The 239447-nt window shown below is 38.6% G+C and overlaps 5 protein-coding genes across 6 annotated transcripts; all 5 read right to left on the bottom strand.

Moving 5' to 3' along the window:
* Nucleotides 1-78923: 78923 nt before the first annotated feature.
* On the bottom strand, nt 78924-90383 carry MMP27 (matrix metallopeptidase 27). The gene is made up of 10 exons (XM_061202638.1): nt 90285-90383; nt 89227-89465; nt 87977-88125; nt 87755-87883; nt 83455-83616; nt 83162-83279; nt 81768-81901; nt 80782-80941; nt 80120-80221; nt 78924-79167 (listed from the first exon to the last, which is right to left on the bottom strand). The coding sequence occupies exons 1-10, from the start codon at nt 90381-90383 to the stop codon at nt 78924-78926; spliced, it is 1536 nt and encodes a 511-aa protein (XP_061058621.1).
* A 5251-nt stretch (nt 90384-95634) lies between these two features.
* Nucleotides 95635-125719, bottom strand: MMP8 (matrix metallopeptidase 8). Of its 2 annotated transcripts, none has more exons than XM_061202636.1 (10): nt 125649-125719; nt 103837-104085; nt 103000-103148; nt 102787-102912; nt 99943-100104; nt 98325-98442; nt 97429-97562; nt 96704-96857; nt 95908-96011; nt 95635-95738 (listed from the first exon to the last, which is right to left on the bottom strand). In XM_061202636.1, the coding sequence occupies exons 1-10, from the start codon at nt 125717-125719 to the stop codon at nt 95635-95637; spliced, it is 1371 nt and encodes a 456-aa protein (XP_061058619.1). The 2 variants fall into 2 exon arrangements, with proteins under 2 accessions (XP_061058619.1, XP_061058618.1); XM_061202635.1 differs by lacking the exon at nt 125649-125719 and adding an exon at nt 105750-105909 and having other exon boundaries at nt 103837-104081.
* Nucleotides 125720-125753: 34 nt separating this feature from the next.
* Nucleotides 125754-157012, bottom strand: LOC133099834 (interstitial collagenase-like). Its single transcript, XM_061203696.1, has 4 exons — nt 156895-157012; nt 126693-126855; nt 125997-126100; nt 125754-125827 (listed from the first exon to the last, which is right to left on the bottom strand). Exons 1-4 carry the CDS (start codon nt 157010-157012, stop codon nt 125754-125756), a joined length of 459 nt encoding a protein of 152 aa, XP_061059679.1.
* A 13042-nt stretch (nt 157013-170054) lies between these two features.
* LOC133099152 (interstitial collagenase) lies at nt 170055-177437 on the bottom strand. Its single transcript, XM_061202634.1, has 10 exons — nt 177284-177437; nt 176594-176838; nt 176352-176500; nt 175985-176110; nt 175099-175254; nt 174847-174964; nt 172629-172762; nt 170976-171138; nt 170346-170449; nt 170055-170164 (listed from the first exon to the last, which is right to left on the bottom strand). Exons 1-10 carry the CDS (start codon nt 177389-177391, stop codon nt 170055-170057), a joined length of 1413 nt encoding a protein of 470 aa, XP_061058617.1. The 5' UTR covers nt 177392-177437.
* A 35776-nt stretch (nt 177438-213213) lies between these two features.
* Nucleotides 213214-219790, bottom strand: LOC133099150 (stromelysin-1-like). Its single transcript, XM_061202632.1, has 10 exons — nt 219639-219790; nt 218622-218866; nt 218383-218531; nt 218130-218255; nt 217568-217732; nt 217237-217381; nt 216209-216342; nt 215755-215914; nt 214548-214651; nt 213214-213616 (listed from the first exon to the last, which is right to left on the bottom strand). Exons 1-10 carry the CDS (start codon nt 219747-219749, stop codon nt 213516-213518), a joined length of 1440 nt encoding a protein of 479 aa, XP_061058615.1. The 5' UTR covers nt 219750-219790; the 3' UTR covers nt 213214-213515.
* Between the last annotated feature and the right edge of the window lie 19657 nt (nt 219791-239447).

Below are 239447 nucleotides of genomic sequence, written 5' to 3'. Positions count from 1 at the left end.
GGTGGCTCTGTTTCACCATGGGGACAAGGACACTGGCAGCAGAAGTTCTGGGAAGTACTCCTTGGTGTGAGCCCTCCCAGAGTCTGTCATTAGCCCCACCAAAGAGCCCAGGTAGGCTCCAGTGTTGGGTTGCCTCACAAAACAACCAACAAGGAGGGAACCCAGCCCCACCCATCAACAGTCAAGTGGATTAAAGTTATACTGAGCTCTGACCACCACAGGAACAGTCAACTCTACCTACCACCAGAGCCTCCCATCAAGCCTCTTAGATAGCCTCAACCACCAGAGGGCAGACAGCAGAAGCAAGAAAAACTATAATCCTGCAGCCTGTGGAACAAAAACCACATTCACAGAAAGATAGTCAAGATGAAAAGGCAGAGGGCTATATACCAGATGAAGGAACAAGATAAAACCCCAGAAAAACAACTAAATGAAGTGGAGATAGGCAACCTTCCAGAAAAAGAATTCAGAATAATGATAGTGAAGATGATCCAGGACCTCGGAATAAGAATGGAGGCAAAGATCGAGAAGATGCAAGAAATGTTTAACAAAGACCTAGAAGAATTAAAGAACAAACAAACAGAGATGAACAATACAATAACTGAAATGAAAACTACACTAGAAGGAATCAATAGCAGAATAACTGAGGCAGAAGAACGGATAAGTGACCTGGAAGACAGAATGGTGGAATTCACTGCTGCAGAACAGAATAAAGGACAAAGAATGAAAAGAAATGAAGACAGCCTAAGAGACCTCTGGGACAACATTAAACACAACAACATTCGCGTTATAGGGGTCCCAGAAGGAGAAGAGAGAGAGAAAGGACCAGAGAAAATATTTGAAGAGATTATAGTCAAAACCTTCCCTAACATGGGAAAGGAAATAGCCACCCAAGTCCAGGAAGTGCAGGGATCCCATACAGGCTAAATCCAAGGAGAAACACACCGAGACACATAGTAATCAAATTGGCAAAAATTAAAGACAAAGAAAAATTATTGAAAGTAGCAAGGGAAAAACAACAAATAACATACAAGGGAACTCCCATAAGGTTAGCAGTTGATTTCTCAGCAGAAGCTCTACAAGCCAGAAGGGAGTGGCATGATATACTTAAAGTGATGAAAGGGAAGAACCTACAACCAAGATTACTCTACCCGGCAAGGATCTCATTCAGATTTGATGGAGAAATCAAAAGCTTTACAGACAAGCAAAAGCTAAGAGAATTCAGCACCACCAAACCAGCTCTACAACAAATGCTAAAGGAACTTCTCTAAGTGGGAAACACAAGAGAAGAAAAGGACCTACAAAAACAAACCCAAAACAATTAAGAAAATGGTCATAGGAACATACATATCGATAGTTACCTTAAACGTGAATGGAATAAATGCTCCAACCAAAAGACATAGACTGGCTGAATGGATACAAAAACAAGACCCGTATATATGCTGTCTACAAGAGACCCACTTCAGACCTAGGGACACATACAGACTGAAAGTGAGGGGATGGAAAAAGTTATTCCATGCAAATGGAAATCAAAAGAAAGCTGGGGTAGCTATACTCATATCAGATAAAATAGACTTTAAAATAAAGAATGTTACAAGAGACAAGGAAGGACACTACATAATGATCAAGGGATCAATCCAAGAAGAAGATATAACAATTATAAATATATATGCACCCAACATAGGAGCACCTCAATACATAAGGCAACTGCTAACAGCTATAAAAGAGGAAATCGACAGTAGCACAATAATAGTGGGGGACTTTAACACCTCACTTACACCAATGGACAGATCATCCAAAATGAAAATAAATAAGGAAACAGAAGCTTTAAATGACACAATAGACCAGATAGATTTAATTGATATTTATAGGACGTTCCATCCAAAAACAGCAGATTACACTTTCTTCTCAAGTGCGCATGGAACATTCTCCAGGATAGATCACATCTTGGGTCACAAATCAAGCCTCAGTAAATTTAAGAAAATTGAAATCATATCAAGCATCTTTTCTGACCACAATGCTATGAGATTAGAAATGAATTACAGGGAAAAAACCGTAAAAAACACAAACACATGGAGGCTACACAATACGTTACTAAATAACCAAGAGATCACTGAAGAAATCAAAGAGGAAATCAAAAAATACCTAGAGACAAATGGCAATGAAAATACGACGATCCAAAACCTATGGGATGCAGCAAAAGCAGTTCTAAGAGGGAAGTTTATAGCTATACAAGCCTACCTAAAGAAACAAGAAAAATCTCAAGTAAACAATCTAACCTTACACCTAAAGGAATTAGAGAAAGAAGAACAAACAAAACCCAAAGTTAGCAGAAGGAAAGAAATCATAAAGATCAGAGCGGAAATAAATGAAATGGAAACAAAGAAAACAATAGCAAAGATCAATAAAACTAAAAGCTGGTTCTTTGAGAAGATAAACAAAATTGATAAGCCATTAGCCAGACTCATCAAGAAAAAGAGGGAGAGGACTCAAATCAATAAAATTAGAAATGAAAAAGAAGTTACAACAGACACTGCAGAAATACAAAGTATCCGAAGAGACTACTACAAGCAACTCTATGCCAATAAAATGGACAACCTGGAAGAAATGGACAAATTCTTAGAAAGGTATAACCTTCCAAGACTGAACCAGGAAGAAACAGAAAATATGAACAGATCAATCACAAGTAATGAAATTCAAACTGTGATTAAAAATCTTCCAACAAACAAAAGTCCAGGACCAGATGGCTTCACAGGTGAATTCTATCAAACATTTAGAGAAGAGCTAACACCCATCCTTCTCAAACTCTTCCAAAAAATGGCAGAGGAAGGAACACTCCCAAACTCATTCTATGAGGCCACCATCACCCTGATACCAAAACCAGACAAAGATACTGCAAAAAAAGAAAATTACAGACCAATATCACTGATGAACATAGATGCAAAAATCCTCAAAAAATACTAGCAAACAGAATCCAACAACATATTAAATGTATCATACACCACGGTCAAGTGGGATTTATCCCAGGGATGCAAGGATTCTTCAATATATGCAAATCAATCAATGGGATACACCATATTAACAAATTGAAGAATAAAAACCATATGATCATCTCAATAGATGCAGAAAAAGGTTTTGACAAAATTCAACACCCATTTATGATAAAAACTCTCCAGAACTCTACCTCTCTATGAGGTAGGCATAGAGGGAACCTACCTCAACATAATAAAGGCCATATACGACAAACCCACAGCAAACATCATTCTCAATGGTGAAAAACTGGAAGCATTTCCTCTAAGATCAGGAATGAGACAAGGATGTCCACTCTGACCACTGTTATTCAACATAGTTTTGGAAGTCCTAGCCATGGCAATCAGAGAAGAAAAAGAAATAAAAGGAATACAAATTGGAAAAGAAGAAATAAAACTCACTGTTTGCAGATGACATGATACTATACATAGAGAGTCCTAAAAATGCCACGAGAAAACTACTAGAGCTAATCAATGAATTTGGTAAAGTAGCAGGATACAAAATTAATGCACAGAAATCTCTTGCATTCCTATAAACTAATGATGAAAAATCTGAAAGAGAAATTATGGAAACACTCCCGTTTACCATTGCAACAAAAAGAATAAAATATCTAGGAATAAACCTACCTAGGGAGACAAAAGACCTGTATGCAGAAAACTATAAGACACTGATGAAAGAAATTAAAGATGATACCAACAGATGGAGAGATATACCATGTTCTTGGATTAGAAGAATCAACATTGTGAAAATGACTATACTACCTAAATCAATCTACAGATTCAATGCAATCCCTATCAAATTACCAATGGCATTTTTTACGGAGCTAGAACAAATCATCTTAAAATTTGTATGGAGACACAAAAGACCCCGAAAGGCCAAAGCAGTCTTGAGGGAAAAAAACGGAGCTGGAGGAATCAGGCTCCCTGACTTCAGACTATACTACAAAGTTACAGTAATCAAGACAATATGGTACTGGCACAATAACAGAAACATAGATCAATGGAACAAGATAGAAAGCCCAGAGATAAACCTATGCACCTATGGTCAACTAATCTATGACAAAGGAGGCAAAGATATACAATGGAGAAAAGACAGTCTCTTCAATAAGTGGTACTGGGAAAACTGGACAACTACATGTAAAAGAATGAAATTAGAACACTCCGTAACACCATACACAAAAATAAACTCAAAATGGATTAGAGACCTAAATGTAAGACCGGACACTATAAAACTCTTAGAGGAAAACATAGGAAGAACACTCTTTGACATAAATCACAGCAAGATCTTTTTTGATCCACCTCGTAGAGTAATGGAAATAAAGACAAAAATAAACAAATGGGACCTAATGAAACTTCAGAGCTTTTGCACAGCAAAGGAAACCATAAACAAGACGAAAAGACAACCCCCAGAATGGGAGAAAATATTTGGAAAGGAATCAACGGACAAAAGATTAATCTCCAAAATATATAAACAGCTCATGCAGCTCAATATTAAAGAAACAAACAACCCAATCCAAAAATGGGCAGAAGACCTAAATAGACATTTCTCCAAAGAAGACATACAGATGGCCAAGAAGCTCATGAAAAGATGCTCAACATCACTAATTATTAGAGAAATGCAAATCAAAACTACAATGAGGTATCACCTCACACCAGTTAGAATGGGCATCATCAAAAAATCTACAAACAACAAATGCTGGAGAGGGTGTGGAGAAAAGGGAACCCTCTTGCACTGTTGGTGGGAATGTAAATTGATACAGTCACTATGGAGAACAGTATGGAGTTCCTTAAAAAACTAAAAATTGATTTACCATATGATCCAGCAATCCCACTACTGGGCATATACCCAGAGAAAACAATAATTCAAAAAGACACATGCACCCCAATGTTCATTGCCGCACTATTTACAAGAGCCAGGTCATGGAAGCAACCTAAATGCCCACGACAGATGAATGGATAAAGAAGATGTGGTACATATATACAATGGAATATTACTCAGCCATAAAAAGGAACGAAATTGAGTCATTTGTTGAGACGTGGATGGATCTAGAGACTGTCATACAGAGTGAAGTAAGTCAGAAACAGAAAAACAAATATCGTATATTAATGCATGTATGTGGAACCTAGAAAAATGGTACAGATGAGCCGGTTTGCAGGGCAGAAGTTGAGACACAGATGTAGAGAACAGACATATGGACACCAAGGGGGGAAAACTGCTGTGGGGTGGGGATGGTGGTGTGCTGAATTGGGCGATTGGGATTGACATGTATACACTGATGTGTATAAAATTGATGACTAATAAGAACCTGCAGTATAAAAAAACAAACAAACAAAACAACTAATACTAAACTTTCATTGGGTTATTTGTATGGAAATATTTTAATATAAATGTTTCAGACATTACATAGAATTTCTAAAAATCTTATATTTTCTGGTATAATGTTATAAGTCATAATTCTAGTTATTGCTTTAAAATGTATATCTCAGAAATAAGTAAATTTCCTTGTCAATTGCATTATTATGAACTTTCATCAAATCTTTAACTGTGGTCATTTTTAAATCTTTTATCATTTATAGACAGTTCTGGGTGTACTCTGATGCTTTTGCAAATATGTTCCTATACAAGGGTTTCATCTTCAAGGAATTCATGCAAAAGACTCTGACAAGTACAGGTTTCTGGTAACTGACTGTACTGCTGAACTGAATGAACAAGCATTTTGAGAACTCTAATGAAAAGCTGATGAACTCATAAAAGTGTTAACAAAAGATCAAGATAAAAAAAAATTAATTACATGGGACTGAGTGAATTGATGAGGATGATTATAATTTTTGTGACTTTCTGTTTGAATTAAAAAACAATAAATAAAAAAATAATAAAAAAAGGAAAACAAACAAACAAAATATCGTATGATAAACCATAATGAAAAAGAATATGAAAAGAATACATATATATATATTCTGAATCAGTTTGCAGTACGCCAGAAACTAACACAATATTGTAAATCAACTATACTTCAATTAAAAAAACTTTTAATGTCAAAAAAAAAAAAAAAAAGAGTCATGTACCACAATGTTCATTGCAGCACTATTTACAATAGCCAGGACATGGAAGCAACCTAAGTGTCCATCGACAGATGAATGGATAAAGAAGATGTGGCACATATATACAATGGGATATTACTCAGCCATAAAAAGGAACGAAACTGAGTTATTTGTAGTGAGGTGGATGGACCTAGAGACTGTCATACAGAGTGAAGTAAGTCAGAAAGAGAAACACAATTACCATATGCTAACGCATATATATGGAATCTAAAAAAAATAGAAAAAAGGTTCTGCAGAACCTAGGGGCAGGACAAGAATAAAGACACAGACGTAGAGAATGGACTTGAGACATGGGGAGGGGGAAGGGTAAGCTGGGACGAAGTGAGAGAATGGCATGGTCATATATACACTACCAAATGTAAAATAGATAGCTAGTGGGAAGCAGCTGCATAGCACAGGGAGATCAGCTCGGTGCTTTGTGACCACCTAGAGGGGTGGGATAGGGAGGGTGGGAAGGAGACGCAAGAGGGAGGGAATATGGGGATATATGTATACGTATAGCTGATTCACTTCGTTATACAGCAGAAACTAACACACCACTGTAAAGCAATTATACTCCAATAAAGATGTTAATAAAAAAATCTATTATGGAAGAATGGTTATCTAAATAATAGGTTTTTTATTTGATGAACATGTATTTATTTTGGTCCTCTTGCATTTATCTTAGCAATGTTCTGTAAGTTTTAGTGCAGAGTTATTTTATAAGTTTTGTTGAACTTATCCCTAAACACTTTTGCTTTACTTTCTGGTACTTTTAAATTTACTTTTATAGTTCTTCCTTGATTTTTAAATGTTGACTATATTCTCCAAATTTGCTAAATGCAGTTATTAGCTTTAACACTTTTGTAGATTAGTTAGAATAATCTATGTGAGTTATTAGGCTATCTGATACCAGAGATCTAATTTTTGTTTCTAATTTTTGTGCCTTCTAATACTTTTCTTATTACCCTGACTTTTACATTAAATCAGACAGTTACATTGGAAAAAAAAAGAATAGAGAATAATATTAACTGATATTCTGAATTTCTAGCTAAACAAATATTTTAGAATCAGATGGAATAAAAATAGAAGAAAGAAAAAGTGTATTTGAAACCAAAGACTACCCTCAGAACACCATACAGAAAATGATCAAATGATCTGGCATCACTTGTGAGAATGAGAAGCTCAAAGAGGGCCTGCCAGCCCCTTCCAGAAGCAGAAGCCAACTTGTTTATCTTCACCAAGAACAGGAAAAGAAAGAAGGAGAGGAGAGGAGAGAAAGAAAAAGGGAAGATTATATATATATATGAATACCTACATTCATTCACATATTCAATAAATATTTATTGAGCATCAATCATTTTTTAGGCACTGGATGTACAGAGATATGAGACTGTTTTTACACTTTAGGAGCTTAAAGTTTTCTCCTGTAATAAGATTGAGAACTTGGAGTAAGATCTTAGAAATGGCCTGAATCTTTGTGACAAAAAAAATGTGCCTTTACATTGCAAATTGGTAGAATCCTTCTAAAAGGCACTATATACCAAGAACTATAACAGGGTTCATACTTTTTTGGACATATTGCATATTCCTAAGAATTTTCAATGTGAAATCAATTTAAAAGAATAAAAGCAAAAGTGTTTATTTTATTCTTAGTTATAAGAGCAAAAACTTGGAAACAACCTAAATGTCTAAAAATAGGGAAGTGGTTATGTAAGTGATGGCAATTCAATGTTATATAATTTAGTCATTAGAAAGGAAATAGCAGTGCATAAAATATTAAAAGAACAATTTTAACCAAAAAAGGAAAACACAAAATTGGGCAAATTTGTTTCTGTCTGCTAAAGAAAAGTATAAAGGCAAAAAAGAAAACCTGGGGAAACAACAACAATAGTGTTAAGGTGGTAAGGCCTTATACCTAACCATATCTGTAAATCTTCCTCTAATGCTACCATACATTTTTTTAAACACAGTGAAAATTTCAGATATAGAGAACAAACTAGTGGTTATCAGAGGGGAGAGAGAAAGGGGAAGGGGAAGGATAGGGGTAGGGGACTAAGAGGTACAAACTATTAGGTATAAAATAAGCTACAAGGATATATTGTACAACACAAGGAATGTAGCCGATATTTTATAATAACTATAAATTTACAAATTGTGAATCACTATCTTGTACACCTATACTTATATGATAATGTACATCAACTATGCTTAAAAAAAGTATGACATTTGAGCCACAAAAAAAACAGTGAAACTTTGAGAGACTATATCCATGTACCCTTTAAGTTTGTATTTGAGAAAATCTGTATGATGAACTCAATGGCATATTTTACTTTTTCATTTGTTTGCCCACTCTTCACTTATTTATGCAGTTGAAAACTCTTGCATTTAGTCTATGTGCTGGTACTAGGCTTAGTGCTGAGGTACAAAAGGTAAATAAAAACCTGTTCCTACCTACCATGGTCTTAGAGTCTCCAGGGAGAGACTCAGATGTAAACTCAAAGTGTCCCGCAGTGTAATTAGTGGCGTAACAGAGGTATTTCGGAGTCTAGATGAGGGCAGAAGAGGGACAGCCTGTTTCTTCCTGGGCTGTTGAGAGTGGGAGTGGGATGGAGGAAAGGAGGGGTCAGGGTGAGCTTTCCGTAGAGAGGAGCTTTAGCTGAGTTCACCAGCAATATGGGTGAGGTCAGAAGGAGGACGGGGCAAGGGAAGTGGGGAGGGGAGAATTCCAAGCTGAGGGATTATGGGGTGAGGAGATATTGAAAGGCATCTATTCCTAGGAAATTGAAGGTATTTCTATGCACGAATCTATTTGGGGGCAGAACCAGGAGATGGGGCAGAAAAGGTAGGCAGAGACCTGTCTGTTGGAGGACACCTCTCACCCACAGTTCTGATGACTGAATCAGCAAGGCAGAGGCCAGGAATCATTTGCTGGGTGAGCCATGGGCAATGGTGAAAGCCAGGAGAACAAGTCCTACCCCAAGCTGAGGTCCAAGAGCAGGAATGAAATGAGGTTCCAGGGCACAGAGCTGGAACATGTTGGCAAAACAAAGAAGGCAGAAGGTGAGCCGAATGCCCAGAGCAAGTCTGGAGCAGCCACAGTAGCAGCAAGGGCTTTTGAGGGCTTGCTGGGTTTATTTAAAAGGCACGGAGAGGAGCAGGCTCGGCAACCTCATGGAGCCTTGTGTGTCAGGCTAAGGCATCTAGACATTAAGGGTTTGTGATGGGAAACCACTGGAGTGTTTCTTTCCCAGGAATGACATGACTGGGTTTGCATTTACAGAAAGACTGCTCTGAAAGGAGCAAGCACACAGTGTAGACTGGAGGGGGTCACCGAGGGGTGAGTTGTAGGAAGCTGGGGTCAAAGGGCTAACAGTTATGTTTATCTTAGATCACGTACCGTGAGAGACAAACATGTCAATATAGTTAGCATTTTGTTTATTCTTGTAAAATCCCAGGCCTGTAACACAATGATCACTCATGCGAACTTTTGAGGTTGGATAGTAAATGTGTTTACAGCAGTCTCTGTAAGGGGTGGGATGTCAAAAGTCCCATTAGGACACATTCCACTTGCCCAATCATTTTAATGAGTCAAATTATAAATTTATAATTATAAATTATAATTATATTATATAATATATAATTATATAATTATATATATTATATAATAATATATTATATAATATATAATATATTATTATGTAATATAATTATATAATATAATTATACTATAATTATATCATAATTTATAAATTATAAAGGTCTAAATTATAGACCTATTTCAGTGTAGGAATCAGCAATTTCTGGAAGTTGATAGCTTGCCCAGTAGTTTCTTTTGAAATCTCCATTTTTTTCCTCTAGAGTTTTGTCTTCATGTAAAATAAATTCAATCACTTTGAAGGATCTACCACAGCCCCACCACTTCCTCCTCTTCTATTTTCTTTTATATATGCTCGAAAATGTTTTTTGAGTGTCCTCTATGTGTTCCAGGCACTGTTCTGGGTGCAGGGAATGCAGAAGTGAGAAGGGGGCATGTGAGCAGAGATTTAAATGTAAGGAGCAAGTGGGTCTCATCAGTATTTAGGGGGAAGAATATTCCAGGCAGAGGGAACAGTAGCTACCAAAGCCTTTAGGTGGTATAGAGTCTGGCGTGTCTGGGGAAGAGCCAGGAGCGAGTAGGAGGCCAGAGCAGAGTGATCGAGGGGAGCGTGGTGGAGGGGTCAGAGCGGCAGCAGGGTGAATCTTGGCTGGGCTTGGATTCCTGCACCAGACTCCCCATGTGATGGGAGGCGCTGGGAGTGGGGGGATTGAGCATACGCACCACAGTGCATCCAACGTGTCTAAAAGGAAAACTGGCTGCTGTGGAGATGTGTGAGTGCGAGCAGGGAGACCAGCTGGGCTGCTTGGTGTCCAGGCAAGAGGTGATGGTGGTTAGACTGGGGTTCTCAAAGTGTGGCCCCTGGGCCAGCAGCATCAGCATCATTTGGGGATTTGAAATTCCTGGGCCCCATCAAGACCTACTGAATCAGAAACTCTGGGGATGGAGGCCTAGCAACCTATGTTTTAACAAGCCTGCCAGGAGATTCTGATATATGCTTATGTTCCAGGACCGCTGGTGGGAAGAACTTATCAGATCTAGGATACACAGACAGAGAGAGCTTCTGAGGCTTGCTGATGGCCTGTATGTATCATGGACGAATCAAGAATGAATCTCATTATGTCTGAGCAAATAGTGAGGGAATGCAGTAAAGCATGGTGATTTTGAACATAAGTTTGAGGCAGTATGTCTGGATTTAAGTCCTAACTCCATCATTAAGTATCTGTGTGACTTTGGGCAATTAACGTCTCCTGCAAAAGCAGACTCTGAAACGATTTAGGTGCAGTGATCCCCAGAAGTGCTAGGAGGGGCTTCCTGTGTCATTTCCCTGGGGAGGGAAGAAAGCTAATAAAGGGTACATGAATGAGAAGGTTACCACTGTGGGCATTTGGGGTTCAGCCCCACTGGGGACCCTATGTGGAGCGTACTTCAGAACTGTCCCAGGAAGGGGGTGGGGCAGCTGGGCTATTTATCTAGTAATTACTGTCTTCATTGGTTGAGGTTGCTCTTGGGACATTCCTTTTCAGAAGCCTCTAGACTATCCCACATGGGCCAGGTGTGTGCCTGTGACTAGAAAATGCACTCAGAAAGAGGTAGGAATTGGCTGTAGGTAACCTCTGATGTAGGCTAAAGGACTCTGAGAGGGTCACTGACACAGCCTGCAGCACAAATTTCTCTGTGCCTCACTTTTCTCATCTGGAAAATAGGAATGACGATAATAGTACATCCCTTCCAGAAATGTTGTGAGGATTAAATGTTGGGGCATTTAAAGCTATTAGAACTGTGTCAGACACATACTAAGCACTCAGTGGATATCAATTATTATTTTTTACGAGATAAAGACGAGGGGAGGTGTGAATTTGGGAGCAAGGGAAGTCAAGAGTTCTGTGTTGGATCTGTAACATATGATTTCAGGAAGGCAGGGGGATGTAAAGCTGGAGTTAGGAGAAAGGTTGAGACTGGAGATAAAAATTTGGGAGGCATTAAGTATAGGTGATGGTGAAGCTACAAGACTAGATGAGATTACCTACGGAGAGAGTAGATGGAGCAGAGAAATAGGGCAGCCTTGAGGACCCTTTAACCTTGAACATGGCATCCACTTACCTCTTTCTCTAGCTGTTGAACTGGCTTTTGCTCTTCTCTCCCCAACCCCCCCCCCCACCGTTAAAAAATAACCTATTGTCTTCCTTCTTTTCTTTCTTCTTCCATCCTCCTCTTCCCTGTTTCCCTCTCTCTTTCTCCCCCCTTCCCTTCCTTCCTTCCTTCCTTCCTTCCTTCCTTCCTCCCTCCCTCCCTCTCTCCCTCCCTCCCTTTCTTATCAAAAAGCCATTACATGAGGCCAAATGGGGATGGTAACTTGGGGAAGGCAAGCTTGAGCAGGGGTCAGGGTGTGTGTATGTGGGGCAGGATCAAGAGATTGACTACACCTCGAGGACTAAGATAACAGGAGCCAAGTTTCTCACCATCAGAAAAGAGAAGTACAGCTACAGACAGGAGAGAAGCTACAATGAATGAAGCCTGAGCAAATGGGAATGAGGGTATTGGTGTAAACTCATAAGACACAGAAATAAATATGGAGCCACATGTGCAAGCATGTGTGTATGTGTATACATATATGTATTTCCTATCAGTGTCCACTGAGAGGGCCTGGGAACAGGGATACACCAGCTACAACATGCACACTTTGCAGCCAGATTTTGTTTTCCAAATGCTACCTCGACTAAAAAGCACCAGGGCTTCTTGGAAATGGCAGATTCTAGAGCTGGGGGAGGAAAATGAAAAGATGAACCCGGAACATCGTGTGGTGCCAGGTAGCAAGGAAGTTCTCCAATAATGATGGAGGCCTGTCAAAAGAACACAGCTAGCTTGTTGGGCCCCTCTGGCCTAATCTGGGACGCTGCTTAGCATCAAAATACATAATGATAGTAATGCGTTGCAGTCCATTAAATAAAATAGGAACCTATGAGTCTATACTGAAATAAACAAACTAATAATGAAGAGAAGAGAAAGCTCTTCCTTCCAGTAGAAAGCCAGCTAACAAATAATTGTGGAAAGAACAATGACTTTAGAAAAATAGCCATTTGGAAACCATCTTAGTGATAATTGATTCAGGCAAGAAACATCAAAGGTTGCTAAAACTAGCCGGTGAAATGGAGGGAAGAAGGGGATTTTTACATGGTTACAAAGTATCATCTCACAAAATGTGTATTACTCAGGAAAAAAATTACCATCACCTGTAATGGGATTAAACGGACACTATTTGTCACCCAATAGTTTCTGTGATAGTCTGGCCAAAAACACAAAGCCAAATTGAAGGACAGTCTATAAAATAACTGCCTATAATTTCAAAAATGTCAAGGTCATGAAAGTGTGAATAGAACATATTGTCTGCCATATCAGTAAACAAAGGATGCTGCAGCCATCAACCCACCACATTACAGCCACTCCAACAGTGAGCCCTGAGGGAATTCAGGAGAGAAACAGGATGCCTGCCATCTAACAGTCAGCCACTGCGGCCATGAAAATACACCCCAAGGAGACTCAGGATGAGAAAGCACAGGATACTGGCCCCAGGTAGCTGAGGTGCATATCAAAGGAATGATTTCAGTGAGCCCAGACTCTTGCATCTTCCCATACACAGAAAAGCACTAAATTCCTTAACTTGAGATGTCTGGTTTTCTTTAATTAACAATAATTTTTTGATGTTCCAACCACCTGGTCTTTGCTGCAAAAGCTATATATCTTGGCTCCTCTCTTACCTGTTTGGAGCGGTCACTTAGAGTTACCTGAAAAACTGCATCTAGAGCTTAAGTCCTCAGTTTTGTCCGCCCGATAAAACATAACTCTCAACTTTTAGGTTTTGTGCATTTTTTTTTTTTCAGTCGACAAAAGTCCAGGAAAGACAGAGGATCTGTTCCAGGTTGAAGGAAATGAGAGGGACATGACCCCTGGGGCATAAATGGCAGAAAGTGAATGAGGTCTCCAGCTGAGAGTCCTTTCTACTCTTCTTACAACTTTTCTGTAAGTTTAAAGGTGCTTCAAAATGAAAATTAAAAAAAGAAAACATTTAAAAACCGATCATCTAAATTATTCAGGCTCACCTTACTATGTGGAAAAATAGGAGTTAGACTCACACAAGAGGAGCTACTTCACAGTGTTGCTCTGAGGAGCTAGTGAAAGAGTGTGAAAGCTATTTGTAAATTTACATTGTTATATCCACTAAAGAGAAGAATAAATGCTAGAGATTTTGAGAACACTCAAGACAGAAAAAATTTATTGTAAACAATCTGTAAAACCATACTCATGCAAATTAAATTTAGCTTTGCTTAATTATGTAAGGGAAAAATAGAAATAAAAGGTAAGTCCAAACAAGTTTGTAATTCATTAAGTGCCTGTGATAAATCTCATTTTATACACAAAAGATATGATCTTTATTAATGGAAAAGATGTTTTTCTTTCTGACCTCCTTTAACTAAGCATTGAAGAAATCGTCAAAGAGTATAGATTTGAAAGTTGTCAAATCATCAGGCTAAATATTAGCTTAGCCTTGGTCTAGCCCTGATTGAGGAAGGAGAGTTATATGACCTCTCAAATTCCCAGAAAAAATTACAATGGTCGGAAATGTGATATAATTTTAAATGTACATGTAACAAGTCATCCTAAATTGGGAAAATTAAATAATTAAATTATTTGTTCTCTGAATTCAAAAATATCTAAAAAGTTTATCAAGTTAGGTAATAAAAACAATAAAATTATGAGTACATTTGAATAGAGAAAGATATCATTACCATACTCAGTTTATGTGCTCCCATTCCAGCGTTTTAGCCAGATTATACCACATTACACCCATGTCCCTGTGCTCCTCCCTAGTCTCCTTAATTTAAGATCTTTTCCTTTTCCAGGTCTTTAAATGGTTTTCTCCAGGGCCCATCTCTAATCATCTTATTTGTGTATTCTCTTCTATGCATTCTCATCTTCTATGTGCTCTCTCTGGGTAACCTCATAAATTACTGTAGTTCAAGATCCACATATATGCTGATGAAACCTCAATTTTTATCATCAACCCAGGCGATATATCTTTTTTTAATATTTCATACTGAATATATTCAAAAGAATTATTTATAACATCTATGCAGGGTATGGAGAGCGACAATTAAAAAGATATCCATTGTGTGTCTTCACCCAAAAACCCTGTGTTCTCCAGCCCACCCTGCCCCCAACAGCAATATGCAGAATAGCCAGATGATGTATCTTTTAAGATATATCCAACAGTCTCCTGGAATCTCCACTTTACTCTCTTTCCATAGGCACTGTGTAGTGGGCATCTACTGTATTGTCTGCTTAGAGAAGCGGCGCTGGTCGACTGGGAAGTTATACTTTCAAATATGTAATTTGAATGAAACTTCTAGGCTGTGTCTCCCTGGAAGAAAGAAAATTCCTCCAGGTGAGAAAGGTACCTGACCCCTGCTGGGCCAGTCACAGTTTCCCATTTTTCTGGCTACCTTTAATTGGTGTAGGAATGGGCCAATCAGTGACACAAGGGCAAGAATTAGACCAGTTTTCCAGGATTATTGAATTTGTGTTTAGAGACTGATCCCTTTTTGGGGATTGGAGATATGAGGTTCTGAAGTTATTTGCAGCCACATCCCCCACTGGGTGGAAATGCCAGGTGCCCATAGGAGAAAATAAAGCAGAAATGAGAGGGAGATAAGGGGGGGGGGGAGAAGGGGAGTGGGGAGAGCTGGAAGTGTTTCATCCTCTTTGAGGCTTAGATACACATCTTTTTTTGTGATTGTGTGAGTCTTCTCGTAAATTTCCCCTTGATCTGAACCAATAGTTCAGTTCTAGTTGGATTTTTGTCACTTGGATTCAAAATTCAGACTAATTCTCCTCTCAAATTCAAGTAAGTCCAAAATGAAGCTCATCATGTTTTCCAGTGTGCCCTTTCCACCCCTGGCCCAGCCTATAACTCCTCTTATACTCTCTCGCTTGGCAATGACACTAGACTTCAGGATGGTATGTAGCCTGTATGCCCTGGTAGAACTGTCATGGTTGCTCATGGCCTTTTGATTCATCATTACTCAGCCATACTGGTAGATAAACATTTTTACTATCACCCTGCCAACATCTATCCAGAAATCAGGAATTTATCCTTGATTCCTGATTCCCTATACCTCTATTTGTTCTTTCATGGCTTTTTAGTTAATTTTTGCTATCTTTTAAATTTTTTGTTTTGAAATGATTTCAGGCTTACAAAAAGTTGCAAAAATAGTACAAATAATTCACCTATACACTTCACACAGATTCTCCAAATGTTAACATATTACATAACCTTAGTCAAATTGTCAAAATCAGGAAACTAACTTTGGATACAATACTGTTATCTAATCCAGTGGTTCTCACATTGTGGTCCAGGCACCCAGGGAGGTCCTTGAGGAATTTTCACAGGATCCATTAGGTTAAATTCTGCTATATTGCTAGGCATTATTTTCCTTCTCTATGCTCATTCTCTCATACATGTATGGTGTAGTTTTTCAGAGGCTGCATGACATGTAATATTGCAACAGATTAAATGCACAAGCAGATACGAGAAACAAATTTTCTTCTATAAAGCCAGACATTAAAGAGCTTTTTTAAAATGTGAAACAATGCCACCCTTCTCACTATTTTTTTTTTTGGAAAATGTTATAAAAATGTGCTATGTTAACACGTAATATTACACGTTATTACATGTTATAATAAAAACGGCTGGAATCAGCCATTTTTCCAAGGAGTCTTGGTTCCTTTTATTGGAGAACAACATTTAAGAATCAAGATGTGGGCTAGCTGTGCTAATTTGTACTGGATTGTCTTTACTTTTTTTTTGGCTGTTTTTGGGTCTTCAGTGCTGCGCGTGGGCTTTCTCTAGTTGTGGCGAGCGGGGGCTACTCTTCGTTGCGGTGCTCAGGTTTCTCATTGTGGTGGCTTCTCTTGTTGTGGAGCACGGGCTCTAGGGAGCATGGGCTCAGTAGTTGTGGCGCACTGGCCTAGTTGCTCTGCGGCATGTGGGATCATCCCGGACCAGGGCTCGAACCCGTGTCCCCTGCACTGGCAGGCTGATTCTTAACCACGGCGCCACCATGGAAGTCCCATCTTTACTTATTTTTAATAATATTTTTTTGTTATTACAAAAATTTTACAAAACCCATGCCCATTGCTTATCAAAAAAAAGATTAAAAAAGTAAGTAAATTAAAAATCACCCACAGTTCTACCATCTAGAGATTATCAGTGTTATTTCAAAAATATTTAAATATAATATTAAACATATATATAAAATATTTAAAGAACATAATCTCCATTTCTAAACGGCTTACTAAGTCCTGTGAAGTCTTTCTTTGAAGTGTCTTTGGAGTCTGTTTCCTTCTTTCCTCCTTCACTGTCTCTGTTCAGGTTTTCATTATTTCTTACTTGGATTATTAAAATAGCTTCCTTACCAGTCTCTCTGCATCAGTCTTATAACATTATTACCCAAACTATCCTCTTACCAAAGTGACATTTAAAAAAATAAAATATAATCATATTAGCATGTACATAAAATCTTTCAATGGCTCTACTTGGCCTCTAAGAAAATGCTCCTTTGCATGACATTCCTGTCCTGGCCCTGCCATCTTCAGCCTCTTTTCCCAGTGTCTCTCATTGCAGCCTTTGCTTTAGCTGTAATGAACTCCTGATCACCCCTGAATTGTGCCATGAGCTGTAATCCTGCTCTGTCTTCCCTATTTTGTTCTCTCAGTCAGGGACACCCTCCTACACATCTCTCTTAGCCTGCCTGTCCATTTATTTATTTTTTTAGATTGAAGTATAGATGATTTATAATATTATATTATTTTCAGGTGTACAGCATAGTGATTCAGTATTTTTACAGTTTATACTCCATTAAAAGTTCTTACAAGATAAAGGCTGTAATTCCATGTGCTGTACAATATATCCATGTTGCTTATCTATTTTATACATAGCAGTTTGTATCTCTTAATCCCATACCCCTAATTTGCCCCTCCCCCCCTTCCCACTCCCCTTTGGTAACCACTAGTTTATTCTCTATATCTGTGAATCTGTTTCTGTTTTGCTATATACATTCATTTGTATTATGTTTTTGATTCCACATATAAGTGATAACATGCAGTGTTTGAGTAATTTCACTAAGTGTAATATTCTCTAGGTCCATCCACATTACTGCAAATGCCACAATTTTATTATCTTTTATGGCTGATTAATATTCTGTTGTATATGTATACTACATCTTCTTTATCCAATTGTCTGTTGATGGACACTTAGGTTGCTTCCACATGTTGGCTATTGTAAATAGTGCTACTATGAACACTGGGGTGCATGGATCTTTTTGAATTAGTGTTTTCACTTTTTCCCAGATATATCCCAGGAGTGGAATTGTTGGGTCATGTGGTAGTTCTATCTTTAGTTTTTTGAGGAACCTCCATACTGTTTTCCATAGTGGCTGCACCAATTTACATTCCCACCAACAGTGGGAATTGCCTTTTCTCCACATCCTCACTAGCATTTGTTATTTGTAGACTTTCTGACAGGTGTGAGGTGGTATCTCCTTGTTGTTTTGATTTGTATTTCTCTAATAATTAGCATTATTAGGCACATATATGTTAACGAGCATAATATCCTCTTCTTTATTGATCCCTTTATCATTATACAATGCCCTGCTCTTTTTGTTATAGTCTTTCTTTTAAAGTCTACTTTGTCTGATATGAGTATAGCTACCTCTGCTTTCTTGTAAACCTAGTAGTTTCTTTAGACTTTAGAAAAAGGTTAAACATAATATGACTTGGAGTTGACATATCTAACATGTTAATTTTTGTGGTACATATATCAAAGTAAGAATTTGTCCATTGTTACAGATGGGGTTTCCCTAGTAGCACACTCTGTAGTGGACATGAGAGTGTAGGAAGTTATGGGGGAGTGCTCTTGGGACCACCAATTGTGGAAGGGAAGTGAAGGGAAAGAAGCAGGATTAAGCAGATGGAGAGCTGAGCTGTGATATAGTCTCAGGATGGTGTCAGCATCCCACGGACAGCTCTGGAGGGTCCTTCAAAGTTGTCCTGAGTTGGAGCATGATTGATTTGCCTTATAACCCACACATGTAATAAGGATGTGGTCTGCCTTGGAAGAGGCAAAATCTCTTCAGTTGAAGCAGTTCAGAAAAGGGCTAAGAATTGAGGGCTGTCATCTGCAGTGCTCCTAACAGCCGGGGGAATAATCCTTTAGTTCAGAGGAGCATCTAGACATTGCACCATAGCATCCACTACATCTACAAATACTGTGCTCTATATGGTTTGGATTCCATCAACACTGAGCATAATTGTGTGTGGCGGGAGGTGGGGGTGGGCAGGTGCATTTCTTAAGAATCTTCTAGGGCTCCAGTGAACATAAAAGGGAACATATGGGAGGCTTGCCAGCCCGGTGCACAAATCCAGCCTTTCCAGTGAACTTTAGGGCAGTATAGCAACAACAACGAAATCCTTCAATTTGGAATTGGACGGGCAGAGCCTTTCTTTCTTTGAGAGAGCTATGAAGGCAGACTACTGGAAGCTCTCAGCCGACTAGAAAATGTTTCATCTGAGAAAGAGCAGTACAAGGAAGACCAAGGGAGCGGGATTATGTGATGGCAGAACCGTCAGCCATGATTTCTGTGAGAAAGGACAGAACTCAATAAAACTTACACCGTGAACTGAATTTAAAATAAATTTAATAATAATGACTTAAAATAATTTGATTTTAGCCTTTTAGTTTTATTGCTCCTCAGCACCCGTTATTATGTTCAATGCTTCTGTCTAAAGAAGAAAAAAAAAATATTTTAAATATTGAAATTCTGCAAATGTGGTCATTTCAAAATCTTCAGCGAGGATTCTAATAGAATAAAGAAGTCACTAAATATAAAGATTTGTGCTTTTAAATGAGGAAAAATTGTGAATAAAGTGCAGTGTGGGTAGCAGTGATTTAAAAGAGGTGTATATACATAAAGGTTAGTTGTCTTAAACCACATAATTATAGTAATTCAGGAGCACACAATAAAACAACCACAGGGTTTCCTGTTCAGTGTTCCCAGCAATTAAAAATGTATTTTGCATTTATCAAGCTTCTCAAATAATTTTATTTTAATGTCTATGAAGGCAGAACTACTGATCCCTCTATTCTATAATCCCAAAGTACTTATGTCAATAAATGTTTTCTTAAGACAAGAATGATAGTTAAATAAAACCTTAATTTTGTTTTATAAACCTTTCCCTAATAATTTGGGGCATATTCAAAGGAAACAAATTCACTAGTTATGACTCACAATTAACCGGAGTCTAAACAAGGCCAACATTCCATTTTGGGAAGGAATTATTGGCCCACTTGAGACATAGGTGATGTTTTGATAACAAGACAATAGTCCTGAAACTTTTTTTAGAATATCTACCTTTTGGACAAGTCTGCTTATTTATAATGATGGGAAATTTCAGTTAAATTAAGTTATTGATTTCTTCAATTACTTACATATATGCAAGATAAGAAGGCACTTACAGCTGTGTAATCTTTGGTAAGGTAATTTACCTTTCTGAGATTCGGTTTCTTTAATTAAGAAATGAGAATATTAAAACTTAATACATTGAGTTATGTGAATCAAATGAAATAGTGTATATAAAGGCTTAGCATGATACCTGAAATGTAGAAAGTGCTGGATAAATGTTTTCTATTATTATATATTATGTACACATATATAACATCCAATTATAATTTAACATAATAATTATTATAATCATAAGATATAATTTATCTATGAAGCTTCTCAGTATCACTCCCTCTTGACTTGAATCCCTTCAAGCATGCTTAGAAGGACTACACAAATATGTACAGCTGAATGAGTGGCTATAAGAGTACCCTCTGGTTTTCTTTTCTCTCATACTTTTCTCCTTCCCAATCTTTTAAACATATCCTAAATTTATCAACCCTACCCCCACCCAACGACTCCCACAATTGAAAAGCATCTCTTTGTCTAGGACACAGGGCTCACTGTGCATTTCCTCCCCACCCCCATCCCTTCCCGGTCGGCCCCACAAAGTTCCCTGGAACATTGCTTAGGAAGTTTTTGCCAACAACAGTTGAAAGAATAGCTGATCAAAGTTTATAACTCTCCCAGTTACTCATTCTCATAACAAATGGCCACACGCTTGCACTAGTGATATTGTAGTAAACATGACCCAGCTCTGTCCTTGGGGAACTCACTAACTGGTTTAAGAGACAGCAATTCAAAAGAGCAATTATAAAACAGGGGTCAAGGCAGACATAGGTTATGATTTTTATGGAATTATTGCAGAGGTCAGGGAAAGCTTCCTGAGTGTGGTGGGATGGGTAGCAGTGAACCGGGCCAAAGAAAAGAAAGGTGGCACTTTAGAAAGTGGGATATCTGAGATGGCCTGGTTTGTGCAAGAAGCAGTGTGGCAAGACACAAGGCAGAGGAGGCTGGGGGGCCAATCACAGGGTGTCTTCTGTGTCCCATTAAGAACCTGGACTTTACCTTGTGAGAGTGAGGGTTTTAACCCTGCCTGTACTTGCAGCTTTAACTTCCTGGTTTTTCCTGTTTTTGTGTACCTTCTTCTACTGATTCTAGTATCAGGAACAGAATTGTGGCTCTAGCTGAAAATGTGCATTCTTGTGAAATTGGAGTACATGGGGAACAGAAAGAAGTTTCTGACACGTCCTTATCACCTCCTGTCACTAGGGCTGAGTCTACAGCATGCTCCTGGGTTCTCCCTAGGTAGGCGCTGGTTTCTTTTGGCCTTATTTTTTTACTTTTTTTTTTTCCTAAACCAGGTCATCTTTTTTTTTTTTTTCTGCTCAAGTGAGATTTCATTCTCATGTCTCATTCCCCTGGTTGCTGTTTTAAAAGAAAATTTCCGACTTTTAACTCTGAATATTCTATTATAATGAGAAAAGTAGTCACTCAAAACAAATGTACTTATTGTAAGGTAGGTCTTCTTTTCAACAGTCACTGCAAAACCAATGATGGCCTGGACTTTAGCTGAAGTCATACACACTCACCAGTCATTCGAATGATTTCTTTCTTTCTCTCTCTCTTTCTTTCTTTCTTCTTGGAGATTGAATTCAAGGGAAATTTAATTTTAGTTAATACTTCTATTTTTCATTTTGTCATTGCAGTTGGCTTTGTTTCCCTCAAAGCTTGTTGCTCTGTTGTATATTTAGAGTTACAGACTTTGTCTGTAATTTCTCATTTCACCTGTTCCTTTTTCCCTGGAGCACTGAATGTTTTTTTTTTTTTTTTTTTTTTACACGAGTGTTTTGTTTTTTTTTAACATCTTTATTGGAGTATAATTGCTTTACAATGGTGTGTTAGTTTCTGCTTTATAACAAAGTGAATCAGTTATACATATACATATGTTCCCATATATCTTCCCTCTTGCACCTCCCTCCCTCCCACCCTCCCTATCCCACCCCTCTAGGTGGTCACAAAGCACCGAGCTGATCTCCCTGTGCTATGCGGCTGCTTCCCACTAGCTATCTATTTTACATTTGGTAGTGTATATATGTCCATGCCACTCTCTCACCCTCTCACATCTTACCCTTCCCCCTCCCCATATCCTCAAGTCCATTCTCTAGTAGGTCTGTATCTTTATTCCCGTCTTGCCACTAGGTTCTTCATGACCTTTTTTTTTTTTTTTTCCTTAGATTCCATATATATGTGTTAGCATACAGTATTTGTTTTTCTCTTTCTGACTTACTTCACTCTGTACGACAGACTCTAACTCCATCCTGGAGTATTGAATTTTGAAAAATTCTAGCATGTGTCATTTAAAATCAGGTGTGCTGCCTCCCCCACCCCCCAATTTTTATTAAAGAGGAATGAGTAAAAAGTGAAATGAGAAAGAAAAGGTACCAAAGTGTTGCTTCACACATTAATTATAATGCATGGTTTTAATTAGGAAAGCAAACTCAGCTGTGTTTTCACATTATTAAGTAATACTAATTTTTTCTCAGAAAGTCTTTCAAATGTTAACTACTTATTTTAAATCAAGGGATGTAATTTCTTCATCTGCAAATAGCTAGTTGGTTTTAGAGTCTTTTGGTGAGAGGAACAGAGGTTAGAATCATTAATAGGCAGTGGCAAGTAAGAGTGTCTTGTGGTGTCCAAGACTCAAGGTCAAGCTGACAGTGGTGGGCATGAAACCATGACTTAACTGGTGGGGCTAAATGATCTAAAGCATTTGCATTTATTTTTCCCCAAGACCATCATCATCAAATCAAAGTCATTCTCTACTTCTGTACACTAGCCTGAGGAAGTGGCAAGTTGCCCTTTTATAATTTCTTTCCTTCTCCTTGATTTTCATCTTACCCTGATTTCATCTGAATGAAATGGCAGTGGTGGCAATGAGCCGTATCTCTTAAGGGTTGATTTATCCTGGGGTATTTTGTATCTTCTAATCCTATTTGACCTCTTGAACAGTGAGGCGATCCTTTGGCTTACACTGCAAAATAATCTGAACACCAGGCTGGTAGCCCTTAAGGAATTATACTCCAACATTTTGTTCAGAGACTATTTGGCATCATTTGGCATTATTATCAATCAACGTAGTTTTGTTGTTTGTCTCCATAGAGGTTTGATATAGTTGCCATTGCCATGTTTCCATCAGGATAACAGGGTATGATAGTACTACAAAGAACAATGCTGAATATTTTCAGTGGCTCTATTTTTTCATGTCTTAAATAAGAATTTTTGTTAGGTAGCATTTTCATATAACTCCATTTCAGTACTCAGCCCCTTTCATTTGGGTTATTTATTGTATTTCTGTTTCCCACATTATAGTATGAGATCTCTAAAAGTAGAAATCGTATTTCACTCATCTTTGATTTCGTAGCCCCATAAGATCTAATACAAACTGCAGAGAACAGTTTAGAAAATATACACTGTGTCAAATAAATTATAGCAGCAACAAAAATATTGACTTGGAAACAGAATTGTGCTCTGAATTTAGAAGTATTTACTTTTTTCCCCTTGGGAACCCAGGATCTTTTAAAAAATGCTAATTTACAGTTTGAAACTGTTGAAAATACAAGAAGCAGCAGCAAAAGAGACCAAGCAGGCACTTTTGGATATTATAATTACACCTAAGGTTTGTTTTTATTATAGCTCTTCAGGTTTAATCATGCTCTTGATTCGATGAAATGTCATAGAATCACAGGGCTGAGAAGGTCTCAAAAGGTCTTTAGTCTCTGTCTCTAAAGAGACAGGAGTTTGAACTTCTGCAAACGTTTGCTTACCTTTTTTGGTTATGGTTTAACAGATATATCTGTTCTCAGTTCTTCCTTTTCTTGCCACTTCTGACATTTCCCTTTCTCTGATCTCTTTCTCCTTCTCTTTTCAAAGACAACTTTAAATCCCTCACTTCCCGGCCATACAGAACAACTTAGCAATGATTCTGGTTTCTCGGGCATGCATGCACCTGCAGCCTGCGGGTGATTCTTACCTTTGACTAGTAGTGGTTAATTCAGACAGTTACTCTATGACAAATACAGTGCTTTCTCTAACAGAGATTTTGGTGACTGAGATTTTTCTTCATCTCATTACATATTCAGGTACTCTTCTTCTAAATAAGTGACTCCATTCCTTCATCCTTTCAACATAGTGCTTCCTTTCCAGAAAGAATATACATCTTTGTTTCCTCTCTTTTTGGTCCTCTGCTCAGGTCAACACCCATCATCTAGATTTAGACCCAGAGCTGATTACAGGTTTCTAAAAAAGGCCAGACCACTCCAGATTGTAGCATTCATGGGTGGTTGAAAATGCTGATGACTCAGTTCCTGGGATTTGCCAGATACCACCATTTGCAACTCAAACTATATTTTACCATTATTATTTTTAAATCTTCATTTGTTTTCTATCAGATTTCTGGGTTTTCTACCCTACTAATTTTGTTCTATTCTCAGACTCAGTAGAGTAAGGCCGTTCCTTTTTTTCTACTCTTCAAGGCCAAAGGATTCTAAGGGTTAAAACTGGGTATATGCTGGTTGTCTGACTACTTTTCTTGGGTCAATTCAAGGTATATAGATTGTACCCACTCTGATCACTTAGTTGTGGACTTCCTGGCCTGCTGTCTTGTGAAAGACTTTGGATAAATGTGATGATAGACATACCATGCAGTGTGCTAAGGGAAGAGGATGGGAGGGAAAACACTAGGTGTGGGGAGTCAGGGAAGGATTCCCAGGAGAGGGGAACTCTATCTGGTGTCCTAAAGACTGAGAAGGAGAAGGCCAGGTGAAGAGGACAGGATAGTAGAGGGAGAGAGTTCCAGGAAATATAACAGCAGGTTCAAAGACCTGAAATTGAAAGAGAACATGGCCATGTTTAGGCAAACTTGTGAAAGATTGGCATGGCTTAAGCATCAGACACAAGGCTGGGTGGGTAAAGGGTAAAGAAAGATAAAGCAGGATAGAGACTTTTGTCATGTTGGGCCTTGTAAGTCATGTTCAGAAGGCTAAGAGTGATGGCAAACTACTTAAAGTTCTTAAGAAAGGGGATGACATTATTAATTTCAGAGGGCTTACTCTGGCCTTGGTGTATAAACCTAGAAGCAGTGGGATCCCAATAGCTTGATGTAGCAATAACTCAATAGTGGGATAATGGAGGCCGGAACTGAGGTGGGAAAAAATTAGACGAATTTGAAAAATAAAAATAAGGTAAAATGGACAAAAGAGATAAAATACACTGCCACTCCTATCATATTTGCCATTAAAATTAAACCAGACTTAACCCTAATCAGTGGAATTGGGAGCTGTAGTAAGCTCTTGAGGGGGCCACACTGAGGAGCAGGAGTTCCTTGGTTTCTTTGCTTGACAATTTGCTTCTGAATAGACACTGTCTAGAAGCAGAGTGACTAGCCTTACATGGCATGAGATTGCTGTCTTGCATGTATTTCGGGATTGGATGCAGGAGATGATGTGCCAGCTCAAATGCTTCATTGATCTCAGCACTGATCGAAACACACCTGCACCATTGTGACCAGCTCTAAAGTCTGCATTTGAAAGTGGTCATTGGGCTTCCCTGGTGGCGCAGTGGTTAAGAATCCGCCTGCCAATGCAGGGAACACGGGTTTGAGCCCTGGTCCGGGAAGATCCCACATGCCGGGGAGCAACTAAGCCTATGTGCCACAACTACTGAGCCTGCACTCTAGAGCCCGTGAGCCACAACTGCTGAAGCCTGTGTGCCTAGAGGCTGTGCTCCGCAACAAGAGAAGCCACCGCAATGAGAAGCCTGCCCACCACAACAGAGTAGCCCCCACGAACAGCAACTAGAGAAAAGCCCACACACAGAAACAAAGACCCAACACAGCCAAAAATAAAATAAATAAAATACATAAATTTAAAAAAATAGTGTTCATAACTGGAACCTCTACAGAGAGGAATCAGAAGGTAAGAGGTGCTCAAAACACATCATATAAGGAATAGGTTAAGAAAGCAAGCATATTAAAGACTCAGGTGGAGGCACATAATAGCTGTCTTTGAATACCTACAGGGTTCTTAAACTTGTTCTGCATGACTGCAGGGGGTGAGCTGGGATCAGTGGAGAGACAGAAGTTCCAAGGGGGTAGATAACAGCTCACCCTGAGATCCAAGTCTTGGAGTTGGCTGAAAAGTGGAGGCAGTGTGCTTCCTCCTAATAGAAATATTCAGCAGACCAGGTTAGGACCTCAAAAGCACCTTCTAACAACAAGTTACTTCTGATTTTAAAATACTTCTATTTTCCCTTCATTCATTTTTCCTGTTGATGGACCTTGCACAGAGCAAAACAGGAACTATCTTGCCACTTGCATTAAGCATAGTAAATGAGTAATAAATATATTTTGAATACTGCAAACCCTTTCCGTATTATTATCTCAGAGTTGTCACCATATTCTCTTTTTGTCTGGATCTTTATAAACCTATCTTAGAATGAGGAGGAAAAACAGTAATGATCTTTGTCTATACTGATTTCCTAAGTTTCCTATTTGTACCAGTCTTTGCCAGAAGCGTTGAAGGTGACAGTGGGCGTGGGATGCCAGTGGGAGTGAGGGTAATCATAACAGAGAAAGCAGGGGGATGGTTAAGAGTGAGGACATATACAGACATATTTATGTTACAGTCCAAATATATAGGCCATCTCATTGGCAGCCAAGAGATGTAATATCTAAACATCTTGCCCACCTTTTAGCAAAGATTTTGAGATTTTTAATATCTACTTGCTTACATTTCTTATCAAAACACTATCTCAAAGATTAAATTCCTCATTCTTCCTCTTTTTCCCTTTCTTTTCCTTTTTCAAACAATTTAATTCAGAAACCATTGGGTGAAATCAAGGAAAGGTAGGCATCTGTGCTGATGGGGGGAAATCTGTGGTGGTCCAGAGCAGGATATAAAGCTCAAATGGGATGAGGAACTATCTAGCAGTGGGGGAGCCCAGCACAGTGTACTTGAGCATGAGGGAGGTGAGGAGGGTGTCCATGCAGGGATGTGAGTGATGGCAGCCCAGTGAGGGGCGCTGGTGGCTGAGAGGTGTGAAAAGGGCATCTGTATGAGGTCTAGAATAGCAAGGCATCCAGGAGGTTTGTTACATACAGGAGGTTCAATTAATTCAGTAGATATTGTAAGGATAATGGGAGCTAGGTTTTCCAAAGTCAGAGAATGGCATTATAAGTAAGGGAAGAGAAAAAGAAACTAGGTGTTGGATTGGGATTGAAGGTACTAGTGTGAACTCATGGTTTTCAATTTATATAGACAGAGAAATATGCATAGTTGTGTATATGCACATGTACGTATACACATATACAAGTGTATATATGCATGTGTATGATTGTATGTACATCTACATCTAGCTTTATCCAATGAAGGAGTCCTGGAGCTGTGGCACCCCAATAGTAATAAACACAACTAGCACCTAGATCTTGGCTTCTAAATACCATTCTCTCCTCAAAGGGACCAGGGCTCCTTGGAGAGATGACTAATTCCTGGGATGGGGAAGGAAAAGTACAAGATAAGCCTGAAATATCTTGTTTGGCTAGAGAGTAAGGAATTGTTTAAAGAATAACAGAGACTGACAAAAAGATGCAATAACTAGCTTGAAGGGGTCCTGCTGACCAAATCTGGAGCACTTTGAGTATCAAAATAAATAATGATGGTAGCATAAGTTAATTGAATAAAATAGGACTCCATTAGTCCATACACATGCAAATTAAAAATAGATAGCTTCATGACAATTGAGATATTTGCATGGTCTCAAAGTACTGCCTTTATGAAATACTTATTAATTACAAAGGGAAAAGGAGGAATTCAAGAGTTGAGAAAACTGGAAAGAAAAGAAAATCTCACAAGAATTTTGAGAGAGGGGCTGAGGTCCTGAAATTCTATATACTGGGATTAAAAAATTTGGACACCGATATTACTGTGACTATATTTATACTCACAAGCTGGTGAGGAATGTGGGTATTCAGATTAAAAGTTCACGATCTCACTAAAGTTCATCCTCACAACAACTGTAAAACAGAGGCATTACTGTCCCCCATTTTACACATATGGGCAAACAAATGAGGAATTAAGCAACTTGTCACAGCCAGGAAGTGTAGCTCCAGGATGTGGACTCAGGCCTGACTCTAAATCTGCTGCACTTTGAGGACCAATGGAGAGTCCCTGTTTTATGCTTACCATAGCCAAGATCTGCTGCAGTTTCTTTATTTCACTAAATTAGTAGGTCTGAAATTTGCCTGATCAATGTATCCCATAATTTATAATGAACACATTTCATGTAAAACTCCACAGGCTCTAAAAATAAAAAATCAGCCTATGGATAAAAGGTCTGTACTGTGTTACGGAAATAGTTCTACTGAGAAATTAAGGGCTTTGTTCTTATGTTATACATTGCTGGGGCCTTTGAGGGGGATCCAAATAGTAGTTCTCAGAGAAAAGCATTTGAGACATCACTGATTTCCTATAAAGTTTAGAAATCTGTAAAATGGGAAGGTCTGTAACCAGTTTTTGTTTTAAGTGCCTTCCTTTTCCATCTAGTGTATTCGAATCTCTTAATCCACTTCCCCTCTTCCTTTCCTGTGTTCTGAAGCAATTGAAAAATAAAGCAAAGAAATAAGGCAGGTGGGATCAAGGTATCTCTTTCTTTAAGCTGATATTGGGAAATCTCACATGTCCGCTAGCTCCCAAGCATTAGGCAGCTTGCCCCACCACCATGGCTTCCAGCACAGGCTGGGGAGAGGGGTAATGTGTGCTCCCTGCTGGCAGACAACTCCCAAAAGAGAAGGGGGAGCACAGGGAAGGGCTAGGCATGACCACGTACCCCTTCCAACTCATCAATCAGGGGAGTAGGTGAGCTGGTGGGCACTGCATTGCTGCTGTAGGCTTCCATCCAGGAAGGAAACATCAGGAGTGACAACACAGTGACCTCGCTCCCTTCCCTCCACCCCCATCCCCGTCCCCAGTCCAATCCAGTGACTGGAACAGTAAGCCTGTGGTTAACCAAGGGTGGCCTATCCTCGTCATGGGAGGAGATCAGCCGTCTTTAGGACAGACCTGTTCATAATTCCATGAGGCCACTGCCTCAGTAACAACCTCTGCTCTTCTGGGTTCGATCCTGGAACTACTGAAAAACAATGTGGATTTTTACCTCTCGAAGATTAAAAGTGAGAAGTGTACATTAATCAAACCAATGTGTAGCTGAATGTTGAACCGCTTTGCCAACACCCTGAAGCTACCTGTATCTACTAAAGACCTATAACTTTGCTGAGGACAGAGAAGTCAGAGTTTGTTTGCCAGCCCCTGTGTGAACTGCCTCCATCTGAGGTCCTCTCACCTGCACCAGATGTCCTGCCATTGAGAATACCCATGGGCTCCAGTGTCTTTGCTGAGGCCCAAGTGACCTCTAGTGGCCATTTATCTGAAACCACCCATGGATCAAGTTCTGCCTGTGGAATTAGCCTTCTTAACCTATAATCACCCACAAAAGTAAAAACACTGGACTTAGAAGCCTCTTGTGCAGGTTGCAGCATTTAAAAGCAAACTCCCCAACTGTAAAAACCTCCATGCAGGCAGTTAGCTCCCAAAAGAGCAGAAAAAGAAAGGGATTGAACTATGCATGCCCAGCTTCTCCCTCTAAATTCATCAGTAAGTGAGAAAGTAGACAAGTCAGAAGTGTTAAAATGACGAGGACATCCTCCTTGTAGAAGGAAATATCAGGAGTGGTGAAGAAATGACCCCTTCAAAAGATGCTGCTGTTACCAGAGAAGTAGTTTAAAAATCTGGCTAATATCCAAAATCTCCTGAGGAATATTATCCTGAGAATTACAGACTCCTAGGCCTGATAGTGGAGATGGGAAATCCTAAATACTACTGCAGCTTTGGATTAGTTTCCTGTGGCTGCTGTAATAAATTTTCACATACAACTGAAATTTATTATCTTAAAGTTTTGGAGCCCAGAAGCCAAAGCCAGCTTCACTGGGCTGAAATCAAGGTGTTAGCAGGGCCATGCTCCCTCTGGAGACTCTTAATGACAAATCTGTTCCTTGTCTCTTGCAGCTTCGGGTGGCTGCTGATACTCCATGGCTTGGGGCAGCATCATTCCAATCTGCCTTCATGGTCACACTGACTTTTCCTCTTCTGTCTGTGTCAAGTTTTCCTCAGCTTCTCTCTTATAAGGACAATTGTGACTGGATTTAGTGCTCACATTGATAATCTAGGATAATGTCCTCATCTCAAAATCCTTAACTTAATTGCATCTACAAAGACCCTCTTTCTAAATAAGGTAACGTTTATAGGTTTCAGGGATTAGTGTGTGGACATATCTCTGGGGAGCAACTTTTCAGCCTACCACAAAGTTTCACGATCATTTGCAGACATAAGATGGTAGCATCTACCAATATTTTCTTTTATTATGGATCCTCAACCGTTGAACTAATTGTCTTCTTTCCAATTCTTCCCTTTTCCACTATTTTATATTTGTTTCTTATGGTTACCTTTACAAATTAATCCATAGGTTATAGGATATTGAATGGAAGATGGAATTATGAAATGACCAGAAGAGAAGGGACATCAGCAGAGATCCTGGCATTGGAATGGAAGCAACAAATAATAACAAGACTTTGACTGACTATTTTTTTAATACTAAGACAAAAGAAGAGCATGTTTTCAGTGGAACAGGGAATGGTTGGTTACATTATGGTATGTAGGAGCATTTGTTCTAGAAGTGTAAGTATAGAAGAATGGTGAATATTATTGTAGGACAGATAAAGGGGTGGACTTCACTGGACATTTTCATCCTTTGTGATTACCTAGTAGTATATGAGCTCTCATCCTATATTTAGAAGATTCCCTATTTATGAGGCCAAAGCAGCCTCCAATTTTGAAACTGAATATACCAAGCATTTGCTTTCAACTAGGGCATGGTCAGCTTCTCCATACTTTGAATTAGCATCTAGTGGCAGGAAGACTCAAGTGCCACACAGATCTGTTCTGGTGAGTCTGGCAGTTGTGGTTGCAGCTACTTTTAGCTTCCAGGGGTAAATTGGAAAAGATTCTAGTGATAGCATGTAGCATTGAGTGTTGGTGACATTGGCAGTGAAAGCTGTGGTGACTATGTCCAGTGATGGTGAAGCAGCATCTTGATAGAAAACGTTCTGTAAGGTATTTGGGTTTCTTGGCTGTTGTATTCTCCAATCTTGTTCCTTAGTCTCAAAATATTCTATAAACTACTCCAAATGTTTTAAGTACATTCCCTTTCTGTTTAATTAGCCAGAATTTGCTTCTTATGCTTTCAACTAAGTACCCTGACTGATACAAGTAAATTGGTTAATCTTATTAAAAATAAAAGTATAGATAAGGTGAAGAATCTTGTCCAGAAAATAGAATGAAAATATGAAGAGGTAAAAAATTGGAGAAAAAGATAAAACTGGAGATTGAACCAGGAGAATTGACATCCAAAGGAGAAAATTCCAGAAAGACAGAACTGAGAAAACAGAGAGGAAGAAATTATCAAAGAAATAACATAGGAAAGTTTCCCTCCTTTGAAGGCTGAGAATTTCTAGACTGAAAGGGTCTACCAGTTACCCAGATCAACAAATACAAAAAGGCTTATATCAAGGCATATTACCTTGAAATTCAAAAAACAAAACAAAACAAAATAGATAAAGTAAAAAAACCAGATCACAAAGTTTGGGAATTGAAATGGCCAGAATACTACAAGATGGTGGAGAAATGTCTTCAGGTTCTAAGGGAAAATGACTCTAACTTAGGTTTTTATACCCAACCAATCTATCAAACAAGATACACATCAATAAGTCAAAAAAACAATTTTCCATGTATCTTTTCTCAGAAAGTCACTGGAGAATATGGTTCAGAAACTTGATAGGGTAAAAAAGAAAGAAAAAGACATGATACTCAGGGGTTGAGGAAGGCAGTATGGAAGAGAAATGAAGGGAAGTTTCAGGATAAACAACTCAGCATCAAGGTTAGAGACCTACCTGTTCAGGATGGACAGCTTAAACCTCAGGCAGGGAGGAAAAATAGACCTAAATTAAATGGTTGGGTAGTATTTGAGTTGGGTAATAGGCACACATCAAATCAGCTGGAACATTTGAAAAAAACTTGGAATGGGCACACAGAAAACTAAGCAATGAAAACAATAAAGCAATAACTAACTTTTAGGAAACAAACCTCTTTAGGAAGAACAGAAAGTTTATGTAAATGGAAATTTAATCATAGTAAACTATCACAACTTAGAAGTAAACAATATTTACATAATCAAAAATGTAAACTATTGATTTAATTTAAATGTGATATGAGTAAAGAAGGAGTGTAAGAGAAGAAAAGGGACAGAGGGTTGGGAGTGTGATAGAGCTAAATCCTGTCTTAACAGAAGTCAATTGATTATGTATAAAACAGATAATCAAGAAATAAATGCATAAGCATATTATTTAGAGAAATAAAGTTGAACACTGGAAGACATAATTCAATACATAGCAGTGGTTGCCTCTGAGCTGTCAGACTGGGGCATAGCAGAGATAGCTTTATATTAAGTCTTTTAATACTATTTGATTTAACTCTTAAGGTTAATTGTAAATGGATTTGCATCACATACACTGTTAACTTAAATGCACCCCAGCTTCAGCTCTCTTCTTCCTCTCACCCTTCCCCCCAGTGAGGACCTCCCTTTGCCCTCCATAAACAGAGCTCTCACCTGAAAAACAAAGAGAGGTAAAAAATCATTTATTCTTTGCCTTTGGGCTTTCAAATCTTTAGGTTTTGACAATTTAGGGATTATTCAAAAGTAATTTTGATTTAGCTTGAGTTTTGTATTAATTATTAATTTTATAACTTAATCTCAAATCATATTAAATTATTGAAACAAAAGATAATAAATCTTTTTCATTGTAATAACTGTTAAATATTATTGAAAGTTTGTCATGTGCCAGGTCCTATTCTAGGCATTTAACATATTCATCTAATTTATTCCTCATAAAACCCTAAAAGTAGCACTATAACTACCCTCATGTTTAGTACAAACTGATGTCCGATTTTGTCCTTGGATTGTGAGTGGGAAGATTCCCTGCTCTTTTTTGCTGTTACTCAGTGATTTGAGATTATGCACTTGGATGAACTTGCGAAGATTGGGATATGGTGGGTCTCATCCATGTGTACACTGTACGAGTCTGATGTTTATGATTGTCATTTTCTGTTCATGAAATCTTTTCCTATAACCTTAAGTGGAGCAGCTACAGATCAGGAGCCAGGGTGCAGGCAGGATCCCTTCCATAAATGCTGGAGGTGTTCTTGAGGTCTAACAGAGTCCTTTCCATGACCTGAGTCTGCAATGCCAGGCATGAGTGCCGGAATACGTTTCCCTTCTGTACTCATGGAAGACATAACTAATTTCTCACAAAACTCCTTCTGAGTCTGGACATGGCTTCAGGATTTTTTTTTTCTTTCACAATGCAGCACTTCTTTCAGCAGCCACTCACTGAATGGAGCTGTCCCTCCAGGTGAAATCTATTTGCCTTCCTTAGTCAATGAGGCCCTTAAAAATTGTAATCCTTAGTTCTAAATATTTGCATTCCAGTAAGGCTTGGCTTCCTCCCACTCTCAGATAACTATATAGATTACAAAGTGCTTTCATGTAAATTGTTTTATTTTATCAGTGTTAACAACCCTCTGAGCTCTCATGTATTAAGTGTCTGTTACATGCCAGACAATCTAAAATATACCAACTTTAATCCTTCTAGGTGGATATTGTGATTCCCATTTTATTGATGGGAAAACAGGCTCAGAGAAGTGAAATGGCTTGCAAAAGCCCACCAACTGGTGGTAAATTGCAGAACCAGTAGTAGAACTTGGACCTATTACAGGGCAAGTTCTCAGTTTCTTTCAAACACTGTAGCTACATCGAGTTTCCAAACACTGGAGTAAATCCAGCCTTTTTAGCCAGATGCCTGATGGAATGCTGCTGTTGTTCAGTGGGCGTGTTGCCCTTCCTCACACTTCTACCCCCATCTTCCCTATGTGCATGTGTGTGTGCATTCACGTGTGTGCACAAGTGCACACGTATGCAATACCCACTTATTTTAGGCCCTTGAAACCTTACTAGGTCTCCTATTTGGCCAAACACAGAGATTAATAGTCTTGCAAACACATTTTTCTTATGAGATTCAGTTCTCTACCTCCTAGAAAGATCTGTATACATAACCGGCAAGTAAATTCCCAACACTGCTCTTAACCTGTGCAATGATTCTGCTGATAGCAGCTGAGTGAGTATAACTGAAGGGTACATAGATGCCTCACCTTATATTAACAAAGAATCAAGGGAAATAAACGTGCAGACAGCCTTTCTTCAATTTTCTGGACTCTGTCTTTGCCATATTGTATCAAAAGCATTTGGATCCTTGCTGGAAAGGTATGTTTTAAAGTGGAAACATGGTTATTATATCTAATTTTCTGTCTACTAGATCTTCTAGTCAAAGATTTGCAGTCACTTCCTTCTATTGAAATTGTAATACCCAATTTCTTTTTTTCTTTCTTTCTTATTATTTTATGCAAGTAGAATCTATCACAATATATTATAGCTGTTCTATTTTTCCTTGAAAAAAATTTTCTAAGATATGCACTTAAAGATTAGAAGCAGTTATCTTGGGGGCAGAGGGAGTTTATGTATGACTGTTGTCCCTTTTCCTTTGTGCTTTTATGTATTTTGTAATTAGGAAAAAATTACATAAAATATATTTTATTTCAGACTGTGCTTTTTAGAATGGTGATAAAATCTCCATAGAAACACACATGTGCCAGGTAATGCCTCAATCTATAATATTTTTATGTTAAGCAAACACACATACAATGAAATAGAATGCAAAATTCAGATGACTTTTTAAGTGAAAACGGGTATGTTTAGAGATATTTATATTTGCAAATCTAATTTGTACTACATCTATAACTACTTCTTTCTCAAAAAGTATTATGTCCTTAGGGCACTTTGGAGGAAAAAATTGAGAAGCCCTAAGTGTAAGGGAAGTGCTCAAGCAATAACTGATAGAAATGTTCTAAAGAGGATTTCTATACTGATAGGAGAAGGGATGATGACCTCTTAGGTCCCTACATTTAAAGTCTTCCAAATGCCTTTTAAAAAGAAGACAGGGCCTAAAACAAGTAAGGAGGAATCTTAGATTTCTAGTTTTGAGATCTACTGCAAAGAAGATCATTTGTATTAACTAGCATTTACTTATACAGCAACTTTCTTTTCTTCCATACAAGATCAGGTCATAAACTAAATGATGCTTTTCAAGGGCAAAATACCCCTTCTGCAATTGCCACAGAAAGTTCATCATGTTTCCCCACATGTCCAAGACATAGAGTGATTCTCTAGTTGATGATTATGGAGTTCACAACTTATATTTAAGTTTCAGATTCTTAGCTCAAGTTTATTTGGTTTTCTGGCCATGACCCATCTTCTTATATCCCTAGGGTATGGTAAAGCAAAAGTGGTTGTGTCGGTGGATTCCCCATGTTCACCCCTAGGTTCCACAATTGCTAGGAGAATGGACAGGACTCAGCATATAGTCATACTCATGGCTATGATTTATTATAGTGAAGTGATACAGAGAAAAATCAGCAAAGGCAAAAGCAGAAGGACCAAGTCTAGGGGAAGCCAGGTGCAAGTTTGCAAGTGTTCTTTCCCAGTGGAGTCACATAGGGCGTGCTTAAGTCTCCTAGCAACAAGTTGTGACAACATGTGTGAAGTGTTGTCAACCAGGGAAGCTCACTAGAGACTCAATGCCCAGGGTTTTTATTGGGTGCAGTTGACATGACCCCTCTTCCTGCCTTTGCCAGGCATGAATCCAAATTGCCAACTCCCAGAAGGAAAGCAGGTGTTCTGCATAGACCATACTGTTCGCATAAGCAGTTTAGGCACAGTGAACCACTCAATCTGTTAATGGTGGGAACCCTTCCAAAATCCATGTTTCTTGAAGCCAGCCAAAGGCCAACTTTGTAAGCAGAGCTTTCTAAGGATAGCAGCTCAGGCCTGCTATGTTCTTTTCCACACAGTGGTCCTTTAACATTTTCTGAAAAAGAATTCTAGTCTTGCTAACAAAGAAAGGACCTCTGGCTTCTCTTTTGTAGTTTTTGGAGTGAGCATAACCACTCTACAAACTTTCCTTCTTTTCTAAGAACCAGAAGGAATAGGAAGAACTACAGCAGGAGAATCAGTAGGAGGACTTTTTTTTAACCCTTCAAATGGGACCAAATAAGTAGAGACTTGTCCACATGAACATCACAGCTTGGCTCAGGTAAATAATCATGAACGAGATCCCTGATCACAGCCCAGTGTCTGCCTTAAGTATGTGTTGGAGCAGAAAAATATACACGTGCAAGAGCCACAGTAAGCCCTTAGAGGCATCCTGCTGGCTTACTGACAGGGGCTAAATGCTGATTTCAGGTTTAATACACAGTCATCACATTAAACAATGTTTACCTGCCAGGATCCTATTGTGTCTGGCTGGTGCAACTTCTTGAGGTTCTTGGCTCTCCTCACTGGAATGCCCCATCTAGCACATCATCTCATAGCCCTTTCAATTCCTTCCTGATGGCTCTGGGTCCCCAGTGTATCTCCTAAGGCACCCTCACTCCAGGATCAAGAGAGTTGCCAGCATTTCCTTCCTCCCTTACTTAATACTGTCCCTTGGGAAAACCTGGCTCTACTGGTTATCCAGTAAGGGAACGGTGGTGGGAGAAAGAGAAGTAGGTGGGGGAATAACCTCTGGAAAGTTGAATGGATTGGACCAGATGAAGAATGGCAAATAGGTGACCAGTCCCCTCACCCCTGCCACCTGGGCCCTTGGCAGTCAGAGAGCACTATGGCAGCCATTGCCAGTTCCTCAAAATTGGCATATAAATTGAAGCTTACTTCTACCTGGAATAAATAGCCATTATCGTCTTTTTTATTTATAAAATAAGTAATTCTTTTTTTAATAAAATAAAATTTTAATGTGCTTGATTTTCACTGATGCTGACAGAAATTATAAAACCAACAGTACTTATGTTTTAACTGTATTAGGCACATCCCCAGAATATGTTTGTTAAGCAAAGTGAAAAGCAAATGCAGTAAAATAAAAATGGTACCAGACTCTTCTCTAGCAAAGGGACACTATGGATACGAATAAGTACTTGAATTTATGGGAAAATAATTATCACCTGCAGTATTGGGTTGTTTGTGTTTGCGTATAGAAGGTGCATTCATCGTGTGTGAAATCCAGGTTAAGCTGTGTCTCAAAAGTGACACCCTTTGTGCAGGACCGGGATGAGACTGGGGAACACGCTCAATATTCTCAGAATATGGGATTTTGTAATTTGCAAGTAGAGGATGCACTTCTCACTTTCTCTGGTCTGAACACAAGTAAATTTTCAAACTTTTGTTGCCAGAATAAAAATGTTTGAACTGCATCTTCACTGTATTATATGCCAATAATAAAGAGAAAACTTTGCCTACCTGGAGAATAACTTAGTCAGGAAAATTCCATTTTTATGAGGAAGCACAGTCTCTTTCCCTTGAGAGGGCTGATTGGATTGAAATCTAATAACAATTCCTACTGGATTATTGACAAGAGCTTATCATTATGGTCCTGTATTATTATAATTTGATTCTGGTATGAGTACAAGTTATTACTATTTTGCACAAGGAATAATTAAAATATTGATTTATGGGGTACTTTATATTTCTCACAATATTATCCCATCAGTTACTAATTTTATTTTTCCCATAGTACCTCAAAGAACTGTAGCCTGCAGCGTTATCCATATGAAATAGATAAGAGAAAGTAACTGTTGAGAGAATTGCCAACTGTACCAAAGCTATTTAAGCAGTGGACCGAAGTCTAGAATTGAAGTCCTATATTACTTTAACTACACATTTCTGGCTCTCTCTCTCTTTCACTATTATTCTTTTGTAAATTTTTTTTTTTTTTTTTTTTTTTTTTTTGCTTTCTCTCTCTCTTTTGTGGTAAAAAACTCACAACATGAAATCTGCCTTCTTAAATGTTTAAGTGTACAGTACAGTATTGTTAACTATATGCACATTGCTGTACAGAAGATCAACTCATGTAAATCAAAGCAGGCTCAGCATCATGGTCCAGTACTGCATTGACCAAATACTGTGGAATATTTGATATTTTTAGGTGGAAGGTGGACAAACATTTAAGAATTTTGTATTTATTTTAATGTGAATTAGGATAAGTGGCAACACATCAATCTCATTTGTGAAAGTGAAATGAAGTTTACATTTACACTATATTTATTTAAAGGAAAAAGAGCCAAATTAAAGAATACTTAGTAAACAGTAGTACACATATGGCAAAGGTCTCATAAGTGGTATGCAGTTGACTGAAGTTTGGAAAGAGTTAGCAGAGAGGAGAGAGACAACTTTGGGTTCAAATCCTTGTCCCAGCACTTCCTGACCATGTGAATTTGAGAAAGATACTCAACTTCTATGGGCCTTAGCCCTCTTACCAGTTGAAGGAGGAAAATTTGCCTCCTTCTGGTGTTGTCGTAAGGATTAGATGTAATATATGTCAAGTTTCTGGCATCACAGTTGATATATAGCAGATGCTTAATAATAATTAGAATTAATTGAATGCTTACTATGTGTCAAGATTGCTCCAGAGCTTTACATATATTAACCCAATCGTCCCAAAAAAAAAAAAAAAAAGAAAACAATTTATGGGAAAGGTACTATTATTACCAGCTTTTTGCCAATGAGGAAAGTGAGGCCCATAGAGGTTAAAGTAATACTTTTCCAAGTCACACAACCAGTAAATTGTGGAAGGGAGATTGGAACCCAGGTAACCTGGCTCTAGACTCAACTAGATGGTAGTATGATCTACCATCATGTACTAAAGTTTATCATTCAGAAGCCTTTCTCCAGGGGCACTAGGTAGTCCCTGATATGTGCTACAGGGACTCCCAGGGTGACCAGCAATGCCTGGGAGTGGATGGGACATGTGGGGAAGCAATTAAGTGACATATTGTTGCCCTTGAATGATAGGACAAGAGGTTGGGATTTATTTGGCAGGTAATGGGGACCAATTATGGGCATCAATATGCTCCAGATCCATTTTTAGGTGCTGGGCATAAAAAATCAATAACAAACAAATGAATAAAATATGGTCCAGCCCTCATGTTACTTTAGTGAGAAACAGCTGGTAAAAATTCATTGCAATAAAGAGGGATAGATACCATGAGGGAAATCTACATGAAACAAGTGGAGACACATGGAACAGAGGGTCAATTCTACTCAGAGAGGCAGGGAGAGAGAAGGCTTCACAAAGGAGATGAAATAAGCTGATCTTAAAGGGTCCATAGAAAGTTTTGAGCAGGTCATAGTCAGAGCTGTGCATTTTGTCAAATAGCCTTTTGTGACAGCCCAGGGAAATGAGGGCCCTGGGTGATGGCAGTAAGAATGGGAAAGAGGAGTGTAGAGGCTTGAGGTAGGATTATTAGGGGGTGACAGTTACATGTGGTGTCCAAGGAGAGCAATGAACTGAAGTCCTATGACTGGGGTGCCATTATCGGGGACAGTTTGTGGAAGAAGAGAATGAATTTATTTGAGCTTGAGGCACCTATAAAATAGAGGTGTGGATAAAAGACAAAACAAAGGAGTATTGGGTTTTGGCAATAGCTTTTTCTCCAGAATGACTATTAAAAGCCATGTTACTGATAAGGAAAGAAAAGGATCATTCCTGACTTTCCCCCATTACCTCAGGTCAGTTTATTAGCCTTGCCATTGTCACCGGAGGCTCAAGCAGTGTAGGAGATGAGATGTGATTTCCACAGTTGAGGGGTGGGGACCATGGCCACGTTCAGTCCTGGGCTGGTTGGACAGAGTCTCTCTCCTTCTCTGGCATCTGGATTTGCTTTCTTAAGGAAAAGAGAAAGAGTGTTATTTTAGCTAGTGGATGAGCAACTTTTGAGGACTTAGGTATTCATTTAACTTTCATTTGACAGATATTTATTGGGCAAATGTTTATTATTATGTAGTAGGCGCAGTTATTGAGGTTGGGGATGCTGTAGGGAACAAAACACAGCCCCAGCTGTCCTGGGACTTATGTTATGGGGGCTATGTTACTAGTAAGTAAATACAGAAAGGAGTACGCTATACAAATGCCTGGGAGAAGAGGATCCAGGAAGGTGGGACAGCAAGTGCAAAGGCCCTGTGGCAGGAGCAAATCCAGGTTAGCTGAGCGAGTGAGTAATAAATTGCTCTTCTGGACCATCACCTCTTCCTCTGTTGAATTTCAGGAACGGGCTCTGAATTTCTTAGTTACTGAGTGAAACAAATTCTCCTTGAGAGGATAGACACCCTGTTACTTGGTGTGTCTCTAGGCCTGATTTGTAACATGAATGAGGGCCTTGGATAAGCTTTGGAGATTTTACTTCCTTGGAGCTCAAATGCTCTGGGAAGCAACTGCCATCTAGTGGCAAAATGAGGAAACATACCTGGTAGATTGGGAAGAGAGGAAGCTCAATCCTGGATCCCTGGCTATGAAATTACTCTGAAAATCTGCATATTTTCCACTCTCACAAAATCCACGTAAGTTGAACAATAAGCCCCAAAGTAACCTCTATCACAATTGTTTTCTGACAGAAGGAGTCATTTTCTTTGACATCTACTTGGCATTTTAACATTTCCATATTTAATCTTCACAGCAACTCTGCAAATTGGCCATTTTTATTATCCTCATTTTGAATAGGAAGATAAGTAAAGATTGAATCACTTTTTCAATGTATTAGATCTGTTAAATGATAGAGTTTGCATTTACCCTGGTTTGTGTGAGGACAAACTTGAGTTACATTGCCTACCTGTAGGCAGCTCTGTGCACTTAGTAAAGGAACTAGTTCTTAATTGGATGCCAACAAGTCCAATTAACTTACTATGAAACCAGGTCCACAATTCTCATTATGAAGGAAATGCTCAGAACTAGGATTAATAGGGAGAAATCACCACAGGTAAATGTCACTTCAGCATAAAGAACTTTCTAGTAATTAGACTTGTCTGCAGTGGAACAGGATGCCTTAGCAAGCAGACATGGATGGGGTCACTACTGGGCACTGGCAGGACATTGCTGTGTTTTTTTGGCCCAGGCTGAGTCTTATAAACATTTGCATTTGAGTGCTTTGTCTTGGAGTTTTTTCCAGTTTGTCACAGTCTCAGCCATTTCCTAAATACTACACATGGCCCAATTCACACATCTACCTTACCTGACTGGCCCACTAGGCATTTGGATTGTTGACCACTGAGTAAATTAGAGGTGTTTTAAGTGATGTCCTATCATATATTTGATGGGCTTAACAACGTTTTAAAGCTAACTTAATTTTTTTTCAGTAGAAGGGTTAATACAAATAACTTAGTCCTCTGTTACCATAAATATTTTCTTGTACAAAATAGATAAAAATATACGGAAGAAAAAAGAAAATAACAATTATTGACATCTGTTGAGTGCATACTATCAGTGACCATAAACTCTGATTTTCCCATTTTTGTCCTGTCAGTGCCTGTTGTCACTGTACAATTATTAATACGGCCCCTTTTCACTTTTCAAAATGTCTCTTAACCCAATCTCTCTCCTGCCCAGGGGCAGCCTCTGCTATTATTTTCTTGACTATCACTTAGGAAATTTCTATGACTATATGAGCATATATACATGCATATATGGCCCTTCCAAAAGAAAAAATAAATAGGAGCACACCGTTTTTTGTTTTTTTAAAAAATTATTTATTTATTTTTGGCTGTGTTGGGTCTTCGTTTCTGTGCGAGGGCTTTCTCTAGTTGCAGCAAGCGGGGGCCACTCTTCATCGCGGTGCGCGGGCCTCTCACTATCGCGGCCTCTCTTGCTGCGGAGCACAGGCTCCAGACGCGCAAGCTCAGTAATTGTGGCTCACGGGCCTAGTTGCTCCGCGGCATGTGGGATCTTCCCAGACCAGGACTCGAACCCGTGTCCACTGCATTGGCAGAGAGATTCTCAACCACTGCGCCACCAGGGAAGCCCGAGCACACCGTTTTAATACTTCATTCTTAGCCTTGCTTTTTTCTCAAAGACGTCTTAAAGACTTTTTTTGCAATACATAAATAAAATGTTAAATGTTAAATTTAACATGAATATGTGTTTTTTAAACCTTTTATTTAAAAATGATTATAGATTCATAAAATAAATATAGACTATAGATTCACTCTGTACTATAGAGAGAAAGAGGACCATAAACGTTTCCCCCAGTTTCCCCCAGTGGTTACATCTTACACAATTATAGTACAGTATCAAAGACAGGAAATTGACATTGGTGCAATGTTTGTATATTGTTCTATGTCATTTTATCACATGTGGAGACTCATGTAGCAACCACTGCCTTCACGATAGGGAACTGGTCCATCATCACGAAGATCTCCCTTGTGCTAGTCTCTTATAGTTATAGCTGCCCCCTTCGCCCAACCTCCCACCATCCCGTAACCCTGGCACCCACTAACATGTTTTCCATCTCTATAATTTTGTCATTTGGAGAATATTATGTACATCAAGTGTCCCCAACCCCCAGGCCGCGGACTGATACTGGTCTGCAGCCTGTTAGGAACTGGGCCACACAGCTGGAGGTGAGTGGCGGGCGAGTGAAGCTTCATGTGCCGCTCCCCATCGCTTCCCATCGCTCGCATTACCGCCTGAACCATCCCACCACCCCCTCAACCCCTGGCTGTGGAAAAACTGTCTTCCATGAAACCAGTCCCTGGTGCCAAAAATGTTGGGGACTGCTGATGTACATGGCATCTTATAGTGTGTGACATTGAGATTTGCTTTTTTTTAGTTAGCATAATGTATTTTTGAGATCTATCCAAATTGTTGTGTATTAATAGTTCATTCCTTTTAATTGCTGAGTTAATTCCTTTTAATTTCATAGTATGGGTACACTACAGTTTGTTTAGCCATTCACCTATTGAGGAACATTTTGTTTGTTTCAGTTTCTGGCTGTTATAAATAAAGCTGCTATAGCACTCATATGTAGAATCTAAAACAAAACAAAACAAAACAAAACAAAAAAACTGAGCTCATAGATACAGAGAACAGATGGGCTGTTGCCAGAGGCAAGGGAGTGGGGAGTGGATGAAATGAGTGAAGGGGGTAAAAATGTACAAACTTTCAGTTATAAAATAAATCCTAGGGATGTAACGTATAGCATGGTGACTATAGTTAATAAACCTATATTGTATATTTGAAAGTTGATAAGAGAGTAGGTATTAAAAGTTATCATCACAAGAAAAAAAAATGTAGCCATGTATGGTGACAGATGTTAACTAGACGTATTGTGGAGATCATTTTGCAACATATGCAAATATCAAACAATTATGTTGTATGTCTGAAACTAATATGATGTTATATGTCAATTATACTTCAATTAAAAAATTTTTAAAGTTGCTATAACAATCATTTACTGGTTTTGTGTGAACATAGGTTTTTGTTTCTTTGGTATAAATACCAAGGAGTGAAATGGTTGGGTTGTATAAATGTATGTTTCATTATTTTAAAAAACTACCAAACTGATTTCCCAAGTGTACCATTTTACATTCTCACTAGCAATATATGAGAGATCAGTTTCTCCATTATGCCAGCATTTGTAATTGTCACTATTTTTCATTTTAGCTGCCCTAATAGAGGTAGTGATATTCATTGTGGTCTTTTCTTTTTTTTTAAACCTCTTTGTTGGAGTATAACTGTTTACAATGTTGTGTTAGTTTCTGCTGTATAACAAAGTGAATCAGCTATATGTATACATATATCCGCATATCCCGTCCCACTTGCGTCTCCCTCCATCCCTCGCTATCCCACCCCTCTAGGTGGTCACAAAGCACTGAGCTGATCTCCCTGTGCTATGCGGCTGCTTCCCACTAACTATTATACATTTGGTAGTGTATATATGTCCATGCCACTCTCTCACTTCGTCCTAGCTTACCCTTCCCTCTCCCTGTGTCCTCAAGTCCATTCTCTACTTCTGCTTCTTTATTCCTGTCCTGAACCTATGTTCATCAGAACCTTTTTTTTTTTTTACATGCCATATATATGTGTCAGCATACAGTATTTGTTTTTCTCTTTCTTACTTACTTCACTCTGTATGACAGACTATAGGTCCATTCACCTCACTACAAATCACTCAATTTCGATTCTTTTTATGGCTGAGTAATATTCCATTGTATATATGTGCCACATCTTCTTTATCCATTCATCTGTCGATGGACACTTAGATTGTTTCCATGTCCTGGCTATTGTAAATAGTGCTGCAATGAATATTGTGGTACATGACTCTTTTTGAATTATGGTTTTCTCAGAGTATATGTCCAGTAGTGGGATTGCTGGGTCATATGGTAGTTCTATTTTTAGTTTTTTAAGGAACCTCCATACTGTTCTCCATAGTGGCTGTATCAGTTTACATTCCCACCAACAGTGCAAGAGGGTTCCCTTTTCTCCACACCGTCTCCAGCATTTGTTGTTTGTAGATTTTTTGATGATGGCCATTCTGACTAGTGTGAGATAATACCTCATTGTAGTTTTGATTTGCATTTCTCTAATGATTAGTGATGTTGAGCATCCTTTCATGTGTTTGTTGGCAATCTGTATATCTTTGGAGAAATGTCTGTTTAGGCCCTCTGCCCATTTTTGGATGGGGTTGTTTGTTTTTTTGATATTGAGCTGCATGAGCTGCTTGTAAATTTTAGAGATTAATCCTTTGTCCGTTGCTTCATTGGCAAATATTTTCTCCCACTCTGAGGGTTGTCTTTTCATCTTGTTTATGGTTTCCTTTGCTATGCAAAAGCTTTTAAGTTTCATTAGGTCCCATTTGTTTTTTGTTTGTTTTTATTTCCATGTCTCTAAGAGGTGGGTTAAAAAGGAACTTGCTGTGATTTATGTCATAGAGTGTTCTGCCTATGTTTTCCTCTAAGAGTTTTATAGTGTCTGCCCTTACATTTAGGTCTCTAATCCATTTTGAGTTTATTTTTGTGTATGGTGTTAGGGAGTGTTCTAATTTCATTCTTTTACATGTAGCTGTCCAGTTTTCCCAGCACCACTTATTGAAGAGGCTGTCTTTTCTCCATTGTATATTCATGTTTCCTTTATCAAAGATAAGGTGACCAGATGTGCATGGGTTTATCTCTGGGCTTACAATCCTGTTCCATTGAAATATATTTCTGTTTTTGTGCCAGTACCATACTGTCTTGACTACTGTAGCTTTGTAGTATAGTCTGAAGTCCAGGAGCCTGATTCCTCCAGCTCTGTTTTTCATTCTCAAGACTGCTTTGGTTATTCAGAGTCTTCTGTGTTTCCATACAAATTGTGAAATTTTTTGTTCTAGCTCTGTGAAAAATGCCATTGGTAGTATGATAAGGATTGCATTGAATCTGTAGATTGCTTTGGGTAGTATAGTCATTTTCACAATGTTGATTCTTCCAATTGGCGAACATGGTATATCTCTCCATCTGTTTGTATCATCTTTAATTTCTTTCATCAGTGTCTTATAGTTTTCTGCATACAGGTCTTTTGTCTCCTTAGGTAGGTTTATTCTTAGGTATTTTAGTGTTTTTGTTCCAATGGTAAATGGGATTGTTCCCCTAATTTCTCTTTCTGATCTTCTGTTGTTAGTGTATAGGAATGCAAGAGATTTCTGTGCATTAATTTTGTATCCTGCTACATTACCAGATTCATTGATTAACTCTAGTACTTTTCTGGTAGCATCTTTAGGATTCTCTATGTGTAGTATCATGTCATTTGCAAACACTGACAGTTTTACTGCTTCTCTTCTGATTTGTATTCCTTTAATTTCTTTTTCATCTCTGACTGCTGTGGCTAAAACATCCAAAACTATGTTGAATAATAGTGGTGAGAGTGGGCAACCTTGTCTTGTTCCTGATCTTAGTGGAAATGCTTTCAGTTTTTCACCACTGAGAACGATGTTGGCTGTGGGTTTGTCATATATGGCCTCTATTATGTTGAGTTCCCTCTATGCCTACTTTCTGGAGGGTTTTTCTCATAAATGGGTGTTGAATTTTATCAAAAGCTTTTTCTGCCTCTATTGAGATGATCATATGCTTTTTCTCCTTCAGTTTGTTAATATGGTGTATCACATTGATTGATTTGCGTATATTGAAGAATCCTTGCATTCCTGGGATAAACCCCACTTGATCATGGTGTATGATCCTTTTAATGTGCTCTTGGATTCTGTTTGCTAGTATTTCGTTGAGGATTTCTGCATCTATGTTCATCAGTGATATTGGCCTGTAGTTTTCTTTTTTTGTGGCATCTTTGTATGGTTTCAGTATCAGGGTGATGGTGGCCTTGTAGAATGAGTTTGGCAGTGTTCTTCCCTCTACTATATTTTGGAAGAGTTTGAGAAGGATAGGTGTTAGCTCTTCTCTACATGTTTGATAGAATTCGCCTGTGAAGCCATCTGGTCCTGGGCTTTTGTGTGTTGGAAGATTTTTAATCCCAGTTTCAATTTCAGTGCTTGTGATTGGTCTGTTTATATTTTCTGTTTCTTCCTGGTTCATTCTCAGAAGGTTGTGCTTTTCTAAGAATTTGTCCATTTCTTCCAGGTTGTCCATTTTATTGGCATAGAGTTGCTTGTAGTAATCTCTCATGATCCTTTGTATTTCTGCAGTGTCAGTTGTTGCTTCTCCTTTTTCTTTTCTAATTCTATTGATTTGAGTCTTCTCCCTTTTTTTTCTTGATGAGTCTGGCTAATGGTTTATCAATTTTGTTTATCTTCTAAGAGAACCAGCTTTTAATTTTGTTGATCTTTGCTATCATTTCCTTCATTTCTTTCTCATTTATTCCTGATCTGATCTTTATTATTTCTTCTGCTAACTTTGGGTTTTTTTTGGTTCTACTTTCTCTAATTGCTTTAAGTGTAAGTTTAGGTTGTTTATTTGAAATGTTTCTTGTTTCTTAAGGTAGGATTGTCTTGCTATAAACTTACCTCTTAGAACTGTTTTTGCTTCATCCCATAGGTTTTGGGTCGTCGTGTCTCCATTGTCATTTGTTTCTAGGTATTTTTTGATTTCCTCTTTGATTTCGTCAGTGATCTCTTGGTTATTAAGTAGTGTATTGTTTAGTCTTTTTTGCTTTTGTGTTTGCTTTTTTGACAGATTTTTTCCTGTAGTGGATATCTAGTCTCATAGTGTTGTGGTCGGAAAAGACACTTGATATGATTTCAATTTTCTTAAATTTACCAAGGCTTGATTTGTGACCCAAGATATGATCTATCCTGGAGAATGTTCCATGAGCACTTGAGAAGAAAGTATATTCTGCTGTTTTTGGATGGAATGTCCTATAAATATCAATTAAGTCCATCTTGTTTAATGTGCCATTTAAAGCTTGTGTTTCCTTATTTATTTTCATTTTGGATGATCTGTCCATTGGTGAAAGTGAGGTGTTAAAGTCCCCTACTATGATTGTGTTACGTCGATTTCCCCTTTTATGGCTGTTAGCATTTGCCTCATGTATTGAGGTGCTTCTGTACTGGATGCATAAATATTTACAATTGTTATATCTTCTTCTTGGATTGATCCCTTATTCATTATGTAGTGTCCTTTTTGTCTCCTGTAATTATCTTTATTTTAAAGTCTATTTTGTCTGATATGAGAATTGCTCCTCCGGCTTCCTTTTCGTTTCCATTTGCATGGAATATCTTTTTCCATCCTCTCACTTTCAGTCTGTATGTGTCACTATGTCTGAAGTGGGTTTGTTGTATACATAATATGTACAGGTCTTGTTTTTGTATCCTTTCAGCAAGTCTTTGTCTTTTAGTTGGAGCATTTAATCCATTTATATTTAAGGTATTTATCGATATGTATGTTCCTATTACCATTTTCTTCATTGTTTGGGATTGTTATTGTAGGCCTTTTCCTTGTCTTGTGTTTCCTGCCTAGAGAAGTTCCTTTAGAATTTGTTGTAATGCTGGTTTGGTGGTGCTGAATTCTCTTAGCCTTTGCTTGTCTGTAAAGGTTTTAGTTTCTCTGTAGAATCTGAATGAGATCCTTGCTGGGTAGAGTAATCTTGGATGTAGGTTTTTCCCTTTCATCACTCTAAATATGTCCTGACACTCCCTTCTTGCTAGCAGAGCTTCTGCTGAAAGATAAGCTGTTAACCTTATGGGGATTCCCTTGTATGATATTTGTAGTTTTTCCCTTGCTGCTTTTAATATTTTTTCTTTGTATTTAATTTTTGATAGTTCGATTAATTTGTGTCTTGCCGTGTTTCTCCTTGGATTTATCCTGTATGGGACTCTCTGCACTTTCTGGACTTGATTAATCATTTGCTTTCCCATAGTAAGGAAGTTTTCCACTATAGTCTCTTCAAATATTTTCTCAGTCCCTTTCTTTTTCTCTTCTTCTTCTGGGATCCCTATAATTCGGATTTGGTGTGTTTAATGTTGTCCCAGAGGTCTCTGAGTCTGTCCTCAATTCTTTTCATTCTTTTTTCTTTATTCTGCTCTGCAGTAGTTATTTCCACTATTTAATCTTCCAGGTCACTTATCCGTTCTTCTGCCTCAGTTATTCTGCTATTGATTCCTTCCAGAGAATTTTTAATGTCATTTATTGTGTTGTTCATCATAGTTTGTTTGCTCGTTAGTTCTTCTAGGTCTTTGTTAAATGTTTCTTGTATTTTCTCCATTCTATTTCCAAGATTTTGGATCATCCTTACTGTCATTACTCTGAATTCTTTTTCAGGTAGACTGCCTATTCCTCTTCATTTGTTTTGTCTGGTGGGTTTTTACCTTGCTCCTTCATCTGCTCTGTGTTTCTCTGTCTTCTCATTTTGCTTAACTTACTGTGTTTGGGGGTCTCCTTTTCGCAGGCTGCAGGTTCGTAGTTCCCATTGTTTTTGGTGTCTGTCCCCAGTGGGTAAGGTTGGTTCAGTGGGTTGTGTAGTCTTCCTGGTGGAGGGGACTAGTGCCTGTGTTCTGGTGGATGAGGCTGGATCTTGTGTTTGTGGTGGACATGTCCACGTCCAGTGGTGTGTTTTGGGGTGTCTCTGACTTTATTATGATTTTAGGCAACCTTTCTGCTAGTGGGTGGGGTTGTGTTCCTGTCTTGCTAGTTGTTTGGCATAGGGTGACCAGCACTGTAGCTTGCTGGTTGTTGAGTGGAGATGGGTCTTGGTGTTGAGATGGAGATCTCTGGGAGATTTTCATCATTTGATATTACGTGGAGCTGGGAGGTCTCTGCTGGACCAATGTACTGAATTTGGCTCTCCTACCTCAGAGGCACCGGCCTGACACCCGGCCAGAGCACCAAGACCATGTCATCAGACGGCACAGAGTAAAAGGGAGAAAAAAAGAAAGGAAGAAAGAAAATAATAAATAAAGAAAGTAATATAAAGTATTCAAATAAAAAATAATTATTAAAAATAAAAAAATTAAAATGCAATAAAAAACGAAAGAAAGAAATAAAGAAGAGATCAACCAAACCAAAAAACAAATCCACCAATAATAATAAGTGCTCTAAGCTATATTTAAAAAAAAAAACAAAACAGGACAGGCAGAACCCTAGGACAAATTATAAAAGCAAAACTGTACAGACAAAATCACACACAGAAGCATATACATACACACTTACAAAAAGAGAAAAAGGAAAAATACATATATATCATTGCACCAATGTCCACTGCCTCAATTTGGGGATCATTCGTTGTCTATTCAGGTATTCCACAGATGCAGCGTACATCAAGTTGATGGTGGAGATTTAATCCACTGTTCCTGAGGCTGCTGGGAGAGATTTCCCTTTCTCTTCTTTGTTCGCACAGCTCCTGGGGTTCAGCTGTGATTTGGCCCCGCCTTTGCATGTAGGTTGCTGGAGGGCGCCTGTTTTTTGCTCAGACATGATGGGGTTAAAGTAGCAGCTGATTAGGGCGCTCTATCTCACTGAGGCCGGGGGGAGGGAGGAGTACGGAATGTGGGGCAAGCCTGCATTAGAGAAGGGCGGCCTGACATTGCAACAGCCTGAGGTGTGCTGTGTGTTCTCCCAGGGAAGTTGGCCCTGGATCACGGGACCCTGGCACTGGCGGGCTGCACAGGCTCCCAGCTGGGGAGGCGTGGATAGTTACCTGTGCTTACACACATGCTTCTTGGTGGCTGCAGCACCAGCCTTAGCATCTCATGCCTGTCTCTGTGGGCCACGCTGATAGCCGTAGTTTGCACCCCTCTCTGGAACTCGTTTAGGCTGTGCTCCTAATCCCCTCTCCTTGCACACTGTGAAACAAAAAGGCAGGAAAAAGTCTCTTGCCTCTTCTGCAGTTCCAGACTTTTTCCCCAGACTTTTTGTCCTGGCTAGCTGTGGTGCATTAGCTCCCTCAGGCTGTGTTCACTCAGCCAACCCCATTCCTCTCCCTGGGATCTGACCTCCAAAGCCAGAGCCTCAGCTCCCAGCCCCCACCCACACCAGTGGGTGAGCAGAAAAAGTCTCTCGGGCTGGTGAATGCTGGTGGGCAGTGATCCTCTGTGTGGGAGTCTCTCCGCTTTGCCCTCTGCACTCCTGTTGCTGTACTCTCCTCTGTGTCTCTGAAGCTTCTCCCCAGCCACCCGCTGTCCCTGCCAGTGACGGGGCTTCCAAGTGTGTGGAAACTTTTTCTCCTTCACAGCTCTCTCTCACTGGTGCAGGTCCCATCCCTATTCTTTTGTCTCTGTTTTTTCTTTTTTCTTTTGCCCTACCCAGGTACGTGGGGAGTTTCTTGTCTTTTGGGAAGTCTGAGGTCTTCTGCCAGCGTTCAGTAGGTGTTCTGTAGGAGTTGTTCCACATGTAGATGTATTTCTGACATATTTGTGGGGATGAAGTTGATCTCCACTTCTTACTCTTCTACCATCTTGAAGGTCTACTCCTATTTGTAGTTTTTTTGATAATGGCCATTCTGAATTGTGTGAGGTGATACCTCATTGTAGTTTTGATTTGCATTTCTCTAATGATTAGTGATGTTGAGCATCCTTTCATGTGTTTGTTGGCAATCTGTATATCTTCTTTGGAGAAATGTCTATTTAGGTCTTCTGTCCGTTTTTGGATTGCTTTGTTTGGTTTTTTGATATTGATCTGCATGAAATTCTTGTATATTTTCAAGATTAATCAATTGTCAGTTGCTTCATTTGCAAATATTTTCTCCCATTCTGAGGGTTGTCTTTTCATCTGGTTTATGGTTTCCTTTGCTGTGCAAAAGCTTTTAAGTTTCATTAGGTTACATTTGTTTAATTTTGTTTTTATTTCCATTTCTCTAGGAGGTGGGTCAAACAGGATCTTGCTGTGATTTATGTGATAGGGTGTTCAGCCTATGTTTACCTCTAAGAGTTTTATACTGTCTGGCCTTACATTTAGGTCTTTAATCCATTTTGAGTTTTTTTTTTATGGTGTTAGGGAGTGTTCTAATTTCTTTCTTTTACATGTAGCTGTCTAGTTTTCCCAGCACCAGTTATTGAAGAGGCTGTCTTTCTCCATTGTATATACTTGCTCCTTTATCAAAGATAAAGTGACCATATGTGCATGGGTTTATCTCTGGGCTTTCTATCCTGTTCCACTTATCTATATTTCTGTTTTTGTACCAATACCATACTGTCTTGATTACTGTAGCTTTGTAGTATAGTCTGATGATAAGGAGCCTGATTCCTCCAGCTCTGTCTTTCTTTCTCAAGATTGCTTTGGCTACTCGGGGTCTTTTCTGTTTCCATACAAATTGTGAAACTTTTGTTCTAGTTCTGTGAAAAACGTCATTGGTAGTTTGATAGGGATTGCATTGAATCTGTAGATTGCTTTGGGCAGTATAGTCATTTTCACAATGTTGATTCTTCCAATCCAAGAACATGGTATATCTCTCCATCTGTTTGTATCATCTTTAATTTCTTTCATCAGTGTCTTCTAGTTTTCTGCATACAGGTCTTCTGTCTCCTTAGGTAGGTTTATTCCTAGGTATTTTATCCTTTTTATTGCAAGGTAAATGGGAGTGTTTCCTTCATTTCACTTTCAGATTTTTCATCCTTTGTGTATAGGAATGCAAGAGATTTCTGTGCATTAATTTGTATACTTCTACTCTACCAAATTCATTGATTAGCTCTAGTAGTTTTCTGGTAGCATGTTAAGGATTCTTTATGTATTGTATCATGTCATCTGCAAACATTGACAGTTTTACTTCTTCTTTTCTGATTTCGATTCCTTTTATTTCTTTTTCTTCTCTGACTGCTGTGGCTAAAACTTCCAAAACTATGTTGGATTATGGTGGCTAGAGTGGCAACCTTGTCTTGTTCCTTATCTTAGTGGAGATGATTTCAGTTGTTCACCTTTGAGAACAATGTTGGCTGTGGATTTGTCATATATGGCCTTTATTATGTTGAGGCAAGTTCCCTCTATGCCTACTTTCTGGGGGAGTTTTTATCTTAAATGGGTGTTGAATTTTGTTGAAAGCTTTTTCTGCATCTATTGAGATGATCATATGGTTTTTCTCCTTCAATTTGTTAATATGGTATATCACATTTATTGATTTGTATTTATTGAAGAATCCATGCATTCCTGCAATAAACCCCACTTCATCCTGGTGTATGATCCTTTTAATGTGCTATTGGTTTCTGTTTGCTACTATTTTGTTGAGAATTTCTGCATCTATGTTCATCAGTGATATTGGCCTGTAGTTTTCTTTTTTGGGGACTTCTTTGTCTGGTTTTGTTATCAGGGTGATGTTTTCCTCATAGAATGAGTTTGGGAGTGTTCCTCCCTCTGGTATATTTTAGAAGAGTTTGAGAAGGATAGGTGTTAGCTCTTCTCTAAATGTTTGATAGAATTCTCTTGTGAAGCCATCTGGTCCTGGGCTTTTGATTGTTGGAAGATTTTTAATCACAGTCTCAATTTCAGTGCTTGTGGATGGCCTGTTTATATTTTCTATTTCTTCCCAGTTCAGTCTTGGAAGGTTATGCTTTTCTACAAATTGTCCATATTTTCCAGGTTGTCCATTTTATTGGCATAGAGTTACTTGCAGTAATCTCTCATGATCCTTTGTACTTCTGCAGTGTCAGTTGTTACTTCTTTTTCATTACTAATTCTATTGATTTGAGTCTTCTTCCTTTTTTTCTTGATGAGTCTGGGTAGTGGTTTATCAATTTTGTTTATCTTCTCAAAGAACCAGCTTTTAGTTTCATTGATCTTTGCTATCGTTTCCTTCATTTATTTCTCATTTATTTCTGATCTGATCTTTATGATTTCTTTCCTTCTGCTAACTTTGGGGTTCTTTTGTTCTTCTTTCTCTAATTGCTTTAGGTTTAAGGTTAGGTTGTTTATTTGTGATGTTTCTTCTTTCTTGAGGTTGGATTGTATTGCTATAAACTTCCCTCTTAGAACTGCTTTTTGCTGCATCTCATAGCTTTTGGGTCGTCGTGTTTTCACTGTCATTTGTTTCTAGGCAGTTTTTGATTTCCTCTTTGATTTCTTCAGTGATCTCTTGGTTATTTATTAGTGTATTGTTTAGCCTCCATATGTTTATATTTTTTACACATTTTTTCCCTGTAATTCATATCTAGTCTCATAGCTTTGTGGTCGGAAAAGACACTCGATATGATTTCAATTTTGTTAAATTTACCAAGGCTTGATTTGTGATTCAAGATACGATCTATTCTGGGGAATATTCCATGAGCACTTGAGAAGAAAATGTATTCTGTTGTTTTTGGATGGAATGTCCTATTAATATCAATTAAGTCCATCTTGTTTGATGTATCATTTAAAGCGTGTGTTTCTGTATTTATTTTCACTTCGGATGATCTGTCCATTGGTGTAAGTGAGGTGTTAAAGTCCCCTACTATGATTGTGTTACTGTCAATTGCCTCTTTTATGGCTGTTAGCCTTTGCCTTATGTATTAAGGTGCTCCTATGTTGGGTGCATAAATATTTACAATTGTTTTATCTTCTTCTCATATTGATCCCTTGATCATTATGTAGTGTCTTTCTTTCTCTCTTGTAATAGTCTTCATTTTAAAGTCTATTTTGTCGGATATGAGAATTGCTACTCCAGCTTTCTTTTCATTTCCATTTGCATGGAATATCTTTTTCCATCCCCTCACTTGCAGTCTGTATGTGTCCCTAGGTCTGAAGTGGGTCTCTTGTAGACAGCATATATATGGGTGTTGTTTTTGTACCCATTCAGCTAGTCTATGTATATTGGTTGGAGCATTTAATCCATTTACATTTAAGATAATTATCGATATGTATGTTCCTATTACCATTTTCTTAATTGTTTTGATTTTGTTATTGTAGTTCTTTTCCTTGTCTTGTGTGTCCTGCCTAGGGAAGTTCCTTTAGCATTTGTTGTAAAACTCGTTTGGTGGTGCTGAATTCTCTTAGCTTTTGCTGGTTTGTAGAGTTTTTAATTTCTCTGTTGAATCTGGATGAGATCCTTGCTGGGTAGAGTAATCTTGGTTGTAGGTTTTTCCCTTTCATCACATTAAGTATGTCCTGCCGCTCCCTTCTGGCTTGCAGAGTTTCTGCTGAAAGATCAGCTCTTAACCTTATGGGGATTCCCTTGTATGTTATTTGTTGTTTTTCCCTTACTGCTTTTAATATTTTTTGTTTGTATTTTATTTTGGATAGTTTGATTGATATGTGTCTTGGCACGTTTCTCCTTGGATTTATCCTTTTTGGGACTCTCTGCACTCCTGGACTTGATTGACTATCTTCTGTCCCATAATAGGGAATTTTTCAACTATAATCTCTTCAAATATTTTCTCAGTCCCTTTCTTTTTCTCTTCTTCTTCTGGGACCCATATAATTCAAACGTTGGTGCGTTTAATGTTGTCCAAGAAATCTCTGAGACTGTCCTCAATTCTTTTCACTTTTTTTCCTTTATTCTTCTCTGCAATAGTTATTTCCACTATTTTACCTTCCAGGTCAGTTATCTGTTCTTCTGTCTCAGTTATTATGGTATTGATTCCTTCCAGAGAATTTTTAATTTCAATTATTTTGTGGTTCATCATTGTTTGTTTGCTCTTTAGTTCTTGTAGGTCCTTGTTAAACTTTTCTTGTATTTTCTCCATTCTATTTCTAAGATTTTGGATCATCTTTAGTATCATTACTCTGAATTCTTTTTCAGGTAGACTGCCTATTCCTCTTCATTTGTTTTGTCTGTTGGGTTTTTACCTTGCTCCTTCACCTGCTGTGTATTTCTGTGTTTTCTCATTTTGCTTAGCTCACTGTGTTTGAGGTCTCCTTTTCACAGGCTGCAGGTTTGTAATTCCCGTTGTTTTTGGTGTCTGTCCCCAGTGGGTAAGGTTGGTTCAGTGGGTTGTGTGGGCTTCCTGGTGGAGGGGACTGGTGCCTGTATTCTGGTGGATGAGGCTGTATCTTGTCTTTCTGGTGTACAGGACCACGTCCAGTGGTGTGTTGAGGGGTGTCTGTTAACGTATTATGATTTTAGGTAGCCTCTCTGCTGATGGGTGGGGTTGTTTTCCTGTCTTGCTAGTTGTTTGGCATAGGGTGTCCAGCACTGTAGCTTGCTGGTCGTTGAGTGGAGCTGGGTCTTAGTTTTGAGATGGAGATCTATGGGAGAGCTCCTTCAGTTTGATATTACACGTGGCCAGGAGGTCTCTGGTGTTCCAATGTCCTGAACTCTGCTCTCCCACCTCAGAGGCTCAGGCCTGACACCTGCCAGAGCACCAAGACCCTGTCAGCCACATGGCTCAGAACAAAATTTAGAAAAAGAAATAAAGAAAGAATGATAAATAACATAAAATAAAGTTATTAAAATAAAAAATAAAAAAATTATTAATATTAAAATATACATAAAATAATTTTAAAAAAAGAAAGAAAGAATGAAGGGAGAAACCAAACCAAAAACAAATCCACCAATTAAAACAGGGGCTAAAAGCTATACTGAAACAAACAAACCAACCAAAAAAACCAAAAAAAAAATAATAATAATAAATGGACAGACAGAATCCTAGGACAAATGGTAAAAGCAAAGCTTTACAGAAAAAATCACACAAAGAAGTGTACACATACACACTCCCAAGAAGAGAAAAAGTAAAAAAAAAAAAAAAAAAAAAATATATATATATATATATATAAAGGAAGAGAGCATCCAAATCCATAACCAAATCTACCAATGACAATAAGCTCTAAATAGTAAACTACAATAAACATAAAAGCAGAAAGAAATTAGATGCAGAAAGCAAACCCCAAGTCTACAGTTGCTCCCAAAGTCCACCACCTCAATTTTTGGATGATTTTTTGTCTATTCAGGTATTCCAGAGATACAGGGTACATCAAGTTGATTGTGGAGATTTAATCCACTGCTTCTGAGGCTGCTAGGAGAGATTTTCCTTTCTCTTCTTTGTTCGCACAGCTCCTGGGGTTCAGCTTTGGATTTGGCCCCACCTCTGCATGCTCGCCTGAGGGTGTCTATTCCCTGCCCAGACAGGACGGGGTTAAAGTAGCAGCTGCTTAGGGGGCTCTAGCTCACTGGTTCGGGAGAGGGAGGGTACGGAATGCGGGGCGAGCCTGTGGCGGCAGAGGCCATTGTGACGCTGCAACAGCCTGAGGCACCCCGTGTGTTCTCCTGGAGAAGTTGTCCCTGGATCATGGGACCCTGGCAGTGGCGGGCTGCACAGGCTCCTGGGGTGGGGTGTGGGTAGTGACCTGTGCTTGCACATAGGCTTCTTGGTGGTGGCGACAGCAGCGTTAGCGTTTCATGCCCGTCTCTGGGGTCTGAGCTGACAGCCATGGCTCGCACCCATCTCTGGAGCTCCCTTTAGTGGTGTTCTGCCTTCTGTGGGCACATAGGGTGGGAATCCCCTTTCCTCGCACACCCCAAAACAATGGTCTCTTGCCTCTCAGGCGTCCAGACTTTTCCCCAGACTCCCTCCTGGTTAGCTGTGGTGCACTAGACCCCTCAGACTGTCTTCATGCAGCCAACCCCAGTCCTCTCCCTGGGGTCTGACCTCTGAAGCCCTAGCCTCAGTTTCCAGCCCCCAACCGCCCTGGCAGATGAGCAGACAAGTCCCTCAGGTTGGTGAGTGCTGGTTGGCACTTTTCCTCTGTGTGGGAATCTCTCCACTTTGCCCTCTGCACACCTGTTGCTGTGCTCTCCTCCATGCTTCAAACTTCCCCCCTGCCCACCCCCTGTCTCCACCAGTGAAGGGGCTTCCTAGTGTGTGGAAACTTTTCCTCCTTCACAGCTCCCTCCCAGAGGTGCAGGTCCCATCCCTATTCTTTTGTCTCTGTTTTTTCTTTTTCCTTTCGCTCTACTCAGGTATGTGGGGGGTTTCTTACCTTTTGGGAAGTCTGAGGTCTTCTGCCAGTGTTCAGTAGGTGTTCTGTAGGAGTTGTCCCACATGTCAATGTATTTTTGACGTATCTGTGAGAAGGAAGTTGATCTCCACATCTTACTGCTCTGCCATCTTGAAAGTCCCCCAATTTTACTGCTTTTGTCTTTTCATGTTCATACTAGCTTTTGTTCATGGTTGATTTACTATCTTTACTGTATATTTGCCTATACCAATGAGCTTTTTCCTTTTGCTATTTTCATATTTATAGTTGTGACATTTTCTTTTTCACTTGGAGAAGTTTGTTTAACATTTCTTTTAAAGCCGGTCTCATGGTACTGAACTCTTTTAGCTATTGCTTATTTGTAAAACTTTTGATCTCTCCATCAAACCTGAATGAAAGCCTTGCTGGAGACAATATTCTTGGTTGTAGGTTTTTCCCTTTCATCACTTTAAATATATTGTGCCACTTTTTTCTGCCCTGTGGGATTTCTGCTGAAAAGTCAGCTCCTATCATTGTGAAAGTTCCCTTGTTGATAACTTGTTGCTTTTCCCTTACTGCTTTAATATTCTCTATCTGTAATTTTTGCCATTTTATATTTTTTAATATTTGTTTATTTATTTTTTTATTATTTTTATTTGGTTGCACTGGGTCTTAGTTGTGGCAGGAGGGCTCCTTAGTTGTGGCTCGCCAGCTCCTTAGTTGCAGCTCACCTGCTCCTTAGTTGTGGCATGTGAACTCTTAGTTGTGGCATGTGTGTGGGATCTAGTTCCCTGACCAGTGGTCGAACCCATGCCCCCTGTATTGGGAGCATGGAGTCTTAACAACTGCATCACCAGGGAAGTCCCAATTTTTGCTATTTTAGTTACAGTGTGTCTTGGTGCTCCTCTTTGGGTTGATCCTCTTTGAGACTCTGTTCTTCCTGGACCTTGATATCTGTTTCCTTTTCCAGGTCAGGCAAGTTTTCAGCCATTATGTCTTCAAATATGTTTTATGCCCCTTTCTCACTCTTTCTCTTCTGGGACCCCTATAATGCAAATGTTAGTACACTCTTTGTTGTCTCACAGGTCTTTTAAATTATCCTCATTTCTTTTTATCTTTTTTTTTTTCTGTTCAGCATCAGTGATTTCCACTATTCTGTCTTCCAGCTCACTAATTCGCTCCTCTGTATAATTTAGTCTACTGTTCATTCTGTTAGTGTAATTTTTATTTCAGTTATTGTATTTTGCATCTCTCTTAGGTTCTTATAACTTCTCACTCTGTTCTGTTCATCCACCCTTCTCCCAAGTTCTTTGATCATCTTTACGATCATTACCTTGAGCTCTTTATTGGGTAGATTGCTTATCTTCACTTCACTTAGTTCTTCTTCTGGGGTTTTATCTTATTCCTTCATTTGGAACATGTTCCTCTGTTGCCTAATTTTGTCTAATTTGCTATTTTTATTTCTATGTCTTTGGTAGGTTGGTTACATTTCCTGACCTTGGAGAAGTGGCCTTTTGTATGAGACATCCTGTGTGTCCCAGCAGTGTACTACTCTCTGGTCACCAGAGCTATCTGCTCTAGTGGTGCCCCCTATGAAAGCTGTGTGAGTCCTTCTGTAGTAGTGGGCTGACTACTGTGGGAAGTCTGGTAGGCATGGCTGGCCGCTGGTCTGTGGAAGCTGCTGGCTGGTGGTGAGTGGGGTCAGGTCATGAGGCAGCTGGCTGTGGAACCCTGGGGTTTCCAGGGCTAGTGATGGCCCATTGGTGGGCAGGGCTGGGTCTCTGGCTGCAGGGCCCTGGGAATCCTGGAATTGATGTCACACCTAATGGTGGGTAGGGGCTGGTTCTTTTTATGGCTGGCTGTGTGGTCGGGGGTATCCTGAATGTGGCTTGTTTCTTTATCATCTTCATAGGGCATTTCATGGAGCAAAATTTTTTAATTTTGTTGAAGTTCTTAGATTTTTTAATATAAATAATGTTATATTTTTCTTTTAGTGGTTGCATTGTATTCAGTTGTAATGATATATAATAATTTATTTGATTGGTCCTTTATCTATGCATATATAGTTATTTCCAATAATTTACAATTAAAAACAGTGCTACAATGATTTTCTGGGGATACTCAACTTTGTGTATGTATGCAAATATATCCTTAGGATAAATTCCTGGATGTGGTATTGACTGGATCATAAGGTGTGTGTATTTTAATTTCCCATCAACTACAATGCAACAGTTTACATCTTTACTAGCAGGGTGTGAGAATGCTTTTTATCCTATACTCTCATTAACATTATATGTTTCACATTAAAAATCAGACAAATAACTTTGATGATCTGAGAGGTAAAAGAAAGTATATATATATCCATGACTTTTTATCTTATTTCTTCAATTATGAGTGATACTGAGCATAGATTCATATGTAAGCCTTCCTTCTATTGGCCATGAACTGTTCCTGTCATTTGACAGTTTTTCTGTTGAGTTGGTAGTTATTTCTTAGTGAAGAGCTTTCAACATTAAAAAAGGAAACAATCCCTTTCCATATGCAAATATATTTCCTGTTTTGCCCTGTTTATAGTATTTTTGCCATAGAGAAATTTAAAATCTTTTTGGTCAAATTCTTCAGTTTTTCTGCTGTGATTTCTGGATTTGTAACTTATGTAGAAAGGAAAAAATGTTTTAAAACATATGATGTAATCTATAACACCAGTTTAAGTGGAATAAATCTTTTATAGTCCAAGTGTTTTTCGAAGAAACTCAGGCCCTACTTAAGGCCACCTTGCATCTGCACTTTACCAAGACCCCTTGATGGTTCATATGCACTTTAACATTAGAGAAGCACTGGTGTAGGTTGTATATGTTTGCATTTTTCCCTTTATTAAACAGTGGTCAGACCCTGCAGAATAGATGAAAGAGCACTTTTTCAGCTCAAAAAGTTTTCACTAGGTGGCGCATGGAGAATTTTAAATAATAGTTAAGATTCAAAGATTGTGTATTCAGCAAATTGTGAAAAGCAGACTTGACCTATTGAGACCACTCAGAGTGTTGAAAGAGGTTAAGACAGAGGTTAAGAGAGAGCTAATCCAGGTCTGTGCCTTGTTCTGTGATCTGGTTTTATTCTCTTCTGGTCATTGGTTTGAATGTTCTCTCACTGGCTGAACCTGATAATTTCTTCCTAATAACTCTACAGAGGTTTGTGGAACCTGACTGGTTGCTATCAACTTCCAGAAATGGGGTTTTTGACTTTCCGTGATGGAATCACCCTCCTTAGTAATGGCCAATCCAAAACCCACCTAGCACTGGCGGTTGGCTCATGCTGCCTGGACTACCCTGGACTGTCACAAACACTACTGTTGTATTTAGTTTGCCCCCTCCTTTTCTCACTCAGAGCCTAAATAGGGGCAAAAATAGGGGAAGTGATTAATGGCAGCCCTCCTCCAGCAAGAAGAATAAATCAGGAATTATCTCCCAATCAGGCACTTCCCTTTCCCCTCATCAGCTAGTCACATATCACTATAGAGGGAAAATGCTGTCTTTGTCCTGAGACTATTTTTGTGAGCAAGTACCCTTTCAAAGTATGTACAATTGATTTAATGAGGGTCTTGATGAGTCAACAGATTCCTGAACCCTCAGAGTTCAGGATGCTGGTCTTTTTGGGGGACAGATATTTCACAACTGCCTTTAATCACTCACTATAGTGTTCCAAACACTTAGGGCCAGCCAGGGGAGTTGCCTATTTTCTTTGGGAATTGAGTGGCTGCTTATCAGGAAGCCCAAGTGAACGTGAGGCTGGCTTCTGTTTAGTAAAAGTGTGGCACACAAATGGGGACTGTGGACAGAGGTGACTGCCAGCTTCCTTGATCCAAGTTCTGTAGTTGACTCTATAGAGACAGACCGAAGCACAGTCAAGGGATGTGGGCTCTCTACCTATCTTCCTTGGTTTTGCTTTCTCTGCTCTCAGGCCTTCACCATGGTAGCCACAATGCAGTTAGGAGGACAAAAAAGGCAGGAAGTGTGGTGGTGGGGGCAGTGCAGACTGTAGTGATTTTCAGAGTGTGGTCTCCAGACCAGCCATATCAAGATCACCTACTGAATCCCAAAGTCTAAAGTGGGGCCCAACGATCTGTATTTTAACAAGCCCTCTAGGTAATTTTGATGCACACTAACATTTGAAAACCACTGTTTTAGAAAGTGCGTGCTACTCAAAGGACGTCTATGGACCAGTGTCTTTGGGAGCTTCTTAGAAATGCAGACTCTCAGTCCCCACTCTCCTGAGATTCTAATATAATTGGTCTGGGATAAAGGAGCCTAATTATCGGTAATTTTAAAAGCTCCTCAAATGATTCTAATTGTGAATTGTTATGGATTGAATGTTTGTGTCCCCTCCAAATTCATATGTTGAAATCCTAATACCCAATGTGATGGTATTTGGAGGTGGGGCCTTTGGGAGGTAATCAGGGTTAGATTAAGTCATGAGGGTGGGGGCCTGATGATGAAATCAGTGTCCTTATAAAAAGAAGAGTAGACAGGAGATCTCTCTCTCTCCTTGCATATACACACCAAGAACAGGCCATGTGAGGACATAACCAGGAAGAGAGCCCTCACCAAGAACTCCACCATGCTGGCACCCTGATCTTCCAGCCTCCAGAACTATGAGAAATAAATGTTTGTTGTTTAGGCCACCCAATCTATGGTATTTTGTTACAGCAGCCAAACTGACTAAGGCATGCATCTAGGATTAAGAATTACTGCTCTAAGGAAGAAATTGTTAAGTGCATTTTATGTTTTCTGGGAGAAAATGTGGTTCCTTCCACACAGATATTAAAGGATGTAAATGATTTTCCTTTGCAGATTTACTGGAGCTCAGAAGAGCTCAGTTATCACACCTTTATCCAAAGAGGGGTAGGTTTCAGAGTTTCAGCTGTAGAAGATGGCCCAGAGGATATAGGCCAGGTGTTATAAATGGCATAACATCAGTCAATGAAACTTTCAGGTTCCCACAAGGGAATGAAGCAAAGAACTAAGATCTAGCTACTACCAGTGAGGTGAAGGCCATGAAAAAACAAAATGAGGAATAAGAAAAAGAGGGCCTGGCAGCCTACATCCAACTCCAAGCCAGCCCAGGATCATTGGCCCAGAGGCTGCAACCAAGGAGAAAGGTGGGCAGGTCTCACCATGAGAGGTGATGGGAGTCCACCTGGACTCTGCCCGAGGCCTGGCCAAGGTTAGCTGGTAGAGAAGCCCAGCTCGGGGAGAGGAGAAGGCAGTATTTGGGAATGCTCCTCTTCTTTGGATGATGCAAGGCAGTGAGTTGGATTTTAATATTCCTCAAACCACCACTGGGACCCCAGGCTTGTGTCTTATTGAATAAATGCAGGGAAAATGAAGATCTAAACAAGATCATAAAAGTATGACTGCAAGATCATTTCTTTCAATCCAGTACATATTCCTTGAGGCCTCCTCGGTATTAGACACTATAGTAAATATTAAGATTCCTAAGGCATGGTCCTTACATTTAGGAAGGGAGTCAGTTAAGACTAAAACAACATCAACAACAACAAAAAGAAGTTAGAGAGGTGAAGAATGTTATACAGAAAAGTGCTGTAGTAAAAAGAACACAGAACCATTAGCCAGGGTAGCTGAATATGAATTCCATCTTTGTTAGCAGCTCACTGTGTATCTTAATTTTTTTCTGCATAAAATGGATTTATTATCACCAACATTTTCTTTCTTACCTCCCAGGGTCATCTTGAGAACCAAATAAGATCATGGATGTGAAAATAATTAGTGAAATACAAAATTTAATCATCATTATTGTCATAAGTTCCTTATGCAGTTCTGTACAAATAACTTGCAAGCCAACATTTTTAGTTATTTTTGAATTACTGTAAAATAAGGGAGTCCCTTGTCAAGAGGCTGAAGAGTTGAGATGTTTGGGTTCCCCAGAGCCTCTTTGACAATTGCATTCAACAGGAGTGTTTTCATGGAAGGATGCAGGCACCATCAGGTCCAGCATAGCCTGGGTTACTGTGTTTGGTCACTTGGTGTGTTGTAGCATTGCTTAACAAGGAAGGTACTGTGTTCTTTCCTTTTCCTTTACACACATTGAGAAAATAAACCACAGCAATCATGAAATCAGAACTTTGGTGAAACATATTGCAGAAGAACCAGGAAACATGTTGCAATGGAGCCTGCTGGGTGCTGCTGCTGTTTGTGAGGTGAACAGGAGAATCAGGTTCTTACAGGTAAATAGAAAATGTGTACAAGGGAGTAATGTTTTGTTTTGTTTTGAGTGGTGGTCAGTACAGGACATAAGAGTGTTAGAACATTCATTTTCCATGAGAACATTGAAAATGTGACTATATGAGACAGGATCTGGATTCTGACATTTATCATGTGACCTTGGGCAAGAAAAATAATCTCTCTAAATCCCATTTCTTCATTTATAAAATGCAACAATACCCACCATGATAGGATTGTTATGAGGATAAAAGAGATACCATAAAGTAAATATCATTATTGTGTTTAATAAATGGTCAATATCACTATGATTATTTAAAGAATCCTTATAGAACTAGCTGCAGATAAACTATCTTTAACAGTGAAGACAAGGGCTTAAAAATGGAGAACTCTTTTTCTGCTTGAAAAACTCTTTATCTGCTTCAAACAGGGTAGGTACTCCATTCTGATATCATGCTGTCTTGCCACCAGGAGTCAGGTCTGAGAGCAGGATGTTTTCCTAATTTGAATGCAATAACTGAGGTGGAAAATGATCAAGTGAGGTTTTCTTAGAAATTTGCCTCTAATTTTAAATTCTTGCATTGATTCTTTTTGTTGTTTCTTAAAACAGGTTCCATTCTTATAGAAAAAGAAAAAATGTCAATGTTTATAATGCTTATTAAAATAAAGTCACAATAGCCCACAAGGCCGGAAACTCAGCTTGCAGACCATTTGGCAACGAGGTGAGGCAGAGTCCTCCTACAAACACAGACAGTAGGTCTCTCCTCAAGATGGCATGATGGAAGCTTTCTCATTTCGTAAATTTTTCCACATTGATAAAAATGTGTGAGATATCTATAAAACATACATATAAAACTATGACATACATTGTTGACGTGAACGTGAATGCATACCCAACAGGAAGAACGTGCCCACGTACATAAATAGAACTGCTGTGGGGATCAAAATGCACAACACAGTTTATCTTTAATCTGTCAGTGACTAGGGATCAGGTCTCAGTTTCTTCTTGTCTTTGTCTGGGCCACTGCCTAAATGACCTAATCTGATCCTGTGTCTACACAGTAACCCCCAGATGGATGCCGCCATGCTCAGCCTTTCCTCCCAACTTCAGACCTGTGTATCCTACTGCTGACTGGACATCTTGATTTTCTCCTCAGAGTTGTTGCTTCCACAGACTTGGTCACCTCAGTGAATGGACACTCCATTCTTCCAGTTGTTCAGAAACAAAGTTGGGTTATACTTGACTCCTCTCTTCATATCACACCACTCGTCCAATCAATTGACAAGTTCGGTGGTTCCCACCTTCAAAGTACATCCTCAGGCTTCTCACTGCTACCACCATCATCTGCTGTTGCAGATATACACCTCCTGTTTCTGCTCTTTTGCCCCTACAGTTTATCATCCTCAGAGCAGCCAGTGATTCTTTTAAAATACAAATCGAATAATTATGTTGTTTCTCTTCTTAAATCTCTCTAGAATCTAAGGTCTTTATAAAGACCTGTATCACCCTACACGATCTGTGTCCCTACCATTTCTCCAATTTCATCTCCTCCCTCCAACCCTGCCTCAATTCTCCCTGGGTCACGGGTGCCTCTTCACAGTTCTGCAGCTAAGCCTCAGGGCCTTTGCCTCGAACGGTTCCTCCTGGGGTGTTGTGTTCCCCAAGTTGGTTTGCTTGCTCACTTACTTCAGATATAGGTCTCAGGTCTTCACCAAGAGCTCTGTGTAATTCTCCAAACACCTCACGTCTGCCACTCTCTCTATCCCCTTTCTCAAGGTATTAAGTCATGTGTCAACCGGAAAACAGAAATCACTCTGAGTGTTTAAAACAGGAGGGATTTAATGCAGGAAATTAGTTCTATGAGTGATGGCTGAGGAGCCAGAGGAGATAAAGAAACAATCCAGGAGTTAGAAACAGTAGGAAATCGCTAGTCCCCGTCCCCTCATGGAGGTGGGAGAAAGCCACCCATATCACCTGGCAGAGGCAGGCAACACAGTGGTTGTGGCAGAGCTGGAGCAATGGGGAGACAGCCACCACTACCGATGCTGGCTTCTCCCTTCTCCTGCCCTCTGGGCTCTCAGTACCTCTCATTGGATGAACTCACTGAGGCCTGTGCTGAGCCTGCAGGGGGCAGCACCCACCATCTTGTTCTGAGCAGAGGAGCCAACTCCAAGGCAAACAGGCCCAGCACTGGCACAATCTGCTCTCTGCTTTTCCTCAGAGCATTTATCATCCTTGAAATATGTACACTTTTTTGTTTATTTGTAGTTTCTCTACTTTGACTGGAATATGGTGTCCATGAAGGCAGGGGCTTTGCTGTTTTGTTCACTGTTATACCCCCAGCTCCTAAAACAGTGCCTGGCACATAGTAGGCAGTCAATAAATATTTGATGAATGAGAGAATATGTCTCAACAGACAGTGCATCTGACTTATAGCAGGCATTAAACACATATTGAATAATTGAGACTGATTAACAATTATAATACCAAGATAACTGTTATGTGAAAAATAACAATGTGCCAAGCTAGATGAAATCCATCTCAACAGATTTTATAATGCAAGACTCCTGAGAAGATCACATTCATATGAAGAACCTTATAATTTATGATGCATTTTCATATGTGGTTCCTTCGAATCCTTAGTATCATATTTCCTGAAGCTTTTAGACTCATTAATTTCCATTTCATCTTCATGAATTTGTCACTTGAAATACTTCCTATGTGATTCTTTTTGCTTCTAAGTTTTAAAAATAGTTCAGGAAAACTGAAATTCTAAATTCAGTGTATCAAACAATAAAACAAACTTTGAAACTAAATGCTTCTATTGTTACTAGTAAAATTGAGCCCTGTAATTTATTAAAAAATGGACAAAAATCATTAATTTGTCAAATCTCAGGATTAAAACCAAATTTGGCCTTATTGTCAATTAAGCAATAAATACTGCATGAAACTATAAATAGTAGTCAGACAGAAACACTTCTCTGTTCTGGAAACTTATCACTGTAAAGAGGTCTTAAATTCATTGTTGACTGTCTTGTTTGTATTTTTTTGGTGTTCCTAGAGATCAAATTCTAAACCTAAGTGATTCAAAATGGATTTTTATTTTCGTGTGGAAACTTCGGATAGATAGTGGTATTGGGTAGTGAGTGAATAAAGACCCAAATTTTATGATATTATGACCAATTTAAGTATGTTGAAGATATTTCTTAGGTGCTGATCTTCCTTTTTAAGATTCTCTATATGTGAAGATAAACAAGGGGCTGAATTTCAAGCCCAAAGATATGTCATGTGTTCACGGGACTTCCCTGGTGGTCCAGTGGTTAAGAATCCGCCTTCCAATGCAGGGGACACGGGTTCGATCCCTGGTTGGGGAACTAAGATGCCACATGCTGCGGGGCAATTAAGTCTGCATGCCACACCTAGAGAGCCCGTGAGCTGCAACTACTGAGCCCGCACGCTCTGAAGCCCATGTGCCACAGTGAAGACCCAGCACAGCCAAAAAAAAAAAAAAAAAAAAAAAAAAAAAATATATATATATATATATATATGTCATGTGTTCAAAATAACTGCAAGACCAAAACCAAAAACAACAATAAATCATCCTGTTTTCCTCTGGGGCAAATGGTTCATTCAGGTGAGAGTCTTAGGAGAGTCCATCCATGATAAATAATAGAAAGGTTATGATGAGTTTCTTTGTCCCGAGGCAAGAAGAATTCAATACATTCTCTGTGTGTGAATTTATTTGTTCCATCTCAGCTGCTCATATCTCCAAAATGAATAATATTTGTTGACATAGTCTTGTTCATGCTTGTTTTTAAAGCTGTTTCTTTCTTTCAAGACCTGATCACAGGTCCTTGAGAAAACAAAGTTTGCTGTTCCAGTTAATTTATTCCCAGTATGTGTATGGTACAGCAGGTTTCTAGTTTTTCCAACTGTTTGTACTTTTGGATAAACTGTTTAACTTACCTAATTACAATAATGATGGCTCACACTTATAAATGACACTATGCCTTAAGTGCTGATTCTATGAGCCATATGTGACCAGTTGTTCAGAGTCTAGGTTTCTTACTATCCTCCTTTCACAAATGGAGACCCCGAGGCACAGAGAGGTCAGTAATTTGCCCAAGGTCCCACAGCTGTTAAATGGAGGAAGTGGCCGCAAGCCTAAGCAGTCTGGCTCCCTAGCCCATACTCTTCCCAGCCTCCAGGCTAGCAAAGGGAAACTAAAACGTCTTCTTTTTTCTTTCTTTTTTTTTCTGAAACTCTCTAGGAGTTAAGCCAGCATTTTATTTGTTTATTTATTTATTTATTGGCTGTGTTGGGTCTTCGTTTCTGTGCGAGGGCTTTCTCCAGTTGCGGCAAGCGGGGCCACTCTTCATCGCGGTGCGCGGGCCTCTCACCGTCGTGGCCTCTCTTGTTGCGGGGCACAGGCTCCAGACGCGCAGGCTCAGCAGTTGTGGCTCACGGGCCCAGTTGCTCTGTGGCATATGCGATCCTCCGAGACCAGGGCGCGAACCCACGTCTCCTGCATTGGCAGGCAGACTCTCAACCACTGCGCCACCAGGGAAGCCCCTAAAACGTCTTCTTTATGAAACAAGGTCAAAGTGTATTTTGGTACTCTGGGAGAAAAAATAAGCTGCTTTTCCAAGAAAAGGGAGGCCCTGATGGCATGTTCAAGAGACAGTAAACAAAGTTACAACTTAACTGCTTTATGTTTAAAAAGAAAAATAATTAAATAAGGAGGAACTTGGGTTCCTCATAGAGGGCAAAGCAGGGAGGGGGTCAGACAGGGGAGACCAAGGGTGGAGTCCAGGGCAGAAGTGACTGGTGAGATGACAGGGTTGGGTTGGCTAAAGGACATTAAGAATAAGAATGCTTTTCCCCAACTGCTTGGTGGAAGGCCTTAGAAAACTCCATAGGTTTTTTGAAGTCAAATTCATTTAAATATCAAAGGATGAGTGATATCACCTGACCTCTGGGTTATACTTATAAATCTTTAATATAGCTCTAATAGTCAACATAGAGTCCTTGGAAAACTGTGTTTTTAGATATTCTACTGGGTTGAAAATAGGATTATTTTTATAGTTGTATCAAATTTTTTCTTCAAAATCAAGGAGACAGTAACTGCCCATAAGCAAATCTGAGTGCAATTTCAGATGCTCTCCCAATATCACAGGTATTTATGCCACAGACTGAGAATAGATGTCAGGAAACAAAACAAGATTGATCAACATTTGAAAATCTACTTCATGTTAAGTACTAACTTGCACTACTTTTTCTAATAAGCAATGTTGAAGTAGAATTAATGTACAATAAAATTCACTAATTTTATGTGTACAGTCTTAAAATATATATATTCAGTAGTGTCACCACCACCATAATCATGATATTGAACATTTCCATCACACATGTTCCTTTGTAGTCAGTCTCTTCCTCCACTTCAGGCCCCTGGCAACCAGCCATCTGTTTTCTATCATTATAGTTTTGCCTTTCTAATTTTTCATATAAATGAAATCATATGATATGTGGTCTTTTGTGTCTGTCTTCTTTCATTTAACATAATGCTTTTGAGATGCATGCATATTGTTGCATGTATCATTCATTTGTTACTTTTTATTGCTGAGTAGTTGTCCATGGGATGTACCACAGTTTATCCATTCACTCATAGACATTTGGGTTGTTTCCAGGTTTTAGATATCATAAATAAAGCTATCATGAACATTTATGTGCAACCAGTTATGTGAGCACATTTTCATTTTTCTTGGATAAACATTTAAGAGTGAGGTCATTGGGTCACATGACATGTATATGTTTAACTTTATAAGAAACAGCCAGACTATTTTCCAAAATGCCTGCATCATTTTTCATTCTCACCAACGCTCTAAGAGAGTTCCAGTTACTCTACATCTTGTCAACATTTGGTATTTTCAGTCTTTTAAATTTTAACCATTCTGGGGGGTATGTAGTAGTATCCCATTGTGGTTTTAATTAGAATTTTCCTAATGGTTAAGATGTTGAATATCTTTTCATGTGTTAAGTTGCCACTAATATAGCCAATCTTTTAGCCATTTAAAAAACTGAGCTGTTTGCCTTCTTATTTTCAAGTTATAAGAATTCTTTATATATTCAGGATAGAAGTACTTTATCCCATATATGTGTTTTGAAAATATTTTCTCCCAATGTGTGGCTTTTCCTTCTTTTTTGAAAAGTAAGGTTTTTAAATGTTGATGAATTTTAATTCATCAATTTTTTCTTTTATGGTTCACACTTTTTATGTCCTATCTAAAAATCTTTGCTTAATCCAAGACCACAATATTTAAAAAAATATTTTCTTCTAGAAGTTTTATATTTTTAATTCTTCTATTTAGAGGTCTATGACCCATTTTTAGTTAATTTTTGTGAACAGTGTGAGTTAAGAATTGAAGTTTGTTTGTTTTTTTTTAACGTGTTTGGATATTTGATTATTCCAGCGGTATTTTTTTTTCAAAGACGCACCTACTATCTCCTACATGCTTTGTATTAAACTGCACTTCTTAAAATTTACTTTCTGCTTCAAAGATGAAATCACTCTTTTCTATATCCCTTTGTTTTTCTGTTTTTCATGTGACTCACTTTATTGTGGTATTCGCTTTTTTTTTTTTTAACATCTTTATTGGAGTATAATTGCTTTACAATGGTGTGTTAGTTTCTGCTTTATAACAAAGTGAATCAGCTATACATATACATATATCCCCATATCTTTTCCCTCTTGCGTATCCCTCCCTCCCACCCTCCCTATCGCACCCCTCTGGGGGGTCACAAAGCACCGAGCTGATCTCCCTGTGCTATGAGGCTGCTTCCCACTAACTATCAGTTTTACATTTTGTAGTGTATATATATCCATGCCACTCTCTCACGTCGTCCCACCTTATGCTTCCCCCTCCCTGTGTCCTCAAGTCCATTCTCTAAATCTGCGTCTTGATTGCTGTCTTGCACCTAGATTCTTCAGAACCATTTTTTTTTCTTTAGATTCCATATATATGTGTTAGCATATGGTATTTGTCTTTCTTTCTGACTTACTTCACTCTGTATGACAGACTCTAGGTCCATCCACCTCACAACAAGTAGTTCAATTTCATTTCTTCTTATGGCTGAGTAATATTCTATTGTATATATGTGCCACATCTTCTTAATCCATTCATCTGTCAATGGACACTTAGGTTGCTTCCATATCCTGGCTATTGTAAATAGTGCTGCAATGAATATTGTGGTACATGTCTCCTTTTGAATTATGGTTTTCTCAGGGTATATACCCAGTAGTGGGATTGCTGGGTTGAATGGTAGTTCTATTTTTAGTTTTTTAAGGAACCTCCATACTGTTCTCCATAGTGGCTGTATCAGTTTACATTCCCCAAACCAGTACAAGAGGGTTCCCTTTTCTTCACATCCTCTCCAGCATTTATTGTTTGTAGATTTTTTGATGATGGCCATTCTGACCAGTGTGAAGTGATATCACATTGTAGTTTTGATTTGCATTTCTCTAATGATTAATGATGTTGAGCATCCTTTCATGTGTTTGTTGTCAATCTGTATATCTTCTTTGGAGAGATATCTATTTAGGTCTTCTGCCCATTTTTGGATTGAGTTGTTTGTTTTTTTTGATGTTGAGCTGTATGAGCTGCTTGTATATTTTGGAGATTAATCCTTTGTCAGTTGCTTCATTTGCAAATATTTTCTCCCATTCTGAGGGTTGTCTTTCGGTCTTGTTTAGGGTTTCCTTTGCTGTGCAAAAGCTTTTAAGTTTCATTAGGTCCCATTTGTTTATTTTTGTTCTTATTTCCATTTCTCTAGGATGTGGGTCAAAAAGGATCTTGCAGTGATTTATGTCATAGGGTGTTCTGCCTATGTTTTCCTCTAAGAGTTTGATAGTGTCTGATCTTACATTTAGGTCTTTAATCCATTTTGAGTTTATTTTTGTGTATGGTGTTAGGGAGTGTTCCAATTTCATTCTTTTACATGTAGTTGTCCAGGTTTCCCAGCATCACTTATTGAAGAGGCTGTCTTTTCTCCATTGTATTTTCTTGCCTCCTTTATGAAAAATAAGGTGACCATGTGTACGTGGGTTTATCTCTGGGCTTCCTATCCTGTTCCATTGACCTATATTTCTGTTTTTGTACCAGTACCATACTGTCTTGATTACTGTAGGTTTGCATTATAGTCTAAAGTCAGGAAGCCTGATTCCTCCAGCTCAGTTTTTCTTTCCCAAGATTGCTTTGGTTATTCGGGGTCTTTTGTGTTTCCATACAAATTGTGAAACTTTTGTTCTAGTTCTGTGAAAAATGCCAGTGGTAGTTTGATAGGGATTGCATTGAATCTGTAGATTGCTTTGGGTAATATAATGATTTTCACAATTTTGATTCTTCCAATCCAAGAACATGGTATATCTCTCCATCTGTTTGTATCATCTTTAATTTCTTGCAACAGTGTCTTATAGTTTTCTGCATACAGGTCTTTTGTCTCCTTAGGTAGGTTTACTCATAGGTATTTTATTCTTTTTGTTGCAATAGTAAATGGAGGTGTTTCCTTCATTTCACTTTCAGATTTTCTATCCTTAGTGTATAGGAATGCAAGAGATTACTGTGCATTAATTTTGTATCCAGCTACTTTACCAAATTCATTGATTAGGTCTAGTAGTTTACCGTTAGCATCTGTAGGATTCTCTATGTATAGTATCATGTCATCTGCAAACTGTGACAATTTTACTTCTTCTTTTGCAATTTGTATTCCTTTTATTTCTTTTTCTTCTCTGATTGCTGTGGCTAACACTTCCAAAACTATGTTAAATAATAGTGGTGAGAGTGGGCAAACTTGTCTTGCTCCTGATCTTAGTGGAAATGGTTTCAGTTTTTCACCATTGAGGATGATGTTGGCTGTGGGTTTGTCATATATGGCCTTTATTATGTTGAGGTAAGTTCCTTCTATGCCTACTTACTGGAGGGTTTTATCATAATTGGGTGTTGAATTTTGTCGAAAGCTTTTTCTACATCTATTGAGATGATCATATGGTTTTTATGGTGTATTGCATTGATTGATTTGCGTATATTGAAGAATCCTTGCATCCCTGGGATAAACCCCACTTGATCATGGTGTATGCTCCTTTTAATGTGCTGTTGGATTCTGTTTGCTAGTATTTTGTTGAGGATTTATGCATCTATGTTCATCAGTGATATTGGCCTGTAGTTTTCTTTCCTTGTGACATCTTTGTCTAGTTTTGGTATCAGGGTGATGGTGACCTCATAGAATGAGTTTGGGAGTGTTGCTCCCTCTGCTACATTTTAGAAGAGTTTGAGAAGGATAGGTGTTAGCTCTTCTCTAAATGTTTGATAGAATTTGCCTGTGAAGCCATCTGGTCCTGGGCTTTGTTTGTTGGAAGATTTTTAGTCACAGTCTCAATTTCAGTGTTTGTGATTGGTCTGTTTATATTTTCTATTTCTTCCTGGTTCAGTTTCAGAAGGTTGTGCTCTTCTAAGAATTTGTCCATTTCTTCCAGATTGTCCATTTTATTGGCATAGAGTTGCTTGCAGTAATCTCTCATGATCTTTTGTATTTCTGCAGTGTCAGTTGTTACTTCTCCTTTCACATTTCTAATTCTGTTGATTTGAGTCTTCTCCCTTTTTTTCTTGATTAGTCTGGCTAACGGTTTATCAATTTCGTTTATTCTCTCAAAGAACCAACTTTTAATTTTATTGATCTTTGCTATCATTTCCTTCATTTCTTTTTCACTTATTTCTGATCTGATATTTATGATTTCTTTCCTTCTGCTAACTTTGGGGTATTTTTGTTCTTCTTTCTCTAATTGCTTTAGTTGTAAGGTTAGGTTGTTTATTTGAGATATTTCTTGTATCTTAAGGTAGGATTGTATTGCTATAAACTTCCCTCTTAGAACTGCTTTTGCTGCATCCCATAGGTTTTAGGTTGTCGTGTTTTCATTGCCATTTGTTTCTAGGTATTTTTTGATTTCCTCTTTGATTTCTTCAGTGATCTCTTGGTCATTAAGTAGTGTGTTGTTTAGCCTCCATGTGTTTGTATTTTTTACAGATTTTTTCCTGTAATTGATATCTAGTCTCATAGCATTGTGATTGGAAAGATACTTGATATGATTTCAATTTTCTTAAATTTACCAAGTCTTGATTTGTGACCCAAGATATGATCTATCCTGGAGAATGTTCCATGAGCACTTGAGAAGAAAGTGTATTCTGCTGTTTTTGGATGGAATGTCCTATAAATATCAATTAAGTCCATCTTGTTTAATGTATGATTTAAAGCTTGTGTTTCCTTATTTATTTTCATTTTGGGTGATGTGTCCATTGGTGAAAGTGGGGTGTTGAAGTCCCCTGCTATGATTGTGTTACTGTCGATTTCCCCTTTGAAGGCTGTTAGCATTGGCCTTACGTATTGAGGTGCTCCTATGCTGGATGCATAAATATTTACAATTGTTATATCTTCTTCTTGGATTGATCCCTTATTCATTATGTAGTGTCCTTCTTTTTCTCTTGTAATAGACTTTGTTTTAAAGCCTATGTTGTCTGATATGAGAATTGCTGCTCCAGCTTTCTTTTGATTTCCATTTGCATGGAATATCTTTTTTCCATCCCCTCACTTTCAGTCCCTGGGTCTGAAGTGGGTCTTTAGTATATAGCGTATATACAGGTCTTGTTTTGTATCCATTCAGCCAGTCTATGTCTTTTGGTTGGAGCATTTAATCCATTTACATTTAAGGTAATTTTCTATATGTATGTTCCTATTACCATCTTTGTAATTGTTTTGGGTTTGTTATTGTAGGTCTTTTCCTTCTCTTGTGTTTCCTGCCTAGAGAAGTTCCTTTAGCATTTGTAGTAAAGCTGGTTTGGTGGTGCTGAATTCTCTTAGCTTTTGCTTGTCTGTAAAGGTTTTAATTTCTCCGTCAAATCTGAATGAGATCCTTGCTGGGTAGTGTAATCTTGGTTGTAGGTTTTTCCCTTTCATCACTTTAAATATGTTCTGCCAGTCCCTTCTGGCTTGCAGAGTTTCTGCTGAAAGATCAGCTGTTAACCTTATGGGGATTCCCTTGTATGTTATTTTCTGTTTTTCCCTTGCTGCTTTTAATATTTTTTCTTTGTATTTTATTTTTGATAGTTTGATTAATATGTGTCCTGGTGTGTTTCCCCTTGGATTTATCCTATATGGGACTCTCTGCACTTTTTGGACTTGAATGACTATTTCCTTTCCCATATTAGGGAAGTTTTTAACTATAATCTCTTAAAATATTTTCTCAGTCTCTTTCTTTTTCTCTTCTTCTTCTGGCACCCCTATAATTCGAATGTTGGTGCGTTTAGTGTTGTCCCAGAGGTCTCTGAGGCTGTCCTCAATTCTTTTCATTCTTTTTCTTCGTTCTGCCCTTTAGTAGTTATTTCCACTATTTTATCTTCCAGGTCACTTACCCATTCTTCTATCTCAGTTATTCTGCTACTGATTCCTTCTAGAGAATTTTTAATTTCATTTATTGTGTTGTTCATCGTTTTTTGTTTGCTCTTTACCTCTTCTAGTTCCTTGTTAAACGTTTCTTGTATTTTCTCCATTCTATTTCCAAGATTTTTTATAATCTTTACCAATATTACTCTGAATTCTTTTTCAGGTAGACAGCCTGTTTCCTCTTCATTTGTTTGTTCTGGTGGGTTTTTACCTTACTCCTTCATCTGCTGTGTGTTTCTCTGTCTTCTCATTTTGCTTAACTTACTGTGTTTGGGGTCTCCTTTTTGCAGCCTGCAGGTTCATAGTTCCTGTTGTTTTTGGTGTCTGTCCCCAGTGGCTAAGTTTGTTTCAGTGTGTTATGTAGGCTTCCTGGTGGAGGGGAATAGTGCCTGTGTTCTGGTGGTTGAGGCTGGATCTTGTCTTTCTGGTGGGCAGGTCTGCATCTAGTGGTGTGTTTTGGGGTGTCTGTGACCTTATTTTAGGCAGCCTTTCAGCTAGTGTGTGGGGTTGTGTTCCTGTCTTGCTCGTTGTTTGGCATAGGGTGTCCAGCACTGTAGCTTGCTGGTCGTTGAGTGGAGCTGGGTCTTAACGTTGAGATGGAGATCTCTGGGAGATTTTCGCCATTTGATATGACATGGAGCTGGGAGGTCTCTTGTGGACCAATGTCCTGAACTTGGCTCTCCCACCTCAGAGGCACAGGCCTGATGCCTGGCTGGAGCACCACCACCCTGTCATCCACATGGCTCAGAATAAAAGGGAGAAAAGAAGGAAAGAAAGAAAGAAAGAAAGAAAGAAAGAAAGAAAGAAAGAAAGAAAGAAAGAAAGAAAGAAAGAAAGAAAGAAAGAAAGAAAGAAAGAAAGTTATTAAAATAAAAAATAAAATGTAATTGTTAGAAATTAAAAAAATTAAAAAGTAATAAAAAAAAGAAAGAAAGAAAGAAAGAAGAGAGCAACCAAACCAAAAAACAAATCCACCAATGATAACAAGTGCTAAAAACTATAGTAAAACAAACAAGCAAACAAACAAACAACAGCAACAACAATAACAAAAACCAATACAAAACAAAAAAATGGACAGACGGAACCCTAGGACAAATGGTAAAAGCTAAGCTATACAGACAAAATCACACACAGAAGCATACACATACACACTCAGTGATGGAGAAAAAGGAAAACATATATATATATATCATTGCTCCCAAAGTCCACCACCTCAATTTGGGATGATTCATTGTCTATTCAGGTATTCCACAGATGCAGGGTACATCAAGTTGATTGTGGAGGTTTAATCCGCTGCTCCTGAGGCTGCTGGGAGAAATTTCCCTTTCTCTTCTTTGTTCGCACAGCTCCTGGGGTTCAGCTTTGGATTTGTCCCTGCCTCTGCGTGTAGGTCGCCTGAGGTCATCTGTTCCCACTCAGACAGGATGGAGTTATAGTAACAGTTGATTAGGGTGCTCTGGCTCACTCAGGGTGGGGGGATGGAGGGATACGGAATGCGGGGTGAGCCTGCGGCGGCAGAGGCGGGGGTGAAGTTGCAACAGCCTGAGGTGTGCCGTGTGTTCTCCTGGGGAAGTTGTACCTGGATTATGGGACCCTGGCCGCAGCGGGCTGCCTAGGTTCCCGGGAGAGGATGTGTGGATAGTGACCTGTGCTTGCACACATGCTTCTTGGTGGTGCAGCAGCAGCCTTAGCGTCTCACGCCCATCTCTGGGGTCCGCGCTGATAGCCGCGGCTCGCGCCCGTCTCTGGAGGTCGTTTAGGCGTCACTCTTAATCCCCTCTCCTTGCGCACCAGGAAACAAAGAGGCAAGAAAAAGTCTCTTGCCTCTCAGGCAGTTCCAGACTTTTTCCCGGACTCCCTCCTGGCTAGCTGTGGCACACTAGCCCCTTTCAAGCTGTGTTCATGCAGCCAACCCCAGTCCTCTCCCTGGGATCTGACCTCCAAAGTTGGAGCCTCAGCTCCCAGCCCCCATTTGCCCTGGCGCGTGAGCAGACAAGCCTCTCGGGCTGGTGATTGCTGGACGGCACTGATCCTCTGTGCGGGAATCTCTCTGCTTTGCCCTCTGCACCCCTGTTGCTGCGCTCTCCTCTGTGGCTCCGAAGCTTTCCCCCCACCACCCCCCGTCTCCACCCGCGAAGGGGCTTCCTAGTGTGTGGAAACCTTTCCTCCTTCACAGCTCCCTCCTTCTGGTGCCAGTCCCATCCCTATTCTTTTGTCTCTGTTTTTCCTTTTCTCTTTTGCCCTACCCAGACACGTGGGGAGTTTCTTGCCTTTTGGGAAGTCTGAGGTCTTCTGCCAGCGTTCAGTAGGTGTTCTGTAGGAGTTGTTCCACATGTAGATGTATTTCTGATGTATTTGTGGGGAGGAAGATGATGTCCACTTCTTACTCTTCCTCCATCTTGAAGCTCCTCCTGTATCCCTTTCTTTTAGGAATCTGGTAATACTTAACCCAAGGAAAAAAATGTGTGATTTGGAGGACTAGCTGTAGGAATTCCTGAGATATTCTGTGCTTATTTTCTATCAGTTGACACCTACTCAATCCATCACCTAATCAGAATCAAGTTCAACTGACAACCTCCCATCTTTTGGGTCAGAAAATTTATGTAGAGCTTTGCTAAGCATTTAGCTTTGAGGGTGTAAAGGTAAAACTTAACCAACAGATACATGGTTGGGTTTCTAAACATACAACAGATACATATAAAGAGGACAGGAAATTTCTACCAATAGGTTTAAGCCCAGGTGACCCATATACACAGGAAACACAGAAATCTCTACATTTCTTATATATGAGATCAGTGTGCACACAACTTGCTTTTAAACTTTCTAAGGAATGGTTCAATGTATTGGTCTATGCTTGGGGTGGGGTTGGGAGGGTTGGAAGGAACACTACTTTCCAACTCCTGCTAGTTTCTTAATTGTTGGGGGATCATCTTTAGTGTAACACTTCCTGCATCTCTCTAGTCTCTCACTCCTCTCTTTGGGAGGTAGAATAACTTATTTGAATGGTGAATTTGGGAGCAGAAACTAGGCACATGTAGCTCCATCCTTGTTTCTTTCTCTTTGGGCTCCACATAGTCTGTAGGCAGCTCACTTTTCCTTGGGGAGGCATAGTGCTTTCCAGTTCTTCCCATGATTGTAAGTATGGCTCACTCTAGAATTTGATATTAGGAAGCTTGCTTGTCCACAGATACATTCTCCAATATAAGCTTTTCAGTAATAAAGGTGGTATTTTACTCTCCCAACTGTATGTTATTTCTCAGTGGGTTCAGAACATGGGTAGGGATGAGGGATGCAGTTTATCAAACTTCTCCAACTCTGAAGGTCCAGACAAAATAGAATGTTAAAGATTGGTTTAATAAATGTCTTCAGTATTTTGTTATTATAAGACACGCCTTACTTCTTCAAGTCTACAAAGCATAAAATATGTTTAAAGTCCAGTGAGAGTTTTGTTTATACATAACTTCCTGTAAAAAGAATCAGGAAGCTCAAAAAGCTGTTTGACTCTTAACTAGATAGATATTTAGAATTAGGACTGGCAACTTGATGTTAAAGAATAGTTCTATTCTCCTTTGAAGCAGAGTTCAGATTAAAAGACCCCTTGAGGTTTATTTTAGGTCTATGAATTTATTGATAACTGTAGTTTTTCAGCACATGAACAATACTGAAAATAAGCAAGTTTAAATTCTTATGATAAAACGTCTCCACTCCCCCTGAATGTACTTTTTCCTCGCTGATAGTAAAATCAGATGATAAATTTAATGGTTCTCTGCATTGAAACCAAGTGTTGGTTTTCATTATTCGGGTAACGTTCTTTGCCTTAGGGTCATATTCAAATTGCTTTGATCTTCGGAAGAAATAGAAGAATCCTAGAGAGAGAGAATCATGATTAGTTATCTTGCACCACTATACAATGATTCCACACTTTTTAATTTTATGAATATAGAATAAAATAACTGAACATTATATGGAGAGAAAAGAAATGTGTAACTATATAGATACATTTTACTCTGCTCAGTCACATGAGAAATATTATTTTTATTTCCCTGACAAAAAAGCCAAGGCATGAAACATGAGTTTCAAGGGCTTACTATCTTTCTAGTCAGACTGTGGTTTATGCCAGAGGTTCTCAAACTAGGTTTCAAAAAAATGTCTCAGCGAGGAGGAGAAAGAGGCACCTGTGAGTATGGCCTTGGTCCCTACATCTTCATTTTCCTAGTATTGCTCTGGTTAATCTGTTTTAGTTTTTGAGGTTCTGTGTTAGATTTCACTAGAATAACAGATGGTGTTACTCAAAAACATGTTTAGACTCCTGCTTACTGCATGGTCTGGTTTGTTGTCTTTGAAGATATAGTAGCTGAACTGATGCATTAAATTGCTTGAGGTTCTTTTAAAACTATAGATTCCTGGATCTTACCCACGATCCTACTGCCTCAGAAACTCTAAGGAACTTGTAGTTTCATAACCCTAAGCTGTGTATATTAAACTATGTACATTAAGATTGAGAATCACTGTTCACTTCATGTGCTTAGTCATTTTTCACACTTAAACCTCTTTGGGGGTGTCTTTATCAGGTATCTTGGATCAGTGATAGTTAATTTTGGTACTTTTTGCAGTTTTGAAATAGTATGACAGAGAATATAATTCAGAACTTACTATTCAGTTTTTGATAAGGCTCTCAGATTAAAGTTTATTATTATTTACATGTACTCTAGAGTAATAAAATGACGTTAAAATTGAAACATTTAAGTTTTCATGCTGTCTTATTTCACAGTCTGCAAAGTTTTCCAAGTATCCTTATAGTCAGGCACTGATGCTTATCTTTATGTTGGAAAGCAGCATCCACTTGGAGACCAATTCCTGGAAAGTATTTTACCACCCTGTGTGGATACCCTTTGTCCATGGTTTGGGTAACTTCGTCATACCTGGAGACATGGGTTTGAAAGGTTTTCAGGGGATCTTTGTTTGGAGGGGGAGGGCTTAATTTTTTACTGCCTCCTTGGAGTCAAGCAAGGATGTAGAAAAAACAAGTAGTCCTACTGGAAGAAAACAAGTTGGATCAATAATACAATAAAAATGGCAAAGATTATGTTTGGTTAAATCACTTATAATGTCTTGAAAGCAAGGAATTATGAGGGGAAAAAGCCACATAATTTGCCGGATTGATGCTATTCTGTGGAACTGTTAAATCAAAATAAGAGATCATCCTGGAGTTTCAAAGATTTTGACTGGATATGTGTGTCATTGGCGGTTTGGTTGGCATCACCAGCTTTATGATTTTATCTTTATTTTTTTAACTTGGAGAAAGATCTTTGAACTGATTGAAACATTCTTTTGTTTGGCGAATGCCATCCACCTGAGTTTACCTTCAAGATAACACTTTAGGAAGACTGTAGGTTAGTTTTATTTTTTCCCATGTTAAAGTGAAGTTATCTGGATATTTTTCTCCAGAGTAAAACAAAGGGTCAATTGTCTGTAGACTTGCCTCCAGCACCAAATACCCACAAAGAAGTAGGTTTTTCTTGTGTTTCGATCACAGACAGCTGCATCAATTTTCTTCACACGTCTTGGAAAGCCAAGTATATGGATGGATTTGGGATAATCTGGCAAGACAGCATATCCTCTGATCATCCAGAAGTTTTCATCTAGGAAGAGAGAAAGTGATTATCTTCTGATTTATTTCCTAAAGGGAGAAATAGCTGTCTTAAGAAGTTTGAAAATAATTAGATGCTTAGTTCCTTTCAGGTTCAATGCTTAGAGATTTAGTAATCTTATGTCTCCATTTATTCTTACCGGTTTCTTTAGCTGCTTATATCATTAACATTATACAAATAATATATACCTATAGTTAGTAGTGTGTATACCCATGTCAATTGAATTCATTGTATTAATTCTTTCCAACTCTGATAAAATAGTCAAGTATATTTGGACATGTTCTACTAAATTTCAGCACCCAAGTGTTCTCAAAGGCAAGTAATCTGGTGAAACCCATATAAAAAGTAGTGTTGCTAATTTGAATATTAGATACCAATTGAATCTGAATTTCAAATAAACAATGACTTATTTTTGGTATAAGTATATCCAAAATATTGCAAAGGACATACTTATACTAAAAAATTATTTTGTTGTTTGTCCGAAATTCAAAGCATCTTGTATTTTTATTTGCCACATCTAGCAACCCTAGTAAAAAGGGAACATAGAAGAGAGATGGGTTACCTTTATTTGGCAGAAAAAAAGACTTTTTAGTTTTTGTTATACAGTTTTCTTTTCTCTTGTGCTGTTGGGATGGTGTTTATCTTCACAACCACCGAGAATCCTTGGATAGTTATTCTTTATGATAGGAACCTAAGGTCAGGGCAGAAGCCCTGTCTATTTGGCTCATGCATGAAGATTATATTCCTTGCACTAAAATACCCACTGAGCAGTTCAGGCATCCAGAGGGAGAAGAGGAATAATGATGGGCAAAATTACCTTTAAAAACCAGAATCTTGTCTTTGGGGTTCTCATATGCAGCTTGAATATCAGCTGGCAGAGGTGGCCAGAATGAAGAGATTAATTCAAATTCAACATCAGTGATATCATAGTACATCCTCCATAGATGCCTGTGTTAGACAGAAAACCATATTTTATACACAGTGTATATATATCTATTTCAATGAAAACGCTGCAAACTGACACTTGTCCCTTATCTAATTGGTTGATATTTTCCTCAAACAATTTATAGCATTAATACAAATTTCCTCAGTAAATTTAGGTGGTTATGAGTTCAGTTCTACCTTTTGGACTACCAAGGTCAGGACATGACTTTGTGCCCACTCTTTTGGGAACTTAGAGTAGCAAAATACTCATGGAAATCTCATAAATAGTTATCAGTGTGCTCAATCACCTCATTTTTGCCAAAGCAGCAATTCCCAACATTCTAAGACAATACCAAGCAATCTAAGAAGAATTTTTTGGTGCTGATGTTTGCTAGAATAAAGAAATGTTATTATTGGCATGGCTAAATATTTCCTCAGATTTCCCTTCTGGCTGTAAAGTTCTGAGCCTATAAGGAGGACTTGAAAAGTCCTTATAGTCCATTTTCCTTCCCATGCTGGCTACCCATCCCTGACAATTGGTCTCTCAGCCTCGGCTATTAAGAGCATGGTAGTGACAGCATGTCATTACAGTGCTACATAGTTGGGGGTGGCAGGAGTCTGTTTTCAGATATTCTTTCCTTTTGCCCCTATATCCTTGTCAGATGGGGTATGTCTTGATACTTTGTTCTGAAAATATGGTCATGGTATACATAACTGACACACCATGCTGCAAGTTAAGTGCAGTAAATTATACATAGTGAGAGAAGAGATTTCCTACCACAGCTAACACTTTGTTGATTCAGCTTCAAGGAATGGTCTGTTGATGCGTATTTAACAATTGGCTCTCCAGGTAGGAAAAAAACCTAATTTTTATCATTTGATGATTTCCAGGGTGTAAATACTCCAACCATGGCCAGTTTCAAGCTACGAAAGTGATGTGAACTAGTTTACAAAATTCTTGAAAATTTAACAATTGGATCCTGAAATGGTATAAGCCAGCTGCAACACACGATCAGGAGTGGTGTATTATTTTAGCTAAGAAGTCACTGAAAGTAGACTCTGCTTCAATGGCAATTTAAAAATTTGCTTAAAAACATTTAAAAATTAATTTATCAAACAAGTAAGAGATATGTGCACAGAATAAAACAATCAAAAAGTATGGGCAGTTATAAAACGAAAAGTAAAGGCACACATTCTCACTACCCCCATAGCTCTCTTATCCCCAAATCTCTTAAAAAGAAAAATCTTCATAGGAAGTTGAGGTGTTTAAGGGAATGGTTTTATCTGCCTTTAAAGAACATTACTTCTCTGCGGAAAGTGGTGATAGCATCAAAAGTCAAATCGGGGTCACAGGCATGGGGTACAGTGGGTCTCTTTGGCTTAGCAGGTGCCTTAGGTGGACTTCCTTTGATGAGAAAAGAAATACCTTAGTGAATTAAGAAGGCATGTGGAAATACCTACAGAAGGATCTTACCCAAGAGAATATTTTCTTCATGATAATATTTCAAGAAGTGATTTTCTCAACTTCCTTCCTGGAAGTCTTTCAATTCAGTTCACATATGTTCAGATTTGTTGCTCACCATAGATAGATTGTATTCCATTGATATCGTCCTGAGAAAGTGGGTATTTGCTAGGATCCAGGGAGACATAATTTGGGAACATCAAAGCTGTTTGATCATTGGTGTGAGAGAGCCCCAGTGAATGACCAAATTCATGAGCAGCCACAAGAAATAAGTTGAATCCTTAACAAAAACAGGGAAAACATGAGTACATTAGTCATTCAGAAGGAGAATGATTGCATCTGAGATTAGGAAGTAACTGAGGGGAATGAAGAAAAGGCTTGCCAAACAGCAGATAATTCTTATAACATATTCACCATCATTTATCTGGGAAATATTTCAAGACTGATAATTGGTATTAGTCACATCATGGAGAAATATAACCCAGAGTTAACAGATGGCAGGAAACAGGTGTCTCAGAAATGGATAGTATTAAAAAAAAAGAGAGAGAGAGAGAGAGAGAAGCCGCCAGTCTTTGGTTGTTTTTAGGCTGCTGAATGTGATCATGTTTCTCCTACCTATATTATTCAGAGGTTCTCCATTGGCTGTAGGATCAAGTCCAAATACCTAAACATGGCCTTCCATGAACTAGTCCCTGCTTTTTTTCCCAGCTTCATATTTTATTTTCACATTCCGTGAGCTAGCCATATTGAATCATTTGCATTTCTCATCTATGTCATGTTCTTTCTAATCTCTTTGTCTCCATATCTCCATCCCTTCTGCCCAGCGTATTACTTTCTCACCCCCCTTTCTCTCCGCTATCCTATGTATTCCTCAGGAATACCCCTAGAGCCATCTCCCTCATGAGGCTTCTCTTATCCCCCAGCTCCTATCCAGGCTGACTTAATTGCACCTCTCTCGGCTTCTGTAGACTCAGTGCTTAATTCTGTCTTTGCAGATAAGTACTGCATTGTCTATTTCTTTCACCAAGCTGTGTACCCTTTCAGTACAGGGAACATGTCTTAATCATCTTTTATTCCTGGTGACTGAGAAACTGCTTAGTGATGGTTGCTGGATATCCAGGTTTTTATGTGGATGATAGAATGGTTAGCTGTGCCTCCTATACAAGACCATAGTACTCTGTACTTTACCACACCAGAAGTCGTACCATGTATGGTTGGAGTTGTCTTTTTATTTCTCTGTCTCTCCCACAGTCTGTAAGTTTCTAAGTATATAAAAGACTGTCTTTGGACTTGCAACTAAGCCTGTGGACACTAAGGAAAAGGCTGAGCCTTTTGTGATGGAGTTTTGTCCAGTGATGTTTGCACAAAACAAACATGTAATGGCAAAAAATTATTTCATGGACTTTCATGCTTTTCTGCTCTGGCTTTTGCTGCTGCCCCTTGTCTGGCTGGCAATATCATTGCATATGCTTTTGGACAGGGATGGGACAAGTGACTCTTCAAAAAAATAATTCAAACTCAGATCATCTAAATGAAGTCCAAACATTTATCGTGGCTTTCAAGACCTTCCATATAGGATTCTAATCTGAATCGTATTCACCATTTTAGCCTTCTGTTCCACCACAATTCTAATACTTGGGTTGATTGGGTTATTCTGTCTAGAGCTGTTTACTCCACTTTGCCTTCAGAGTTCCTGCAGAGCCTTCAGGTCTCAGGTTTGGCATCACTTCCTCCCTGACCTCTGTATATGGGTTGGAGTTTATCTTATGTGCTCCTATTACATTGCCATAGTTACCTTTATCCCACTGTTGATCATACTAATTTTAATTGCCATTTGATAAGAGTGTGTCCTCTAGACTGTAAACCCCTGGAGGGCAGGGTCTGTGTCTTGTACACTATTGTATATTCCATTTCTATCACAGAGCATGGGTCAGAGTAGATGTTGAGTAAAGTATTATTGTGTGACTTCATTTAGCAAATATTTGTAGAGTATCTCTCATGTGCTGACAATATTATAGGCTGTATGACACTGTAGAAAAAAAAGACAACATTGCTGCCTTCTTGGAGATGTGACTAAATAGATAAATTGGTACATAATACATCAGTACCTTTGTGAATATTTTTTCCTTCTCCTAGAAATCACTCTATCTAATCATCATCATTATCATTAACACTAATAATCACCAACATAATCATCAGTGTCAAACACTTTCCAAATGTTTGCTAAAGGCAGGTGCTTTGCAAGGTGTTTTCACCTTTATTACAGATAACGTGTGTCATCTTCCTGCAAGTAAGGTCTGCCAAGCCACAGATCACTGCTCTTCTCCATCCCAACACTGCATCTGTAGCAGTCTCTGAGGTCTGTTTCAGTTGCTTAGTGCACATGTGTGCGTAGAACATTTACATTCACATACAGGCTTGACACTGACCTCACTTTGGGAGATTCTCAGGAAAGCCCCTCTATGTGCTCAAATTCCTCTGACATCACCACGCAGTGACCGTCCTCCCCTTAGGAAACAGTGGGATTAGCAGATGACGGTTGTCTATTGCTTTTAAGGAAGTTATACTAAGACTTTTGTGCCCTTTCCATAGAGACAGCTTACATATACGTAAAGAAGGTAATCATATATTATACATTACTGTCAAATTTTCTATTTAAAAAATCTGATTGGAAGTCACGTATGCTTGAGATTTTAAGTTTTTATTAGAGAACAGGAAGGCATTTTCCCTTCTATGTCAGTGAGGTAAGAGTTATATGATTGGGCATCCCCCAGGGCCAAAAATTTCAAAGCTGAGGGAATGTAGTAAAGTAGTTAGAAGATAACCCATTTTAGTATTGTTGCCTGGCTATCCACCCAGAACTTGGTGGAGGGCTATATTTATCCTCTGCTTTGCTCAAGCAAGTTTTGCCAACTTGGAGCCCAGATCACTTTGGACTTTTTCGTAATCGACCCCACACATCCCCTTTGGCAAGGGGCCTGTTGCAGTATGCGTAATAGTAATTTTACTACTAAGTATTGGAATTAATAGGGATGAAATGACAGTGAAACTTTCATATCTACCTCTAGATATGAAAGTAAAGCCTGGTTGACAAAGTGGAGTCATTCTGACTTTGGTGAGCACTAACATATTTCCTATAACTGCCTGATTGGACATATCCACACTGCCTTTAGGCCAAATCCAGAGAAATATTGGGACATGTCTCAGCAGGAGATACAGACATGGTCCATTCAACTACTCTGTTGTTTGGGTCATGGTGTCACCCTACCTCTTTCATTTTATTGTCTTTGATGTAACTCACGTGACAGTGGCAGCAACCAATCCCAGACTTCCCCTGGTGCCTGAAGTTCAGCCAGCACTGAGTTCTTTACCCTCTTTGTTTCCTAGCTCTTGGAAGAACAATTACATCACATGATCAGACTTAGCAAGGAGTGGCCACGCATCATTTTGAGTCACTGGCTTTCAGTTTTGCAGAAACTGTAAAACTGACCCACAGACTGTCTGGAGTTACGTGGTCAGGACTGAATTGTGGCCTCGCGTACCATCTACCAGAGACACACAGCCTCCACTTTCCTGGGACCTGGGAAACCAGATGCCAGACCCAAGATGACTGTAGTCAATGATAGAAAAAAAAGAGTGGGAGAACCCTAGAGTCTACTCAACCTGCTCCTTCATTTGAGGCACATATTTTTACTATAGTAAATTTTGTTTTTTGTTTGAAAAGTAATAAAATATCTCTTATTTTAGTGCCAGGGAAGCCCATTAAGAGAAATAAAATCAACGCACTTAGTCTGAAGAAATAAGTCAAATATAAAGACCAGGGTCTAATACCTTGGCAGACAGGCAAGAGTTAGAAGAGGTTCATGCATATAAACAGACTTCCTATGGGCCATGAACCCACACAGCATCCTTCAATCACTAACTCAGAATCACCACCTCCCCAGGGTCTTCTTTCAATCCTCAAGCCAGAGATGACTTCTGCCATGGGTATAACAGGCAGCACAGGCTGCCTTGTATGGTGGTGAGTGGGTCTAGGCCTTATACATCACACAAGATCATGAACCTCTGAAGAGCTGAAACTTTTCTAGTACAACTTTGTGGTCTGTACAACACCTTGCACAGTTCCAGGCACATAGTGGCCCTTCAAGCATTGTGGGTATATGAATGAACATCTGAGTAAGGGAAGAATGTTCTGATCATAACAGGATTAACAACTTTATGAAGATGTTGTGTGGATAAAGCTTTGAACTGGACAAGCACAATTGTTTGAATAGACATTGGACACTTTCATCAATGTCATCTGGAATATGAAAAATCATAGGGAAATTGGGAAGTAAAAAGCAACTAGTTGCAAAGCTATTCCTTTTAGGAATTTGTATGAATAACAAAATTTTGTTCATAAAGAAAATCGGGCTCACCTGCTCCATCCTTGGTCCAGTTTTCTTCCTCATCAAAGTGAGTGTCTCCACCCAAACCCAGACCAGGAGGAAAGGCATGGCCAAGGACTCCCAAGGGGCCATCAAAATAACGAGGACACCAACCATGGACTGAGATACAATTCATGGGGGGAAAAAAGATCAGCCTCTTCAAAGCTGCTGGGATGAAAATAGCCATATTGTTTTCTCTGCTGAAAACCTTACCTCGGGTCCTAAAGGCAATCATGATGTCTGCAATCCCTTTGGAAATCTTGGTGAATATTAGTGGAGTAACTGTGCTCCACACTTCTAAACCTTTTTGGATAGCCTCATCCACATCAGCTCGTGCCATATCTGGAGTGTAGTTTACGATTCTTAGAAATTAACAAAAATATATCAATCGGTGGTTATACATGCATGTAAACACATACTATGGAAAGAAAATAATTTCTATGTCATCAATTATATGTGGCAGTAACTTTTGGTACGGTGCTATTGCTACATTTGTACACTACTTTACTATTTAAATAAGGTACTTTTATGTATGCTATATAATTCAGTCTTTCATTTGCCCTATTCATCAGGTAGTATTATCACACTTTAACAAATGAGGCTCAAAGAGGTTAAATGACTTCCCTAAGATCACACCTTAAGTGGGAGATCATTAATCTCATGTATGTGTTTGCTGTGTATATGACTGTATTATAAATATCTTCTAAAAATAACTGAGATTTATTTTCTCAAACGGCTTGTAGAAATCAGTCTTATGCATGTGTCATATATTAAGAGTCTCACTTGAGAGCCACAAAGAGTTTTTTACTCAGGAAAAGATCTTCCTTTTGTATATATTCCCTATCTTGATAAACCTATTTTTATCTCAATCCCTAAGGCTCAGCAAGATGAAGGAAGAACTATCAGAAAGACTCTTTAGGGCCAGCCAGGAAGGATCTAAAGCAGTGGTCAAAGTCACTGACTCTATCTCAGGTCACAGGTGCACTTCATCTTCTTTCTGCCAATAAGCCAGCTCCCTTTCCTTGAGATGTCTGGGGTCCACCTTAGATTTGACAATCTGACTCACACACATCTCTGACATGAACTGGCTGTGCTCCAGGGTCTTCCCATTTTCCCTTGAGCACACTTCATTTGTACCTTTAAGCATCTGCAATCAGAAGGCAGTGATCCTGGTCCTGAGCTTTTATAGAGGTGGCAGAGGCTAGAGATTAGAGCATATCTGCCAGAGCCAGCCTGCTGAGAAGAGCTGTGTAAAATGGCCTATGGTAAATAAGCTTTTGTTTCTCTGTGTTTAAGGTGGTAATAGCAGTGATGCCTATGTCACAAATTTCTTGAGAGGACGGAATAAATAAAATCTATCAAGTGCCTTGCACACAGGAAGTGCTCTGTAAAATAAACTATTATTATTTTTGTTCCTTGGAGATTATTTTCATGTTCCTTTAGATTAGGGGCAGAAGCATTACCTGTATGTGAGATTGTATTTCTTCCACCCAGGGAGAGTGTAGCCATACTGACCCACATCAGGCACCCCACACCTGGGTGTCTTCATGATCTCAAGAGTATTTGAGTCCAGTTTTCCAGTCACTGTCAATCCGAAAAATGCTTGCATTTCACGAATTTTGCTGTCTATGAGACTTCTGTTCTTGCTTTGAACAAGATGACTCCCTTCTATTTCAAGAGAGTAGAACTGGTTGAGATATGCCTGACCAAAAAGACAAAAAAAGGTACAGACTACAGGAGAGCAGATCTCCATCTCAGGAGGAAACAAAATTTTCTGAAATCCTTTTTGGCAGTAGGAGGGAAAAAGGAAATAAGTAACAAGGGAAAGGAAGGAGTGAGAGAAGAAAGAAGAGAGGAAGAAAACAAAGAGGAAAGCAAAGAGTCACCCTGTGTTTTCAGTTTTCAAGAACTCATTGAGCTATGTGTGACCAGAACTGGCTAAACCCATACAGCCCATGAGAATCCAAACTTCCACAGAAGAGAAGCAAGCTTCTTCTGTGTGTTAAATTATCTTGTGTCTTACATATTTTTGCTGTTACTTTCATTTTGGTGTTTCCTTGAAACAAATTCTAGAGGAGATGTGATTATCCATTTTGCAAATGTAAATAATTTCACCAAATATGGCAAACTGGACTGATTTTTAGAGGGAATCTCCAAAACAATGTTTTTCATACATATAGGGATAAGTGACTCCAAAATGTAGTTGAGTTCTCCTGGTTGGTCTTCAAATGCTTTTATGGAGACCTCCATTCTTGCAGGGCTGACCCTTTCTACTCTCACTATCTCTTCACTTGTAACTATTGCTTAAAGTTGTAGCAAATCCTGCCTGTCCTCCAGCCCACCCCCACTCTCTACCCCTCAAATTTCCTTGATGTCCTTAGAGCCAAGGAAAGGAAAAGCAGCTCCTCACAAGAAAGTTCAGGACTCTTTGGTAGGAACTAGCTGTCTTTTTAAGTCCCAATACAATCAAGAAAGTAAAATTTTTATTGATAGTCATTAATAACATTTATTGAGACAGTACCTGAGCCAGTTGCATGTTTTCTTCATTTTCCATCTTTCGGTCTGTGGGAAACGCAGAAGAAAATGTTACAAAGACCAAAAATAGAAGAACGCTCTTCATTCCTCTCTCTCTGCAGTTGAAGCCTCGTCCTGTTTGCATAGAATTTAGAAAATAATAGTGAGACGTGGCATGAATTGGCTTGTATCATCCTTTGATTAAAAACAGAAAAGGACATTTGCCATGGGGTGTGTCATGATATGCTTTTTTTTTCCTTAGGTTGACTTGATTTTGCAATCATGATCTACAGTTGTTTGGTAAACACAGTCATTGTTCATTATTGAATTCAAAATAATATAAAGTCAGCCTCCAATTTACTTTTGTCCTTGCAAAGTTGAAGATTTTCCTATCCATAAATTCTTGAGAGTTTATGAAATAATTTTCCTTTGAATGAAAACCCAAAATATTTGTATAAAGAGATAATTTTCTTTGTAAAAAATTTTTATCTTTTTTGAAATCACCTGTTATGTTTGCAAAATTGTAATTTTTTCCTTCTTCTGAGGAATACGATTTCACCTGTTGTCTTGCTCTTGATACAGATCCTTTCTGCCTTCTAATAAACAAGCCATGTCTGTTTCTCAAAAAAAAAAAAAAAGTATGGTGTCATGAAAAGACAATTGATTCAGGAATCAGATTATCCTAATTAACTGGGTAAACATCAGATGTTTACCAAGCACTTTCTATTTGCCTGTCACACTAAGATACTGTTCCAATCTTGTTGGAGAATTCAGACATATACAGAGACTAATGCCAGATAAAATGAGAAAAGTAGCAAAATGCATGTGAAGATTCTAGAGACTGAGAAGGGTCAAAAGATAGAGAGATCACTGCAGATGTGTGTGGCCTAAAGGCTTCAAGCAAGAGGAGCTTGCACTGGCTCTTGAAGAATGTGTAGGAGATTTGGTTTTCACAGAAGAAAGGAGAAGGCATATGAGTGGAGGGAGGCCACAGGAAACAGGTACCATGGTGGAAATGAGCTGTAGGAAATCTGTCCTGACTGGAGCAAATATATGTGTAGACAGCCATGGGAAATGGGGATGGAGGGTCTAAGAAAGTGTGCAAGGAAAATGCATGTTTCTAATCTTTTCATATCTAGAATGCCATTTATTCCATCCTCACACTTGACTGAGAGTGTTTCTGGTTATGGAATATCAGACTGAAATAAATCTCCCTTAGAATTTTGAAGTTATTGTTCCATTGTTTTCTAGAATCTAGTATTGTTGCTGAAAAGACTTTTATTCTGATTCTTGATATTTTTCTTTTCTCTTTTGAAAAATTTTGAAAGTCTCTTTAACCAGATATTCTGAAGTTTTATAATGATGTCTCTTAATGTGAGTCTTTTTGCATTAACATTGCTTGGCAGTAAGAGAGCTCTTTCATTATGAAAACTTCAATTCAAGGAAGCTTTCCTCTATTATTTCTTTGATAATTTCTTTCCACCCAGTTTCTTCTTTCTCTTTCTGGAATACATATCTACTGGAACTCTTGGATTAAATCTCTGTGTTTTCAATATATCCTTTACTATTTTCCCTCAACTTTATTTCCAGCTCACCTACTGAGTTTCTTATTTCAGTTATATTTTTAATTTCCAAGAGCTCTTTCTAGTTCTCTGAGTATCCTTTTATTTTTCACTTTTTTGTATTTCGTTAATGTTTTTTGGATGTAAAATTTGTCTTATTTTTAAAGAATGTTAAGTATTTTTTTTGTTTGTTTATTTTGACATTCTCTTTTGCTCCCAGGACTGTCTCTGTTTCTTCAAAGTTTCTTTTTTTGGTGTCTGTTTTTGACATTAGAAGCTTTTTAAAAAAATGTTTGGATATGTTGTACTCTGCAATCTGTTTAAGATCGAGAGACAGGAAAGCTGACTGGAAACTATGTGTGCACTGGTAGGGCTTGCCAGTTAATGACCGTTACTGCAGGGAGGTGGGGCGGGTTCCAGACACTTCATGTGATGTATTAGTTGGAATGAGATTTGGTCAAAATGTAATAGAAAAACCCCAAATAATAGATGATTAATAAACTGATTTCTTCCTCACGTAAGAGAAGGCCAGATGTGGCAGTCCATGGCTTGTATGACAACACCACATCATCAGGGATGTAGGCAGCAGACACCTTGCTACACCACCCTCTCAGTGTCAGTGCCATATGGTCCAGGTGGCTTCTGCAATTGTATCTGCATTACAGGCAGCAGGAAGGAGGAACGTAGAGAAAGTAAGTACGCAGTCTCTTTCCATAAGCCCATAGAGTATTCTGCTTACACTTTTTGGCAAGAAATTAAGCACATGGCCACATCTAGCTGTAAGCAAGGCTACAAAATGTAGTCTCTTAGCTGGATGCATTGCTACCTCAAATGAAATTGGGATCTTACTGCAACAAAAGAAGGGGGGAATCGTGTTAACATAGGTAACTAGCAGTCTCTGTCCCATTGAGATTTCTATAGTGTTGGTATCTGTAAATCATTTTTCTTAGGTGAGTAAGTTTCTCCAAAGATGCCACCTCCAATTTCCCATCATTTTAATCTCCCAACAACAAAGTTATAGGAGGTGCCTCTGGTGCCCCATGTCACAATCCCCTCAGTACCCCTCTGATTTTAGTTGTATGGTGGTGGACAGGCTTGTGTAACTCACCTTACTCTGACAAAGTCCAACCTTAACCACAGACTTCGTGTCTTTCTGCTTTCTACCCAGGGCGTTGAGCTGCCATGGAGCCTACAGGTCAATTCCTTAGAGCTACCCAGTGGGGTAGGGAATTGAAGGAGGGAATTGGAGGTTGGATCGGATCCAGCCTCCAATCCACTGGAGATTTGAAAAATTGAAAGATGTTCTGTAAGCTTCTCAGGAGGTCCTGATGGAATTGAGCCCCAGCTGCCCCATAGTAGAAACCTCAATAACACATACTTGTATTGACTTTCCCTCTTTCTGTTTCACTCTGCTTGCTACCTCACTCTTGCTTCCTGGGACCATGTCCCAAATAAAGTAACTGCACCAAAGTCTTGTCTTAGTCTTTGCTTTTTAGGAAACTCAACCTAAGATAAAAGTAATATCATTCTTAAAGTTTTAAGCTTGGATTCTTAAATTTCTTGTCCTCACATAAAACTTCAACGTAACATCCAAAAAATACCACATGTTGTCAAGAAGGAAACCAAAAAAAGGGCTAATTTAAAAAATTCTTTACTATACTTTGTATTGCTGTTCACTTCCTATGACTGTGAAATATGGTTAAAGAAATAACATAAACTCAGTTCTTATCTTGAAAATGTACGGATGAGTCTCAGGCCAAGAATCTATCATAACTAACTGGCGCAACTAGCAAGTGTTCTGAGATGAATCTCCCATCTTGGTGCTTCTAAAAACTGATTTCATAAGAAGTTTTAGAAAATGCCATAGTCTGGAATTGACTCAATGAAATATCCAGTTCTTACAGGTCCTTTTGCCCTTTGACATTGATACAATGAATTGCTTATATACCTCTCTCACTTTCCCTAGCACAGCACCTGGAACAGGTAGGTGATTAATTGTTGAATAAATGAATAAATGAAATTATAGTATATACTAGTTTCTATTTTCTTATCTTGTAAAATAAGTTGAGAATAATGTATTGACATACTTGAGGGAATCTTTGAGGACATAGAATATTGATAAAATATTTCATAAACCTGTGAATAATATCTAAAAGTTTAATATCAATGTAATATTTTTGATAAAGTAAAATGGCTGAAAATATATTGAAATTTCCTTTTTATACTTTAGATGAACTATGTGGTAGTATCTTAAGAAATTGTATTAGATCACAAGTCGGTCATTTAAAATATTTATTTTGAAATCATTTAATAGATAAATTTTGAACCAGAAAAAAGTATCAAAGTATACTAAATTAATCATCTGTGGGGTTTACAAACTTTAACAGAAAAAGAAAAAAGGATGTGCTAGTGATAAATATATTTTACAATTCACATATTTTATTGTGTAATAAGCTGCACTGCATTACATTCTAACAACTGCAGATATGACATTATAATGATTTCAATGTCTAGACTAGTCATTATGATATCACAAGTCTTAAAGTTCTTAACGGAAAAGAGCCATTAGCAAATTTATGCATCTAAGCTCAGTTTAATTCAATTAAATGAGATTTATTGAATTTTGTGCCCAACACTATTCTGTTTGTGCCGCAAACCCTGGTTATCTGTAGAGGGTGTCCTCCTGAGGATCCCAGGGAGAAACAGAAATAAGGAACAACAGATTTAACTGGCCCATTTTCTTGAACTCTAGAAGCCAGGAGGCAGGAGAGGAAGTGGTACCCCTCCTTTTTGCTGCTCCCCTGGGAAGATGCCAGTAATCTTTACTGGGGTTGCAAGTCTGTATTTCTGTACTGATTCATTTCCGTAAGTTCGGTGTACTGTATCAGCTTCCTAGAGCTGCCTTAACAAAGTGTCACAAACTTCGTAGCTTAAAACAACAGAAATTTTTAAAATCACAATTTGGAAGTTACAAATTCAAAATCAAGGTGTCAAGAGGGCCATGTTCTTCTCTCTGAAGGCTCTAGGGAGGATCCTTCCTTGCCTCTTCCAGCTTCTGGTGGTTGCCGGCAATCCTTGGCATGTAGATGCGTCATTCCAATCCTGTCTCTATCTTTACATGGCCTTCTCCACTGTGTGTCTATGTCTCTCCTCTTATAAGAACATCAGTTTTTAGGCCTACTCTGATCCAGTATAACCTCATGTTAACTAATTACATCCTCAAAGATGCTAGTTCCAAATTAGGTACATCTGTAGGTACCTGGGGTCAGGGCTTCAACATACCTTTTTTGGGGGACACAATTCAATCCACAACAAGTATCAACAACATTTCTTTCCAAGAGTGGAAACTAGCACCACATTTTTGGCAAAAGGCAATGTGTACTATTTATGTTATTCATAATCCTTACTTATAACCAAAATCCAGTGCTAAATTACGTGTAACAGTTACACTTAAGACATATTTAAAAGACTTAAGAATAAATGGGCGTTTTAGAAGCCAAATAATCAAGTGAGGAAATAATGAATATTGAGGTGGCAAAGAAGGCTTAATTTCCTTCTCCTTGTGATGGATTCACTAACCTGAGGTGGAATATAAGACAAAATCAGCCTCTGCAAACAGTGGAATACTCCAAACATATTTTCAGTGAGGATCGGTCCAATGAATACAGTCAGAGCAAACAATATTACTTATTGTTGAGAAAAGTATAAATAGGATACAATGTAATAGATATGCAGATTAGACCTCCCTTCCATATTCAGAAAATGTACACAAACGCACTTGATTTTGCTTCGGCTTTATCTACAGTTAAGCCATCTATTACTTCTTTCAACTCTAGTAATCCTACGAGCACTAAGATCAAATGCATAATATCTTGGTCCACTGAAGAAAAAGAAGAAGGCTATAAGAAGAAAAAAAAAAGATATAATGTATTGAATTAGCTTGTAGCAGATCTTAGATGTTTTCAATTAAAAAGACCCCCCTCCTGTCCTAATATAACTTTGCAATGCAAATGAGCTACTTAAAATTTTTTTTTAATTTATTAAGTTGTTTTTTTTTTTTCTACTTACAATTCTTCTGGAAAACTGCATCAACTCTACTTTCTATTCCTTGAAAGCTACTTGCTATGCTTTTGGGATAACATGGTTCCATGGATTGACTTTGGTCATCATATCTGATGAGAAAAGAAAATTGTCCCACATTTTAAGACCAATACAGTGTACAGTGATTAATAGTTTTCTTTAAATTGTATGTAATTTACATAGTGCCTTCACACATATTTTCTCATTTGTTCTTCACAATGTCCTATTTACTGGGAAACTAACAGTGGTTAACTTCTCTACCTAAGGGTACATACATATTTATAAAATATATGGGTATCTATCACTAATATGAAAACAGGCTTCTGATTGTTGGGGCAGTGTTATTTTCAAAAAGGAGAGCTTATATGTTCTAAGGCTTTTACTTAATTGGTTCATAGTCTCTCTCTATCTGAATAACTATAAATAATAATTTCAAGTTGGGAATCAAGTTCCGTATAACATTTGCTTGAGTGTAGTAGAATTTAACTCTTAGAATTTAATGAATAAATGAGAATTAGCCTAACTCTTTCTTTGCATCCCATTTTAGTGCTTTATTAAAGTTTGCTCTGTTTCAGGATATAGAATCCTCAATACCATTGTGCAGGCATCTTAACCTTATAAAATTTTCAGAAGCCATAGCGACATCAATCATCTTGTGAAAAAGAATGCCTATCAGAGACCACCTAGATATTTTAAACCTTCAGATGCCTGATCATTGATGGTTTGTAGTGAGGGTAAAGAAACATAGATTTCAATCTCTAATGGAAAAAATAGTTTATCTTACCTCCAGAATTGGTTGTTTACAAAGAAGTATGTCTTTCCCCTGTAGGAAACAGCTGCATCTATCGCTTGGACACTGCTTGGGAAGCCATAGTTTACTATATTCTTGGGATAACCTTGCTGAATATCATAGCCACTTACAGCCCAGTATTGATTGCCTGCCAATGATTCAGGTTATATGTTAGATAAAGTTTTACCATTCCTACAAAATGTATGCCAATTTTTAATCTTTGCATAAATTCATCATAGAAATGAAAATGGAAAAAATAGTCTTGAAAAGATAGAGGTGGTAAAGTCAAGACCATTGGGTTATGATAACTCTAGTGATTTCCTAGCACCTGTAAAACATTTCCAACTTCTTAGCCTGACACTCAGGGCCCCACACTTGAACGTCTTATCTCATGTGACCTCTATACAGAGATTAAACTAGAGCCTTGGGGAATCTTAGAAAATTATATCTGGGATGAGGGTGGAGGAAGGCTAAAGGTGGTCTAATAAAGTGTTCTCATTTTGTAGGTGAGAAAACTGATGCCTGAAGAAGGTACAACATGCTCAAGTTCATACAGCATTTAGTGGTGGAGATATGACCCAACCCAGGTCTCGTGACAAAAGCCCAGCTAGCCTAACACTCTCCTTGACTCACCTCCTTGAACCTGGAAGGGACCACAAAGAAGTCCTGCCCTTCCCTTCAGGAAGAACTAAAATAAGATGAAAACCTTAGGCAGTTACCTTTGAATACAAAAATTAGGTCCCTGTCAAAATCCTCATAAGCAGCCTGTATACCATTTGGCAGGGATGGCCACAAGAGAGAAATGAAATTGAGTTCAACTCTTCGTAGGTGAGGATGCTTTCTCCAGAAGTACCTAATGGAACACAAGGGAGAAAACCACACACAATAATCTAAGCAGGCAGCTTCTGTGAGTCTTGGGCTGGTATTGATCCTATAAGTTTTCTGGGAGGATATAACATACAATGAAGGCAATGCTTCCAGCACAGTGACCAGCATATGGCCAGCACTTTATGGTGATACTGTCCATCTGGTGAGTACTTTACAGTTTTCAGAGGAGCTGATAGGAGTGACCTTATTTGATTACATTTTACATTGCCCCCCTCCTCACACATTGACAAGTTTTATTTTGTTAGTCTCTTTGATTATTGTTGCTACAATATGATGAGAATATTTAGAATATTCTAGCAAAAGCAATACAAGTACACTCAGCCTGTGAGTACACAATCATAGAATAGCCAATGGAAAATTGAAAAATTCAGTCAGATGATTTTCCCTGCAGCTTATTAAGTGACAGTTTCCATTCACTTGAATGAATTTAGGTGGAATTGAATGTTATTTTGGTGTTGGGTAAACCCAGCTATAGCGTTCCCAACAGCTAGAGTCCATGTCTGTTTACATCATCACAAACATCTAAATGCTTACAAATGTTTTAGCTTTTTTTTTTCTTTTCCTGGACGTTTTGATTTACCCAGAAAGCACTATCAATTCCAACGAGATTCGTATGCATAGAATTCAAAGGAAAAGCTGAGTAATGTGTAATTTGTGACTTAATTAGAATCCAGTTTTAAGTTATGCCAGTGAAAAAGTCAAAGGAAGGAATAGTTCATTCTTATACTTGTCTTTAAAGAAAAGTATTTCTCCACGGAGTGTAGTGATAGCATCAAATGTCAGTCTGGGGTCACAGGCTGTGGGTGTGGTTGGTCCAGTAGGTTGGACAGGGTTGTTCGAAGGTCCTGAAAGTAAAAAAGCTTTTTATAAGCATGAGTCCAGGGTGAATTTTGGTGTATTTCAGTTACTTCTCAGGTTAGTGAAGGGTCTTCATATGAAAAGAAATGCTAGCTGACTATCCTATAAGGCATTAAAGTAATCACACATTAGGCCCTCTTAAAAGTTTTATTTTTTTAAATTAAAAAATAAAAGAGGGGGGTAAGATGAATTGGGAGATTGGGATTGACATATATACACTAATATGTATAAAATAGATAACTCATAAGAACCTGAGGTATAGCACAGGGAACTCCATTTCACTGTACAGTAGAAACTAACACAACATTGCAAAACAACTATTCCCCAATTAAAAAAAAAAATAAAACAAAAATAAAAGAGTAATGGTGGCTTTAGGGACAGTTCCAAGCTAAGTTGTGAAATAAAGAAATTTGAATTCTTCCCCCTCCCCTATGCCAGTTTAAAATTAGAATCCCATGTTTCTTTCCCTTCTTGGCTCCTCTTAATGCATTTTCAGTCACTCAGTATCTACTTTCTCCCTTCTCACTAAAATCCACCTTCTGGAAAGAGGTCCCCACAGCATAAATCTAAGTCAAAATTTAGCAAAATATTTTTCTATAAGTATTTAAATTTTAATGTATTTTCCCATTGTAGAATGAAAGGCTGCTAACAGTTCAAATATGGGCGAGTGAGGAAGGGAGGTGTTTTCAGGGGGAAAGGAATTGGGGAGTAGAGGCAGTTAGACTAGGTCTCATCGTTCCTGAAAATTCTACTGTCATGAATAAAATTCATAGCTGTGGGACCCTGGCATGCTTGGTTTTGTACTGCTGTCTCACCAGAGAGGGAGAATGTTTTACACAATTCGACTCCATGACACTCCCTTCCAATCAACACTTAAAACATTTTTTTATTTTTATTTTTAGAGAGCTGCAAACCTCTTCTCTGGTTTTTTGTTCTTACAGTCACTAGGGGGCAGAAGGGCAAGAGGAAGGAGAGATGCAATGGTCTTATCAGACAATACTTAGACAGAGGCAAAGGCCACTATATCCCTCCCTGAAAAGTATCAGTCCTGTCTTTAAAAAATGTTTCTTTCTCTCCATACTCTATCCCCACTCCCCTCTTTCCCCCACAGACAACAATCTGGATATGTTCTATATATATATATGTTTGTTAGCATGTTTCTTGAAAATGCCTTGTTTTGTCTATGTACATATTTAACTTGTGTAGATTCATGTATTGTGTAATTTATACACTGAGTAATATGTATCATTCTATTTCTTTTCCAGGAAGCACAATGTTTTAAAGACTCATCTATGTACATCTGATTCAGTGCTTCTCAGTGCTGTTCATTACTCTATGGCAGGCATCCACCACATTTTACCCATATATTCTCCTCCCAATGGACTCCCAGGTGCCCCCTAACTTCAATCACAATAGCCAAGACTGCAATGAACATCCCTGACATGGCCAGGTCTCACCAGGTACTGCTGCTCTTCAGATGACCTTACCATAGATGGCCTGAATGCCACTGATGTCATCTTGAGGGAGCGAGTAGGTGCTGGGCTCACTGAAAGCGTAGTTGGGATACATCAAGGCACCAGGGTCAGAGGAATGAGCCAGCCCCAAGGAATGGCCAAATTCATGGGCAGCAACAAGAAACAAGTTGTAATCTGAAATGCAAGCATGTGTGGTGAATGGCTCCAAGTAGATTGAAGGGTGGTGGAAATAGGATCTCAAGGAATGCAGCTTCTGAGCCAAAACTGCCTGGAGAAACAGCCTTTCCCATGCCTGCCTTTTTCCTTTTCTCTTCAGGCACCCGAAGAAATGGAGATTGGAAGGAATCAAGGTAAGGGTTATAGGTTAAGATTAGGTGAGTATGAGCTCCTCACCAAATCTTAGAACCAAGAAAGACTGCTGCCTTTATTCCAATTCCCATATTTCATGGGCCTGAGGCTCAGGGAAATGATGGCAGGGTCATCACAGGTCTCATGACTCTCAGAAGCCCTCTCCTCCCATGCACCCACACCTACCCCTCTCCAGTCTCCCAGGCCCACAGCCCCATGAGGAGAGTCTCAGTCTGCCAGGCAGCAAGAGTGGCCTCAGATGCAGAGCTGACTCACTTTGGCTCCCTGACCACTCAGCACCAGCTCTTCCTTGATTCTGAGCTCTCCAGAAAGCTTCAGGAATTTTCCACCAGAAAGAGACAAACGCTGCTTCTTATTGCTTCCTACCCTTATCTTTTAACTTCCATGCACATAGTGCCTTTCATAACTGGGAGCTTAAAAACTTTCAAGGCTTGCACTTCCTGTCAAATAAAGCCCGAGCTCCTTTGCCAAGTCCAAGACTACTCCATTTGGCTCCAGCAGACATTTGAGGACTAGATTTCTGATGTGAATCCTTCACTCCAGCTAGTCTATGTGCCATTTCACAAACACAGTGTGCATTTTCTTACATGTCTACTTAAAAAACAATCATAGTTGTACAGCACTTTCTTATATGCTAGGAATTGTAATAATATTTAATCTTAACAACATTTTTATGAAGAATTGTTAGATTACTTTTACGATAAAGGAACTGAAGCCCAGAGATTTTTGAATACTTTTTTATATTGGCCTTGCAACTAATAAGTGGTAGAGCTGGGGTTGAACCCAAGTATGATGGCAAGACCTGTGTTCTTACCACCATGTTCAACTTCCTGATGATAATTAGCCTTGTAATATTCTACCCATGCTCCAAGACTTTCTTGATCATCGCATCCTTCCATTTTGCATTCGTAAATGCTTTAAAAAACATCTTTGAGTGTCTGGAGTACTGGGCAAGGGGCTCTGGGAGATTTGTCATGGTGCATAGACTAAAAGGAGAGATGTGTGCAAACAAATAGAATGCACAGAATAATGAGGAGGGCAGTTAGAGAAGAAAAAATCAAGGTTGTTGTTATTCTGAGAGGAAGGCTTCATTTCCAGCTGAAAGACAGGATGGGTGTGGCATTTGACGTAGCATGGAAAAGAGGGATTTTGAAAGGTGGGGCTTAGGGTGTGGGGAAAGGCGTTTCAGGAAGAGGAAGCAATGTGAGCAAATGTAGGGCAGTTGGAAAGCACATGGTGTGATCTAGGAACAGTGAATGTGCCATGTGGCTGCTGTGTGTGAAATACGAAGACAAGCCATGAAAGATGAGTTTGGAAGATCTCCAAGAGCTTTCAGTGTCAAGTGAAGGTATGTGGACATATTTGGCCTAGAAAATGTAAACACTGGGCTTTCCAAATGTAAAGATGGGCTTTCCAAGGACAAAACTTCTTAGAGTGCTGGGGAAAATTAGAGGGAGCCGAGATCGGAGGTGAACAGTCCAGGTGGGAATCTGGACCAGTTAATTCCGGTAAGAGGTAATGACCGTCTGAACTAGTGGGGAGGGCAATAGGAATGCAAAGTCGTGAGGAGTGTTTATTATCTTTGGGTACTCACAGCTCCTAGCACAGGGACTTAGGTAGAATAAACACTCAGAACATTTATGTTGAGAAAATGGTGGGAGGAACAGGTCCCAAGCAATGGTAAAAGGCTCCTTTCCTATTATTTTCTAAAAAGTGTTCTGTGGCCTCTTGTTACCCTGTAGCCTTGTAAAGTACCAAATGGTCTGAATATACCTCTCCTTATTCTCAGTTCTTCCCTTCAGGTCGTCTTCTTCTTACTCTGAGTCTTCTCCTGAAAGGGGTAGTTTGCTATATGGAAACATTTCATTGAAAAAGAGCTCCACGAAGATGAAATCACTAGATGAATGAGAGTAACTAGATGGTTGCTCTTTCCTAAATAGGTCAGTTTTCTAAATAAACCAATTATTTCTGAATTTCCAAAAATAGGAATCTTTTTCAAACATCATTAAATTTCACAATATTAAAATATATACCCTAAAGCAGTGGTAAGCAAACTTTTTCTATAAGAGTCCAGATAGTAAATATTTTAGATTTTTATGAGCCGTATGGTCTCTGTGTCAACCACTCAGCTTTGTTATTGTGGTATGAAAGCAGCCATAGATGATACATAAACAAAAGAGTATGTGGCCCTGTTTCAATAAAACTTTATTTATACAAATAGGACCAGGAAGGACTTAGCCATGATCTGTTGTTTTCTGATTCCTGCCTTAGGAAACAAGGTCAGAATTTAGCTTCAGGATTTTTTCTAAACCTAAATTAACTTAGTATCTTGAGGTAGCAAGAATTTTAAATGATCAGTTTGTGTGAGTGTGAAATGTTACAATAACTTGGCTGTGTGTGTGTGTGTGTGTGTGTGTAGGAGGGCAAATTCTAATGTGGAAAAGTTCATTTAGAAGCTGCATGTGGACATCACCTTGGTTAACTTACTTCTGGAGGTTTTGGTCCATGTTTCTTCTGCATCAAAATGAACATCTCCTCCAATACCTGGGCCTGGCTGAAAGGCATGAGCAAGGATTCCATCGGGTCCATCAAATGGAGAATTGTCCCCATGATCTGAAATAAAACGATTTGTATTAGGTACTTGCCAAGTCTCAGTTTAGCCAGGGAAAGCAAAATCGAGCATGACTGCTTTGAGCCTACCTCCTTGGAGAAAGGCAATCTTGATATCTGCTTCTTCCTGTGAGGTCTTGGTGAAGTTCAGGGGTGACGCGAGACTCCAGAGTTTAAAGGCTTTCTCAAGAACTGTTTCCACTTCAGCCTCTGACAAGTCTGGGGTATAGTTAATAATCCTTCAAAATGAGAAGGTGTGTGAAGTGTTCATTATTGTTTAGAACAGCAGTCCATCAGTAGATTGAATTGCTCTAGTTTGGAGTTTGTGCATATGTGATGCGCTACCACTGAAGAGGGTGCAAGGAGGAGGTGCAGGACTTAGGGTTGAAGACAGATGCAGGTTCTGGACCAGTTACTACATGTCTTTAAACTCAGTTTCCTTATTCATAAAATGAGGATAATAAAATGGTACCCCTCTCATAAGGTTGTTGTGGGATTAAATGTATGTAAAGCATTTAGTTCACTACTTGGCAAATAGTAGTATTCAACAAACATTGGGTATCATTATTATTGTTATTATCATCAAGATGCATGAATGGTGGGGCTAGATTCTCTCCAGCAATGATTAAGCCTTTTCGGGTTCTAAAGTGAATTCTTAGAGAGACAGCCTAACATTGCCATAGTCCTCTTTAGATTGATAGAGAAAGAAGACAAAAATGGCAGGCTTTGGATTGAAAAGAACCCATGGGATCTTTACCCTTTCATTCTCATACTCATTCACTAGAATCTAAACTCTATAAGAGCAGGGATATTTATTCATTTGTTTCTCTCTAGTGTATTCCAAATCCTAGAACAGTTCCTGACACATCATAAGAGTTCAGTGAACATGGGCTGAATGAGTGAATTCTGAAACTCTAGATATATTACCTGTAGGTCAGGTCAGTTTGTTTCCACTTGGGGTTTCCTGGGGTTATCATAAAATTGCCAGTATCCGGCACTCCACAGCGAGGCTTTTGCATCATCTCCAAGGTTTCCTCATTTGGCTTCCCTGTTATGTTCAGCCCAAAGAATCGCTGCATTTCTTTAAGCTTCTCAACAATCACACTAGTGCTGTTCTTCCTTTCAGACTGATATCTGTACCTTGGTAATTGGTAGAACTTTTCTAGATAATTCTGGAAAAAGACAAACATATAAGAGATTTGCTGTGAAATTTCCTTCAGTTCTCTGTGCATTTTGCATTCCTTTTTAAGTTATTGCAGAGGTCAAACTAAAACGAATAGCCTGATAGTCACAAAGATAAAAGCACAAATTTTCTGGTCGACTTGGAGAGAACATTGCCTACTGGAAAGAACAGTCCATCCATTCAGTGCTACTGTTAATATTTATGCATAAAAATAGGTATTTCATAAGGGGTGAGTTCCACATCCTCAAGCAAAATGCTAGTACACAGTCAGAAGACTGCCTTCTTATTTTTATTAAAAAAACAAAAAAACAAAACAGCATCAGCATTTATTGACTCCTTGAAGTATTAGTTGCAGCAATGCAGATTCTCTTTTTTAATCCTCTTTTCACTACTGTAGAGAAGGTTTAATCATACACATTAAGACGTGAAGATGCAGAGAAATAAGGAACTTGCCAAGAAGATAATCAGGTCCCAATTCACCAGGTTGCTTCTTAAATGAGAATTAACAGCTTCAAAAGAAGAATTCCAAGCATGTTTTGGGACAACAGCAGCATCACTGTCATTAGCATTTTATCCACCACAGTAACTCTTCGGGAGGAGCCAAAACTCATTAAGAAGTTTCTGAGGGGTGTTAACAAGCCAATTATTAAACTTCTTTCTCTCACCTTAAGCATCCTTAAGTGGCACTTTGCAAGTGACACAGGACAGAGCAATTTTGTGCTCACACAGGCTTTGAGATCAGATAGATTTGGGTTCAAATCTTAGCTCTGCCACAGATTAATTTTGTGTCCTTGGACACATCACTTAGATGACTTCAGATTCACATTTGTCTCTAAAGTGGAAATAATAATCCGCCCTCATAGGATTCTTGTAGGATGAAATGAGACAATGTTTGTGAAATGCTGAGCAGGGCGCTTTGTACAGAGTAAGTACTTAATCACTTCTATTAGCCCAGGGGTTACTGTTATCATTGTAAGAAATATATTTTTTTAAGTGAAAGAAAAAAATCAACAAGAAGGAATGCTTTTCTAAAACTGTCATGCTAAGAAAATTGTGCATGACAAATTTCTGACAGCATTCCCTTGTGTTTCTTTACAAATTTGGCCTGACTTTCATACTGTGAAACAATGGAAAAAAGTTATCAGTTTTGCTTTTACAGTGCTTTCAAGAGTTTATAAACAGCCCCATAACCTGATTTGAGGAAATGTGATTACACTATGAACTGATTTCTAGTTCCTTGTAGTTTCCCATCCTCGCACTCTATGTACACCTGAGATTTTTGGCTGCAAAGACAAGTCCATATAGAAAGCACCAGTCATGTAGTAACTGTGTTGCAGATACACTAGAAGGGAAAATCTTAGGTAAGTGAGAAAGAAAATCATTTCATAATTAAAACCATTCCTTCTAAAAGTTTTCCCCAGCTGCAGCAGCTCGGCAGCAGTATTTTCTGAGGGTTTGAAGATTCCAGCTTGTTTGCATGCCCGGCTTTCAGAGGGCCCAGCTTGGAACTCTCCAAATCATTGAAACCAGATGTTTAACCTCAAACAAATCATTCACATAATCCTTTCAGGCTGCTTTAACTAAAAAGAGAAGAGAACCCAAACAATTTCCTCATCACCAGCAAATCAACCGCCCACCTAATTGATAGTTGAGTTACCTGAACAATTTTTGTAGTTTTCTCTTCTAGGAATTCAGAATGTACTAGAAAGGCCTTGGAAAGCTGCACGTGGAGTAACAACAGAAGTGGAAGCATCTTCAGACTGAACATGGCCTTGTCTTCAAAAACTACCTCTCCTGGCCTTCCTTCTGCCCCTTCTTCTGATGGGTACCCTGAAGTTCAGAGCATCACATGTCACTCACTGCTTTCATTTGGTCCCTTATAAAGCCCTGTCTTAAAACAATTGCCACATCAGGAATGTGAAGCAACATGGGTTAATTACACTCTGACAGTTTTGCAATGTTATAATGTGATCTAGTACCCCCAAATAGGGGAGTCTTTCAATGGAACAAAAGTACAATTTGCTACTCTGTTTTGGGGGTTTTTAGATATTTACTTTTGCAAAATTGTCTGGTCAAGGAAAAGGAATAGGAGACTAATTCTGAAGTTAATGAACAGCAGTTACATTTTCTGGGCATGTCAGATGCTGAGGCTGTATTAATTTATGCAGTAGAATATTGTTTGATTAGTGGTAGGTATCTTGGGACTAAGGAGCCTAACTAGAGAATCTCTGCACTTACCCACCCTTGTTGTAGGTGAGGAACATGTGTGCCTGTGTGCGTCGTGACAAAGCTGGATGTATATAGGGGTCCTAAAGCAGTTTCTGGAGGTTGTGGTTTTGGTGTCAATGTGTTTTCTGCAAGCTGGATTTTCCATGGGAAAGACAAAGAAAGCAATACTGATGGTAATGATAATAATGATCATTTGCTAAATACTTATTATGTCCCAGACTTACATGCTGTATGTATATGACCTCAGTCCATCCTCACAAGACCTTGGGAGGTAGATGCTATTATTATCTGCATTTTGCAGATAAAAAGCAAATCCAGAGAAGTGAGATGGCTTATATAAATCACATGCTAACCTTGTGGAGGAGCCAGGATTCAACAGGAGGGGGTATGTTTAGAGGCTGAGCTGGCAGCTACTACATCAGGCCCTGTTTTCTAGTCTTCCACTCCAGCACCCGGCTGGCCCACAATGTAGCAGTAGCTCCAGGGCTGTAACAACTGGGAGGCCTTGGCTTGTGTTCGTGGAGAAGACAGGGAGAGGGAGCATGAGATTCCTTGTACACTCCCAAGGGAAAAGACCCTGAGAGGACTTTCAGGCAACGTGGCTACGTAGCACCTGTATTGATCAGAGGCCCTTGGGCCTGCTTTCAAATCATGTCACCTGGTCCCACTTATTCTGACTCTATGTGCATGTAGATTGTTACCATACACAGTCTTTGTATATATTCATTTACATATATTTATATATACAGTTGACCCTTAACAAGGGGGAGGGTTAGGGGTGCTGACCCTCTGTGCAACCAAAAATTTGCATATAGTTTATAGTCAGCCCTGTGTATACTCAGTTCCTCTGTATCCACGATTCCACATCGGCAGATTCAACAATGCTGATCGTGTAGTACTGTAGTATTTACTATTGAGAAAAATCCAGGTATAAGTAGACCCATGCAGTTCAAACCTATGTTGTTCAAGCGCCAACTGTATTCTGTAAGGGCAGGTATTCCTGTGCATAAATGTCAACATGTATGATGTATAACATGTGTTAATATATTATTTGAGATGCTATGGTAGGTGGTTCAGTTCCCTTCTGAAGTCTCCTAGGAGCTTTTTAAACAATCCAAAGAAATATGTCTTGGGTTAGAACCTATCCAGATAGCAGACAAATGTTTATGATGTAGATTCTTACATTCACTCAAGAAACATTTCCTGACACCTACTGTATGCCAGGTGCTGTGATGGGTACTAGATTATTGGAGATAAGTTAATAGTGGTTCAGATGAAATACTGTGGGAGTCTGGAAGAAAGTGCAATGATCGGGTTAGGTAGAATCAGGGAAGGCTTCATGAGGGATGTAGCATTTGAACTTGTCCTCAAAGGAAAAGTAGAATGTGGATGTGCAGAGATTTGGGGATCTATTCCTTGTCCTTACGTGCTAGTTTTTTCCAATTGGTTCAAGCAGTTCCAAGGTCATGATCATGTTAACCCTCCCTGGGTACACAACTTAGTCATGATGTGGCTTCCTCTGCATTAGATCTTTAGTGAAAAAACCTTTTCTTCCTAAATGAGAATGCCTTAACATTGGTCTACCCTATGTTGAGTTATTTTGATTCACTGCCTTGTTTATAAGGTTTAAAAATGTACTTTCTCCTGAACATAATGGGAAGCAATTTAGACAAGAATCCCAAACTTTGGTAAACTCAGTTCTCTAGTGTTTGTGTAAATGTTGTGTTAAAAACCAGAATTCCTGGATTTGGATCCCCGATGACAGGTCCAGCTCCAGTAGAGTGGTGGAGAAAGCCACACCTGTTTTCAGGGTCTCCGCCTTCTGCTTTCTGAATTCTTTCTCTACACCTGACCTCCCCTCACCTCCACAGTGTCTGCATCTCCTTTCTTCTGGTGCCTGGAACCCAGAGTTCTCTCAGGCTCTCTCTCCTCTGAAAACCTGCTTCTGGGAAAAGACCAGCTATCAGTCATTTCCACTTTAGTGTGCACTTAGGGGCCATTTGCCTTTTAAGCCAACTTCTTACTAGAAAAAAAAAAAAAAAGACAAACGAGCTAACATTTTTTTTTTTAATGAAGTCTTTGTTCCCCATAATATGAATTTCAGAGCAAGTAAAAAAGACGGTGGAAATTTAGTTTTGGACAGAGACAATGAATGACAATGGAGGACCATTCTGTCTCCATAATGCCACCCCCTGTAGAGAGCAACCTTGTCTGATCATCCAATGTGCTGTTCCACAGCAGAGGTAGCAACATGTAATTTTACAGCTTAGTTTTGCTTTTTCAGCCCAACAAGAAGGAACTGATTGCATAGATATTGTTGGTTTTCTCTTTAGTTTAAAAAAAAGAAAAAAGGAGAAGAATGTGTCTAGCTAGCTGGGATGGGCATAGGCAGCAGGGAAAGCTACCTGGAGGTGCTCCTGTATGCCTGAATCTTGAAAGCTGAGTGGGAGTTTGCCAATGGGGAATGTGAGCGGTAGAGGAAACAGCACACACTAAGTACAGAAGTTTACCCAGTGACGCAGGTGGACCTTTGATTCATTCACAGACAAAATGTCTTCTGCATCAAGCAGTTTTGAACTGTGATGATCAGGTTGGACGTCTCTACCCCCTGATCAAATGAACAGATAATTGGGGTCAGTTGTGGTGAAGGTAAAGAGCATCAGATGTGAAATTATACTAACTGGGTTCGAATTGTAGTTCTGCCACTTCCTACTTATGTAACTTTTAGCAAATCATCTAAGTTCTTTTGAGCCTCAACTTCCACATCTATAAAACTGGGACATTAACATCTCCCTCGTATGGCCTCAGGAGGATTGGATGAGACAGTGTATGTGGGAGCTCCGTGTAAACCCTCCTGTGCCCTCTTCCCTGTATTGTGAGTGTGATGAAGTTATGGCCATGGTCGTTCTTATGTCCATTCTATAAGTGGAGTTAGCAATGTTGAAAAGCTCCTCTTTTCCAGAAAGAGAAGTGCTTCAAGGTTAAGCCACTGAGTGATGAAGTAACTTCCATACAGCTTCCTTCAACATCCAGAGCTCAGGGCAGCCAGGGAACATATGTGTGTAAGTTACACACCCTTCACACAGAGTATAAATGGTTAAGTTAAAAATCACACAAGCCATCATGTACTAAACACTGCACTAAACTGGCAGTCTTTCCCGTCAAGTGAGGGAATGTGTGTAGTGTCTTCACTCTTAGGACTCAGCCTTAGATGTTGGCTATATATTATCTCCCTTAAGGTTCATAATAATGCAAGGAAGAAGGGGTTATTATTCTCATTTTAAAGATAAGGAAACTGAGGTCCAGAGATCTGATTCCAACATACCTTTCCATTTATCTTTCCTGGTAATCTCCCCTTTGTCTTCTCAGTGAGGAAAAATTCAAAATAAGGCAATGGTTCTCAGTCTTGGCTCTACATCAGAGTCTGTATTAAAAATACAGTTAAGTGTGGGACTTCCCTGGTGGTCCAGTGGCTAAGACTCTGAGCTCCCAATGCAGGGGGCCTTGGTTCAATCCCTGGTTTGGGAACTTGATCCCGCATGCATGCTTGCAACTAAATATCCCGCATACGGCAAGGAAGAACCCGTGTGCCGCAACTAAGACTGGGCTCAGCCAAATAAATAAATAAATATTAAAAAAAAAATACAGAGAAGTGGGCTCCACTCCAGCCCCTGAGTCCGAATCTCTGGGGTGGGGCACAGGCATATATAATTTTAGGGAGCATCCCAAGTGATTCTGAGAATGAGTTAAGAACCCCGTTGTAAGAGAGTATAGAGAACATAGGCAAGAGCGTGAACATCCACACCTTAAGGGTTCAAGAGAAGGCACAATCACACTCATTGAAGAGATCAGCAGAGACTTCATGGAGGGAGTGGCCTTGAGATAAATTTCAAACAATGGACTGAATTTTGGCATTGATATTGAGGTAATGAGGGTGGAATTAGAAGAAACAAAGAGCCAAGGCAGAGACATGAGAGACTTAGTATTCTGAGACGCAATTTCAATGTGTGTGTATGTGTGTTCGGAGTGGGGGTGGGGGTTGCCACAAATCTGACAAGCTATTCTTGGACACCAGCAGGGTTTCTGAGAATTCAACTCAGTCCTGACACTACCTGGAGAGAATATCTGATTCCACAGGTTATGGGTTCAGTTCTACAAGACTCTCCCCCACCCCACCACTTCAGACGCCAGTCAGAAGCCCAAGTTATCACCTGTACTTCTGACCAACTGGCGATAAATCAGGAGTTCCCACGGCCTTCTCCTTGGGTTTGATTAATTTTCTAGAACAGCTCACTGAACTCAGTAAAACATTTTAGTTAGTAAACCACTTGTTTATTATAAAAGGATATAACTCACAATTAGCCCAATGGAAGAGATGAACAGGGCAAGGTATGTGGGGAGGGGCACTCATTTCCACATGGCCACCAACCTGGAAGCTCTCCAAACTCTGTCCTTTTGGGTTTTTATGGAGCTTCATTGCATAGGCACGATTGATTAAGTCATTGGCCATTGGCAACTGACTCAACCTCCAACTCTCCTCCCCCGTCCCTCTCCCCAGAGGTCGGTGGGTCATGCTGAGAGTTCCAACATTTAATCACATGGTTGTATCTTTTAGTGACCAGCATCCATTCTTAGGTGTTTTCCAAAAGTCACCTCATTAACAAAAGACACCTTTATCACTCTCAACACTTAGGAAATCCCATGGGTTTTGTGAGCTATGACTCAGAAACTGTGGCTCTGAATGACCAAATATATATTTCTTATAAATCACAATATCACAGAAACCTTGGTTTATATGTGGAGACTAACAAGGTACTGAGGTTGTAAGGATAGAATATATAAAGAGAAGCAGGTTGGAAAGGTAGGCTGGAACCAGACGGTGGAAGGGCAGGGACTGAACATCAAAAAGATCAATAAAAAGCAGTCATTGTTGGTTTCTGGGCCTAGTGATGATCTGAACTGAGTTAATAAAGCTAACCTGGTCACAGTGCCTAGGACAGACTAGGGTGGGGAGGAGAACAATTAAAGGGTGGGATAAAAGTTGTAGTGAAAGGACCTGGCCCTGGGGGTGGCCACAGGTCTTCCTACAAGAAGAGGAGAGACATCTCTCTTTGTTCAAGGATGGGTGGTGAAGAAATGAGGTTGAGGAAGACAGGTGGGAACCTGGGTCACCACACCCTTCATCTCCGGGGCAACCATTCACATCACAGACATACACTGGGGAATCTTCCCTGGATAATATCTATTGTCTGGATAACATAAGAGCTGTTGTCTTGAGGATGGCAGGTGGGAGCCAGGTCAGGGCTTGAGCCTGAAGGAATTGGAGGTGACTTACAAAAGCTGTGGTAGTAAATTCAGCTGGCAGGTGAGGCCAGTAAAGCCTGGCTGAGCAGTGATGGCCCAGGCCTATGAGAGGGTGGCTACAGTTGGCAACAAGGATCCAATCCCTACCTTGTTTATTAGCTTCAAACATTTCCATTTACCACCCCCCCCCCCTTTTCAACTCCCCTCCCAACTGGAGGGTGTTGAGGATAAGACAAAAAGGAGAAAAAAAATGACCCAGCGATAGTCAATAACTGTACACATACCCGTTTGACAGAGACCCATGAGAACAGACCACGACATGATAGGCATTTCCATTCCAAGCTGCTCTGTTTCTGGTGGGAGAAAACTGCTGACTGAATTTGCCCAAATTCTCTTCCCTCCTCAAGCAGTCCAGCTCTGTGGCTGGGATGTCTCGTTTTTCGTTTCTCCTGAGGTGTGTGTTTCCTGAATCTTCTCCACTCTCGGTTATTTAGCCTCATGCCTGCCTTGCTATACCAAGAGATACTACCTCCTACCATAGGCAAATTACCTCAGTTTCTGTCACAAAAATCTGATTTCCCTCATCCCAGACTCCTGATAACTGCCCTTCCTTTTGTCCACGGATCTCTCTTTGTATTTCTACACCAGAGCCTGTTCTCCTTAAACCTTCTCCCCACTCTTTTTCTTTTCCCTCATTGACGCCTTCCCCTCTGTCTGCAAATGCCGTCAGGGCAAAACAAAACAAAACACACCAATGGCCTTCTCATCACCACCGTCCTCGCACTCTTCCCCTCACACTCAGATTCTTGGAGGCCTCGTCCAGTGCTTCCTCACATGGCACCCCTGCTCCTTGTCCCCTCCTGGCCCAGCCTCCCCCCTGCTTGGCACCACTGGAGTCGAGAACTCATCTGAATAAACTCTGTCTCACATCTTTATGGACCCCACTTGATACTGTTCTCCCTTGTCTTGATCAATGGTTCTCAACTTTTTAAACCTGGAATATCAGAAAGACACCACATAGGACTTTTGGTGACTGGCTATCTACATACTGCTGTGTATTAGTTTCCTATGGGTGTGTAACAAATTACCATAAATTTAGTGGCTTAAAACAAGGCAAATGTATTCTCTTACAGTTGTATAGTCTGAAGTCTGATATGGGTCTCACTGGGCTAAAATCTAGGTGTCAGCATGGTTTTGTTTTCTTCTGGAGGCTCCAGGGGAGAACTGGATTCCTTGCTGCTTTCAGCCCCTAAAGGCTGCCTGGGTGCCTCAGTTGTGGCCTCCTTCCTCCGTCTTCAAAGCCAGAATGAGTGCTTCTCTTTAACCCTTCTTCTGTCATCACATCGTTCCCTGACCACAGCTGGGAAAGGTTCTCTGGTAATTAGATTGGACCCACATGAATACTCTCCCCAGTTCAAGGTCTTTAACCTTAGTCACACTTGTAAAGTCTCATTTGCCATGTAAATTAGCATATTCACAGATGTCCAGGGATTTGAGTGTGGACATCTTTGAGGCTGTCGCTGTACTTACCACAGGCAATAATTTTCAGTGGGAAGAGATGGGGGTGGCCAGTAAATGTGTGGAGTGACTGCACAGAGAAGGGCACCTGAGAATCTGTGGGTCTGCATGTGGTTCGAAAGTCCTTTAGGAGATCATGCCCTATAATCCCAGGATGACCCACACCACCCTGGTCCCCATTTTGACTTTCAATGTGCGTACTTGCTAAACACCCATTATAAATCAGTGGCTGTAGTAAGTGCCTTTGCAAGATCACTTTCATGTAAATCTCTTAAGTATGGGTTTTTAAAGCAATACAAAAATCGAGGATCAGAGAGGTTAAGTGAAGTACCCAAGGTCACATGGCTAGCAGGTGTGTAATGTAAGTGGATTTGGGAATTCAGTTTTTGTTTCATAATTTCAACTCCAAACTCTTTCCATTAAAGCTCAACAAAGTGAGACCCTGGAGGTCACCTTTTACCTTAGTAGCTTCTTTAGTTCAAATGTTACACTAAGGTCCCCATAGGAATATTCCGACCCTTCCTTCCTCCAAATTCTGCAAGTGTGGTTGCCTAGCACATGAGGACAGAACTTCAGAGGAGCCTGAACTGAAGTCCCAGGGCCCTCACAGGCAGCTAGTTTATCTTTTGTATGTGGAGTGGAAGTCTGGAGACCTGGGTTTGACCACTTTCTACCATTTACTTGACCTTGGACAAGTTCCTTTGTCTCTGTGCCTCAATTTCACATCTCTGATTGGCCGCTTACAGCTGTGGAACCTTGAACGACTCAACTTCACATCCGTAAGCCTCAGTTTCCTCCTGTAAAATGGTGGCAATAGCACCTACACAGTATGAATGTTGTGACGATTAAATATAGATTTGCATGGAAAGTGTCTGCACATAGTGCAAAATAATAGATAAGAGTTCTCTGACAACTGAATAGGAAAGTATCTCACAGGATAGCCATGGGTTCTAAGGAGGTAATAGATGAAAAGCAGACTATAAACCACAAAGGGCTATTCAAAAGATTTATTTTATTTTAAAAGTATTCTAGTAATACAGGAATATGCTGTTAAAAAAAAGAAAACAATTTCCAACACGCAGAAGTATGAAAAGTAAATGTGAAGTTCCCCAAACCCCCCACCTGACTCCACTCCCCTCCTCTGGAGGTGACCACTGTTAACATTTTGATGTCTACATCCAGACATTTTTCTATGCCTTAATGCTAAAGATTAAAGATTGTTATTAAATATAGAAGAATTTTCCAGGACTACAGTGTGTCCCGAGTGTAAAATGTCAGATTCTCCAAGGCTAGGCTGGTGCAGAGTAGTAAACAAGGCCTAAATCAAGTCATGGAAGAGACGGGTCACCCTTAGCCAAGCTAGTGGTGGTCATGCCCATGTAAAACCACTAGAGGGAGCCCAGAGTCCATCTGGGCAGTGAGCTGTTTGATCAGGTCAGTAGTCTGAAATAGAAACGTGAACACAGATGGCCGTTATCTCATTTAGGGAGGGTTTGAACAAGGCAGGTTAGTTGGAGAACTGAGCATTGGAGACTCAGCCAAGGTTCATTAAAATGCATAGTTGGCTGTAGGTGAGAATACAGAATGAGAAACTCCACAGAGTGGCCACACACTCCCTAAGCACACAATTTTGTACTCCATTAACAGAAGAGCATCTTAATGTCATGTTGTGGGTAGCAGTTTTAGAAGGTCACTGATAGGGCCATCTATGGTCACACAGTGGCTGTCATACATGTCACAATTTGCTTTGGGCAATTTGCACAATTTGCTGGTAGAAGAAAATATTTTAAGTCTGTCAAATAATGGTTGAAGACTTGATGACTACCTACCATCAACAGGAATGAGGTACAGAAGAACCTGCAAGAAAATTGATATCCGTGCAGCGAAGAGAAGGAAGCATGGAAATGATTTCTTTCATGTTTCTGTTCCACTGCTACCTTGGTCTGAACCACCATCATTTCTTGCCAGGACAATAGGCCTTCTTGTTTCTATTCTGGCTACTCTACAATGTATGCTCAACACAGCAGTGAGCATACATTGCTTTGCTCAAAATGCTGCAAGAGGTCCCAATTTTGATTTTACCCAGAGTGAAAATGAAAGTCCTTCAATGGATTACAAGGACCTTTCTGATCTGGCCCATCTCTTACCTCAATTCCTACTCTTGGCTTCCCTTGCTCTGCCAGAGCCTCATCAGCTACTTGCTTTTCCTTGACTCCATCATGCATGTTCTATCTTAGGGTCCTTGCCTTGACTGTTCCCTCTACTTGAACACTCTTCCTCAGGTTTTCACATGGCTAGGTCCTGCTCTCCTTTAAGTCTTCTCTTAAAGGACAACTTGCCAATAAATCCCAACCTGACTATTCTAATTAATCAGTGACTCAGTTGACTCCCCCTCCCCAGCATTCTTCATTCTCCTCTTCCTGTGAACTTTTTCTTATTCCCACATGACATGTGTCATCTTCCTATATACTTTAAAAAATTATATTGACTACTTAGTATCTGTTTTCCTTGAACCCCACGAAAACAGCTCTCATTGTTTTGTTTACTGAGGTATCCAAAATGCCTAAAATAGACCATCCACATAGTAGGTGATGAGTAAGTACTTTTTCAGTTAATACATACATAGGGACTACTTAATATCATGATATTTACTATGTGAAGAATTCAGGCTATAAAAAAGTAGGCACAATATATTTTCATATTTATAAAGAAAAACATAAGCATTAAAATACCAGAAGTTAATAGCCCAAAATATTAACAGTGCTTATCATTGGGTGGTAAGATTACAGATGATTTGTGTTCTATTTTTGGAATATTTAGTATTTTTCAAGTTTTCTTTCCTTTTCCTTTCTCCCGTTTCCTTTCCTTCCTTTTCTTTCTCTTCCCTTCTCCTCCCTTTTCCATTTCCCTTCTTTTTTCTTTTTTTTTTTTTAACTCAAATTTTGTTACACATAGCCCTCAGTTCATGACACATTATCCTCATTAGTCTATAAAGACTCCTTTTATTATTTTTCTCACCATTCTTCTCTTTACCATCCACAGCTCAAATACCCTCTGCTGCCTCAAAGTATTTAATATATTTCCTTCTAGTTTTCCTACCAAATGTTCATTTAACTCTGCATATATTGTTGAAAAATATAGTGTTGTTTTGTACGTGGATCTTATTATTTTTTTTAAGTGGCACTGTTCTTTATATTTCATTCTGTTTCTTACATTTTCGATAAACACTTCATCTTTGAGGTCAGTCCATGCTGCTCTAAAGTTACCTTAGTGTACTGCTTCTCACTGCTGCATAGTATTCCGATAATACAGATAGATAGATAGATAGATAGATAGATAGATAGATAGATAGATAGATAGATATAGATAGCTCACATCCTATTTGTCAGTCACTAAACAAAGGCCACCCAGGTTGCTACTACCTCCCTGCTGTCAAATAGTTCTTTAATAGTCATCCACTTGTAAGTCTCCTATGGACCATGGTCAGAATTTATACCCAGGAGTGGAATTGCTGGGATTAGAGCTTAGGCATTCTTACAATACTAGCAGATATTGCTTCACAATGGTTGTACCAATGAACATTCATATCAGCTGTAAATGAATGTTTATTTTCTCCATCTATTTCCCAGCACTTAATATTATCAGAATTTCTAATTTCTGCCATTTTTGATGGATATAAATTTGTATCTTGTTACATTAGTATTTCCCTGATTGAAAAGTAGGACTGAGAGATATCTTGGGTCACAAATCAAGCCTTGGTAAATTTAAGAAAATTGAAATTGTATCAAGTATCTTTTCTGACCACAGTGCTATGAGACTAGATATCAATTACAGGAAAAAATCTGTAAAAAATACAAACACATGGAGGCTAATCAATACATTACTTAATAACCAACAGATCACTGAGGAAATCAAAAAAAACCTAGACACAAATGACAATGAAAACACAATGACCCAAAACCTATGGGATGCAGCAAAAGCAGTTCTAAGAGGGAAGGTTATAGCAGTACAATCCTACCTCAAGAAACAGGAAACAACACAAATAAACAACCTAACCTTACACCTAAAGCAATTAGAGAAAGAAGAACAAAAAAACCCAAAAGTTAGCAGAAAGAAAGCAAGAAATCATAAAGATCAGATCAGAAAAAAATGAAAAAATAGTGAAGGAAACAATAGCAAAAACCAATAAAACTAAAAGCTGGTTGTTTGAAAGATAAACAAAATTGATAAACCATTAGCCAGACTCATCAAGAGAAAAAGGGAGAAGACTCAAATCAATAGAATTAGAAATGAAAACAGAGAAGTAACAACTGACACTGCAGAAATACAAAGGGTCATGAGAGATTACTACAAGCAACTCTATGCCAATAAAATGGACAAACTGGAAGAAATGGACAAATTCTTAGAAGAGCACAACCTGCCGAGACTGAACCAGGAAGAAATAGAAAATATAAACAGACCAATCACAAGCACTTAAATTGAGACAGTGATTAAAAATCTTCCAACAAACAAAAGCCCAGGACCAGATGGCTTCACAGGTGAATCCTATCAAACATTTAGAGAAGAGCTAACACCTATCCTTCTCAAAATCTTCCAAAATATAGCAGAGGAAGGAACACTCCCAAACTCATTCTATGAGGCCACCATCACCCTGATACCAAAACCAGACAAAGATGTCACAAAGAAAGAAAACTACAGGCCAATATCACTGATGAACATAGATGCAAAAATCCTCAACAAAATACTAGCAAACAGAATCCAGCAACACATTAAAAGGATCATACACCATGATCAAGTGGGTTTTATCCCAGGAATGCAAGGATTCTTCAATACACACATATCAATTAATGTGATACACCATGTTAACAAACTGAAGAATAAAAACCATATGATCATCTCAGTAGATGCAGAAAAAGCTTTCAACAAAATTCAAAACCAATTTATGATAAAAATCCTCCAGAAAGTAGGCATAGAGGGAACTTAACCTCAACATAATAAAGGTCATATATGACAAACCCACAGCCAACATCATTCTCAATGGTGAAAAACTGAAACCATTTCCACTAAGATCAGGAACAAGAGAAGATTGTCCACTCTCACCACTATTATTCAGCATAGTTTTGGAAGTTTTAGCCACAGCAATCAGAGAAGAAAAAGAAATAAAAGGAATCCATATCAGAAAAAAAGAAGTAAAATTGTCACTGTTTGCAGATGACATGATACTATACATAGAGAATACTAAAGATGCTACCAGAAAACTACTAGAGCTAATCAATGAATCTGGTAAAGTAGCAGGATACAAAATTAATGCACAGAAATCTCTTGCATCCCTATACACTAAGGAAGAAAAAACTGAAAGAGAAATTAAGGAAACACTCCCATTTACCACTGCAACACAAACAAGAAAATACCTAGGAATAAACCTACGTAAGGAGACAAAAGACCTGTATGCAGAAAACTATAAGAAACTGATGAAAGAAATTAAAGATGATACAAACAGATGGAGAGATATACCATGTTCACGGATTGGAAGAATCAACATTGTGAAAATGACTATACAACCCAAAGCAATCTACAGATTCAGTGCAATCCCTGTCAAACTACCAATGGCATTTTTCACAGAACAAGAACAAAAAATTTCACAATTTGTATGGAAACACAAAATACCCCGAATAGCCAAAGCAATCTTGAGAAAGAAAAACGGAGCTAGAGGAATCAGGCTCCCTGATTTCAGACTACACTACAAAGCTACAGTAATCAAGACAGTATGGTACTGGCACAAAAACAGAAATATAGATCAATGGAGCAGGATAGAAAGCCCAGAGATAAACCCACGCACCTATGGTCAACTTATCTTTGATATAGGAGGCAAGAATATACAATGGAGAAAAGACAGCCTCTTCAAGAAGTGGTGCTAGGAAAACTGTACAGCTGCATGTAAAAGAATGAAATTAGAACACTCCTTAACACCATACACCAAAAATAAACTCAAAATGGATTAAAGACCTAAGTGTAAGGCCAGACACTATCAAACTCTTAGAGGAAAACATAGGCAGAACATTCTATGACATACATCACAGCAAGATCCTTTTTGACCCACCTCCTAGAGAAATGGAAATAAAAACAAACAAACAAACAAAAAAAAAACAAATGGGACCTAATGAAACTTAAAAGCTTTTGCACAGCAAAGGAAACCATAAACAAGATGAAAAGACTACCCTCAGAATGGGAGAAAATATTTACCAATGAAGCAACTGACAAAGGATTAATCTCCAAAATTTACAAGCAGCTCATGCAGCTCAATATCAAAAAACAAGAAACCCAGTCCAAAAATGGGCAGAAGACATAAACAGACATTTCTCCAAAGAAGATATACAGATTGCCAACAAACACATGAAAGGATGCTCAACATCGCTAATCATTAGAGAAATGCAAATCAAAACTACAATGACATATCACTTCACACCAGTCAGAATGACCATCATCAAAATATCTACAAACAATAAATGCTGGAGAGGGTGTGGAGAAAAGGGAATCCTCGTGCACTGTTGGTGGGAATGTAAATTGATACAGCCACTATGGAGAACAGTATAGAGGTTCCTTAAAAAACTAAAAATAGAACTACCATATGACCTAGCAATCCCACTACTGGGCATATACCCTGAGAAAACCATAATTCAAAAAGAGTCATGTACCAAAATGTTCATTGCAGCTCTATTTTCAATACCCAGGACATGGAAGCAACCTAAGTGTCCATCATCAGATGAATGGATAAAGAAGATGTGGCACATATATGCAGTGGAATATTACTCAGCCATAAAAAGAAATGAAATTGAGTTATTTATATTGAGGTGTATGGGCCTAGAGTCTATCGTACAGAGTGAAGTAAGTCAGAAAGAGTAAAATAAATGCCATATGCTACCACATATATATGGAATCCAAAAAAAATAAAAATGGTTCTGAAAAACCTAGGACCAGGACAGGAATAAAGATGCAGATGTAGAGAATGGACTTGAGGACACAGGGAGGGGGAAGGGTAAGCTGGGATGAAGTGAGAGAATGGCATGGACATATATACAGTACCAAACATAAAATAGATAGCTAGTGGGAAGCAGCCACATAGCACAGGGAGATCAGCTTGGTGCTTAGTGACCACCTAGAGGGGTGGGATAGGGAGGGTGGGAAGGAGATGCAAGAGGGAAGAGATATGGGGGTATATGTATATGTATAGCTGATTCACTTTGTTGTGAAGCAGAAACTAACACACCAATATAAAGCAATTATACTCCAAAAAAATGTTAATAAAAAAGGAAAAGAAAAGTTGGATTGAATATCTCTTCATATGCTCTTGGTTCCCTAAGTTTCTCCTCTTGTTAATTGCTAGCTTATTTCCTTCACTTGTATTTCTATTGAATTACTTATCTTTTTCACATTGAATTGGAGGAATTTCCTGTATGGACCACATATTAATCCTTCTTTAGTTTCATATGTTGCAAATATATTCTCTATCTTTCCATTTTTCCTTGCCTTTGTTTTTGATGTCCCTCATTTAATATAATTTTTGAATTTTGATGTAGTCAAACTTATCAATTTACCTCTTATAGTTTATGCTTTTTTTGGTGTTGTTTGAGATATTCTTCTCCATCTTAAGGTAATAAAATATTCTATTGCTTTTTTCACTTATTTTTTATAGTTTTTAACTTTGAGATCTTAAATCCATTCAGTTTAATTTTGTATGTGGTTTATACCAAAGAGGATAGGTTAAATTATTCTGTGATTATAAGCTCTGAATTCTTTAATGTTTCTTAAAGCAACAAAAGTTTACTTCTTGCTCATGCTATGCATCCATCCTGGTTGGACAGAGGGACTCTTCTTATGGTAGTAACCTGGTTTCCCGGATTTCCGGAGGAGCCATAGTTTTGAATTCTATCAGTTGTTATGTTGGATGGAAAAAGACGTCTGAAGGGTTCTGTGCAGGCAATTAAATGTTCCAGCCCAGAGGAGCCACATGTCACCAACACTCACAATTCACTATCTGGAACTAGTCATGTGGCCCCACCCACTGCAAGTAGGCCAGGAAGTGTAATACTTCCATGTGTCCAGTAGGTGGAGAGCTGGAAATATGGGGTTGACCAAAACGTTCGGGAAACCTGAATGAACATTTTGGTCAACCCAATACATGGTGAAGAGTATTAATCATGAACACTGAACGGGAGAAAGAGTCCACCTTTATTTTTTCCATATAGTATACCAATTTTCTCCAAACATTATTTACTATTCATTCTTTTCCTTCTAACTTGTGCTGCCTCCTCTATCATGCCAAGGATATGTTTCTTGACTCATATTTGGTTCCATTAGCTTCTATCTGTGCTCCTGTATTAGTTTTATAATGGTTTTGTGAGATGTCAGTGTCTGGTGGGACTCTTTCTTTCTTTATGCTTTGTCAAAATTCTTAGCTCTTTGTGTGTATTTATTCCTTCATAAAAACTTCACAATCAGTTTTTTTGTTTTCCAAATAATACTGTTTGGATTGAATTGAAGTTTCATTACATTTATAAATTAATTTGGGGAAAGGATCATCTTTAAAGTATTTCATCTTTAGGTCATTCATTCATGAATATGGTATTCAGTTTTTCTTATATATCTCTAATAGCTCTTAAAATTTTAGTTATTAAGTTAAGGTCTATTTTTGCTAGATTATTTCCTAGATAAATCATAGATTTTACTGTAGCCATTAGTGTTTTATTTTCTATATTTTACCTACTTTTTATTGTGAGTATACAGGAATATAAATGTTTATGATATGTTAATGTTATATTTGGAAATATTAAAATTTCTCTTCTGTCTAAAGAGTTTTGATTCTTTTGGGTTTTTCTACGTAAATGATCTAATTATCTGAAAATAATGGTAATTTGGACTCTTCCCTTTTAACCTCTATATCCATTATTATTTTTCTTGTCAATTTTTGGCCAGAGTTCCAGGACTATGTTGAACAAATATCAGTGATAGTAGGCATCCTTCTCTTATTCCCAGTATTAATAGGAAAGTGACTAAAGTTTCCCCACATGTGCCATATGGTGATAGTAGAATAAAGCAGTTTTGTTTTCTTATCATTTTTGTGTTCACTAGAGTAGCACTTTTACTCTCCTTCAAGAGCTTTTCTTTTGCATTCACAACTTGGCTAAACTTTTGGCACAAAAGGCCTAGCTTTTGGCCTAAGTCAGCTTTTGATATGCCTTCTTCACTAAGCTGAATCATTTCTAGCTTTCTATTTGAAGTGAGAGACGTGCAACTTGAACACTTAGAGGCCATTGTAGGGTTATTAACTGGACTAATTTCAATATTGTTGTGTCTAAGGGAATAGAGAGGCCCGAGAAGAAGGGGAGATGGGGAACAGCTGGTCGTTGGAGCAGTCAGAACACACACAACATTTATCAATTAAGCTTGCCATCTTATATGCGTGTGGTTTGTGGTGCCCCAAAACAATTACAATAGTAACATCAGAGATCACAGATCACATAATGCATATAACAATACTTTAAAAGTTTGAAATATTATGAGAATTATGTTACACAGTGACACAAAGTTAGCAAATGCTGTTGGGAAAATGGTGGCAATAGACTTGCTTGATGCAGGGTTACAAGAAACCTTCAATTTGTAAAAAACACAATATCTGCAAAGTGCAATAAAATGAGGTATGCCAGTAGTAGCAGGTCATTCACTTTCCTTTTTATGTAATACTCATTTTTATGTAATATTCTATTGTATGAATATACCTCTGTTTCCAGACTTGGGCTATCATGAATAAAGCTGCTATGAATATCCTTGAACAAGGTTTTTGTGTATTATGTGTTCACTGAGCTTGGGAAAATATGTAGAAAAGGTCATATGTTTAGTACATAATTAACTTTGTGAGCAATTTCCATATCGTATGAGGGCTGTAGATGTTTTGGCTTCTCATCAACATTTGGTGTTGTTAGTCTTACTAATATTAATTATTTTAGTGGTTTTATAGTAGTACCTTATGAGAATTTTATTTTCTTGATAACTAATGATGGTAAGTACGTTTTTCATGTGTTTATTGATCATTTATATGTCTTCCTTTGTGAAGAATCTAATTTAATACCTCTGTGCATTTTTAACTGGCCTATTTGTCATTTTATTAACAGTTAGTAGAACCTTTTTACATATTGTGGATGAAATGTCATATATATGTATTCCAAGTACGTATTTCTCCTGTGATTTCAAGTTTCCATGGGACTGTAGTTTCCCTGGCCTCTTTAGATGAGTTAAAACCTAGATCCTGGCTTGTTCTCTTTGCCAGTTTGGGGACTGGGGTGGAATTGAAGCATCTCAGGACACGGTGTTTGGTGATAAAGTCTGCACCAAGTTACTCTCACCTCTCACTCTCATCAATGGATCCTCCCATGAGAGACCACACAGAAATTCTCTTTCAGCTTCTAAGCATTCTGGGGGCTGCTGCCATGTCTGTAATTCTCTAGTATCTTGGCTGGGAAGGACAGAAAGAAGAGTCCTTCAGGAGTTGGTCAAGCTGACTATACACTTTGTTATTGACTTCCCAGCTTTGCTGGCAACCAGCATCAATTCTGCACACACTTATTAAAATGTTTTATTGAGCACCTACTTAGTTCTTGAGTTATATCAGTGAAACAAACAAACATGCCAAAGCCAAATCAAACAAAACATGTTTTTGTTAACATAACAATGGCCCTTCCTCTTATGGAACTTCCATTATAGCAGGAAAAACAGGCAATAAACAGTAGATATAATAAGTGATTAAGTTATATAGTATGCTAGAAGGTGATAAGAGCTATGGAAAATAAAATTGTAGAGCTGTATAGGACAATTGGGAATATGTGTATGTTTGTGTGGAGGGGAGGTGTAGGTTGTAATATTAAAAAGAGCAAACCAGCAAAGGCCTCACTGAGAAGGTTACATTTCAACAGAATTGGGAAATAAGTGAAGGAGTCAGCCATGAATATACCTGAGGGAAGAGAAGTCCAGTGAAAAGGCACTGAGGTATGGATATACCTCACATGTTAAAAAATAGCAAGGAAGTCCATGCAGCTGGCATGGAGTAAACAAGGGGGAGAATATTAGAGAATGAGGTGAAGGTGTGCATGTAATGGGGGAAGGGCATGTAGGACCTTGTAGATCATAGTGGGGACTTGAGCTTTGTCTGTGAATGAAATTGGGTCACTGCCCTGACATTATCCCCTTGTCATTTGCTTGTCCTGCTGCCTTCCAGGCCTGCCATACAGACACGGGACCTATAGCAACGTGTGAGAAGAAAGGACACGAGTAGAGTGTGCTTCCCAAAGCCTGTCCCCAGCTGGAGGCATCTGGGCCTCTCCCCTGTAGGATATTTCCTCCCCCATGCTGGTTGGGTCTATCTGCTCACTCACAGTTTTCTCACTGTTTGTGTCTGGTCTATTATTTCCTGTACTAGAAGTCCCTGTACTTCTTGGCATTGGTTCAGAGGAAGGAGCCACAGTGGGACTGGCAACTTGCTCAAAATTTCTGAGCATGTATTTATTATGTTGGTAAACAGAAAAAAATATTTGAAAATAAACATTATACAAATAATTTGCTATAAAATTGAGACACTGTTAATCACAGAGCACCACAGGAAACCTATGGTAAATAATCTGACTGGATGAGCAAAAAAGACAATCTGTGTAGTACTGATATTTTTTCAGCAGCAGTAGTTAACTTCTGCAAATTTACACTTGCAAAATGTAACCTGAAGTGCACTCAGAGTGTCCTGTAAGGAAAGCTGCCAGGGGGACAAGACCCAACAATAATATTCAGGGATAAGAGCTAACTTTATGAAGATAGCTAGGAGAATAGCTGAGAAATCTAAGCAGTTTACTCATAGTTATGCAGTAAAAGTGAGGGTGCAGAGTTGTGCTGGCATCAATCTCTGACTTTTCTCACTAAGAAATTGGAGATAACTCCCCAAAATGGAGCTGAGGGAACACATAAAACTGCCTAATCCAGGGCTCCCTCCAGAACCCCTAACCAAAGCTCAATAAATTCCTTCCTTTATTTGACTTAAGGCTTAATTTGAAGTTAAAATAAGTGAGGAGGATCAATAACTAGTCTTCCTTCCCTTATGTTCTGCATAGTCCCTGAGAAGGATGAGTACTTGAAATTCTATACATCCTAAATATTTTCCCACACACTTGCATTGTGAATATGCCTAACCTAGAGACAAAATATTTGAGAATGTGATTACTATGAGAAATGTAATTACTGAAAATATCATAGAATATTGGTAAAGAGCTTTTCTCTATGGAAACCTAAAGATGAACTATGACCTTGACATCCTCAGCACTCATTTAAAGCTAAATTGTGTAAGTTCATGAAGCAGTACGACATAGTTAATATAGAATATGTCCAGACTGAAGTTAAATAAGGTTGTACTTATATGTCTGTGCCTTGTTATTACCTAGAGATTCAAATAAAATACTGAAATATCTGGTTTCTCAGAAAAACATCTTCTTTGGGCTGAGTAGAAATATTTTTTCCAGATCCTTTGTGAGAATCAACCATCAGTTATTTCTGCACTTGAACCTGCTGTTAGTATTCAGGAGGCCAAAATTTGCTTAGTTTTAGGATCAGATTTGTACTGCCCTTTTCCATGAAAGAAATAGAAAAATCCTGGAAATAAAATGAAAGATAACGATCGTGTTAGACAAATAGTGATTTTTCCACATGAACACTTGAAAAAAAATACAAGTTTCCATGAATGCAATTTACTTTCATATCTAAGTAACAGCACATATGCTATGTCACTAGTAACAAAATGGAGAAACTGGATAGTCTTTACCTCTGTCTTCGAAAACAGCATCAACATTTTTGCCAATTCCAGGGAAATCATGAATTATCTCTTTGGGATAACCTGCATCCGTGGACTGCATGTTTTCATCATACCTGGTTAAAAAAAAAAAGAAATATTGGAATGTGTGGTAAATATAATAACAAAAAATAACACTTAGCATTCACAAAGAACTTTTCATGTGCCAGTCACTGTTCTAAGTGCTTTGAGTGTACTGATTCATTTAATCTTCTCAACAAATCTGGGAGGTAGATGCTATCTTTATCTCCACTTTGCTGAAATCCAATGGCTGCTTAAAACAATTGTGGGTGGGTGCATCATTGGTGTAAATTAATAGGAACTTTTAACTGGAAAGGGTCCTGTTTCAATAGGGTTATGGGAGACTCAGACAGACTAGACCATCCCTAAAGAGGCATCAACTCTAAAAATCTGATTCAAATTTTATCTCAGGCTCCATCCTTTTAAAAAATCTCCTTTTTGAACTCAATGCTACAAGTTCCTTGCCTTCCAAGGACAGGCGTGGTGTGATGAAAACAGGCAGGAGACTAAATGACACTCGGCCTGGCTGCATCCATTCACAGAAGGAGGATGGAGTTTCAGCACAATTTGAGAATAATTTTAAAAGGCAACTCTCCTTCCACTAAGGAGGGATCTGATGCCCTAAGAGCTCCAAGTGTCTGTGTTTACCTCCAATACTCACTGGGGACAAAGAAGTACGTCTTTGCAGTTTCCTCCTCATGAATGGCAGCATCGATGTTCTTTACCTTTCCAGGGAAGCCAAAGGAGCTGTAGATGTCCCTGGGGTATCTGGACAGTATCTCACCCACCTCAGCAACCCAGTATTTATTGCCTGTCAAACAAAAAAATGGCTATGAAACGATTTGCCTGGGACTCTGGAAGACATCAGGCAGGGTTTCCTCCAGATGTTCACTTCATGAGAAGTGGATGCGGGGACTTCTTTGGTGGTGCAGTGGTTAAGAATCCGCCTGCCAATGCAGGGGACACGGGTTCGAGCCATGGTCTGGGAAGATCCCACATGCCACGGAGCAACTAAGCCTGTGGGCCACAACTACTGAGCCTGTGCTCTATAGTCCGCGAGCCACAACTACTGAAGGCTGCGTGCCTAGAGCCCGTGCTCCGCAACAAGAAAAGCCACCGCAATGAGAAGCCCACGCACCGCAATGTAGAGTAGCCCCAGGTGGCCGCAACTAGAGAAAGCCCTTGCACAACAACGAAGACCCAATGCAGCCACAAATAAATAAATAAATTTATTTTAAAATAATAAGAAAGGGGGGGATGGAATGTTTTGTTCCCAAGGGAGGTGCACCTGAGTAGGGCATTTCTCTCTAGTGTGACTGGCTCACTTCTCCAGCTGCACAGGGAGTGTGGGTGGGCACGAGTGGTCCTGCAGGGGTGGGAGGACAATGCACACTTCTACATCTGACTGGAAGACACCTCCGAGCTCTTGGCTAGGCTGGGTCCTGGCAAAGGATTCTGCATTTGTTCATTTAGTTACCCCAGAATATTAATTTATCTTACATCATGAAGGCAGAGTATCTCTGCACAAATACACATTACCACCTCACAAAAAGGCAGTTTGAAACATCATATATATAAATCCTTATTTTCATGATATACACTTTAAACCGATCTTTTTCAAGATTCTTTACTTATTTAAACTATTTTAAATTATTCATGTTACTTTGGTGATAGGGTCAAATGTCTCTATATTTTGTGCATATAAAAGCCAAACTCCTGAATATTTTTAAAGAGCCGAATGTTTAGCATAATGAACACAAAGCCAGTGTTGGTTATTGGAATATGATTGGATATGGCAGAATCCAAGCATTTTGTCCATCAATTCACTGTAGCTCATCTATCCATGTGGACAGTGGGTGGGGGAGTCACTCCATTCCTCCCTTAAAGTGGTAACGTATATTTATGGACTCTCTCAGAATACCAAAGAACAAGTATTTGTGTTCTATTTCTTGTAAATGTGGCATCATATCTATATCTATATAGAGAAATCTGTATATAGGTCTATAGATATAGATGTGTATATTGACCCAGGCCAAATTTCCATATATATATGTTCTACTTCTTGTAAATGTGGCCTGAGTTGATATAGATATAGGTATATATAGACATTCATATAGATATGGAAACTTGGCTTGGGTTGGTAGATAGATAGATACAGAAATAGAGGTATTGATACATACATATAGATATACTGACCCACTGACCCAGGCCAAGCATCCATCTAGATATATGTTCTACTTCTTGTAAATGTGTCCTGAGTTGGTATCACTCTCTCGTACTCTCTTTTCCTCTCTCTCTCTCTCACTATATATATAGGCCATTTACCTACATTATATCCTGTCTCACAAAAGTCCTACATGGAAGTGGATGAGAAATTGAGGTCAGGTTGATTTCAGGAGGCTAGAGGTGGTGTTCAAGGCTAGTAAGAGGCAAAGGCTGCTCAGAATAAGCTCTTCTTTTTTATGATCTTTCAGCTGGGAGTTTTGTTGTGTTCATTTCACAATCATAGATACTGGAGTAACAGCACAGCAGAGACTTCCACATGGGCTAATGGAAGTGTTTCCAAAACTACAGAAACCAAATGGAAGCATCATAGCAAGCCAGCCCTGGGCAATAATAAAGGATTCTACAAAGACTGACGCATGGAAAGAACCGTCCTTGTCAGTCTCTGTAGCAGACACCGTTGATGTCCAAATCCCTGGACCCACCACCAAAGTTACAGGAAGCTTCAGCAGATGGTCCCCATAAATCCCTCTCAGCCTTGAGCTTTCCCCAGCCCCAGGAGCAGGCTGGGCCAGTGCAGCACCAGCCAAGGTGCTGACTAGTTGACACTTTCAGGAACATGCTCAAACAGAGAAAGAAAATGTTCGTGAAAACACCTCAGGTCCCTTGCCCTTTGGTGGGACAGTTCTGAAGTATGCCCTGTGAGGACTTTGAAGGGTCTGAAGTGGGACTGGGCCCCTCCTGGCCACAGTGGTAACCCATTCATGGGCACACCCCTGTTGGCTCTACTCCCTTATCTGTCTCAATTACTTACTCTTTGACTATGCCTAAGGGATCACCTCCAGACCAACTATGTGTTCCCAAATCCTTGTGTCAGTACCTGCTTCAATCTTCCCCCAAGTGGCTAAGGACCTTGTGCAAATCTGTGACCATGTCCAGGTTTCAGTTCCCTCAAGGGTAAATGTCAAGGTCACAGGGAATGTTCTGAGGGGTCCCTTTCATTGCCATATTCCAACTGTACCTGAACTCTTCCTGCCAAATGGAACTTTTCCTTCACACAATTTTTTAGAGAGGATTTTCATGACAAACTAACAGCTTGCTATTAAAACAGAAGATGAAGGAAGAAAGGAAAGAAGAAAGGAAGGGAGATAGGGAGGAAGGGAGAAAAAAGTAAGGAGGGAAGAAAAATTTAACATCTTCCGGTATTGATCCATGCATATCTATATTTACCAATACAAATGTAAATGTATTATAGCAATATCTGTCATTATCTTGCATTTCTTTCTTGTGTAGGTACTGACACACAATAGTAAAAATCATGAAACATTTTATAGGATCAGGGAGACTTGCTGACTCCCTTCAAATTCCTAGTAATTTTCATCTTTTGGAGGACCAAAACTATGAGAAAGCATAATTTGCTTCTCAATCCTTCAAGGTATCAATTTGGTAGGAAGAGGAGGCCAGATCCACAGGTGTGAGGGGGAACCTCAGCCTTTTTGAGTCTACACACTTCAGAAGGAGTTCCAGGATTTCTGTTCCTCTCTGGAGGAAAGCATGATGTGTGACTGCCCATATCTGCCTGAGGGGGTGTCCTCATGAACTCAGGGGGATTCTCCTTGCAATGGCTTCTTCCCTTCTCTGGGGACAGAGGCCTGTCAGGATCACAGGCTTTGGGATAGTCATCTTTTCCAGGTTGGAAGGGGAGATACATAAATGGTGTCCTTCCTGTCTGGGCTCCAGGCTACATTGCCCTCAGCACATTGTAGAGATCTTATCTAAGTAGTGTTATACAGAACAACCTATTTTCTCTAACTCACTAACATGTTTATCATCCTAGAGAGGGAAGTAGTGAAAGGAATTGCAAAATCATTTCTCACTCCATTGCTCATAAGCCTGTGGTCTTTAACAAGGCAAATCCTGTCTGCCTAACTAACTCTACATATTTGTATGTGTGGTAGTAGTTGAGTGAAGTCCTTATAATATCTTTTACTTCATGAATTTTTTGAAGATTGAATACCTTACCTGTGATAAAAATATTTTGAAGAATAAATCATTTAATGCAAATGCACTATTATGAAAATTAAAAATCAAAAATATATTACTAGAGTGACATATAAAACATCTAATGAAATGTCAGAACAACCTAAAAATATGTCAGTGTTAATGGTGATTTTTTTAATAACTGTTTTTATTTTTAAAATTTATTTATTTAATTTATTTATTTTTGACTGTGTTGGGTCTTCATTGCTGCGCTTGGGCTTTCTCTAGTTGTGGTGAGCAGGGGCTTCTCTTGTTGCAGAGCACAGGCTCTAGGCACGCAGGCTTCAGTAGTTGTGACTCTCAGGCTCTAGAGCACAGGCTCAGTAGTTGTGGTGCAAAGGCTTAGTTGCTCCGCGGCATGTAGGATCTTCCTGGACCATGGCTCGAACCCGTGTCCCCTGCATTGGCAGGCAGATTCTTAACCACTGTGCCACCAGGGAAGTCCCTTAATACCTGTTTTTAAAGAAAGAAAATTCCCCACGAATTTTGGTTACAGCAGCAAATGTTAACTTGCTATCACAATTTTGTGGTACTAGTGGTTCTTGCGGCTGGATGGGATTTTTGGAAGGTCCTCAAGAAATGAATAAAGGTTCTGAAGTAAGGTTAAGCTGGCATATTATGTTAACATAGAAACACTTTGAATGACGGCTCTGTCTTAGAAAACACAGCTAATAGCTGTTTATTTGAAATGCATATATAAACCAATAATTGCTTGTGCAAGGTGCCTTTCTTTGTGCTCACCATAGATGGTCTGGATGGCATTGAACTGATGTCCTTCTGAGATAGCCGGACATCATCAGGGTAGATGTATCTGGGGTACATCAAAGAACCAATGTCATCAGTGTGAAAGAATACAAGGGAATGGCCCAGTTCATGTGAGGCAGGGTTGTCAGATTTTCCTGTGTTACTACTTTTAACAACATTTTCCCCATAGATGCTTGAACATATTTGATCCACGGGGATAGATTGCATTTAATTATCCATTCACATATGCATTCATCTATTCAACAGATATTTACTTAATATCTTCAGTATTCCAGTCACTTAAGGTGGAGAGAGGAGAAATGGGTCAGTACATTTTCCATGGTACCTTGAATTTGTGCTATAAGAGATTTGTACAAAGTGCACAGAAGACAGACATTAGTTCCCCTGGAAGACTCGGGCAAGGGGAGACAGTAGAGTTAGCCTGGCTCTGTGGTTCCTGACCTGCATTAACCTTCATTCCTCCTCTTGGAGGTTTGTCAGATCTACATATCCATACCCTTTTTTAATCTTTTTTTTTTTTTTTTAGTTCAATTGCTTCAAAAATAACCTCATTCTAAGCAATGATATCCATGGAAACATGATTAGTATTTTGATTTAACATTCAACATTATCCCTGTACTACATACAATCATCTGTGCCTACAGTGGTTTGCTTTCCACCCTTTGGGAAAAACCTGAGGGTTTCTCCTCCCTTCTCAGCAATCCAACCTCCTTTTCTGAGAGCATGAACTCGACAGGCAAAGTAGAGGGAGCGTTCATGCTGTATTCTTCCTCTTCCTCCTCTTTCCTTCTGAGCCCATTTGATTTCACAGAATTCCACGGGCTTTACAAATCTCTGCTCTCAAACTGGTGACCCCAACATTACCTTGTACATAGTAAGTACAAGGTAATGGACTCGTGTGGACTTCCAATGTATGATGGGTAAGAATTCATTTTGCTCCCTGTCAATTTAGTGTTTAACCACAACTTCCTCATCTTAATGGAGTATTACATGAGTGCAAGCAGAAAAGGGGAAGTGAATGAATTTCTCAGGAGTAATCAAATCTTTTTTTTTTACAGAGTACTTCCGATGCCTGCAAAGGCAAGGGACATCAGGAAAGGAGGTATTTTCTAGGACAGGTGGCACACAAGCCATTTTTCCCAGCCAAGGTGAGGGAGTATGTGCACTGAGTGGAGGGGCTGTCACCTCAGTTCTTCTGGTGCTTCCAGCCAGGGATTTCCAATCTCAGTCAGTAGCCACAGTGATAGGAAAGGGGACCCCTGGTGAACTCAGGAAACCATGATTGTGGTTTAATAAAGACTCATACAATAATAAATCTAGGGGTTATTCAGTATAGTGCTTGGCAACTAATTTTTTTAATTGCTATACACTTTGCCCAAGCAAAATCCTTTGTATGTATCCTCCACATAGATGAAATTAAAGCAGTTTTACTCTGATTGAGGTGGAGTGGAGGTTGGTATACTTAGTCCTCCACTTCTAACCTCTGGTCCCTCACTCCCCCGCTGCCACAGTCTTTGGGATAATTGCTCATGCTAGAGAGCTCTAATGAGTGAGGGCATGTGCTGACTGCTGACTTTTTCCTTAAATAGTTAAATAATCTCCAGTCCATTCTTGTTCTTGGTGTTCTTCACTGCTGACAGTGTGGAAGCCCTCATGATACATTCCTTCCTATACCATACGTTCCATCTTAATATCAACTATAAAATGTTCTTTTATGCTCAGAAATCCAACTTAATTTGGTTCTGTTTCAAATTTTCAACTCATTTTGAGGTTGAGTTTCTTTTCTAACTGTTTTAAGCAAATCTTGCCAATGGTCTTTGATCAGAAGCATTCATCATTTGATGTGTCATGTTGAGGAAGCTCCACCCCATACCATCTCATCATATTTTATTTACTCCTTAGTCAATCATTTTCACATGATAATTGACAGTTAATGAATACCTACTGTGTGCTGGGTGCACTCTCTGAGACTTTGTATATTTTGTGCATTTAATCCTTACAAGACTCAGCTGGTAGAAAATGGAATTTGATCCCATTTAAAAAATAGTAGGAAGTTGATGCTCAAAAAGGTTAAGTAAGTAACCCAAGATCAGAGCACAGGTGAGATGTGGAAAAGGCTGCTGAACCCTCGTCAGTCTGACCCTAGAGTTCTGGTAGTCTTCATTCATTATGCTCCAGTGTCCCCAGGCCTGAACACATTTACACATTCTAGAAGTTCTCACTCCTAAGTGACAGCAAATATCACAAGGAATAAGAATTGGCACAATTATCTCCCACATTCCCATGAGACTAGGGAAGAAGACTTCCCATGGCACCAAAGGTCTGATGGGAAGGACCTACAGTCCTAACCAGGTCTTTACTTCACATGGTATCCTTTTAGATTTTACCATGGAAATCTCCAGCTGGAAGGAGATTAGTTAAGAAATGAAATCACACTTGATATGTGATGACATGGTCCAGGGGAGGCAAGAGGGCAAAATGAAACTACTACATGGAATTTGTAACCAGATTGACTTTCGTTCAAATTTTGTTTCCACAGTTCACCAGCTCTGTGACCTTGGGGGAGTTACTAGCTGGTAAAGTACAGATCATAAAGGTTAGAATGTGGAAGGTGTGCTGTAAGTGGTAGACCCCTTCTCCTTGCCTTTGCTTGTGTAATGTGTGGCATTCCAGGTTTCCTAAGACTGTAAAAACACATGGGCACAGTTTAGATTTATTCTCCTAGTCTCAGTGCTCTTATCATCCTTCTGCTTGCCTGGGAAATTCACTCCTCACCTTAATACTAGATGCAGTATCATTTGGGTATCCCATGGGTACAATATTTGCTCTACCTTGCTTTTTCTGCCTGAATTCAAAGGCCCAAATGTTGTTGTATAGCTTTCATTAGTGGAGCACTTTGCAAACATTTCATTTAATTATCTAAGATTCCTCTTCAGTTTTTTTCCTTAAAGGACAGAATTCTTATTTCCATTTTATGATTTTCCCCTAAAGGAACTCCTCTGCAGTGGTCATTAAGACATTCACGGATATTACTATCTCACTGGGAGGGGTTTCATGAAGATGAAGGAGCTGAGAGAACCATCTCCCTCCTCACCCAGCTGCTCCAACAAGATGCTGTCTGAGGTCAGAATTTGTCTCTCACTGCTAGTCTGCTGCCACAACCACCATTAATGGTAAAATTGATTGTCACTGTTGGCTAAAATTGGGCAGACTGGAACAATGCTGTTGCAGCCTGGTGCAAAGCAGCCATATTGCAATTCTTGAGAATCAAGGCAAATGTTCTGTCTACTGGCTGTGAAAGATGATAAAGGGCCCTCTTTGACCAACTCTAGTCAGACCCCACTAAGCCCTCTAGGCCTCAACCTTGGCGTCCATTCTTTTTTGGGCCTGCATTGTCCAGTTGTAGCAAGAATCTTCTTAAAGTCAGGTTAGCAGAACACCCTACCCTCGATATCTCTAGGTATTTGATTGCCTTGGTCTGCCTTCAGCAAGAATCCTGTCAAGTCAATTTAACCAGAATCTCCCTCAACCTTAATGCTTCCTTTTAATAATTTTCTATCCACTGACATCCACACTGCTCTTTGGCTATAAATCCCCCCTTGTCCATGCTGTATTCAGAATCAAGCCTAGTTCTATACCAAGTCTCTCTCCCCCTATTGCAATAGCTCTTGAGCAAAATCTGATTTTACCATGTTGACTGCTGTCCAGCTCTGGTTTTTTTTTTTAAGGAAGGAGAGGTGCCATAAAATCACCCTTGGGCCCTCAAAGTGGGCTCTTACTCAAGCCTCACTGTCCCACAGGGAAGTGTGATGATTGAGCTACTTGCTTCTAGGATCCTGTAATCCCCAAGGGTTGCTGTGGAAAGGTCCCTGCTGGTTTAAAGTGTGTCGCAGCCAAACTAGAAAGACCCAAAGGACTGCAACTCCTGTTGAGTCACCCTCACTTTCCCACCTTAATGTGAATCCTCTGGACCTCATTCCTCCCTCTATTGTCTCCCACTGTCCAGGATTTCTCATTCAAATTCACCTGAGATCAGAAATGTTTGTGCTCCTCGGATTCACATTTGCACCTCAGGGTGGTCACTTGATGATAAGAAGCAAGTTGCTTGTCTGTACCTGGAATCAGAAGTCTTTCAGAAGATCTTATTATTGCTATTTCATTTGCTCTGGTACTTTACTCCATCTATTAGTAATTTTCTATTTTTGCTACATTAATCAATATCTTTTCAGTGAAAATTTTTTCTCTTTCTTCCCCTTCTTATCCTTGTCCTCTTTAATCCCAAAAGAAACTTTCTAGGATCATACTTCTCCTTCAAGCTACTTCTCTGTCTCTCTTTTTTCCTTCATAACAACATTTTTTTTGCAAGGAGAGTTTATACTCCCTCCTTCCATTTCCCCATCTGGTACTTAGTGGATGATCCATAACTATTGACTGAGTGAAGGAACAGATGAAGGGATGGATTTTTCAGGTTCAATTACTTGCAAAAATACCTTACTCTATGATTAGATTAGTTTATTTTATCTTCTTTAGGATAAATAATTGCTTAAAATATCATAGAGAGAATGAGTGTATGTTGAGTGAATGGTCTGAGTGAGACATTGTACATATGGATTGATATCCTTTCCCAAGGTCATTTCATGTCAGCTTTGACTGCACGCTTTGTTCATTTTCATGCCAACAATATTTCCTCTTTTGTGTAATTTATCGAACAATCAGTAAGATATGCAGATTTATGGCATATCAGTACAGACAGAAACCACAGTCCTCGTACAAGCCAAAATATCTCTTAAGTGTAGCTCTTCCTAAGAAGTTCAAACCAAAATGGCTTGTAGTATGGTTCAGCTGAGAGTAGTCAGAACCAGCCTCTCCCAGCCCCCAACCCTGCGCACAAGGGTTTGAGATATGTGAGGATGCTCAGGACACCTCTGAGATCTTTGTCATGCTGCAATGACCAGACTATGACTTGTTTGTTTGTGTGTCTTTGATCGTATGTTTATCTCTTACCTTCAGATCTGTTTTCTGTGAATCATGTTTAGATGACGAATCAGATTATGTTCTGTTTTGCTAAATTTGCTTCTGTTTTTTGACAAAGAGGAATATTACACAATACAAAAAAACTACAAGATTTGTATGCATTCTATTTTTATTTTTCTAGGCTATTCATTTCTCAGTTCTAATTTATTATAATGCCAACTGGTTTGATCTATTGCTTTTCTTCAATTACTCAACACTTGATCAAATGTGCACTAGATGAAAGCAAAAATATTTAACATCTGTAGGGCTTTACACCTTTTACAAACATGATCTTAAGTCTGTCTTTGCAACAATCCTATAGAGCAATTAGGGCAGATACTATTAGTCACATTTGATAGATAAAGAAACTGTAGCCCCTCACAGTAATTAAGGTACTTGCCTGAGATTGCACAGCCAGCAAGTAGTGGAGGAAGGAATGAAACTCGGGTCTTTGGAGCACAAAACAAGAAACCAAGCTCTGAGTACATATCAGGAAACAATGCAGACATCTTGGCTTTTGAATGAATTGTTAAGGGAAGATAGATGATTTAGTAGCTTCACCTGTTTTCTCTTTGCTTATTGTCTGTATGTGTTTATTTGTATATGCTAACCTGCCGCAGACCGGCTGCAGAAAGCTGGGAGTTCCTGGCGGTGAGGGGTAAGGAACTGAAAAGCACCAGTATGGGATCAGAAGGGCCAAGACAACTGATGGTTGCAAGGCAAGTTTATTCAAAGAACATGATCACATATATAGGTTAGTTAAGGAACAGAAAGAAGGCAATAAATCAGTAAACCTTGTTTTCCACATGATCCTGTTGCCACCTGACTATGCGTCAGCATGCCCAGTGGGCCATTCTTTGGAGTTACAGACCGTCCCTTCAGGGCAGCACGTCCTTCTTCTGGGGAGCAACCAGGGGCTCTTTAGCCGGAGCAGACTCCTGGGATTAACCAGGGGCTCTTTGGCCAGAGCAGACTCCTGGAACGAAACTGGCCTCCAGCCATTTTCCTTTTTTACGCTCAAAACCACAGAGTCAGGAGTGCATACCAAGAAAGAGACAAGCAGTTCTCTGGAAAGCAGAAAGCTGATTAAGCTTACAGCTTGGGGGCTGCCACACTAACCATTTTTTCTTATCTCTCCTTTCCATTTTTATTTCAAATACAAGTTGTCAAAAGTCAACTTTACCATTTAGTCTTTAGGTAAGATATATTCTGTGACAAGAGTAATACGTACAGACAGCAATGGATACAATTACTGTTGGGACTGTGTAGTTCCTCATTTTGGGGAAGAGGTTAAGTACTTCTTCGCTTGCAAGAAGGATAACTTCATCTTATTAGGTGTAAATAAAAATGTCGCTTCATTGTCATATGAAAGTTCAACTATGTGTAGAAGAGTACATATGGAACCTGAGTAGCCAATGAAACGGACTGAGCCATTTATCAATTCATTGTTTGTTAGATACATATTTACCCATCAGTGCTTGTTATACAATAATGGAGATGATGCCAGTAAATAGTTCTCTTTTGTTGGCTAGCATCATGTTCAGTTGTGCCAGTAGTGGGCTCAGCAGGGACATTGGAAGAGACCACTTCAGTCTCTTTTCTTGTTTCTGGTGTGCTTCTCTCTCCAGGTTCTGCAGTGTGTGTGTCCTCCCCAGTGCCCAGCTCCTGTGGTGTGTGCATTCTCCAAGTCTGACTCCTGCTGATATGACCCAGTGGCCAGTAGTTTTCCATGACATTCCTTCAGTTAGGTTTGCAGTAGAATGCCTCCCAAGGCTCCTCCTTGTAAACAGTATCCCATGGCACCCCCTTGGGCAGCTTTCTAGAAAGTCCCTGGAAAGTTCCAGAAAGTTACTGGTGCACCACCTCAGCAACTTCTCTACCATCCAGTAAGCTGCAGCCACGTCCTCTACAGTGAGGTTTGGATTGAAGTCTTCAAGTGAGAGAAATCATTTGGAGCTCTATCTCAGCTGTTGACATAGATTGTATCTGTTATTCATGTATTCTTTAGAGTTCTCCTTACTTCTCACTGGCCAATCTTTCATGACTTCAGTCCTCTTTTATAGTTAATAATTCTTTATATTAAACTTTCCCTGCTCAAATTACTATACAGTTTCTGTCTCCTCTTTGGACCCTGACTGATAAAACAAGTGTATGTTTTCCAGGAAATTTTCTCAAGAGTACAGTAATGGTAATGCCATGTTCAGCCTTTACAGTACTAATTTCCATAAATCCATTATCTCTATTCTCCTGAGCATGCCACATTCTGGGGGACTTTATCTTGGCTAGCTAGCTTCTTATTAACAGTAACAGATCTTGGCAAAATGGACATGAGTTTTCCACTGGGCATTCTTTGGAGATATAACTAAAGAAAACTTAAAGGAGTTGCATGTTTATATAGTTCGTTAAATTTTGGAAAATACCACTTGCTGTCTAATAGTTCCTGTGATCTGTCTGACATTCTTCTGTGGGATCAAGGAGAGATGATAAAATTGAATAATCTCCAAACTTTTTCAAACACTGAAACTTGACTAAATATAAATATGGTTTGGGGTTAGAGATAGAAGGTAAGGGACATGGAGAGGAAATTCTAGTTCTACAACCCACATAGTGTAAAATTTTTAGAGATTCATGCAATATCAGGAAGTGGGTTAAATATGGTCTTTGTGTTTCCCATGGAGTGATTTTCATCTCCAAGTTCAACTGAAAAGGGAACTAACTACTAATGTTTACCAACGTCTCATTACTATTTTTATGATATTACCATTATTTTCTATAGGTATTGTTTATATGCAAGGAATTCAAGATGGTGCCTGTCACAAATACATGCTAATATTTTTAAATAATTTTTTATTTATCTGCATCTATTTTTATTTAATTTGTAATTATTATGATTTTTAATTTACCAAGTAATCACATTGTAAGCTAAAGGACAGAGAATTCCCATAGTCCTAAAACCCACAATTATATCTTAAAATATCAGGTGTTAACGGTGGGTAAAATTGGACCTCTAGAAAGGCCAGTGCCCTCCACCTCAGGCAAAGCATGGTACCTGAGGAAGAACAGACTCCAGACTACGCTCTCCTCAAAGGGAGAGCAGTCTGTTCTGGAGCTGAAGATGTATAGAAAGAGTGAATAGGGCATAATGATTTTCAGAGAAAACCCCTCCCAGGCCATGGCTAAGATCCCACAAGTGGCTCTCTCCATGAAACTGCACAAGCAGATTCGTGGCTTATTATTCTCCCTGGCTTTGTAAGCCCCATCTGAGATCATAGTTACTTTCAGCTTCTGCATATATGTATATTAATGGCTACTTATTTGTGTATCTGCATATCTATTTCTATATTTCCATACACACATATATGAATATGTAGGTGGGCACTCTGTGTGTGTGTGCATGTGTGTATGTATACATATATACAGACATATATTTATGCACATATATTTTTGTTTTCTGGGGATATATGAATTTAAAAGCATAATAACAGGATAATTTATTGAGATACTAGTTTGTATTACTTTGCCTTCTAATTTTTCCAAAATTTGTCAAGAAGGAAGCTAGATGCTTTGTCATCTCTAGACTTAAATTGGTTTCCAGGATAGGAAGTAAAACTCCTTCAAGGTAACATGTCTCTGCCCTTTGGAAATCTCAAGACCACCTGAATATCTAATCCCCCATGTCCTGCAGTGGAAGGGTTGAGGTAAAGCTTTGGAAAAGCATCAGAGGAGGAGGAGCAGCCCTTCAGTCTGGAGAATCCTACTCCACTTTCCAGCTCAGTGGAAACTATATGTGGGAAGCCAAGATCCAGAGGACATCTGTGGCATGATGAGAGAAGCCTGTTTCTCACTAGGCACCTAGAGGAAAGGTACCAGTTGATCTTTTTGGCAGGTGAGGAAAAATCAAGACTTAGATTATCCTCCCCAGTTGGGATGGGAGCGACACAGCTGAACTGACTTCAAAGTCAATGTTCTTTCCGGGTTTTGTGCTTTGTTCCCTAAAGTAATGACTTTGGGTCTGAGGAGAGCTGTGCATGTGTGAGGATGGAGGTGGTTCTTTTACACCTTCCAAGAAGCAGCCTTGAAAAAGCACAGGATTAGAGTCAAAGGGTCTAGGTTTGAGTTCCAGCTCCTCCATTTATAAACTTTGCAAACGTGGAGAAGTTCCTTAACCTATCTGATGCTCAATTGTAAAAAGGAAATTATAATGCTTCACCCACCAAATTTTTTAAAGCGTAATTATATTGATGAATCCTTTGCGAGTTGTGCTAATAAAAACTATAATTATTATCATTTCCCTAATAGATTTTCTCTGTGATCAGGTATATAAAGGGGAAATGTTGTACATAAGGTGTCTTTCTGGCATAAAAAGAGAGAATATAAACTAAAGTACTAAAAACATAGAACATGTATCATAGAACCCCCGAGTGATTGACACTGTAAGTAGCTTCATTGCAAATGCTGAATAATTTCATAATCATAAGCTCATAATTGGTTGGATGGAAGGCAACACTTTGAAGTAAGAGGATTAAGATTTTGGGGAGAGGAAGATAAAATTTTGAATCCTAAGTCTCTTCTCAACTAGGTATGAAGAACTTGGCCAGTTAATCTCTCTATGGAGATTGGTCTCCTTGACTGGAGAATAGGAAGAATGATAATAATATCTTCCAAAAAAAGGCTTTCGGGAGAGTTAAATGGAATAATGTGTGTGATGTATCTGTGGTTCATGGTTTGTCACACTGAAACACATTTCTCAATGAGTGCTCATTCTTCTTAGAGTTTCAAGAGATCTTTTAAAAAATCATCTAATTAAACTCCACGTGAAAGATGGGAAAATTGAGAAATGCTAGGTTGTTTTATTTCTTAGACACAAAACAACTGGAAAATGATTCAAGGAATAGAGTGAGAGCATTCAAAGTGGATTTCAACTTCCTAAAGGAATGTAACTCTTGAGGAAACTGCAATGAGAGAAAAAGAGAAAAATATTTTCAGCTGAATTCACATTATAAACTACACATTGAATCATGTCCTTTATCAATTTAGGAGCCTTGCCCAGGAGACAGCCATGTGGTCAGCTGTTCCTGCACAGTCATCATCACCACAAGTTAAATGTGATTCTAAGAATAATTGCTAAAATGGCATGTCTCCAAGAGGGACAAACTGTGCCCTAAAGTCAAGTATCTTGCAAAATCAAATTTTGGTTTAGCTAATGACAATGTAATACCACCCCATTAATCTTGTTGGGAAAGTTTTACTGATATAATCACTTAGAATTCAAATTCTGGATATCAACGATCTATCACTGCCATGTTCATTCTCCAGGGAAGACTCTTCCCAAAGAGCTGTGTTTACAACTGACCTTGCGGGGATCAAGTTTGTACAAATCTTTAAATATCTCTGCGGCAGATTAAAAAATATGGCCTCAAATTTTTGGCATTCTATTCCCCCCAGCTTTTGAAAGGTCTATGTCCTTTCCTCTTGAATCTGGGTGAATTCTATGACTGCTTTGATCATTAGAAAAAAGCAAAAATGACATAGTGCCTTAGGAGATTGGCAGCCTTCACTTTCTGTCTCAAAAATCTACCTTTGGGGCTTCCCTGGTGACGCAGTGGTTGAGAATCTGCCTGCCAATGCAGGGGACACGGGTTCGAGCCCTGGTCTGGGAAGATCCCACATGCCGCGGAGCAACTAAGCCCGTGAGCCACAACTACTGAGCCTGCGCGTCTGGAGTCTGTGCTCCGCAACGGGAGAAGCTGACAGTGAGAGGCCCGCGCACCGCGATGAAGAGTGGCCCCCGCTCGCCACAGCTGGAGAAAGCCTGCACACAGAAACGAAGACCCAACACAGCCAAAAGTAAATAAATAAATTAATTAAAAAAAAAATCTACCTTTGCTGAGGCTACATGCTATTAGGAAGACCAAGTCAACCAGATGGAGAGGCTGCATGGTGGGGGGTCAGGCTGTTTCCGCCCTTCCAGCCAGGCGCCGGACATGTGAGTGAAGAAGCCTGCAATGACCAGCGCCAGTAACCATCTGACTACAACCACATAAGAGCGTGTGAGAACTGCACAGCTGTAAACAGTTAACCCACAGAATCATGAGGGATTGTCAGTTTAAGCCACTAAGTTTGGGAATTTTTTTTGTTATGCAGCAATAAACAACCAGAAAATCTCCCTTGATTAAATCTTTGGGAGGCCAGGTCATTCCTTCCCCTGCTCACTTACTGGAATAATGTTTGTCTACTGAATTGCTGAAGAAATGTATCATGTAGTAGAGGGTAGTTTGGTGTGCTTCTTAGCTGACTGAGTACATTATTTCAAAATTTATATCCTGCTTGCTTCAAAAATAGATTTGATGCCATGATTGAATTATTATTGAATTAATGTGTGTAAACGAATCATGAAATAAATAAGGTAAGGTTAGTCATGAACTCTGTGGAGGCATTTAACTCAACTGTCATATATATTAAATAAAATTTCATGGTCTTAATCATAAGTTGAATGCTTCATAATCTTCTCTCCAAAATATACATCAAAAGTGCCTACTCTTTTTTTTTATTTTTTAAAAAATTAATTAATTAATTTTATTTTTGGTTGCGTTGGGTCTTCGTTGCTGTGCGTGGGCTTCTCATTGCGGTGGCTTCTCTTGTTGCAGAGCATGGGCTCTAGGCGTGTGGCCTTTAGTAGTTGTGGCTCATGGGCTTTAGAGCACAGGCTCAGTAGTTGTCGTGCACGGGCTTAGTTGCTCCACGGCATGTAGGATCTTCCCGGACCATGGCTCGAACCTGTGTCCCCTGCATTGGCATGCAGATTCTTAACCACTGCACCACCAGGGAAGTCCTGCCTACTCTTTTCTTGACTCTAACCAAACACCTTGGGACTCCCCAAACATGACATGTCATCTAATATCTCCATGCCATTGCTCATGTGGTTCCCTGCACTTAGAACACCCTTCCTCTCCAAACTGGTGGCTTGACAACTCCCACTCATTCTTTACTCTAAGATCAAACACTACTTCCTGCTTAGGCTTAGAGACCCATTTATTCATTCATTCAACAATCATTTATTGAGTACCTACTTCATGCTAACTATTGTGCTCTTGAGCAATTTAGAGTGGTAAATAATTCAAGGAAGTTGCATCCTGATATGAGGCAAATTTGAGGCACTAGTTATAATAGAGAGTGAAAGTATTTTGTGAGCACCTGGGCATGATGTAACACATCTGGGAGAACAAAGGGAGCATCTCAGAGAGGTAGCTCTTGAGCTGAGTCCCAAGCTCAAGGAGGTAGCTGGAAAGCAAGGGAGAAAATGTGTAGGGGAGAGCTTTTGTGGTTTGTTTGATTTTCTGTTTAACCAAGTCAATCAAATTGAACTACAGAAGGTTTATTGTAAGAAGTTTTCATGGCAACAAATAATAAAAGTACTTTGAAGAACAGGTAGAAAGGGAAGGTTTCCCCATCTCCTCTCCCAACTTTTCCCAATTCTCCCTGTTCCAGTTGCTGGGATCTCACTGTCTCTATCAGGATATTAGCCTTGGTGTTAACAGTTAGGAGTGTTGAGGATTCATCTGTTACAATACAGTTAGGTGCATAATTAATTTTTAGACCTGACTTTCAGTAGTCTGAATGCCAACTACATCCAGAAAATGCTTCAGTCAGTAGAGCTCCCTGATTTTTTCCCCTCTGTGTAATGCATATCTTTACTTGTATATTATAGGCTAGTGCTATTCAAAGTGTCCTCTTTGCTGGTCCAGGAATAGCTTGTTATTATTCTATAATGAGATAAGTACAAAAATGGGGAATAAGTGCTTTGAGGCTCTTCTAGAAGTTTGACAGAGATTTCTGTCTATTGAATCTAAAAATTGAGCACTCAAAACTTTGTCATTTCATTTTCTTAGTAATTACTTTTTATTGTATTTTACAAAAGTATTGGTCGATAATTTATTGGAAATTTAAGAAACTGGTCCTTCACAACCAGTGGTTTGAGAAGCACTGCTTTAGACCACAAGGTCTAAACACCTTCTAATACTTTAATTTCTCTCTACCTGGACCACCTCAGTCCCCCTTACTTTCTAAATTCTTGCTATTTGATTTTCCACTTAAGTGTTTTTTCCTCTTGATGGCCTCCCATGACTCATCAGTATTGGCTATTGGGATGGAACTTCTTCTAGGTGATCCCACAGCTCTGTGTGCTTCTGCCATATGGCCAAAGCACTTGTGATTGTATCACATAGACTGTTCACTTCTCTGTCTCCCTCTAGAGAATATAAGCTCTGGAAGAGCAGAGGCATGTCTGTAAAGCTCTATGTCTGTGTCTCTAATATAATTCCCATGGTACAGTAGACTTCACTGAATATCTAAGTGAGTGGGTTAATCAATGAATGAAGGAGTAGAGGAGGAACAACTGCCATCCAACCTCCAGGAACCTGTTTCATGCAAGCACCTCTTTCTCCACTTAGAGAGCAGTCAGGGCTTGCTTCTTAGGTAGATTGGCTTGAACTCTCTCTGCTCGTGGTCTTTGAGGCATAAAGACCCTTCCACTAGGTTTTCAGTCTCAATCCGGGGCTTAGGATAAAACTGCTTTCCAGGCTGCTCTCCCCTCCCTTATCTCCAGGTTGCTTCCTAGATGGCCTGGCCCAGTGTAACTTCCTAATGTAGTCCTAATTATGTCATCTTAGTCTTTTCCTTCTTCACTTTGCCCCTTCACCAATTCACAGACTTCTCCTCCTTAGGCTTGTTCATACCTGGATCATCTTAGGGCATTTCAAATGTGGTTCACACTTTCTTGCCCAAACCTGTACTTACTGCCACCAGGTCATCTTTTACCTTCTCTCTGTCTCTCCTTCTGTCTCTGTCCATCTGTCTCTCTGTCTCTGTCTCTGTTTTCTCTATCTGTGTGTGTTTTGCTCTGACTCTACTATTTCTCTGTCTCTTACAAGTGTATTTAACATCTGAACCCTAATACTTGTCAATAACAAGAAAAGATTTTTATAACTCAAACACGTCAGACTTGTTATCATTCATAATTTCATTAATGGCTACAAAAACTGTGTATTACTTGGTGCCTGGATAAGAAGGTAAAATAGAGAAAGACAAAGAAAAATACCCCAAATCAAGCAAGGGCATCAATGGCCAATTTTCCCTACCATAAAATTTTGCCTTTGAGCTCACCCTTGATGCAGTCGTACATCTTTCTATGTCACAGGTATCATTGCCAGATTTGGAACTCCAAAAAGTGGTGAGACATTTCTGCCTTCAGACCTTCTTGAGCAGGATATTTTACCTGAATTATCGGATAATTATTATGTATGTGTGACTCCAAATAAGATCATTCACTGTATTAGATATGTATGACTGGTTTAAAAATTACTTCAAACAGTGGATTAAAACAACACACACTATTTCCATTTCTGTGGGATAAAGTCGAACCATGGGTTTTCTGTATAGGATCTCAAGGAGTCACCTGGAGACTTGACTGAGGAAAACCCACTTCTGAGCTCACTCAGGTTGTATTTACTTACTTTCTTTTGTGCCTCATCACCACCATCCTATGGCTATTTATTGACAAGTCCCTGCCTATTCACAACCACAACACCCATCCATCTCTCCAAAGCTAGAACCACTTGATCCCTTCCTGAAGTTGCAGCCATATATTTTCCAATTTCTGGAACCGAAATTGACCAGAGGTAGGAATCACTAAAATATCCACTGCACATCTTTTTGAGAATTCTTCTCAATTCACCATTAGTGCTGGTCTTGTCATAACGTGGGAGTCCAAGTCTCTTTAATAGCCTTTGACTTTAGTTCGGAATAGTCTTTGACTTTACTTCGGGTAACTTATAGTCTGTCTTGTCTTTCTTCTAAGAAATACTTGTTCTAAGACTGGGTTGGCTATGACTGGTCTCCTCAGATTTAGGCTATCCCACCCGCACTCTTGCCTCATAATTTGGGGCTTTATTCTTGAACTAGAGGTTGGGACCCAGGTACCTAGTCGCATCCAAACTTCCAAGTGCTTGTGACATGCCTCTCTGTCTGAATTTCCCAGTATTTATTAGCTCAGAGTGTTCTCCAATGACTAACTTAATTAATTAATTAATTAAAACATATTTATTGGAGTATAATTGCTTTACAACGGTGTGTTACTTTCTGCTGTATAACAAAGTGAATCAGCTATACATATACATATATCCCCATATCTCCTTCCTCTTGTGTCTCCCTCCCACACTCCCTATCCCACCCCACTAAGTGGTCACAAAGCACCGAGCTGGTCTCCCTGTGCTATGTGTCTGCTTCCCATTAGTTATCTATTTTACATTTGGTAATATATATTAGTCCATGCCACTCTCTCATTTTGCCCCAGCTTACCCTTCCCCCTCCCCGTGTTGTCAAGTCCATTCTCTACATCTGCATATTTATTCCTGTCCTGACCCTAGGTTCTTCATAATCTTTCTTTTTCTTTTCTTTTCTTAGATTCCATATATGTGTGTTAGCATACAGTATTTGTTGTTCTCTTCTGACTTACTTCACTCTGTATGACAGACTCTAGGTCTATCCACCTCACTACAAAAAACTCAATTTCGTTTCTTTTTATGGCTGAGTAATATTCCATTGTATATATGTGCCACATCTTCTTTATCCATTCAACTGTTGATGGACACTTAGGTTGCTTCCATGTCCTGGCTATTGTAAATGGAGCTGCAATGAACATTGTGATACATGACTCTTTGTGAATTATGGTTTTCTCAAGGTATATGCCCAGCAGTGGGATTGCTGGGTCATATGGTAGTTCTATATTTAGTTTTTTAAGGAACCTCCATACTGTTCTCCATAATAGCTGTAGCAATTTACATTCCCACCAACAGTGCAAGAGGGTTCCCTTTTCTCCACACCCTCTCCAGCATTAATTGTTTGTAGATTTTTTGATGATGGCCATTCTGACCGGTGTGAGGTGATACCTCATTGTAGTTTTGCTTTGCATTTCTCTAATAATTAGTGATGTTGAGCATTCTTTCATGTGTTTCTCTGCTATCTGTAAATCTTCTTGGGAGCAATGTCTGTTTATCTCTTCTGCCCATTTTAGGATTAGGTTGTTTGTTTTTTTTGATATTGAGCTGTTTGTAAAATTTGAAGATTAATCCTTTGTCAGTTGCTTCATTTGCAAATATTTTCTCCCATTCTGAGGGTTGTATTTTCGTCTTATTTATGGTTTCCTTTGTTGTGCAAAAGCTTTTGAGTTTCATTAGGTCCCATTTGTTTATTTTTGTTTTTATTTCCATTTCTCTAAGAGGTGGGTCAAAAAGGATCTTGCTGTAATGTATGTCATAGAGTGTTCTGCCTATGTTTTCCTCTAAGAGTTTTATAATGTCAGCCTTATATTTAGGTCTTTAATCCATTTTGAGTTTATTTTTGTGTATGGTGTTAGGGAGTGTTCTAATTTCATTCTTTTACATGTGGCTGTCAAGTTTTCCCAGCACCACTTATTGAAGAGGCTGTCTTTTCTCCATCGCATATTCTTGCCTCCTTTATCAAAAATAAAGTGACCATATGTGCATGGGTTTATCTCTAGACTTTCTGTCCTGTTCCATTGATCTATATTTCTGTTTTTGTGCCAATACCATACTGTCTTGATTACTGTAGCTTTGTAATATAGCCTGAAGTCAGGGAGCCTGGTTCCTCTAGCTCCATTTTTCTTTCTCAAGATTGCTTTGACTATTCAGGGTCTTTTGTGTTTCCATACAAATTGTGAAATTGTTTGTTCTAGTTCTGTGAAAAATGTCATTGGTAGTTTGATAGGGATTGCATTGAATATGTAGATTGCTTTGGGTAGTATAGTCATTTTCACAATGTTGATTCTTCCAATCCAAGAACATGGTATATCTCTCCATCTGTTTGTATCATCTTTAATTTCTTTCATCAGTGTCTTATAGTTTTCTGCATACAGGTCTTTTGTCTCCTTAGTTAGGTTTATTCCTAGGTATTTTATTCTTTTTGTTGAAATGGTAAATGGGAGTGTTTCCTTAATTTCTCTTTCAGATTTTTCATCCTCAGTGTATAAGAAGGAAAGAGATTTCTGTGCATTAATTTTGTATCCTGCTACTTTACCAGATTCATTGATTAGCTCTAGTAGTTTTCTGGTAGCATCTTTAGGATTCTCTAGGTATAATATCATGTCATCTGCAAACAGTGACAATTTTACTTCTTCTTTTCTGATTTGGATTCTTTTATTTCTTTTTCTTCTCTGATTGTTGTGCTAAAACTTCCAAAACTATGTTGAATAATAGTGGTGAGAGTGGGCAACCTTGCGTTGTTCCTGATCTTAGTGGAAATGCTTTCAGCTTTTCACCATTGAGAACTATGTTGGCTGCGGGTTTGTCATATATGGCCTTTATTATGTTGAGGTAAGTTCCCTCTATGCCTACTTTCTGGAGGATTTTTATCATAAATGGGTGTCGAATTTTGTCGAATTTTGTCGAATTTTTTTTCTGCATCTATTGAGATGATCATATGGTTTTTCTCCTTCAAATTTTAATATGGTGTATCACATTGATTGATTTGCATATATTGAAGAATCCTTGCATTCCCAGGATAAAACCCACTTGATCATGGTGTATGTTCCTTCTAATGTGCTGCTGGATTCTGTTTGCTAGTATTTGGTTGAGGATTTTTGCATCTATATTCATCAGTGATATTGACCTGTAGTTTTCTTTTTTTGTGACATCTCTGTCTGGTTTTGGTATCAGGGTGATTGTGGCCTCATAGAATGAGTTTGGGAGTGTTCCTCCTTCTGCCATATTTTGGAAGTTTGAGAAGGATAAGTGTTAGCTCGTCTCTAAATGTTTGATGGAATTCACCTGAGAAGCTATCTGGTCCAGGGCTTTTGTCTTTTGGAAGATTTTTAATCACAGTCTCAATTTCAGTGCTTCTGATTGGTCTGTTTATATTTTCTATTTCTTCCTGGTTCAGTCTGGGAAGATTGTGCTTTTCTAAAAATTTTTCTGTTTCTTCCAGGTTGTCCATTTTATTGGCATATAGTTGCTTGTAGTAATCTGTCATGATCCTTTGTATTTCTGCAGTGTCAGTTGTTACTTCTCCTTTTTCATTTCTAATTCTATTGATTGGAGTCTTCTCCCTTTTTTTTCTTGATGAGTCTGGCTAATGGTTTATCAATTTCATTTATCTTCTAAAAGAACCAGCTTTTAATTTTGTTGATCTTTGCTTTCGTTTCCTTCATTTCTTTTTTATTTATTTCTGATCTGATCTTTATGATTTCTTTCCTTCTGCTAACTTTGGGTTTCTTTGTTCTTCTTTTTCTAATTGCTTTAAGCATAAGTTTAGGTTGTTTATTTGAGATGTTTCTTGTTTCTTGAGGTAGGATTGTATTGCTATAAACTTCCCTCTTGAAACTGTTTTTGCTGCATGCCATAGGTTTTGGGTGCTTGTGTGTTCATTGTCATTTGTGTCTAGGTATTTTTTGATTTCCTCTTTGATTTCTTCAGTGATCTCTTGGTTATTAAGTAGTGTATTGTTTAGCTTCCATGTGTTTTTATTTTTTACAGATCTTTTCCTCTAATTGATATTTAGTCACAAAGCATTTTGGTCCAAAATATACTTGATATGATTTCTATAATCTTAAGTTTACCAAGGCTTGATTTTGACCCAAGATATGATCTATCCTGGAGAATGTTCCATGAGCACTTGAGAAGAAAGTGTATTCTGTTGTTTTTGGATGGAATGTCCTATAAATAACAATTAAGTCCATCTTGCTTAATGTATCATTTAAAGCTTGTGTTTCTTTTATATATTCATTTTGGATAATCTGTCCATTGTTGATAGTGGGGGGTTAAAGTCCCCTACTATGATTGTGTTACTGTCAATTTCCCCTTTTTTGGCTGTTAGCATTTGCCTTATGTATTGAGGTGCTCCTATGTTGGGTACATAAATGTTACAATTGTTATATCTTCTTCTTGGATTGGTCTCTTGATCATTATGTAGTGTTCTTCTTTGTCTCTGGTAATAGTCTTTATTTTAAAGTCAATTTTGTCTGATATGAGAATTGGTTCTTCAGATTTCTTGTGATTTCCATTTGCATGGAATATCTTTTCCCATCCCCTCACTTTCAGTCTGTATGTGTCCCTTGGTCTGAAGTGGGATTCTTGTAGACAGCATATACACGGGTGTTGGTTTTGTGTCTATTCAGCCAATCTTTGTCTTTTGTTTGGAGGATTTACTCCATTTACATTTAAGGTAATCATCGCTATGTTTGTTCCTATTACCATTGCAGGTCTTTTCCTTCTCTTGTGTTTCCTGCCTAGAGAAGTTTCTTTAGCATTTGTTGTAAAGCTGGTTTGGTGGTGCTGAATTCTCTTAGCTTTTGCTTGTCTGTAAAGGTTTGAATTTCTCCATCAAATCTGAATGAGATCCTTGCTGGGTAGAGCAATCTTAATTGTAGGTTTTTCCCTTTCATCACTTTAAATATGTCCTGCCACTCCCTTCAGGCTTACAGAGTTTCTGCTGAAAGATCAGCTGTTAACCTTATGGGGATTCCCTTGTATGTTATTTGTTGTTTTTCCCTTGCTGCTTTTAATATATATTTTTTGCATTTAATTTTTCATAGTTTGAGTAATATGTGTCTTGGCATGTTTCTCGTTGGATTTATCCTGTATGGGACTCTCTGCACTTCCTGGATTTGACTAACTATTTGCTTTCCCATATTAGGGAAGTTTTCAACTATAATCTATTCAAATATTTTCTCAATCCCTTTCTTTCTCTCTTCTTCTTCTGGGATCCGTATAATTCGAATGTTGTTGCTTTTAATGTTGTCCCAGAGGTCTCTGAGACAGTTCTCAATTCTTTTCATTCTTTTTTCTTTCTTCTGCTCTGCAGTAGTTATTTCCACTCTTTTATCTTCCAGATCACTTATCCATCTTCTGTTTCAGTTATTCTGCTATTGATTCTTTCTAGAGGATTTTTAATTTCATTTATTGTATTGTTCATCATTGTTTGTTTGCTCTTTAGTTCTTGTAGGTCCTTGTTAAACTTTTATTGTATTTTCTCCATTCTATTTCCAAGATTTTGGATCATCTTTACTATAATTACCCTGATTTCTTTTTCAGGTAGATTGCCTATTTCCTCTTCATCTGTTGGTCTGGTGGGTTTTTGCCTTGCTCCTTCATTTGCTGTGTGTTTCTCTGTCTTCTCATTTTGCTTAACTTACTGTGTTTGGGGTCTCCTTTTCACAGACTGCAGGTTCGTAGGTCCTGTTGTTTTTGGTGTCTGCCCCCAGTGGGTGAGGTTGGTTCAGTGGGTTGTGTAGGCTTCCTGGTCGAGGGGACTGGTGCCTGTGTTCTTGAGGATGAGGCTGGATCTCGTCCTTCTGGTGGGCAGGACTGTGTCCGGTGGTATTTTTTGGGATGTCTGTGACCTTACTATGATTTTAGGCAGCCTCTCTGCTAATGGGTGGGGTTGTATTCCTGTCTTGCTAGTTGTTTGGCATAGGGTGTCCTGCACTGTAGCTTGCTAGTTGTTGAGTGGAGCTGGGTCTTAGTGTTGAGATGGAGATCTCTGGGAGAGCTTTCACCATTTAATATTACATGGAGCTGGGAGGTTTCTGGTGGACCAATGTCCTGAACTCAGCTCTCCCACCTCAGAAACACAGGCCTGACACCCAGCTGGAGCACCAAGACCCTGTAAGCCACACAGCTGAGAAGAAAAGTGAGAAAAAAGGAAAGAAAGAAAGAAAAAATAAGTAAAATAAAATAAAGTTATTAAAATAAAAATAAAAAAATTATTAAAAATAAAAAAATTAAAAGTAATAATAAAAAAAGAAAGAACAAAGAGAGCAAAAAAACCAAAAAACAAATCCACCAATGATAACAAGCTCTAAAATCTATACTAAAAAACATAAACAAAAAAGACAGACAGAACCCTAAGACAAATGGTAAAATCAAAGCTGTACAGACAAAATCACACAAAGAAGCATACACATACACACTCACAAAAAGAGAAAAAGGAATAAAAAAAATATATAACATTGCTCCCAATGTCCACCGCCCCAGTTATGGGTTGTTCCACAGATGCAGGGTACATCAAGTTGATTGTGGAGATTTAATCCGCTGCTCCTGAGGCTGCTGGGAGGGATTTCCCTTTCTCTTCTTTGTTCACACAGCTTCTGGGATTCAGCTTTGGATTTGGCCCCGCTTCTGCGTGTAGGTCATCTAAGAGCATTTGTACTTTGCTCAGAGAGGATGGGGTTAAAATAGAGGCTCATTAGGAGGTTCTGGCTCACTCAGTCTGGTGGGAGTGAGGGGTACGGAATACTGGGCCAGCCTGTGGTAGCAGAGGCCAGCATGACGTTGCAACAGTCTGAGGTGCACCGTGTGTTCTCCCAGGGAAGTTGTCCCTGGATCACGGGACCCTGGCAGTGGCAGCTGCACAGGCTCCCAGGAGGGGAGGTGTGGATAGTGACCTGTGGTTGCACACAGAATTCTTGGTGACTGCAGCAGCAGCCTTAGCATTTCATGCCCGTCTCTGGTGTCCGTGCTGATAGCCATGGCTCGCGTCCGTCTCTGGAGCTCATTTAGGCAGTGCTCTGAATCCCCTCTCTTCGCGCACCCCGCTACGATTGTCTCTTGACTCAGGCAGATCCAAAGTTTTTCCTGGACTCCCTCCTGGCTAGCTGTGGCGCACTAGCCCCCTTCAGGCTGTATTCACACAGCCAACCCCAGTCCTCTCCCTGGGATCTGATCTCTGAAGCTGGAGCCTCAGCTTCCAGCCCCCACCAGCCCTGGTGGGTGAGCAGACAAGCCTCTCAGGCTGGTGAGTGCTGGTCGGCAGCGATCCTCTGTGAGGGAATCTCTGTGCTTTGCCCTCTGCAACCCTGTTGCTGTGCTCTCCTCTGTGGCTCCGAAGCTTCCCCCCTGCCACTCCCCCGTCTCCGCCAGTAAAGGGGCTTCCTAGTGTGTGGAAACGTTTCCTCCTTCACAGCTCCCTCCCATTGGTGCAGGTCCAGTCCATATTCTTTTGTCTGTGTTTTTTCTTTTTTCTTTTGCCCTCCCCAGGTATGTGGGGGAGTTTCTTGCCTTTTAGGAAATCTGAACATAACAGAAAACATTTTCATGAGTGCTTTCTTTCCCAAGATTGACAGTGCACACTTTCCACTTTCTTATCTCGCAATCATTCTTAGTGGAAAATGTTAATGTTGCTACCTCCCTGTTAATTCTCTCCTTACCCACTGAATAGCAGCAGCGTGATTAAGGTGGGATTAAGCACACCTCCACCCTCTGGGGGTCTAAGCCAGTCGTTGTAGTCCTGCTCTCTCTTCCTCCGTGTGGAAGATTGATTCCGTGTGGCCCATAAACAAAGATAGCTCAATCAGAGGAGAGCAGAGAAATCTTATTTGGCGGATAGAGATAACATATCGAAGAAATGTAATGCCTGAAGTCATCAGGCCACGACAGGGAAATTCAACCTAAAAGATAAAGCTGTCATTCAGAGTTCAGAGCCAAAAGAACAGCAGAAGAAACTGGGTAAACTGCAACTGAAAACTGCCCAAAGACTTTTCTTTTAGTTGGTGAGCCAATGAATTCCCTTTATTAAGGCAATCTTTACGAAAACCATCCTAAGGGATACTTTGGTCATATGTCTGCCACAATCTCCCCATCTATGCTGCCATTTTGGGGATCATCCATGGCCTTCATATTATCGAATCAGTGAGTTGCTTCTCCAGCTCTTTCTGCTCTGCCTAGACTTTAAGTATTAGAGTTTTTCAACAGACATACACATGTGAAATCACATGTGTAAAAGGCTATTAATTACATTATTGCTTTTAAAAGCAAAATACTGAAAACAAACCCAAATGTGTACTAACAAGCGTTTGTTAAATAAATTATGGATTCATGCACTAGATTACTATGTCTCTATTTAATAGAATGAGGCAGCTTCTGTTACTGGTGTAGAACAGTCTCCAAGACATATTAAGTGAGAAAAAGTGAAGTTTAGAATAGGATATAAAGTATGTTACATTTTGGGGGGAAAAGACTTCGTAGACATGCTTATAAGTGCATAGAAGAGATGGAAAGATTCACACAAAATTAGCAGAAATTAGTAGCATTGTTTTCCTCTGGAAAAGAGAATTGGGAGGTTGAGATGAAATAGGAAGGAGAACTTTTCACTAAATAAATAATATTTCCTCCCTTTTAGACCTTAGGTCATTTCCATGTATTTCCGGTGCAAGAAATCTAGTGTAAAATATGTAAAATAAAGAAATGTTACTTTTTTTTTTTTTTTGGAGAAAAATGCCTTTGTGGTTATGATTAGTGCTATCCACTAAATATTTCTGATTCTCCTCCCAGACATATGACAGGATATCATTTGCCTGTCTTTGGCATTAGAGGAGGCAATATAAATTTCCTTTGATCAATGAAATGTAGACAGAACGATGTTTGTTATACCTTCACACAGCTTTAGGAGTCAGTGTGAAATTTACCAATTCCTCTTTCTCGCTGCCACAGTTAAGGACAGAGCTCAAAGTGGTGGCTGTTTCATGAGCCTGGGTCTTGAAGTAAGGACACTTTGGAGTAGAAATCCCAATAGAATATCATGATGGACTTTTAGTTTTGATCCACTGAAATGTGGGAGTTGTTCTTGATCACAGCATAACTTGGCCTAACCTGAGGCACACATCATTTTACAGGGTTCAGTCCTGAACTGTCTTCTTTTCTATCTGCAGTCTCTCCATATAGCCTCATCAATTCCTGTGACTTCACTAATTCACCCAGCCACCCACAGTTTTATTTACTCTGTTTTGGACTCCAGACTCCTTTCTCTAATGGCCCATTGAAGACTTTACTTGGTTATCTCACAGGAGTTTTTAAATTTAAAAAATGAGATGATTCCTCCTCACTCTTAACCATCTCCCACAGAAGTGCTTCTCTTCCAGTCTTCCCCCAACTGTGGTCAAGACAAGAAGTTGCTCATGTCAGAAATCCAGGAGTTATTCTTAACACTTTCTTTTCCCTCAGAACTCTTTATTTTCCACTTAAATATAATTTTTATTTATTTGAATATTATTTTTTGCCCCCTCAGAACTCTTTATCTAGTTCATTGTTAAATCTGAATGATTTTAAAATGTCTCAAGTTCCGTCATATCTCTCAATCTCCCGTGAGACGCCCTACCCTTGCCACTTCCCTTGTCATCTGTAATAGTGCTTTAACTTGTCTTCCATCTTTCAGCATCACTTTCTTCCAATTCTCTACAGCTAGAGTAGTCATTAAAAATATGTAATGGCTTGTGTCGCTTCTTTGTTTAAAAGCTCCTTCAACAAATCCATAATGCACTTAAAATAAAATACAACTCTTTAATACATCTGAAAGACCCTGAAAAATTTGATTTTTCCTACCTGTTTAATATCATCTTATTCTACATTCACCCTCCAGCACCGTAATCAGGCACCCATCTTTTTCTCGTCCTTGAATATGCCGAGATTTTTCCACCTATGAACCTCGACATTATTTTTCATTTTCTCTTCCTAGAATGATGTATATCCTCCTATCCATCCACCAGGCTAATTGAATTTAGATGTTTTTTTGTTATTGTCCCAGAGATAATTATTCTAACAACCAAACTTTACCAGGTAGCTTCCTCCCCACCCACATTATTCTCCCTTACCACTCCATTATTTCTTTAATAACCTTCTTATAATTTATATTTATATATTAATTTGTGTACTTTTCGTTTGATTTCTTAATCCCACAAGACAAAACTGAAGGAAGTTGGGTTAAATGTGTTTTCCTCATTATCCTATACCTTGTACCCAAGTCAGTGCCTTTCATTTAAGTGAATCAATAAAAGAATGAACAAGATTTTTAGTGTACCTGGTATGATGTAATGCATAAAATTGGTGTTGATAAGCCTGTCATACCATTGGCATATCCACACAAACTCTTATCTCTCAGGAACTGCCAGGTACAAAATGATAACAAGAGAATATTTTAATGAGACAATGAGAAGGATATAAGAAATCTGGTCTCTAGGGCAGTCAGGGAGCACCATTGAAGAAACATTTGGCTTAAAAAAGAGGGGGCTGGGATTTCAAGATGGTGGAGGAGTAGGAGGATGAGGAGTTTATCTCTCTTACAAATGCATCAAGAATACATCTACAGATGGAACAATTCTCACAGAACACCAGCTGAACACTAGTAGAAGACCTTGGATGCCAGAAAGGACAGGAGAAGTCCTCACATAACTGGGTAGGACAAAAGAAAGAAGAAAGGAAAAAGAAGAGGAGAGGAAGTGGTATGGGACCTGCACCCTGGAGAGGAGGGGAGGAAGAGGAGACGCTCCTGCATCCGGGGAAGCCGCCTCACCAATGGGGAAATCAGTTGGGACAGAAGGGGAACATCAGAGGCTGCTGGAGGAGGGAGAAATGGCTGCTGTGGCAGACAGGACAGAGTGAGACCTACACAGACGGTAGGTGCCACAGCCCTGCATGTACAGACTGGGACATGTGTCCGTCAGTGCACATGAGGGCTGGGAGCTGGAACATGTGGATTGGAGAGCAAATCCACGGAGATGACTGTTATTGGCTGTGAGGAGACAGCCTGCGGGGACAGGAGGAAGGAAATCCACAACCAGGAATGCTTATGGAGGAAACCCCTTGCCATAGAAGCAAAGCATCACTGTTGAGTGATGCACAAGGGGTGGAGCTGCCATTACAGCCTCTCCCCACATGCCAGCCCCTGCCTCCCCAGGCACTAGGAATGGTCCCCGCTGAGGCAGGAACACATGTTCTTGCTGCCAGGTGCTAGGAAAAGCCCCTACCAAGGCTGGCCTTCTTGCGCCTGCTGCCGGGCACTAGTAAAGTACCCACCCAGGGCTGGCCCTTGCATGCCTGCCACCTGGTACTAAGAAAGGCCACCGCCAGGGCTGATCCTCTCATGATGGCTGGCAGACACTAGGAAAATCTCCCTCTAGGGCCAGATCTCTCATGCCTGTGGCCACCGACACCCCCTGCACACCTGTTGCCCATGGGGCTCCCACAACCCTGGCAGCTGTGCCACCTCTGTACCCTGTCCTCACCGAGGCAGACCTGAGTGCTGCAGGGCAGCCTCGGGAGCAGACCCCTGTGGCTGCCGCACATGCAGAGGTAGGGCTAAAACCATAGCTGAGTCCCAGGGGAAGGGCGACTAAGGAAGAGGAATGAACATCTTTCTGTGCAGCTGCAAAAGACACAGATTAAATCACACAACTGACTTGATAAACCCTGTGTCTATGGATATCTGAATGGACAATGAGTGTTCCCACAACAAAGACTTGTCTAGCTTTAGCAGCCTTGGTCTTTGGGGACAAGTACACGTGGGAGTTGGGTCAGGTCAGAGTCTGAGCTGCCCCACAGTGCCCACAGCGGGTCCAGAGACCTACCTGGAGGTATTGGAGGGCCTCTGGGGAGGAAGAGGTTGACTGTGGCTCACAGTAGGGGCAAGGACACTGACAGCTGAGACCCCAGGAAAATATTATTACTATTATTTTTTATGTTTTGTTTTCTTCTGTTGTTTTTAAAATTAATATTATTTTAGATTTTTTTATTATTAATTAAAATTTTTTTTAATTTTTTATATTTTTAATTTTTAAATTTTTACTTACTTTTTCATTTTTTCATATTTTTTCCTTGTTTTTGTTTTTTTCCCTTTGTTTTGTTTTAAATCTTTTTAAAAATGATTTTTGTGGTTTGTTTTATGTTTTCTTTTCTTTTCTTTTTAGTTTGCATTCTACTTTTGTGTTTTGTTTTCTGTTTTTGTTAGTTTTGTTTTCAATTGATTATGTTTTGGGGTTTTTTTCCTGATTTTCCTTTTTTTTGTTTTCTTTGTTTTTGTTTCTTTTTTTGTATGTGTGCTTCTTTGTTACTTTTAGTTTTTGTTTCTTTGGTTTTGCTTTTACTATTTGTCTTGGGTTTTATCTGTCTGTTCGTTTGTTTTCTTTTTTCTTTTTTTTAATTGTTGTTGTTGCTGTTTGTTTCTTTTTGTCTTTGCTATCTGCCTTGGGTTTTGTTTGTCTGTTCCCCCCCCCCTTTTTTTTTCTGCACTATGTGACTTGCAGGGTCTTGGTTCACCAGCTGGGGTCAGTCCTGAACTTCTGGGGTGGGAGTGCTGAGTCCAGGATGCTGGACTGCCAGAAAATTCCTGACCCCAGGGAATATTAATTGGTGAGAGCTCTCCCGGAAGTCTCCATCTAAACTCCAAGACCTGGGTCCGCCCAACTGCCTGCAGGCTCCAGTGCTGAACGCCCCATGCCAAACAACAAGCAAGACAGGAACACAAACCCACCCATTAGTAGACAGGCTGCCTAAAGTCATACTAAGCTCACAGACACCCCAAAACACACCACCTGATGCAGCCATGCCCATCAGAGGGACAAGATACAGCTCCACCCACCAGAGTGCAGGTACCAGTCCCTCCCACCAGGAAACCTACCCAAGCCACTGGACTAACCTCACCCGCTGGGGGCAGACACCAGAAGCAAGAGGGAAAACAACCCTAAAGCCTGCAGAAAGGAGACCACAAACATAGTAAGTTAGATAAAACAAAAAGACAGAGAAATAGGTTACAGACGAAGGAGCAAGGTAAAAACCCACAGGACCAAATAAATGAAGAGGAAATAGGCAATCTACCTGAAAAAGAATTCAATGTAATGACAGTAAAGATGATCCAAAATCTCGGAAATAGAATGGAAGCACAGATTGAGAAAATACAAGAAAGTTTAAAGAAGTACCTAGAAGAACTACAGAACAAATAAACAGAGATAAACAACACAATAACTGAAATAAAAAATACAGTATAAGGAAAAAATAGCAGAATAACCAAAGCAGAAGAACAGATAAGTGAGCTGGAAAATAGACTGCTGGAAATAACTGCCAAGGAGCAGAATAAAGAAAAAAGAATGAAAATAAATGAGGACCATTTCAAAGACCTCTGTGACAACATTAAATGCACCAACATTTGAATTGTAAGGGTCCCAGAAGAAGAAGAGAAAGAGAAAGGTTCTGAGAAAATATTTGAAGAGGTTATAGTTGAAAATTTCCCTAACATGGAAAAGGAAATAGCCACCCAAGTCCAGGAAGCACAGAGAGTCCCGTACAGGATAAACTCAAGGAGAAACATGCCAAGACACATATTAATCAAACTAACAAAACTTAAATACAAAGGAAAAATATTAAAAGCAGCATGGGAAAAGCAACAAATAACATACAAGGGAATCCCCATAAAGTTATTAGCTGATTTTTCAGCAGAAACTCTGCAGGCCAGCAGGGAGTGGCAGGATATATTTAAAGTGATGAAAGGGAAAAACCTACAACCAAGATTACTCTTTCCAGCAAGGATTTCATTCAGATTCAACAGAAAAATCAAAAGCTTCATAGACAAGCAAAAGCTAGCACCAAGCCAGCTTTACAACAAATGCTGAAGGAACTTCCCTAGCCGGGAAACACAGGAGAAGAAAAAAACCTATGAAAACAAACCCAAAACAATTAAGAAAATGGTAATAGAAACATACATATTGATATTTACCTTAAATGTAAACGGATTAAATGTTCCAACCAAAAGACACGGACTGGCTGAATGGATACAAAAACAAGATCTGTATGTAGCCTGTCTAAAAGAGACCCACTTCAGACTTAGGGACACATACAGATTGAAAGTGAGGGATGGAAAAATTTATTCCATGCAAATGGAAATCAAAAGAAAGCTGGAGTAGCGATACTCATATCAGACAAGGTAGATTTTAAAATAAAGAATGTTACAAGAGACAAGGAAGGACACTACAGAATGATCAAGGGGTCAATCCAAGAAGAAGTTATAACAACTGTAAATATTTATGCACCCAATAAAGGAACACCTCAATACATAAGACAAATGCTAAAAACCATAAAATGGGAAATCAACAGTAACACAATAATAGTCGGGGACTTTAAGTCTCCACTTGCACCAATGGACAGATCATGCAGACAGAAAATAAATAAGGAAACACAAACCTTAAATGACAGATTAGACCAGAGAGACTTAATTGATATCTATAGGACATTCCATCCAAAAACAGCAGAATACACTTTCTTCTCAAGTGCACATTGAACATTCTCCAGGATAGATCACATCTTGGGTCACAAATCAAGCTTTGGTAAATTTAAGAAAATTGAAATCATAACAAGCATCTTTTCTGAACACAATGCTATGAGACTAGAAAGATCAGAAACAGAAATGAAGGAAACATTCACATTTACCATTGCTAAAAAAGAATAAAATACCTAGGAATAAACCTACCTAAGGAGACAAAAGACCTGTACAGAGAAATATAGACACTGATAAAAGAAAACAAAGATGACCCAAATAGATGGATATACCATGTTCTTGGATTGGAAGAATCAATATTGTGAAAATGACTATACTACCCAAAATAATCTACAGATTCAGTGCAATCCCCAACAAATTACCAATGGCATTTTTTACAGAACTAGAGCAGAAAATTTTACAATGTTTATGGAAACACAAAAGTTCCCAAATAGCCAAAGCAATCTTTGAGAAAGAAAAACAGAGCTGGATGAATCAAGCTCCCTGATTTCAGACTATACTATAAAGCTACAGTAATCGAGACAATATGGTACGGGCACAAAAACAGAAATATAGACCAATGGAACAGGATAGAAAACCCAGAGATAAACCCACGCACCTATGGTCACCTATCTATGACAAAGTAGACAAGAATATACAATGGAGTAAAGACTCTTCAATAAGTGGTGCTGGGAAAACTGGACAGCTACATGTAAAGGAATGAAATTAGAACACTCCCTAACATCATACACAATAATGAACTCAAAATGGATTAAAGACCTGAATGTAAGGCCGGACACTATAAAACTTTTAGATGAAAACATAGGCAGAACACTCTTTGACATAAATCACAGCAAGATCTTTTTTGACCCACCTCCTAGAGTAATGAAAATAAAAACAAAAATAAACAAAAGGGACCTAATAAAACTAAAATCTTTTGCACAACAAAGAAAACAATAAACAAGATGAAAAGACAACCCTCAGAACGGGAGAAAATATTTGCAAAAGAAGCAACTGACAAAGGATTAATCTCCAAAATATACAAACAGCTCATGCAGTTCAATATCAAAAAACAGCAACCCAATTAAAAAATGGGCAGAAAACCTAAATAAACATTTCTGCAAAGAAGACATACAGATGACCAGCAAACACATGAAAAGATGCTCAATGTTATTAATTATTAGAGAAATGCAAATCAAAACTACAATGAGGTATCACCTCACACTGGTCAGAATGGCCATCATCAAAAAATCTACAAACAATAAATGCTGGAGAGGGTGTGGAGAAAAGGGAACCCTCTTGCATTGTTGGTGGGAATGTAAGTTGATACAGCCACTATGGAGAACAGTATGGAGTTTCCTTAAAAAAGTAAAAATAGGAACTACCATAACACCCAGCAATCCCACTACTGGGCACATACCCTGAGAAAACCGTAATTCAAAAAGACACATGCACCCCAGTGTTCATTGCAACACTATTTACAATAGCCAGGACATGGAAGCAACCTTAATGTCCATCAACAGAGGAATAGATAAAGAAGATGTGGTACATATATACAATGGAATATCAGTCAGCCATAAAAAGGAATGAAATTGGGTCATTTGTAGAGACGTGGATGGACCTAGAGAGTGTCATACAGAGTGAAATAAGTCAGAAAGAGAAAAACAAATATCGTATATTAACGCATATATGTGGAATCTAGAAAAATGGTGTAGATGATCTTATTTGCAAAGCAGAAATGGAGACATAGATGTAGAGAATAAATGTGTGAACACGAAAGGGAGGTTGGGATGAATTGGGAGATTGGGTTTGACATACACTATTGATACTATGTATAAAATAGATAACTAATGAGAACTTATTGTATAGCTCAGGGAACTCTACTCAATGCTCTGTGGTAACCTAAATGGGAAGGAAATCCAAAAAAAGAGGGGCTATATGTATATGTATAGCTGATTCACTTTGCTGTACAGTAGAAACTAACACAACATTGTAAAGCAACTCTACTCTAATAAAAATTAATTTAAAAAATTAAAGTACTAGAAGACTATGAAGACTCTCCATCTGGGAATAAAACTGCAAATAGTAATAAATATGAAAAAAAAAGAGGGGGCTGGATTCCAAACAAGTTTTTTTTCCCCAACTGTAAATGATGACACAGACTAGATGATTTTCTAGGTTCCTAAGCGTCAACATTCTAGAATTCTATTTCCCAATTTTGTCCAGAACCAGTCCTACAGGACAACTACTGATTAAGCTCTTTCTTCCTTAGGTGTGTAAGGAACACTAACACTATCTGGGAGGTGAAAATAAAGGTCGTCTTCGAGGAGAGGATGGGAGAAACTACATGACAGTATATGCCCCATCCAGGGAATATGTGTTCCTACTACACTTACCAGCAGAACATCTGTTAACTGCTCAGTCCACAGTGTGGTCATTGTATTGAATATGAGTTATTCTAGAAAGTAAGGAACAGGTCCAAAATCAAAATTTTTATTAAACAGTAAATAAAGCACTCATGGATGTAGATTCTCTTGCTTATTGCACGTGAGTATTTTTCACTTCTATTCAATGTAATCCGACAGCAAGTGGAGCGGTCCAGATAAGTGCTGTATGACCATGAAGATGTCTGCAAGGCTCATCTTCTTTGGCAATGGCACATACAGGAAGAATTAAACATTTTGAGTCATAATAAATTATGTATATAATTATTAGATTCACTTAAAATGAATCTGTCTTTCCCATATCTCACTTAACAATATAACCAGCTGTTACTCTCCAATACACATGTCACCATCCTGGCATTAGGGTCAAACTCAAACTGTGACGACCCACTGAACAAATAGAAAAGTTCTATGAATTTAAAAGAGGAAAATAATGGGGCATTCTTCAAATAAATTAATTTTCCAACATGCATAACTCAAAATAAGGATGAGCTAATAATGAGTGATATTTATTAAGTGGTACTGTGCCAGGCACTGTGCTAAGTGCTTTACATGTTTTATTCATCTATCCTTACAAAAAAAGTATGAAGTACTATGAATGAAGACAAAACTAAAAATAAAAGATATTTTGCAATTTTCCAAAAGTAACATCTCTAATAAAAGATGGAGGGAGAACTCCAACTCTTTTGACTCCAAAGCCAGTGATCTAAAAACATTAGATTATACTACCTTCAAATAGATAAAATTCCAGGATTTTTTTAAAACCTTCGTTTATTTCCCTCTTTCTTCCCAATCCCCTTTCCCCCCACGAGGTACTTAATCACAGCTTGAGATGCAATTGGACCCAAGAGAATCAGGCCAACAATAAAATGCACTGGAGGTCCATTTCCTGCTTTGCATACTTTAAGGCCAAGTTATCTTAGTAACAAGATCAGCAATCTTATGAACATTATGATGTCAAGCCCTGGCAGCTCCCTCCAGAATTCCTTAAAAGCAGGTACACGTTTTGCTTTCCCATCCACTTATTACCAGGAATCAAATTTTGTCTCTTTTGAGCATATGACAGGACTACCATTTATTTACAAATGAATTATTTAATGTAGACAATTGCAGCTTGCAACAGAAAGCCAGGCAAGGCTCTTTTAATCTCTCCTTAGGATAGGAGAGAATGGACAACAAGGACGGGACAGAGGAGAAAGACAACCAGCCATTAGTAAACCTGGCTCTCACTTGGTTGTATTTTTATACCAAAATAGTGCCCTGAAATGGCTATGATGTGAAGAAGCATCCTTTGATTTTATGTGCAAGTATGAAACAGACTTGGAAATTATTCAAGAAAAAAATTTAAGCCCAATTAGCATAAATTGGAAAATGAAAATTTTCTAGAGTTTAGAGTAAAAAGGTTATAAGCTTGAACTATTTAAAAATTGGTTTGTGTCTCCTCTTCATTTTGATACCATAAAATGCCCCAAAGTGTCCCCACTGGCAATGCAATGAGTGTCCTCTTACCAAATGCCTATACACAGCGTCAATCTTCAGCTCAACTCCTGAAAAGTCATCAGCTATTATTCTGGGGAAACCTTGCTCCATGGACTGGCTATTTTGATCAAATCTGTACCAAGTGAAAAAAAATACAATTCAGCATTATGTAGAGCCCCCATTACATGCAACAGTATGATATCATGTTAATGTTTCAGTGTGAAATCCTGGATAAAATTCTCAACTGGTATAAGGAAGTGTTAAACATTTTTATAACTATAAAAATATGTGACTTTCTTGGACTTAAAAGCTTAGCACATAAAACAATATTTTCTCCAGATACAAGGACATCATGCTTTTCTACAGAGGTTCCATACATATGTCTGAGGTCAATCTTCTAAGCCTAGACACACAGAGCCGAAGTACCTTTCTGCCTTGAATGTATGAGAACTATATACAAATAAGATGCAAAGTGAATTAAATCATTTGGCTAAAATAAACTTTTGGTTCTTTATCACACTTGCCCTGTAGACCTTGTCTCTATAGCCTGATACACCTGGGTTTCCTATAGTGGCTCATTGTCTGGACCTCAGTTGGTCTCTCCTGATGTCTTTTGGTGTCTGGATATATGACCCAGGGATCAGCCATTCTGAGAGTCCTTTGTTATATCTGGGAAGTTGAATAATTACAAGTTGTTTTCCTCATAATCAGAAAGTTTGAAATTAGAGGAAGTTTGATTGTGGGAGTGGGGGATATCTTTAAAGAAAGAAAATAATTTTCCTAATTAGTCTCTATACAAAGTCATTCCCATTGCTTCTTACCTCCAGTATTCGTCCTCTACAAAGAAGTATGTTTTCTTCTTTTCCTTACCAGAAACAGCTTTAATTTTCCTTATGGTTGGAGGAAAACCCAAGGTGTGGATGACTCTTAGATAACCTGCTTGCCCCTCAATTCCTCTGACAGCCCAGAACTTATTGCCTATCAAAAAAAAGAAGCCCAAGAAAATTTCAGTGAAGCCTTTTGGTTTTAGAAATGCATTTAGGACACTGTTGTGGAAAACAGGAAGTCTTGGTTTTAATTTCAATCAATTAATCTACAACAAAGGAGGCAAGAATATACAATGAAGAAAACAGAGTCTTTTCAAAAAATGGTATTGGGAAAACTGGACAGCTAAATGCAAAAGAATCAAATTAGACTACTTTCTCACACCATATACAAAAATAAACACAAATGGATTAAACTCTTTAATGTAAAACCTGAAACCATAAAACTTATAGAAGAAAACATAGTATGCTCTTTGACAGTGATCTTAGCAATACTCTTTTGACTCTGTCTTCTCAGCAAGGAAAATAATAACAAAAATAAACAAATGGGACTACATCAAAATAAAAAGCTTTTGCACAGGGAAGAAACTATTAACAAAATGAAAAGACAGCCTACTGAATGGGAGAATATATTTGCAAATGATATATACGATAAAGAATTAATATCCCAAAACTAAAAAGAAGTCATACAACTCAACATAAACAAACAAACAAACAAGTAACCTGATTTAAAAATTGTCAAAGGACCTGAATAGACATTTTTCCAGAGAAGACATGCAGATGGCCCACAGACACATGAAAATATGTTCAATATCACTAATCATTAGGGTCAAGTAAATCAAAACCTCATGTAGATACTACTCACACCTGTCAGAAGGGCTGTCATCCAGGAGACAATAAATAACAAGGATATGGAGAAAAGACAACCCTCGTGCCCTGTTGGTAGGACTGTAAATTGGTGTAGCCACTATGGAAAACAGTATGGAGGTTCCTCAAAAATTAAAAATTGAACTGTCATATGTGATAGTGAAGTAGAACAGCAATTTCACTTCTAGGTATTTGCCTGAAGAAAGAAAAAACACAAATTCAAAAAGGTATATACACACCAATGTTTATTGCAGCATTATGTACAATAGGCAAGTAATGGAAGCAACCTAAGTGTCCACTGATAGATGTATTTATAAAGAAGATCTGGTATATAAATGTAATGAAATATTACTCAGTCATAAAAAAGGGAAATATTACCATTTGCCACAACATGGATGCATCTAAAGGGTATTATGGCTAAGTGAAATAAGTCAAACAGAGAATGATAAATACCATTTGATCTCACTATATGTGGAATCTAAAAAAAATGAAATAAACAAGCATAACAAAATGAAAACAGACTCATAGATACAGAGTACAAACAGGTGGTTGTCAGAGGGGAGAGGGGTGGGAAGGGGTGAAATAGGTGAAGAAGATTAAGAGGTACAAATTTTCAGATATAAAATACATAAGCTACAGGGATGTACTATACAGCATAAGAAATATAGTCAATAGTATTGTAATAACTTTACATGGGGACAGATGGCTAGACTTATTATAGTGATCATAATGTATGCAAATGTCAAATTACTATATAGTACATTTGAAACTAACATAATATTGTACATCAACTATATTTAATAAAAAATACTTTTCAGCATATCTGGGCTTATAGAAAGTAAGGGAAATCTCCAAACTCTCCTCTCAAATCACTCCACAACAAGTTTGGTGTGTTAGTGATTTCATGCTATAGCTAGGATTTGAGCTAAACTGAGACCTGACTTTAGTCATTTGCCTGAAAACAATGAGGGGTGAGGAAAACAATTTGGGAGAAGGACAAGCATTATCTTGTGAGAGGCTGAGTCACATATGGTCTTTGTTGATTCTCTACACAAGGGTTAGTTGTCCTCCTCTGTCAAGAGGGAGATATTATTGATACTTCTACCCATGTGGAGCTTTCAGAGAAATTTAGGTGTTCAAGATTTTCAGGTTTGTTTACCTATTATTCCAGCTAGAAAGTGTCCAATTTTGCAGTTAGATCTGGGACTGATTTTTAGCATAGTCTACAATAGATGAGGATTTTCTTAAATGTTGCCCTTAAAGTCTGTTAGCTTTCACAGTATGTCTTAAGTTGATATTTGGCTTCTCTGAGCCTATTACTTTCTTTATCAAATTCCCAGGGCAGTTAACCAGCTCACTCCACATTTCTTAAAATTACCATCCCTCTGATACGGTTGAAGTGTCCCAGACACCTGATAACCCAACACCTCATCATTAATCATCATCTTTTCACAATCAACCACAGATGAAAGTATCAGTAACTGTGATGCCACTACATACCAAGGGTTATCACTACCACATTTCAGCACAAGTTATCTTAATCTTATATTCCTAGAAAGCAGAGCCTGAGACAAAATTTAAGTGTAATCCAGGGAGCTGGATTGAGAGACATGGAGAGTAAAGCAGGGAAAGCAGGAGAGACAGTACACAGATGAATTGTCAACTGGATAGAGATATGAGAAATGTGTTGTACGATATGGGACTGTCTGAGGGACTACTGGAAATGTGTCTTAGAAACACCCTTCTGAAGAAAGAAAGGGAGATGGATTTATTCATCCATTACTCTCACATTGGTAAAATATTTGTCCCACAAACTATTACCCTTCTCACTTCTAGGTTGTATGTGCATGAGCTCTGAATGAGTTCCATAACAGAGCTGGATGGAACATCAACAGAAAAGATGGAAAAACCTAGAGAAGGAAGCAAGAAACACACTGCACAGACCCAACGAGAACAGCTGCTAGTTTAGAAGCTGGTTTAGAACCTGTACAAAGCCAGTCACCACTGCTGTGGCAGGGATAAAAGAAAGATGAGGCCAAGGAAGAATCTGAAGAGTGTCTGATAATCTCTATGACTCAGCAATTGCACTCTCAGGTATATAATCAACAGAAATGCCTACATATGTGCAACATTATTTATAAAAGCCCCCAAATGGTAACAATCCAAAGCCCATTACCAGTGGATAAATAATGTTCAACACAATAAGGTAGATACAAAATAATACACAGTTGTTCTAATTTAGTTAAAAAATAGGTGAATTTAATCTAAGGTATTAGAGGTCAGCATAGTGGTTACTCTGGGAGATAAAGAATGTATAGAGAATGCTGTTGGTACTGTCCCCAGATCCCCCTCGTCATCCTCATGGATACTGCAAGTGTTGACTGCTACAACTTCCAGTTGTCCCCTGTTACTTTGTCAAATGGGATCATCTTGCCTGGGACCAATGCCCCTCTCCCGAAAACAGACCTCAACTGATAACTGATTGACACAGGGGTGCAAAAGTCTAGTTCCTTTGCCTCAAGATGGGACTAACTGTAATTCAGTTTTTGCTCCAGAGTTCCTTGTTCATAAGATCAAAGCAAGCTCTGTCTAAGACCACATTCTTTAGCTTTTTCCCTATTCTAAACTGTGTCCCCCGCTCCTTTTCTCCTGAGAGCACTCCTCCCCCAATGACAACACCAAAGAATTCCTGTTTCAGGCTCTTATTCTGGAGAACTAAGCTAAGAAAGAGTTGAGCAGTGATGGGATCATGTGAGGGATACATACTCTCTTGTGAGATGTCTCTTGCATCTTTGGTTAAGCCACAAAAAAGGCTTATTGGTTTGACTCACTATTTGAAATGAATATAATATCCTACACATCAATGGCCAGATGATGGATCCTATAAATTGGTAATTTGAAAGGAAGACTTTTTTGAGAGCCCTCATCATAAACAGCTGTCATATCAGTACTTATGGGGGAATCAGATTGACAGCAGTGGCATCCCTGCATCTGGAGGTGGTAAGACATCCTTATCTCCAGAGATAGGGATGCAGGACTGAATATACAAACCTTGTTACTGTTTTAGTTTACTACCCCAAGCCCAAACTCTCTTTAGATTCTTCACCAATTAAATTTCTTTGTCTTCTCAATTCCTCACAAATTTATTGTTTCTTTATCTAAAATGTATAAAAACTGCTTGCTTTAGCCAATCCTTATGTCTCATTTCTATGACACCTCCGTGTGCATGAATTAAATTAACTTTCTTTTTCTTCTGTTAATCTGTCTTGTGTCAACTTTATTATTAGTTCAGCCACAAGAGCTCAAGAGGGGTAAGGGAGATATTTCCCCCTCCCTGACACTGGTAATGTTTTGTTTACTGAGCTGGTGAGAATTACGTGGGGTTGTTAACTTTGTGATAACTCATTGACATGAACATTTATGATATGTGCACTTTTCCGCATTTATGTTATACTTTAATATAAAAATGTTTAATGGAGAGAGAGATTTGGCTAAAGGGAAGGTTACACTGCTGTCCAAATTCTTGAGTTGAGAACTGCCTGCCTCAGAATCATGAATACCTCAAAATATTCCCAAGACTCTCTGTGTATTTGGAAAGTCTGCAAACACTCTGAGCACTCTCTGAGCTACTCATAAAATTCATAGGACTTGAAAGCTACCTACAGGACTCCTACCTCCATTAACATCCTCCAAAATTAGGCATGATAAACTAGATAATGTTTGTCTGGAAAAACCGGGTTACACAGCTTTAACAAAGTCTAAAATCTTAGTGGCTTAACACAATGAAAGTTTATTTCTTAAGCAAAATCTACTGAGGTTTGGGGTAACTGTTCAGAGTGTTGGCCCAGGAATTCTGGCTTCTTCAACCTTGTGGAAATTCTCTCAAGATGTGCTTTTACAATCATCACAGCACTGGAGAAGTTTGCACCAGCAATCCAATGATTCCATCTGGAAGTGATATCGGTCACTTCTGGGCACAATTCACTGGCCAGGACTATCCAAATGCAACTGCCTACCCCTTCCTTCCACATCTACAGAGAATTGAACTGTGGAGCCATGAATTTGACCTTACTTAGCCCTCATTTGTGGAACTAAATTATAACATTACATAAAATATTACATTCTAAGTCATAAAAAATATGCAGAATGAGGTATAAATAAGATTATACTTCATAACTCTGTATTTTATTTAAATATATGTCTCTTCAGGAAAACACCTTCCTTGGACTCATGAAATATATTTTTCTGTTTAACTTTTTAACAGCTGGTCAATTTTCTCTGCAGTTGAACCAGCTATTAGCTTTTTGGAGAGTCAAAATTCTCTTAGTTTTGGTATCAAATTTGTATTGCCTTGTTCCATGGAAGAAATAGAAAAATCCTAGAAATAAAACAAAAGAGACTTATTACCTTATACAAATGATTTCTAGGTTTAACTTTAATTCTTCAAAAATCCAAGTCATTTGTGAGAATAAATATTTTTGGTATTTTCTGTTCCAAATTACAATACTGATGCTATTCTGTGGCAACAAAATAGAGGAAATATGTATATATTCACTTACCATCTTTCTGGAAAGCAGCATCAACTTTGTTGCCAATTCCAGGAAAATCTTCTGCTATCATTTTGGGATAACCTGCATCCATGGATTGTTTATATTCATCATACCTGGTCAAAAAATAATTAGAAGTGTCAGAACTATTTGTTAAATGTGTAGCCTTCACAAAACCATTACAGGAAATTCACCAGCAAGAATGTAAGAAGACCTTTTAATTCCATAGGTCATGTGTAAAAATAGGAGGTGGGACGAAGTGAGGTAGGATGTTGGGTATACTAGATTTATAAGTTCCCTCTGAACTCCAACATCTAATTCTACTTCTCCAGTAGGTGCTATTAATGTCAAATTCAGTGAAAGATAGGTTCCTGTTGGCTGCAGCAGCTCTATGAAGACGAATGCCCTCCTTTTCACATTTTCTTTTTCAAATTCAGGTCCACATTCTCCCTGGATCTCTGGGACAGGAATTGCGTGATGATTATTGGTCAACCGACTTGGAAGCTGGACAAGCTACAGCCATTCCCAGAAAAGGCAGCTAGCCAAGGCACTATGAGACTCATTTTTATATGATTCAATTTAGTAAATTCTCTCTATGTAGAAAGAATAGATACCCTACCATTTTCTGTACCCAGTCTTTACCTCCAGCATTTGTTAGCAACAAAGAAGTACGTTTTCCCAGTATCTTCCTCAGAAACAGCAGCATCGATGTTCTTCACAGTCCTAGGGAAACCAAAGGATCTGTAGATGTACTTGGGGTATCCGTATAACACATCTTGCCCCTTAACAGCCCAGTACTTATTACCTGCCAATCAAGAACAGGGATGAAAACACATGACCCAGGGCACCAGTAGACAGTAAGTGGATTTCCAGCTAAATGCTTAGTCTCATGTGCTAGAGGAGTATCCTGACTGCACATTAGAATCATCTAGGAAGATTTATTTTTTTTTAAATACTGATGCTGGTATCCTACCCCAGACCAATTAAATCAGTATTTTTTTTAAATTTCCTAGACGATTCTAACCTGTAGCAAGCTTTGAGAATGACTGGTTTGTGGCGTTGGGGGCTTCCTTCCAAAGCCAGATGTTCAAATGACTACAGAGTTCATCATGCCACCTCAGTGATAGAAACCTCACTTCTCCAGGTAGCCCGTGGGTTGTGGAAGTTCACACCAAGGGTATCCTAAAAGCCAGAGTGTTGTAATGACTCACAATCTGTAATGACTTGCAACCCTGGGTAGAAATCATTGCACCTGACTACAGTTCCAAATACTTGAATTTAGGCTGTGTCCAGATTCTGCATATTTACACTTAGTAAACTCCATGTCGTATAAAACCAGTCTTATGTCTTGTAGCCAGGCTTGTACTTTTTGCTCAAGTATCCTTATTTATCCCTCAGGAATAACCAGTTTGAAACTTTGTGTATCTAAAATCCCATTTAATTTCATTATATAAGGGCTAGAAAGCCCGTTTCAAAGTTTTTTGCCAATCTGAACTGTATTGAGTTCTTTGCCTTGAGTGTGTGACTGGGTCAAGTGTCTTAATGTTTGTCTGCACTATGCCAAACATACATTTGGGGAAATACTGGTGTTTGTCATAGTGTCTTCAAAGTCAGGAGCTGATCATTGGAGCACGTTTCATTCTGATAGAATCAAAGAAGTTTACCCCATTCTATTCATGATAGTTCAGGACTTCTCACACTTTAATGTACATACGAATCGCCTGGGAATCTTGTTAAAATTCGAGAAGGTCTGGAATAGGATCTGACAATATGGATGAACTTTGTCAGTATTATGGTAAGTGAGATTCTGAATTCCTAACAGACCCTGGGACAGTGTCAGTGATGCTGGTCTGAAGACCATACTCTGACATCAAGGATGCAGCACCCCCATCTGGCTGCCCTGTGGGGCCTCCTCTCTCAGGAGAGTTATTAGTATAAAATAGGCTCTAGGAAACCACCAAACTCAAATGTTTCTGTTCCATCTTCTCAGTTTTACTCCTGAGCACCCCAAGAATGTGGAGAGGGTTTAAAATACATAAACAGTTTGCACAGAAAACACCTCCATAAGTCCACATTCACAAACAGGCCATAAAATATGTATCTCCAGTCATATGCTTTTCACTTAAATTTATTCAGACATGCACCATGCAATTCTTAACTAAAGTGATAGACTCCCATTGATTTGCTAGATTTTCCAAAGTCCATGGAAATAAAGTAGCTAGTAGTCTCATATATCAGCCCAAAAGCAGAAGAAACTTTAATTCATAAAAACTGAAAGATAATTGGAAACATTACCTTTGAAAAACCGAACTTCATCTCTATTGGCAACCTCATAAGCAGCCTGAAGTCCATTTGGCAGATGGGGCCAGAAAACAGAAATGAAATTGAGCTCAGCTTCTGGGTAGAAGGGATTTGTGCGCATGTAGAACCTGATTTGAAAGAAGGAAAAAAGTTTTTATCTAATCCATAGCAAGCTCTGGCTGTCATTCAAGTCCTTCTATTGCTGGCGCTAGTAGTGTGCTCATAAATGTTTAACATCTGGCTCTCCACGATGAGGGTGGGGAGGAGTCCTGGTTTGTAGCATTTGCTTATTTTCATGGTGGAAATATTACAACCACTGCAAATCAAGAGATTTGCGGTGGTGCACCACTGTATAGTGTTTCCACTATATGGATACATTAGGCATAAACCGCCTCAGAAACATAAATAAATAGTAAAATGCAGCAAAATAATTACAAAGGGATGAATTCTGATTACTTTTATTACCTTTAGTTTAAATACAATTGTAAGTTGTATAATTTAACTTTAAAGTTAATAATTTAACTTTTAATAATGCTGTTTAACAACCAGCTTACAAAATTCTCAAAATGTAACAATCAGCTTTGGCAAGCACACCAGGGCCTAGAACACAGCACTAACATCCTACATTTAGTGCACACTTTACCTACATCATGCCCTATCTCACAAATACCCTACAAGAGAACATTGCTCTCATCTCACAGATTAGCAATTGAGGTCAGGGAGGCGAAGGGAGGTGTCCAAGGCCATGCAACTGATAAGAGGCAAAGGTTAACTTTAAACTCAGATCTAGCAGCCACTCCATTTGTCTTCCTTTGGTTGGTGGTTTACAAAGTTGACTGGGGTAACGACAAAGCATAGACTGTCACATGGGCTGACAGAAGAGTTTTCCCGATTCCAGGCCACAGCGAAGACTCTGGCCTTGGAAGTCAAATCTGACTTCTCGATCTAGTCCTGCCTCTGCCTGGCTGTGAGACCTTGGGCAAGTCAGTTACTATTACTGTTTCTAGACTTAACCTTCTGTGGCTTCATGACCTGGTGACATTTAAATGATCTCAGTGTCCTTTCAGTTCTTGCAAATCCTAGACTTGGTCCTGTTCTTTGGAGTCATCCTTCAAATACTTGCTTTGACAAGCACGTCCTGCTATATTGAGAGCTTTCCTTTAAAACCAAGTCTTTCCTAGCACTCCCCACACTCTGTATGGTTTATATCCATCCTTATCTTTTATACTCAGAAATAGTAAAGCACAGGATGGGAAACATTAGGAGCCGATACACTGCCTTCTGTGGTAGATATGACCACAAAGTGGTAAAACAGCTCCAGTGACACTCCAAGAAGAGAGGTGAGGAGAAGCGAGCCTTTTAGAGCATCCCTACTTTGTATGTGCGGCAGACTGTATTATTCAGAAAATGACTATATTATTATTTTGCCTCGTCCTTTAGGAATCAGAACTGTATGCAGAGCAGGCCTATTCCTTGTGTGTGAGGGGACCTTAGCCTTCCTGAGGCCACACACTGCTGAGGGAGTTCTAGGACCCTCCTCTGAGGAGGGAAGCACATTGTGACTGCCCATATCCCCTGGCCCCCAACAGACAGGGTCCTCATGAACTCTTGGGGATTCTCCCTGCAATGGCTCTTATCTTTCTTTGCCCCCTCCCAGGGTAAGGGGGTGGGGACAGAGTCCTATTATGACCACAGGCTTTGGAAGGGCTGTCTTTTCCAGGATGATACTTAAAAGGGGTCTATAGAATCCTTCTCAGCATGATGATGCTATGAAAAGGACTGATTTCTCCTAATAAAATACTGACACACTTATCATCCTAAAGAGTGACAAAAATGAGAAGAGGCCTGGAGTAGCGGTCAGAAGACCAATTACTGCTTTGTTGCCAAGGAACTCTGTGCCCTGAAGGATCTCTTTCCTTCTCTCTGCTTTACTTTACTGATCTGTAAAATGGAATTATATTTACTGATTTTCTACTTCAGTGGTAATTTTTGTGAGAATCAAATGACAGAATACATGCTGGGGAAAAGGTTGTTATAGTTCATTATGTTGTGCAAGAGCAAGCAATTGTTTACACTCAACTATAATTATAATAATGTATGTAAACAAATGTAAGATAAACAAAGTGTGAAGCATAGTAGTGGCCCATATGTACCCATAGCAGTGAGTCCTGTTATTACACATACAAAACACAAAGAAGAACTGATGTCTTACCTGTCTTTAAAGAACATCGCTTCTCCCCGGATTGTAGTTACAGCATCAAATGTTAGCTTACTATCACACACTTGTGGGGTTTGCGGGCCAATTGGCTGAGTGGGATTTTGGGAAGGTCCTAAAGGAACAAGAGATCTGGAGTTAGTTCCACCTGGCTTTGGAAAACTACATAACCAATGAAAGCTTCTTAAAGGATAAAGCCAATGGCTGTTCTAATGACCCCTTGTCTATAATGTTTTCCTTTATACTCACCATAGATGGCCTGGATCCCACTGATGTCATCCTGAGATAGCTGAACATCACCACTGAAGATGTAGTTGGGGTACATCAAAGCCCCAATGTCAGTAGAATGAGCAAGTCCAAGGGAATGGCCCAATTCATGAGCTGCCACACGATACAAGTTATAATCTAAAAGGGATAATAAACCCATTTGCAATTATTTGAAATGTTTTCAGTTTTGAGACATTTAATTAAGAAGTAATCTATAACTCTAAAGGATTAATGTTCTTATTTTCTCAATAGCTTTTTGAAATGTATAAAAAAAATTTCTGAAGGTAAGAAGAATGCATTTATTAATAGTGAAGAGACCAGTTAAAGCCTAAATTCTATGATTACAATTAAAAAGTAAATTCAGCCAACCAAGAGTCTAGCACAGATTAGTCAGTCTTGTCAGTGGTTAGATGACACATATTATTTCACAGAGAAGAAATAGTTTTCTATTAACACAATTTTTTTTCCTATTTACAGATTGATACATGCTTAAGGCTGGAAATTTTGGAAAATATGTACAGCCTCTCTTCCCCTGATTTCCACATATCTTACTAACATTATTACACTTTGGTGTGTTCTTCCAATAAAAATGATTCTATGTAGATGCCCACAAGGAAAACATTAAGATTTTCAACATTTACTTACCAGAAATTTCAGAGTAGCCTATTTGTAGCCAATAAGATGTTCTTACTAACATAAATAATTCTTCTCTTACATTTTCTAAATGCACCATTAATTTTCTAAGTGGTTGCAGAAAAATGCATACTTCTATTAATGCATTCTTTCAGTTAAGTCAACCAATATTACAATGAACCAAGAAGGTGGGTGGGGGGAGAAGGGTTGAGAGAGGCAAGATGAGCTGACTTACCTCTAAAATTGTTGGTCCACCTTTCATCTTCATCAAAATGGACATCCCCTCCGATACGTGGGCCTGGTTGAAAAGCATGAGCGAGGTTTCCACCCGGTCCATCAAAGGGAGAATTGTCACGATGATCTGCAAGAAACAAAATTCAATAAAAGTTCCTCTTGGTTCTTATTTAGGCTAACCCAGGAGAGTAAGAATTAGCTTTGCTAGGAGGCCAACAGATTTGCAGCAAATGCAGTATAGTTTTCATTCTTAAGTCCATAAAATCAACACTCTCCTCAAACAAGGAAATCTAGTTGCAAAGCTGAAGAGATTCAAAGGCAGGGGGAAGTTAAGGTGAGAATACTTTCATGCTACCAGAAGAGCTTACCTCCCCTGACAAAGGATATCATTATGTCTGCTTGACCCTCAGAGACCTTGGTGAAGGTCAAGGGTGAGACACTGTTCCAGAGTTGAAAGGCTTTCTCAATGGCATGGTCCACATCTGCTCTTGACAGATCTGGTGTGTAGTTTTCAATCCTTCAAATGAAATAAAATACAGACACATCAGATTTCATTTCTGATGGCTCTGATGGGAAATAGCATTCCCACTCTGGTGCTCAGTCTAATTACCTGTAGGTCAGGTGTGTGTCCTCCCACCGCGGGTTCCCCTGAGTGAGAACAAACTGAACCATGTCAGGCACCCCACATCTGGGCTGCTTCATCACATTCAGGGTTTCAGCATCTGGTTTCCCCGTCACCTTCAGCCCAAAGAATTTTTGCATTTGCTTTAGTTTTTCAACTACTGGGTCACTGTTTCTCTGTCTTTCAACTTGCTTCCCATCACTCTTCAGGTTGTAGTAGTTTTCCAGGTATTTCTGATGAAAGATAAAATTATTGAAACACTGGATGGGAAATCTTTCTAATTCTAAATATTGACAGTATAAAGTTATAGCTGAAACACAGAACTACTTTTAAAGATTGTGTTTAGATTGCATGGTCCTTATTATCCTTATTATTGGTGGAAACTGTAATTTTGGAGTAGAAATTTCCCTATCATTAGTTATTATGAAGTCAGAATTATAATTTGTAGAGACAAATTTGCATATTGTTCTTTTAGTTCCCTATCACTTCTAACTGGAAAAGGAGAGTCTATGCATGGCTAGATACATTTTTGGGGATAGTGCCCTTTCTGACAAAAATTTCTCTTTGTAGGGAATCCATCCTTAAATAAACTCTATTATACTGCTGTTACTCTGTTATACTGTGGAAAAATGCAAATAAAGGCTTTTGCATTTTGGGCGTGTGAAATTCAGCATTTACCTGCACTGTCTCCACATCTTGCTCTTGCGTTTCTGAAGTCGCTGCTGGGAAGCTGTGAGACCCCATGCCCCAGAGAAGTAGCAGCAGCAGCAGAGGCAGTCTGGGCATGCTGGCTTCTGTCTTCCTTCTCAGCTTAAGGAATCTGATGGTCCCACCTCTCTGCTGCTCCAGTCTCAACTAGGAAGCTCCTTCTATATATATATATATATAGGGTTCTGGCACTTCCAGGAAGCCGGAGGCTGTCTGACTCACATTTCATAACATCCTCTTGATTAGCAGTGAATAACCTGAGCAATCATCACAAACAGTGACTCCAAGCAGATTATTTGGGTTTGTTTGGTGTTGCAATCTTATGATTAACATCAAACAGGACATGGGCAAAGGAGACACTTCCAACATGTAAACAGTTGTTTTCTTCAATTCATTTCTATCCTGTTTGAGAAAGACCTTATTATATCTGGAGATCACAGAGTACTCCACAGACTTTTTAAAAAGTAGACTTTGGTACTTGATCCTGCTGGTCGTAAAGTGCTCTGGGTTATATACACAACTTTCTCCCCGAGCAGAGGACAGAATTGCTGACATGTATGCCCTAAGGCTGTTCAGCACCTGTACTGACAGGCATTCATTTGGGGGTGGCTCTCCCAGGTTCAATGGGGTTCCCTTCTACTTTTGCTAAGCTGCCTTGTACACTATTTTCTTAGCACCATAGTTTCCCTTAATCTTCATTCAGGCCCAAGATTTGAGAACCTTGGCTTAGAAGGTCCCCGTCCACAGGTGGGGTATGAGGTAACTCCCCACCCTGTTTAGACACTGCCCAGCGGCATCATGGGACAAATAGGATCCTTCTCTGAAACCTGTCAGAATGTAGCAGGTGAGCCAGGGGCTAGCAAAAGACCAAGTATGAGTCTGAGGTCTTATTTTTAATCATCCTCATTCCCCTCAATGTGAGCACATCTCTGCTCCCTGGGGCTAGGCAGCAATTATTTATTCTTTCATGTATACATTCATTCATGTATTTATGCATTCATCTATTTCAAAGATCTTATTTAGCATCTTCTGTGCACCAGTTATGATGGAATGGGGTTAATTAATAAAGAAACATCTTATGGGACACCTTAAGATGGCTTTAACAGAAGTCTGTATGAAGTTGCACAGATCAGTTTTACCAGAAAGTACTGGGATAGGAGAGACTCTGGACCTGGTCTAGCCCTAGTTTTCTGACCTTCATTAATCCTTCTACCTCTGTCATGATTTTTGCAAAATCTTAGTGCCACCTCTAATATCATTTTTGTATTTTTCTTTAAATTTACTCTAAAAGTTTTGCCTCATTATAGGCTATCATATCCATAAAATCATAGCTTAGTGGGTTATTATTTTTGTCTGCCTATTAAAATAAATACATGGCTATGTAATGAAAAATGTATATTCATTCTTCAGGATCCACATTAAAGTGTCTTGGGGCCACCAGTGGTATCTGTTCCACTCTTGGTAAGGCAAGCTGGTCTAAATCTGTAGCTTCCTTTACCCACGCCCCACCCTCCTTCCTTGAAAGAGTTTAAATGCGACATAAAGTTGAGAAACACTTGCCTGTGTTCTTCCACATTAGCACCTGATGGTGTCACCCACCTTCCCCATCATGTCAGGTTTGCTTTCTCAGGACTTTTCTCACGTTACCAATTTCTGTTTTCCTCGCCACACTAAGAAACGCATCTTATGAATAAATCTTGCTTCAGTAGTTGTTGAATTGTTGTGAAAGAGCTTATTTCCTCCCTAATCATTTAACCACAAGTTCCTCATCTGAGTGGAGTAACATGTGAGTTCATGGCAGTGAGAGGAATTGGAAGAAGCTCTCATGAAGATGAAACCTTCTCCTTCTCACAGGCATTAGATGGAGGGTGGGGACCAAAGAACACTGGCAACTAAAGACACTCCAGCACAGGCAAGGAATATACTGAAAAGAGCTCTTTACATTAGAGGTTGAACACAGATTGTGTATTCAAAATCAAGGGGTGGTAGACACACCTTGACTGTTAAGGAATCTGGTCAGTGTGAAGTTGCCCCCAACTCCATTGGGGTCTGGGAAACAAGGGTCACTAGGTTAATGCAAGAGAACAGCATTGTGACCATCTGGGATGGGGCCAGAAATTACATAAGCATCACCCTGGAAGAGTCTCATAAACTGTTCAGTCTGGCAAGAGTGTATATCTTATGGTCTAGAAGTTTTCAAACCTTGTAAACTACTGTATCCTTTAAACAAAATCTTTTTTGGAAGACCAATTTGTAAACCAGATGATAGGAGAAGTGCTCTAATGAAGGGGGAAATGGGCTGCGAGACCCATCTACATCACTCCCAGTTTGCCCCCATCCCCCTTTCTTTAACAAAGTCCCCAATTTCTAGGGAACAATGAGGGTTCAGTGCAGTGAATCTCAAAAACCATGGATCTAGTCCAAGACCCTGATTTTCCAATTGAAACTAAAGGACAGAGTAGTTGCCTACAGGTCTGGGGTCACACCTCTGCAGGGATGGGAGGACAAGGGTGGGGAAAAAGAGAAGACAGAGCCTGGACAAATACCTTTTTCTCCTGGTCTGAGTCCAGAGCTCTCGACTTAAATGCTCTGTTTTGTTACAACTTCAGATATGCTGACATGGATTGGAAACTGGATATCTAAAATAGCTTTTTGTTAAATTTCTTCCTAAAATAACAATGAATTTTAAGTTAAGTTTTGTTTAAAGCCTCAAAGATTCACATGGTCCTAAATCTTGAAATTTCCAGTTAGGTATTTATACCAGAACACGTAACTCCCAGGCTTGTGCTTGTGAGTGATCTATTTGAGAGTGAAAAAGAAAACACAAAAATCTAGAACAAAAAGCTGGTGATTAAATCCTACCAAAATCCTAGCAATGCTTGCACTGAGCATAGTTTCCAAGAAACTCAAAACATGTTAAAATTGTATTGCTCTTCACATCTGAATGTTTTTTTCTCTGGGAGCTTCTTCCTCCCCCATAATCCCCTTTTGGATGTAATTTTGTGGAAATTATCCTGCTACCCTTTTTCCTCTGGGAGAATGATAGGTTTAAGAGGGCTCTCAGAAGTATGGCTGTGTCAACTGACTCCTATTTCCAAACAGGCAAATTATTTCCACGCTGGCTGCTCTGTGGAAAGACTCAAATGTGTTTGTATTTTTCCATATTAAATTCATTCTTGGAATTTCAATTTTGCTTCATATTTTTTATGCTTGGAAATTCAGCCCTTTTTTAACTTTTTATTTTATGTTGGAATATAGTTGATTAACAGTGTTGTGTTAGTTTCAGGTGTACAGCAAAGTGATTCAGTTTTTAATTTTATAATTCAATTTGAGTGTCAGATATGTTTTCTTTTTTCTTTCTTTTCTTTTTACTTTTTTTCTTTTTTTCTTTTTGGTCCTACAAGTCTTGAAATGGCCTTTAGCCAGAAACTTTAAATATTTAATGCTGTTTTGTTTTGGGAGTAACATGAGGGAAAGATTTATCCAACCCAAAATATTTTCCCTACATATGGCCACATGGTGGCTTTTTGGATAACCACTGTATGCCAGACGCTTAACAGACACTTTGCGCCTTTGACTACCTCAGTCCTCGTGGTTACCCTCCAGGTAGAAATGATTGACACATCAGCCCTAAGTCACTTACTAACACGTGTCTGTGGAACTCCAGTCCACCTCCTAGCAGTCTTCATGGTGCTCTTGTCAAGAGACATGACACACACACTCTGGATATAGAAACTTTGCCTCCCTAACAGAGAGATAATGTTGTGAGACGCTAGGCTGTCTAATGTCATGTCATGTCTACAATAATGTCTCTATGCCACCACCCTGCCCCTCAGAGCTGAAAGAATCTTCCTCTTAATGCTACCACTCAATAACCTTTACTTCTTTACCAAAATTAATAAAATTGTAGCTTATAGTTACTACCTCAGCATAGTAGGTATTTACAAATGATTGTTGAACTAATAAATGAACTAATGAACTAATAAATAAATGAATGAATAAATAGATACTAAATGACACAAATAAAAGGGCATTTCTTGGAAGGCTCAATTGTCTGCAAAAAGTCTCATACCCATGGTTAGATTTTTTATTTATTTCATTCTCCTAAGATTAAAATTATTTAAAATATCATAGGCAAAATCTGGACATATCCATTGAGTGGAGATTTTGAAGGAAATGCTGCACATTTAGTTTTGGCTATTTGCACGTCATGCTATAGGCATTTATTCACCGATTATTTTGAGCATTTTAATTTGTTTGCCAATAATACTTCTCCATCTAAATATTTTATTAAACAGTCTGGAAAATGCTCATCAGGAACACATACTTGAGAGTAGCCTACAGACTTTTGCAGCTGTAGCACTCCTCTAAGGAAGTTCAAACCAAGTGTCCTGCAGGGGATAAGTGCTGCTTGTACCATGGCTCAGCCCAGACACGTTGGAACCATTCTCTCCCAGCACTCAAGTCTGTGATATGGATTTAGGATGTGTGAGGAAGCTCAGGACACCTCTATGAGATTTTGATGATGAGACAATGCCCAGACCATGACTTGCTTGCTTGTTTAGGAGTCTCTGATGTATACACCTTTGTTGCCTTCAGAACTTTTTTCTATTATTATTTTTCTTTTGAAAAAGTAAAATGTTCACTAAGCTCACTAGCTTTTTATCCAGTTCTTTTTAATTCTCAACTACTCATGCCCCAATTATAATTTATTGCAATGACAGCTGGTTTTCTGAGTCAGTCAACACTTATAAGTGCTGAGCAAAAGAAATAGCATTTAACATTTAGTGAGCCCTCAATGACTTTAACATACATGACTATTTTATCTTCACAATAATCCTGTGTAATAGTTAGGGCAGATACTATTATTTCTACTTCATAGATTAAGAAACTGTGGCAACTTTCTAAGATTAAGTCTCTAATTCAGGGTGTCCCACTAGCAAGTGGTAGAGATAGAATCTTTGTGGGGTTTTTTGTTGTTGTTCTTGTTGAAGTATACTTGATTTACCATTTTGTGTTAGTTTCTGGTGTACAGCAAAGTGATTCAGTTATACACATATATATGTATATTCTTTTTCATATACTTTTCCATTATAGGTTATTATAAGATATTGAATATAGTTCCCTGTGCTATACAATAGGTTTGTGTATAATGTGATGGTGTGTTATAACTTCATTTATTTACATGTGGCTGTCCAGTTTTCCCAGCACCACTTACTGAAGAGACTGTCTTTTCTTCATTGTATATTCTTGCCTCCTTTGTTGAAGATTAATTGACCATAGGTGTGGGGGTTTATTTCTGGGCTCTCTATTCTGTTCCATCGATCCATATGTTTGTTTTTGTGCCAATACCAAGCTGTTTTAATAACTGTAGCTTTGTAGTATTGTCTGAAATCTGGGAAGGTTATGCTTCCAGTTTTGCTCTTTTTCCTCAGGATTGCTTTGGTAATTCTGGAGGTAGAATCTTGAAATTAGATCTTTGGTTACAAAATCAGGCGACTCAGCTCTTAATACAAAACAATATACCATGTAGACATCTTTATATACTTCACTTTGGGATGCATTTTTTAGTTCTAGTAGAAAATTTTTGTTGAAACAGCCAATGAGACACCACAGTCCATTTTTGCTTAAGCTGACATCTCCCCTTTGTGAGTTCAGTCCTTCTCTCTTCCACAAGCATGTTTCCTTTGGTACAGATCTTTTTCCTCATCCTGTGAACAAGTGTGCGCTGAAATAGATTGATGACCACAGTGATAAGTATTTTTCAACCTGCTACTCTTCTTTTTACCATCAATCTTATGACTAAGCTTAACCTTGACTTTCACCCCTTCCACTGAACTCTCAATGGTTACTACTAACTCCCATCACCAAGTCAAATGGCTTTTTCTCAGTTCACATTCTCATTGACCCTTTCTGGTATTTGATGCTCAGTCTTGGAAATTCTTCTTTTCCTGGCTTGGGAGTTTCTGCACTTTGCTTTTTCTCCTTATACCTTTCTGATTATTTTTTCTCCTTTGCTGGCATCTCTTCCTTTTCCCTCCTCCTGAATCAAGCCATTCACTAAGGTCCCACTCTGAGTTCTCATCTTTAATCTCTGGCCACTTTTTTTTGCCAGGACAGTTTCATCTACTTCTATGACTTCAGCCAACATCCTCATCCACCCTAAATTCTGGCCCCAATTTTTTCTTGAACTCCTATCTCAGTTTCAACTGCCACCAGGGCATCTACATTTGGACCTATCTGGTATCATTTTCTTTTAACTAGTACTCCTATTCCTCACTTTCCTACTTCTTATCTAGTGCAGAGCTTCCTAAACCACAGACTCAGGTTCAAATGCCTGCTCTGCCAACTAATAGCTAAATGACCTATTAATCTTTTTGTATCTTGATTTCTCATCTGAAAAATAGAAATAATAACAGCATGTCCTCAGGTGGTTTTTCTGAGATTGAAATAAGATAATCCATGTACAGTATATTAATACAATGACTGGAACACAGTAAGTACAATAAAGGCATATAATTAATTTTATGAAAAAATCCTTCAGTGGTTTACATTACCTACCAAAGCAAATACTTACCAATTGTAACACTCAGAACCTGCCATGTTTAAAAATGACTAAAAATGACTTCTGAGCTTCACTTCCCACTCTTCCAAACAAACTGAATTACATTATTTCCCGAATGTGCCTTGAAACTTGTTCCCCTACCTTTTCATACTTTTTATTCCCCTCTCTTTCTACTTAATACAATTCTACCTATTCTTCAAAGTCCAGTTCAAATGTTACTTCATTCACAAAGTTTTCTCTTTCCTTGCTCTGTGACATAGTTCTACTATGAATTTTCATAGAACATTATACTTCCTTAAAGGACTTTTCATATTTTCCTCACCTTGACTTCACTCTCTTAATGGAAGGTAATTTGTTGAAAGGAGGGCCGGTGTTTTACCTGTGTTTATGTCCTTGACCTTTTTCCAGGGCTTACTGGATTTACACAAATTTGCTGGATATGGAAAATTGTAGGTTAAGTTCAATATAATAGAAAAAGTGGCACATTAACACTTTTTGAGAGTGTTTCTTCTTTCAGAAAGAGTTCTTTTAATTGACAAGCCTAAAAGGAATCAGAGTCACTAAGAGGGCTGAAATGGTTAAACCCAAGGAATCATTATGAACTCTGCAAAATTACAATTATCAGGTTGCTATCGTATATGTGGACAAGAACACGTTAGTTAACCATTTCCTTGACTTTTGTATAAAAAATTGAATGCATGTAGACTTAACTTACTCCCATTTACTTAACACGTATGGTATAGAAGGCATCAGGCTACATGCTAGTAATTGCAAAAACAATCAGACACCAATTTTGCTCTAGGGGGTTAATTCTCTCATGACATAGATGCAGCCTGATGTTGTATAAATGATCATTTCTTCAAGTATCTGTTAAAATCTTAGGTGTAATTTATATTATACCAAGGAACATTTATGTAGGCACGTACCTCCACAATTAGTATGGAAGACAACAGGAAAAATAAGATTAAAATACAAATATATACTTTCCAGTCAATTTATCCAGAAATTTATTAATAGCTAAAACAAATTAAATCAAAGTCTCCTTTTGCTACCCATATAAGCATGCCTCTTTTATTTCTGATACCTTTTAGCACTGGCAAAAGATCTTCTTGTCATAAGGAACATCCATTGGCATAAGGAACATCCACTGGCCTTGTTGGAAAGGTGAGTGGAGAGGCACTTAAGGGACCTGTGGTTGCACAGTTGGCTGGAGTATCTTTTAATAAGCTCTCTTGGAGGGTCTTCTGCTGAGCCCTGGGAGCTGAGGAAAGTGAAGGGCTCTCAAGCCATCCATACATCAAAATATAAGTATGTATTAGTTAGGTTTCATTCATTCATTTATTCATTAATTCATTCTATATTTATTTATTTACCAAATAAATCACATATAACTAGAACATTTTCTGCCACAGAAAGTGCTAAGGAAGAGTTAGCTTTATTGTTTTTATTATTATCTGTCCTTCACCAATTAAATTCAATGTAATGTAAAGTACAGAGATAGCCATAGCCATAGCCTATCACTTCCAATGAGATTCTGTGGGGGTCTGGGCCTGGCATGGATTCTATACAGAAGCTCACAAAAGACAGTGCCCTCCCCTTAGGCACCAGCCAGTTTCCCTCCATGGTATAGGAAAAAGAAACTAGGTTCCCAGGTCACACAACTTTCAAAAGGAGCAGGAGAATGTGTACGGATAGAACGAATGGGGCATAAGGGATTTTAGAGAAATATTCTTCAAGGATAGGAACCATAACCCCTTAGAGGGATCTACTGTAAAATCTATACAATGAGGGCATAGGGCTATTTTCTTCCTTGGCCTTGGAGCTCAGCCTGAGGTCATAGAAGCCCCTCAAGTCCCCTAGAGTCCTCTGTTTTTCATCTCTCCCAGGGCCTGCTGTCAAGGTTGTAAGGACAAGTGTATATACATACTACGCTGTTTTATGTAAGGGACTTGAGCATCCATGGATTTTAGCATCTGCAGGGAGTCCTGGAACCAATCACCTACAGATACTGAGGGACAACTGTACTCATTTATACTGAGGGATTAGCACAGTCTGTATAAAAAGGAACCAGTGTGTACTGCATATTTTATGTAAATATCCATAAATCTTCATGATTCAATATATGTAAATATATGTATCTATAGAAAAATATGTATGTAAATATACTTAACACAGTGCCTGCAAAAGAATATGTACATATAGTTCTATAAAGAGTATATGTCACAAGATAGTATATTGAGATGTAAAATTGTGGTTTCTCTTCTATAGTTTCCTCTGACCTTGCCAAGAACTGTGTTACCTAGTCTCAGATGTGCCTTCAGGACTATAATCAAAAGCTACTTGCTTGAAGGCAACATATCTTTCCAACCTTGGGAAAACCTAAGATCATTTGAGAAGGTTATGCCAGGTGTCTTCAACTAAGAGGAGAAAGGAAAAAGATTTGAGGGAAGCATGAGAGAGAAGAGCAATTTCTTTAAACTGGAAAGTGGAACATTTGGGCAGTTCCCACCAGGCATAAAAACCCCTGCTCCATTTCCAGCTCCTTGGAAGCTGCTGGTGTGGTGGTGAGGTGGGCCTAGGGAGTCTGGATCCCTTAGAACTGGATCCTTACACAGTGTAGATGAGGAAAAATTGAAACTCAGACATTATTTTCTCCAAGGCACCAAGAGGTGGCAGAGTGGAGATTTAAGCTCAGAGCTGTCTGTTAGAAAGTCAATGCATGCGGAGACCTTCAAGATGGTGGAGGAGTAAGATGTGGAGATTACCTTCCTCCCCACAAATACATCAAAAATACATCTACATGTGGAACAATTCCTACAGAACACCTACTGAAAGCTGGCAGAAGACCTCAGACTTCCCAAAAGGCAAGAAAATCCCCATGTACCTGGGTAGGGCAAAAGAAAAAAGAAAAAATACAGACAAAAGAATAGGGACAGGACCTGTACCTCTGGGAGGGAGCTGTGAAGGAGGAAAAGCTTCCACATACTAGGAAGCCCCTTCACTGGTGGAGATGGGAAGTGGGTGGGGGCGAAGCTTCAGAGCCACGGAGGAGAGCGCAGCAACAGGGGTGCAGAGGGCAAAACGGAGAGATTCCCACACAGAAGATCAGTGATGACCAGCACTCGCCAGCCTAAGAGGCTTGTCTGCTCACCCCCTGGGATGGATGGGGCTGGAAGCTGAGGCTCGGGCTTGGGAGTTCAGATCCCAAGGAGAGGACTGGGGTTGGCTGCATGAAGACAGCCTGAGGGGGCTAGTGCACCACAGCTAGTGGGGAGGGAGTCCGGGAAAAAGTCTGGACCGGCCTAAGAGTCAAGAGACCATTGTTTCAGGGTGCATGAGAAGAGGGGATTCAGAGCACCACCTAAACGAGCTACATAGATGGCACAAGCCACGGCTATCAGCTTGGACTCCAGAGATGAGCATGAGATGCTAAGGCTGCTGCTGCAGCCACCAAGAAGCCTGTGTGCAAGTACAGGTCACTATCTGCACACCCCCGGGAGCCTGTGCAGCCCGCCACTGCCAGGGTCCCATGATCCAGGGACAAGTTCCCCACGAGAACACACAGTGCGTTCAGGCTGTTGCAAACTCATGCCAGCCTCTGCCACTGCAGGCTCACCCCATGTTCCAATTATAACTACTGTACCCCTCCCTCCCCCCGGCATGAGTGAGCAAGACCCCCTAATCAGCCACTGCTTTAACCCTGTCCTGTCTTGGTGGGAACAGATGTCTGAGGGTGACCTACAGGCAGAGGTGGGGCCAAAACCAAAGCTAAACCCCAGGAGCTGTGCGAAAAAAGAAGAGAAAGGGAAATTTCTCCATGCAGCCTCAGGAGCAGCAAATTAAATCCCCACAATCAACTTGATTAACCCTGCATTTAAAGAATACCTGAATAGACAACGAATCACCCCAAAATTGAGGCTGTGGACCTTGGGAGCAACTGAAGACTTGGGGTTTGCTGTCTGCAACTGATTTGTTTCTGATTTTTATGTTTATCTTAGTTTAGTGTTTAGCACTTGTTATCACCGGTGGATTTGTTTATTGGTTTGGTTGCTCTCTTCTTTTTATTATTATTATTATTTTTTAAATAATTTATTTTTAAATTTATTTATTTTTCTTTCTTTTTTTCTCCCTTTTATTCTGAGCCATGTGCTGATAGGGCCTTAGTGCTCCAGCTGGGTGTCAGGCCTGAGCCTCTGTGGTGGGAGAGCCGAGTTCAGGACACTGGACCACCAGAGACATCCTGGCCCCTTGTAGTATCAATCGGTGAGAGCCCTCCAAGAGATCTCTGTCCCAATGCTAAGACCCAGTTCCACCCAAGGGCCAGCAAGATCCAGTGCTGGTTATCCCATGCCAAACAACAAGCAACATAGGAACACAACCTCACCCATTAGCAGAGAGGCTGTCTAAAATCATACTAAGTTCACAGACACCAGAAAACACACCATCGGACAAGGGCCTGCCCACCAGAAAGGTAAGACCAGCCCCACCCACCAGAAAAAGTGCACCAGTCCCCTCCACCAGGAAGTCTACAAAAGCCACTGAACCAACCTCACCCACTGGGGGCAGACACTAAAAAGAGCGTGGGCTACAAACCTGCAGCCTGGGAAAAGGAGACCCCAAGCATAGTAAACTAAACAAAATGAGAAGACAGAGAAATATGCAACAGATGAAGGAGCAAGGTAAAAACTAACCAGAACAAACAAATGAAGAGGAAATAGGCAGTGTACGTGAAAAAAAATTCAGAGTAATGATAGTAAAGCTGATCCAAAATCTTGGATATAGAATGGAGAAAATACAAGAAATGTTTAACAAGGACCTAGAAGAACTAAAGAGCAAACAAACAATGATGAATAACACAATAAATGAAATTAAAAATTCTCTAGAAGGAATCAATAGCAGAATAACTGAGGCAGAAAACAGGATAAGTGACCTGGAAGATAATATAGTGGAAATAACTACTGCAGAGTAGAATAAAGAAAAAAGAATGAAAAGAACTGAAGACAGTCTCAGAGACCTCCGGGACAACATTAAACACAGAAACATTCGAATTATAGGGGTTCCAGAAGAAGAAGAGAAAAAAGAAAGGGACAGAAAATATTTGAAGAGATTATACTTAAAAACTTCCCTAATATGGGAAATGAAATAGTCAATCAAGTCCAGGAAGATCAGAGAGTCCCATACAAGATAAATCCAAAGAGAAACACACCAAGACACATATTAGTCAAACTATCAAAAAATAAATACAAAGAAAAATATTAAAAGCAGCAAGGGAAAATCAACAAATAACATACAAGGGAATCCCCATAAGGTTAACAGCTGATCTTTCAGCAGAAACTCTGCAAACCAGAAGGGAGTGGCAGCACATATTTAAAGTGATGAAAGGGAAAAACCTACAACCAAGATTACTCTATCCGGCAAGGATCTCATTCAGCTTCAAAGGCGAAATGAAAACCTTTACAGACAAGCAAAAGCTAAGAGAATTCACCAACACTTAACCAGCTTTACAACAAATGTTAAAGGAACTTCTCTAGGCAGGAAACACAAGAGAAGGAAAAGACCTACAAAAAACAAACCCAGGGCTTCCCTGGTGGTGCAGTGGTTGAGAATCTGCCTGCCGATGCAGGGGACACGGGTTCGAGCCCTGGTCTGGGAAGATCCCACATGCTGTGGAGCAACTAGGCCCGTGAGCCACAACTACTGAGCCTGCGCGTCTGGAGCCTGTGCTCCACAACAAGAGAGGCCATGATAGTGAGAGGCCCGTGCACTGCGATGAAGAGTGGCCCCTGCTTGCCGCAACAGGAGAAAGCCCTCGCACAGAAACGAAGACCCAACACAGCCAAAAAATAAATTAATTAATTAATAATAATTTTAAAAACAAAACAAAACCAAAAAAACCCCAAAACAATTAAGAAAATGGTAATAGGAACATAAATATCGATAATTACCTTAAATGTAAATGGATTAAATGCTCCAACCAAAAGACATAGACTGGCTGAATGGATATAAAAACAATACCCGTATATATGCTGTCTATAAGAGACCCACTTCAGACCTAGAGACACATACAGACTGAAAGTGAGGGGATGGAAAAAGATATTCCATGCAAATGGAAATCAAAAGAAAGCTGGAGTAGCATTACTCATATCAGACAAAATTGACTTTAAAATAAAGACTATTACAAGAGACAAAGAAGAACACTACATAATGATCAAGGGATCAATCCAAAAAGAAGATATAACAATTGTAAATATTTATGGACCTAACATAGGAGCATCTCAATACATAAGGCAAATGCTAACACTCGTAAAAGGGAAAATTGACAGTAACAAAATCATTGTAGGGGAATTTAAAGCCCCACTTTCACCAATGGACAGATCATCCAAAATGAAAATAAAAAAGGAAATACAAGCTTTAAATGATACATTAAACATGATGGACTTAATTGATATTTATAGGACATTCCATCCAAAAACAACAGAATACACTTTCTTCTCAAGTGTTCATGGAACATTCTCCAGGATAGATCATATCTTGGGTCACAAAACAAGCCTTGGTAAGTTTAAGCAAATTGAAATCACATCAAGTACCTTTTCCGGTCACAACACTATGAGACTAGATATCAATTACAGGAAAAAAACTGTAAAAAAAAACAAACACATGAAAGCTAAACAATACACTATTAAATAACCAAGAGATCACTAAAGAAATCAAAGAGGTAATCAAAAATTACCTGGAAAAAAATGACAATGAATACACGATGACCCAAAAACCTATGGGATGCAGCAAAAGCAGTTCTAAGAGGGAAGTTTATAGTAATAAAATCCTACCTCAAGAAACAAGACATATCTCAAACAAACAACTTAACCTAACAACTAATGCAATTAGAGAAAGGAGAGCAAAAAAAACACAAAGTTGGCCGAGGGAAAGAAATCATAAAGATCAAATCAGACATAAATGAAAAAGAAATGAAGGAAACAATAGCAAAGATCTATAAAACTAAATGCTGGTTCTTTGAGAAGATAAACAAAATTGATAAACCATTAGCCAGACTCATCAATAAAAATAGGGAGAAGACTCAAATCAACAGAATTAGAAATGAAAAAAGAGAAGTAACAACTGACACTGCAGAAATACAAAGGTTCATGAGAGATTACTACAAGCAACTATATGCCAATAAAATGGACAACCTGGAAGAAATGGACAAATTCTTAAACATGCACAACCTTCTGAGACTGAACCAGGAAGAAATAGAAAATATAAACAGACCAATCACAAGCACTGAAACTGAGACTGTGATTAAAATTCTTCCAACAAACAAAGCCCAGGACCAGATGGCTTCACAGGCAAATTCTATCAAACGTTTAGAGAGGAGCTAACACCTAAACTTCTCACACTCTTCCAAAATATAGCAGAGGGAGGAACACTCCCAAAGTCATTCCACGAGGCCATCATCACTCTGATACTGAAACCAGACAAAGATGTCACAAAAAAAGAAAACTACAGGCCAATATCACTGATGAACATAGATGCAAGAATCCTCAACACAGCTAACAGAATCCAACAGCACGTTAAAAGGATCATACACCATGATCAAGTGAGGTTTATCCCAGGAATTCAAGGATTCTTCAATATTTGCAAATCAATCAGTGTGATACACCATGATAACAAAGTGAAGGATAAAAACAACATGATCATCTCAATAGATGCAGAAAAAGCTTTCAACAAAATTCAACACCCATTTATAATAAAAGCTCTCCAGAAAGTAGGCATAGAGGGAACTTACCTCAACATAATAAAGGCCATATATGACAAATCACAGCCAACATCATTTTCAATGGTGAAAAACTGAAACCATTTCCTCTAAGATCAGGACGAAGACAAGGTTGCCCACTCTCACCACAAATATTCAACATAGTTTTGGAAGTTTTAGCCAGCAATCAGAGAAGGAAAAGAAATAAAAGGAATCTAAATCAGAAAAGAAGAATTAAAACTGTCACTTTGCAGATGACATGACACTATACATGGAGAATCCTAAAGATGCTACCAGAAAAATATTATAGCTAATCAGTGAATTTGGTAAAGTAGCAGGGTACAAAATTAACACACAGAAATCTCTTGCATTCCTATACACTAATGATGAAAAATCTGAAAGAGAAATTAAGGAAACACTTCCATTTACCATTGTAACAAAAAGAATAAAATATCTAGGAATAACCTACCAAGGGAGACAAAAGACCTGTATGCAGAAAACTATAAGACACTGATGAAAGAAATTAAAGATGATACCAACAGATGGAGAGATATACCATGTTCTTGGATTGGAAGAATCAACATTGTGAAAATGACTATACTACCCAAAGCAATCTACAGATTCAATGCAATCTCTATCAAACTACCAGTGGCATTTTTCACAGAACTAGAACAAAAAATTTCACAATTTGTATGGAAACTCAAAAGACCCCAAATAGCTGAAGCAATCTTGAGAAAGCAAAACGGAGCTAGAAGAATCAGACTCCCATACTTCAGACTATACTACAAACCTACAGTAATCAAGAGAGTATGGTACTGGCATTGAAATAGAAATATAGATCAATGGAACAGGATAGAAAGCCCAGAGATAAACCCACACACATATGGTCACCTTATTTTTGGTAAAGGAGGCAAGAATGTGCAATGGAGGAAAGACAGCCTCTTCAATGAGTGCTGCTGGGAAAACTGGACAGGCACATGTAAAAGAATTAAATTAGAACACTCCCTAACACCATACACAAAAATAAACTCAAAATGGATTAAACATCTAAATGTATGGCCAAAGAGTATAAACTCTTAGAGGAAAACATAGGCAGAACACTCTATGACATATATCACAGCAAGATCCTTTTGACCCACCTCCTACATAATTGGAAATCAAAACAAAAGTAAACGAATGGGAGGCTTCCCTGGTGGTGCAGTGGTTGGGAGTCTGCCTGCCAATGTGGGGGTCACGGGTTCGAGCCCTGGTCTGGGAGGATCCCACATGCCGCGGAGCGGCTGGGCCCATGGGCCACAACTGCTGAGCCTGCGTGTCTGGAGCCTGTGCTCCGCAACAGGGGGGAGCCGCGATGGTGAGGGGCCCACGCACCGTGATGAGGAGTGGACCCCGCTCACCGCAACTGGAGGAAGCCCTCGCACAGAAACGAAGACCCAACACAGCTAAAGATAAATAAATAAATTTAAAGAAATGGGAGACACAGAAAGGCTTTAAAAAAAAAAAAAGTAAACAAATGGGATCTAATGAAACTTAAAAGCTTTTGCATAGCAAAGGAAACCATAAACAAGACGAAAAGACAACCCTCAGAATGCAGAAGATATTTGCAAATGAAGCAACTGACAAAGGATTCATCTCCAAAATATACAAGCAGCTCATGCAGCTCAATATCAAAAAAAACAAACAACGCAATCCAAAAATGGGCAGAATACCTAAACAGACATTTCTCCAAAGAAGATATACAGATTGCCAACACACACATGAAAGGATGCTCAACATCACTAGTCATTAGAGAAATGCAAGTCAAAACTACAATGAGGTATCACCTCACACCGGTCAGAATGGTCATCATCAAAAATTCTACAAACAATAAATGCTGGAGAGGGTGTAGAGAAAAGGGAACCTTCTTGCACTTTTGGTGGGAATATAAATTGATACAGCTGCTACAGAGAACAGTATGGAAATTCCTTAAAACACTAAAAATAGAACTACCATACAACCCAGTAATCTCACTACTGGGCATATACCCTGAAAAAACCATAATTCAAAAAGAGTCATGTACCTCAATGTTTACTGCAGCACTATTTAGAAGATCCAGGACATGGAAACAACCTAAGTGTCCATTGACATATGAATGGATAAAGAAGATGTGGCACATATATGCAATGGAATATTACTCAGCCATAAAAAGAAACAAAATGGAGTTATTTGTAGTGAGGTGGATGGACCTATAGTCTGTCATACAGAGTGAAGTAAGTCAGAAAGAGAAAAACAAGTACAGTATGCTAACACATATATATGGAATCTAAAAAAAAAAAAAAAAAAAGGTTCTGATGAAACTAGGGTCAGGACAGGAATAAAGAAGCAGAAGTAGAGAATGGACTTGAGGACACGGGGAGGGTGAAGGGTAAGCTAGGACAAAGTGAGAGAGTGGCATGGACATACATACACTACCCAATGTAAAATAGATAGTTAGTGGGAAGCAGCCACATAGCACAGGGAGATCAGCTTGGTGCTTTGTGACCACCTAGAGGGATGGGATAGGGAGGGTTGGAGGGAGACATAAGTGAGATGGGATATAGGGATATATATATACATATAGCTGATTCACTTTGTTTTACAGCAGAAACTAACACAACATTGTAAAGCAATTATACTCCAATAAAGATGTTAAAATATTTTTTAAAAGTCTATGCACTTTCTGATAGAAATATCATAACTTTGTGCACAAAACAGTGGTTTTCTAATTGTAGTGAGTGAGGATAGTTACCTTGTACACGGGGAGGGGATGTGTAAGAGAATTTTCTTTCAGTTACCTTCCAAAGGGTGTGGTAGGAAAAAGCACAGAACTTTGAATCAAATGATGTAGGTTTGAATCACAGATGAGCAATCCTGGATGTTATCAACTGTAAAAAGAAAATAATAATGCTTGCCCATTTGTTTATGATATAATTGAACTGACAGGTACTTTATAAATTGAATGATTACATACTACAATTATTACTTCCTGACCTTTAAGACTGTCCCTGTGACCAGGTACTACGTAACAATACAAGTTAAGTAGGGGTTCACCGACATGAAACCCATTTTCTGGATTCATAGTTAGTATTTTCTTGAAATAAAAAGTTAAACTTGTCGTTAGAATATTAACCAAAATTCTGTACATGCATAAATATTTGATGTACTTTCATTGATTAATACTCTAGGCAGCTTGATTGCAAATGTAGAATTATTAGATATATACAGAAACAATATAGAACCAAAACAGCATTCTGATTTTTGTATAAGGCAGATTTGGATTGAAAACTCGATTTTGCAGTATTTTAGACCTATAACCTTAGGCATGTTAACCTCTCTGATATTTCATTTTCTCACATATAAAGTGAAAATAATAATATTAAGATATGCCATGACTTTTTGGGGATGGTTAATTCCTCAAATGCAATATGCATCATGCCATCACATAATAGCTGTTCAATGAGTATTAATTCCTCTTAGAGTGAAAAGACACCCCAAATCACTTACCTTAACCCCCTTACATTGGAGATGAGGAAATAGCGCCCTTAACTTTTCATTTGTTTTATTTCATTGGAAGCAAAACTATCAGAGCTATTGGAACTATGAGTCCTGACAAGAATGTATCAATATGCTAAATATTGATAGTAAATAATTATCTATAATGTAAATTAAATACAATTCTTGAGGAAATTCTTATTGTGCCATGAGGTAAAGCAAGTCAATGGGAATTTAATTTTCAGTTAAATGCACAACATTAACCAACACAGTGAGTTGCCTCCTTTATTCATTTTGGAACCTTGCCTAAGAAGCAGCCATGTTATAAGGTGCTGTATCATCATCATCACCTTCATTGCCACAAGCTAAACGTTACTGTCAAGGTGGAAAATTTCTTAGTTGCATAAACCATGGCCAGGAAGTCAGGTATCATACATACTCACCTTTAGTTTTATCTTAGGAAAGTGAAACACATTTCCTCTTAATCATGCTGAGGAGCCTTTATTGATAAAGATACTTATATTAAGAATCAGCTGTTATTCTGTGGTCTGACACTTACCAGGACCATACCCCAGGGTGGAATTTTCCCCCAAAGTAGCTTATTTTTTACTGACCAACAAGGATTGAATGGCTTAAATAGATCTTCAAGTACCTCTCTTTTGGTAAATCCTTGGAAGGCCAGGGTTTTTATCCCCCTATACTATTTGCCTCTCTCTGAAGCACTTTTAATCTACTTCAAATATGCTTACGAAATTTCCTTTGTGTGTAGGAGGTAATGCTTGTTAGCTGAGTAAGTTGTTTAATTTATTGTTCATAGCCTGACTACTTCCAAAATAGATTTATTGCTGAATTATTCACTAACTGAATTAATTAATATGCTTTGGGGAGCATTTTCTCAGTTGTTACACTTATTAAATAACATTTAATGTTTTTTTGAAATTTAATGTTCTTAATTATATAATTAGCAAGCTGAATACTTAATATTCTTCTCTTTACAACTTAACTCATAAAAAAAATATTTTCTTCTCTTTAACCCCCAAATATGGTGTGTTCTCTCATATCATCACCCTTTCACATGATGTTCCCTTCCTCTCCACACTTGGCCTGATAGACTCCTGCTGGCTCTTCACATCCAGAAGGAAGCACTGCTTTCCAAGAGCAAGTCTGCTGGGAGAACAGAATGTTTGTTTTCATCAGGAACCATCTGATTGAAGAGACTGATAAACTGAATTAAAAGGAAGTTTATTTTAAGGACTCAGATGGATCACATAGACTCTGATAACGAGAAGTGGTTTGAAGGGATGGGTTGGGCAGGTAGTTACACCCCTCCAACCCCTCCACCAGCTTTTCTCAACAGTCTCCATTCCCATTTCTCACCACTCAACCCTGCCATTCCTGTTAGCACTCGGTAGGGCAGAGCATGGAAAGGGAACGGTTCAGCCAGGTGCGTGATTAATTTCCAGACACATTTTCATAATCTGAATATGAATACAGACTATAAGGGCTTCTGCCAACAGTTATTTAGTTTTTTTCTTATTTTAAGGAAGGAAACCTGGACTGTAATATATCCCTTTCCTTGTAGACTTTAGACCACAAGAAGTAACCAACAACTTCAGACAACTTAACTTTTCATCCTAAAAGACCCTAAACTTTGATCTCAGGGAAACCCTGGCTTGAGTTTCAGGAAACAGTTTAACAGAGATAGCAGTTGAACCAGCTGCTTTTTCTCCTTTTCTCATGGACTGCTGGCTGCACCTTGACATGGCATTTTCCTCTGCCCTGCTGGGACCACCACAGTAAATTCCAAATGTTCTCTGAAGGTCTGTGGCTTGCCAAGCCACTCCCAACTTATGTCTAAGACAGGAATCATTTTGTTGGGAGGATAATTACAGTGGATTTATAATAAGGAACTTGGAGAATCTCATGGAATCCAATCTCAGGACAGCCTTCCTGAAAAATGGGACAATTACAGGCTCTGTCTTTGTCTCTCCCTCTCAGTCTCTCATGTTCTCAGCCTTAGCCTGAATGTTCACTGTTTTTTTCTCTTTCTGTAGACCAGCTTTGCTTCAAGGATAATGATCCCCCATAACATCATTCCATGCAGGACTTTGACACACCATGGTCCTGATTCTGCTTCCAATCCTAGGAAATCTTAAAGGTTCTGTCTACAACATGGTCTGACCATATATTCTGGGTCTGTTGTTTCTAATTCTAGGAGAGAGCACTAGATAGGCTCTAGTTTATTCTTTTGCCCCTCTGTAATCCAATTAGATTTTTGCACCACTGTGGGACTGCTGGTACAAGCATGGTTGCTTAGTCCAACCACATCTACTGGCAATCTTAGACATCCAGTAAACATCTGTTTAAGGAATGAATAAATCAATACATGAATAAGATGGAGATAAGTCAAACCACAGCAGCACCCATTTCCTTGCTTAAAGGTTAAGTCTGGTTTTGCTTCTTAGGTAGACCAGCTAGCGCTTTCTTGGCCCCTAGTCCAGGAGTAATGAAAGCTCTCCTGCAGGTTCTCTGGACTCAACCCTGGGACTCTGGATGAAAATTCTCTCCAGACACCTCTCTCCTCCTTGTTGGCTATCCACTTCCTATGTGAACAATCTAAATTACTTTCCTCATGTGATTCTGTATTTCTTCATCTTAATCCTTTCCCTTCTTCACTCACTTCTCCCTGATTTCCTCCCTTGACCTGCTGAAACACTCCTCCACCCAACATCTGTTCATCATTGGATATCTAGGAGGGTTTACAGATTCCTTCCCCAAACTGTCCATACTACCAGCATATCACATCCTCCTCTCTCTGTCAGACACACTTATATAAATATAATAATCCACATCCTGGACTCTCACAATTAGCAAAAAAAGGCAATCTATAATTGTAGATTATGATACACCTGGTACCCTACTTCATTTCATTAATGACTCTGATGCTTCAAGTCAGCACTAAAGAAGAGTGATCGAATATATATTTATTGTACATGTGTTCTTTAACTCAATATCTTAGTACACCAGGGCTTGGTTTTTGGGCCACTTCTCTTCTATATTCTTACTCCGTTGTTAAGCTCATCCAGTTTCAAGACTTTAAAACCATCTATGTGCTGATGACTCCCAAATTTACATTTCCAATCCAGATCTTTTCCTTAAACTCCAGACTTATATATCCAGCATCACTATATGGATGTAAGATAGACATCTCAATAGACAACAAGCCCAAAACTGAAGTTCTGATCTCCCAACCAAAGCCTGCTCCACCCTCAGCCTTCATGTCTCAAGTCATGGCAACTCAGCAACTTCATCCTTCTACTTGCTCCATCCAAAAGACTTGAAATCATTCTAAACTCTTCTATTTTTTTCACACTTCATAGACTCACACTTTTGCATCATTAAATCCTGCTGGTTCTATTTTCATATATATTCAGAATAACTTCTCTCTCCTTCCACAACTATCACCCTGGCTGGAGCCACCATTCTCTCTGGCCTGGAATAGTGCAATTGCCTCCTAACAGGTCTCTGGGCTTCTACCTAGGCTCCCCTACAATCTAATCTAACAGAGCATCCAGAGACTCTTCTGACCCATTTCCTCCAGTGGCTCCTCCATTTCACTCAAGGTACAAATCAGTGTTTTACATTGGCCCATATAACCCCACATGCTTTACTCCTACCTCAACCTGTACCTCTCTGACTTTATCTTCTAGTACTCTCACCCTCCTCCCACTTACTTCACTGCTGTAAGTAGTCCTCTTGCTGTTCTTTGAATATGCTGAGCACAGGTCACCTCAAACTTCTTCACGCTAGCTGTTCTCTCTGTCTGGAGTGCTCTTCCCCCTAACTCACCTGGCCAGCTCTCTTGCCTCCTTCATCTTTGTTCGGATATCACCTTCTCAGTGAGGCTCACTTTAGTATTTATACTGCAACCCATCACCACCCCCAGCCCTCTTCACTTGAAATCCCCTTGCCTCACTCTACTTTTTTTTTCTTTTTTCCATAGCATGTATCTCCTTCTAACATACAATGTAACATCTTTATAGTCTATCATTCTAGTTTCTTGTCTGCCTTTCTTGTGAATGTAAGTTCTAAGAAGGCAAACATCTTTGTCCATTTTGCTCAGTGATTTATTGAAATTTACCCAAGCTTTTAGCAGTGTGCTTAGCATATAGTGAGTCCTTAGTAAATATTGGCCAAAAAGTGAATGAATAAAGAAACAAATGAATGTCTCCTACCCTGTTTGCCCTTTATGTTTATTTCCATATTGGTGGTAGCATCCCCAAATTGTGAGCTCCAAAAGAGTAGGAGAACTTCTGTCCTTTCTTTGCAGAATTTCGACCTAGATTTCTGCCAACTGTAGTCTTGTGGTGTGACTCTCCTTGCAAGTTTTAACTTGCTCACGAGGATGTAATCTGAATCTGATTAATCACAAGACTGACAGGGACTAAGAGCACTGAGAAAAAGACTCTTTCACCTTCCACAGAGTCAAATGGTAACACATTAAGATTTTATGGGAAAAGAAATTCAAAGCAAGTTAACGTGCAGAAAAATTTAAAGATTAAATTGTCATTTTCAGGTGTAGAATGTTTCAGGGATATTGATTTGATGTTCTTTAACAGATCTGTAAAATATTTTCGTGCCTTTAAAATGTATTTGTGGTCTCATGTGTCACATGTTGTCCCAGGAGTGTAGAAGCCCTCCACAATGTTCTTTTATGAATCACCCATGCCCTTTCCTCTGGTATCAGATTTTGTAGTGATTTTTTAAATAGATTAATCCCAATTGATAAATCATGAAATACTCTTGAATTATGAAATGGCTAATTTATTTATTAATAACAAAACCATATTCCTATATGCTTAGATGCACATGAAATATTTTATTGCATGACTTAGCATTCCTTATTTAAATGGAAAAATAATATAAAGCAGCACTTATAGGAACTACTCAGTTTATGAACCTTTGACTTTCAAATGTCTGTATCATACAGCCATTCCTAGGTCACTCCAACCTACGCTTTTTGACTCAACCTGCTACAAATAGCCAATCCTTTCCTCTATCTCTTTTCCAACTCTTGATTTATTACCTCTGTCAGTCTTTTCTTTGCTCTATCCCTTTTGCCTTTCATCACATTTATAGATCAATTCATGTCATGTAGGGATGCAGCAGAGTGGATCAAACATAAGCTTGGTGTCAGACAAGATGATTTAGATCTCTGGTTCGGCCATTTATTATCTGCATGACCTTGAGGATATGGCTTACCCTCTCTGAGCGACAATCCTTATATTTGTAAAATTGGTTTAATAATCTCTACCTCACAAATAAGAATTAAGTGAGATGGTGTATGTAAAGTATTTGTTTCTGCATTAAAATAGGACTAGTAATGTATGTCAGACATTCGGTTGGAATCGTTAATGTCTGAGGGCAGCTTTTTTTGCATGCTAATTAATACAGTTTTACTTATTATAATTAATGTTCAATTTATTAAAGACAAATCTTAAGTTTTCTTAAGACTTTAAATTTACCTTTCTTATCTTGTTTATTAATCTAGCAAAAGTATATAAAATAAGTACAATCACTTTCAATAGCTCTTAAATTAATATTTAATTGATTCATTTGGTTAAAATATTGAATTATCTTTAAACATTTAATACAATTTGTATTCATAATATTTTCAAAACTTCAAATTACAACTATGATTTTACTATAACTAATTCTTTCAAATAATCCAAATCTATTGTGTAGACTTAAAATCAAACAAGAAAGTTGTTTTGAAGCATTTAAGTAACTCATTAATATAATAAAGCAAAGAATTGAATGCCTTAAATAAAATTATCATACACTCTTCGAACTCTTTAAAAACAGAGAAAACATATGCAAAACAGTAAGATGACTACAAGATGACTATCAAAGCATAACACTATATAAATAAAAGTCTCTGTAAATACCCTCCTTCTAGAAGTGACTAGTTTGCTCCCCGACCAAAGAGAAGATAATTGCTATTTCAAGTCTACTACAGCCACTAAAGTTAAACATACTGATTATTATCAGTGATTGTAAATCAATGACAAGGACGTTTACACTGCAAGCTGAACACTTTCTTATAATTAAGCCCTGCCAACTTTTTCAGTTTTACAGAAAGTTACTTTCACACGTTACTCCTGCGGGATTTGAGTAGATTCAGCACTGTTTTCCCATTATTTCTCTTCACAACGGGATCACAACAAGTCTCCACATTGCTTGGTTTCTGGTGATGGGCTTCTCAAATGCTTCTGAGATAGTAAACTATCTGTTCCCTGACTGGTGTAACTTCTGGTGTAACTGTAACTTCTTTATTTTTTACTTTCTCATCTGTGTTAAGTCTACCTTTCTGTTGGTTTATTGCCAAGTTCCAGCCCAATTCCCAGCTTCTGCTTTCCTTTCCTTTCCTTTCCCCTCCCACCAACCTACTGTCACCAGATCACCTCCTATAAATGCAGAAACATACTCCAAATTTCCAAGGCAAAAGGAACTGAGCCAGTTCTTGAACATCATTCTGGGATTCAGCATCACATCACCGTTAAGGCTGGACTCATCCTGACATGAACCACAAGTCTGGTCTCTGGTTCTTGGCCACTGGTTGGAGTCAAGAAACACGAGTGAATGGCTTGTCAGCACACAAATGCACTCGAGTCTTTTGGGAACAAGATTGCCTAGGGAAATTTACAGAGGGGAACAGTAGAAGGTGTGAGGTTCCCCGTTGTCCATTATAATTTTGCACTGCACAGGGGAATTTAGAAAAGCCAGATGTCAGATGTGAAAAGAAGAACCCTGGTCCTTTGGGATTTTCAATTTCAGGATTGAGAAAGAATTAGCTCCTTCCCTTTGTGGTCACGCAGTATGATATAACAGAACATCTAGTTCAGAACAGGGTCAAAACTAAATAAGATAAGGTCAACCAGGCTGATTTATTCTCTTATCCTAGACTAAATACGACCATGATCTTTGAAACCAGGAAGATATGAAATGAGATCCTGACTATGTTACTTACTATATGACCATGGCAAAGTCACTGAATCACTCTAAACTTATACTTCTGCACTATCGAGGCAAACCACCAACTGAATAGTCATTATGAGGATGAAATGAACAGTGCCCATCAAGCCCCTGTTGTCGAACCCAGGTTCGTGTACCCACGAACAATGAGGCCAAACAAACCGAAATGTCGGAGTTTGGAGCAGAGAAAAGTTTATTAGTCGAGGAGGCACCAATCCGGAAGATGGGAGACCTAGACTAGTCTCAAATCCATCTTGCTGACTAGCCAAGGTGTAAGATTTTTAAAGGCAAAAGGGGAGGGGTGGAGGGCTTTGTGATCCCAGCTTCCTGATAAGATCTCAGCTGCAAACTTTTTGGCACTGCCTTGTGACTTCATTTGTTGCTGGTGGTCGTGATTATTCTTTATGTTCCTGCAAAACAAGCTCATAAATCATGGTCTGGTGATCCTTTAACTTTCCTCTAGGAGAGAGCAAAAGCAATAGTTGAGACATTTTATCATTTGTTTAGGGCCCACATGATGGTTCAGTTTCAGTTCTCAATTGATCCTCTGGGTCATCAATGTTTAAGTCCCCTGAGGCCAGCTGGTTGAAGCCACAGGACATCTCAACAGTTTGGGTTCATAAATCAAGGCATTGGTTTAAGGTAACAATCACAGAAAAGTTTATGGTGGTCTTGCTTTTCCCTTGTTTCTGGTTCCCTCACTTCCCTGATTAGTAACTGCTTGAATCTGCTCTTTGGAACCCAGAGAAGGTCTAGGAGACTAAAGTCTTTTTCTACAAATAAGAAACAGGGGACACTGAAAGGCTTTTTCACCCGGCCCCACAAGGTCCTGCTTGGTTTCACCTCTACTGCAGTGCCTAACCAAAAAACAGGTATTCAGTAAATAAAAAGTTGTTTAGTTTCTTTTCCCAATGAAATGAAGACATGCATAAGAACTATGAATTAGGTCTGGCAATACAAAAAAATATGTTTTGCTTCCTTCCCAGACCAACTTCTCCTGAGAGTTATCTGACCTATTATTCCCACTTTCTTACCTCCCAAATTCTCTCTGTGGTAGATGGACAGAGATTGCTGCCTCAGTATGTTTTCCTCCACCTCACTATGTAACAGCAACATGGTTGGGGTAAAAATGGCCTGTCCTTGTTGCCACAGTGATTGTTCTAGGTGTTGACCACAAGATTGAGATGATCTAAACAAGGGGGAGGCTCAGAAGTATGGGTTGATGGTTAGGGGTGGTGCTTTTTATAAGTGTGATGCCTGGAACTACCATAGGTCTTATGCTGCCATGAGGAAAGCCAGCCTGAGGGTAAAACTGACACAGAAGACATAGTCAAGACAAGAGTCGACTGGAGGAGCCAGAACGATGATCACACTGAAACTAAAACCTTCCTGACTGCTGTACTTTTAAGTATGTGAATCAGTAAACTCCTTTATTTTCATTACTTTAAAAAAACTCTTTCCAGCTTTATTGAGATATAATTGACAAATAAAAATTATACATATTTAAGGTGTACGACATGATGTTTTGCTATACCTATACATTATGAAATGATTACCATAATCAAACTAATTAACACATCCATCACCTCACAAAATTTTTTTTTTTTTTTAGGTGTTTAGAACACAAGATCTACCCTCAGCATATTTCAGGTATACAGTACAGTATTACTAACTCTGGTCACCATCCTTTATGTGAGATCTCCAGAACTTACTTCCCTACACAACTGAAAATTTGTAAGCTTTCACCAAAAACTCCCTGTTTCCTCTACCCACCTAGCCCCTGACTATCACCATTCTACTCTTTGATTTTATGAATTTGACTTTGTTTTTTTTTATTTCATGTATCAGTGAGATCATGTAGTTTTAACCTTTCTGTGTCTGGCTTATTGCACTTAGCATAATGGCCTCAAGGTTCATCCATGTTGTTGCAAATGGTAAGATTTTCCTTTTTTATTTTTCACTAAGGCTTAATAATGATCCATTTGTATATATGCCACATTTCTTTATCCATTCATCCATCAACAGACACTTACGTTGTTTCCATGTCCTGGTTATTGAAATGCTGTAGTGAAGATGGGAATGCAGCTATCTCTTCAAGAATCTGATTTCATTCCTCTGGATATACACCCAGAAGTTGTATTTTTGGGTCATATAGTAGTTATATTTTTAACTTTTTGAGGAATCGCCATACTGTTCTCCATAGTGGCTGCACCAATTTACACTCCTACCAACAGTGCACCAGGATTCCCTTTTTTCCATATCCTCACCAACACTTATCTTTTGTCTTTTTGATAAACTCTTTTATTTTCAAGCCAGTTGGAATTTTTTGCTACCTGTAGCCAAAAGTATCCTGACATCAATATTTCAATCCAATTCAATCAGAATTCAACTCCACCACTCCACCAATACTGCTGTTGTAAACAGCATCCAATGGCCCACATGCTGGAGAATGCAAACGAGATTTTCCCTGCTCCTCCATCTCTGCTCAAACTTTGAAGTTTAAACTTCAACAGATATGCAAGTGTGTTCAACGGTATTCATTGTATCATTGGGAATAACAATAAAATATTTAAAATAGGGAGAGAAGAAGATGGTGGAAGAGTAAGACGTGGAGATCACCTTCCTCCCCACAGATACATCAGAAATACATCTACACGTGGAACTGCTCCTATAGAACACCTACTGAATGCTGGCAGAAGACGTCAGACCTCCCAAAAGGCAAGAAACTCCCCACGTACCTGGGTAGGGCAAAAGAAAAAAGAAACAACAGAGACAAAAGAATAGGGATGGGACCTGCACCAGTGGGAGGGAGCTGTGAAGGAGGAAAGGTTTCCACACACTAGGAAGCCCCTTCGCGGGCGGAGACTGCGAGTGGCGGAGGGGGGAGCTTCAGAGCCACGGAGGAGAGCGCAGCCACAGGGGTGCGGAGGGCAAAGCAGAGAGATTCCTGCACAGAGGATCAGTGCCAACCAGCACTCACCAGCCCGAGAGGCTTGTCTGCTCACCTGCCAGGGCGGGCGGGGGCTGGGAGCTGAGGCTCAGACTTTGGTCGGATCCCAGGGAGAGGACTGGAGTTGGCGGTGTGAACAAAGCCTGAAGGAGTTAGCGCACCACAGCTAGCGGGGAGGAAGTCCGGGAACAGGTCTGGAGCTGCCGAGCAGGCAAGAGACTTTTTCTTGCCTCTTTGTTTCCTGGTGCGCGAGGAGAGGGGATTAACAGCGCCACCTAAACGAGCTCTAGAGACGGGCGCGAGCCGCGGTTATCAGCGCGGACCCCAGAGACAGGCATGAGACGCTAAGGTTGCTGCTGCAGCCACCAAGAAGCCTGTGTGTGAGCACAGGTCACTATCCACACCCCCCCTCCTGGGAGCCTGTGCAGCCCGCCACGGCCAGGCTCCCGTGATCCAGGGACAACTTCCCCGGGAGAAAGCGCGGCACGCCTCAGGCTGCTGCAAAGTCATGCTGGCCGCAGCAGCTGCAGGCTTGCCCAGCATCCGTGCCCCTCCCTCCCCCTGGCCTGAGTGAGCCAGAGTCCCCGAAGCAGCTGTTGCTTTAACCCCGTCCTGTCTGAGCGAGGAACAGATGCCCTCAGGCGACCTACACGCAGAGGCGGCTCCAAATCCAAGGCTGAAACCCGGGAGCTGTACGAACAAAGAAGAGAAAGGGAAATCTCTCCCAACAGCCTCAGAAGCAGCGGATTAAAGCTCCACAACAACTTGATGTACAGCAGATGAAGGAGCAAGGTAAAAACACACCAGTCCTAACAAATGAAGAGGAAATAGGCAGACTACCTGAAAAAGAATTCAGAATAATGATAGTAAAGATGATCCAAAATCTTGGAAATAGAATAGACAAAATGCAAGAAACATTTAACAAGGACGTAGAAGAACTAAAGAGGAACCAAGCAATGATGAAAAACACAATAAATGAAATTAAAAAATACTCTAGAAGGGATCAATAGCAGAATAACTGAGGCAGAAGAACGGATAAGTGACCTGGAAGATAAAATGGTGGAAATAACTACTGCAGAGCAGAATAAAGAAAAAAGAATGAAAAGAACTGAGGACAGTCTCAGAGACCTCTGGGACAACATTAAACGCACCAACATTCGAATTATAGGGGTCCCAGAAGAAGAAGAGAAAAAGAAGGGGACTGAGAAAATATTTGAAGAGATTATAGTTGAAACCTTCCCTAATATGGGAAAGGACATAGTTAATCAACTCCTGGAAGCACAGAGAGTCCCATACAGGATAAATCCAAGGAGAAACATGCCAAGACACATCTTAATCAAACTGTCAAAAATTAACTATAAAGAAAACATATTAAAAGCAACAAGGGAAAAACAACAAATAACACACAAGGGAATCCCCATCAGGTTAGCAGCTGATCTTTCAGCAGAAACTCTGCAAGCCAGAAGGGAGTGACAGAACAAATTTAAAGTGATGAAGGAGAAAAACCTACAACCAAGATTACTCTACCCAGCAAGGATCTCATTCAGATTTGATGGAGAAATTAAAACCTTTACAGACAAGCAAAAGCTGAGAGAGTTCAGCACCACCAAAGCAGCTTTACAACAAATGCTAAAGGAACTTCTCTAGGCAAGAAACACAAGAGAAGGAAAACACCTACAATAACAAACTCAAAACATTTAAGAAAATGGGAATAGGAACATACATATCGATAATTACCTTAAATGTAAATGGATTAAATGCTCCCACCAAAAGACACAGACTGGCTGAATGGATACAAAAACAAGACCCATATATATGCTGTCTACAAGAGACCCACTTCAGACCTAGAGACACATACAGACTGAAAGTGAGGGGATGGAAAAAGATATTCCCTGCAAATGGAAATCAAAAGAAAGCTGAGGTAGCAATTCTCATATCAGACAAAATAGACTTTAAAATAAAGACTATTACAAGAGACAAAAAAGAACACTATATAATGATCAAGGGATCGATTCAACAAGAAGATATAACAATTGTAAATATCTATGCACCCAACATAGGAGCACCTGAACACATAAGGCAAATACTAACAGCCATAAGAGGAGAAATTCACAGTAACACAATCATAGCAGGGGACTTTAACACTGCACTTTCACCAATGGACAGATCATCCAAAATGAAAATAAATAAGGAAACACAAGCTTTAAATGATACATTAAACAAGATGGACTTAATTGATATTTATAGGACATTCCATCCAAAAACAACAGAATACACATTTTTCTCAAGTGCTCATGGAACATTCTCCAGGATAGATCATATCTTGGGTCACAAATCAAGACTTGGTAAATTTAAGAAAATTGAAATCATGTCAAGTATCTTTTCCGACCACAACGCTATGAGACTAGATATCAATTACAGGAAAAGATCTGTAAAAAATACAAACACATGGAGGCTACACAATACACTACTTAATAACGAAGTGATCACTGAAGAAATCAAAGGGGAAATCAAAAAATACCTAGAAACAAATGACAATGGAGACATGACGACCCAAAACCTATGGGATGCAGCAAAAGCAGTTCTAAGAGGGAAGTTGATAGCAATACAAGCCTACATCAAGAAACAGGAAACATCTCGAATAAACAACCTAACCTTGCAACTAAAGCAATTAGAGAAAGAAGAACGAAAAACCCTCAAAGTTAGCAGAAGGAAAGAAATCATAAAGATCAGATCAGAAATAAATGAAAAAGAAATGAAGGAAACAATAGCAAAGATCAACAAAACTAAAAGCTGGTTCTTTGAGAAGATAAACAAAATTGATAAACCATTAGCCAGACTCATCAAGAAAAAAAGGGAGAAGACTCAAATCAATAGAATTAGAAATGAAAAAGGAGAAGTAACCACTGACACTGCAGAAATACAAACGATCATGAGAGATTACTACAAGCAACTCTATGCCAATAAAATGGACAACCTGGAAGAAATGGACAGATTCTTAGAAATGCACAACCTGCCAAGACTGAACCAGGAAGAAGTAGAAAATATGAACAGACCAACCACAAGCACTGAAATTGAAACTGTGATTAAAAATCTTCCAACAAACAAAAGCCCAGGACCAGATGGCTTCACAGGTGAATCCTATGAAACATTTAGAGAAGAGTTAACACCTATCCTTCTCAAACTCTTCCAAAATATTGCAGAGGGAGGAACACTCCCCAACTCATTCTACGAGGCCACCATCACCCTCATACCAAAACCAGACAAAGATGTCACAAAGAAAGAAAACTACAGGCCAATATCACTGATGAACAAAGATGCAAAAATCCTCAACAAAATACTAGCAAACAGAATCCAACAGCACATTAAAAGGATCATACACCATGATCAAGTGAGGTTTATCCCAGGAATGCAAGGATTCTTCAATATACGCAAATCAATCAACGTGATACACCATATTAACAAATTGAAAGAGAAAAACCATATGATCATCTCAATAGATGCAGAGAAAGCTTTCGACAAAATTCAACACCCATTTATGATAAAAGCCCTGCAGAAAGTAGGCATAGAGGAAACTTTCCTCAACATAATAAAGGCTATATATGACAAATCCACAGCCAACATCGTCCTCAATGGTGAAAAAATGAAACCATTTCCACTAAGATCAGGAACAAGACAAGGTTGACCACTCTCACCACTATTATTCAACATAGTTCTGGAAGTTTTAGCCACAGCAATCAAAGAAGAAAAAGAAGTAAAAGGAATCCAAATCGGAAAAGAAGAAGTAAAGCTGTCACTGTTTGCAGATGACATGATACTATACATAGAGAATCCTAAAGATGCTACCAGAAAACTACTAGAGCTAATCAATGAATTTGGTAAAGTAGCAGGATACAAAATTAATGCACAGAAATCTCTGATATTCCTATACACTAATGATGAAAAACCTGAAAGTGAAATTAAGAAAACACTCCCGTTTACCACTGCAACAAAAAGAATAAAATATCTAGGAATACACCTACCTAAGGAGACAAAAGACCTGTATGCAGAAAATTATAAGACACTGATGAAAGAAATTAATGATGATACAAATAGATGGAGAGATATACCATGTTCTTGGATTGGAAGAATCAACATTGTGAAAATGACTCTACTACCCAAAGCAATCTACAGATTCAATGCAATCCCTATCAAACTACCACTGGCATTTTTCACAGAACTAGAACAAAAAATTTCACAATTTGTATGGAAACACAAAAGACCCCGAATAGCCAAAACAATCTTGAGAACGAAAAATGGAGCTGGAGGAATCAGGCTCCCTGACCTCAGGCTATACTACAAAGCTACAGTAATCAAGACAGTATGGTATTGGCACAAAAACAGAAACATAGATCTATGGAACAGGATAGAAAGCCCAGAGATAAACCCACGCACATATGGTCACCTTATCTTTGATAAAGGAGGCAAGCATATACAGTGGAGAAAAGACAGCCTCTTCAATAAGTGGTGCTGGGAAAACTGGACAGGTACATGTAAAAGTATGAAATTAGAACACTCCCTAACACCATACACAAAAATAAACTCAAAATGGATTAAAGACCTAAGTGTAAGGCCAGACACTATCAAACTCTTAGAGGAAAACATAGGCAGAACACTGTATAACATAAATCACAGCAAGATCCTTTTTGACCCAGCTCCTAGAGAAATGGAAATAAAAACACAAATAAACAAATGGGACCTAATGAAACTTAAAAGCTTTTGCACAGCAAAGGAAACCATAAACAAGACCAAAAGACAACCCTCAGAATGGGAGAAAATATTTGCAAATAAAGCAACTGACAAAGGATTAATCTCTAAGATTTACAAGCAGCTCATGCAGCTCAATAACAAAAAAACAAACAACCCAATCCAGAAATGGGCAGAGGACCTAAATAGACATTTCTCCAAAGAAGATATACAGATTGCCAACAAACACATGAAAGAATGCTCAACATCATTAATCATTAGAGAAATGCAAATCAAAACTACAATGAGATATCATCTCACACCGGTCAGAATGTCCATCATCAAAAAATCTAGAAACAATAAATGCTGGAGAGGGTGTGGAGAAAAGGGAACACTCTTGCACTGTTGGTGGGAATGTAAATTGATATAGCCACTATGGAGAACAGTATGGAGGTTCCTTAAAAAACTACAAATAGAACTACCATATGACCCAGCAATCCCACTACTGGGCATATACCCTGAGAAAACCATAATTCAAAAAGAGTCTTGTACCAAAATGTTCATTGCAGCTCTACTTACAATAGCCAGGACATGGAAGCAACCTAAGTGTCCATCATCAGATGAATGGATAAAGAAGATGTGGCACATATATACAATGGAATATTACTCAGCCGTAAAAAGAAACGAAATGGAGTTATTTGTAGTGAGGTGGATGAAGTTAGAGTCTGTCATACAGAGTGAAGTAAGTCAGAAAGAGAAAAACAAATACAGTATACTAACACATATATATGGAATCTAAGGGAAAAAAAAAAAAGGTCATGAAGAACCTAGTGGCAAGACAGGAATAAAGACACAGACCTACTAGAGAATGGACTTGAGGATATGGGGAGGGGGAAAGGTAAGATGTGACAAAGTGAGAGAGTGGCATGGACATATATACACTACCAAACGTAAAATAGATAGCTAGTGGGAAGCAAGCGCATAGCACAGGGAGGTCAGCTCTGTGCTTTGTGACCACCTAGAGGGGTGGGATAAGGAAGGTGGGAGGGAGGGAGATGCAAGAGGGAAGAGATATGGGAACATATGTATATGTATAACTGATTCACTTTGTTATAAAGCAGAAACTAACACACCATTGTAAAGCAATTATACTCCAATAAAGATGTTAAAAAAAATATTTAAAATAACCTACTGAATACTGAAAATAATACTGACACACACAATTTTATCTGACTTACTTTTCATTATTTTTATTTCAAGTATATTATATATTTTTCAAGTATATGATATATTTTTCAAGTAAATGTTTTAAATATTATTAAATTTTAATATATTTTTATTTATTTTAAATATATTTAATTTATTATTTTAATTTTTAAATTTTATTTCTTTAATATATACATTTATTTAATCACTAATTTAGTGACCAATAGGAGACTGAATAAATAAATTACATATTTATTTCATAGAATGGAGCCAATGAAAGAGTGAAGCAAATTCCACATGTATTAATGTGGAATTGTTGCCAAACTATAGTAAGTGAAAATAGCAAAGAGCAGAGCAGTGTAAATTTACATGCTATAATTTTAACTTAAAAAATGATATAATATTACTGTTTGTATATGTATAAAATAGCTCTGAAAGGATTCCTAGAAATCTACTTGGTTGCTCTGAGAAAAGGAATTAGATGTGATGAAACGGGTTGAGGAAAATTAACTTTTCATACAAAATGTCTTTTACCTTTTGAATTTGTGCCGTGGCTACATAGTACCTATCAAAAAAAAATAAACCAAATAATTTAGTTAATTTTTAAAATAAAGAAATGTTCAATCCCCAGCAAAATGTTGTTATTTATTAGGGTTCCATCTTAAAATCTCTCATATGGTGTGTCTTATACTCATGGTTTTAAGAACAATCTAAATGTTGAAAAATCCCATATGTTTATATCTTCTCTCTCTTTTAAAAATATTGAGATATAATTTACATATAGCGTTGTATTAGTTTTAGGTGTACAGCATAATGATTTGCTATATGTATACGTTGCAAAATAAGTACCACAATAAGTTTAGTTAACATCCATCACCAAACATAATTACTGTATCTTCTCTTTTGAGTTCTAGACTAATTTACCTCATGGTCTTACTTGGAAATCTCTCAGACATTTCAAAAATTGGCAAAACTGAGCAATTCTTCCTAACTCTTGCCCTTTCCTCACAAACCTGCTTCTCTTCAGGTCTTCCCCCATCAACACTTAAGCTCAAGGAAGCTATCTGGGAATTATTCTGGCAACATTTCCTCTCTTAAACTCCATATCTAAGCCATCATAGAGTTCTGTTGTCAATCATATATATATATATATATATATATATATATATGTATGTATGTATTCCTGTCTCTGACTCTCCACTGTGACCACTTTAGTCCAAACCATCATCTTCTCACCAAGTTTTCACGTCTTCCTTCAAAACCTTCTCCAATGCCATTCTCCCAAAACTTCTTCTAAAACCACCCAGATCAAAGTAGATCCTCCTATTATTCTATCAAAGAAGCCTAATTTTTTTCCTTTTTAACTCTTACTAAAATTACAGTTACATGTTCATGTTTGTCATTATTTGCATATATTCTTTCTTGCTGGATTATAATCTCAATGAGGCAGGGACTGTGTCCATTTTCTCAGGCTCTTATGCCCACAACCTAGCACAATGCCTGACACACGGAATATGATTAAAAGATTATTCTCAAATGAATTAATAATTTACAGCATGAATGAGCTCTTACTGTGTAGCAGATACCGTGTTACACTTATTACTTAGGAGTGGCAAACCAGTTTTAGGATATGCAGTTGTCCATGGGCTTGTGGGCATGGACAGATAAAAAATGAGTACAGGAGGATATTTTCATGTGTGAATAGGGGGAATATGAGCACATTTGTTTGCTAAGGCAGGGAAAGGGGCTCCATTGATGGGATATAAGTAAAATATAAGTAAAAGCAAAAGATGAACAACAGGTTTATTTCCCCACCTGAATAATGAAGTACGTGAACTAGGTGATTTGCTATAATTATAGGATTCTGCTTCACAACTTTTTTCAGAGCCTGCCCTATAAGGTGACAACTTCCCTAGATCTTTCTCCTTAGGTATGTCAGGAACACATATGATGCCTGGTTGGTGGAAATAGCATCTCTTTTGTAGGGTACCTGGGGAGGGCAAGTGGCAGATTGTTTCTGGTTCTGGATGAGCCCATTGTGAGGTCCCAGCTGTGGAGATCCTAATCCTGCCACCTCTACTGTCTCCTGCTCAGTCCACAATGCGCCCAAGATTGTGAGGACAACTCGTCCTTGAAACAAACAAAACAATAAAATAAAATAACTGACAACTCCTCTTTATTAAATAATAAGAAAATATTCTATATAAAGTCACTTGTCTGTTGCACAAGTGCTTCTTCCTTCCCTGTGGGAGGCTACCCCATGTGAGCAAAGCGCAAACACACAGCCCATTTGAATGCCCTGTAATTTGTGAAGCTAACGGGCAAGACACACCAGCTCACACTCTCATTCTCAGTCACTGCACACACAGGAGAAAATGAACCATTTCAATTCACAGAGACTTAGGTGAAGAGATATCAGCTTCATTTAGAATTCCCATGTTATGCCTTCTAAGCATCTCTCCTAACAATTCAACCAGCTGTTACTCTTCAAAACATGTGTCACTTTCTTTGCATTTGGGTCAAACTCCAACTGCGAAGATCCATTGAAGAAATAGAAAAACCCTGCAAACACAGACAGGGGAAATAGTGAGATATTTTTTCCAATAAATAAATTTGGCAAAGTACAAAACTCATAATAATAGATACCTAAAAGCAGAAAGTGTTTATAGAATTATACTACTTGCCAGGGACTATGTTAAACATTTTACTTGATGTTTTTTCATTTATTTCTGCAACAATCCTAAGAGGCATGTATATCTAACTCCATTTTACAGATGAAGAATTTGAGGTTCAGACAAATTTAGATGCTTGCCCAAGGTCACTCAACAGGGAAAGAATGGAGATGGCACTCAACTTCAGCTCTGTCTGACAGCAAAACCATGCTCTGAGTTATTAGGTTATTCTGCTTGCAGTCAGATAAAATTCTCTGCATCTTTGGAAACTGTGGTATCTTTAAGCTTTTCCTTCCCAATACTCCTCCTCCCCTTTCCTCATGAGGCAGCCTGAGGGGCATTTCTGGCCTCAGAGTGGCACAGGGACTCTTTCAGAGCCAGATGATCCTTTATGGCTCTGCCATCATGGTGCTCAGATTACCTTTCAATAAAGATCATCTATCCCTCCACCCATCTATCCCTGAGGAGGAAAAAAATCTTTTTTTAGACTTTGGGCTCATGGAAAGTTAAATATTGGCAACTGACTGACTACTCAGGAAAGACAGAGAAAATCTCCCTGGGAATTAGTAGCAGCAGTGGGATAGAGAAAGCCAGCTGGTCAGTGTTAAACTTGGCCACACCACTTGAGGGAATTTTTATATAGCTTATTATATGAGGTAGTCATATAATTGATATGAAATTCATAAGTTGAAATTTAGGGTTGAGAGGAGGAACCTGGTTAAAGAAAACTGTTATGAAATATTATTTCAATTTTCCTCTTCCCTCTGATACTATAGACTGTTTCAAGTGCCCCACTGCCAACAAAATAAGGGTCCTCTTACCAAATGCTTCAAAAACAGCATCCACCTCTGGGTCAACCCCTGGGAAGTCTTCCACTATTTGCTTGGGAAAGCCTGGCTCCATGGATTGTCTCTTCTCATCAAATCTGCACCGAGTAAAAGAAACAAAGCTCAGCATTGCATGGAGGTCATGTTACCAAAATTCGTAAATCATGTTAGGTTTAATGTGGAATTCTAACAAACTTTCCAAGTACTGCAAATAAATGTCAGACATGTTTAGTGCTACAGAGATGCGTGACTTTAATGGTACTGCAAACTTAGCTCTTAAAACCTCTACCAGAAACAGAGGTAACACCCTGATCTAGCAGATGCTGTTTGTTACCATATTTCTTAGGTCTGGACAGAAGGAATCTTAATCATCCTTCTATCACAAAGATATGAACATAAAGTGAACTCAATCATTCATCTAAAATACAAATTTGAAGTTCTCTATCATACTTTGTATGTATATGTTTTCCCTACCCTGCACATCTGGATTTCCTATGGCAGTCGCCTAGGAAAAGGGATTGGGCAAGAAGCAAAGCACAGTAAGTGCATCTTTGATTGTTGGCTGGACCTTGGTTGGTCCGCCCAGATCTCAGAGTCTGGGCAGATAGCCCAAGAATTAGCCTCTCTGAGGGTCCTATATAGCTAGACTGTTATTACCTGTCATCCTCTTAGGCAGAGGTAATGAATGGGTGAGGCTAAGGGAAGCCCTTGAGAATCACATAGTACAGTTGGGAAATCAAGACAGACACTCAAACAATGAGTGGATTATAAGACAAAGGGAAAGGAATGATTTCCCTGTGGCCTGGATTCGCAGGGCTTCTTTCAAAAAAGAAAAGTCCAGTTGGGTTTGGAATGTAGCAGGGAAAGCTTCATGGAAGTAGTGGGACTTGAGCCAGGACTTGGAGGATGGGCAGGGTTTGTGTAGGTGGAGGAGAAAGGAGCACACTCCAGGTGGATGGGGCAACAGCACAAAGGGAAGCTCCAGCTTATTGTACATGGGACTCAAAACAGGATAGCTTAAGAAATGCCTGTTATCAGGCACTGCTATATTTGAAAGTAAGTACTTCCCCACAGTTGTCTAAAGCCCCACCATTCCTACTGTGAGGGACGCAGGTCTAAGAGTAAGGCGGGGGATTTCCTTAGAGAAAGAAAATAATTTCCCTAATTAGGATCATACAAAGTCATTCCAATCAAATTTTACCTCCAGTATTTGTCCTCTACAAAGAAGTATGTTTTCTTCTTTTCCTTATCAGAAAAGGCTGCATCTATTTTCCTTATTGTTGAAGGAAAACCCAGGGTATGGATGTCTCTTGGGTAACCTGCTTGCACCTCGTTTCCTCTGATGGCCCAGAACTGATTTCCTGTGGGTTTTTTTTTTAAAAAAATCACAATCACATTGAATCTGTAACAGATATCTTTGGTTTTAGAAATACTTCTTAGCACCTTTGATTTTCATAGTAAAAAGGAAACCAGAATTTTAGATTTAGTCATCAGCTCAAAATAGACATTAAACAAAAATTTGCAGCTTGAATGAATGAACACAGACCAAATGAGGGAATTTACAACTCTGAGCAATTTCCAATTAAACTCTTAATCAATTTTCCAGTGAGAGGCTTTATTTCAGCAAGTTAAAGAAATTATTATATAATAATTACCTTTAAAAATGAAAACACTGTCTTTGCTAATAACTTCATATGCAGCATCTATGCCTGAAGGAAGAGATGGCCAAAACGAAGAGATCAAATGAAATTCAGGTACAAGTGTCCTGAAGGATTTGCGCCAAAAATGTCTGAAAAATATGTAAAAAGAAATGAAAATTGAAAGAAGTCTTTCACCTTTCAGCATATTTTCTTCATTGTCCTGTCTCACACATCTTCCCCCATTCCCACATCCTCTAGGCTCGATGACAGACAGAAATTAGGTATGTTGTCACTGGGGAAAAATCTTTCCTTTTTTTCCAGAAGATTGCACTGGACCTGTTGCCATAGGATACCAGAGTAATGTCTTCTGTGAAAGGAAAGTTATCTTACAATGCAAATTAATCAGCTGACTGTAACCTTTAAATACCTACAATTCATGCAAAACAATATACATATTATACCATCATTTATATTTTGAAAAAGATAGACAGATGTGTGTGTATGTATATGTGCATGTAAGTGTATTTTTATATATACACAGAACAATTCTGGAAGGATATTTAAGAGTTCATCACTATGGATGAAGATAGGGAGAACTGAGGAACTAAGAGTCAATGATGTGGTGATGACTTTCTTTTAACTTTCTTTCCACTTGTGCAGTTTTATCATGTGCATATTTATCCAGCAGTGAGTAAATTAATTGATTAAATGTAATGGTATCCTGGTATCATTTTTAAAGGAAGTAAAGATAAAATTCTGATTCTAAAGTTCTACTTGTGCCTTTTGAAAAGCAACTGTAACTTATAACACTTGGGAATGACAATTACAGGGTAAAAATCAAATCATCCTAAGTCTTTGAAAATGAACTTGACAATTTTAGGAAAATGTGGAAAGTGAAGCATCAGAAAGATTCCAAGTTCAGAGCAAAATTTTTTGTTTTAAATATTTAAAAATCCCTATCAAGTTTCTGTTTGTTTTCCTCGCTCAGCATTGTATAGATACATCAAAAGAATAGATAGGAAAATATAGTTTTCTGGTCTGACCTGTCTTTAAAGAACAGAATTTCTCCCCTCAGAGTGCTGACTGCATCAAAGGACAAAGCAGGATCACATGTGGCTGGTGTGCCAGGTTCTGGAGGCACAGATTCTGTGGGCACCACAGAGTCATCTGGAGAAGCTGTGGGAGGTCCTAAAGGGAACAGATATGAGGATGCAAACATTAGAAGAAATGTGATTCTTCTGTCAATTTATATCCTTTCCAAACATTCTCAAAGTCCTTTGAGTTAAATTACAAATGCTTTATGCAGCATTTTGAAGCTTTCCTGAAGACCGTCATTGCAAAGTTACAATGCCTAATTTTTCCAGCATCACTCACCATACAGGGACTGAATGCCATTCACATCATCTTGAGAAAGGTGGAACCGAGTCAGGTCTGCGAATGGCTTGTAGACTGGATACATCAAAGCTTCACTGTTGTTCGAGTGTTGGAGACCCAGGGAATGACCAAGTTCATGGGCAGCAACGAGGAATAAATTGATCCCTATTTAAGAAATCATAAATAATAGTTACTCATTCCTTAAATACATGTACATTACACAGATCAGCTGTGTATTATATTTGTTTACTTCCTGGAAGCACACAGTGCTTCCCCCCTCTTTTTTTTTTTTTTTTTTTTTTTTTTTTTGGTTAATTGATCAATTGACTGAGTACACTTAATGGAAAGCCAAGTGTTTTTCAAGGCTCATTCTTGAAATCAATCTCTGGGACAAAGTATCCAGCCATATCCAATTACTCCCATCTCCAGCCTGATTCTGCTGATTCTTGACCCATTGGGAAATCCATAACACCCCATTTCTTCAGTATTCTTAGCTATTAAGAGTTCTCCAAGTTAAAACAAAAATTAACACTGAAATCATCCTGAGAGATGTATAACTAACCTGATGTATCCTTTGTCCATTTTTCATCATCATCAAAGTGAGCATCTCCATAAATCCCTGGCCCAGGTGGATAGGCGTGAGCCAAAACATTTCCAGGTCCATCAAAACGGCTAAAGTCTCCATGTTCTAAGAGAGAAAAAATTTTTTATTGGCAAGATTAGTAATTAGGATCTCTCTGGAATCTTTTCTAATGAAACAACAACAGATAAAATTTTGCATGGGTTTTTTTTTTTTCCTTGTTTCTGTTTTTTACCTCGAACTGCAAAAATGATCACTATGTCTGCCTCTCCTTCATTGATCCTGGAGAATGTAAATGGAGTCACCTCCTCCCAGACTGTCAGAGCTTTCTCAATGGCAGAATCAACAGCATCTCTTGGCAAATCCAGTGTATAATTCACAATCCTGTATGAAAAAAAATTGAAGATACTATTTCTCCTGTGATAGTGATTTATAAACCTCAGTATTATGTCAAAATCTCTTTGGACCCATTACCTGTAAGTGAGGTGAGTTTTCCTCCACTTGGGCATGCCAGGAAAGGTGCTGAAGTGACCAACGTCAGGAACCCCACATCTGGGCTTGCGTATCACCTCCAGAGTGTCAGAGTCCAGCTTCCCTGTCACCTCCAACCCCAGGAACCTCTGCATTTCTTGTATTTTTTTAACTACGGGACCACTGTCCTTTCTTCTAACAAACAGTTTCACATCCTTTTCAAGGTTGTAGTAGTTTTCTAGGTATTGCTAGCAGAAACATAAGTATAGTTTTTAGGTCATTCTTATGATTTTTAGTGGTTTATGGTAAACTTGTACAGTTGCTCACTTAATCTATTTGAAATATTCCTCTAGTTTATTGAAATCAAAGTAAGTGTCATATTTGTTTAATTCTTCAATTGCAGACTCCTCCTCACTTTCATTTTATCTTTGTAACAGAGTATCTCTGCAGCTTATTTTACTACCAAAGCAATGAAAATTGCAATGAATTGGAAAATCAAGATAATTATCCAGGGAACTTAAAGGAGAAAAACAAAACAAACTTCCTTGTGCATAATTGTATATTTCAGCTACATTTATTCAATTTTCCACTTTATGCTTCTCACAAGGACCTGGCTTGAGAAAAAAACTTAGACAAATCTCTATGTCTAAACATGACACCAGAAATAAAAATATCCATCTAACTTTATATTGGATTAAAATACCTACAGAAGTTCCAAAGCAAGATATATTTCATATACTCTCCACTTGTTAATCATGTGTCTTAAGCAGTGCTGCTAGTAAGGTGGCTTTGATCTTAGGAAATTGCCTAATATCTCTGGCTTTTGTTTCTTCTGGCATCAAAAGAGGAGTCCAAATAGGTGATACTGAGACCCTCTCCACGTACAACACTCTATAACTCTCTGCCTTTGAACTTCCTATACATTAAGTTCAAACAGTTCTGTGAGTTTTATAAATAGAAAGCAGAGAGGGTTTCCACTTGGCCCTGTCAGGGAGCGTGAGGGCTGGCTCCCTTAATTACCTGAACAAGGTCCATGCTGTCATCCTTGTCCTTTGCAGCTCTGTCCAATGGATAGGCTGAGCAAACTGCCACACATAGCAACAGCAGAACTGGAAGATTCCTCATTTCCATTGACTTTTCTCAGCTCTCTGTTGTCTTAATGCCTTGCTCTCTGCCTATCTTCTTCTACGTTAATGGTCTGGAGTCCGACTTTTATAGGGTGACAATGTTTGTTTAGATCTCCCACACACAGCTTGACTCATGATTGCTTTCCTATGAATGGCAGCAGGACCATTTCCAAAAATTCCAAATCCAAAATAGGATGATACAACCTACTTTACTAATTTCTCTCAACCTTTCCAATTTTGCAAGTCAAAAGAGTGATTAATCTCCAGGAAATGCTTCCTGTCTTGGTAAGAAGAAAACTGGGGCATTTTTTTTTTTATTCTGGAAAAAAAATGTGACTGGAATTTACTAGATAGTTTATGTTTGTGGATTTGAGAAGTAGGATGACATGGTAAAAAAGTCAGAATTCTGTAGAACTTTTAAATGTAATTTTAATTTAAGAAGAACATATTTAAAATCAAATGTAATAAGATATAAGTAAATGCAAAGCTGTACATAAATAGCTGCAGTCTATACTATCAAATTCTGTAAAAACAGAAGAAATACTATCTAGAATAAAATTGAAAGGGAAATTCACTTTTTGAGCCTTTGATTTGAAATACCTATTGTCACATTCTGCTTGGATTTGTTGGTCCTTGAGGAGGAGATGCTCATGGGAAGGATGCTCATTCCTCAAGATTTTGAGGAAGAAGGACACATATCCATTTTCTTTTGGTTGGTCTTAATTCTGTACCCAATTTATTAGTGGGTGATGGACCTGTAATAGCTACTCCACAAATACTCAAAGAATTGATATAAATTACTTTGTTCACTAGACTGAAATTCTTCTCTGTCTTATCTTCTACTCTTTTCTTATTCTCTTTCAATCTCTTTTCTTCCTCCTTAAATTCAAATTTGTAGATATTTTAAAGTTTAAAAAAAAGCCATCCTAAATTCTTGTCCCTTGCTTATCATTTTTCTCTTCTCTTCTCTTCTCCTCCTTTTTTTCCTTTTTCTTTTCCTTCCCTTCCCTTTCCTACCTTTTCTTTCTTTTTCTTTGTCAACTAGAGTACTGCTCACATCACTTGTGTGAAATAAATGCTTGTAAGGAAGACCCTAAACCTTCCCAGAAGAAGAAACTTTGTTAAACACTTTACATACAATCCTCCTGCCACCTGCCACCCACCTATCTCCCCACCAACCTTACTTCCTATATCCTTAGAAAAATAAATTAAAAAAGAAATTCAAAAAGGATGCAAGTGGGAGGAAGCAAAACTTACACTTACTAAACATTTACTAAGTGCACAAACTTTTATTTATCACCACACTTTGTTTTTTCTTTGTTTGCTTGCTTATTTGTTTACTGAAGAGCAGAATATCCTGGGAGTGAGAATTAAGTAAAATGATGAATAAAAATGTGCGTTTAATGAACATTTAATAAGTGTACGTTTTGATTTCTCCCACTTGCATCCCTTTTGCATTTTCCTTTTTTGCTTTACTTTTTGTGTGTTTTTAAAGAAATATTGGAGATGTTTCACTCAATATTTATAGAAGATGTAATAGGATTCCTCAGTGGTTGTAACCTGTAGCTGGAGGTTTCCAGATGCCTAATGACCAGTTGGCAGGGGGTTATACGGTACATTTAAGCATCCATTTTTAGGCTAGATTCTGTTCAAAGACACCTCAAAACTAGAGTTCTATATTCCTTAGTGTCTTGTTTCATTTTGACTGAGATAAGGGTAAAATACTTGTTTACACTGATGTCAGGGCAGCTAAGGGGGTTGGAGTGGTAAGGGCTTGTACCAGGAAGAAACAATGAAGTCAGGCAGAAAAGGCAGTGAGAAATTAAAAGAAGAGCTATGACATCCACAATTGTCAATTCCTTCTAAATTAAGGGTTTTACTTTGTAAATTTTCTCTGCTAGCATAATTTATAAAACAGTTTTTAAATTTAGAGGGAAACTTGACAGATTTTATGTTTATTTTCCCAACTGTTCAAAAGTGATTGACAAAAGAGGCCATCTTTTTCCTGAGAAAAACACAAGTTTGCCAGTGCAGAACTTCGTCATCTTTTAAAACAGACTTCTCTGAGAGGTCTTCCTTGAGCCCCAGGAAGAGTTCATTACTTATTTCTTAACAGTATCTGTACCTTCCTGATTTTTCATACTGAACTGTAGTGTAATGGTTTACTTATCTGCCTCCCCATATTACTGTAAATTCTTGAGGGTAGGGACTGTTTCCCATTTATTTCTGTACTCCTAATACTTAGGATGGGGCCTTGCATACAGCAGGAACCTCAAAATTTGGTAGAGAATTAATTAATATATTAATTATGAATGAAAGGTTCACAGCAAAAGTCAAACAGGTAAATGAAAAGTCAAAAATTTCACAAATGATGCATATCTAAATTCCCAGATCTTACATGTCATATTTACTAAATACCCTAATAACTGATTTATTTTATTTTATTTTCATAGAAAAAGTTTCAAGCTATCATCTTAAGTCTCTCTAATAAGAGAATAAATAAAAGACTTATATACTTAAGATACTTATTCTTATATCTATTGAACACCCAAACTAAGACTGTGGAATCAAGGAGTTTTCTGACAATGAATGAGATAGTTTGAATTTTGTGGATTAAATTTTAAAAGAGAACAGATTAATGCAAAGGAATAGGCAAATTACAGAGTAACTGAGTGGAGGAAGGAAGAGAGGGAAGAGGAAGGAAAGAAAGAAGGAAGGAAAGACAAAATGGAGGAAGGAAGAGGGGAGGGAAAGAGAAAGGGAAAGGGAAAGAAGGGAAAAAAGAAGGAAAAAGAGTAAGAAAGAGTAAATATTGGGTTGGCCAAAAAGTTCGTTCTGATTTTTCTGTCAAAATTTTTGGCCAACACAACACATCAAATGTGGAGGGGAGTTGTGAACACTAGGTAAAAAATGGGCTTTTTCTACACAGGAAGGAAAATGACTGTTCCACAGAACAATCATTTGTCATACGGTGAAATATATACAAGGGTCAGAATGGGTGCTTTTGTAAATCTGACCTCCAGGGATCAGAGGCCTAGAAGTAAACTTAAATCTGATCCAAACTTAGATTCAAAAGCAGGCAGTTAGTCCAAGTAACATTCTGTCTCATAACTTTTCACTTTTGTCTTCCTATTTATCATGATTCTCCATGACTAATCAGATGAGATAACACATGATCCTTGCTACCTCCAGCTGATATATCATTCTTTCAGGTATTCATTCATTTCTCAAGTGTCTGAGTCTTAAATGCTTCAGAATAAACAAAGTAAGACTGTAGATTTGGAGATAATATTTAAACGAGAAATATAGAAAAAAAAAGCAACCAAATTAGCTACTTAAAAATAGGAAAGAAGGAAGGATGAGATGACAGAATGAAGGAATGAATGAAGGAGAAAAGGGTATAATCTAGTAGAGGAGATGACCTCTGCATAAGATTTTATAAGAAATAAAGAAAGAAGCTGTACCGGAAATATGCAGAAGAAAAGCTGTTTAGTTTAGAAAAAGCCCAAGGTAAAGCCACAAATAAGTGAAGCCTGAAATGATTTGGACATAGAGGAAAATCCAGGAACAGGATAAACAACCATACAGAGTCAAGAAAATTTAGAGTCTATACGTAAAATGGCAAAGGGTTAATTTTTTATTGAAGTGAAAAATGTGTGAAGGGGAATAATGAAAAATGAAAAATAAAGTTATGGGAAGACAGATTGAAGCTCATTGTGGAAAGCCATTAGCCTGCAGCTAAGATGTTTAGTTTATTTAATTTATTTTACAGCAAGTCCCCTACATATGAACCTTCAGGTTGCGAACTTTCAAAGATGTGAACATGCGTTCCATCAACGTCAGGCGTGAGTGAAATTGCAGCTTGCCCTCCGTCTCCTATTGCTGACCATCTTTCAGCTCCTCCATCTCCCACCTCCTCTCCCTCCTCCAGTCAGTAACTCTTCTTGCCCATTCACTCGATGCCAGTCCCTTTATGGCAGCTGTTGTACTGTACTGATGTACTTTCCAAGGTACTGTACTGTAAGATTAAAAATGTTTTCTTTATTTTTTGTGTTTGTTTGATTTTTATGTATTATTTTTGTGAAAAGAATTATAAACCTATTACAGTACAGTACTATATAGCTGACTGTGTTAGTTGGGTACCTAGGCTAACTTTGTTGGACTTATGAACAAATTGGACTTATGAACACAATCTCGGAACGGAACTCGTTAGTATGTAAGGGGAATTACTGTAGATGTTTAGTTGATTTTGTTGGTGATGGAAAGCCATGTTTCTACAAAATACATTCAATTAAATTTTTTACATTTCAATAAAATTTTGTATTTTTACTATAGAAAATTTAAAATATAGAAAAAAGTTAGAGGAAAATAAATCATTTACATTCAAGCTGCTAGGAGGAAAACACTATTAACACTTTACTGTACTTTTGATTTTTTAATACCTGTGTATACTTTTTTACATCATGCTGATCATGGAAAAGTTATAAAATTTTATCTATTTTTTTTCCACAAAACTGAATCTCATCAGCCAAAAATAAGCACTAATAAGGTGATGTAGTCCCTCTGCATTATAGAATAAAACATGTTGCTTACGGGTTTTTTAAAATGTACATTTTTCATGGTTGAAATCAGATCATATATGCTAATTTTTATGTCTGTTTTCCACAGAAACATTCAAACATTTTAGTTGGAATGTGAACTAGAGTAGAAATAGGGAATTGAGAACAGATAATATTTGCACGTGGAATGACTATCTTTTTCATTTATAAAAGCCTAATGACTCAGATCACTCAACAGGAGTGGTAAATGTGTTGAAATCCATTATTCAAATTCCTTAGCAATGACAATGGCCATTATGTGACTCCAGGCAACTCTGATTTTATGGAAAGAAGGAGAGCATTTTGTAATATTCTTGGCATAATTATTTCAATTGTGCAAACAAATAACAAAGTTTTTAGTGGTACTCCAGTGGGCAGTATATTTCATCTGATTGTAGGATATAAAATGTTGCTCGAGAAACACTTTTTTTCATATGATGATTAGAGTAGAAGCAGAAGGGAAATAGGTATGAGAAGCAGCATGGACCAAGCATAACCCCATACTGTCAAATCCACCTGACAAGTCGCCTTTCAGTTAGAAAACTGCAAACAAACCGAGAAAAGATAGCTCTGTTAAACGTTTTAGAGCCTGAACTATGCATTCTGGAATTGTTCATTTTGAGTCAGTTGGCAATTGTATGTCTTTATGTAATTTTCCAAGGGTGGTTCAGGAGAAATTTACTGATTCTAGCATATCTGAGCATCTCTTTTGTTAACCTCTCTTATGGAAGATATCTTGGATGGGTATGCAACTCTACGGTCACAATTTATTTTCTCTCTTCCAGAATCAACAACCATCCAATAGAGGTGTGGCTTCAGTGTTTTCTCATTCATAGAAAAATAAATGTCCTTGTCTCTGATCAGACATTTGAGGAAAAAAATATATTTCTAGTTCTTTCAAATGACCATAAGTTTCTGAGGTTTCATATAATAAACATAGATAAGCAATCTTTTGTTTTATCCAATATAGCTTCTCTGTCCTTATAAACAGTGGAAAAATGTATTCTAAAAGAGCAACTTTGTTTTCAATGTTATAACTTCTTTTTTTCCTTGCATTTTATGAGCTGTAGTGCAAGTTTGGGAAAGACTACTTCAGTGGCTACTAACCAGTGTCTTCTTTTTTTAAAAGAACTATTAAATATACATATATATAATTTTCTAATTATATATAGTTTTGTGTTTTACATTTAGGTCTGTGATTCATTTTGAGCTAATTTTTGTGAAGAGTGTAAGACTGTATCTCAATTCAGTTTTTTCCATGTTCATGTCCAGTTGTCCCAGCACCATTTGTTGAAAATACTATCTTTGCTCCATTGCATTGCCTTTGATCCTTTGTCAAAGATCAGTTGACTATATTTATGTGAATCTATATCTGGGTTCTCTATTCTGTTTCATTGATCTATTTATCTATTCTTTTACCCATACCACACTGAGTTGATTACTGTAGCATATTGTTCTCCTTCAACACTGTGTTGGCTATTCTGGATCTTCTGCCTCTCAATATAAACTTTAGTATTAGTTTGTTATACCCAAAAAATAACTTGCTGGGATTTTGATTGAGGCCATTTGTTTTCTTAGACTGAAAATTTTCCCATTTAATGTTTTTTGTAAGATAAGTGAAAACATTGGAACCTTGCTTCTATGAGATTTATCCGGCAGTAGTGATTGAGGTGGATTAGAATAAAAATAAGGTAACATTGACTGGTTTATTATAATCATCTAAGTGAGCTGTAAGGGGAATCTGAAGGATTGCAGATATAAGTAAAAAGAATTGAGAATGGAAAGAGATGATACAGACAGAAAAGGGACAGGAAGGATAAAAAAGGCATAACATAAATCACAGCAAGATCCTTTTTGACCCAACTCCTAGAGAAATGGAAATAAAAACACAAATAAACAAATGGGACCTAATGAAACTTAAAAGCTTTTGCACAGCAAAGGAAACCATAAACAAGACCAAAAGACAACCCTCAGAATGGGAGAAAATATTTGCAAATGAAGCAACTGACAAAGGATTAATCTCCAAAATATATAAACAACTCATGCTGCTCAATATTAAAAAAAACAAACAATCCAATCAAAAAATGAGCAGAAGACCTAAATAGACATTTCTCCAAGGAAGACATACAGATGGCCAAGAAGCACATGAAAAGCTGCTCAACATCACTAATTATTAGAGAAATACAAATCAAAACAATGAGATACCATCTCACACTGGTCAGAATAGCCATCATCAAAAATCTAGAAACAATAAATGCTGAAGAGGGTGTGGAGAAAAGGGAACACTCTTGCACTGTTGGTGGGAATGTAAATTGATACAGCCACTATGGAGAACAGTATGGAGGTTCCTTAAAAAACTACAAATAGAACTACCATACGACCCAGCAATCCCACTACTGGGCATATACCCTGAGAAAACCATAATTCAAAAAGAGTCTTGTACCAAAATGTTCATTGCAGCTCTATTTACAATAGCCAGGACATGGAAGCAACCTAAGTGTCCATCATCGGATGAATGGATAAAGAAGATATGGCACATATGTACAATGGAATATTACTCAGCCATAAAAAGAAATGAAATGGAGGTATTTGTAGTGAGGTGGATGGAGTTAGAGTCTGTCATACAGAGTGAAGTAAGTCAGAAAGAGAAAAACAAATACAGTATGCTAACACATATATATGGAATCTAAGGGAAAAAAAAAAAAGGTCATGAAGAACCTAGTGGCAAGACAGGAATAAAGACACAGACCTACTAGAGAATGGACTTGAGGGTATGGGGAGGGGGAAGGGTAAGATGTGACAGGGTGACAGAGTGGCATGGACATATATACACTACTAAATATAAAATAGATAGCTAGTGGGAAGCAGCCGCATAGCACAGGGAGATCAGCTCGGTGCTTTGTGACCACCTAGAGGGGTGGGATAGGGAGGGTGGGAGGGAGGGAGACGCAAGAGGGAAGAGATATGGGAACATATGTATATGTATAAGTGATTCACTTTGTTATAAAGCAGAAACTAACACACCATTGTAAAGCAATTATACTCCAATAAAGATGTTAAAAAAAGAAAAAAAGGCATGGATGCCATTAATCTTGCAAAATGGGAAGAATTGAAACTAGCTCATCTACAGTTGAGGTTGAGTTCCTTTCTTTGTGATTTGGCAGGTCTCTCCCTGGTGTGGAGAAAAACAAAGACCAACCAAATGAGACCAAGCAATTGCTATTTATCCAGAGCTTGCTGTAGCAAGAGAGTCAGCCACCAAAACGTGTGTTTTCACAGAGACTCAAAGCAGATAGACACATGGGAAACATTACGGTGTGGAAAAGGGAACTTTTCGTGTATATCCTGATTGAAAGCTATTGATCTGGGGATGCTGTAGGTGGGCTAACTAGAAGTGCGTATCTTGTGAAATTGGTTAGGAAATCCAATTGGATCCTCGGTTGGAAATGAGACAAAAATAAGGCCGTCAGTTTCTCAGAAAATCTTAGGCATTTTAGATTGATTATCACAGAAGTTGTCGTTTAGCCTCCTGGATTGTCACTAGAGATATCAATCTAGCTTCCTGCACTTACAAAAAGCTGGTTTCCTGGGTTGTTTATTGAAGATAAGGAGATTGGTTTCCTGGGCAGGTTGCTACAGGTTGTGGGTCAAAGTTCTATTTTTATATATAGTACAATCATTGTCTGTCTATTCAGTCTCTCACTGGAAGTCTCTACTCCATGCCTTATGCGCCTCTGAAATAGATGAAAGTTTGGGGTATTTACACTTGGCTGAATTACTTTTCTTTTGTTATCCATATATTTTTTGATTAAATTCTGGAATTTATAAGTGCTTTAATCTGCGGGTTAGGTCAAATATCTGTAACCAGTGATACTCATTGCCCTGACAAATCTGTGTAATGATCCTAGGCACTGCTTTGCCACGGCTGAGACACTTCACCTTCTTATGAGTCATGATTTGTAATGTTGACACACCTTTTTGGATGGGTCATATTATGTAGGAAGGAAAAAATGAAATTGTATTGTATAGCTAAATTAGAGGTGGATATGTACCAAGGCAGAGCTAACTCACATAAACCTAGAGAGCATGTGTTGGTGTGCCAGCTCACTCTCCATTAAAGCTATACCATTAGAATAATGGAATAAAGGTTCTGAACTTTCATTATTTTGTATACTTTTAGGTAATTAGTGTCTCTTACTCTTCTCAGAATGTGTAGTATGGTCAAACAGGTATGTATCAGAACTCTTTTTTAAGAAAGGAGAAAGCCACTATATATTGATTATCTACTATGAACCCAGCATGTTATATTATGTGTAATCTTTACACCCACATTACAAGGTAAATATCAGTATCCTCAGTTCACAGATGAAAAAATGGAGTTCAGAAAAGTTAAAACATTTGTTCAAGTTCACATACACAGTAAGTAGCAGAGATGATGCACATGTTGTTCAGTCAAAACCTATAAATCAAATAGAAACAAGAGTTTGTACTGTCTTCAGACTAAATTCAATCTCTGCATTTCATCTATTTATAACACCATCTTAGCCTGGACCTAACCCTTTCCAAAAATTTCCTCTCTCAAATATTCATATTTTCAAAAACGAAATACTGGATATGTCTATTATCCCAGTGTATGTCTCGTAGTCTTCAATATTAGGGCCTCCTCTCATGAATTTCTGACGTTCTGACTTCCCTCTCCTCTTTCTAAGTCCGGTCTTTCCTGTCAATTATCTTTCACTTGTGCTGTCCATATGCAACCCAGTTAGGACAAATGTCTATGAGCAGTGACTATGTGTTATTGAGATTCAAAAAACAAAAGTCTCCTCAGTCAGCAAGGTTGGTCAAAGTTCCAATTCCAGAAAACATCAGCAAAAATCTTGCTAGCCATGAATTCCTAAGTACTCATTAAAAAATCCAACTCTAAGGTTCTAAGCATAAACACACAATTCAGTACCTTTGTGGCCCAAAACACATTTCACAATCCTTCCTTCCTTTGAAAATATTTTCTGCAATTACAAGATTGGAACATACTGTTCCAAGTCATGAATTTAGAGGAAAAGTGGAAAAACTTCTCAAATTTCCACCCTCACTTATATTCACATCTCCCTCAAGATATTTTATTGTCAACTTGACTGCTCAAAAAAAGTACAGAATTAGAGTAAGATTTTTTGTTGTTGATAATTTATTAACTCTTTTATCTTGCCCCTAATAGTTGAGCCAAATTGTATCAGATCATGCTCCTTATTAGTTGAAAGATTATCAGTCAATAGAATCAAAGTGGGATAGTAGAAACAGCTTGAGTTTCGGTGAAACAGCCCTCAGTTAGAATCTTAATATGGACTTACTAGGTCTGTGACACCAAACAAATTATTTACCTCCTCTGTGTCCTTTTTTCTTTATTCTTAAAATAGCAATAAAAATGTCTATCCTACCCCTGACCACCCGTGGGCTGACACCAGCCCAGAGGGCCCATGGACCCCAGCTTGTGCAGCTAGCTCCACGGGGATGTGGCTCCATGCTCTAGCAGGCCCACAGCCACTGCATGAGACAGGACCTAGCAGCCATTTTGACCAGCTCCACCTTCCAGTGTGCACACTGTAGTTGGGCCAGCCACAAAAGAAAGGGGCACACAATTCAATTAGGGGACACACAACTCAATAGGGGACACTTCTACAGCATATAGCTTTAGTAACCAGAGGGGAACATATTGCTGACCCCCATAGGACATGTCCTACATAACACCACTTTTCCAAGATCTGGAAATTCAACTGACCTACCTAATACATAGAAGTAAACACAAAGAAATAGGCAAAATGAGGAGACAGAGGAAAATGTTCCAAACAAAGTAACAACATCTTTTAAAAAGTGAAGATAAGCAATCTATCCAATAAAGAGTTCTAGGCAATGGTCATAAAATGCTCACTAAACTCGAAAGAATAATGGATGAAAACAGTATGAATTTCAACAAAGAATTAGAAAATAAAAAACAAACAGAGCCGAAGAATACAATAAATGAAATTTTAAAATATGATAGAAGGAATCAACAGTAGATTAGTTGATACCGAGGGATGGGTCAGCAATCTGGAAGACAGAGTAGTGGAAATCACCCAAGCTGAACAGAAAAAAGAATTTTGAAAAAATGAAGATAGTTTAAGTGACCTCTGCGACAACATCAAGCATACTTAACTTGCATTTAAAGGGTTCCAGCAGGAGAAGAAAGAAAGAAAGTGGAAGAGAACTTATTTGAAGAAGCAATAGCTAAAATACTTCTGTAAATTGGGGAAGGAAACAGGCATCCAGGTCCAGGAAGCACAGAAAACCCCAAACAAGATAAAAGTAAAGAGATCCACACCCAGACACATTATAATTAAAATGGCAAAAATTAAAGATAAAGAGAGAATGTTAAAAGTAGCAAGAGAAAAGCAACTAGTTACATACAAGGGAACTCCTATAGGATTATCAGCTGACTTCTCAGCAGAAATATTGCAGGCCAGAAAGGAGTGGCACAATATACTTAAAGAGATAAAATTAAAAACTTATAATAAAGGATACTCTATCAAACAGGGTTATCATTTTAGATTTGAAGGAGAGCTAAAGAGTTTTACAAAGAAGCAAAAGCTAAAAGATTTCAGCACCACTAATTTGGCTATATAAGAAATGTTAAAGGGACTTCTCTAAGTGGGAAAGAACAGGCCACAATTAGAAATATGAAAATGATAAAAGGAAAAATCTAACCAGTAAAGGCAAACATACAATAAAGGTAATAGATCAATCATTTAAAAGCTAGTATGAAGGTTAAAAGACAAAAGTAGTACCATCATCTATAACCAAAATAAATAGTGAAGGGATTCACAAAACAAAAAAATATAAAATATGATGACAAAAGCAGTAAACTTTGGAGAGAGGGGAGTAAAATTGCAGGGTAGTTAAAATGTGTTTGAACTTAAAACATCACCAACTTAAAATAATCAAATATATATAGCTGTATATAAATCTCATGGTAACCACAAACCAAAACTCTATAATAGATACACACACAAAAGGGAAAGTAATTCAAACAACACTAAAGAGAGTCATCAGATCACAATGGAAGAAGGCAAAAGAAGAAGAAAAGAACAGTAACAACAACAACAACAAAAACACTACAAAATCAACCCCAAAACAATTAAAATGGCAATAAGTACATACCTGTCAATAATCACTTTAAATATTAATAGATTAAATGTTCCAATCAAAAGACATAAAGTGGCTAAGTGGATACAAAATTAAGACCCATATATATGTTGCCTATAAGAGATTCACTTCAGATCTAAAGACACACACGACTGAAAGTGAGAGGATGGAAAAAAGTATTCCATGCAAATGGAAATAAATAGAAAGCTGAGGTAGCAATACTTATATCAGATAAAATAAACTTTAAAACAAAGACCGTAACAAGAGAGAAAGAAGAACATTGCATAATAATCAAGGGATCAACCCAAGAAGATGATATAAAAATTATAAATATATATGCACCCAACATTGAGGCACCTAAATACATAAAGAAAAGATGAACAAACATAAAGGGAGAAGGTGAAAGTGATGCAATAATATTAGGGGACTTTAACACCAAAGAGACATCAATGGACAGATCCATCCAGACAGAAAATCAATAAGAAAACAATGGCTTTAAACAACACATTAGAGGAGATGGACTGAATGGATATATAAAGAACATTTCATCCAAAAGCAGCAGAATGCACATGTTTTTCTAGTGCAAATACATCAAAAATACATCTACATCTGGAACAATTCTCACAGAATACCTACTGAAAGCTTGCAGAAGATCTCATACAAGCAAAGCTTCAAGATAGAACCCCACATCACCAGGCAGGACAAAGGGAAAAGGGAGAAGAAGAGGATTTGGGATGGGACCAGTGTCCCTGGGAGGGAACTGTGAAAGAAGGAAGGTTCCCTCACTTTGGGAACCTCCTTCACTGGCTGGGAGGTCCACTGGGACAGACAGGGAGCTTCAGAGGCTCAGAGAGACACCAGCAAGATGGTCCTTTTCACATCACCACATTTCCCAAGTTCGAGTGGTGTACCTGCTGGTGGGTACAGTGAGTGGGTGCTGAAACTTGGGCTTCAGCAGATAGACACAGGGAGAGGACTTGGTTTAGCTGTGCAAGGACAGACTGAAGGGCCTGAAGTGTGGCCTGGGCCACAACTGGGGGTGTGTACAGGACAGAGGCAGGTCTGTCATAGGAGCCCCATTGTCAAAACAACAAGGGAGATGCATGAATCTGCCATAGCAGCCTCATTATCAGCACACTCAGCAGGGCACTGCTCAGGGCTGCCATGGGTTTTGAGAACTTTGTGGGCATGTATACATAGAGGTGGGGCTGAAACCTGAGTCAATTACTGGCATTTCCATAGCATGCATGGGGGCTTAGCTTCCACACTTTCTGGGCAGGCAGTTTTGTGAGTGCACACGCATGCCTAAGGGGCCTCTGAGCTATTTTCCAGTTCTCTCAGAGCAGAGGCAGTCCCCGAGTGCAGTGCCAGCAACATTGATCTTTGTGGGCACACACAGGGTGGCAGCCTGCATAACAAACTTTCATGTCCCTGTGGAGAACTCCTGGGGAAGAATATGCAGCAAGCTCCTTTCCCAAAGGGAGCACTCCAGTACCACCTCCTCACACCACAGCTTAGACCTGGATCTGGGGGCTTCTACTCCAACAGCTGGGGAGCAGACCCTATCCCCAACAGGTTTGTGACAACCACAGAGCAAAGAGGAGAGCCTGCCCAACATCCAGTGTAGGCTCTGGTCTCCTCAACACCAAGCACACCCTCTATCAAGGGGGAAAACACCAGCACACCCTGATGGAAAGCTGGGGCAAGCATCCATACCAAAAGCAGCCCTTGCACCAAAAATATTGGACACATACTGTCTACACAGAGTCACTCACATATAAAAACAACACTTCAGGACCACAGGAGATAACTGTTTCTCCTAAATTAATAGAGTCAGAGAAATATAAGTAAAATGAAAAAGCAGAGGAACTACTCCTAATTAAAAGAACAAGAGAAATACCCTGAAAGAACAATGAAACAGACCTCTCCAAAATTCTCTCCCAAATTCAAAAAAAGTGATAAAAGTGCTGAAGGTATTAAGACTATCAATAGAAACAGAGCTCACTGTAACAAGGAACAAGAAACTATAAAGAGAAACCAATCAAAATTAGACAACTAAGTTGCTGAGATGAAAACTAAGCTAAAGGCAATAAATTAAATAATCAGTGATCTGGAAGATAGAATTATGGAAATCACTCAATCAGAACAGGAGATGGAAAGACAGAAAGCAACATACGAGGCCTATGGGATAATACAAAGTGTGCCAATCTACACATAATAAGAATCCCAGAAGAAGAAAGAGAAAAGGGGATTGAAAATATATTTGAAGAAATTATGGCTGAAAACTTCCCAAACATAAAGAAGGAAACAGATATCCAGGTACAGGAAGCACAGAGAGTCCCAAACAAAATGAACCCAACCAGACCTACTCCAAAACATATCATACTTAAAATGGCAAAAGTTAAAGACAAAGAGAGGATTCTAAAGACAGCAAGAGAAAAAACAAAGAGTTAGTTATAAGGGAATCCCCATAAGGCTATCAGCTGACTTCTCTGCAGAAACTTTGCAGGCCAGAAGGGAATGGCATGATATATTCAAAGTCCTGAAAGGGAAAATCCTGCAACCTAGGATATTCTACCCAGCAAGATTATAATTTAGAATAGAAGGAGAGATAAAAGAATTTCTCAGACAAACAAAAACTAAAAGAATACAACAATACTAAACCTATCCTAAAAGAAATATTGAAAGGTCTTCTCTAAATAGAAAAGAAGCTAGAATCTACAGGAAAGAGAAATCACAATAAGAAAGGTAAATATATAAAATAATTGAAGATCACTTAAACAGATTAAAAAACAATAAAAAAAAACTCTGTGAAAGTGATTATAACTATAGGGAACAGCAAAAGGATAAAGATGAAAATGTAAAGTAGGACATCAAAATTATGAAATGTTGGGGAAGGGAATAAGAAAATGCAAATCTTTTAGAATGTGTTTGAGCTTATATGACTACCAGTCTAAAGCAAGTAGGTGTAGTTACAGGTTAACATACTTGAAAACCAGGGTAACCACAAATCAAAAACATACAACAGATTCACAAAAACCAAAAAGAAAGGAACTCAAGCATAATGCACAAGAAAACCATCAAACCACAAAAGGAAAAATAAAAGGAAGAAGAAAGAAGAAATACAAAATCAACTGGAAAAGAAGGTTTAAAATGTCATAAATACATAATTATCAATCAATTCTTTAAATGTCAATGGACTAAGTGCTCTGATCAAAAGACATAGAGTGGTAGATTGGACAATAAGACAAGAAACTACAATATGCTGCCTACAAGAGACTCACTTTAGAGCGAAAGATACATATAGATTGAAAGTGAGGGGATGTAAAAAGATATTTCATACAAATGGAAATGACAAGTAAGCAGGGTTAACAATACTCATAACAGACAAAATAGACTTAAAACAAAGGCCGTAAAGAAAGACAAAGAAGGACACTATATCATGATAAAAAATCAATACAAGGAGAGGATATTACACTCGTTAACATATATGCACCCAATACAAGAGCACCTAAATACATAAAACAAATACTAACAGACATAGAGGAAGAAACTAACAGGAATACAATAATAGTGGGTGACCTTAACACCTCACTGACATCAATGGACAGATCTTCCAGACAGAAAATCAATAAGGCAACAGAGATCCTGAACGACACAATAGAACAGTTAGGCTTGATTGATATCTACAGGACACTGTATCCAAAAGAAACCAGAATACACATTCTTTTCAAGAGCACATGGAACACTCTCTAGGATATACTATATACTAGTTGTTTTGTGAAACAACCCTCAACAAATTTAAAAAGATAGAAATTATTTCAAGCAACTGTTCTACCATAATGACATAGAATTAGAACTCAACCACAGAAAGAGAAACAAGGGGAAAAAAAATTACTTAGAGACTAAACAACATGCTACTAAAAATCCAGTAGGTCAACAGTGAAATCAAAGAGAAAATAAAAAATATCTTGAGACAAATAACAATGAAAATACAACCATACAAAATCTATGGGATGCAGCAAAAGCAGTTCTAAGAGGGAAGTTCATAGTCATACAGACCTTGCTCAAAACACAAGAAAAATCCCAAATAAATGGCCTAACCTACCACTTAAAAGAATTAGAAAAAGAAGAAAAAACAAATCCTGAAGTCAGCAGAAGGAAGAAAATAATAAAGATCAGACAGGAAATAAATAAAATAGAGATTTAAAAAAGTGTAGAAAAATCAATATAAAGCAAGAAGTGGTTTCTTGAAAGGATAAACAAAATTCACAAACCTCTGGCCAGGCTCACCAAGAAGAAAGGACCCATATAAATAAAAAAAGAAAAGAAAGAGGAGAAATAACAACCAATACCACAGAAATACAACAGAAAAAAAAATTATGAACAACTATATGTCAATAAAATGGGCAACAAAGAAGAAATAAACCAGTTTCTAGAAACTTACAGCCTGCAAAATCTGAATGAAGAAGAAACAGACAATTTGAAAGCAATCACTAGCAGTGAAATAGAAACTGTAATTCAAAAAACTCCCTGAAAACAAAAGTCCAGGTACAGCTGACTTCTACCAAACATACAAAAAATTTATACCTATCCTTCTCAAATTCTTCCAAAAAATTGAAGAGAAGGGAACACTCCCAAGCTCATTCTATGAAGCTACCATCACCCTGATAACAAGACCAAACAAAGACACTACTAAAAAAGAAAATTACAGGCCAATATCCCTGATGAGTATATATGCAAAAATCCTTAACAAAATATTACCAAACCAAATCCAACAACACATAAAAAGGATCATACACCATTATCAAGTTGGATTCATCCCAGGGTCACAAGGATAGTTCAACATACACAAATTAATCAATGTGATACACCACATCAACAAAAGAAAAGACAAAACCCATATGATCGTCTCAATAAATGCAGAAAAAGCATGTGATAAAATTCAACATTCATTAATGATTAAAAAAAACTCTCATCAAAGTGGGTATAGAGGAAACATATCTCAACATAACAAAATCAATTTATGACAAACCCACAGCCAACATAATACTCAATGGTGAAAAGCTGAAAGCTTTCCCACTAAATTCTGGAACAAGACAAGGATGCCCACTCTTACCACTTCTACTCAACATAGTATTGGAATACTATGTACATAGTATCACATAAGGAAAAGAAATAAAATCTATCCAAACTGGAAAGGAAGTGTTACCTCTTTGTATCTGCATATAAATGTCCTTATATGCAGATGACATGATACTTTATATAGAAAACCCTAAAGCCTCCACACAAAAACTATTACAACTGATAAACAAATTAGGCAAGATAGCAGAATACAAGATTAATATGCAGAAATCTGTTGCATTTCTGTACACTAACAATGAAATATCAGAAAGTGAAAGTAAAAAACAATTCCTTTTAAAATTGCATCCAAAAAAATAAAACACTTAGAAATAAACCTAACCAAGGAGGTGAAAGATTCATATGCTGATAAGTATAAAACATTGATAAAAGAAATCAAAGATGATTCAGGGAAATGGAAACACATCCCATGCTCTTGGATTGGAAGAATTAATATTGTTAAAATGGTTATACTACCCAAAGCAATCTACAGATTTTATGTGATCCCTATCAAACTACCCATGATATTTCTCACAGAACAAGAACAAATAATCCTAAAATTTATATGGAACCACAAAAGACCAAGAACTGCCAAAGTAATCCTGAGGAAAAAGAACAAAGCTGGAGGCGTAACCCTTCTAGACTTCAGACAATACTACAAAGCTACAGTAATCAAAACAGCATGGCATTGGCATAAAAACAGACATATAAATGAATGGAACAGAATACAAAGCCCAGAAATAAACCCACACACACAGTAAATTAATCTTCAACAAAGGAGGCAAGAATATACAATGGAGAAAAGCAGTCTCTTTAGCAAGTGGTGTTGGGAAAGTTGGACAACTGCATGTAAATCAATGAAGTTAGAACACTCCCTCATACCATACACAAAAATAAACTCAAAATGGTTTTTAAGACTTGACACCATAAAATTCCTAGAAGAGAACATAGGCAAAACATTCTCTGACAAAAATCATAGCAATATTTTCTTAGGTTGGTCTCCCAAGGCAAAAGACATAAAAACAAAAATAAACAAATGGGACCTAATCAAACATAAGTTTTTGCACAGCAAAGGAAACCATAAACAAACCAAAAAGGCAACATTCAAACTGGTTGAAAATATTTGCAAATGATGTGACAAACAAGGGCTTAATTTCCAAAATATACAAACAGCTCATACAGGTCAATATCAAAAAAAAAAAAAAAAAAATTAACAACCCAGTCAGAAAATGGGCAGAAGAGTTAAATAGACATTTCTCCAAAGGCACATGAAAAGATGCTCAACGTTGTTAATTATTAGAGAAATGCAAATCAAAACTACAATGAGGTAGTTGTAGTTGTAGGTCAGAATGGCTATCATTTAAAAGACCACAAATAACAAATGCTGGAGAGGGTGGGGGGAAAAGACAACCCTCCTACACTATTGTGGGAATGTAAATTGGTTCAGCCACTATGGAGAACAGTATGGAGTTTCCTTAAAAAGCTAAAAATAGGGTTACCATATGATCCAGCAATCCCACTCCTGCACGTATAACTGGAAATAACGAAAACTCTAAATCAAAAAGACACATTCACTCCAATGTTCATAGCGGCACTATTTACAAGAGCCAAGACATGGAAACAACCTAAGTGTCCATCAACAGATGAATAGATAAAGGATAGTGATATATATACATACACACACACACACACACACACACACACAATGGAATATTACTTAGCCATAAAAAAGAATGAAACATTGTCAATTGCAGCAACATGGATAGACCTAGAGATCATCATACTAAGTGAAGTAAGCCAGACAAGGAAAGACAAATATTATATGATATCACTTATATGCGTGATGTAAAAAATAGTACAAATGAACTTATTAACAAAACAGTAATAGACTCACAGACATAGAAAACAAATTTATGGTTACCAGAGGGGAAGGCAGGGGAGAAATAAATTAGGAGTATGGAATTAACAGATACACACTATCATACATAAAATAGATAAACAACAAGGACTTACTGTATAGCACAGGGAACTATTTTCAATATAGTTGAATATAATGGAAAAGAATTGAAAAAAAAGAATATATATAATATGTATATAACTGAATCACTGTTTTGTACACCTGAAACTAACAAAATATTGTAAATTAACTATACTTAAATAAAAAAATAAAAAATAAAATAACTGATGATAAATGTAACAAAAATGCTAGTTCAAAAAGATACATGCACACCACTGTTTATTGCAGCATTATTTACAATAGGCAAATGTGGAACAATCTTTTTGTCAACAGATGAATGGATAAGGAAGTTGTTGTATATATATACATTGGAATATTACTCATCCATAAAAAGTGAAATTGTGCTATTTTTGATAACATGGATGGATCTAGAAGGTATTATGCTAAGTGAAATAAATCAGACAAAAAAAGACAAATACTGTATAATCTCACTTATATGTAGATCTGAAAATCAAACAAACCAAGAAACAAAACAAAATGAGAACAGACTCATAGATACAATAACAAATAGGTGTTTAGCAGATTGGAGATATTTGGTGGAGTGGGTGAAATAGGTGAAGAGGATTAAAAGGTACAAACCTCCACTTATAAAGTAAATAAACCAATGGGATGTAATATACAGCATAAGGAATATGGTAAATAATGTTGTCATAGTTTTGTATGGGGACAGATGGTTATTAAACTTATTGTGGGCGTGGAGTCAAGATGGTGGGGTGGGAGAACACGGAGTTCACGTCTCCCCACAACTAGAGCACCTGCCAGACACTGGTGGGGGACCTCTACACCCAAGGAG

The sequence above is a fragment of the Eubalaena glacialis genome, chromosome 10, assembly GCF_028564815.1.
Source record: "Eubalaena glacialis isolate mEubGla1 chromosome 10, mEubGla1.1.hap2.+ XY, whole genome shotgun sequence".
NCBI classification, from domain to species: Eukaryota; Metazoa; Chordata; class Mammalia; order Artiodactyla; family Balaenidae; genus Eubalaena; species Eubalaena glacialis.
Note: the sequence above shows the minus strand (reverse complement) of the source record. Positions and strands in the feature narration are given on the sequence as shown.

Coding starts and splice junctions, on each gene's coding strand:
- MMP27 (XM_061202638.1), bottom strand. CDS start 90,383: ATGAAGAGCGTTCTTCTATTTTTGGTCTTTGTAACATTTTCTTCTGCG. Junction 80,942..81,767: donor CAAGATTCTGGTTTTTAAAG/GTAATTTTGCCC, acceptor CTCTCTTCCTAG/ATGAAAACTTCTGGATGATC. Junction 80,222..80,781: donor GTGGGTATTTGGTGCTGGAG/GCAAGTCTACAG, acceptor CCATGTCTCCAG/GTATGACGAAGTTACCCAAA.
- MMP8 (XM_061202635.1), bottom strand. CDS start 105,860: ATGTTCAGTCTGAAGATGCTTCCACTTCTGTTGTTACTCCACGTGCAG. Junction 103,149..103,836: donor CAAACTGACCTGACCTACAG/GTAATATATCTA, acceptor CTCATTTTGAAG/GATTATTAACTATACCCCAG. Junction 100,105..102,786: donor ATGGACCAAAACCTCCAGAA/GTAAGTTAACCA, acceptor CTTGCATTTCAG/ATTACAACTTGTTTCTTGTT.
- LOC133099834 (XM_061203696.1), bottom strand. CDS start 157,012: ATGAGAGGATCAGCCCTGGCGGTGGCCTTTCTTAGTACCAGGTGGCAG. Junction 126,101..126,692: donor GTCCCCAGTGAGTATTGGAG/GTAAACACAGAC, acceptor TTTTTTAACCAG/GTATGATGAAAACATGCAGT. Junction 125,828..125,996: donor TGCTGTTTTCGAAGACAGAG/GTAAAGACTATC, acceptor TTTTATTTCCAG/GATTTTTCTATTTCTTTCAT.
- LOC133099152 (XM_061202634.1), bottom strand. CDS start 177,391: ATGCCCAGACTGCCTCTGCTGCTGCTGCTACTTCTCTGGGGCATGGGG. Junction 176,839..177,283: donor AAGATGTGGAGACAGTGCAG/GTAAATGCTGAA, acceptor ATCTTTCATCAG/AAATACCTGGAAAACTACTA. Junction 171,139..172,628: donor TGAAGTTCGGTTTTTCAAAG/GTAATGTTTCCA, acceptor CTTGATTGGCAG/GTAATAAGTACTGGGCTGTT.
- LOC133099150 (XM_061202632.1), bottom strand. CDS start 219,749: ATGGAAATGAGGAATCTTCCAGTTCTGCTGTTGCTATGTGTGGCAGTT. Junction 217,382..217,567: donor TGGCATTCAGTCCCTGTATG/GTGAGTGATGCT, acceptor TGTTCCCTTTAG/GACCTCCCACAGCTTCTCCA. Junction 215,915..216,208: donor CAGTGTTTTCATTTTTAAAG/GTAATTATTATA, acceptor AAAAACCCACAG/GAAATCAGTTCTGGGCCATC.